The 288,358-nt window shown below is 39.8% G+C and overlaps 9 protein-coding genes across 34 annotated transcripts in view; 6 read left to right on the top strand and 3 right to left on the bottom strand.

Annotated features, from left to right (window-relative positions):
* Positions 1-32,804: 32,804 nt before the first annotated feature.
* On the bottom strand, positions 32,805-58,223 carry LOC135463571 (uncharacterized). Of its 4 annotated transcripts, none has more exons than XM_064740872.1 (4): positions 58,197-58,223; positions 52,301-52,527; positions 50,747-51,409; positions 32,805-36,046 (listed from the first exon to the last, which is right to left on the bottom strand). In XM_064740872.1, the coding sequence occupies exons 2-4, from the start codon at positions 52,479-52,481 to the stop codon at positions 35,094-35,096; spliced, it is 1,797 nt and encodes a 598-aa protein (XP_064596942.1). In that variant the 5' UTR covers positions 52,482-52,527; positions 58,197-58,223; the 3' UTR covers positions 32,805-35,093. The 4 variants fall into 4 exon arrangements, with proteins under 4 accessions (XP_064596942.1, XP_064596940.1, XP_064596941.1 ...); XM_064740870.1 differs by lacking the exon at positions 58,197-58,223 and adding an exon at positions 56,238-56,319; XM_064740871.1 differs by lacking the exon at positions 58,197-58,223 and adding an exon at positions 55,905-56,059.
* A 15,665-nt stretch (positions 58,224-73,888) lies between these two features.
* On the top strand, positions 73,889-75,464 carry LOC135463327 (uncharacterized). The gene has a single exon (XM_064740588.1). It carries the CDS (start codon positions 73,889-73,891, stop codon positions 75,125-75,127), a length of 1,239 nt encoding a protein of 412 aa, XP_064596658.1. The 3' UTR covers positions 75,128-75,464.
* Positions 75,465-80,693: 5,229 nt separating this feature from the next.
* LOC135463872 (uncharacterized) lies at positions 80,694-105,445 on the top strand. Of its 2 annotated transcripts, XM_064741328.1 has the most exons (4): positions 80,694-80,890; positions 82,162-82,758; positions 102,223-102,614; positions 104,450-105,445. In XM_064741328.1, the coding sequence occupies exons 1-4, from the start codon at positions 80,746-80,748 to the stop codon at positions 104,540-104,542; spliced, it is 1,227 nt and encodes a 408-aa protein (XP_064597398.1). In that variant the 5' UTR covers positions 80,694-80,745; the 3' UTR covers positions 104,543-105,445. The 2 variants fall into 2 exon arrangements, with proteins under 2 accessions (XP_064597398.1, XP_064597399.1); XM_064741329.1 differs by lacking the exons at positions 102,223-102,614; positions 104,450-105,445 and adding an exon at positions 93,967-95,384.
* A 1,281-nt stretch (positions 105,446-106,726) lies between these two features.
* LOC135463699 (zinc finger protein 181-like) lies at positions 106,727-142,452 on the top strand. 9 transcript variants are annotated; one of them, XM_064741093.1, is made up of 4 exons: positions 106,727-106,745; positions 109,906-110,092; positions 111,812-112,504; positions 141,854-142,452. In XM_064741093.1, the coding sequence occupies exons 2-4, from the start codon at positions 109,948-109,950 to the stop codon at positions 142,042-142,044; spliced, it is 1,029 nt and encodes a 342-aa protein (XP_064597163.1). In that variant the 5' UTR covers positions 106,727-106,745; positions 109,906-109,947; the 3' UTR covers positions 142,045-142,452. The 9 variants fall into 9 exon arrangements, with proteins under 9 accessions (XP_064597163.1, XP_064597155.1, XP_064597158.1 ...); XM_064741085.1 differs by lacking the exon at positions 141,854-142,452 and adding an exon at positions 132,761-133,978; XM_064741088.1 differs by lacking the exon at positions 141,854-142,452 and adding an exon at positions 130,449-131,348.
* Positions 142,453-149,098: 6,646 nt separating this feature from the next.
* Positions 149,099-201,739, bottom strand: LOC135463599 (zinc finger protein 16-like). 13 transcript variants are annotated; one of them, XM_064740926.1, is made up of 5 exons: positions 201,638-201,739; positions 198,941-199,155; positions 197,202-197,903; positions 155,309-155,804; positions 149,636-149,757 (listed from the first exon to the last, which is right to left on the bottom strand). In XM_064740926.1, the coding sequence occupies exons 2-4, from the start codon at positions 199,083-199,085 to the stop codon at positions 155,335-155,337; spliced, it is 1,317 nt and encodes a 438-aa protein (XP_064596996.1). In that variant the 5' UTR covers positions 199,086-199,155; positions 201,638-201,739; the 3' UTR covers positions 149,636-149,757; positions 155,309-155,334. The 13 variants fall into 13 exon arrangements, with proteins under 13 accessions (XP_064596999.1, XP_064596996.1, XP_064596995.1 ...); XM_064740922.1 differs by lacking the exons at positions 149,636-149,757; positions 155,309-155,804 and adding exons at positions 188,656-188,789; positions 189,924-190,465; XM_064740929.1 differs by lacking the exon at positions 155,309-155,804 and having other exon boundaries at positions 149,099-149,757.
* A 4,133-nt stretch (positions 201,740-205,872) lies between these two features.
* On the top strand, positions 205,873-207,897 carry LOC135463326 (histamine H1 receptor-like). Its single transcript, XM_064740587.1, has 2 exons — positions 205,873-206,739; positions 207,829-207,897. Exons 1-2 carry the CDS (start codon positions 205,873-205,875, stop codon positions 207,895-207,897), a joined length of 936 nt encoding a protein of 311 aa, XP_064596657.1.
* A 7,065-nt stretch (positions 207,898-214,962) lies between these two features.
* On the bottom strand, positions 214,963-240,241 carry LOC135463668 (uncharacterized). Of its 2 annotated transcripts, none has more exons than XM_064741048.1 (7): positions 240,125-240,241; positions 239,094-239,290; positions 237,114-237,743; positions 229,953-230,005; positions 225,687-225,958; positions 218,862-219,004; positions 214,963-216,032 (listed from the first exon to the last, which is right to left on the bottom strand). In XM_064741048.1, the coding sequence occupies exons 2-7, from the start codon at positions 239,236-239,238 to the stop codon at positions 215,509-215,511; spliced, it is 1,767 nt and encodes a 588-aa protein (XP_064597118.1). In that variant the 5' UTR covers positions 239,239-239,290; positions 240,125-240,241; the 3' UTR covers positions 214,963-215,508. The 2 variants fall into 2 exon arrangements, with proteins under 2 accessions (XP_064597118.1, XP_064597119.1); XM_064741049.1 differs by lacking the exons at positions 214,963-216,032; positions 218,862-219,004 and adding exons at positions 221,174-223,113; positions 224,031-224,102.
* A 14,668-nt stretch (positions 240,242-254,909) lies between these two features.
* The window catches only part of LOC135463325 (uncharacterized), a 55,086-nt gene continuing 21,637 nt past the window's right edge, over positions 254,910-288,358 (top strand). Inside the window, exons 1-3 of the mRNA XM_064740585.1 lie at positions 254,910-255,003; positions 257,754-257,967; positions 260,085-260,807. Coding sequence (XP_064596655.1) covers positions 257,823-257,967; positions 260,085-260,807 — 868 coding nt within the window. The 5' untranslated portion in view covers positions 254,910-255,003; positions 257,754-257,822. The remainder of the gene's footprint in view (positions 255,004-257,753; positions 257,968-260,084; positions 260,808-288,358) is intronic.
* Positions 275,853-277,884, top strand: LOC135463895 (uncharacterized). Its single transcript, XM_064741359.1, has 2 exons — positions 275,853-275,895; positions 277,213-277,884. Exons 1-2 carry the CDS (start codon positions 275,874-275,876, stop codon positions 277,725-277,727), a joined length of 537 nt encoding a protein of 178 aa, XP_064597429.1. The 5' UTR covers positions 275,853-275,873; the 3' UTR covers positions 277,728-277,884.

Here is a 288,358-nt window from a genome sequence, read left to right as displayed (position 1 = left end):
GAAATAAAGAGGAGTGACGACATTCTGAAGACGTGAAACTGCTACATAGCACTCAACGTATGATTTACTTCAGGTTAAATTACGACGGTATCAATCACAGCTTCACATGGTCTTTACATGTTACAGGGAATGTTTTGCAGCTTAACTGTTAAATCATCACACTGCATGAGTCCATCAAACATTAACTTCCATCTCAAATGACTACAGAACAACTTCTATTTATTTGGCATTAATGTAAAAGACAGCATAGACAGTGTCCATAATCGGCATATCGTCACACGCAGCCCGTTAAGTCCGGCCACTTGTCAATTTATGTCAGCTATAGTTCTATTTAAACTGTTCATGTAAATGTCTAAGTAGCAGTAATTTACACGCTCTTTGGCTTATGCAGATTTAGGTAACAAAATGCAGTGATGTTAACTGCAATCTATTACACGCCACTGATCTAGAATTAATAACAAATAATGTGTTTTAATCACATTTATCAAAATATCTCACAAAAAGCCATAGCCATTCATTCACTGAATCACTCTAGTTCATTTACCGCCTCTCTGCCATCCACCCAACGTCAGTGCGGTGTTCGTATTGCATTGGAACAGCTTTCAGCTCAGTTACTACCCTCGTGGTCATCACGCGGCGCAATGGAACTATTTCCAGTTCAAACTGTTACCGTCCTAATCACGAAAACGTTTATGTCGCTCTCACAAGGGCATGGGGGCAGTTATCAATTGAATTGCTAGCTCACATTCATCAAACGTTCATGTCGCTCTCATATGGCAACGGAACAGTTTCCAGTTAAAATATTTATTTATTTATTTGATTGGTGTTTTGCGCCATACACAACTGCTACTCAAATCAAACGTCACTAAGACCTTTTACATAGCGACGGAACGTTTTCATGTTCGACTGCTACTTTGACATGCTCTTACAAGGTAATTCCCAAGTGGCGTTAAGCCCTAACAAATGATCCCATGCGGTTATATTAAAAAGGTACATCTTACACGTAAATTGCTACTTCGACCTTAATAACACAATATTTTACATCAAGGAGTCCAAAAATTGAAATGTTGGCAACATATGGTTTAATGTATAGCTATATTATGTCATGAAAACGCACATGGAAACGGTGAAATCACAGTTTCCAAAACAACATATACACAGACATTGTGTAACATAAATTCATAGAAATATACAAATATATAACCCCATATAACTTAACTTCCTACAGTCTTATTTTCTATGTGAAGACAGTAACGTATAAAATGCATTGTCAAAACACGTCAAATAACAACGATAAAATTTCAAATTTATCACATAATATGCGCATGTTTATAAACATTTCTAGAGTGAAGTGTTGTCTAAAATTAAGTAAATTAAGTGTAAAAACTCATAAACGTATAGATATATACATCTGATATAAAATTACAACGTAGCACTTTGCAGTGAATACATACATTAACGCAGCAATAGTAATTTATTTAAAAAGAAATGAGTGGTTTAAGAATAAATCTCCCGCCAATCCATAATTACCGTATCTACAACCCATACTGTTAGTCCCAGGCATTCACAAATACACAGGGATCACCAACATTTAACATGATCACACCAGTACAAAAATACAAAACAAAAAGCCTCGTATATATTTATTCGTGCATTTTCATCAGTACTTTCGACGTTTTCAGCATAGCATTATCGTTGTTCCAGCTGACTTGTTTCCTTGGTGTAAGGTATCAAGCGATGCTATAGTTATTTTTTTGTTTTTACTTCCAGCCCATCATTTGGTGCAACACTGGCACACAAGACCAATAAATATCTCATATTATCAGAATAAATAAAAATTATCTTAACAACACAATTGCTTAAAAAATTATTAATCCTGCATCATATGCATAAAGTAGGTCTATATGTACATCAAACCCTTTCTCATACATCACTCAACGTTGTACCCATTTAATACTTTTGTACACTCTATACCAGTATACCAAACAAGGAATGTTACATTAGTTCCCTATAATACCCAGTGTATCAATCTCCATACAAAATGTACATGGATTGGGAATAAAAACGTATATATGTATTGTTATAACGTTCACATCAAGTACTTAGAGCACAGCGGTCAGCGAATTTTGGAATTCCACGTCACAAAATAGTGGTTTTAAACACCATTTCCATCACGATAACACCACCTATTCCTGCATATCTGTTTAAAGTTAGAAAGGTATAAGTGGTACTTCACAATGCTTTATACGGTAATGGTTATTGTGTTTCCAGAAGATACAAGCCATGTAACCTTCGGAAGTTAGAAACCCTCAAAGTTAAGGGTTGTACTTGTCTAGCGTTCGTCAACCATTAGACACTGAGTGGTCGCCCTTGGGCGGTTTGAGACAAACTGGCAATGAGGACATTTTCTTTGGTTTGTCCTGATAGCATATCATCGAGTCAGCTCCAGGAAAAAACTATCCATACGAGTTCTAAACAACAAGTGAAAGAAGTCGAGCTCAAATTAAAAAATCTGGACTTATCTGACCGCGAGTTCCTTGGAAGCGTGGAGCACCTTGTGAGAGTATGCATTAGATTGTAATCTGTGTCTATAGAAATGAAGAACACGCACTTCCTCACTTATCGGTCAAACGTTAATGTTATAACATGAGCATGTAAACATCCAAGAATATCAGTTGGGTCACAGAATCAGCACGGGGACAGAGACGCTTCATGACATATTGAGCCAGCATAACAAGCGGAGACCATCTGCACGCAAAAACGTGATTCTCAACTAGTTCCACACTGAAAACAAAGCAACTGTTTTATCTATCCTCAAAAGAAAATAGTCCATGCACTACATCCGGTCCTCCAGTGAAACATGTATCTCCGAGACTTTTCCCCGATATGATGACCAGTAGGTATCCATGGTTGTCTTTCACTTGCAATCCATATCTTCTGTCAGTCCTCTAGCGTTTTATGACAAACTTGTAAAAGTTTTGGGGTCCAAAGAGCTGCTTAACATCTCTTTTCAAATTGACAGATTACAACATCGTCTCCCGACCACGAAAACCTGTGTGTTCCTTAAGTTTCGTTAAGTCTTATTTTTCATTTGAACACCTGCTGTGTTTTTTTTTCTTCTTCATAAAATAAACCTTTACAACTGAGGATAATACCTACATTATCCACTTCTATAAATCTGTCAATACGACAGGCTTTCGTGAAAATGATCGCCGTACGAATACTTCTAGTTCAGTATACTTTTTCTGTCAGGTCATTTGTTATCCATACATACACGTTATGTACCAACAATTTTAGTCTGCTTGAAACTAGCCACCTTTGACAAAGAAGGTAACACATGAATTAGATTAGGCGCTCCAAAGCGTTCAGAGGACGCATTCAGCGTCAGCTTATCTTTGTAATACTCGGGTGAACCTGAGGATGATGACGCGATTGTTGTTGTTGTTGTTGTCCGTCAAGGATACCCTTATCTCTAATCAACTCAAAACTCAAGCTGGTCTCCATAATGAGGTCTTCAGGCTGCCGGACCTGAGACGTATCACCGGCTTTAGCCTGGCTCAGGTCGCTTAATAACCGCTCCGTCTGTTGGAAGTCCAGGACGGGGGTTTCTGTCGTTGTCCCATGTAGGGATGTCAAATCGATGAGCTGCGGATGGGCTCTACGTTGATGACGGCGGACGTGGTCCTTCCGGCGGAAGCGGACCCCACATACGTAGCATGGGAAGGTGACGGAGCTGGGGTCATGCAGGGCCCGGTGACGGCGAAGACTGTCCCCCGCGGGAGAACCTCTTACCGCAGAGGGCGCAAAGGTAGGGCCGAGGAGTCCTGTCTGAAACACAACGGGAAAATAGGTACTACAGACTGTCTATTATAGAGACCAGAAGAAAAGACCTTCCCAATTGCTCCAATGTCTCATTCAGCAGCAGGGTAACAGGCTATTACCGTTCATGGCGTGGTGACTTCTTTTGTCCCATACCAACATCGATTCTATTCTACTACTGAAATCTCAATGGCTATTTGTGTTCCTTTGCCCTTTTTTTTGAAACCCCATATGAAATTCGGAGCTACATTTTCAGCTTCAGAGCTTTTAATTCCACCAATGTCTAGGCAAATTTCTCTAAGTCATTACTGGTAAAGTAACAGAATAAAGACATAGTTTGACAGCGAAAAACGTGCTCTAACACAAAGGTTTTATGAAAATCGAAATTCTGCACATGAACTTGAAAGGAAAACATGACCAGTAAAACCTGTAGAGTTTGTTACGTAGGGGAGAAAATTTTCTACTTCTAGCCTCTTGTCTACTTCTAGCCTTCTAGCGTGAAGGCTAGTGACCACTTCCGTCATTACCCTGAATTTACTGTCCATATGCTGTAGTATTTTAAATTCTTAGTAGCGACAAATCAAACTATAGAATTAACTGAGGGAAAATCTCCCTTAGGTATGGTTTCGATCAAACAAACATTGTTGTGGAACGCTCTTATTTCAGAACGGATACGCTACTTTTCGTCATTAGCGAAGGTTACCTAAGTAACCGTTATAAATCTAGGGTGGGATGAATGTTCAGGGGTTTGTGGATCCCTCGCTCTCACTGTTTTTGGGGCCTTTGTGAAGTTAACCAGTCGAGGAGGCTCGTGAAAGAGGCCGTTCGTTGTACACCGTACAAGCGAAAATTTCTTGAATACGGAAGTTAAACTGCAATGCATAAACCCTGTCTCCGGTAAGCTGCATGTCATATGGTAAGATCTGTCCTAAGACCATCCGGACAGTTCCACATTGTTGTTTTTCATAACCGCACTGGCATGTCTTAATTCGAAAGACCACAGCCGCAGTTTATCTTCATAACCCTATAAAGTTATCCGACAACACCCATGGAATTCCTATGACACGTACATTCTGTACGAATTTGCGACTCTCACTTGACAATCCAAATTAGTAGGTAGGTAAATACAAATCACAGGATCTTGTTCATCTCGGACAGTACGTACATGCCTAACATTAACAAACAATATTATTCAAAGGACAAATCAAAGTACTGCTCCAGTTAAAATTTTTCTTTTAATTTCATTTTGAATAACACAGAACACTAAAATCTTTCAACAGGTAACACATATGATTCCACACTGGTGTAAACCGACATACAGCTGATAATCAAATCAGGATGTATTCAGTTTGTTAAATGGATATATATAAACATGAATTAACTTCGACATGTCATTAGAACAATAACAAATCAAGTGGCACTTTACGCGTAAAATGGATTAATACATTATGCAACATTAAAAATCATACCCCATTTTATGATAAAAATAGCAAACAGTAACATTGTACGATCAAGCCTGTATATATCCCGATGCCGGAACAAATAGGTACCAAGCATGACGGGACATTTTAACAACTTTCCATGAGATGTCTGCAATGCTTAATCAAAATAGACAGAAGGAGAAAGAAACACACCTCCGATAATAGGACGGAATGACTTCAATGAATATTTACAGGCAGAGCGACTTTGTATAAGCTTAATTTTCCATCACCATGAGCCAAAAATATGTGGTAAGCAGAGAGGGTACATTTATAACCATTGCTTAGGCAATAAGATGGGACAGAAAGTCCAAATAATGATCAAGGGCAATTCAAAAAGTCAGCCAACTGCATCAAATGACTAGCTTGACTGGGCATGTGAAATAACTTACACAGGTCTGTCCACCACATCAAATTGCTGACAGGATTAGTGATGTGTGGCAAAGGTCAGTAAACATTCAATATCAGTCTATAGGCCGTTGCCTTGTAGCCTCCATCCAGTAGACACGTGGTGCATGTCGTTGATTTAAGAATTTATATATACTCTGGGCGTGATATTTGGACCCATTCAACAAGAAAAACAGACAGGGTTAAATTCTCTCAAATATTCCCTCAACCCGTCAAGATATTTACAATACCTAAAATAATCACATTTAATACAACTCGTATACATCGTAATGTTTGTAATAAAGCACTTTGTGCAGGGCCTTGTAGCGGAATATAAACTTCCATCAATAACTTCTCTGTTGTATAAAAAGTAGTTAACCTGGCCTTTGGACTTTGGGCCCAGCACTGGTTGTAGTTTTAGATATCGACTCTTAAGATTTCTCCAAGGCACTTGGTGGTCACTGAAACCATCGGAAACGAGTCAAAGCAACAGTGGGGATAATCTCAGTTTCCCGGGGATAGTCGGGCACTCTGGCTTCAAGACTATCCTGGTACTCAACAGCAGAATTAGTGTGTTTTAAATATCGTCCAGTAGACTGGTACACTGAAATGGCTCCCATGATACATCTGTGTACACAAGGGTGATTTTTAAACATTTCTCGACATAGATCCTCATAATAGATCTTTTTTTAATAAAAGCTTTTTTGACTCTTTATTATATTTACTGTGATTAGGTTATGTATAACGGGTGCTATTATCATATTAGTCTTCGTTAACAGTTCAAGATGTAATCTGGAAATTGCCGCACTGATCTGCTTGTACATCATATGTGAGACGTTATTCCACCAGTCCCCTTCGGTGTTACAGTGCACGTCCCCTTGGGATGTACCAACGTGAAGGGCACAGGCGTGCTGTGTGTCCGCACGCAACAATATTCAACGGTTACAGTCTGAAGGTCAGCTATAACATGAAAGGCACATGCTTTTGTCATTGTAGCGGACATATCATGACTTGGTTGTTTTATTATTTTAAAATTTCCTCAATCAATGATATGAATATCCCCTGACATGGAGGCCGGCGTTCTCTAATTCCACACCTCTCTGGTTAAAGGCGTTCTGGCTTTTCACAAAGCGGCTATCCGTGGAAATCTTAGCCGGATACCCTTTCTCCCGGAGATACGTCTGGAGGTTGGAGCGCAGGCTGACGAAAGAGCACAACTTGTATTGTTCACCAGAGGGTTTTCGGACAGACAGGAAATAGCTGGCGAGCAACTCGTCGAGTTCTTCTGGAGGGATTTCCGACACTTCGCGGGCGTCCTTTCCGTCCGTCGCGCTCCACAGCCACCGCTCAAAGCTGGTCCGCGCCGCAGCTATGTGACGCCGTGTGGACCCCGCCTTTCTGCGCCCGTACCAAAATAGCCCGCCCTCCGCTGGATCCCCGCCTCTACCCACAGCACTGCTCCGCCTGGCGTCAAGCTCTGGCAAAGAGAACAAGCCCACATTGTCTAGTGTGAATGTTATATTCAACCACGTGCACCAACAACTGTCAGAGACAAATTCTCGTTGATTTGATATCTTTAACTATTCCTTCCTTCTATTTACTACACGGTATCCCTTTTTATTGTCTTATATCTTTTTCTTATCTTCTTACATGCTTAAGTAGAAAGTTCGTAGCGCCAGCTTTTTATTTTCTGACTTGTCTTATTTCGTGTTCAGGTAGGGGTAGGCAAACTGTTGTAACCTATTTTTCTCATGTAGCAAGCAAAACTGAACTCTGAAAAGTGCGAGGTAAAAAAATATGCACTGGTACAACACATCGAGCGGTAAGTCTTTGAAACCTTCGCTTATCTTTATATATACAATACAGACATAATCCATATATTTTATATATTATCTTTATCCCACCAATGCTTCTAAATACAGTTCAGCATAAAGGCTTTCTTAATCCACCCCTGTACTTCAACGACGCGGGAGTGGACTCCAAAATATGTTAATTTCCCGACAACTTATTCTGGTTTCATCTTTCAAGATCAACAGGTTAATGCAAAAATCTTTATCATGAGAAACGAGAAAAGACAATTCAGAAAACTGGTTATGTAACCATCCTTTATAATGTCCGTTTTGCATTCACTTTATTTTTTGTGGCCAATGTCGTTCGAACTTTAAAAAAATCCCCGTCTATAGGAAATTCCGTCTGAACATATACTGATCACAGATTCGTATATAAAAAATGAACGCAGTTAAAAGAGCCAGAGGTTTTAGCTGTCGTATCGTTCGGAACAATTCCACCGAACAACTGGACGTCAAAGCCTAAGGCAGGGTTTCGACTATATTTTTTTTTTTGAGAATTAAATTCGTAATATCTCAGAAATTTAATTCTCAATATTTAAATAACTGGGGTACAAATCAGCATTCAATACTCTAAATTTACCCAGAGAACGTGGGGGAAATCGTAGAGCGTAGATGTCTACAACATCCCTTCTTCACAAGTCACCTTACAAGCCTACTGACCTCATGCCAAAAACAGAAAGCAAGTTAACAATTGGAAATCCTGTGTACAGCAATCGAAGCCATCGCCTACATAACAAGCAACAATATTTCGCAATACGCAACAACATTTCGCAATACGCAACAATATTTCGCAATGCATGATCATATTTCGCAATACACAAGGTAAGAATATTTCGCAATACATAACATTTCGCAATACATAACATTTCGCCTGACATCAAGAAAACTGCACTGAATATACGATGGCACACGTATTCACACGAGAGTGAAACCAGAGAAACGACAACATTGTGATAGTTGACAAGTGGTCACGAGTAACCAGTGAAATCCGGTCTCTTGTCAATTTACCTCAGTTAGGGATTTATTATTTTCATGTAAATGCTTAAATTCCAAGAAGTCCACGGCACTAAACCAGAGGTCATAGAAGTCATTTTTTCTCGTACCGACCAACACTCTCTGGAGGAAACTCAGTTTGTTTTTTGTTTTTTTTTCCAACTGAAATTGAGTTTTTCGTCGTTTCGACCGACCGTTTGAGGTACTAAAATTTAATATTTTTATACTTTACCATCCATCGATTGAAGTAGTAATTATCACTGCCTATATGAACTCAACTGAAGCTGACCTCCTATACAATTGAAGCTGACCTCCTATATAATTGAAGCTGACTGATAATCGACGCAAATTACAGTTACTGTTAAATGTATCTGAGGCTGCCTGGTACAAAACTGTGTCTTGTAAAGTGTGAAGACCTGCCCAGGAAGCTTACAATCAAGAGTATTAATCTAGACTGGATGAAACTCAAAACATGTGCAACTGGTCTTGACAAAGCTTTCAAACTATATTTCAGTCATGAATCAAGATACAGTGGTCATGTGTTAATGGCTAAGGGAATATGTGATTGTCACTCTCGTGACATGTGCAAATGATGTCGGTGGAAAGGTAAAAAAAGAAAATATTTCAAATACATGTATTGTAATTATTTAGAAGCTAATAGTGCATCTAGATGAATGTTTTGTGTATTAATGAAATTCTCTTGAAATATTATCCCTACATGTCAAACAAAACCCCCCAAAACAAACCCCAAGATTTCATTGCATGAAAACACTTCAAGACGATGACAAAAGACAAGTCTGATAAGCGACTTCAGACTGATGGCCAAGGTACGAGTCACGTAAAATTTACTGCAAATGTCAGCTAATGAGAAAATGAAGAGATCAACAAATCGTGAAGTACCCGATTAACTTTAATGAACATTATGATAACATTTTCAATATCGATTAAACGATCAACTTTGCGGACTGATTGTTTATTTTTGTTAAGGCAGAAAACATATAAAACAAGTCCACTGAAAATAACACATACATATTTTAGCTTAATTCAGTTCATGTTGTACAATTCCTATTTACAATCAGCTTTGTCTTAGGCAAACTCAACAATATTTCAGTCAAATGGCAAGATTAAGCATCAAGTAGCTTACGTAAGATGAAACTTTTCTCATACCGATTTCAATTTGCCGTAAGTTTTTGTACAGCATTTGTCTTTAGTTCACGCCAATTCAGCCATCCTACAAGGTTTCTGAGAAAACCGGACTTGTCGACGGGAGAAATTCATAAAGCAAACACATGGTGTTTTAGTCTCAGTTACCAGTGGTGAGTTCTTCAAGCTATGTGGAAAAGCTAACCTGAATAGCTCTATCAGCAATCCTCAAATCGCGGAGACTCGTTCATTACCGCAAATTTCAGTACAGCACATTTTAACACTACATTTCCCCGTTAGTTAAAAAGCAATACATTTGCACATAATCACTACATTTTCAACGAAAGTGTCCCATTGATGCCCCTTTCAACTTGGCATATAAGACAAATACTAAAACTAAGATTATATTATATGTAATAAGGTTGTTTGAAATATTGTGAAGGCAATACAAGTCATCTACAGGTATGAGCCGTCAGAGTATTACCTACAGTGTATGTCGAAGTCGACAACAGAACAAAACAGCCATAATATCGAAATAAAACAATGACTAAATGGCAAAACATAATAAAACAAGGAAACACACAGGTCATCTTAAATGTAAAAACTCTTATCAGCCTTACGAGGTATGAAAATAAAGTGATGTCCTGCTCAGTATTTGGCCACTGTTTGTATGAAGTACATGTATTTGCAACAGTAGAAGCCATCGAAACATTAAACTACACATTTTTTCCTGTTTCTCTTTCCACCGATGTGAATGTCACAGTGAAACAATTTTTTTTCAAAGCTGAAAATATGTTGTTTCAAAGGACTGACAAGAAGTCCCACTCTAAATTGCCAGTCTAAAGGCCACTCCACCTAATTATTTACCATATCTGAGATAACACCTATTGCCATCCCATCACAAGACCTTCTATTTGGCTGGACAGATCAAACCTTAGAACCAATCAAAGCCGTCGTTTCAATACAAAAATGTGCAAAAAGGATTGGACGGACAGAGGACGTCCTGGGAGAATGCATTACTTCAGTTCTAGAAATCGATAGGTCGGTATAGGGACCTTAGCCCTAGTGAATACATGAATGTATAATATAATAAAACCGTTTCTTTAATTTGTCTACGAATTCTTTTGCATGATTATTCTGGGGTGTCACTAGACGAATCCTAGAAGACGTCTGTCAGCCCTCTGCTGCCGAGGTGCCCGGATGTTTAAGTGACCAGATACGTTCCCTCAGCGCCAGTTGGCTTTTCGCGAAAACTGGAGACAATAAGGAATAAGGGAAACGGACGTTCCGTAGATAGTACTGAATGTTGTCACGGAGATGTTTGAGGGACCCTGGTCGATAATCTCCCCCGCGTCGAGGTTTCACAGTGGCAAAGAATTTGGCAAGATGACTGTCAAGTTCTTTCGGAGTCATGTCCTGTATCTTGCAGGTACAATCCTTGAATAGTCTAGGGTTTTCCTTGAACAGCCAACGCTGGAAAGTCCTAACAGAACTAAGGGCATTGTTCACTGCATTTCGCGAACCTGAGAGAGAACTTGTCATATCTTCTCCGAATCTGCCCCAGGTGAATGTTCTTGCATCTAGCTCTCCCCGATACGGGTCTATTTCATCCGATAAAGGCTCCTCTTTAGCGGTCACTGGCAAAACGAAACAGAAAGTCTTTGGTTGGAGACGGTAAATGACAAACGACAGAAATTCCATTGCATGCAGTCCTCAGGGGCAGAAACAGGACCTGCGGTGTGAGCAGCTGTGAGCAACAAATTATACAATACAGACAAGATAGCAAATGGTCACACATAACCGATGAAATCTGGCCTCTTGTAAATTTACCTCAGCTAGGGTTTTATTCCAACTGTTCCACTAAATGCTTATAAAGTAGCAACTTACAAGTCCTAAGCTCCGTGGCTTACCCATTTTTGCAGTATGTCTCATGAGTTACATGATCGGTAGCTTGGACAGATGAGATCAAAATTATGATCCGTTTTTTCCCTTAGTATAGTCAGTACATGAAATAAAGGATCGGTAGTTTACACATTAATTAGAGCCAAATTTCCAAGGCTGACTTTTTGGCATTCAGTATGTTTATCAGCATGATATGAGATCAAAATACCCAACAGTTTCTGAATTCAGCAGGGTCTGCAGCATGCGATACAACGTCGGTAGGTAGAACATACGAAAACAAAACTGTTCTGTGCTTAGGGCTGTCAGCATATGAGATAAAGGGTATGTAGGTTAAAGAGCTGCGAGCTAAAATACCGGCAGTTTTTCTATTTAGTATGGCCACGTGCATACCTGATCGCTAGTTTGAAGAGTTGAGAGCAAAATTACTAACAGTTTTATTTCTAATTCAGTGCAGTGATCCGAATGATGTACAGGATTGGTGGATTGAACACGAGGGCGAAACAACCAACAATGTTTGCATTCACTACACATTCACATTAGATATAAAAAAGGTATCTTGAACAAATAAGCACAAAATTATGATCAGTTGTTTGGCTTTCAGTGTGGTCATTGGTCATCAGCCTGATTTAGAGCATGCGTAGAATGGAGAACACACGAGAGTAAAAGAACCAAGAAGTCAACAGGATCGGTAGGTTGAATACACGAAAATGAAAATGTCATTTGTTTTGGTATATAGTACTGTCACCACAGGAGGTGCACGATCGAAGATACGGAGAAAATTCAGTACCGTCACCAGCAAGGAAGATGGAATAAGTAACTGACATCCAAATTACCAGTAGTTTTTGCCTGGCTTACAGTATCGCTAACATTAAGCATGGTCCCCAAAATTTTACACCATCGCCAGTTTAAAAAGAGGACACAAGAAAGACAATCGACATGCTATTGTTGGGTATTCTGAACATGAGTCACTCAAGACATTTGGCCGTGATAAAAACCAATAAGACACTCAAGACATCTGGCCGTGACAAAAACCAATAAGACACTCAAGACATTTGGCCGTGGTAAAAACCATTAAGACACTCAAGACATTTGGCCGTGATAAAAACCAATAAGACACTCAAGACATTTGGCCGTGACAAAAACCAATAAGACACTCAAGACATTTGGCCGTGATAAAAACCAATAAGACACTCAAGACATTTGGCCGTGACAAAAACCAATAAGAGACTCAAGACATTTGGCCGTGACAAAAACCAATAAGACACTCAAGACATTTGGCCGTGACAAAAACCAATAAGACACTCAAGACATTTGGCCGTGACAAAAACCAATGAGACACTCGAGGCATTTGGCCGTGACAAAAACCAATAAAACACTCAAGACATTTGGCCGTGACAAAAACCAATAAGACACTCAAGACATTTGGCCGTGATAAAAACCAATAAGACACTCAAGACATTTGGCCGTGATAAAAACCAATAAGACACTCAAGACATTTGGCCGTGACAAAAACCAATAAGACACTCAAGACATTTGGCCGTGACAAAAACCAATAAGACACTCAAGACATTTGGCCGTGACAAAAACCAATAAGACACTCAAGGCATTTGGCCGTGACAAAAACCAATAAGACACTCAAGACATTTGGCCGTGACAAAAACCAATAAGACACTCAAGACATTTGGCCGTGACAAAAACCAATAAGACACTCAAGGCATTTGGCCGTGATAAAAACCAATAATATCAATGATTGTTATCCCAGTTTATTCCATGCTTTTCCGGCATTCACTCGGACGTTGAATTCAAGCATAATGTTTGCTCAATGTATACAGTGAACAGTAAATGGTTAATTTATTCATTTATTTATTTGACTAGTGTTTTACGCCGTACTATACGACAACGGCCAGCATCATGGAGGGAGAAAACCCGGGCAGAGCCCGGGGAAAACCCACGACCATCCGCAGGTTGCTGGAAGACTTTCCCACGTACGGTCAGAGAGGAGTAAACAGTTAATATACAGAACATCAGAAACACACACATTCACGACAATCTTCTTTGTCAACAGCTTTCAGCTTGAAATACTCAGTTATATTGTGATTAGTAATGGAAAGGCGTTGGGCTCACGGACTGCGAATTTGAACTTTGATATGGAATTCATGCCTGGAATATTCATTGTCTGCCCGGCATCGTTGAAAACTGATGACCGCTTCTCTCTTGTGTGTTACCGGCTTTATTTCTTATTTGTATAATTTCTTACATACCTTTGTCTTTGGGAGATAGTGTTAAACGTTGTTTTGGAAATGGATCTTGCGATTATCGACTTGGAACGCCTTTTACGGACAACGAATGACATATGAATGTCTGACTTGACGCTTATATCAACGACAAACTGACCACAACTCCGTGATTATTCTTATGATTTAACAGTTCAATATCTTTATTTTACAAACATTCATATGAGATGTATTGCAGTTAATTATAGAGGCAACCGTTCAATATAAAAATACAAAATTAGACTACGTTAAAGAAATGAACTCTGGTTCCTTGTCTTGTCCTTTCTTCAAGGTGACGGAAAATTTCTTTACGCACTCAGACACTTTTTCAACTACAGATACATCCCTAATAGCATACATGTACATCACACTTCATACATCAGTCATCGTCAGTAAATGATTTTTCAGTGGGTTTCAGCAGCACATGTAAATCACTGTTAAATTCATCACCATTTTGAACCTCGGTTCGGGACTGGCAATCTGTTAGTGACGGGTCGAGCAAAATTTGCCAGTATGCGTAGCACTTTTTTAAATTCACGCGTTAAACAAGCAGAAGACGTTGAATAATTAAATTCTATCTCTATCAGCAAAAGTATGACCATAAAGCTGATACATGCAGCACTGTATAAACCAAAAGTAACATTCCATGCTAAAGCGTGCATGTCTGAGGCGCGTAGGTCAGTCCAGGACCATGCAGTTTAAACGTGTAAGATCATTAGTCAGGTCAGGCAGGGCTCTGTTAGTGGTCACACGAAACAAGCTTCAGGGCATGGAGCAGAAGGAAACGGAAACGGGAAACGTCACACTTACATAGCGCTTTTGCGAACGTGCTCTTTCGTGTCCTTTCTCAGACACCTTCGCTTTGCTTAGCGGAAGCGGAGAATTTCATACTCAGCTCTTCACACCTTTCACGCAAGGCGACCTGGCTACTTCGAAACTGCGGGGAGGTGCCGATGGAGCAAGGGTAGCGCACCGATTTCAGATATCGTTGGATGAACTCTCTAAGGCGCTTCAAAGAGTTCGGTCGGTAATCGTCCCCTGTATGCTGTCGGATGGTCGAGAAGAAATGCACTAAGTATTCGTTGAGCTCAGTTGGCGGTATGTCCTCTATTTTCCTTTCCTCCGAGTACCCTTCGGTTACCAGCCAGCGTTCGAAAATGCTCACTGCACTCTTCAGGTTCCTAGCCACGGACTCTCGACTGATGTCGTCTTGCACTTTGTCGCGCCCTCCCTTCCGCTTCCTCGCTCCGCTCTCGACCTGTCGAGACTTCCACCACTCCGCCACAGCAACCCGACCTTTGTAGGAGGCTTGATCATCGTCTACCGTCATCATGCGCTCCATAAAGCCAACTTGGTCCAGAGCCTCTGACAAATGAAAGAAATCGTTCCAAGTTGTTGCTTTCATACATAGTTCCGGAGAAAAATGTGAATTCTATCAGTATTCTATACGCATAATGGGTACTTAATATGTTTGTCCTGCAGAACAGTTTGAACAGCCTTACGAGTAGTCTTTAAGCTGGAGTAGGGAATGGTGCTGTAAAAGCGTCACACATGTTTCTCAAGAGCAGTTCGAATTCATGCCGCTATCCGTGAACTAATTGTAATACCTAACCTGGGGACAGGTAGTTAAAACTCTATGTTGTCGATCTTTTTCTATGCTACGTAACGGCATGCAATCTAACTACCCTATGTACCCTCATTTTGAAAACAAAATTCAGTTGTCTGGAAACTGCATATGTTCGACCACAACGGCATTATGTTTATGCTAACTGACAGGTTGAAATATAATGCCCAGTTGCGAATTACAAATAAATGAATGCCCAAGACTGAAGCGTATAATCGTTTGAATTTACCAGTAGGCCATGATTGCAAGACAGGGGTAAACAAAAACCTAATACAGTTCTATCCACAAGTGGACAACATCTTGGAAAACAGTAGCCTCGAAAGGGACTTCAAATGGCGCAAAGATAATGGACTTCAAATGGCGCAAAGTTAAGGGACTTCAAATGGGGCAGAGATAAAGACTGGAAATGTCGTATACTATTCAGCACTAGATTACCAGCGTTGAAAGCAGGCGTCTATATAAGGCAACAATAAATAATATCACAAAGAACACAGAATACTTACAAAACTATGAAAAAAATATGTTGCATAAAAGACAAATGGAGAACGAAGCACATGTCAGACAACTAGGGTGACAGCTGACGACAACATGCACCATTAACAACAACATACAAGTTTCAAAGAGACATTCTTCTTTAGTGAGCGTTATATACATCTCGAACCCTCAAATATCTAACTACAGAAATCCGCTTAAAATCAGATTTGTCCTAAAATTCATTTTCTCTTTAAAAACAAGAAAATGAAAAGAAAACAATTACCTTTGTGCAAAACAGCAAAGTTTTCACATCCATATCAGGGCAAACTTCACTGTTTGTGAAAGACGCGTCTATTTTTTTTTTAATTATTTTTTCTCATCTTTTAACTTCTTTTCTTTGTTAATTACATTTTCTTTATTTACTTTAGATCTGCGTTTGTGGTAGCAATTGTAAATCAGTGTGTTATTTCTTTACCTGGAAAAATCCACTCCATAACTGACGACTGGTACACATACTGTTGATATACATATTGCTGGTACACATACTGTTGGTACACAACCATCTTGTTGGTACATAAATGACTATATGTAGCTGGTTGGTAGTCACAAAATTACTTATGATATGAGCTATTAGTGTAGTGAATGACTTGTGAAACCCTTGACTGAGTTGCAGGACTGATGACCGATATTGTTACACGACTCGTTTTACTCCGTGTTCAAGAATCTTTCTCCTGTATGACGATGTGTATGAGGTCAGTTTTCGCGAAAAGCCGTGAGGGCCCAGTTCATTGGCACCTACCATCTCGACAAGAAGAAGCGACCAAGCCACAGACAAGCAACTGCTACAGAAATCCGTCTATTACATAACACATAGCTTTACATATGTATATAGCACTGGTAAGTGGAACAGAGCATCTCGCGCCACTCCTTACTCCTTGTAACTGGTGCAGAGACGTATCATATGACCAGATAATTCACACACAAAATAAATAGCATTATTAGTTACATGGTCATTTGGTAATACATTCCGCAATACAAGGTATCAGTAACCCTCATACTGGGTGAGCCGCCATGCAGCTGAGCCCAATATGAGGGTTACTGACATCATATCATTCCGTATCCTGCCTCAGAGTAACCATGTAACCAATATATCTAACAAAAGACCGATCATTTCGGCGCAGAAGACCTATGAATGGTAGAGAAATAGCTTACACGACACCTTACTTCCATTACAGACTTGTGACTTCACAAAGACAATGTGCATGTACTTCCCTTTCCTTTCTGCAGGCAAAAATATATTGTGCAATGTCTTGTTTCTCTTCGGATGTAGATGATAGCTAGGAACATATTTCAATACATGACGCCAGCTGACCACTGGTGGTTGACGACTCCTTCTTCGACCTATATGGAAACATCTTTATGACGTGAATACCGTACCATACCTCACACTGGCAAGCCTTTGCTGTACAGGATTCGTATACAAATGTACGGTGTGAAGCCGCGAATTTCATCTTTCTTCAATACTAAGGCTTAGTACATCATGTCAAACTACTATATATATATATATATATATATATATATATATATATATATATATATATATATATATATATATATATATATATACCATAGTAGGTTTTAATTATTTCTCTATATCTCTTCCCTGTATTAGTGTTTGTGAAAAGAGTAAGGAAACAGAGCAATTATACGACGGCCGTCAGTGCCATGTGTGGAGAAATAAGAACGTAAACCAGAGAAAACCACCGACCTTCCAGACTTAACTGACGAGTTCTTCGACAGAACAAGTCACACAGATTTTTCACACACAGCAGCCTCCACGAGTATGCCATCTTGATGGATTACCACTGATCTGCATTCTAAATTACCACAGGTGCGCTGTTGTCTGTTTCCACAAAACTAAAAAATGTCCAGCCCAAGGCTGGTATTAAACCTACACCTCGTATGTTAGACGATTCAAATCGTTCTCGTTGTATGAATACGTCCTTATTTCTTAATTTATAAAGGTATACTTTCTTAGTTCTTGGTTATTTATGTTGAACGCTGAGAGCAAAAAACCCAGAACGTACATTATAGTCCACGGCCGTTAGACGAATGACTGTTTCGACGCCTCTATACGTCACAAATCACACGGTATTGGGCCAGGAAATTTATGTAAGTTTCCTGAACAGTAAGAATTGTGCTGATAGAAGGTTAACTGCTCTTAAAAAAACCTATTAATACAACTATTTAAACTGGGCGTAACTCGTGTATTAATACAACTATTTAAACTGGACATAACTCGTGTATTAATACAACTATTTAAACTGGACATAACTTGTGTATTAATACAACTATTTAAACTGGACATTACTCGTGTATTAATACAACTATTTAAACTGGGCGTAACTCGTGTATTAATACAACTATTTAAACTGGTCGTAACTCGTGTATTAATACAACTATTTAAACTGGGCGTAACTCGTGTATTAATACAACTATTTAAACTGGGCGTAACTCATGTATTAATACAACTATTTAAACTGGGCGTAACTCGTGTATTAATACAACTATTTAAACTGGGCGTAACTCATGTATTAATACAACTATTTAAACTGGGCGTAACTCGTGTATTAATACAACTATTTAAACTGGACATAACTCGTGTATTAATACAACTATTTAAACTGGACATAACTCGTGTATTAATACAACTATTTAAACTGGACATTACTCGTGTATTAATACAACTATTTAAACTGGGCGTAACTCGTGTATTAATACAACTATTTAAACTGGACATAACTCGTGTATTAATACAACTATTTAAACTGGACGTAACTCGTGTATTAATACAACTATTTAAACTGGGCGTAACTCGTGTATTAATACAACTATTTAAACTGGGCGTAACTCGTGTAAATATTTGCTTACTTTGATTGTTAGATCTTACATATTAGCCAACCATTACAATTCCAATATCTTTTCTTGGGTTTGAAAAGTACTTTTTTAGTTTAAAATCTGACGTTTTAGTGTATACAACCTTCGTCAGTTTGAAGTCACTTGTCCACCAGAGACAAGTTTGAAGGTATCGTACATTCAGAAATTCGAATCTTTAGTATAGCCTATGGGCTAATTAGAACCCAGACATACACTGGGTACCTTTTCCAGCGCCGTGTCGACTCGGAACGTATGCCAGAATGACCACTGTTCCCTTTTAATTGACCCTTCCTAAGTGTCAATCAAGAACACGTATTTGAGTCATCATAAACAATAGCAAGCAGCTCAACCGGACGTCCCACACATTGGTTACAAATGATCACATGTTCTGTGACGTCATGATGTCAACTTTTTTCATCGGGAATGGAATGTTAAAGTGAACATAAAGTCAGCCACCAAAGCTGAATTAATCAATAAAATAGCATTCCATAAATGTTCTAAAATATTTTTAAAATTTTTTATCAACTAACTAAATAGCAAACAATCGTCAATATCTGGCCACTCACTCGGTGACGCCATTTTGCCATGTTATAGCTATGTAGAGTGACGTTACAAAACCTTGGAGCTCACCCGTACCATCGGTATTAAACAATCTGACAATGAGAAAATACAAACAAATACGCCTGATGCCCAACTAAAGAGTATCAGATCTGTTCCGCGTTTAAACGACCGATGTTTCCTTTAGTTTGGCGCTCGGTCGGGGCGACGTTCGTGGACACGAGCGTCGTGTTTTAGCGGTCCTGCTCCTCCTCGTCCTGCATGGGTGTAAGCATTTGCCTTGCTGGCTGTACCCACTTCAAGGAATTTACCGAACATAGCAGGACCTTCTGATTGATAACATACCCTTTTATTCAGATCTTGGGGAGATATTTTTGTAATAAATCTGTTTTTGATAAGGAAAAATAATGCTAAGTCACCATCTTTTCCTTCGACGCGGTTTTCTTGCAAGCTCATCCTGACAAAAGTACTGCAGTCTCCTGATCAAACACGTGCGCATTGTGACACGGGCAGCTGTTCTCAGCTCCCTGCTCATAAATGTGTGGTTCAACATGCATTAGTTTAACAATTAAACTAAGCGCAAAATCCAATTTATAACATCGATATCTGTCTATCCACTATATGAAACCACACTGACAATCGATAGCTAATAGGTTTTTTGACGTGACAGCCAATTATCACGTGACGTTTTCAGAGCTAGTGAGTGGCCAAATTCATAAGGGCTTCTACAAAATGGCTACTGGGAGTGAATTGCCCACCAGTGCCATATCCTCAATGCTGAACTTCATCTTCTCGGCTTTCAAAACTTTTACATATTTTTCTGTGATAACTGTGTCTTATATCTTTTTTCTATGTATACATAGTGGTAGACTTTATGTTCACTTTAAGTGACGTTGTCACGAGAAGGGATCTTGGGATATTGAACGTGGTGGATCCATCCATTCCAGGACTACTACGTAACGAGTGTGTCCACAAATCGTCTACTCTAAAAGCAGGAATGGACAATAAACGCTCAGCTATGGCCTGAGCATCCCCAAACTGGAAGGGTACTCTAACGATTTTTATTTATTTATCTTATTGGTGTGTTACGCCGTACTCAAGAACATTTCACTGAGTCCTTCCGGTGCGCTGGCGCGCTAACAACCTCGGCCAAGAAGCCCCTCCCCTCCTCATTCCTCATTTCGACAAAATGATGCTTTCTGACAAGGCTTGTATGAAAACAAGCCCAGCGCAAATCTTCGCCTGTTTTAAGCTAGTCCATGCAGTGTTTGAAATCATATCCATTTTATGTCATTCCATGGCCATGACTGTTGGTTAACCAGCATAGCCAGCACAAATGAGTCTGACCAAGTAAGAGGTTGCCAAATTCTCCTCACACAAGACTGAGGTTTGAAGATAACTATAACTTCGGAGTTGAACGATTTTATTTTGATTTAATGCTATAGCCCAAGTTCAACGATATATAAACAGAGTTAGGATTTCAATAGAAGACAATAGCACTTCCTAACACCAACTGCAAACTTACTTAGGCATTTTGTTCCACATTTTCGTGACCATGAGAGGTATTGACGATGAAGGACGAAGACTTACATTTGCTTCGACAATGCGAAATATTCTTGACGTGTACTGAGCTTTACTGTTTTAATGCAAAGAAACAAAGGCTACATCGTTTTCAAATGTGCAAATTCTATGAAGGCGTGTTCAACATGTCAATTCTTGTTATTCCAAAAAGTTTAGTTCTCATACTCCAGAAAGTCCGGTTCAATTTGCATATTCTATGTAGTCGAATGTTTGTTTCAACTTAAGAAAATTTTTTTTGCTGCACACGCATACGTGATGAAATCGAAATAAAGGGGCATTGTCGAGTAGGTTTTTCTTTCTAAACGCATATAATAAATGTTGCTTGTTATGTTAAATTAGCCATCTTAGCGGACGGTAATCACCGCCTGAACTTTAAAGACTACCATTTAAACTTATGTACACTGATAACGCATGTCCACTTGCACATCATACTCTCTATATATATAGGTAAACCAAGGTTCCGTGCAGTGCAAACGTCCTGAACAGAAGACGTCAGCAAACAAGAGTCTTAAAGTTGTAATATGTATGCCTCTCATGTCATTCCACACAGAATTCTAATGTTTAAGTTCAAAACCAAGTCAAATTTCTGGACCAAATGACCTACATCAATATTAACATTTAATTAACATTAAACAAATGCTTAACTTACAAAAGCAAAAACATAACCAGAAAAAGTGCACCAATAAAATGGAAAATTAAAAGAATAAAAACAAGGTCAGGCGTTCGCCTAGATTCGTAAACAAATAGAAAAAGAGTAGCAAATAAATAGTCACAAAAGTTGTCCTCCTGGAAGTCTAATGGAAGAAAACTGACGACATCTTCGATGGGTAAATTGATATACATGATTTTCAGTCTTCTTAATTTTAGTTTAGTACAACTAAAAATTTGTTCGCCATTTACCATTGACAAATTGGTAAGAACACTGGATTGATTGTCCTACTTGAAATATGAAAACCTTCCTTCAGCAAAAACCACTGCGGTGCTTTCTATAAAAATGTCTGTTGGCAGCATGAGAGTACAATACATATGAAAAAAACCCTCCCAAAACAGATGTTTTATCCAGTCTTCTCAAAGCAACCAAGTGAGATGATCGAATTTCTCCAAATCCTCTTGAACTGTCACACACTGTAGGTACACAACTATAGTGTTTATGTAATCCTTCTCAAAAATAATATTCTCTTACATAGCCCAAACTGCTACCATTACACTGGCTTAGCCAAATTTTTCAATGTGTCTCATGTGCACTTTTTCTCCCATGTCCCAATATGGAGGATTTGCTTTAACAACATGTTTTGCAACAAGAAAATGTATCATCGATTTTGCAACACCCAAAACACAAAAAGGGTTACGTTTCCTCGAGTCTGGAGGCGATCCTTTTCGCGGTCTGAAGTCTAGCCAATTGTTGACGTCTGGCTTTAAAGGCCTGCTGGCTTAAGAAGAACTCTGGGGATCGAGTCAGGGATGCTGGGTAGTTATGCTCTTTCAGGTACCTTTCCAGGTAAGAGCGTACGGATGACAGCGAATCAGGGTCGTACTCCCCACCGGTAGGTTTTTGGACGACAGTATAAAACTTGGCAAGGTACAAATCCAGTTCGCTGGGAGGGATCTGTTCGATCGTGCGCCTGTCACTGAACGGCTGCTCCCAGAGCCATCTTTCGAAGTTGCTAACAGCGGCTGTGAGATTGCGAATGGTGGACTGCGTCTTCCCCTCTTGGTTAGGTATACGCTGGCGAGTGGTCCGATTCTGTTCTTGTCTTGATGGGAAGCTCCACGCCACTGGGGAAAGAAGCAAGTCCAGAGTTGGTCTAAGATGCCCGTGTGAACAGTCTAGTCTACACAAAGGCAAACACACATCCAAAGCGCTGACTTATTGTTTTTGCTAGCACTGTGGTTGGGAATTCAAGGATTCCTCTAATCATGCTCTAGTTATTGGCCACTACCCGTACCAAGCCGGACAGGAAAACAAGAAAGCACAAAAAAAACGTGCAGAAGACAAACGGAATAGCTAATAAGGGAAGAAAGGACGAATGATTTTGGACAGATATCTACCGAACTAAAAAAAAAAAATACAAGCGTTTCATATCCAACACCTTCAAACCCTTAGACCCTGTGACAACACGAAATATTAATGCCAGTCACTCACAGCCACTATTATATCGTAAATAACTGCCCTTGACCGGCTTTGTTGCCTTTACAATTGTCCACTTCGTTAAAAGACGCTACGACTGACAAACTACGAAGAAAAACGATCAAAGGAACGAGAATGCATAGGCCAAGTGTGAATAATGTATTCAGCCAATACGCATACAACCTTTACGGCATGCCATAAATTAAACTCTATCAAAACTTTATTTTGAATCTTAAAAACCACATTAAACTTCAGACCCAAATATAATATAAAAGACTATCGCATAAAGATTAAAACAAGAACAGTGACCACAGTGTGGAGGTTGGAAAATGGTCACGCGTATTACCGATGAAATTCAGTCATGGTTTTACTCCAAATGTTCATGTATACATGTATGCTTAAATAGTAGCAATTTACACGCCCCTTAACATCATGGCTTAAGCAGAATTAGGTAAAAAATATGCAGAGATGTTAACTGTGATTTATTAGACGTCACTGCTCTACAATTCATGAAGATCAACATGAACTTTACCACAAATAGGTATTCAAGGGAACACCCTGTCTGTAGATTCTACTTCGATTCAGCGACTACACGTACGCACCATTTTAAGACAGTTCCTGAAAGTCTGCTATCGACACTTGGACACAAGCATAAAATGCTATATACCGAATACTCACTCGAGAACAAACGTGAACTCCAATATATGCGTAAGTTCCAGTTGAATACCAGACAACACTGGATAAAGTTAACACACATCGGATGCTTGTAAAGCCGCGAACACGTATTATTTTAGCTGCCTGTCAGCCCTATTTGCAAAAAACACACTCAAACTACAATTATCTATTGATGCATTTGTTTATTATTTAAAGAGCAATCGTTATGACATAAAAATCATTGACAGCTTAAATATGCCAAAAGCCTATAAAAAATAAAATAAAAGATGCACATACCTGCGACAGGCATCAACATGGCATTCGCTCTAATTCAAAATAAATTTAGTGAAATATTGAACATTGCAGATTGCACAATGATGCAGTGCGATATCCATTATGGAATTGGGATAAGGTCTGAATACAACACTGAAGGGCTTTATACAGGCGTCTTGTTTTTCACAAACACGATTCCTGGGTGACTTGTTCACAGACCACGGCGACTTAAAAGTGCGGACAAGACTATAATTACTTTACATCGATACTCTGTCCCCACCCTTCTCTTGTTTTCATGTCGTGAGAGTGGGTGAGTGCGTGTACTTAACAATTTTTTCAGTCATATAAAGAAATGTGAATGTGAAACACAGAAGCTAGTTTTCAATAATGTATAGCGAATATACGGAAGTGCGCAGCAATTAAGCAAATAAAACGGTGATTAAAGGGGACAATAAAGTACAGAAAAAATAAATTACACTCTATTTTCTTTACAATGCAAAGTTCTTCCTTGACGAAAATAAACTCGGAATTTGTTATAAAGTTAAGCGTCCAAACAGGCATGACCTATAAACGCAAGACCAATTTCCAAAAACAACTATCAATGCAAACCTCGATGGTAAAGAAAAAAGCATATAAACCCTGGATTCATTCAAAGAGATGCAGTCCACAGTTTTCAGTGATTACAGAAATACGCAAGAAATGTTCTATGCGAATGCATTATATCAGTATTCAAATCGCATATCATGACAGCTTGAAATCTGATTATCAATAATCAAACGTTTATCTCAGTTGTCCTTTGAGTGAAACTTTGCATATATCCAATGTGGCGATGCTATTCCACACGATAAGTATATAGCCCTTAGTTTCGGTTTGAAGCTAGCGTTTACTCTAAAATCGCGGTTTTGTGAAATCAAAGAACGATATCAATATATCTCATATGAGACGAGAAAAAGCCTTTAATTAAATCCTCATACATGTTTACAAACGGTTTTTTCATGCAGTTATGCAAAAGCTATGACGCACATTCACACATTTTCGAAATAAGACATTCAATGCGAAACGGTAAAATGGATACCATGATATTAAAATCTAAACACTGAACATAATGACAGGAGCGTGTATGTGATCTCTATCCGTAAAAATATGTAAACACCGGCGTATTAACTTCGAAATAAAGAAAACATGCAGACGTAATGGAAGAATTACAAATTGGACAACCCAAGCTCAACCCTGACCATACATGTAAAAGTGACGAAGACAACACGTGACAAGACAAAAGTGACAACCTTGGAGTAAACAACAATGCAGCAAACGTCTTAAAACATATCTTATAACCCCCATGATGACGGTATTTCTCCGATTTATTGGTTGTCACGTCATTTGTACGTACACGCTATTATACAGTAAATGAATAAAGGTTGACACTCGCCAAGGTGTATACATTACACACAAGGAAGTGAGTGAATCAGTCGAATTGGATTCTGTACATTAAGAGAAACCAACGTTATGCGATTAGCCTAAGGTGTTCAGACGGAAAGAAGGAATTAATAGGTTAATGCCGCGAAGTTGGGTTCGCTTAACATACAAAAATCCAGTTCTAGTGCGTACTGTTATATAGTGGCATCGCCCAAATATCTACATGAGGTTAAAATACATGGAAGAAACTGGACGTGTCAGTATTGTACCGGGGAGTCCACGGTATTTTGACTGCACCTCAGTTCGTTTCGACGTTGTTGATAAGCGTTATGGCTCTTACTAAACTGCGTGGACTTCGTTATGGAGCACGGGTAGTTCACTTCCTTTAGGAATCTATCGATGCAGCAGCGCACCGACTTGAGCGAGTTGGGATCGTATTGGCCTCCTTGAGGCTTCGTGATTTTCAGGAAGTATTCCGCTAGATACACATCTAGTTGCTCCGGTGGAATGTTCTGGATATCTCGCTGGTCTTGAAACTGACTGGAGGGGAGCCACTCTTCAAAACGGGCCACAGCACTGACGATGTGCCGGAGAGATGAGTCAGGGACTCCAGCGACGTGTGCTACGCGGGCCTTCACCGACTGGGCTTTGTGCCGCGCACGGCAAGAGGACAGCGGGACACTTGTGTACCTCTGATTGCTCAACAGCGGCACCTGTTGACCTCTGCCGCCTGTTCCAAGCTTGCTGGATCCAATTCCACTGGCAATCTCGACAACTGGCAAGAGAGAATCTCGTATAAGTAAACTCATAATAGCATTCTGAACTTCAACAACAAAAAAAAAAATCCCAAAGGCATTGAATAGTTCAACGGATTTCTACCTTTGCACGTCGAGGTATCGTTCTATACATTCCCTTGGCAACACGTGTCCGGAGATGTGACTACAACATATTGCATTTGTGAACAGAATCCAGCAGTAACACGGCCACAGCAATTCAAATAATGAGCTTACACTTTTGACTAGTATAGTATCAAATCACAAAATGCCAAAACGTCAAAGAGAGAGAGAGAGAGTGTGTGGGGGGGGAGGGGGGGAAGAGAAAAAAACACTACTTTACCGTGAGTCTTCCCTGTTTCTCGTTTAAACCAACATGAGCCCGAACTTCAATTTCAACCCGATAAAGTTCAGTTGAGAGCAGAGAAACCAGTGGATACTCCCTTCAAATTGTGCACCAATACTACTACCAAATATCTTTATCTAGATGCCCTCAAGACATACAATTATTTACTGTAATCTTGTATGTAAGGTATACTCAGTTTTACCTTCCAGGTATGTGGGAAGGTCACAAGACCGCCGATTTAAGATGACATGCTTAAGAACTGCCAGCTGGTGATGTTAATTCCAATGACAAAATATCTCTAATACATTTTTTGTTTTGCCTCATTGTGACCCCCTAATTTCAGATTTGATTCTCTACTGACTATATATGGTGGTTTACACCGAAGCATTGAATATAACATACACGTGCACTTCTATAACGATTTATTTTCATATCCTTTTTTTTTTAATTTGACTGGTGTTACACCATACTCAGGAATTCTTCACCTGTATACTTATACGTACAGAAAACCAGAACGCCGAAAGCACAATGGCGGCCTTAGCCTAATAAAACATCTGGACTTCATTCCGAGTATGAAGGGTTGATCAGCTGAAGTGATAGGCCCACTGACTGACTGACTGAACCAACACCACTAAATATTGCGTTATTGAATTACTGGCTATATATTTATTTATCTGATTGGTATTTTACTCTGAATTCAAGAATATTTTACTTGTACGACGGCGGATAGCAGTATGGGATACCCATGACCATCCACAGATAGCTGATAGGCCGTACTGCGTACGACCGGAAACGAAGGCAGCATGAGCTGGACATAATAGAACTATTTATTGTCAACCTGCACCAAAATAACTGTAGCTGAAGTCAAAACGGCTTTTCCACGGTACTGTAATGATGTTAATCAAACCGCTGTTCGAAAACGGGACCACTGATCGGAAACGTTCGTCCAGCTATGAGATAAAATGAATTCCCCTAGATTATTTGAAAGGAAATCTGTCCAAGATATTGAGTTCACATATTAGCAATGGGGAAAAGATTTATTGGACGTCTTGAAGTCAGCTAGAACTGAAATGCCTAACTATCGCACAACAATGGTTAACTATCGAATAATAAAATATCATAAATGTGTTGGGAACGATTCTTGACAGCTTTGCTGTAATAGCCATTCATTACTTCCTTGCAAAAGGCCCAGTCACAAATGTGGATTTCAATATTGAATGAGGTAAGTATTTCTATCGAAAGTTCATGGTTAAAAAAAATAGAAACTAAACCTAAGCATCTTTTAAAAAATAATAATAAAAGAAAAAAACAACAACCAAAAAAAAAAAAAACACACTCCCCAAATGTTTACAGCATGTCGATTTCTACAATGTCTTTGTCGTCCGTGGCATATTGTCCAGGGGGCATGCTAGGGTTGCTTATCCGTTGTAGAGCTTGTCTGCGAAGAAAGTAGGACTCCTGACTTTTCACGAACATTCCTGACTTGCTGATAGAGCATGGATACTGGCGTTCCTTTAGAAAACGATCCAGATAAGAGCGAACAGATTTGAACGAGTCTCTGTCGTACTGCTTCCCGCACTGTTTAGTCACCACCGAAAAGAAATCCACCAGGTACTCGTCCAGTTCCTTGGGGGGTATATCCTCGATGTTGCGACCTTTGTCTTCGGCCCTGACGTAATGACTGTCCAACCAGCACTCAAAGCTTCGAACAGCGCTTACTAGATTTCGCACCGTCGATTTAGGCTTACTATCGGGGTCGGCGATTCTCCGTCGAATCGCCTCCGAATGATGAGGTCTTGTCTGCTCCGCAAGCCGAAGGCTCCAGGGTTGATCAGGAACTTCAGGCCACGTACGTCCGTGATTGAACAGGGACATCATTCCAAGCGCTGGCAAAATAGAAGGGAATTGAAGAACTCCATAAGGCCAGTCACCATCCAAGAACAACTAAAGGTACAAATCTTTTTTTGAATACAATACAGTGCTGTGTGTATGAAACAATCGCGTGGACAAATTTTAGCATAACTTGTTTGGGAAACATTGTAAGACATGTGCACCAATTTTCCATACACACACAAAAATACAACCCATGTACAAAATGACCTTTGAACATGCAGAAGTGAATCAGAGATCCATGTCAGGGAAATGAATCAAAAGCCTAACACAAAACAGTCGTATCTCTATTGCACATGAAATACAACGCCCTTAGACCACAATCTTTTCCAGACTCAACAGATCTCAGACTTGAAATGCACACCTTGATGACTAGGCTGTTGCTCGCAATAATCCCTATATATGTGATACCTGACGGAAATCGACAAACGCAAAGATCAATTTCGAGTCAAAAATTCATGACATTTCATGATTTTCTATGATCAAATCTGACAGTAACTTATGATTTCTACCAAATGAAATGACAAAGACCAGTATTCCATCATTAAACCATGTAGCTCACATGTTTCGTTATCAGACTGGAATGATGAAGAAATAAGAAATGTTACAATGAGCATTCATACGATTAGTTTAAACTTTAGAATAGTGCGTATGTGAACATGTGCAGATGTTCTAACAAAGATAATTCATGACTTTTAACAACACTCTCCAAAAAATTTTCAAAATTCACGACTTTCTTTTCATGACATTTCATGAGTGGAACATTTATTTTTTGACTATTCAGCCAGAATTCAGCAACGGTTTCTGCATGTGAAAGATGAAAACAAACCAGAGAGCTAGATGCATTGTTCAGCTCAAAAGTGTATTACCAGTTAAGACTCCAGTTGAACCCGGACTTATGTTCCATTAGTTTTGTATAAGAGACTGGTGTAAAGGCTTAGGCCTGGCTTAAATATTAATACGCCTTTGAACAACTGGTACTTCAGCCATAGAATTTGAAACATTAATCATTTTGTTCACAGTCACCGACTTATTTCAAACTCAAACAGCTTATTACGGATTCCATACGGTTATGCTAAAGGAACAAGCCATTTAAGTTGACAAAACGGCTTTCCAAAGGCTCAAACTGGTTAGCAAATCGCTTTTCCGATCTTTTTTTTTTTAAACGTAGTTACACTCAACCCTTGACAATCGGGAATTCAAACCAGCCGGATTGAGGTCATGTGACTGCACATACCACTTTGTCCTGTCAAAATATTCCCAGCTCCATGACCCTGCATTCAGTTTACTCTGGATGAGTTTCAGGGTACGTAATGAGTGACAGGTGTAATCTTGTCTAATAGTGTTGATAGAGTACATGTCCATATTCAGCAGAAAACATCGTATTCTGCCATAACGCTGACGAGCTTGCGAACCATCTACGTCTTTTATAAGCACACATAGTGTTGAGTGAAACACTGACGTATTTCACGTGGAGAAGATACACTGGCACGATAACACTATTAACAATGAAACGTTTTTTCCTTTGTTGCCTTTCAAAAAATTTACTGATCAATTACAGATTCGCTACCATTACACCACCAACATAACATTTAACCACGAATCTTACGATTTAAAGTCATCTTTCCTCATGTGGTTGTGGTGAATTTGTAATGCAACAACAACGCTGACAAGTGGAAAACTGAGAATTTTTCATGTAACGTATACTTTACAGAGCAAGTACAACAGCAAAAATGACCTTTGATGTTTACCTTATTATTTTATTCATGCCAAGATGAAAAGTTATCTATATTTATTAACCATGAGTACTATCTAACGAACTCCACGAATTAAACCCGTTTGCACGAATCACTCTTCAATATAAAGAGGAGAAATCCAAAATCTGACACACCTGAACAATGTATATCTTATGGGGCAGGTTTACATTTATGTAACACTTTTTTATACAAAGTTAAGCTACATGAAACGACTAGCTTACAAAACACAATTCTGCGACCAGAATGCTGACTGAGCTATCCTACTGGGTTGTCTTAATTGTAACTGTAGACCATGTGGGGGTGATATCCTGTGACCACGTTTGCACTGCACAATAAAACTCAGCACTCACGAATTTTTGAGGTGCTGTAAATTTGTCAAGTTCAAGTCACTTTTTCTTTTACTGTACTGTACACCTCGTTAATTATTTTACTAATCAAAACCCCGGAAACAGGATATTGAAGCTGATGTCGCTAATACTGGATAAATTAAGGCTCAATACCACGTGATACATACTAAAATGTAAAGTCATAAACATTAAAATGTGGAAGCAATACGAAGTCACAAATCGTTTAGTTAAAATAAAAATGGTCCTCAGCGTAAGTAAATGACTATATGCTTGTTAAGTGCGCGAGTCTTGCACATGGCAAGATCCCTCCCTACTTAAATACACTTCACTACATTAAGTCTCTGTCTGCTGCAAAAGTGGACTCCATGACCGCCATTCCATACTGCTGCTTCCGCTTAGCCCTGTTCAGTTCGTTCAGAAGTTTCCTTTTCAGTCTGAAAGATTGCTGGCATTGGGCGAACTCCGGCGATTTGCTTACCGAACACGGGTAGTTCTTTTCTTTCAAAAAACGGTCTAAGTACGACCTGAAGCCCGTAAACGAATCCGGGTCGTACTGGTCTCCGTTGGGTTTCGTCAAATCCGTAAAAAAATCAGACAGGTATTCATTCAACTCTCTCGGAGGGATGGTCTCAATGGTCCGAGTCTCCCGATGGTTAGTCGTCAGCCAGCGCTCGATGGTACCCACAGAGTTAACAATGTTCCTGATGGTAGACGCAGACTTAGTCTCTTGCATGGCGATCCGTGCCTGAACGTCCTGGTTAGACGCTCTCTTCCTGACGAGACTCCACACTGATGAGGCCCTACCCGAGGACGAGGAGGCGGCGGCGCCTGTCGACCCGTAGACAGACACGAAACTATGGGTCCTCTCTGATCGGACAGATCCTTCTGGAACGGGTAACAAAGAGAAATAGTAGAGACACCTTCGACTGAGTTCCGGTTGTTGAGAAGATTTTGCTAGGTGTGTGTGTGTGTTATAAATGCCGTCAACCTCAACCCCCATTCAGGAAAGTACATGGTATGATTCAATAGTGTTAAAGATTACGAAGCAGCGTCAGCAATCCATGACAAAATCGCAACACCGTCGACATACATAAACTAGATCAAATGCGTACTTCCATGCAACTGTTTCCATGAAAATGGTCCTACTGTTCTGCCAGAGAGACAAAACAGTAAAACAACTGTCTGGATTAACTGTTTATTTATTACACATTCCACAGTTAAAAATCTGGCTGCATTCACTTCCAACTAACACGCGATTTAAAATTTGCCAATCTATTATATTCGGCTGTCACCATAGGCAGTCGAACTATCGAGGCGTCATAAAATACTATACACTATAACATACTGTGACGGTAAACGACTGCTCTTCAACTCAACTCGTTGTTCATTCGACAACACTGCCATCTGAGTGCGGCATCATTTCTGCGGCCTTTACAATTATTTAATAATATTTAATAAATACAATATGATTTCCATCCTTCGAAAATTAGCTGGATAATGATTTAAAATAAGTCCTGGTGCTTCAAAATAATCAACAACATTCCAAAACAATCGTAATAAAGTTGGAAATGTTTATGAATAAAAAGACAATTTTAAATCCTATTTTAGCTATTTCCGAAGCTACTGATCATATATCGACCATTACGGTATTGTGGACAAAAATTCACGAACGGACTAAAGGAAGACCTCACAAATCAGAATGCCAAACCTACGGGTATTTCTCCTTCGACCATCTGTACGTACAATCTGACTTTTAACTGACTGATTCTTTGAGTGTTGTTTAAAGCCATACTCAAGAATTAGGTTATAAATCATTTTTAAACGTAGAGTAAATCTGTGTGGACAGCGTAAAGCAGAGGCCTTTGGCAAATTACTGATGAACTCTTCCACTTAAGACGTACACTTGCACGCCATTTTACTGAAAGACAAGCGGTCATCAACGAGCGTAAAGTCCGATGCAAACCAACCGTCGAGTTGAGATAAGTTGAGTCTGAGACTCGGCATACAAGGCAGCTTAAGACGTTAAAACTAATGAAACAGGGTTCCCCTCAGTCACCCATCAAAATACGACTTTAAGACCGAAGTGCGTACACCTAATCACTCCAGCTGAGCGTCACAAAAGATCCCAAAACAAAGAAAGCGATCAAATTTAGAAATTCCATGCCCGCCTGTTCTTGGCTCACAGTAGAGTATTTCCCGATACACGCAAAGCCCTGACTCAACCAAACCACAATCATCAATACATTGCTTATCTCCAATTTTTAAACTGCAGAATTAACCTGGATACACAGGACCACGTCTTGATCGATATATGTCATATCCATTCTAATCCAGACTTCATCGATCAAAAGTTTTAATCCTTAAAAACAAAACTTATAAGCTTTTCCCATAATAATAAATAAAATACAGACTTCAGCGCTACAGCGCTTCACATCAATATACATTGATGAACAAAGGAAATCAAACTGAATAAATGATTACATTTTTGAACCCATATTGAAAACTTAGAGACAGAGAACATAATGCGGTTTTTCAGGAAAGTACATCATGTGTAATGACAAGAAGCCATAATTAAAATAAAAAAATTGGGAATATAGGTCAATGTTATATTTCAAAGTAACAGTCAATAAAAGAAAAATTTAACGCTTTTCATCTCAATATATTTAACAGGTTGCAAGAAAATAGCGGGAAAATGAAAACTGGTTGATATTGCCCCACAACAGAATAGGGAGAAATCCGTAAATCTTTTAAGCAAGTCCACTTCGAGTAGTATTTAAGTTCAAACGAAGATATGACCGAACCTTGACTAAAATTCCTCTGCCATTAACGCTCAACAGCACCAGTTAAAGCTATTGTGCGTATGTATGCCAGTAGTAATGGCACTATACCATACTATACACTATACTATGACAAAGGATAAGTATACACTACTGTTCCTGGTGAAAGCCTCGTGTCTGACCTACTGGGCTCAACGGAGACCAAACATCTCATGTTCTAATCTCCTAGATTTCAGAACTCCAATAATGTCAGTCTTACTTTACTGCTGCGATATCAATCGATCGTCACAGTGGCTATGTATGTTTAGAGTCCCTTAAAACAGAACATTCTTCTAGTCCTTTTCGGGAGGGTTATAAGGTGTACAAAGCTGTGGTGATATCTGTCCCCTCAAGTAGTATGTACACTGGGCATGTGTGGGTATGTGTCATCGTAAAATACTCGGACTGTATACTAACACAGAAATTTACGTCGAAGATCTAGGGGTGCTTGAGCTCACGATCTGGACTCACCACTTTGCTCCGAAGTAATAATATCATATGTTCGTGAGTGTTAGCTTCCGAATGGAAATATCCAGAGGAAGAACAAACTATATCATTTTTCAGTACCTGAGAACCAAAGTGAAACTCATTAAGTCGAGGTCAAATGTTGAACTAAAAGGACAATGTTATCTACTCGTAAAAAGTTGTAAAAAAGGCCGACTCACTTGTTTCTACGTTGATGGACACTGATTTTATTACTACGCCATACACCATCTCGATGAAAACGTCACAATGACCACTGCCACAATACATCACAATATAAACCACATTTGGTTGTTTCAAAAAGATGAATAAATTAAAATGTCCGCGACATATACATATATAGATAATACATATATTTATATATAAAAAAAATCATCCTTATCATCATCAATAAACTAGTCTCTAATAAGAAGCATTATTTCACCGAATATAAATCACTATTTAGAATTGCTCTTGGTCTAGAAGCTATATGGTTATGCGTTAGTCTCACACAAGTTCATCATCAATATTACAAACCTAACCAACACAAAACATGAGGGCAGGACTCGCAATTACGCGTTTGTCCACCCAGGTCATCATGATACTTTACGGATGTGCTTACTTGGGTTTAACGCCGCACACGTAACTATTTTATTTACATGTATATAACGGCGGTCAGGTTTATGGGTGGTGGAAAATCGGCAACGCCAGGTTAAAAACCACAGCCCCAGGTACCTGGCAAACCTCTTGGTGGACGTCTGAAAGCCGCAGCCGTAGCAAAAAGAGCTGGATTTGGACCGACGGCTACATTAGTCAATGGTTGATCGCCTGCGACAAGGCCTGCACGGCTTCACACAGGTGACCTAGTGAGGGAGCATGATCGATAGATAAGCAGCTCGCTACCCAGTTAAATACACAGATGAGCAAAACTATTGCAGTACATCCCGAAAGAAGGTATAGAATAATAAATATGACAATGAACAGTCCAATATAGAGAGTTTAGGAATACTTCGCATTAAATCCTATAGGCTCTTGGAATGGTCTCTGGGCCGAACAAGTTTTCTGTCTCTTTATTTCGCATTTCTTTTAATGGAAAGTGAGACACAAGTCTACATGTCCGTGGGAATGATATGTGGCCTATTTCATGACTTCAATGAACTTTCCCCAACACTGCTCCTGATATTTTTCGAAGATGTGGACACCACGCTGTTTTCACTCGATACCGCCAGAGCCTACACCTTCTGGATTATCTCCCTTTTGTCCAGAATTATCCGCCTTCCCGTTAGAAGGCTGCGAATCATCACTTCCTCCGCCGACACCTCCTCCTGCGCTGTCCCGACGTATCGAGTCTTGTGGAGAGGAGGAGGAGCGCCCAGTAGCGGAGTTCCGCGTCATCTCCTGTGTAGCATGATTGCTGGAGCCAGGCACCATCATTCGGCCAGACTCGTCCAGTACTTGATTCCTGATCTGAGAGGCCGTCTCAGCATCCGTGTGGGCGTACAGCAGTTTGAAAGGGTCAGATTCCATTTCGCGTATCATCTGAGTGGCGTACAGATTCGTCAGGTGTTCTCTATGCAGTTCCATGTCCTTGTGTGTGTAGCGCTGTTCCATTTGTAGCTCCAGTTCCTTCTGCGTGTAGCGAACTGTTAGCAGGCTCTTCCGCTTGCTGGAGAAGGCGTGCTGGCTGGCAGCAAACACAGGAGACACACCGATGGAGTAAGGGTAACCGTGCTCTCGAAGAAAACGGTCTAAATACGACCTGAGATTTGACAAGGAATAAGGATCATATTCACGACCATCGGGTTTTTTAAGCTCATAAAAAAAGTCGACGAGATAGTTGTCCAGTTCTGTAGGCGGAATTTCCTCGATTCGTCGAAAATCGTTATTTCTGGTCTGCAAGAAACGTTCTACAATGCCAACAACATTCACCATACCCCGGATTGTCGATTCCGCTTTATCGTGGCAGTTCATCACCCGGGCCCGAATGTTCCGTTTGCTTTGACGTCCGATAAACCATGCAGATTCTTTTTTGTTTGGTGTCGGTGCTGTAGCTGGCGCTGGTGCCGTAGTAGGCCAGTTCGGTAGGGGTATACCTCCAGCGCTTGCCATCGACATGTCCGGCACGTTGCCTCCAAAGGCCGCAAAGTTCCTCTGTCCGTCCGGAGCTGGCAATGAAAGCAACTTTATTTCAATGGTGGGTACAAGATATTCACATCATCATGTTGATATTTGCAAGAGATTACTTCAAGGAACACTTCAGAAAAGAGCTACACATTTGCTAGAACAGCACACCTTTTCTTCCATATAGTATAGCTATAGCTCCGTCCACCTGGTAAATACAAGTCGATCTTGAAATGATGTAAGTACGAAAATTAGGAATTCTAATGGATCTTTGAATCCAATAAGATTTCAAGAACACCGTCCAGTACTGAATAATAAAGCCCAACACAGAAAAGCTAACGGAACAGCACCTTAACAAAACCTTTGACCCGATGTCTATATGATATCAACGTCGGTAAAACCTAACACCACATGGGAAAACAAATAAACCAACATGATTTTATTTACTGAAAGCCGATTCTTCCTTGCCAAACAAGTACTAGTGAACTTACAAGTAGTCAAACAAACAGACAAATAATTCAAAATTAAAGTAAAGTATGTCCTGAAAATGTTAACTTAGTGTTAGTAAAGTGTTAGGCGGGCGTTCACAGACCAATCGCAACGCCCATTGAATCTCCGGACGCAATGCTAATGAGCACAACTCAAGCCTTTATTCATTTATTTATTGATTTATGTGGTTGTTATTTTAAGCCATACCAGAGAATTTAACACCTTAACCATGGTAGTCACAGTTTGGGGAAACAGGAGTACCCGCGGAAAACCAACATTGGGTAAGTTACTAACGAACTTTCCTACATGTGACGTACACATACATGACCACCATATTTAATGGTGGAAGACAAATGGTCTTTTAACGATCTTTAGCAAACTGCCACACCAACGTCAACAGCTTGCCGACTGACAGTGAGCGCTGGGTTCAATCTTCATGATTGGGAAATACTGATTTCTCTTGTTGAGAATATTACGGGTAGATTTATACCCTCCGAATTAATCATCCATGCAGCTTCACAAGGGCCACATAACTGACTTAATTACCAAATGTAAGTGACGGTTCACAGAAATTGGAACTTGGGTAACACCTCGTGTGTTATTACAAACCGTTTGCAAGTCAACTGTTGGGAATCCGAGACATTAAATTGCAATAAATCAATTCGCTACAACGGTTCAACTGACAGGACATTCTTCTGCATTTGCCGTCAGTCCTTTTAATCCAGAGCTACTGGCCATATATGCATTGTGTTCATCATCACGTTGGGTATATAAACAGTTTCAACTGAGATACATAACTTGATTAAGTGAACAAACCTAGCGTAGTACACGACTTGGATCATTAAATTTACACACCTAGCAGATCACTGGGTCTTTCCAGCATCACTAAAAATGTCCTTTACATACTTTCTTAATTATCTAATAATTTGTCTGCTGATTTTTGATCTAGAACGTCAATTATGGTTGACGATTGCTATATGAATGTCCTCTTTAATGGCAAGTATTAACTATCCTTCCCCCCTCCTGCGTACATTTTACAACCATAATTTGTTGATCTTTTCCGCACAATACATCGTGAAATAGTAGTAAAGAATGTCACCTGAATGCGTATGTATTTTATCAATTGCTTGCTTGGGTTAGCATCGCTTTTAACACTGTTTCTGTTGTGTCAATACGATGCCACCCTCTAGAAAGACGGTCTAAATGCTAACATATTTAAGGCACTGCTTCACCAGAAATGATACCCCACCTAGCTGGTTGACCAGAGTTCGATACATGCGATTGTATGTGTTCTAACACGGTTATATATAAAATTATTGCCTTGACGATTTGTACTCCATTTGGGAACCCTGTTACTACAGTCAACTTGGTATTTCCATACTATGGCTGACTAATCAATTTTCACGTGGTAGACATGGGTTTTTCAATACACAGAACTCTCACACGATTACTCCAACTGGTTATGTCATGGACATCCACGGCCGTTCAGGAAAACCCTGGCTTGGAATTGGATTTTCTGAGAAAAACCACATATCTGATTTCTTCACATAAAGGAACATGTGTAAGTACAGGGATTTTGAACTCATCAAACGAGAAGATACGAACGTTTCCAGAAGGCTCGCATTTCATTTAAGGTTTTTGAGTTATTTGGTTGATTTTTATTTCAAAAGTCACGTGGACGGATATGAATGAAAACATATTCTGGAGACAGAAACTTCAGAGGAAAGCAACATAGCGCTAGGCTAGCCTCACAAGTGATCCAATGCGTCAGATGCAGCTAAAACTTCAGTGAAATAATGACCACTTATCTTTGGTGCTGTAAAAACTGGGCTAGACTCAATGGAGAATGTGGAAGAGAAGTGTGTCGGCTTGTCCCCTGAGAAACTACTTCCATAACTAGCACATGGAGGAAAATCTAGTACTACATTGTACAGAGCTTTGACTTAATATAATAGAAATCCATGGTGGTACGGGAAGGGATTATCCTCGATAAGGGCACTAGAAGTTATAGAGACTCGCCAGGATACGAACTGATGCTACTTAAACATAAGACTCATTGATAAACTTTCCCTCTCGGCCAACATCTAAGCACAAGAATGAGCAGTGAAACTCAAATCTTCATTGTTTGTTCTGTTTTTCCAGTTTATTTAATCTTAACAAATTAAAGAAAAACAAAAATGCAACACAATTTGAGTCCAACTATTATAAGCAGACCTTGATTACCTTTGAATCAAATAGTTTCAGAGTTTCACAAATTTATTCTGTGGAGGTGAAACTACATACTTGAATGAAGTAGTAGGTCAGAACATCATGGCGTTTCATATATGGATCTGAATCCTGGGGAGGATAATTCTATGACAAACTTTACTTAGTTTTTAAGTAAACAGAACTACATGCACAGATTGCTACACGGCTTCAAAAGCGTATCTTTGTATAACGTCTAACACATATCGGCGTACGGTCTGTACTTACAAAAGTAAAGTGTTGGTCACATTTATGATTGCCAATATAGACAGGGATAAAATCAATCAGAGCTCTATATATGTATATACACGAGGTTAACATACACGTTGGAAGCAGTTGCACCATAGGAAACAATTATTCGCCTACCGAGTTCTTGGAAGTTAAACTTCATACACAGAAGCCTTTCTTGGCCTTCTGCAGAGGGCCACCTACACACACCAAAACACAGGTATTTCCATTCACTAGCCTTCCTGTCCGGCATGATACAATGGGAAGAGGGTTGTGTTGATTTTGCTAGGCATACTATCATGTTCAAAGTTAACTGTGCACATCCTATGTCCTTTTCAGGATGTCTGACACATAAAGACCTGCGTCGAAGTCTTGGCAGTATCTCACTTCACTGGTTGGAAGAGTCCCCTTTACTATGTTCGCTTGGTTTGTTGGAATCAGACAATGCCGACTTTAACCGTTTTTTACGCTTTTCCGAGAGCCATTTGCGTTTGGTCTTAAACACCCTCTGGCTCTCGGCGAACGTCACCGATTTACTGATCGAGCACGGATAGTTGTGCTCCTTCAAGAACCGGTCTAAGTAGGAACGGAAATTCGTCCAGGAATCTGCATCGTAATCCTCTCCGTTTGGTTTCTTCAGCGTCGGGAAAAACTCCGTGAGATAAGAGTCGAGTTCTTCAGGCGGCATCGCCTCGATATTGCGCCTGTCCCCATACTCCTTCCAAATCCACCTCTCCAAGATTCCCACGGAGTTGACGATGTTTCCGATCGTGGGCACCGACTTCTGCTCAACGTTGCGAATGCGCGCCCGGATGTTCTTGTTTCGAAGCCGTTCTGGCACTAGAATGGCAGACATCATTTCCGTCGTCTGGATGTTCATGCCTGTCTCCAGCCCATGCATCCCTTCGGTGGGCCCAACAACAACAACACGGACGGAGGCTGGCAATGAGAGTAAGTCGAGTCTGAGATCATTGGCTGACAAATCCAAGCTCATGCAATAAGTATCTATAGAGGACATATGAGCTGCAGCATCTGCCCTAAACGCCACTCAAAGCAAGAAGATAAACCACAATTTTATTGAGGGAAGCTTTTATCAGATACTGAGGCTTCTGAAAGAAGTGCCTCTTTTCAAAGAAATGTTGTTGAACAAAAACATCCAGAATTTGGTTCATTTATTCATTTTATGACACCAATTTGATTCTTTTGCTCTCTAGCAGGACGAATAAGCGTTATAGATAAATCATTTTTGTCTAACTGCAATATGATTATGCTTTACAAATTATAAACTGTACGCATACTGCAAATGCTCAATGAAATAGATGCAGTAATGTTTACAAAATACAGCCAAATGAAAAAAATCTAGCTCTTAAGGCATTTTCTGTTGGAATCGCCCATCCACCACAAAATCATGGATAACCCCTATGCCCAACAAATACCTCAGATACCAGCAAGGAATCTATCTAACTTGACGTTAAAGATTTGTTCAAAAGCAGCCATGTGCTAAAACAGAATTTCTAACCACGGATCCCTCCAATCACCTGACACACGGTTACTGAACGAATGAACATTCATCTCATCGAAATATGGCTACCAGTCAACATTATCAACCAGTTAACCACTTTCCAGTGGTATCAGCGAGACTGGCTCTGCAAGATGAAAAACTGTCAAGGCTACCTGTACAGATTTTATAACCCAAGAGAAATTCAGGCTATCAAACTTTATCTTTCAAAAGTGTAGTATTACGCCGTTTGCCCTTTCAAACTTGAAAGAAAAAAAATAAATTTATCATATATTTCATCATTTCAACCTCGACATCAGAGCGGATACCCTATCACAAACTTACAGTATGTCGGATTCCTGTCATTGGATAACTTGCTTCAAATCCCAATGTTAATTGCGCGGATGCAGATCACAATATATCGGATCGTTCACATTCGATAACTTTCTTGAAGTCCCGATCTTACTTGTAAACCTCAAATATCATGGGGATGGGGTGAAGTTAAGTAAAGATTATTGCTTCCTTATAAATGCCCTGAATCCTCATAAATGTCGATATTTTCAGGCTCTGTCCCTGACTGTTTCGTTGCCTCTTGTATTTGATAATGAATCGGTTTTAACGTCGACTTTCTTCGTCGGAAGGACAACTGGCTTCTCCTGAATGACGGTGACTTTGTAATGGACCCCTGGTAACCTTTTTCTTGCAGGAAGCGTTCAATGTTAGACCGGACATTTTTAAAAGACTCCGGCTCGTAATTTTGTTGATTTGGTTTTGTGATGACGGCGAAAAAGGCCTCTAAATAGGCATCTAGTTCAAGAGGAGGGATCAACTCAATGTTCCGCGACTCCCGATACGTCGTGAACAACCAGTGCTGCAGAGTCCCCACCGCCGAGGCGATGTTTCGGATGATTGCCCCGCTTTTCTTCTCGGTGCTCTGCAATCGGAACCTCGCCATCTTTGAGAAATACCCGGGCGTGGTTGGGAAGGCAACATCCCATTGCTCATTAGGGAAGTCGTGGCGTCTAATCGTGCTCCTACCTGACACCATCTCTGCAACTGGTAACAAAACGATGATCTGAGCCTTGGGTTATCTGTCAGCGAGGGTCAGTGATGGGTAAATGAGTAACTATGAAAACAGGACAGGTAAATCAGATAATGGATTTAGATGCATAAGGCTGTAGTACGAATCTTTTTCAGATGTCACCTATATTGCAACTGTTGATTCTTTTCAGTCAAAAAAGTTTCGTTTCATTGTTCTGTACGGGTTGCATGTCTTTTTCTTTCCATGCCATGAGGAGCTTGAGAGGATACTACTCAGCGACAAACCAATTATTTGGAGATGTTTCAACCGAACACTGTTACTCAACTTCATACGTTGTAGTATGGTTTGGACATAAGCTGTCTCCTGAACAGAATCCATGAGGAGTCCGATAAGCAAGTTATTCAGAAATTAAGTTCAATGATAACTGCTCTTCATATAAAGTAATCACAGTACACAAGTCTTTCAAGCAAGAACATAACAGAATTATCTGGAGAAGTTTATTCACGGATGGATCAAAGGCAAGCCAATGCTGCAGAGATAAATAATAAATACTATTACTTCAGTCTAAAATGCAGATTGCACGTACAAAATCTCACTATATTTATATGTATAACCATCAGTGCTTTTTCAGAGAAAAAAACGCCCACACAAACATGCTCTAAACACAAAGCAATACCATACATTTCAGAGAAAAGTTAGTACAGCCAAGATTTTCAAACTGAACAGAGGGCAACCTGCAGAAGGCGGTCCGTTGCTTAATACTTCTGCATACTGGTCATGTATTATATTATCATTAGTCTCCTTAGGCATAGCCCTGGGATTCTTCGCACAAAAATTAAACACAAAATGTTTCTTACATGTAATGGCTAGGTATTAACAATGCATGATTCAATTTTTTTATTCAACTATTTAACCGTCATACATGTATCAGGGTTCACAGAAGTCGTCTGGACGAGCCGGTATTCCGTCCGTCGATTGAATAAAAAAGTCAATAACTATTATACTTATTCAATTTAAGGCTGTTTTTTGAAAGAATTCACAATATTGAAAATTTTACATAAACTCAATTTAAACATATCCAAGTTCCGCGAACCAACCTGCTCGCGTTACGAGTTACCTGCCTTTTACGAAAATCTTCATGACCTTCGGCGTTGATTAGATTTAAGAAGGCAATTTCTGGAAGAAGAGGGGCGTATGCCGTATGAAATCCTCTGTGGTCTATGCCAAATCGGTCCTCACGAATAATTTGACCTGATTCGGCTTCCGATCGTTCTGTTTTTGACATTAAAGTTGCGCAAGTGACTGCATGTGAGCGCACGTGGTTTGACTGATTTTGTTACCCTGACGTCAGGTGGCGGCAATATTTTCAGCTCCTTTCGAGACAAGCACGCAGACCGTATCCAGATTTCGTTTTCGGGAGTCTGAGTTGATAAATGACTTATAGCAGCGAACTTAAAACCTTCTCTGCCAGATATAATCATTTACCAGAGACATCGATAAGCTATAAAAGCATGTTTTTTATTCAAAGACTGAACAAGGAGATGTGTGCCAGACAGGACTTCAGGCCGTCGAGATCCAGCCGTATTCGTCGTGGAAAAAAGTGACAATTCACTTTTACATAAAGTAGCAGCGTATTTTATCTGTAAATATTTTAAATGTGTAGCCTCTTGTTTTAAATATCATTTTAGTCCATACTTCATGGGGTAAATCACCGTGGGCCTCTTAATTTTCTCATTATCGGTGGCTGACTTTCGCGGTAAATTTCATGTGATCAGTCCCAGTCACTAAGTCAAATCAGACTTGGATTTGAACTGCTTTTGTTGGTTGAAATCTGCGATTATTTTGACCAGTTAGGATAATATTTCAAGAGAATTTAGATAATGCACAGACGATTCATCTGGATGCACTATGAAGATTAGTTTCTAATATATATGTAAGGTGTTGCATGATTTTTGATTTTCTCAAATGAGTTTTTCCCCCCTTTACATCATTTCTGACATTTCCTTTTTGCCAACTGAGAGTGACAACCACATATTCCATAAACCACTGATGCATGACCATTCTGTCTTGATGAAGGACTACTGAATATTTTTTAAAAGTGATGTTAAGACCAATTGCTCATGTTGTGAGTTCAGTCAATCTAGACTGATGCTGCAGGCTGTAAGCTTTCTGGGCAGGTCTTCACCCTTCACTGGACTAGTATCCTGAAATACATGTAACTGCAATGTGTGCCGATTGTCAGCTTGCAGCATCAAGTAGCTATAGGAGGCCAGCTTGAATTCATATATAGGCGGTGACAACTAGATCAATCAATGAAGTATACTAACGAACAAAAATATTCAATTTTCGTATCGCAAATGGTTTGTTGAAACAAAAAAAAAACTCAATTTCAGTTGGAAAAAAAAATCCAGAAAGTGGTGGTCGGTACGTGGAAAAATGACTTCCATAAACCCTTGTTTATATATATGTAGATTCAGAAGTGTGACAGAAGATTCAGAACGTGCAGATATTTGTTAAATATGCAGACTGAAGACTATAGTGAGCTGTGGGATCAAAGCCTATCTGAAGCACAAATGCAGAACAGCAATAAACCTGTCGATAGACTTCGCATGTCACCTAATCAAGATTTATAAAAGTACTTCCACATATTATGTGGCTACTACATAAAAAAATAAAGCAATGAGACTTCACATTCTTGATGAAGGTAATGGGCCCACTATTGGATTGTGGACGTTAAATGTCTCTCAAAATACTGGTTACTCAAGCACCACAGATTCAGACAAAGATAATGTTCTTTAGTTGTTGCCGAGCGAGCATATCAATGGCTGGGCTTCACCACAAGATGCTGCAACCTGCCCTGGGCTTCACCAGAAAGATGGTGCAATCTACTCTGGGCTTCACCAGACAGATGCTGCAACCAGAACTTGAGAAGGATGCTGCCATCTGCTCTGGGCTTCATCAGAAAGATGCTGTAATGTGCCCTGGGCTTCACCAGAAGGATGCTGCAATCTGCCCTGGGCTTCACCAGAAAGGTGCTGCAACCAGCAATTGAGAAGGATGCTGCAACCTTCTCAAGTTCTGCTTTACCAGAAGGATGCTGCCATCTGCTCTGGGCTTCACCAAAAAGATGCTGTAATGTGCCCTGGGCTTCACCAGAAAGATGCTGTAATGTGCCCTGGGCTTCACCAAAAAGATGCTGCAACCTTCTCAACTTCTGATTTACCAGAAGGATGCTGCAACCTGCTCTGGGCTTCATCAGAAAGATGCTGTGATGTGCCCTGGGCTTCACCAAAAAGATGCTGCAGCCAAAACTTGAAAAGGATGCTGCAACCTTCTCAAGTTCTGCTTTACCAGAAGGATGCTGCCATCTGCCCTGGGCTTCACCAGAAGGATGCTGCAACCTGCCCTGGGCTTCACCAAAAAGATGCTGCAGCCAGAACTTGAGAAGGATGCTGCAACCTTCTCAAGTTCTGCTTTACCAGAAGGATGCTGCCATCTGCTCTGGGCTTCATCAGAAAGATGCTGTAATGTGCCCTGGGCTTCACCACAAGATGCTGCAACCAGAACTTGAGAAGGATGCTGCAACCTTCTCAAGTTCTGCTTTACCAGAAGGATGCTGCAATCTGCCCTGGGCTTCACCAGAAAGATGCTGCAACCAGAACTTGAGAAGGATGCTGCAACCTTCTCAAGTTCTGATTTACCAGAAGGATGCTGCAACCTGCTCTGGGCTTCATCAGAAAGATGCTGCAACCAGAACTTGAGAAGGATGCTGCAACCTTCTCAAGTTCTGCTTTACCAGAAGGATGCTGCAACCTGCTCTGGGCTTCACCAAAAAGATGCTGCAACCTGCCCTGGGCTTTAAAAGACTGATGCTGCAACATGTGCTTAAAATGTGCATCGTGCTCCTTTTTCACAGAGCAAAATGTCAATAGACAGGCAGTGGAAAATACTTCGCTAGGGGTCTAATCAGCGTAAACAAACTAGAACTTTCAAGTTGTGCAAATTAGCCAACATAAAATTGCAAGACTTTCCACTAAGAAACTGACAAATACTTCCACAGGCATATTAGCTTTGACTCTGATACACAATCCTGTTGAAAACACAGTTAAATTGCATGTGTTAAATATAGCCATAGTGCATACAAAAGTTATTTATCCTTCATATTCAGTTTTAATTATATTACCAGGGTAAACCATATTGTGAGTTCTTTTCTGACCATGATGGGGCATTTAGACTGTCTCAATTAATAACATTGGTAAAGCAAATATTAACTTAATTAAGTTGCTTTTTCACAGCCCTGTGTTCTGCAGCACATATAAACTTTTTTCAAGATCCAGTCAAATGCTCTATAGTGTCATAGTCAAAGTTAGCTTGCCTAATCATTTCTTCCTGCATCAGTTTTTCTTGTCGTTTTTTAACCAGGGTTTTCCGACGTTCCTTAAAGGCATGCTGGCTGCTTGCGAAATAATCCGACCTACAGATAGAATATGGGTATCCATGCTCTTTCAGAAAACGTTCTATGTATGATCTAAAGCTGACAAACGAATCTGGATCGTAATGGCCACCGTGTGGTTTTGTTACTTCAGAGAAAAACTCTGCCAAATAGCCATCTAGCTCATGGCATTTGATGGTTTCAATTGTCTGGCTCCTGCCATGCTTCTGGAACAGCCATGACTCAAAGCTTCCAACAGCACCAACAATATTTCCAATGGTTTTCTCAGATTTTTGCTCTATGTTTATGATTCTAGCTCGAATGCCTTTGGTGTCCCGATGACGTGAAGAGTACGAAAACCCAGAGCTACCCTCCGCTCTTCCCTCTGTGCGTCCTTGCCGTCTACCGGTCAGGCGTGGCCAAACCATGTACTCCGGCTCTGGAACGGGCAAGGAAACGGATTTCAACAGTCTAGCACCCACAAATACCCCTCAATACACTACTCAGCATGTATTAAAATTTGAAAAATTTCAATCCAGTACTGAACTGATTGATTTACATCTCCTTGTATCCCACCTGGAGGAGTGTAACAACTGGTTCGTTGATGGTTTTTGTCTGCAGTTTGGGGAGAATGAACAGATTAAGCCAGCCAGCATGCGCTAAGTACAGAGTACATATCACCCAAACTGAACACAGGAAGTAATGCTGTATTTCAAAGCCCTCATTAAATGGCATAACTGTTAAAACCTGAATTATGATCACATGCTAATAATGATGATGTCGAAGCAGAAAGTCAAAAGCTGTTCTGAAAGAAGAATCACACGCAGACCGCACAGGAAACAGAATTATTTTCACTTGTATCTGCTTTTATCGGCTTTTTAAAGCTAAGGTCAGGAAAATTTCACTTATACGACACCAGAATTTTGACCTAAAAGGTAATTATTTTAATGCAAACTGTGCATAAACAGGAATTCAACATTCAATACTGGAAGTAATGTCGCTTTTACAGTTAACGCTTGGTAATAAACAAAACAATCGGTTCTTTTAAATAGCAATGAGCTAACCACCAAACAAAATGTATCAAATTTTGTCAAATGGTAAAACAATGCTTAAGGAATTAAGAAAACTTACATGTTGAAGGAATCATTGTAAATAATACATGTACTATCACATGTGATGTATTGGAATGTTTGGTGAAAAACTAGAATAAATTTGTGCACGTCAACTATTCAATCATACTTCTACATCACCAAAAATGATTTTAATCTCAACAATCATGTGTTTTATGCTTGGCAGGAAAAACACTTTACGTAATGATCTGTCGTACAGGGGTAACCATGTAAATGAGGTTTGCTGAATACCATCTACATACTGGTCTAAAAGCAATGCTTCTCACACGTGGATTTATTTCATCAACATCACAAAGGGTTATGTGATGGAAATTACTACCCTGCTTGTCACAGTTGCTACAGTTGCATGTGGATGTAACGGTGACAGTTGTACATTTGTAACATCTTGTGTATTTTGGAATCTGTCTTTCTAAGATAGTTTTTTATATCCTAATTTACAACTACCTTATGGGACTTCATATAATAACAAATGGCATCACCCATTTTGCCAATACAGCAGACACAAATGATGCGGTACATTCAAGCAATATTAGCGTCATCCTGACATAAATACCCTATTCAACCTCATATTTGCCTGATTTACAGAAATTGTCTAAGGATTTATACAGTTTCTTATGGCTTTCTTATTATCATTTTATTATTTGCAGGCACGTTCTCTTCTAACTTCTAACTGATCTACCAACCTAAATCATACATGAATACTAAGTGTATGTACAGTGGGTATATAAAAATAACCTGCTCACATTTGTAGGTCTACTGCCACCCACATACATATTCATTAATTATTGTCTTCAAGGTACTGATTAAAAGTAATTCTTCCATTTCATTGGAACTGAGAGTTAATTCTTACATGAAATCTATGGATCGAAGCCGACATTTGTAAACCAACTGTACACAAGTCATATGAGACTTCCCACCAGCAAGGCCTACTATAAATATTCAGTCAGGAATAAAAGGCAGCAGATTCTAAAGCTGCACATAGGCTTTACTTTCAATTTTAATACCCTCCTGCTTCCTCACTGAAATCCTAAATAACTGTTTCATCATCTATCAGAAACACAGAATGAGTAGCAATCCTCTCGATTCTATAAAATATGACTATCCCAGTTCCATATCAAGGCATATATTCAGACATGTAAACAGAATCTTTTCACAAGCAATTATAAACTGTGTCGTTTCCTCTCGAAACAGAAGTACAGGAATCTTGACACTTCACCAAACATAAATTGCAAAAAGGCAAAACGTAGCTCTATACGCACATGAATCTACACATACAGATTTCTAAACAAAGTGGCAAGGTGTGTACGTACATGTACGTGTATCTGAACACATAGTGGCAAGGTTTTCTCCAAACTATACCACGAATTATGGCATCGTACATCGTACACGTCTTACTGTTTAACTGAATCATGCATACAAGTAGTAAGGGGATGATTTAGCAGAACTAGAATACTTGGGGCAGTAACATGGCAGGGCAGTAGAAACATAACATCTTTCATTGATGCATGGAAATAATTCAGCAAAGATTCTTTAGCTGTATGAAACATGATTAAAATATATTCTGTGAGTCTTGAGAACCAATGAATAAAAGATGAAATGCAAGATAGCTGCAAGGTTAAATTCCGACTTTGTCAATGTGTTTTGTAGAAATTAAACAGGGATAACAATATGACTTTACGGCGCAGTCAACTTCATTTTGGGAGTTATGCCCCTTGATTAAAATGTCTGTCAAATTCCAAGTACACATTTTTTGTTCACTCTTGCAGATATCATGTGTGTATCAAATGTACAAACAGGTTATAAGACAGCAGAAATAAAAACCAAAACCAGACTTCTTGCTACATCCAAAATTTCAAATATTTAGCAAGGTTTTTCAATTCCCAGACAATATAGAGAAGCTGTAAAAAGACACCAGAGAGTTATCTTTTTGTTTGAAAGTTCAAAGTTGTCAAACTACATGTACATGAGAGACATTAATGCAATCATTAACTTCATAATAAATTAGAACTCTATGCACACCTGAGTGTATGTGTACATTTGTAACTCATGCCAAATAAAATATAGCCAATTTTAAGCTACATTTTATCCCACAAAAAATAATCAGTTGTCATATGCAGACATTGATGGTGTACGCTTAGCCATGCTTAAGAATTTTGAAGAATTTCCAGAAAAAAAAGGGAAATTGTTTTGGGCAATTATCCGTTGAAGTCAACTGCAAAATACTACTGAATGAATCAGAGTAATTACAGCACGAAAATAAAATCATGATCCATATTTTTAGTTTTCCAGATTTTTATAAATTTATGTGCACTAAAAACCAGACCTCAGCAACCCTGACAAGCCATCTTACATGTGCAGAGGCTGAATGGCTGAATCCATGTACATCAGTGACAAGAAAGGAAGTCCGGTTTTGATTTAGTAAAGTGCGTGCTTCATGTGAACATAAGACAGAATAAATCAGTGTTACTTGGATGGAAGTTCCTTTCAGCTAGGAGGGTGAGGGGAGTCGCTGGCTCAGTAATATATGGTGTCACCCTCTCTACAGAAGATACATGAGTAAGGCTGTGGCTTTACATCTTAGATGTATCTTTGTAATGTACCCGGGGAGCTGCACAGATTTTCTGAAGACCCAGTTTGGCTTTTTCCACATACAAATGTGTCAATGTATTAAAATGTATCCACAAAAAATGATAACCATAATGCTAACAATAGTTGAGGGCTTGCATACATGTAGAACGTGTAGAGACCAGCGTTCTGAAAGGTTCATGAAAAGCATCTACCATACCAACATCAGATTTTACTGTGATTTTTAGTGACCACACATCCACATTGTTACTTAAAATTGTTCTCTTCAATTGGCGTAAGCATTCAGTGGCAAAAACCTGATGTGGTGTTACTGTTCCCAACAAGATCGGAAAAGGCCACCTTAGAATCTAAAATGCATTTTACTAGGCTGAAAAAATTCTAAAAAAAAAAAAACAAAAAAAAAAAAACAAATACATAACACTTCTTTTTATGAACAGAGTTTAATTTTCTCTTTTAATATATACTTTGTGTAAGTGTTTTTCCTGCTTTTAGATGTAGAAAAATCACAGACCAGTCATATCAGATGCCAGTTCCATAAAGTCTGCTTTGACTTATGTCAAAATAAAAATCTTGACATAATAGGCGGTTTACTACAACAGAGATTTGAATATCTTTGGTGTCTTTCAAAACATACCATTTATTAGGTGTTCCCAATTTCAAACTCAGATGTGTTCAAATCCCAATTCAAATTTTGAGGTAATGTATTCCACCAGAATTTTTGGCCTGTAGAAATTCAATTTTATTCTTTTAAAAGCACATGTATAAACATGCGAAGGTCTTGAAATGATAACATAGGTTTTTCTTTTATCTGGAATTAACCAAACTTCACAAAAATACTCATTTGAAAACAAGCAGAATTTTAGGTGGAATTCATGTGCATGTACAGTTTACAATTCAAAACTGGGGTGCGTGCTGCACTGGTCTCGGACCATAGTAGACCACAGTTAACAATCAACCTCTGGCCATTACATACTGCCTAAAGTTGCTTCTCCAGATTCGCTTTCCAAGGGAACTTCCATTCTAGTACACAACTGTCCACATGATGCACGACTTTCAATAAATTAATGGTTAGACAAAGCAAAGTGTAAGCCTCACCTGCTGATCCGCTGGTCCCAGGCCGTGCCCCGTCACTCGTCGACGGAGATGACATGCTAGCAGGGGCGTTTGCTGCACTGAACCGGGATGCCAAATTACCTCCCCTTGACTGCTCTTCTAACAGACTTGCATCACTTTGACTTGGATCGTCTGTCTCTTGAAAAGAGTCGCCGATAACAGACATAAAGCTTTGGTTTGACGGAGATTCGACTGCTGAATTATCATCACCTGCTGCCTCAACGCGGCGAGCTTTTGGGGTGCCACCCGTGAAAGTGTTCGAGGAATTCTGCCCAGGAAAAAAGCTGCCTTCCGATTGCGAATATAAGGATTGATCACTACTCTGGAAACTCTCTGCTGTCCTTTTTCTCGTGCCAGCACCATCGTGCTTATGCACTGAAACTGGATAAATACCTTCTGACATTTCCTCCTTGATTGCCTGAACTTCAGGGGATAATCTGTCCGACACATATTCCACACCTTCCACAGTTTCTACACTTCTATTGTTCTGATACAAACGCGATGAGTCTCTACTTGGTAACCTTGCTTTCTGCGTAAATGAATTGTGAACTCCGCCATGCCCTGTTAGACTGCTAGGCAGACTGTGCAGAGGTGGGTTGATGTGACCCTTGAGCCAGGAGGGGTCTGGCGATTCCCCTGAACAATCTGAAATGACGACGACGACAATGATTTACATGATGGTCCCTCCAATTTCTTCATGCAAACTACTGTGGTGAAGGTTTCCACAACTTTCCATTGACACTTTACACATTATGATTTACAACAGATTATTGGAGCAGATGCAAGAACACGAGGGTTAAAATGTGTACGCTTTAGATTTCTATTTCAAAACTACTCATCACAGAACAGGAGGAAAATAACAACCCTACCTCAGGTAGATAAACAATCCCCCTGCCTTTCATGATTTGCACAAAAAACAAGTAGCAAGAGTTGTATTTAAACCGTTATACTCACTACCCAGCTGCCTACTGGGTGATGCAAGACAAATGCTTCAGCCAAATGAGCAAAGTTGTCCAAAAAATAATCTGATTTCTTTTTGCCTACTTGCCTACCTGTGTTGAATAAGTGAGAATGTCTCACTGAACAGACTATTCAACTTAAGACTGTGACCTGGCTTATTATCAGGTAATGAGGCATGTAAACATTACAATTCATTTGATCATTTATTTATCTGATTGGTGACAGATTGGTACTCAATATTTCACTTTTATGACGGCGGCCAGCATTATTGTGGGTGGAAAGCGGGCAGAGCCCGGGGGAAACCCACAATCACTGACAGGCTGCTGGTGCATCTTCCCACATACCATCAAAATTCACGTACAGTAAATGCAACAAATTTTCACCCAAAAAATAAAAGTCATAAAATACCAGGTGAAACCTGATTTTCCAGTAGGCTATCAGCCTCTCTTACAAACAAACCTCAAAACACCTTTCTAAGGTCAATAGAAATCTCAGAATCAGGCAAATGTGTGACTTTGTCACGTGGGCATTTCAAGGTCATTTACCATGATCATGGGCAGGAATCACACGACTTACCCAGAGATATTGTGCCTTTTGATTTGTACTCTGAAATGCGTAAATCCACCCATATTGCAAACTGTGAAAGCACTAGCGGTTCATTGGTCAGCTCTCCAATAATGCATGCAAATTTGTTCTGCACCCTTTCCAGAGTAACACCCATTGTGCTGATGAAGAGTCGGAGAAAAACAATCAACATCAAACGGCCTCTCAAAGAAAACAGCCTTAGAGATTCAGTGGGAGATCTGAAAGAAAAACAAGATGGGATTAACTTTTCTGAAAACACATTCAGGATGTCTGGGAATCAAAATAAGAATACACTACCTTATTTCACCGGTTATTCCAAAAAATCTACATGTAACTACATGCAGATCTGCTATGTTACAGGTGTGGCAGGACATTTTGGCTTTGGACAGACATGTCTGCTCTGCTGACAATGTTTTTCTTTTTTCATTTTTTTAGATAGTTGTCATCAACCTTACAGAAAAATCTGTGTATGTCAGCCATACTTTAGTATATGTAATTAGCCACATTCACATTTCATGTCTTGCTTTTTTATACGCGCCACAAACAGAGCAGCTGTGGTCAAATCAGCACCCTGTCATGCACAGTGGCTTTTCAAGTTTGAGGCTGAAACTACATGTATCCAATGAAATAGAAACATTTTAAAGTAACAATATGCTGAGTGTCTCAATTTATTTATTTATTTGATTGGTGTTTTTACGCTGCCCTCAAGAATATTTCACTTGTACGACTGCGGTCAGCATTATGGTGGGTGGAAACCGGGCAGAGCCCGAGGGAAACCCACAACCATCCGCAGATTGCTGGCGGACTTTCCCATGTACTGCCGGAGAGGAAGCCAACATGAGCTGGACTTGAACTCCGAGCGACCGCATTGGTGAGAGGCTCCTAGGTCATCACGCTGCGCTAGTGCGCTAATCAAGTGAGCCATGGAGGCCCCGAGTGTCTCAAGTTTCTTTAATTTATTTGATTGGAGTTATCCTGTACTCAACGACATTACTATAAAATGGAATATGACTTGCAATGTACCGTCTCAGTGACACAGATATTTTATATTTTATGCAGCAAGTATGCCACCTCTACAAGGGTCAGAGGTCACCAAGTGAAAGCTAGCATCGAGTTCCAATGTACTGTGAGATCTCACAACATTCCAACTCAAGAAATGGTGGCGTAACGGCTTATATGGGTGGACTTCAGCTTTACCACACAACCTATATACCTGCCTAGCTGGTATGCAAAACAGCAAAGGGCTTTCCATTCTTCTAATTTTCATATTGATGCAATGTGACCACGAGTGCAAAAGCCTTTTTTTCTGCTGAACTTTACAGAAAGATGAAAGATATTATGGCTGTAGTGAAGAGTTGGGTTCAATGAAGAATCTGCTTTTCCCCCTAACCATTGGCAGCACCCTATTCCTTACATTTCAAGATATGGTGTTGCTACTAGTCCGACATTGCTCTCACATTAGGCATGAACAAAAATTTTGTTCGATCATGGATAGCCCCTAACCAATATTTAAGTTTGCTCAATTTAAATATCTGATTCAGTTGCCATGACAGTTTATCACGATATTTAAGACAAAAAATTACTCATCAAATATGTCACCACAACCTGAAGTCTGCAGACACCTATGTTCCTGATCTTCTTGTACGGAGATTTAACGTAAGCTCAACGTTAATTGGTTATTTCCTAGGCCGCATTGGCCTGAGATTCCTTGCTCATGCTCGAAGTGACCTACTGTACTGATGACCTCAAAGTATCTAACAAGGGCAGATAACTGCAAAACTTTATAAATGGATCCTACTCTGATGTTAATTTGGGGCCATCTTTGGATGATAAAATTTTTTGCCGAACCCACCATCTGGGTATTTACTGAAACGCGGGGACCACTGATCACTCATGGCCAGATTCCAGTATAATGCTTACAAAGTGCTATGCTCTAGTTCAATTCTGATGCAAGCGCGTTAGATCGTCCTAAAATACACATATACCTGTACCCCGACAATTCTGAAAGCGAAAATATATATGCGCATTTTGCCACAATCTCTACTTGCAATTACATCACCATTCTCCTGTAAATCTTAGACGAGTGAGTGAGTGAGTGCTTGGGGTTTAACGTCGTACTCAACAATTTTTCAGTCATATGACGACGAAGGAATCATTAGGGTGCATGCACGTGTAATGTGCCTCCTTGTTGCAGGACGGATTTTCCACCGCTCTTTTATTTAGTGCTGCTTCATTGAGACGACTTACCGAAGACAAGTAAGCCGCCCCGCCCGAGCCATTATACTGATATGGGTCAACCAGTCGTTGCACTATCCCCTTCATGCTGAACGCCAAGCGAGGAAGTTCCTCTTTTTTAAAGGTCTTAGGTGTGACTCGATCAAGGATTGATCCTGGATCTACCGGTCCCGAAGCGGACGCTCTAAAATCTTAGACGAGTCAAAAATATTTTTTTTTTACTGCAAACTCAATCTGAGATTTCACACAAATTGTGGGGTCCGTCATTCTGCTCCATAGCCTTCAGACAATCGCGAATTCTCTCCTCTGCAGTAACATGGCTTTCTGTCTTTCAGAACTGACAGCCAGCTGATCAAAACACAGAGACGTGGTGAAAGGTCAGCCACGCATGTGCGTTGAGCAACAACCCGATTTATTAGGTCACGATGTCGTCACGGCATGTGAGCGTAAGTCACAACTATGAATTATCTTGGATTTGCTGGCCTTCAAGGCTACAGAATGTGGAAAAAATTTGCCAGAGGAGGAGAAAATACCTTGGTGAACATAATTTGTTGGAGTTTTGCCCATTAAATGCATGTAATGCTTGATTTTGCACACATTTTTGTGCGTGGCCTTTCTTATTTATTTATTTATTTGATTGGTGTTTTACGCCGTACTCAAGAATATTTCACTTATACGACGGCGGCCAGCATTATGGTGGGTGGAAACCGGGCGCAGCCCGGGGGAAACCCACGACCATCCGCAGGTTGCTGGCAGACCTTCCCACTTACGGCCGGAGAGGCGTGGCCTTTCTATGCGCTTAGCTGTTTTTAAATACCACTATTTAACCTGGATGGCTATTCATGTGATTTACGCCTAACCCCATATTAAAAGATCACAGCCGAGATCTTTGGCTACCATCAGAGCAATCTGTACTGCTCTCAGTTTGTTATTTCGATCGCGCATGGGATGCTGCATTGTGACATGTCTTATTCGGCAGGAGGAAGTGGTTTTGCCTACCGGTACCAGATAGGTCTGTCATGTAGTAAACAAAGAAAACCTGGTAACAAACCATAACGCCAGATCAACTTATAATCTTCCAACCAACAATTAATCAGAGAAATCTAAATTCTGGAGACCAATTATAGCAGCTCACTACATGAAGCACACAATTCGATCGGCTGTTGCATACATGAACACCAAACTAGACCTAGAAGCCGATCCGAATGACGCAGTCACAGCCTCACACAATGGCCGCGGCGGCGTTCACTCAAACAATGTAACAGTAAATCCTGCACTCAGGGACTTCGTCATTCAGTAACCCACACGCACTATATGTGCCACAACGACGCGATTTTCTGCAAATAGGTGATTATCTTACCTTTGTAACACCCTGACATAATTAAGAGGTTTATCGAAAACACATTTGTGTTTTTTAAGGCCTCTCAGAGAGCTGTCCGATGCGAACAATGTTCAGTCAGTCGAACGATCGCCTAGTCCCTCAATCACCTTCCTATCTACCCATAGATTGACCAGCTAAGGCAAGCCACGCGCATGCGCAGTAGGCGACAAGTCGATCTAAAACAATGCAGGCAAAAAGCTTTCAGGAAAACCACAGTGAACTCGAAGCGTTAATAGTGTAAAGATGCCATTATTTCTGTCAAAACCCTCGTCGACTTACAAGGTCGTTTATTAAGAACCTCAATATACTCACGGCTCGCCCGAAGCAGCAAAAACAATTTCATGAAAACGTCCGCGATTTTCATCCTATGCACTACGGTTTGCGAATAATGGCGGCAAGCTCATGTAATGATCGATAAGTGAATGTGTAAGGGATAAAAGTTTCCAGCAAAATTTTTGCGATTTTTTTCGGTTTACCTTTTACGAATCAAATCGGTAAGCCTTTATCTATTACGCGGGTCCAATCTTTTTAAATGTGGGGAAAATAAGGGAAAATGACGAAAAGGCGTTTTTTTTATACCCGGTAATATTTTATCGATTAGTTTTGGCTGCATCAAATGTAGGTTATGGTTTATAATACTACCATTCAAGTAGGAGCTAACAAGGGAGAAGTCATTTTACTACATGTATTTGAGTCTGCTTAAAACTTGCCCAGAGTGTCGATTACGCTTGACCAACGAGCTATTGCTTGGTCGTATGTTCGAATCCAGCTCTGGCTACTTAGGTCTTTACAGAAGGCATGAGATTTAACGTTGTCAGCAAGTTAGAAAGTCGGTGGTTTACACCGCGGACTCCCATCCCTCCACCCACAGGCCTGATCGTCATATTGCATTTACATGTAAGTGAAAAATTAATTCTTTGAGAACGGCCTTAGACACTAGATAGCAGACCTGCGTGATCTATATTGGTTGGCGGTCTGACGCAGCACAATGACTTCAATGCCTCTGACCTAACTGGGGTCGCTGTGAGTTCAAGTCCAGCTCGTATGTATAAGGCGCGCTGTGTTCCTTAAAGGTCGCAGGTGGGAAGGTCTACCATGAAGCAACCTGGGGACGATCGTGAGTTTAATTTTCCATCCCGGTTTACTCCCACCATGCGGCTGGACACCGCCGCAAAGGTGAAATATTCTTGAACAAGGCGCGTAATGAAAACACCAGTCAAATAAATAAACACTCTTTCGTTTTTAGCCTAATGTAGGCTTATCGCATTAAAGAAAAAGTCTACTCCAGAATTCTTCATCTCCATACACATAATTCAGATCATCCAGAAAGAGAATCATGAAAAAGCAAAGCAAATGCAATAACATAATGCAATGTCGACAAACCCAATAGCACAGTTGGTAGAGCGTCACACCTAAGGCCTTACAAGAGGAAGTTGTAACTTCCCCGCTTGGCGTTCAGCATGAAGGGGGTAGTGCACCCACTGGTTGATTCGTATCAGTATAATGGTTCGGGTGGGGCGGCTTCGGTAAGGCCTCTCAATGAAGTCCGTCGTGCAACAAGCAGGCACATTACATGCATTCTAAGGATTCCTTCGTCGTCATATAACTGAAAACTTGTTAAGTACAACGTTAAACCCAAAGCACTCACTCACTCACTATATGTCGACAAATAGGCCGGTCGATTTGTTTGTTTAATTATCAGTTAGTTGTTATTATTTTTTTTGTTTTTGTTTTTTTTTAACGAATTAATACGTGTCATTTGAAACACTGCATTCCATCCCCTTTGCCTTTTCATACGACGCAAATTGTGACCAGTGACGTCACATCATGCAGGTTTATGGCACGTAACACACACACTTCAAACCTGGTATAGAATGCAGTCAAGAGGAATGCACATATAGGCCTATAGCTGAATGCATTCGCGGAATGTTCCTTTGAACCATGCACGAACCATAAACTTCAATTCAGAGATATGGAAACCATTGCAACAGTTATGCAGTATCCGCAGTCTTGTTTATACATGATAGGTGTTTTACGCCTTACTCAGGAATATTTCACTTATTCGAAGGCGGCCAACATTATGGTTGAAGGAAACCGGGAAACCTATGCATGAACATTGGCTTGTTTGCAGACCTTCCCGCGCACGTATACGACCGCAGAGAAAGCCGGCTTGAACTTGATTTTCTGCAATTTGTAACAGTTGGTCTACACAAAAGTACTATAAAGAAATAAAATCTATCCAGGGGTGGCCACAGATGATAGAAGCTTTACCAAATGAGGTAGCCGGCTTGAATTTTTGGATTTGCCTGCTGAAGGACTGTGGGGTTTTTTCGGGAATTTATGCTCCCCGGTGTTCTCTCTATCCATGGAGCTGAACGCGCCGTGGTGTATATAGGCCGTACATATGATGTGAGCAGCATTCTTATTTCTGCATTAGTGTCCAAATATTGCACAGCACAGATGGTTCCAGTTTCCGGGTTGTGGAAATACATGAACTATACGGAAAATGAACAGTTGTGAAACAGGGCGTTGAGAGAGCTCTAACATCTCTGAGTCTGGTGAACTCTTCCTGGTTTCTAAAATAAACCAAGTAAACAAAACTTTGAACAATTTATATCCCACGTACGCTATCTATGTAAAACTTACACAGGCATGGATCATGTTTGTTTTGGAACTACCCTGCACGAAGGTCCATACTATGCCAATATATCACTCTGCACAGAAAAAACTTTAGCAAAATCAGCCAATATATTAAAGCCGTTATGGGGGTACAATAAATGACCCATTAAATATCAAAGAAATCGTTAAAAATGCAAAACTTACGCACGTGACCGGTCTGTTTTCGAAGCTTATCTGTGTGAGGTGAAAAAAAAATGACAATTTGTCAAGTCCGACCATCTTTGAAAAACTTATTGCACAGAAGCGAAAATCTGACGGACGGATGTACAGCTCGACAGACGAACAGAATTACAGAATTTGCAAATTGCTTTGACAGGCCATTCCATATATAATAAAAAGTCGTCGTCATAAATAGCTGTTTATGCGAGAATGGTGTTTGAATACTGGCTTAATAGTCCCCAATCTATAGACTGAGATCAAATCCATGGGCTAGGTGATTAGATGCACACGTTTATATGGACGGAACAGCAAGTATAAATATGATGGCATGACAGACTGACGTTGCTACATGATCATCTATGGCTTATACCCGGTTTTTAAAGCACCGCTGTTCAGCGAATATTTTAGGTGTAGTCTATATAGATGGGTCTTCTCCTGAATTTCTTGCAGACTTCGATTAGATAATTGCCCTTTTGTTTTTCTGTTGTGTTTTTCCCCAAATATAAGCCCATGTCAGTTTTTTCTCAATTTCAAAATTATATATATATGAATATATGAAACGCCGCACCTTTTCTGTGTGACCAAAAACCGCAGACGATCTAGAGAGTTAGATTCGAACACGCGACCTCATTGACTATAAGGATACCGTGATCCATGCAGGATCCATTTATATTGGGGGTGTGGATCGTGTATTTACTCCAATGCTAGCAAAAGGTTTCTCTGTAGCAAGGATTTATATGTAGAGAAGATGTTAATATTAAAGTGGACTTTGAACCTTTCATCGTCAGATTGTAGGTGAAAAACAAGGATGTTTACGTATTGAATTACGTATTGGACCTTTATTGGACCTTTATACATAGGTTGGCGATCAACATTTATGTATACTTAATACCTAACACTTAAAATATAACATGCTGGTTTCCTCTCCGGCCGTACGTGGGAAGGTCTGTGGATGGTCGTCGGTTCCTCCTCCACTCTCCGGCCTCTGCCTAGTTTCTGGCCGCCGTCGTATAAGTGAAATATTCTTGAGTACGGCGTACAACACCAACAAATAAATAAGTAAACTTAAAATATAATATGGTGTTAGGCAACATTCAGATAAATATACACAATATGATATTGGTAGCGTGCTCCTCATTGTACATTTTAATCAACTTTTAGATTGGGCTATAAAACTCACCCGATCCAATAAAGCAACCCATCAATTAACCAATAGTTCCAAACTCCTAACATATGCATGTGGGTATTTCTGTTTGGACATTTTATTGATAAATTTTATCAGACCATAGGAACTACCCAGAAAAATAATCATTCAATCCATCAATTAAACAGTATATTTGCATCGATAACGAGCCCCACACAACGTTTAAAAAGTATAACTACTTGTCGGTGCTATTGCACAAATGAGATATCGAAGTTCAAAGTAAACACATGGGCACATTAAAATAGGAAGCGCGTCGCCATGCTATCAATTGCGTCAATCATGCATGCACACGATATCTGTATAACCAGAGAACGGAGTTGTTTCCGGTCACGTCACATGAGTCCTGTTTTGCCTTTTAACCATATGTGTGCATAGAGTACGAGTGTCGAGTTTCCGTTTGCTATAACATGGCGCATCCCAGTTCTCGTTAGAATTCCAGATTTAACAAATTGAGTTATACCAAGCAAACAGTATTTTTTAAAAAAGGGCTGTGGCCGATTAGGTCTGTTCCTAACAGTTTTCCTAAATAGTTTAGGTTATATTTTTTGTTGCCCTTTCTTTTAATAATTACGTTGAAACAACGGACTGATGTCCAGGCTATAACATAGGCTTAATTCATGCATCTCCGTACTGTCCTCAGAAAACTGTTCTTGCTGAAGGACTGGAATCAATCAAACCTATTCGCCTTTTTCCATAGATTCGCCTGCAGCCTGCGTGGTCTTCGCACTAAAAACACCCGTGATCAATCTATCATCTTTAATCAATCACTCAGTGGCAGCGAGCTGTCGTGAGAAAGGGACGTCCTTTCAATATCGTTTCCTCTATCCAGGCCACTCTCAAGAGCTAGAGAAATTAAGGGCTTGATAAAACTAGAAGAGTGCATCGTGCGCCGAGCCAAGCTCTAATCAATCAATCTAGCCTATAGGCCTGCCGAACGACCCTGTTCAAGTTGCCGTACACACAGTGTTAGCTGGCGCAAAATAACGACCGCTAACTCAACCACACGGACATCCAGGCCGAAGAGCCCGCCCGGCTTAATATTAACACCCCAACACTCGCCGACGCCATCTTTGCTCTAGCTTATCCTTCATATGGGATACCACACTGACAGTCATGATTGTGATAGCAGAAAGGTTACATATGCTCATTGCTTTCTCAGACACACGTATATATCGATACAAAACTTAACGCATTGTTTTGTGTGTAAGTATGGTTTTCAAGCAGAAAACAGATTTATGATAAGCAATGTATATGTAGCCTCACATACAGAATAGTAATAATTTGACAGATAACTTCCACAAAGGTTGATGGTATTACAACACGGACTCCGGATTGCTTCACCCACAAACCTGACGGCAGTCGTATGTAAGAGAAAAATTCGTGAGCACGGCTTTATAAACATAATATTTTGCCATGAGCTAATATGATACAATTTACATATCATGTATATATATATATATATATATATATATATATATATATATATATATATATATATATATATATATATATATATATATATATGCCTATGTGTATATAACTATTAGAATTTCTTACTCACGATTCAGACCGACAAAAACTTACTACTTTCTGTAATATCCAGCTATGTCCATATATTTTAGGCAAAGAAAATGCGTGGTAAATGAAACACATCTGCGCAAATTAAGTCGACCTTAAGTACATATATATTATACATAAACACACACACGTACATAGGCCTACAACCCATTTGCAATTATGTGTGTGTGTGTGTGTGTGTGTGTGTGTGTATATATATATATATATATATATATATATATATATATATATTAGTTTCAGGTACTACAAATACATGTAAGTATATGCTATATAACTTATCAAGTTTAGCTTGTTAGAGATATTCAAAGAATCAGCTTTGAATAATAAACTGTTGCACATAATCATAATTGAAGTTTATTGCTTATATTATCTATAGATATTTAAGGGAATACCGCAATGTAGGCCTAACTGTAAGTGACTAATTATGAACTGTATCTATGAGGCGAGTTTTAGGTGAGTATTTCCACAGGGCAGGCTAAAAGACAGATACTATAAGACTGACAGCTATCATAGATAGACGAGCTATGAGGCTAACGACATGATTATGGCGTGGGGTAAAACATGTCATAAATGTATATAGGTCAATGGGTTATGTTCAGATTTGTGTGTTGTATGTGTTTAGCTTATACACATCATGATAGAGCTAATCCTTTCTTGGTAGGGATAATCCTTTCTTGGTAGGGATAGTCCTTTCTTATACACGTAACGGGCAGTGAAATACAAGCACCCGTATTTGCATGATACGTGTGTAAAGCTTATGGGATCAAAACCCATGTACAGTTATTTAAACTAAAGCATAACATGCTTGTTGTGAAGTAGGCCTATCACTGAATTACTGAACTCTCCCTACGAAAGAGGAGTGCTGTATAGTATCACATCTCGAAAAGCCCGCAAAGTGCATAACCACACCACCGTGCTACACACAGCCGGTAAAACAAGACTGACAGTGCACAGGCTGACTTACCCAGTGAACGGATGTCCGCCTGCTGGTCCTTTATCCTCACATGCAGTTATATAGCTTTTCTGCTGTGGTCTTCAGCCACACCCGCGTCCCCGTGGAACACTGACCTGGGAGAAAGAGCCGCGCTGGACAGAGCCTGTTAAATAACGGACGTGCCACAGGACTGGGCGTCGCACTCCAATCAATCAATCAATCAACCAATCAATCACGCGAGCGTGGTTTTTAATTAGGCGTTTTGTTTGAGGTATGCGTGCGGTGGCTGGGAAGTTCACGTTGAGCGACGGAAGAGGCCGGTAGAAATGCCGCGGCCTTGTTCTACGCGCCAATCGATTAATCGATTTACCCAGTTTTAAATCAGCCAATCACTCAAGCAAACAAGTCAGGCTATATATTAATTGAGAAAATGACAAGGCACATCCGGCTTTAGCAGGTTTAGACCGGTTTAAACCGGCCAGTTTTTATTACAGTTAGGTTATAAAATGAGTTTAGTCATGACGTTTAAATGTAAATGTATGTGGGGGTATTCTTGAGTACGGCGTCATTGTCACCAGTCAAATAAATAAATATATGTACATTGTAAATACAGTCATCATCAACCTCCTCTACATACGATCATTTATTGTAGTCACGTGTCCTATAAACATGTATGTTCATGCGTAGCCAACACTCGTTCTATATGCGAGCGTTTATAAATGTAGTCTGTAGCTAAAATGTTGATGCATCATGACCTCTTTTGGGCCTAATATTCTCGACACGATATGGGCACTGTGTAAAGCATAATATCATTCATTCATTCACGTGCTGCGTATATGTTACTGCATATAGTCTTCACGTGCTCTACATTTGTTCATGTATATAATCTCCACGTGCTTAGCATTTTTCATGTATAGTCATCGCGTGTTTAACATTTGTTCATATGTATGATCATCACTTGCTCTACATTTGCTCATGTGTATTTATCACGTGCTTAACATTTGTTTAAGTATATAGTCATCACATGCTCTACATTTTTTCATGTATAGTCATCGCGTGTTTAACATTTGTTCATATGTATGATCATCACTTGCTCTACATTTGCTCATGTGTATTTATCACGTGCTTAACATTTGTTTAAGTATATAGTCATCACATGCTCTACATTTTTTCATGTATAGTCATCACATGCTCTACAATTGCTCAGGTATAGTCATCATGTGTTCTACATTTGTTTATGTATAGTCATCACGTGCTTAACATTTGTTCATGTGTAGCCATCACGTGTTCTACATTTGTTCATATATAGTCATCACGTGCTTAACATTTGTAAAAGTATATAGTCATTACGTGCTCTACATTTGTTCATGTGTCGTCGTCACGTGCTCTACATTTGTTCATATATAGTCATCACGTGCTTAACATTTCTTCAAGTATATAGTCATCACGTGCTTAACATTTCTTCAAGTATATAGTCATCACGTGCTGTACATTTGTTCATGTATAGTCGTCATGTGTTCTACATTTGTTCATGTGTAGTCGTCATGTGTTCTACATTTATTCAAGTACATAGTGATCACGTGCTCTACTTTTGTTCATGTATAGTAATCACGTGCTCTACATTTGTTCATGTATAGTCGTCATGTGTTCTACATTTATTCAAGTACATTGTCATCACATGCTCTACCTTTCTTCAAGTATATAGTGATCACGTGCTCTACATTTGTTCATGTATAGTGATCACGCGCTCTACATTTGTTCATGTGTCGTCGTCATGTGCTCTACACTTGTTTAAATACAGTCATCACATGCTCTCCATTTGTTCATGTATAGTCGCCATGTGCTCTACATTTGTTCAAGTATAGTCGTCATGTGCTCTACATTTGTTCAAATATATAGACATCGTGTACTTAACATATGTTCAAGTATATAGTCATCACATGCTCTACATTTGCCCAGGCATAGTCATCATAAATCTTGGTCCATTTGCGTTCATTGAATATCCGGAAGCGGTAGATCCAAGGTCAATCATGGGTCGAGTCACACTTAAGACCTTAAAAGAGGAAGTTGTAACTTCCTAGCTTGGCGTTCAGCATGAAGGGGACAGTGGAACGACTGATTTACCCGTATCAGTATAATGGCTCGGGCTGGGCAACTTACTTGCCTTCGGTAAGGCATCTCAGTAAAGCAGCACTAGATAAAAGGGGGTGAAAATCCGTTCTGCAACAAGAAGGCACAATACGTGCCCTCTAAGGATTCCCTCGTCCATCCTTCCGTGAAAAGTTGTTAAGTGCGACGTTAAACCCCAAGCACTCACTCAGTCACTCATTGAATATTACCAATAGGGCCTCCGTGGCCGAGGTGGTTAGCACGCCACCGCGGGGCAAAGACCCAGGAGCCTCTCAACAATGCTGTCGCTGTGAGTTCAGCTCCAGCTCATGCTGGCTTCCTCTCCGGCGGTATGTGGGAAGGTCTGCCAGCAACCCGTGCCGATGGTCGTGGGTTCCCCCCACGGGCTAGGCTCGATTTTGTTCCACCATAATTCTGACCGCCGTCGTATAAATGAAATAATGTTCAGTGAACAATCAAATAAATAAATAAATAAATATCGCTGTATAACTGCCTCCAAGACAAATCTGTATGTCATACCGTGTGAGAAAGGTCTTCAGTTGGGTACCTGTGCCCTATGAATACAAGTTGAAAATTCCTGCAGGTTTGCCAGTGATCAGGGGAGATAACCGAGAAAACATCTCCCTCATGACACAAAGAGAAGGTTTCAGATCACATGACTTCATTCGGCGTGCAAGCAAATTGATGTTTAAAAAATACATATATATATAGAAACAGGTAAAAAAAAAAATTGAAAAGCTGCGTGGGAGTAAATATGTATCTATGCGTTTGTTAGTTCCTACTAAAATTGCGATTCCCTGGACTGTAATGCGTATTGAATTTGTATTTAAGATCAGTCAACGCAGCCTGCGGTTGTGCGCCTTTCACAGGCAATCAAGATCCCTTTTAGCAGTAGTGACTCTATCACGGCAAGTAGCGTGATGTCTGTAGTATTAAGAAGTAAACGCGACGATGGCCAGTGGTATGGTAGAGTATATAATCACTATACAATCATTAGGCTGAGTGGACCAAGTAGGAAGTCAATAGAACGTCCACATTTGCATGTAACTAATGTTTCTTATTTCATCAGCGCATATGCAACGCTTACATCGTCATCCAACTTGTTGGTTGCTTTATGTAATATAATTTTAAACTGTGTTATAGCAAAACTAAATAACGTGTTTCATACACGTTATGCTACCGCCTTAAGGTGAAAGAAAACACTAAAATAGAGTATGTATACCATCAAACAGTGTCTGCAAAAATAATTCGATTTATATTTTTCGAATGTTTCTAACCGAGTAAAATGTTTTTAAAACATCAGATTCTATGGTGGTCTGTAGTGACGTAGAGAGTATCAGTGACGTCACATAAATGTTTTTTAAATGTAGATCGCTCCAAGATCCATTCGGCCAGAGCATTCACAGACTTGTTTGTATATGTATTTTGGGTGATAAAATCTAACTGTCAGTGTGTACATTTGAATAAGTTGAAAAAAAAAGTGAATCAAATTATTTATGGGCAGTGTTGAATGATCTTTCATCTGACATATACGTCATATCAGTGCATGTTTTCTTTGCCTTTAAACACATTTCGAGTCCAGGGGAGATAACCGAGAGTACAGCGTCCGCCTGATGAAACCTTTGGTTTTTTAGCGCATATTCCGCTTATAGAAAATCCTCCATGTCAATAAAAATATACTTAGAAATTGTAAAAATATAAGAAACATTGAAAAACATTACAATATTATAATATGGATAAACACTTTATACAAGTGTCTACTAATCTTTAAATTCCATCGAATTGGATGCGGAATAGGTTTACATTTGAATCTAACCTACCAATAGTGAAGTACACCGACACCGACGCGTGTCAGAGAATCCCGGTAGCTCGCCGGATTATAATCATTTTTGACGTGATATTCTCACAACAATAAGATCTAATTACTAATGAGATGTGCTAGTAGCGTTGGGAGAAAGAGATCGCTATTAGTTAATGTTAGCATTGTAACATGGCTATGACAAGGACGTGAACGTCGATAGTACCCAGCTTTTCAATTCAACGGCCTGAACTCGTCACAAATAGACTATTTGCCGACTTTTAGATCAATACGACGCTAATCTGAAAAAATAACTGTCAAACATAACACAAACGGCCATCGTTTTGTCAAAAATTAACTGAATGACTGAATACTCGAACAAAGTGCGGTGGTGGTGTTTGTGTAGGGTTTTGGGGCTCCGTGGCCGAGGTGGTTAGGGCGTCAGCACGGCGCAATGACCCAGAACCCTCCCACCAATCCTGTCGCTGTGAGTTCAGCTCCAGCTCATGATGGTTTTGTCTCCGGCCGTACGTGGGAAGATCTCTCAGCAGCCTGCGGATGGTGGCTGGTCACGATCGCAAACAGGAAAAAATTAGTCATAAATTGGTGGAAAATGAACGAAACGGCACGTAACTTGGACTTCTCGAACTTTTATCTCGTCATAGTGAGGGAAAAATACTCTCCTCGGTTACCGGCTCTTCACCCATAGTTAAACCTGGTGAGTAAGGACCCCTATAAGTAAAATAATCTGAAGTATATGTATACGACTTAAAACACTAATCTGTTCTTGAGTACAACGTAAACTCCAATCAAATAAATAAATATATAAAACACCAATCAAGAAACAGACAAAACAAAAAAATATTTCAATGTGGTAAGGATAGCGGACACACATCAGTTTATTACATCATTTATCTTTAGATAATTTCAGTGCCGATCCTGGGTGGCAAAATAAAGGGTGTTTCGCGCTTAAACGGCGTTCATTGGGTCTTACATGAAGTTGGATGGTGATCACTTGCCTGCCAACAATATGGCGATGTACACCTGCCACCAATATGGCGATGAATACGTGCCTCTTATATGGCGATGTACACCTGCCACCAATATGGCGATGTACTCCTGCCACCAATATGGTAATGTACACCTGCCACCAATATGGCGATAAACACCTGCCACTAATTTGGTGATGTACACATGACGGTTGGTTGCAGATTACTTGCCTGCCACCAATTTGGCGATGTACACATGGCGCTGACGTTGAGAGTAGTAATGGCTGTTTCTCAAAGGGGTCGTAATGTTACACTGGCCTATTCACCGTGACGTCGCATACTGACGGCATGTGCCTCTTTGGTATTTACGACCGGCATAACGTTTGACTGTTACTTGCCAAAAGTCAGTGGTTTACTACGCCCTCTCTGACGTTCACTATATAAACTAACATCGTATATACACTCAAAACATTATTCTGTTAATTTTAACAGAATGTCTATTGTCTGGGTGATGCTAGAGTGTATTCTGCTATAAGATTCTTCTATTATTCTGTTAAATATAATACGCATGCTCTATGATCTCAACATACGATTTTATTAGTTTAACAGGATATAATGTTGAATGTGACAAAGTATTATGTTACAGTAACATATTACATTCTAGCATAACTCAGACAACAGATTTTCCGTTAAAAGTGACAGATTAATTGTGTTAATTAAGTGGGAAAAACCTACAGGATATGGCGCTACCATGCACTAATAAAAACATTCCTTTCGGGAATTCGCTGATTTCGCTGGTCTAGTGCATGAGTCAGCACAAGGGCCGTTGTTTTAATTGGAGGACAGCAGATTGTCTGTAATTGCACTCCCCTCAGACTTGGTCGAATCTTCCAATTTATACTGCCTTTAATAATGCTGTATGTTTGTTGTGGAAGCTAACCCCATTGTTATGTTACGTCTCTAATAAACAGGGCTTGTTGTGTTGCTAGGCTGTAAGGGCGCCACGGATCAATCCTGCGAGGTCTGTAGCCAATGTGATGGCCGGGGAAGGTGTTCCTCCCAGCGGACGGGTTCCAGCCAGGAGGGACCCAGAATGAGAGCGACGGCTGAACTGGTGAGGACACAGCGCTCGTGGAAGGTAATATTGAATCCGCACAAGGTGGTATCTATGACAATCGACGAACAAGACTACACGCAAGGTCACCGCGAATTATTTTACCGTCTATATAGCGGCTTAAATTCATATCGATTTCCATCTTCTTAAGGTTCACGTAGAAAGTCCGTTGTGATTGATCGATTTGGCTTTCATGAGTCGCTAAGAGATCCGTAGGCAACCCATTAGCGATCATATCTTGTCCAAACCTTGCACCGTTGTAAAATGCCTGTTTTTTAAAATCATTTAAGTTTTCTGGGAGGCGCGACTGTTTTACTGTTACCTAAACGTTTCAAACCTTCACGGATTAAGCTAATAGCTACACGTATATAGTCCCTGGTCATTTCTGCTGTTGCTGTCTTTAGTTTATTACCCGAGATCAGAATGCATGTGTAAAACTTAACTGACGTCGGGGTTATGTACTGTTATGCTGTCTTTCAAGGGAAATGCGATTCGTTTGCGATAGTCCGTGCGATTGTTTCCGGCATTCACATGCTGTGCTTCTACTAACGGCGATGTTATTACATCTTGTCCAAAAACGCTCAAGACCCGATCCATTTCAAATTCTGGAATAAAACCTCTTCGACTGCACGAGCTAGATCTTAGGTCCGAGTATAATATTATAGCGAGAATTTTGTATTTCCAAGCAGAAAATGTATGTTGCCATACAATGTCACTCGCATATTTCTATAAATTCGTTTATATGGCCTTGTGTATGTTACAATTATTTATTGTCTTCAACGCCAATGATTCTAGCAAAGCTTTGGGTTTTGTTGGTTAAACACTTGGCAGTTTCCTACGCCATGTTATACACCTGCGCTTGGGGTTTAGCGTCGTGCCAACTGGAGTCATTCTCCAGTCGTTATGTGTTTACAGGTGAATCTTCAAGTCGCCGATTGGGACCAGCTCTGTACAACGAGTGGAGTGGAGTCGCCTTCTAAGCTCTCGTACACGCCCGGTCAGCTTAAATCATCAAATGACATGGCATATAGAAATGCACTACTGTGCCTAACTGTGTAGTATGATCAGATTTTAACCGTTGACGAAGCCTGCCAATGACAATAGGGTCTTACGATCACATGGTGGGAACACAATGCCGCTGTCAGGCGATCGATAAGAGCGAACAAATCAATCAGTTACAGGTGGGTTCATACAGGTAACTGGCCATTAGTCGACATAATTAAAGCGCTTTACCAGGGTGTCTTTGATTGCTGCAATATCCCAGTGTTCATCTGAATTGTACGCATCACTATATCGTTCTCATGCGGTAGACCAAGTTCTGAATTCTTCTTCCGGAGAGAAGGTATATTTTAGCAATTATTACATGTGATGGCAATGCAACATGTTGAGTAACTCTAGACCAATGACGTCTAATTCATGTATATTCCAATCAACTTCACTGCATATTTTTTAAAATCTAATTTTGCTTGAGCCGTGGTGCTTGGGGGAGAGGGGGTAGGGGGCGGCGTGTAACTTACCATTTAGGCATTTACATGAACAGTTAGAATAAAAACCCAACTGAAGTAAATTGATTAGAGGCTATATTTTATTGGTTATGTATTACCATTTTCCCACCTAAATCACACCTGTTGTTTTACTCTATATGCTGTAGTCGTGTGTATCATTAGGATTAAGGTAGGATATGATTTTTAGTCTCACTATATATACTGTGTCTGCACAACTCATGGCTGACGTCACAAACAATGGTAAGAAAACATTCAATACAAGGCTTGAGCAAGAGCAAATTACGTTTTCCCCTTCAATGAGCTTTCATGTTTCCTTGATGATTTCGTGGCATGACTGACTGACTTCTTGCGTGCCTGATTGATTGTTTGCTTGATTGATTGCTTGTTTGCTTGATTAACTGCTTGCTTATTTTATTCATTGCTTGATTGATTGCTTGTTCGCTTGAGTGATTGACCTGCTTGCATGATTGACTGCTTGTTTGCTTGATTGGCTGCTTCATTGCTTGCTTGCTTTACTACTTTCTTAATTGACTTGCTTTATGTACTTGCTTGATTGACAACTTGTTTGCTTGCTTGATTAGCTGCTGGTTGTTTTGATTGGCTGCTTGATTGCATGCTTGTTTGCTTGATTGACTGCTTGTTTGCTTGATTTACTGCTTGCTTTCTAGGTTTTGTTTGCTTGATTGATATTCGCGTAGAAACTGACGGAATCAGTAATATATATTATTATATATTCGGGTTTTTTTTATAAAAATGAGCCACAGATGTTGACATTCAGTATATTCAACTGTGTAAACAGGTTATCAACAGCGGCGCGACCCCCGATGGAGGAAAGGACACAGGGAAAAGTTTTAGGTGTGACTCAATCAGTGCAAATTGAAAATTAAGCTAAAAGTACAGATTTAATCGAAGTGAGACCTAATCGGATGATGTATCTATCATCAAAATCCTGTTAGTTCTGTATTGATATGTTCTGATGATTATCATGACATGTGGTGAACGGCCTTTAACTATATTCCTCATTTATTCATATTAATACAATGGCATTTTTTAAAAAAATATCTCAAACGAACTGAAATATACCAGTTATACTTGTTTTACATGGTACAGTATGCTATTCATGCTTCAGAATATGGTATAAATTAGCAGGCAAGGGAATGTGATTCCAACAACCGTACACAGATTTCCTTTTAAACAATGTATTGTTTACGATGCGAGGCATTTTTAAATTAACCAAGGAGTTTCTATACGTGTGATTTTACCCCGTGTGGGTTAACATAAAATTGCCAGATGTCACAGAGGGAGTCTAAAAAAACGACAATGAACCCACTACATCTCTATACTGCATAGCGCTGAGACTAGTAGTGCATGGATGTCTTGAGATCTATTATATCGAGTGAGTGCCACAAATATTTCACGTCCTTGGCGGGCGGTTGAATACTCGGATTGTATTCACATGGTCTCCGACTTTGCGATTTGTTATGCTCGAGGTAATATTAAGCGTCGTTGTTTCGCGAACAAGATCTATGCTCCCCGAAGACATTGGTTAAATGGCATTGGCTGAGCATTTAATTACTGGATCAACGATATAGTTCGCACGGACACAAACTTTAGTGTGTTTTTGTGGCCGTTTGTAGCTGTTGACACCATTCGCGTATACAGGTTGTATGAATGGAATCGCTGGAGCATCATTGCCATAACACGCTTCATGAAGTCTGGGCGATCCAACACTCAGCCATGACAATCATAAAATCTGTGATGTTTGAACGTTACAGAATTGCTGGATCCAAAACAAAGCTTTCCTGTGTCAGGCGGAATGCGATGTAACTATACACCACGCAGTGTTTATATAAAGACAACGATTTCGACACTATCATAGATTCCGGTAGACTCTATTTTGAAGACTCCTAAAAGTCTTAACAAGGCCGCTTACTAATTATTGTACAACCGGTATTCAAACGTGTACATTTTTCTCTTCAGGAGGTCTATACCTGTCAACTGTGATGACGTTTGTACCAGCCAGTAACCTTGTTTACCTGATTATCTGCCTGGAGTAGGGGAAAACATAGTGGATAGTAAAACCCTGATGTACAGCTCAGATCGAAGACAAAGGCAAGTTTAAAGACATAAGGGGCAATTGAGTACGTTTGAGTTGAGTACCGGTTATACTTCTGTTGTATCTTGCTTTGGTTGTCAATATTTGAATGTTTTTTTTTATGTTTTAAATGTGATGACAACACAGTATTGTGAGTAATTATACACCAGTGACTATTAATTAATTGTAATTACCATCACTGGGTTTTTTCTTTACCTAATTCCGCTTATCCCATGCTGAAAAGGGGCGTGTGAATGGCATCAACTAAAGCATTTACTTGAACAGTTAAACTAAAACCTTAAATGAGGTAAAGTGACATTAGGTTTCGTAGGTTAAGTTTGATCATTTGTCAACTATCAGACTGGCGTCGCTGCTCTAGTTTTACTCTCTGTGCTGTAGTCTGTTTTATATCATGTACAATGTATAAAACTGTAAACATTTAATTGTATGGAAATTGTGGAATAAATTTCTCTTCGATTCGGCCGAATATTTTGAGATAGTACTCGTTTAAACTCTATCATAATAAACTATATGCCAGTCCAATACTAAGAGTTTCACGATTTTTCTATTCACTTTGCTGAAGTTATAATCGTTTTGGTGTTGGCTATGTTTAAAGTGTTTCTCTCTACAATAAACGCCACAACTGAGATTAATCTACAATCAACTAACAGCATGAAACAAATACTTGATAAATCAAAAAACCACGTTACTGTGGTTACAGTGGAATATATGTTTATAGCTTAGTTTTCGTTTAATCTTTTTTCTCTTGCCTCGCGCTCTTCAAGTGTATGTATTTCTTTATGTTTGGCCGTTATGAATATGAACTTCATATGAGCCCCAGAATATTGTATAAATACTGTTTGAATTGAGAGGCCCTCGGTGGCTCATAGGGCCTGGTAATCTCAGGGAACGACGGATTTTAACGTCTTAGCCAGTGCGGGCTCTGAAAGTTTACATGTTTACATACAATCCTTTAATACGGTCAGTGGTCTAACATCACGAAGAAACTGTACAATCTTGTTGTCAGAACAAGAAGCCCTTTGTACAATCCACCGTGGCTTAACTCCACTGGCTGCGTGCATCATAAGATTTTAATCAGGTTTGTAGAATAAATCTGTTCAAATCAACCATCTGGTTTATTGCGTATTGTCTCACCACCTATGTTCTTACGTAATAGTTTACTAAATAATGTAGAAATCCACGAAATGATATAGAAAAGCATAAAGCCATGCAGAGAACTCATGCATTCAGGGGTGCAATAAAGGTTAGGTTATTGCTAATTATCCTTACTACGTGTAACAGGATACCGAAGGATCCTGCATATGATGTGCATATATCTCGCCTTAGACCTGACATATGTTTGACTGTGTATTGTGACCATTACACAATGATGTGTCAAGAATATTCTATCAAACACCTTTAGGGGCCATATAGTGGTGCATAATCACCCCTGTTAATTACAATAACATGAAGCATTACGGAATAACTGTAATCAAAGCGCGACTGACACTCCTATATTTGTACGCAACGTGGTAATTATTCAGGGACTTCGAGTTTGTAATTGCCTAGAATTTCCGCAAAGTGTTGACTGCTTCGCTCTTTTGGATCTAATGTTGTCTAGATTGTTTTGGTAAGGGCTCTAGTGATCAATTACTTGGAACGCCCGCCTGGTATACTAGCATGGTCGTGTGTTTGAAAAGCACCGTGTGTGAATAGGTCATGTAGCAATGCCGTTACCTTATTTGTCTATCGTTTGTGTCGTTTCAGTGATATGAGCCATGAGTTATAGAGACAAAGAGACGGCTGCCATCGGTGTCAACATCAAACAGAGGCGAGTTCTGGAGAACGCGATGCATAGCTTGAGTTTGGAAGAGTCACGATCCTTAAAATTGTTAGAAATAAATCACCGAATCGTCAAGGTCAACTACCGGCGTCTCAAGGACAAGGTATCCCGAATCAGCTCGTTTCTAACGGCAAAGGAGATCGAGGTTTTGTCAGATATGGAAGCTAGAGGTCAGCTCAAACCTGTCTACCGAGCCCCGATTTCGTCGTCATCTTTAAAAATTACATCCGCTGAAAAATGTCTGAAACTGATGAGTTCTCGTCCGCGGACCTCAGTATCCATAGCAACGGAAGGATTTCGACTGGAAGATCCGAGATTCACCTCGCGAAGTCGGTCTGTAGCGGGACTGTCGACAGATTTTCATACAGACGATCATCGGACGACTCTGTCCATGGTGGACAGCACTTCTGGGGCTCAGACTGCATTTGAAACAGCTATCGCATCGCGCAATAATGGCTCCCCAAAGTTTGCACAGGCAACAATACGGCCACTGACTTCACAGTGCGACCAGTCTTCGGGAACGATAGCGATTCCACTACTTGCGGGAAGCCGGGAACGAGCGCGAACCGCCCCTGTTGTGAAATCGCACACCCCGTACAACTGTCACGAGAAGCCTGGAAAGGAGGTCAGAACGTTGAACAGCGTAATCGGAATGACGTCACGACCCCGTAGTAAATCCGTCGTGTCCATTGACAGCAATATAGGAGCAGACATTTATCATGAACGCAAGGCAGAGATGTTGAAACAGGAAACCGTAAAAGTAGATGAGCTGACTAGCAGGAAAAACAAGTTTTTGAAAACAGTTAAGGATTACATCGAAAAAAGCAAAACAAAACTCTCTGTTAGTCCAGCTCCGAAACTGTCACAGGCCTGGCAGGCTATCACACCAGAGGCATTACTAGCAGCGGAATTAGAGCAAGCTACCAAGGAGGCCAAGCGATCGCACCGGAAGAAGAAGAAGGAAGAATTTTCACGCCTGACGGAAGCGGAGTATAAGAAGCGAGTGTCTCGTAGCTGGCAGAACGTGTCGAAGTGTCGCTACTTGCGGGTGCCGGCCGACAAACAGGATGTGACAGGGTACAACACATTAGTGAAGGATCAGCTGTTACTTCTGAATTCCCTGAAAAGTACTCGACAAATTTCTTTTACAGAGGTCCTAACACAGGCTAATTAACATGTTTTATGTAATTCAGGAACATTAGCTTCTGAGAGGAATTTTAAACGCAATAATGATATACTGATGTGAATGGAGTCGATCGTATGCTCAAGAAGTAAGGTTGCCACGGTCACGAAAACCTCAGAACAGTCATGTCTTTAATTTGTCAAAAAAGGTTATAAATTTTTGAAAATTTTGGAGGAGGTCCTGAAAAGATTTGATGGTAAAACATCTGACCCCGGAATCATGAAGCGATCTTTATGACTTATGTCAAAATTTTAATCATTAAATTTGGTATGTTCCCTTCCGGCATTTTAGCTGAAAATCGTTGTACGAGAACATACCCAGAATATACATTGTCAAACAATAATTTGACCTTGTCACATCAGAAATGGCAATTTTAAAACGATGTAGTGGGATAAGTTTTGGGGAAAATTTCCGCGATATACTTTGAAACATTTGGATATGTTCGACTGGTCTTTTTAATCATACGCTTTTGCAGTATGTAACGAAGTCAGAACGCGTTTGTTTACATCCTTCATGGCCGACTTTCGACGCGTCTTGACAACGCAATTTCCAGATCGCCTGAACTTCCAGGACTGGGCGGCGCCTTAAGCCTGCCGCTCTCGAGAGCTATCTGCTGAGCTGAAAGCCCAACTTTTACAAGTTCTAGATCCCTCCGCTATTATTATGAGATAATCTTGCCTTATTGTCCGGTTACGAATTTATTTTCAGTTACAAGTAATGTTAAGACGAAATTAACGTAAGACATTCAACTTAACTCAGAAGAAAACGATCGCTGTCACCAGAAATCGAGAACGAGCTATTGACACTTACACTAACACTGGCAGTGACAGGTCGTTGTTGCTCAACTTACTGCAGCAATTTCTTTTACTTATGTGCTGAAGAAAAAACTTTGGAGTTTACTCGACAATTTCAGTTTCAAGTCCATCTTATCTTTTCTTGTCTCTTTTCAGTACTTCTTTCTCTCAATCTCTGCTTATCTCTGTCTCTATCCTGCACGTATTGTCTCGCTTTCTTTCTCGCAGACTCACGCGTATTTTCTCTCCTGTCGCCTTTCTCGTTCACCGGCACTTTGATTGACAGCTATTGCGTCGCATGACCACAACACTTTTCGAACCTTGATCCGACTACTTCGCTTTAAAGTCCCTTGAAATTCTGACTAAAGCCTGAGATTGCTTTGTGACCTCGAGGCCAAAGCTGTACGTCATTTAATGGCCCAGTAAGCCTACTGGCTGCGTAATTTTGTCATCTGATTTGGTGGGAATCATAACTATTGTCAGATTTGATCGGGAAAATTCACATTTGTTATGAAATATTTGTGATAATCCCGAAAAACGTTTCACTTTCACGACGAAGGATAATCGACTTCACCTGTGTGGTTCAGCTCTTGAGCGATAATAGGCCTACACAATACTTTTTGAGTGAGATTGTATCACACGAGTGTCTGTGCTGTACTGAAATTGGTAGGGTATCCCGCTTGCTACTTCAAAGAGTTTGTTCGCTGTATAGCCACGGTCGGTCTCAGACTGGATGCCAGTTATCTTTGGTTGGGTTGAGGCTTTATGGTCAGACAGTTTGTGCAGGTACACGACGAAAGGCTGTTTCTCCAGGGGGTCAGTGCGTAGACACTCCCTCCCCAAACCATGCATAATGCTGGCCACCGTCATATAAATGAAATACTGTTGAGTTCGGTGTAAAACACGAATCAAATAATAAAAAAAAAAAGATAAATCAATCTTTCGATATTGTTTAAGGATTTAGGCGACAGGAACGAAATTTTTATTATCTTGGTGGCTCCCAATCTGACCTAACACAGCTGCCTAGCTGAGTATTTATTAGTTCATTTTATCATTGTTGTTTAACACCTTTCTCACCTTTATATACGATTTGAGTAATGTTAATGGGTGGAAGAAAAACGGGTTCCCGGGATAAACACCCACCTTCGGCAAGTTACTAACCAAACTCTCCCATATAGATGCCGCCTGCAGATATACACACAATGCACATGTTATTGGTTCTAGAGCAAACGTTAGACAACGCAAATGGCCAAACGAAGGTAGTCTAGAGCATAGTCTAGAGATAGTTTTAATTTTGACTTTAGGTGTAAATTATCCTTACTTGGACAACAATGTACCAAAGGTTTCTGCATATGTGGCGATTTCAATCAACGTTACACGTTATCACTGCAAAAACGATTGTGTCAAGGGTTATTCCATCAAAGACATTTTAGAAATTTACTAGAGGGGTTGCATGTCGTCGGACTGACTACAATCTCATCCATTAGCATCCCAATGCTATATTGCTGCCGTTCAGTGGGTGCTACACTTCAAAGCAATAGCTCTTGACACCAGTACTCTATCAACCATTGTGGTGTGAACTATACTGCAGACTAATGCGCCTAACTACAAAAAGATCGATACATTCAGTGTCGCTAATTGACCTGCTCAATGATTCATTGGGGAATTGGTTGGTAGAGTATTGATCTCTAAATTGTCGATTTTTTTCAAAAAATCTCTAAAATGCCGGTAAATCTCTGTGTATTTATAAAACGTCTCTATATGGAAGTTAAGTTACCAACGTCTCTTCATATTTGGTCGGTTTGTTCTCCGGATGTATATCATTATGGTGCTTAGTTTATTATTTATTTGTTTGATCGGTGTTTTATGCCGCACTCAAGAATATTTCATTTATACAACGGCGCCCAGCACCATGCTGGGAGGATAACGCTCAGAGCCAGGAGGAAACCAACGCCCATCCGTAGCTTGGTGGCAGGTCTTCCCACGTACGGTCGGGAGAGGATGACAGCATGACCTGGACTTGAACTCACAGCGATGGCACGCCAACCACCTCGGCCACGGAGGCCCCGCTTAGTCTTTTATATCCATAACATCACCACTGTATACACCTGTTTGTCTAATTTTATTTATTTGATTGATGTTTTTACACCGTACCTAATATACCGGTACATATTTCATATATGTTTTATTTTTAGTGCTGTACACTACTAGGCCTATATATTTTGTGTGAATAGAATTCTGCTTGCACATGAATATATATACATGCTGATGTGATAAGAGAATATATTACACCCCTGTCGGGCTCTTGCTGGCTCTGGCGGTCTAAGTTGTTGGTCGTTGATGTAGATCACAAATTCTTGACCAGAGGTTATGCTCACACTCGGCTCCTGGTGGTCTTGTACCCGTCCACCAATGCGGTCGCTCTGAGTTCAAGTCCAGCTCATGCTGGCGGCCGTACGTGAGAAGGTCTGCCAGCAACCTGCGGATGGTCGTGGGTTTCCCCCGGGCTCTGCCCGGTTTCCACCCACCATAATGCTGGCCGCCGTCGTATAAGTGAAATATTCTTGAGTAAGGCGTAAAACACCAATCAAAAAAAAAAAAAAAAAAAAAAAAAAATCTTGTACCCGTCAAAGCTGGTGCTGTGGCCTCCTCCAATCTGGGCAGTTTCAGCAACCATGTATTTTTTTTTTACACAAGAATAATATAATATTTATGCATTATAGTATAGCCATTCTACAGTCTGGTCTTTGGTTTGTTAAACATATATTATGTCTTGAAATTGAAAATTGCTGACACCTAATTAAATGGATGTAGTTCAGAATGGTTTATATAGGGAAAAATCTATTTTAAGTATAAGATCTAGGCAATGAGAATAATGCTTTATAGACAAAAAGCCAGTTGGTTTTAATATAAAAAATTGTTTTCAAAATTAACTCCCCATGCAGCTGATCATCCTTGACGAGATCGGCGGAAAGAGGAAAATAACAGCTATGAGAACACAGTCCAGTTGAATACACGTATGTGCTTTACATTATGGGCACCTGGATACAGTGCTCAGAAAGATGTATTGGTTACCAGGCCTAGTTTAACACATATTACATCATGGGACTACTCGGCGGAAGTTATCCACGATGTAATAATTATTACACCAATGTACATGTAGTAATTATTACATTACGGTCTTTTATTACACTACGGGTGTGTGTACAACCCCCTTGAGGCCCTTTGCACACGCTAACGTTCGTTGAGTATCACTTGTCTTCAACCAATATGTTATACGGATATTTGTATGCCAGGGGCTGGAAACTTTGTCAGAAACTTGCCAAAGGGCGGTGGTTTAGACCTATTCCTGGCACTCATTCACTCACGGTATAAGTGAAAAAGGTTTGAGTATGGCGTTAACACCAGTCAAAGAAATTTAAATGCATGTATTTGATTTGTATTTTCATCCATCAATGTTTTTCTTTTCATGATATGACGCCATGAAATTACAGACAAAAGATCTCAAAGTTATGCAAATAGACAACAATGACCGCTCCCCAATAGAGAGCTCTCCTCTATCTGAAGTTAAATAAAGTGAAAGCCGCTTCTGCAAGGATCTGTGATGTATGTAAGAACGTTACACTTCTAAAACTGTTCTTGCCTTTTCAATATTTTAAGCATTGCTGTTCTTTTCTGTTTAATCCATGCGTCAAACCGATTAGCAGTTCATGCACGACGCGAACAGCATGCGTAAGGTGCATCTCCAAAGGCTCTGTACTGAAAATCAAAATGGCGGTGAGCTGCACAACAGCGTTATGATTTGTGCCAAATCAGCTTGTATTTTGTTGCGCGGGATGTTGCAAGGCTGTGACAAGCCAGAGTGAAATCAGGAACACGATGGTGTCAGATCTGCAGAACGGCAGAACTGTGTGCTTAATGCATTTTGAATAATTCTGTGTTTAGCGCTGTAAAACAAAACTGACTGCGCGAAGACAGCGATAAAGGGAGATAATTCAACAGTCAGCCCAGTGCGACAAAGCTACCTTATACATATACGCAAAGCTGATAGCAACTTCCGTGAAACACACTAACAGATTTTTTCATAGAGCGTTTATGACACAAGTGACTTGGAAAACAGTAGCTTCATGTGAGCAATACTTGGAATGCACATCAATGAATTCTTACCTTGCATGATGCAAATAGGGGTAATTAAATAAATTACCCCTGGTTGCAATTAGATAAAGACACACTTGAATTATATCCTTGCAGATGGTTGTGGCTCTCTCCGGGGTTCTGCCCAGCTTCATCCACCATAAGACTGGTCGTCGTCATATAAGTGAAATGTTCTTGAGTATGACGTAAAACACCAATCAAAAAAATAAATAAAACTGACTCATCCAAGTGTCGACAATGCTGGAAACTGGTGCTCTGGAACATATCTTTTCTTTTATTGTAACATAAAGCTTTGGTTCAATGGCTCACATTGACTTGCTCATTGCTGGCATTTGCATTTTTTTTCTTGGTCAGCAGCTTGTTATTTTCAGTTTAAGGCGAAAAAAAAAAGTCTTCACTTTTTTGCAGTATGGGGGAATTTTTTACATGGTCTTAAGCCTATAGAATGGAAATTAGGCGAATATTAGAAGTTCAGAACGAAAATACGCACATTATATTATATCTAATTATATTATGTCTAATTTGTGCAATTCATGTTTTTTTATGTAAAATAAAAAAGAAACGTTCAGCTGCTTATCTTCTCTCGTTTCTTACAGAGTATCCTCTAGTAAAGGTGAACTGTGCCCCTTGTCTTGGCTGTTCAATGGTGTTTTGTAAAACATGGGTGTGACACTGGAGAGAGTACAGAACAAGTTTGCCTGCATTATTGGAGAACTCTGCAGTGAGCCAGTCATCTTGTCCAAATTTGCAATATGGCTGGACCTGAGACTGGCAGAGTACAAGGCCAAGGGAGCCATATCCTTAGGTGAGATGGTAAATCTGTTGTACATGCTGTATGAGCATTAACCCACCCTCCTCCACATGATGTAAAAGAGTTCTGTGATGTAAAGAGAATGGATTGGATTGATTTCTTCCATAAACTGAACTCTGCACGGTCACATAATTTGATAAATAGTAAAATTCTAAATTGTCAATTATTGTGTTGAGCAGGAATCAAATTAATAAGTAAATAATATACTATTGCCTAAGATTTACCCGAAAAAAAACCCCCACAAAAAACATTTTTAAAGGCAAATAAAAGTTTTTGTTCTGGTATTATTACATCTAGTAATATCACATTTTTTCACGCCCATCCGCAAGTTGCTGGCAAACCTTCCCACGTACAGCCTGAAAGGAAGCCAGCATGAACTGGACTTGAACTCACAGCGATATGACACAAAAAGATACAGTGACATGTTATTGTGCAATATTTTAATTATTTTTCTTTCTTGAAAATCATTACAAGGGTTGAATTCCAAATCCAAAACACAGCATTAATTATGTTCCTAATACATGTAAATGTATATTATTTCTGCTACAGTATGACCAGATCATAATGATATACCTCAGGGGGCCTCTGTGGCTCAGTTGGTTAGCGCACTAGCACAGCATGATGACCCAGGAGTCTCTCACCGATGTGGTCGCTGTGAGTTCAAGTCCAGTTCATGCTGGCTTCCTCTTCGGTCATACGTGGGAAGGTCCGCCAACAACCTGGGAATGGTCGTGGGTTTCCCCCGGGCTCTGCCCGGTTTCCACCATAATGATGACCGCCGTCGTATAAGTGAAATATTCTTGAGTAAGGCGTAAAACACCAATCAAATTAAATAAATAAATAATGATATATCTTACATGTACATGGATGTGGATCAGAGCATCTGTGTAGGAAGGCTGAGGAAGATGTTCACATCATACGCAGATGTGTGTACCACGATCCGACCATCAGCGTCATATTGTTTTATGAGTTACACAATGATGGAAACATAAGCTCATCCAATTGTCTAAAATTTCGTGTTGTTTGACACTCAGCGTGTTTGTACACTTGGAATAAAAATTTAGTTACGTATATCAGAATATGTTGGTACCTACAATATTAGGAACGGTTGGAGTTCCTAGTATCCTGTCTAGGATGATAAGAATGATGATTCACCATTGAATCAATGAGTGATAATGGCTTAACGCCACATCAGCAATTTTCTAGACGTATCATGCCGAACTATATGCATTGATGTGAATGTTTCTCTTATATGTATGTTACAGATTGCTCAGGGGAGAACCCCGACCCAGTTTGGTTGAAAGGTCATGAAAAAGATGTCCCTGTGTGCGAGAGTTCACAGGATTATCACTACAACCCTTCCCCGCCCCAATCCCACACCGAACCCAGTGTACACAGATCTCGTCAACGCTTCACATCTAGTCTCACGGAATCACCAGAGGATTCATCATTCCCAGCAAAAACTGTGTGCAAAAAAGAGAATGACAGTGACATTGAGTGCGTCTTCCCAGTCAGCTTGCACCGTAGTCAGGATCACAAGCGCTCAATCACTGAAACGCATCCCAACTCCTCACCGTCCAAATTTCGACGTTTTGTGGAAGATATCACAGAAAATACAGTAGACCCAGCACTGCCTTCTTCTTCATTTAATACCACAGATACTCATGCTGATTTTGACCAGTCAAATGGCCCTGACGAGGGCTTTTTGTCCTCTGTATTCTCATCAAACCAAAGCAGTATGTTGTTACAGTCAGGGGCAGATAACTCATTAACATTTTCACCTCAGGCGGGAGATAACTCCTTGCAGCAGACTTTAGCTCTCCAGTCTAAGACAGAAGACTTTTCACTGAGCCATGACACAGGTGAGTCTTATCAGTCTGTCTTGATTGATCTGCAGCGTATTCCACAAAAGTAGTTGCAATTTGCACCTTGTATGTGTACAGTCGCATTATCATAGACAAACCAGTCGAACTGGCATGCCTGACTCTTGTAAGAACACAGATAGTATAGTTCAGTTTAGACCATTAAAAACATGGAGGAGCTAGACTGATTCTTCAATAGGCTCATAGGAAAAAATAAAGTATTGGAAGGTACATGTATGTATCATTTTGTTTTGCGGCTTGTCAAAAATCTTGAATACAACTAGTAATTTACAAAGTATATTTAGTTATACAGTTATATAGTATATTTATTTGACTGATGTTTCAAACTGTACTCAAGAATATTCACTTATATGACGGCGACCAACATCATTGTGGGAGGAAACCGGGCAGAGCCCGTGGGAAACCATCAACAGGTTTGAGTAATATATATGAGCTCATTTAGTACCAATCATTTTCTGAAATGACAACAGTTCATGCATGTACATGTATGTATATATATATATGCAAGCACTCTATATAGATGGCCATTTCTCAGTTGATTTAACTCTATTCACAAATGACTTTATTTGCCCCAATTTTCATTCTTCTTCGTCTTTGCTCAATTCACTGTGTTCTGCCTTGAATGTACATGTACATTACATAAAAACAATAATAACACATCTGTTTTAAGCAGAGTTTAGAGCTAGGCCAATGACATTTACAAAGTCACACAATGGCTGCTCCCATAACTTGCCAAACCTCAAATTTGATCGTCTTTATGTGGCTTTAAAATGCGTTTGTTCTGGATTGTGGATGTAGTTTGTATTTTAAGCTATGAAAATTTCCTGTACCAAACTATAACAGTAACTGTTATTTTCCTTTTATAAGTTTTCACATCTTTAGACTTGAACATACATGTTTTAACCCAGTGCTTATTAAATGCAAACAGTGAAGGGCTGTAGAAGAAACACTGTAATATAATGCTGTATCTGCGACTACTTTGTGGAATAGGCTGTCGGGCCTGTTTGGTACTTTCACTCTTCAACCTTTTCATACAGGCAGCTTTTATTTATTATTTTTTTTGTTGAAAATTTAATGTGCATATCATTATTTACATGTTTATTGGAGTACATTAAAGTTTGATAGGAGTGTATGAATTCGACTTTTACATGTAAGGACAGTGTTGGTGAAGAAAAGGTTGAGGAGTTGTGGTACACGGAATGTCAGTGTATGTACTCATGCGTGTCGAACAGTGACTACATGTACGTGTACATATACATATGTTATGATACACATGTGTGTATTGTCAGGATGGTGCACAATATATTTCTGTTCACATCATGTAAATATTATTGACTTTCTTTTAATGCTAATATACAGTTGTATGCATTGCTACTAGCCTGGCACGTACGTATGTATATGTAAATTTACTTTCGCTGCCTGTTATTTTATGATTAGTTTTATTTAAAGGCAGGGCCTTATTTAGAAAAAAAATTAAAGGACTTGGTCACAATCATGAACGGCTGCACTTGTTGTTCAAACCCCGGCCTTGCACAGGGAATTTCTAGACCTCACTTCTCCTGAGATCTTGGTGACAATAAGCGATCAACAACATTTCTGGGAGTTTTCCACAGTCATGTTTTTTGAAGACCACTTGACTTCCACTGATACATCTGTGCACATCTGTGTGTCACATGTGAAACTTCGTCAGGGACTTGTGTCGGGCGTTTACTCTGGGCACTCTTGTTTTCGCCACTCAGAGAACCGAGGCGCACTGTCCGTAAACATTAACAAGGGAAAACTTGTTGAGTAAGACACAGGAAAGAATCAGTCAAATAAATAAATAAATACATTTTATGACAACAAACCTTGTTTTTGTAAATCATCATGCACTCGTTGGCTTCTTAGTTTAACAACAGCTTGATGTAGTTTGGGTGCTAAAACATTTTTGAACCCAAAAACCTTATTTTTTAGGCCCTGGAAACATGTATGAAAAGTTTCTCTACCTTTTTGTTTGTAACACCAAAATCAACCTGTACATCTTGGCTAGCAAAAGAGTTAGATGAGAGAAAAGTGATTTATCTGGTTTTGTGAGTAGTTATGTTACAGTGGCTTTTGACCTATGATCCGGTGTTTGACGGCTCAACCTTCTAACATCTTGGTGAATTTGAAACCTTTTTTGTAAGGGATCATGATTGTTTTTCAAGCAGTGCTAAGAACACTTCACCTTCACTGTTTTAGTGACCAATTCGGTGGACAAAGGGTTACAGTATTGTACTGTATGAAACAGTGAAGTTTTTGAACTGTATGGCTCAGCGAAGTATTGCACTGTATGACACAGTGAAGCATTGTACTGTATGGCACAGCAAAGTATTGTACTGTATGATGCAGTGAAGCCTTGTACTGTATGGTGCAGTGAAGTATTGTACTGTATGGCACAGTGAAGTATCGTACTGTATGGCACAGTGAAGTATTGTACTGTATGATACAGTGAAGTATTGTACTTTATGGCACAGCAAAGTATTGTACTGTATGATGCAGTGAAGCCTTGTACTGTATGATGCAGTGAAGTATTTTACTGTATGGCACAGTGAAGTATTGTACTGTATGGCACAACAAGGTATTGTACTGTATGGCACAGTGAAGTATTGTACTGTATGATGCAGTGAAGCCTTGTACTGTATGGCACAGTGAAGTATTGTACTGTAAGGCACAGTGAAGTATTGTACTGTATGGCACAGCAAAGTATTGTACTGTATGATACAGTGAAGTATTGTACTGTATGGCACAGTGAAGTATTGTACTCTGTGACACAACGTTTGTAGACTGTGTAAACATGTACATATAAGAGTAACAAAGCTGAGATTTTGTCAGGTGTTACTGTGATATGGATACATATACAAGTACAAATACAACTACAACCTGTGCACATAACAACCTGATAAGGGCATTGTCAGGCATCAAATCCCATCCCACCAACTGTTCAGGTGTAAATAACATACGTTTATTTATTTATTTGATTGGTGTTTTACGCCGTACTGAAGAATATTTCACTTATACGACGGCGGCCAGCATTATGGTGGGAGGAAACCGGGCAGAGCCCGGGGGGAACCCACAACCATCCGCAGGTTCCTTTCAGACCTTCCCCCGTACGGCCGGAGAGAAAGCCAGCATGAGCTGGACTTGAACTCACAGTGACCTCATTGGTGTGAGGTTCCTAGGTCACAACCTGCTCTTTGTGTCATACCAGACTGTAAGGTCGTTGGTTCAAAACCTAGAGAGGTTTCAGCTACATTTTAGTACTACAGAGAATGTCCACCTACTGTTCAGGTGTAAATAACATACAGAAACTTTGCCAGCCAGTTTTCAGAAAGTTATTACAGCTGTAGCACACCTGATATACGGGTGTAAAAGTACCTGTTTTTTCCCATTCAAAAAAAAAAATGCTTAGAGTGCATTGGCCTGGCTGCCAATCTGACTGGCAGTGTAAATGCTCATTTTGTACATGTTTGTTCAATGAGAAAATTTCGCTAGAACAAAGGTACAAATTAATTTGTTCATGAGATGTGGTATGAAAAAGGCCAATTCATCCTACTTTAATACATATGTATTCAGTATCATGTATTCTTTAATTTTTTGAAAATGAAGGGCACTGATTTTGTGATAAGATCAGGGGTAAGTAACTGAATAGCTTATTATGGTCCAAAGAGCCTGACTTAATAATGTGGTCATTACTGAAATAATTACTCACAATTACCAATTGTCATGTGGGCAGTGATTTAATGTTATAAGGTGAGGTTCAAATGCCACTGCCAGTGATGTTACTGGTTTTGTAGCTGGGTTAAATTCAGCAGGAGGTACAGTGTACATATATATGTATATATATATATATATATATATGTATTGTACTAAATGGGGTTGGTGGTTGCGCAGTAACGTAAGGTGGAAGTTTAAGATTGGATTTTAGTTTTTCCTGCCTTTACTGTATACAGCATACATGTTGGTGATCCTGTATGTATGCAGGCATGTACTTATCCCACATCAGATCAGATAAAATACACATTTTCATTGGATAGCAACAGTAATGTGTGAAGTAAGTGTATATATTTGCTTTTCCTGCAACTGGCACCATACTTGTTCGTATCCGTTGAGTAGGGTATCTTTCCTTGTTTGGTTATGAAAACAGACCTGAAAACATTGCTGAAGCCATTGGCCCATCCGTGAGCCTTGTGGCCTCATTGCTGGGTCTTCTGTAGGATAAGTGAGGGTTACTGACACCATATAATTTCATATCCTCTAACTGAATAACCGTCTAACTAATAGGATTTTTTGGAGACCACTTGCCTTGAACCAATGATATTATATGGCCATGTCAGCATGTTGATTTACCCCAAGGATTCCTAGATCCCTGCAACAGCGGAGCAAAAAGCATAAAATCAAAATGCTAAGAAAGAGATTGTTACTGCTGTGGCACTAAAATACACTTCATCTTCACTGAATTTTATGAGATAACTGATATTCATGAAGCAGGACAGGTGGAAAATCCTTTACTTTTCGCTAATGTTATTTAGTTTTAGAGGGATTGCCTCGCCCGTAGGAGATGTTGCAGATTACTCAACCTTTGAATGCTTTTTTTTCTTTGAATTTTTTTAGTTCAAGTGTTTGCACACCTGAAAAATAATTAAATCTGGACATTGGTATATTCCGAAGGAAACACAAATGTTTTCTCTGGTAATTTCAACATTTTAAGGTAGTTTGGGTTGATTTTACAGAATGGAAATATTTCCAAAATTTTCTGTGGGCGAATAATGATAATTCTGATGAAGAAAGTCACATGTGACGTCATATTACTTAGATGTGGCTTGAAAAGACAACCATACGTCAGCCTACTTTTAGCTCTTTCTGTTGGGCATCAACAAGTTTAAAACACAAATAAACCAAAAAGTTTTGGGTATCGAGGTTTGCAGGTCGCTTTGAATGACACCGAAATTATCGTTTATGTTCATTTTAATTGAAAATATAGCCATTTTCAGACTTTAAGGGGACAGTTTGTCTTGTACCTTGTATAGACAAACTATATATATATATATATATATATATATATATATATATATATATATATATATATATGCTATCCAAAAGCAAAATATTGTAAATTATAACTATTTTTAGGAAAGTGTACCAGTTGACCTGGAGTCCTTTGCCATTTTGAGAAGTCATGGGAAGGACTTTTGACGCTGATTACTGCTCAGCCGCGTCTCTTGCTGGAGCGACTGGAAATGTAGATAGTACAGGCATGGTTCTTTCTTTTGGGAGCAGTGGCAGCCATCCGGCCGAGTTCCGAGACCGCAGCATTTTTTGGAGAAGGGTAAGGCGGCGTATTGTTGATCCGAAAGGGAAGAGTGAGAGTACAGTATGGCACATGACTGGCGTAGTGGGCAGCTTTGAGTATTGACTTCAAACGACGCACAAGGGAATCACGTCACAACGAGAATATTCTACCCGTGGAACTGAACATATACCTTGCCCAGTTTCTCTACGTCGTGAAAATAAAATGCGGCAGCGATTACGAAAGATATGCTTTGTCTTCACTGAAATCGTGTTTGAGCAGGTTTTTGAAGGGGTGGGGGTGGGGGGTTATGACTTCACCGTTATTATGAACCAAGACGTCAAAGGTTGCCAAGGCAGAAAAAAAGTTATGTTGTACTTCCTCTTCCTGCAGGTTGAATTCGTAATAAAAATAGTAGTTTTAGTCGTCTGTGAAAGAGTGTTTGTTTTTTAGAATATACCCTAGCTCATTTAGATTACCTGTCTTATTTCAGCTCAGTTCCGACTCGTTGAATTGTCCCATTAAATCAGGAGGCCAAGTATGATTTTCAAGTTTTTTTATGATTTAAAGCACCAGTCAAACCAACAAATAAACAAAGAAGCATTTTGGAAATTATATTATGTTCGTAATACATCTCTACCATACCGGCACAGGCTCTAAAGTCCACAAGCAGAATTAAAATGACGATATTGTCCGAAATGGACAATAAGACCCAAAACTGAAAGTTAATCTGTAATCAGTGTTGGTAGATCCATGTGCCAAATTACTGTTCATAAGAACGAAATATTTTGAAATGAAAGGGGTGGGAAAAATTTAATATGACAAACCATTTATTAAAAAAAATCTCTACAAATTTGTCGATGTCCTGAACGGCCATAATAGTTTTGAAAGTGGATAATCTTAATCTCTGACTGCAACCTGCGGATGGTCATGTGTTTCTCCCGGACTCCGCCCGGTTTCCTCCCAACATAATGTTGTCTGCCGTCGTATAAGTGAAATATTCTTGAGTACGGCGTAAAACACCAATCAAATAAATAAATAATCTCGAACTTACCGTAGTGAAGCCCTGTAGCAAGTTTAGAATCGGGAAAATCTCTAACTTACCGTAGTAAAGCCTTGTAGCAACTTTAGAATCCCGGAAAACTGTTCTGTGACAGTTGACGCAATAAAGCTATAGTTCCCTCCGGGACTTGTGTAGTATTCATGAAAAACAAAGTGTTCCATTTTTTTTCAGATCTTATTTACGAAAACTGCTGCAGCCAACACAAACAAAGGAATAGCTCTGATTTTAAAGTGTTTAACAGGGTGCTTGGTGTTTTACGCCGTACTCAAGATGTTAAGCAAGGAAGTTGTTTCAGTGTTTATTTGCCTTATATACTATAGCCCTTAGTTGGAACCTTGAGTTCCGTTAAGAAGAGAAAATGTTCTGTTTAGTAACAGTGTGCTTATCGTATACTATATGTGCATATTAAAGCAGCTGGAGTTTGTTATATATGTGCGACATGTTATAAACACAGTTTTGAAAAAAAAAGTCCTGAAGGATCTCTCGCTCGCTGAGACCACTGAGGCCTTCCCACCTGCTACAGTCAGTGCACCCTTAATGCATCAGTGTGGTCAGATCTAACACTGCGAATACAGCGCTTCCTGATTTGGCTGTAGTCTGAAGCCAAGGAGATTGATTTTTCCTACTAGCTCTGCTTAGTAGCCCTCACATGAAAACACAATCCATTTGGACTTAGGTATAGCTGTTGTGGTTCCCTGTGGGTGGGTCAGTCTGATATTTTGCCGTCACAGATGCCCAGATACCCTCCTGGCGCTTCACTTCTTCAAAGCGGCGGTAAACATTTTTTAAATACGTATTGTGAAACATACGCAGTGACGTTGACTGGTTCTTCATGTAAGGTATACGACATCAACTTTCGTTTCGGTTGCATTGTGTGAACATGTTGGGAAATGCCTTCGTTCAAGAACATTTTATAAAAAACTTTTGGGTATAATTTTGTATGGCGCTTAGACGAAGGATTGGCTATTTTTAAGACAAATACAAAAGACTGTAGGATAAAGAGTGAAACCAGAACAGCGACTACCGTGTAGTAATTGGCAAATATTCGCACGTATACACATTAATTGAAATAGGGCCACATCATCTTGTTTCCTGGTTGCTTAGTGATTGTGACTCACATGAAGCGTGGTTTCATTGGCTCTGCCGATCCTTCTTTGAAGACTTTCTCCACGGCAAAAAGCACTGTGGAATTGAAACCTCTGATTGGCACTGTTCACATAGACAGTTAGTTGCCATTACAATAAACAATATATTTCTTGTTTTGAAGACCAGTTTCTCTTATCATCGTTGGCTACATTTTTTGTTCAGCTTTCTCCGTTCATGCTCATAACCGCGTGCTAAATGCCAATAATTTTGCCTGTGGCTCGTGTGAACTAGTCCTTATTCCTAGCTGTCCTGGACTTCAGTGCTTGTCTTTTTTACATCATGCACAGTGTGCACCAAAGAACGATCGCTTTGTTCTGGTTGTTATGTGTATTTGGTTTGGTTCCCACCTCGCCGGGGTACGATTGCAGTATTCATTCATTCTGATTTGCTCCGGTCTGTTCAAATCGACTGCAACAGCAACAGCCAAGGTGAATGTCGATTGCGAATCCGAATGACGGACAACGTTGTTTTATGGCTATGTTCGTGCTGCTCTCAAAACATGGGACCTTAAACACTGCCCTGGCTTTTGTCATTTCAGTTAATCGTGGCGGTTCCTGTGATTCGATGAGGAGTTCGTACGCGCTCTGTAGGTCCCAGACAAAGCGCTCTCATCTACAGGTTGTGCGCTCCCGGATAGTGGACAAGGCCTCAAAGTCGCGGTCGACCATTATGCACATAGCTCAGGCGGTGTTGTGGGTGGAGCGGTGGTACCACCAAAGACAGTCCGACACAAGGAAGGTGGAAACACTACCGCCAGAGGTTCTGGACGAGTACCTTTCTGACTTCTTCACGCATTTCCGCAAACATGACGGTACTCCATATGACCCTCGCTCTCTGTCCAGTTTTCGCTCATATCTTGCTCGATATCTGAAGGACTATAATTATCCTGAGTCTATCGCCTGCTCGCCGAGATTTGCTAGAAGTCAGCAAGCATTCGCGATTTCTAAAAGGATGCACTTGTGTGGCCCTGAGGACATGTGATTTTAAAATGTAGCTTTGTTTGGTTTTGGTCTAATGTTTGCTGCAAAAGATGATGTGGAGCAAGCAATTCCAAGGCGGCTCAGGTGCACAGACTCGGAGGCTGTAATTTTCTATCGTGGCATATCTGTAGTGTGAAAAAAGGTCATCTGATAGTTTCATTGGGATTAGGCATAACACCTCCTCTTTCAGTTATTGCCACACCAAAAAACTAAACGGAAACAGTGATCAGAGTAATCTGACAAGCTTGAAATGATGTAGAAAATGACAATGGAGGGAAAGCCACCCACTATGTAACGATATGACTTCAATTCCACCGAACATCGTGAAGAAACATTGAAAACATGGAGTAACGCATTTGAAAAAAAATTTTCGCAGTTTTACAATATGGCCGTGAACTCACTGGCCAGGTGGTGTAGTTTCCCACGTGTTTTAGCAACTGTCATTCATCCATAACTCTTCAGCTGCTGACATTAAGTCAGCTATGGTTGACTATGTGACTAAACACGGAGCATTTATACGGACCGGTGTTCAATCCCGAGCAGGACTTAATGCGACTCAGCACTTTCACATGTGGAGCTAATGCAGTGGAAGGGAATAGGCAAGTTTTAGTTGACCCTGTGATGGTAAACATGTATTGTACTGTCTCTTGCCCTGGGCTGGTAGCCCTTTAAAGACTGTACATCGGCATTGGGACTGGTCAGCATTTTTTCTACTATTTTAGAACAGCCCAAATAATTATCTTTCACCAAATAACTCCTATATATGTACACCAGTTACGGTTCAAAATCGGTACTAGAGTTCCTGACATTTATAAAGGTGGACGCTTTAAATTTTTTTCAAACTTCAGAATTTTTTTAACACTGTGTAGATAAATAGTACAGGTAGGACTGTGATAATTACTGAAAGGCAATAATCTCTGATATAGCCTCTTTATTAAAGAAAACTGTGGTGAAGTGCCGGAAAGAGTTTTTAAAATCCCGTTACCCCACCGAAAAAGCCAGTTAAATGAAAAGAGACAAATACAAAACGCGTTTTCTTACTGATAGTGATGCTGTAAATAAAGGCTTGAAAGCCGTGCATTAGTCTATAATGAAAGATATATTAACTATACACTGTTCCGATACGTTATAAAAAGTTCAATATTTTTTGTATTTTTAGCAGTTTTTAGATGGTTTTTAAGAAACGTTTAGGCTATATGTGCTTTTTACTTGTAGTTCCAATATTCAGTGTTGCCATTTTTATATCGAAAACCATGCTATTCGCTGATTCAAACATGTTATCGCTACGATATGACTGAACTATTGCCGATGTGAGGTTAATTCTACCGCGCTGTTAGTTGCAGGCCGTGTACAAATATACATATTAAATACAGATGACCTTTCAAACAACATTGAGTGTGTCACGCAACACACCGGCCGGCACGTTTACCTCCCCGATTAATATCGTTTCATGCTGTTTACATCTACAAATAAAAGAATTTGAGTTTACTTGTAAAGTTTGCTTCCTGATTTAATATAAGGGTGAACGGTTGTGAACATGTCTACAATGTTCCCCACAGAATATCCAAGAATATATATATATATATATATATATATATATATATATATATATATATATATATATATCGACAGACAGTATGTTTGAGCTCTCACTGGTCCATTCAACAACAACGTTGCTGCCTATGCAGGACGTTGATTTAGGTTTGTTGTTTGAATTCATCGCGCGCGGAGAACTCCAGAATAGAATTATGTCTGCTTTAACTTTAAATTTAAATGGGTCGTTTGGAACACTGACATCATGATGTCAGCTTTAAGTTAATAATTTTGATGAGCTCTTGTTTTTGAAAAAAATCAAATTTGGGGCTTCTTATGCCCGATTATAACAGTTTTCAATAAAGCTTTTCAATCCGGCTTTTTGAACTCTCTTTTAAGTACTTGGCGAATGGCGTTCGTTTTCTGTACCAGCTTTGCGTATGTAGGCTCCTCCACCCATAGTCCTGCCTTTCGCTATGAAATATTCTTGAGAGTCCACTGTGTTAAACCTCATTGGTTTTGATAACATTTGAACAATGCCCCCTCTTGATGGATACATGCTTGACGCATAAGGCCTTTTTTTAGAAACACTGACAATACTTTATCAACTAGCGTAGAAATTGCGTTGTTTATATACTAGTATATCAGTGTAATTAACTTCCAGCCTGGTAGATTTGTGGAATATGTTGTAGAAAACCTTACCTTTTTTCCTCACAGCGTACATTTGTATAAGTGTGGCGATCAGCGTATGCTTTCGTTTAGCCGTGTGTCTTCTAATTATTACATCTCATCTCTTCACCGCCAAGAATTTTTCTGTTAGTAATTTTGGTAGTGCCTAAGCATTACTACAACGTTGAGATGTACATTTTTTGTTTTTACATAGGCTTTTTTATAGCCTTTATGTTGTTTCGTTGTGAGCCTGATGTGAAATCTCACCCATATTGTTTGAAAGTTTTACACAGTTACACGTCTATTGTCATGCATCATGTCAATATATATATATATATATATATATATATATATATATATATATATATACACACACACACGTCCATGTCTTTAGACTAATTAATTGAGCTTCTCTGATGAAGCATTAAAACTCTTGTAATTGAAACTACGTCCCACTTTTTAAAACCGGAAACAACTTCTGTTTTCAGGCGGTCGAAGTAACCAACTCAAATGCAGTGTTTGCCATCGGGTGTTCTCAAGTCGCAGTACTTTGAGGCGTCACCGAACTCTGCACGATCCGAGCTCTAGACGTCACACGTGCAAGCTGTGCCCGGCCAGATTCCGACGCCTGGAGCATCTGAGAAACCATCAGAGGCGAATACATCCGGTCTACTGGGGACAGGTTGTCAGTAACGCCTTAGCCCGTGTTCCGGGCGAAACCGCGGACGCTCAGTGAAACAGTACTGTAAGAGCACAAGAAAAGCCTTAACAGATCGTTTGTACATACATGTACGGTCGTTGATAAACTACGATTAAAAGAGTTCTGAAGCCTTAACAGATCGACTGCATAAGTACCAGATCAAAACATGGATGTACACTGAAGACAACGGTTGCGAGAAAACAATCGGCCTCAACACATTTTCCGTAATTGACGAAAACGTTGGTGCTTATTAAGAAATATGAGTAATAGAAAGCATTGAGACACTGTCTGTACCAGAGGAAAAAGTGGACGCTCATTAAAAATTATGAGTACAAGAAAAGCCTTAATAAATTGTCTGTAAAAGTCCCAGATTACAACGTGGGCAGTCATTGAAAACTACATGATTACCAGAAGTCTTAACACATTTTTTCTCTACCTTACGAAAACGTTAGTTTGAACTACTTATCTTGAGTCCAAGAAAAGTGTCAATACGTCTTCCACTGACGAGAGCATTGACGCTTATCGAAAACTAAGCCTGCAAGAAACCTCGTGATTTTGAGAGGAAAAAGTTGACAGCATGATAACTTGGTGACAGGTTTCATGAAAATCGAGGTTAGTCCAAATTTTTCTCAATTATAAAGAAAATGAAACTCATTCCAGGCAAGCAATAACAACATAAGTTCCAGAAGAAAAAGACGGAGAGTGTGTGATTTTGTAAATGTGGATCGGGGACAACTGTGTGCTTAGCTGTGCGGTGTGTTCAGCCTGATAAGACTAGATCTATGTAAAGACTAGATCTATGTAAAGACTCATACGAAGTGTTCACAAGACATTTAGCGATGCCAGACAGAACAGGAATGGTGACGCGGACGACGTGGGGAACCATGTCCAATGCTACCCTATTCAACCTGTTCTCCAGTTTAAAAGAGTTGCGCATAACAGTTTTGGTCTAAGGTGAACACAGTCATAATATGATCATAATCATAAAACCTAGTCATAATATTATAAGTGACTGTGGAAGAGTATGTGCACAGTAGTATTGATGTACCATAATGCAACGTTTCTGCATAGTCTGTTTATTAAATTTGAAATATTTATTTAAGATTCTCAGTTTATGCCTTCTACATTTGTGTTGAATTTTATGTTCGAAATTTGTCTATTGTTGAGGTGTAATGTTGTATTGTTGTGTTAAGAATATAAATATAATACCCCTATTTGAATTTTTTGAACTTTCTTGTCGTCTGAGCCTTCTTGGGAATGGCCCTAGATCATTGGACATGTTTACATAAAATATTAAATGAACTTGACCGTCATTAAGCTGGACCTTTAAATGTAAATTGCACGTAGAAGGTTAACGGTGAATGATGATTGCAAACCAGTGTCATAGATACTGGCTTATTGTGCGATATACCGTTTCGGTGGCTGTTAGTTAGAGCGTCCCCCTCGAAGTCGGGAGACCCCGGGATCAAACCGGGTCGAGTCATACCAAAGACTTACGTTACTTACGTGAAGATAATGTGACTGGGTGGGGTTTCATATCTGGTGTCTTCGGCATGGTGCGTCGGTGGCGACAGCACTTTGGTGGCATAGACTCGCCCTGCCACAAGGAGACAGAATATATGTACACACACCTAACTCGTGGTCATATAACTGAAAAATTGTTAAGTTCGGCGTTGAACCCCAAGTATGCATACATACATGCATACCATAGGCTATTAATCTATGCTGAAGTCGCAAGTGTAGCTTGCTTTTCAGTCTGGGGATTACTGTGTTTGAATGGTGGCAGTGAGCGACCCACGGTGCACCCTCGTGTAGTCGTGCAGTCGTGCATGAAGTTTGCTGCAGACTACTCGTCTTCCATCAATATGATGTTTGTCACAGCTGGAAAGATTTGCAAGTATAGCTAATACAAGGTCGGTGGTTTTATCCGCACACGCACTGTGTGATATCGTAGCAGTGAAAAATTCCTGAGCACATGGCGTTAAATAGAAAATGAAATGGATGTGGTCTTGAAATATACCTACACGAGAGTCTCTAGGGCCTTATAAATAAGTTCGGTGTAAGCTTTTGCTTTTTCACTATGTAGGTATCAAATACCAAAATTTTAAACAATGACGTGGAACTGACTTTGGCTCTATACAGAATGAAGCTGTGCCTCACGTAATGTCCTTCCATTGTCTTAATCCAGTATCGAGCCAGTTTTGAAAAGGTACGATACAATTCAAGATATCTCGGCAAAGTAGGCCAATCAAATTAAATCAGATCAGAGTCGTAAGTTTGGGTGTTTTTTTTATTGCAAAAATGTGGAGGGAATTTGCGCAGGTGTCCAGGTTTTAGGTAGAAATTTCCTCACTTAAAACCGCAACTGGACTAACTGATGTCAAGCGCTAGACCTCCATGGCCTGGTGGTTAGACTACTATAGCATAGTGACCCAGGAGCATCTCGCCAGTATGGTCGCTGTGAGTTACAGGTCCAGTTTATGCTGGCTTTCTCACCTGTCGCCTGTTAGCAACCTGCGGATGGTCTTAGGTTTCTTCCCATCATCATGCTGGCCACCGCCGTATAAGTGAAATATTCTTGAGTACGGCGTAAAACAAAAATCAGACAAATAGGTTATGTGTTACTGGCATCTATGGCCCAAAATCTTATCATATATATGAAGTCACAGTTAAGCTAACCCGTTGCTAGTGTCCCTTGAAGATGTGACTGTTTCATTCATTCATACTAGAGTTGAAATCTGGTCTACAGTAGCCAGTCCATGCAGCAGTTCCTAATTGTCATCGAAATCCGCAAAAGTATTTGGGATCTGTTGAATGGCTTTCTAGAATTGTCCTTGAAAAATGGTTTATTTTGGGGTGATCTTGAAGTATATACTTAGAACTGTGTTATGTTATAAATGAACCGATAAATAAGTTACCAAATTAGTACTCATTTATCTCAGCATGAAGGTTTGTGTGGTTCTTGAAGGTGCTGGAAAATATAGGATATTAGGTCCTTGAAAGTGCTGGAAAATACAGCAAATAAGGTCCTTGAAAGTGCTGGAAAATATAGTATATTAGGTCCTTGAAACAAGTTAACCGTTTTCTTTCGCGGGTGGGTACCCTATTATTCTTACTTGTGGAATACGACGTTAAACCCCCAAGCACTCACTCACTCACTCATTCACTCTAACGTATTTTATTTGATGTGAATTAATACAAGCTTGAAGTACATCCAATAACCTCTGTTTTAGTTGTGAGATCGAATCTAAGTACAAACCAAGAAAAAAAGAAAAGAAATTTAGAAAGGAGTCGACTTCATCTCCCAAAATATGGAATAAAGAACGACGTGGACGAACAGTGGACAGTTTAGTTTAGTAAGTGAAAGTTGTTATTCTAGTAAGTGAAAGTTGTTATTCTAGTAAGTGAAAGTTGTTATTCTAGTAAGTGAAAGTAAGTCATTAATAAGCACCACTGCATTGTTTTCTACGTAATTCATCTTAAGCCTAAGTTATACCATAACTGAGGTAAATTGATAAGGGACCGGATTCACCGATTACGTGTGACGATTTGCCAAATATCACCTTGTCGCGCATGGATGCTCTGCTCTCTTTGCTGTCCTCTTTTGTATTATAATTCGAGAGGTTTATCCCAAGCCAGTGAAAACCATTGCACTTATTGGTGCACACGTTAAATGTGAATTCTTTCCATGAGCCCAGTTCACGAAGCTGCGAGTCCTTAATGGAACCTGTATGGCGTAACGTCCGTAGCAATATGTGTTGAAGTCCTATGTTTTCATATAGTAATTGCGCATGGCGTAGCGTTGTGATTGGTTTGTAAAATGGCCTCTGTATATACGTAACTGCGAAACATTTATGCTGTGATGAAGAAATCAAGATGCCATCTGTATAAATGTTATTGTAGTTGTTATTATGTTATTATATAGTTGTTAAATGTTATTTATTGTAGTACCCATGATTTTTTCCATTTATTTCAAAAGTCTCTGTATATGATATAGAGTTGTATATATCATATACATTTATGATATTTGTTGTACTTGAAAAGGGCAATTCAGGTTTTAATTTTTTTTATTCTCTCCCCCCTCCCCCCCCCCAAAAAAAAGAGAAACAACAATACAAACCCAAGCGCATGCACTCAACAAAATTGTCTTCTGGTTTCATATTGCCTTAAACTTTTCTTTACACTTTACTTGATCGTCTTAGGCAACGATTTTTTCGTGGACAAACGAATTTATCCCGAAAAAAGCTGTTTTCTCTTATGACATCCCAAGTCTAAATATACTGAAATACCATGTTGAGACTTTCTTAGACGCCATTACATGTCTGCTTGCAGGGCCTAGACGGAAAGTACCAACGTGCGCCATTTGCGGAGGTCAGTTTACGCGAAATTATTGCCTTAAACGTCACTTAAAGACGCACGAAGTGAAGGGCGGTGGGTATTCGTGTCCAGTGTGTGGTCGTGTGTACAACAGGAAGGATAATCTGAAGCAGCACATGAGCCGGGTTCACCCTGCTTCTGGGGACAATGCCAACAAAGCCCCAATCTCGGATCAGAACTCGCAGCCTCTGTGAAGCAATCAGACCAGTTCTTCGACAACTTAATCGTGATTCGTGAGAAGCCCCGGTAGCACGGAGAATTAAAGGAGTACAGAGCCATGCTTCTTTCCAAAGAACTGAATGTTGTATTTCCACAAAGCCTCGGTGGTTCCACAGAACCTTGATAGCTCCGAAAAAACTAGATGTATCTAAGGGAACGTCATAGTTTTACAGACCCGTGTTAATTCCACGAAGCCTTACTGGCTCCCCGTAGCTGACTTCCACAAACCCTTGGTGTCTCCACCGAATGTTAGCTCCGATGAGGCTTTGTGGTTCCACAGAACCTTTATATTTTCACGCCTCACAGAACTTTGTTAGTTCTGTAAAACCCACTTTGTTCCACAGAACCTTGATTGTAAGTTCTTGGGATACTTGGTTCTACATAAACTTGGTATTTCCATAAAACCTTGTTTTTTTCCCCCCAAACCTGCTCTGGGACTGAATATTCTGTGAAAGTGTGAGTGAAACTTATCTTTTGTGAATGAAACTTTTCATTGTTTTTGTAATAGTCATCATTAAACATTAACAAAGCTGGGTAGCTTGGTGCATTTGAAGAAGAACGCCAAGAGAACGTCTGCGCACCCAAAAGTGCTGCCCGATGGACCAATAACGTTATTCAGATGACGGCAGATGGATACCCGTGTGTCAGAAAGTCCCGACCGGTAGATTCCTTAAGTGGACATGTCCTCAGAAAAAATAAATAATGTTGATTTTCCTCTGATATTCGATACCATGGATTGGTCATCTTTGCTTTTCTCGAGATACTCTCACAGGTACAATTTTTCAATTTTCTCTGAGTTGTGGTAATTATTAAAACTTGATGCTAGTAATTTCTAACGTTTTGCAAATAATTATGAAAACAACATAAGGAATGTCTTTTTTTAAATTTGACAAATGTTTAACTGCTCAACCCAATTCAAGTATGTGTTGAACTTTTAGTTGTACCCTACAAGTGAAGTTTACCTGGGAAAGGACCTGAAAAAGGTAGAATACAATGTGGATTTAAAAGGCAATGCTTCCGAAACTTCCTATACATATGTGTATGTGTAAAATGGTGAAAGCTTCTCATTTTAGCATAAATAAACAATTTGTTGACAGGCGAAATGATTTTTGCCATGTCATATTGTACTATTCAAGTTATTTATTTGATTTACCTACTAGTAGGCTTCCAAGCAGAATGTGTTCTACTACAGAGTATGACTTCTGTACTAGGAGTCGATGGCCTTTTCATGCAACATTTCCTTGTGTGTTATGTGCAACATTTCCTTGTGTACAACATTTCCGTGATCCTGGTTGGCGCGGTTTGAGAAATCGTCACTATGGCGACAGAACAACGGCCGAGTGATTTACATTTTGGCTCACCCCGGGATTTGAACTCGGATATTTTCGTCTGAAACCCATACTCTACCAAGTGAAACAAAACCTCCCACTATATTCCCACTGCTAGTATAAGCAAGGAGATACTGTTCCCGTTGATGCGCGTGGTCCTTTGATACATATCCTGGGGTTTTAATGGTGGAGAGAATGAAAGCCCCATAGTGCTATAATGAAAGAAAGACAAACCAACAGGCTGCGCCGCGCCCTCTCAAATGAGTGAATGAGTGTGTGAGTGCTTGAGGTTTAACGTCGTACTTAACACTGTTTCAGTCATATGACGACGATGGAGTCCTTAGAGTGAATTTAAATTGCCTCCTGGTTTCAGGACGGACTTCCACCGCTCTTTTATCTAGTGCTGCTTAACTGATACTGCTTGCCGAAGGCAAATAAGCCGCGCCAACCAAGCAATTATACTGATGCGGGTCAACCAGCCGTTGCACTTCCCTTAATGCTCAACGCCAGGCAAGAAGGTTGCAACTTTTTCATTTAAGGTCTTAGATGAGACCCAACCCAGGATTGACCCTGAATCTACCGCCTCCCGAAACGGACGCTCTAGCAACTGAGCCTTCGGGACTGGTTCGCGTCCTCTCATTTAAAGTTGCCATGTACAAACTGTTAAAGTCACGGGGCTTTTTTGGCTACCACAGCAAACAAAATTCCATATAGGGGGGAAGATTTCATTAAAAGTTTAGGGGACACCATAGCCGAGTGGTTAGCGTGCTAGCGCAGATAATGAATCGGGAGGCTCTCACCAATACAGTTGATGTGATTTGAAGTCCACCTCCTTCCTCACAACATTATAAGCGAAGTATTATTGAGTTAGGCGTAACACACCCATCAAATATAAAATAATGTTAGATGTTTAACGGACGATTATGGAGTAAAAAAATGTCCATGTTTACATGTACATACATTAACAATTGCCTGTTTGCATATTCATCCGGGGAATAAGACGTTGGCAGTCTTGTTATTTGGCTTAGCAAGCTGCGTACGCAGATAAATACTGGCTGGATGTTTGTATATTTTGTTTTGAGCGGGTCGTCTTTGTCTTAATAACGTTCAAGTGAGACAGCGTTATTACAAAACTTTTAAGACAATTTTCGTCATTGGAACCTGTCTAGTACAGGGGAGTCACCATTAAAACTTGTATTTTCAGAAAGTGACGATTATTTGGGGTCATCCAAAACTTTTAAGAAAATTTTCGTTATTGGAACCTGCCTAGTACAGGGGAGTCACCATTAAAACTTGTATTTTCAGAAAGTGACGATTATTTGGGGTCATCTATGAAAACTTATAATTTCTATAGATTATTAAAGGATTTTTTTTGCAGAGGAGCGATAGTGTTTCCAGTATTTATGGAATTGTAGAGTCTTTAGGGATACTTCTAGACGTGCTACGCCATTTGAATCCAAGACAGACTGTCAGGAGTCATTTTGGGCGACAAAATTCGTACGAAACGTGCTATAGTCAAGACTACCCTTAGGATTTTTATCACCACTAAATGTGTATATTTATAAAATGGTTGTATCGTTCAACAAGTTCAAAAGCGCTCATGCTACCGTACACGTTCCAGGTGTTCGCATGCTCTTTCGATTGATACGTCACTGTTCCATTTTGATCCATTGTAAGAAAGTTCCATTGCTTGTGAAAGCGATATGAAGTTGAAAGTTTCTGCTTTTAAAATATTTTCAGTGGTTTCGAAGGCACGTGCTTGCCGAGAGTTTGAAACCTAGTTAAAAATCACTAGCTAACGTTGGAAGCTTTGTACGATGCATGTTGATGGCGTTTCAACTGAGCTTATAGCCCGGTTCCGTTCACTTGTAAGCCTGACAGCTGTATTGCATGCTATCTTCTAGTATCTACTAAACAACCAGTCACATAAATTAATGACCAACGTATGAAGGCTTTGTGACATAATCCATGTGCAGCTGATGGTTTTTGTTGAACAAAAACAGTGATGACCAAAATCTCAAGGTATTTACAGTAGTCGGGTTGTGGCCATGCCTCATGCTGTTGATCTAATCGGTGTAATTTACTAATTGGGCTATGTTTTATTACTTTATTTACTTCAGAATCCTCGGAAACCAAGCTGACAAAGTCCCCAAACACTGACCATCAGGAAACGTCCGAACCCGACACCAAAGATCAGTTGTCCGAAAAAGTCGATGCCAACAGTGGGACTCCATTACCTAGTGACGGTTCCAGAAAAGACTGGTCTACCTCACATCCCCGACAGACACCTAGCAAACTCACTCACATTTCTACCATCCCGCTACCGAAGTTCTCGAGTCGAGTGATGGCTGCAGTTAAGCACAACGCCCCCTTCATGAGTATTATGGTGCAGGAGACGGCCTACCACATACTGATGTACGTGGACATTGGCAGCAAGACGGAATACGAGGAGCTGGGCCGCAGGATGTACGCCGCTTACCCATTCATCGAAAGACCGGGAACCTTTCCATGGGTGAGAGTATAGCGACGTTGTGCTAACGCTGACAGAAAACACATAGTGCTTCTGTATTGTTTATTGGTTACAGGATTTGCGTTTTGATCGCTAGGACGAGATCCGGGTTCAGACCTCGCCATGGAAGGAGAATATGTAGATTGCCACGCTCGTACTGGGTATATTGCACTAGTGATCCCAGCCGTTTTATATTTCTTATATTTATACAGGATCCTGTAAATGTCCTGTATGTTCAGGAAAATTCATATTTTTCTATAATTTTAACTCTTTATGGCGCAAAATCATGTGCAACTAAAACGCCAACATGGACGCAGGCTATCTGATGTCCGTTCCATTCTTTGTTATTCTCCTTTTGTCTATCACTCCGTGACGTTATTTATTTTCAGTTGCCTATCACACGCTGTCAGTTACATTCTTGCCAGTGTATTCTCCACTGTCTAGCTATCACACCATGTCATTTCTGTGTTGTTCATTTTCCATTGTTTGTCAACCAGTGTCAAGCATATTCTTTGTTGTTCACCCTTTGTTTAGTTGACTGCATTCTTTTGTCATCTATTTGTCCCCTTCTCTATTATGCTATGAACGTTGCTTTTCTTGTTTCGATACTGCACTATACCTCACCCCATTTTGAATTATTTGTCCATAATTCTCCATTTGCCTTTCACCTTGTTCTTTGTTGTTTACTCTTCGTTGTCTACCGCCCTTTGCTAATTGTATTCTTTGTTTGTTGATAGTCCGTTATCTATTACCCCGTGATATTCTCATTGTCTATCATCTGATGTCCATGCAGCATTTCTTATTTTCCGTTTATTCTAACACAATTGCAGAATACTATTGATGGACCAAAAAATTTGTAACAATTGTATTGGCAATTTTTCGTGGAAATACTGATGTCGAAAGTTCCTTTTCCATCAAACTATTGGCAAAAGTGGTACAAAAGACAGGTGTCTGGTGAGTGAGACATCCGTGAAAAGAGTCTGACCTGAATATAGATGGTGTGCAATCATTTGAATGTCTTCCAGAATTGGTCCCTATAACAAAAACTTTCTCGCCTTCATGACATTCAGCTCCTTTTCATTGCTGTTCTCAATATTTGCCTTCTTGTGGAAAAAAAGGCGGGTTCCAATTTCTTTAATGAATGTTGGAGGTTATTATAATTATAAGTGCTTGGGTATTTCTTTGCTTTCTATTCCTATAAGTGCTCCTAATTTTTCCAGAAATTTACCACAGACCTCCTTTTTTGGTGTAGAATTCATCTATTTTCTGTATGTGTTTGTCCAAAGTTGACAGCGATTCCTGTAAATGGTTAACGGCGCTCTTGTGAATGTTTGCGCAGTCTAACGTCCATTGCGGACCACTTGTCTTCCACCAATTTGATGTGAACGTCACATTTGGAAAAGTTTTTCAGTGTAAATTGCCAAAGGTCGGTGGTTTATGCTAAGCACTCCGGTTCTTTGCACCCATAAATCTGACTGCCATTATGTAAGTGACCAGTTCTTGAGTGTGGCATTAAAGAGCAAGCAAGTAAATACATAAATATATTCTCTTGTTTCTCCAGTATGGCAATAATAGCGTTTCATTGAGGTAGCACTTGATGCTATAGAACCGCAGCAGTGTGAAGCAATTAAAAAACGGGGCCAACAAACACATACTTGTACAAAGCTTTTCGTTAAATGTTGTAATCAGAATAAGCAATTATGGTACAAAAAGTCCGCCATTTATTGGACTAGGCCATATATGGAACACAAAGAATATGGTTTACAACCCACATAACAATAACCGACGCATATGCTGTAGTTACCTCCAATGCTAAGTTGGTTTTTTTTTCTCTTCAGACCACATTTTGCAAGAAGCTTTCTCAGAAGATTCGTAATATCCGATGGCGCCAGCAGAAATATTCACATCAGATGTCATCATCAGACACGTAGTATGATGTGTTCGCATCGGTCATGTCTTCTCGTGTGACAACATCTGACACGTAGTATTCTGTGACGACACCAGACAGCATTATGCCACGTCCCAAATATATAAATGTGACGTCATCAGGAACAGAGAACCATATTACGCCATCAGACAAATGTACACTGTACAGAACTCTGCAATGGCAAGGAGACTTCTTTTAGCAGGCAGTTATTACGATGCACCAAATGTGTTCACCGTGAGCTACACGAACCACTTCTGTGTCATATGTTGTCAGCCAAGTTTTCTGCGCCTTGGTTAAGCAAGCCCCTGAATCTGGTGGTGGATAGTTGGGGAGTTGAACACATTTTAGTGAAACAAAAGAGGCTTCCACATCATCGGCTCGTTGGCAGGGTCACCCACTGTTTAGTGCTAAACGATTCACTCACCGCGACAGTTTGTCCGACATTAAATACAGATATCCATGACATCAGAAAGTTAGTTTAAATGACTTTCTGAGAACAGAGCGCCAGATGCAGAATTTGTGGGGACTGCATGTTCTCAGGTCAAACTATCATGTACCGGTACGGAATAATGAAAGTTTTTGAGACTACCAAATATATAAGGATTTATTTTCAATGAAGACTGTCAGATAAGGAATTTCAACAGCATTTTCTCATAGCAGACGGTCAGATAGGGAATTTCAACAGCCTTTTCTCATAGCAGACTGTCGGATAGGCAGTCTCAATGGCATTTCATCAAAGCAGACTGTCAGATGGGGAATTTCAACAGCCTTTTCTCATAGCAGACTGTCAGATAGGCAATTTTAACGGCATTTTATCATAGCAGACTGTCAGATGGGGAATTTCATCAACCTTTTCTCATAGCAGACTGTCAAATAGGTAATTTCAATGGCATTTTATCATAGCAGACTGTCAGATGGGGAATTTCATCAACCTTTTCTCATAGCAGACTGTCAGATAGGCAACTTCAACAGCAGTTTTTCATAGCAGACTGTCAGATAGGAAATTTCAGTTGCCTTTTCCCATAGCAGACTGTCCGATAGGGAATTCCCACTGCCCTTTCTCAGACTATCAGGTACATAATTTTCGGAGAGCAAATTATGTCAGAGAGTAGACCGCGTCATCTGTCTCAGCCAGTAATTTACAGGATGGTTTATATTATAATGTTCATTTCAGATCGATATCCATCAATATTATGTTCTATGATCATGTGAATCCGTTGTGTTATTTATAGCCCATAGAGTTATGAAATCTGGAAATTATTGTCATGTTTATTAGATTGTATTGCCAACAATTCGACGAATGTAATATACAGTTGATTCACAATAAAATGATTTATAATTTTGTGATATCGATATCACAATGTTGTGTTGTGTCAAACTTAGATTTCCGCTTAGTTAATGCTAAGGATTCGCTGTCCGACCAGGTAAATACACCAGTGTGATATAGAAAAACGCAAAAGATCTCAACACACACTTGTGTTCCTATGACACTTTTCTCATCCATCACGTCATAGGTAACTTTCCAACATGCTCCCGTACGTGGGAAGGTCTACCAGCAACTTGCGAATGGTCGTGGGTTTCCCCCGGACATTGCCCGGTTTCCTCCCACTATAATGCTGGCCGCCGTCCTATAAGTGAAATATTCTTGAGTGCAGCGTAAAATACCAATCAAATCAAATCCAACATGCTCATTTAGATTGATTGTGGTTTGAAACAAAGTATTAATGCTATATTATTGAATGGGATCTCCTGGCAATATAAGAGAGAAGATCTAGAGCCCAATATAGGAAATCACTATAAATTGCCCCAGTACGTGGGACGGTCTACCAGTAACTTGCGAATGGTCGTGGGTTTCCCCCGGACATTGCCCGGTTTCCTCCTACTATAATGCTGACCGCCGTCCTGTAAGTGAAATATTCTCGAGTACGGCGTAAAATACCAATCAAATAAATGAATAAATAAATTGCCCCAAATTACATTACACTACGTGTGTTTTTTTTTTTTCATTTTTGTGTACCATATCACATTTACTGTCTATTATGCATGTAACAGTAAAACCGTAACACTTAACGCATACTGCATCTAACCCCTTTTGGTTGGCGTTGTTAAAAAAACAATTACTGCTCCCTCGTGTATTCGCTCTCCATTGTCAGAGGTCCGAAAAGTCTACGCAGGTGCTCTCGCTGGAGGAGGAAACATTTTAACGAGTATGTGATTTATTATCATATCTGTGGTATTGCAAATCTCACTTAAGCCCGCAGGATTAACTTAGTGATGCCGGGTAGCAAAGTATTTTATGTATTGTCGAATTCTATCATATATTTTCCGAAATATGGGTATTAATGCTAAAAATGCAACAACAACTGGCTTTGTCCGCCATTTTGTGGAGGTCTGTCCATGGTTCAACATGGTTGACATATATACAGACATGTTTTATTTGTGGATGGGTAATTTGCTGTTGTTCTCATACCATGAAATTCCACTGCCTGGAAACAGTATGGGGTGATTAGGACATTAGTAATTGTGAAAGCTAAATGTCTTCTCTCCTTATGTTTTGATTCTGACATGTTATAATGTACTGTAGGCCTACCTGTTCGGACTAGGACTTACAGCATATTTTGTGATAAGCCAAATGTATGCCGCAGTTATAGTCAGAAGTCGCGCTATTTAGAATGATTAACATTTTCCAATTAACATTGCTGAAGCTCTCTGTTAGGCTTATCACAATATCTGCTGTAGGCGTGCAAGTTCTTGTCAGAAAATTCGGAAAAAAATGTCAAAAAAAAAAAAAAAAGAGAAGACATTCTGCTCGCTCAGTTACCAATGCCCTACCTGTCTGATACAAAGAGATTTAGCATGAACGGTGAAATAGGACATTGGCTGACTGTTCAGATCTAATTACATGTGGTGCATCTTGACTTCGGAGCGGTGGCTTTATATTCAGTTGTACTTCTGTTTGTACATGTTTGTAAACAGTTCTCTAGTGAGTTGTCAACAAGGCTACAAGGAGTGATAAAAATATAATGAAAATCACATTTAACATTAACTTTTACGTCAGAGATGTTTAAGTTCGTATATTTGAAAATTTGTACACCATGCTCCTGCTGAACGAAGCATACATGACATACATTTTCTTGCCTTAACTAGATGGTCTTGCTCGAAAGTCATCCAGCAACTTAGCAAGGCCACTCGACATTCGCTAGCCAAAATCTCGACTGTGAAATCAGTATTGGGTATTAACTTAAGGTGTAGTTCACATGCAAGACGACTTCCATCGTAAATACATGTATTTTTGTATTAATCTAATTCCTAAGCAGAGCTGTCAGTAAAATATAAATTTGTGTCAAAACCTATGCGTCAAAGACAAAAAGGGGGCCTCCATGGCTCAGTTGGTTAGCACGCTAGCGCAGCGTAATGACCCAGGAGTCTCTCACCAATGCGGTCGCTGTGAGTTCAAGTCCAGCTCATGCTGGCTTTCTCTCCGGCCGTATGTGGAAAGGTCTGTCAGCTACCTGCGGCTGGTTGTGGGTTTCCCCCGGGGTTCTGCCCGGTTTCCACCCACCATAATTCTGGCCGCCGTGGTATAAGTGAAATATTCTTGAGTACGGTGTAAAACACCAATCAAAAAAAAAAAAAATCAAAGACAGAAAGCATTTTAATCATACCCACCCACACACTGTTAAAGAGAAGTTACTTTCTCCCGTTATCTCCATTTTACATTAATTTGTTTTATACCTTTACAAGTTCTGCACGAGAACTCCAGAAGCCTTCGAGTGTAGAACAGAACAGCTCTCAAGGTCTGCCCCTATGTGAACGTATGCTGTATTTAACTTATTCAGGACTGGGGTCACCTGTATGTACACATATCCAAGTTGAAAATATTTCTGGTTTTTCATTAAAACAAAATCCATTGTCACAAGGTTCATACAGATTTGAAAACCCTGGAATTTGACAGAAATAAGGTTTTTTGGTAAAAGTGGGGCGTGGAAAAGGCTTGGAATTAACACAAGGAAATCGACATGAGATGTATATGTAGTATGCTGACATTCTCCAGGGAAATTCATTTTCCAACTTCAACATTTCTTTAAATGATCTCAAATTTCGTCCTCAAAAGTGCATGTCCCAAAATATTCTTTTTGGCGCTAAAACTTACAATTTTCCAGTGAGATATCATCCCATGTTTCAAGCAAACCCCAAAACACCTTGTCTAAAATCAAAAGATCCCTGGATCATGAAAAATGGGCAAGTTAGTCATGGATGAAATTTATGGTGATTTATTCATGCACTTCTGTGACTGTGACTCAACTAATTAATGCTATTATACATTGCTTTAAGCTTGTATTCTTGTACATGTAAGTGTAGAATATTTATTTCAAGAAGCCTGAAAAATGTGAATTTTGTGTTCAGCAAAGGCTTGAAATCTCCTAGGACTTAAGAAGCAGTTTCAAAGTGGGGGAAGCCAAGAGTCCCAGCAAAGAAAGGGAAGGTCGCCAAGGTCCCGGAAGCTCTGAGGGAGCTGTATCGCTTTAGAGGCGATTTGGCGTATCTAAGATATGCCAATTGAAGTGTTATTGACTATTTAAGCCTGACTGACAAAATTGAAATAAATGTTTAGCTCAATGGTTGATGCTTTTGCCTGGAGAATCACTGGTCAACCAAGAACATTGTAACAATTTATCTAGAATGCAACATTAAATTTATGCATGTCAGAGAAAGGTTGGTGTAGATTGACTAATTCAAGCATTTAACTTGTATGGAAGAAAATTGGTGGAAAGAAACACCCTTGTTTTTACTGGACCTTGATGGTAAACTTGCTGGCTTATTCGCGCGCTGGCTTGCTTTTGATTAAAATCAATGTCATTCACATGTATACATATAATTTTTGATCAGGCCTTTGGCTGAGAAAAACGGCGTGCGTCTGATTTTTTGGCAATTGTCAGTAATGCACCAAATTCGGTGGTTACAGCTGTTACTTATCTTTCCTTCACTGATGAATCTTGTGACCCGTCCTGAGTGAATTGATCTTGGAAATGACGATAAGCCATAATGAAATAAGTGACTCAACACCGATGAGTGCATATATTGCAGTTTACCATGTTTATTTTACCAAGAAAATATATTTGCAACGGTTTTATTCGGTGAAGGGGCCTATTTGTGTTTCAGGTATATATTATTTCTGGAACCTGAAAAGTGGGGGGACCAAGAGATATGCTGTCCCCTTCCACATGGCCACCTTGACCCCCCCCCCCCTCCCTCTTCCTACATCTCTGTGGAAATTTGAAATCTTCATGAGTATGAACCTTGTGTACATGTATTAGTACATGATAAAATATCAAAATTAATTTGTGATGTGATCTCTTCTTGCAGCTTAACCTGTTCTGACGTTCGGTATTTTAATGTTTGACTGATATGGATGCCATTCTGGAGCGAGTACAGAACAAGTTTGCCTGTATCATTGGGGAACTCTGCAGTGAGCCTGTTGTCTTGTCCAAATTTGCAATATGGCTTGATTTACGTCTGGCAGAGTACAAAGCGAAGGGAGCCATCTCATTAGGTTGGTTTATTCCTTATTAACTCTCAGCCCTTATATATGTATTGGTACGTAGGAAGGTCTGCCATCACCCTGGGGAATGGTTGTGTGTTTCCCCCGGGCTCTGCCGGGTTTCCTCCCACCATAATTGTTGGCTGCTGTTGATTAAGTGAAGTATCCTTGAGTATGGTGTTAAACACCATGAATCAAATAAATGAATTATACATATGTATATATTTATGTTGTGAATGCATACACTTACAGTTACATGCACTGACTCTGTGTCTTTGTAAATGTATCTGTGTTTTGAATGCATACACATACAGTTACATGCACTGACTCTGTGTCTTTGTAAATGTATCTTTGTTGTGAATGCGTACACTTACAGTTACATGCACTGACTCTGTGTCTTTGTAAATGTATCTGTGTTGTGAATGCATACACATACAGTTACATGCACTGACTCTGTCTTTGTAAATGTATCTGTGTTTTGAATGCATACACTTAGTTACATGCACTGGCTGTGTCTTTGTAAATGTATCTGTGTTTTGAATGCATACACTTACAGTTACATGCACTGACTGTGTGTCTTTGTAAATGTATCTGTGTTGTGAATGCATACACATACAGTTACATGCTCTCACTTTGTGTCTTTGTAAATGTATCTGTGTTTTGAATGCATACACTTACAGTTACATGCTCTCACTTTGTGTCTTTGTAAATGTATCTGTGTTTTGAATGCATACACTTACAGTTACATGCACTGACTCTGTGTCTTTGTAAATGTATCTGTGTTTTGAATGCATACACGTACAGTTACATGCACTGACTCTGTGTTTTTGTAAATGCATCTGTGTTGTGAATGCATACACTTCGTTACATGCACTGACTGTGTGTCTTTGTAAATGTATCTTTGTTGTGAATGCATACACTTACAGTTACATGCATTGACACTGTGTCTTTGTAAATTTTGCATATTATTTCATTGTGGAATACGTTTGATTTTAAGAAGTTTGTAATTTTTAGAAAACGACTCAAGTGAAGATTTAAGTAAATATATTCTTGTCCATGTGTACATTTTTAGCTCGCCATGACAAAGTATTAAGTACTATAAATGACTGAATTCGTGAGTTAGTGTAATGTGCATTAAAATCAGTGTTAAACAAAATGTCAGGGGTGGTATCTCAAAAAGTACTGCATTTATTGAGTTCAGGGTTTGCACAAACGAGGGGATATTCAATTATTGATATGGTATGTGTGTATTAAATACTGTAAATGACCAAATCCCTGACTTAGTGTATTGTGTATTAGAATCAAAGGTAAACAAATGTTAAAGGGGTGGTATCTAAAAAATACAGCATGCATAGACCTGACCTTCTATATGCATATAAAACATGCTGACCCAAGAGGGATGTTCCATCGCTGATGATGTGTGTGCATATCAATTATTGTAAATTACCAAATTTATGATTTCAGTACTTTAGGTATTGAGTGGAGATTTTGCATCTCCTTGCTGCCAGATGTAAGTTAATGCAAATAAGCATGTTAAAGATCAGACAGTATCCCTTTTATTACTGAAACTATTTTAGTAGGATGATGTGCTGTAATACATGTTTCGAACAAACATCAAAATATCTTTCTCAGATGAACTGAACTCTGCAAATGATGCAAAATGAATAACTTGGTCATGGACAAAATTTTGGTCATCAGAATATTAAATCAAAGTTTTTGTCTGTTTACCAGACTGCTCAGGGGAGAGTCCAGACCCAGTGTGGTTAAAAGGTCATGAGGTACACTCACCAGTGATTACAAGGACAGATGATGCCTACAGTCCTCAAAGTTTGTCCCGAACTGCCTTACCTGGGTCGAAAAGCTATCAGAAGACACGTCCTCCTGAACCGGTAGTGTACGAGGAGAATCAGCCAGATGATCGGTTGTCCCCGGGAGTCGTGGTGATCAAAGAGGAAGTTACAGAAGATGACCAGGATGTGTTCCCTATCAGTATTCACCGTGTACAGCCCAGCAATCAGAACGCTAGAAAACGACCATTACCAGACTCATTATCCAGATCACGCGATTCCTTTTCAAATTCATCTCCATCAAAAATGCGCCACATTGAAGACACGTCAATCAGTGAAACGGACAATCAGAGCTTGATGTCTATCATCCAAGACTCTGATCCTGATGACCATCACTCAACATCTATGACAGACAATGATTTTAGGACTTTGATATCGTCACATCAGCCGGGGAGTGCCACCCAGTCAAGGGGAGATAACTCATTAGCATTTTCACCTCAGGCCTCTTCCACAGCTGCTCATTACTCATCGTCTCCATCAGTTTCAACAGAGGATTCAAGCTCAATACAACATGTGATGTCATTCCAGTCACCTCCTGGGGAGCAGTCATTATCTCAAGATACAGGACATGGTGCAGGTCAGTTTAACTTTTTTAGTTTTCACTGATAAGCTGAGACATTCACAACAAGTAGGTCTTTGCCTGTGTAAGTCTTTAGGCTATTTGCAATAGGAATGTGCATAAACCAGCAGGGATCAAAGATTTCCTCAAAAACTCGGACCTTAAAATGAAGATCAAGTGATTGGTCCTGCTCCTGTCTGTACATGTCACAAGAGCAGCTGATAAATCAATTCCTCAGATCGTGAACAAAGTAATCCTTTTTTATGACTCAAAAATCTCTTTTTCTTTGTTTTTGAAAAGTTTGAAAGTGTAAGCGGAAAAATGGATGTGATACGAAAATTTGGCCAGCTTTTATGAGCAGAAGAAGACATTGCTTATTCAGAACTTTTTTAATTTGCCAATAACTCTGTTGTAATGGAGTGCTTGTCCAGTGAGAGTGATACATGTATATATATATATATATGTGCGTGCATTTGAAGTGATTTACACATAGGAAAGCTCTATTAGTCGATTCTGTTTTTGCAAGGCCAGGAACTGATATGACCAAAATTACTGTATATACTACAGATCAAGGGAACCTGTAGGGAAGATGTAGTTCTGGAGCCCTGTATGTTCCATTCAGAATGTCTTTTGGGGCATAACTTGTTCGATATGGTTGTGATCAAAATTATGGCAATTTAAAAGGAAAAAGGACAGCAGATGAACGTTACACACTGTGAAATAGACAAATGACAATTTAAAGTTTGTCTTTATGAAAAAGCGAAGGTAGAAAAGACCTATTGTACCATGTGACCTGGAAAAAAAGTTGGATAAAGCTTTTTGTTTACGATAACTATAACATGGGCGTCAGAAAAAATTCCTCATAAAGCTATTTAGAGTAAACAAATGGTGTAGAAAATTGAGGTCTAGAACCTTTGTGAAATCAAAAAGTTCCTGATGTGCCATTTGTATGTTTTATCTCCAGATTAAATTATTTAAACAAAATTTGCCCAATATTTTTGACAATTCGCTATCACAACAGGACCTTTTTTTGACTTTTAGAGACAAAGAGTTTGAACTTGAAACTTCCTTATTGGCTGTCCAGGCAAAACAATACAAGATCATGGATATGAAACATTTGATAATTAAATTTTTGATTCTTTAATTGATGTTCTCAGGCAAAGACTGATTGTTGTGTGTGGCTTGCAGTTTTCACTGACTACATGTACTTAACACATATATGGACTTAACACATACATGCACATGTACTTAACACATACATGTACTTAACACATACATGTGAATATGTACATGACCAGCCAGATTTCTTGTGGTTCTCAAATTGAATTGACATGTATTTTAGCGGCTGTGTCAGTGTGTATTTGATCTGTTGATCACAATAGGCCTTCACTGAATTACCTCCCTTGTTGCACACCAGCACCCACGATCTACATGTACTAGTATCAAGAGATTACTTTTAAAATATGATGAGACGCCACAAGTCAGGCCTCATCTAGTGGAGCATGCAGTTCATAGGCGTTGTCTGACAGTAACAACTATTTTGTGGGTGGCAGAATGTAGGAAAACCACGACATCAGCCTTTGATTTTTTTTTTTTTTTTTTTTTTGATCGGTGTTTTACGCCGTACTCAAGAATATTTCACTTATACGACGGCGGCCAGCATTATGGTGGGTGGAAACTGGGCACAGCCCGGGGGAAACCCACAACCATCCGCAGGTTGCTGACAGACCTTCCCACTTACAGCCGGAGAGGAAGCCAGCATGAGCTGGACTTGAACTCACAGCGACCGCATTGGTGAGAGGCTCCTGGGTCATTACACTGCGCTAGTGCGCTAACCGACTGAGCCACGGAGGCCCCTCAGCCTTTGAAAGTTGCAGAAATGTTCAGAGATCTTCGATGAAGTTCAGTTGATCTTTCTTAACTGAGGTAGAATATATCCCTTCACAGTTTCAGGCGACTTCTAGAAGATTAAATAAAAAAACATACATTACGTAAATGAATATAACAGCATTTATTCATGGTTTTCTGAACTACTTAACAAAGCTAAATCAGCTCTTTAGTCTTCTTTGAAGTTGCCTGAATGTTGCCAAAGTTGTGTCTATTCTTTTGTTAAGAAAGTCACTTGGACAGACAGAAGGATTTTCTTTATTTAAATCACCCTTTTGTGTGAGTGGTACATGTCCATATGTCTGAATTCATATGTTTGTATATGTTTTCAATTTATGCTGTTTAACTTCAAAACTTAAGTTACTAAGATTCCACCTTTATGTAAATGTAACTACAGTGTGCTACAAATCACACGCATTTTTGTCTGGGAGAGTGACTTCAAGGGAGGTAATTCATTGAAACCATGATCAGCATACAGCTCCTGTAAGATGTTTACATTTACATTTTCAAAAGACAGGGTTTGAAACTCTTACAGTGTACAGTAAGTTTATGAGTTGGGTATGTTGTCTGATAGTAACTCGCGTTCCAAACGCTGTTGTGGGGCACACTGACATGCTTGTTCATACACAGAGCGTGATTTTCTGCACAGAGTATACAGGTGAACTTTGTTAAATTTGCTTTAGCTCTGGACCATAATATTTAGCATTATAGTTAAAATTTTAATCATTAAATTTGGTATATTCCGTTCTGTTAATTTGGCTGAAATTTGTTGAAGGATAACTTACATAACTTGTTTACATAAGTAATACCAGTTTTAAAATGATCTGAAAGTCAAAGATTGCTTTGTTATCTCAGGACCTGGTCTGACAGGGAGAGCAACTCAGTCGAGGGGAGGTAACTCTAACATTTTCGCCGCACACCTCCTCTGTAGTTTTATACCTTTTTGTATCTTTTTTTATATCACTTCATATTCAGGAAGTTGTCACATGTGATGAGTATTAATCCTGGTGTATGGATTAATGATTAGTTATGTCACGTGCCTGACAAGAACAACCAATGATTGTGTTACACAAAGTCAACCATTGTGATTCTTCAAACTATAACAGTGTTTCATGCTTTAGATTTGAGAAACTGTCATGTCGTCAACATGTACATGTATGTACTATGCCATGGAATTTGTCCGATTATGTCATTTTAAAAAAGGAAACGGAAAAAAAAAAATGAGGTCCGAGGAGGACTTCATAATTTTACTCCAGCAAAGCTAGAAAAGGTTATGCTGATTGGAGAAAAATTCGCGTGGATTTTAGATATGTGTAAACATGTACAATTATTCTCATTATTGAAAATTTACTCTGAAAACCTGCATTTACAGTGAACATATATATATATGTGTGTGTGTGTGTGTGTGTGTGTGTGCGTTTAACCAGGTTATATACAGTTTTAGTATCACTGATTAAGGAGTATTCTTAGAGCAGAAAATATATCCGCTGAAAGAGAAGGTACATGTGTGTGATATCTTGTTATACACCTAAGTGTCCAGTGCCTATACTATATTATGTAGTAAACACAACTGTCCAAGTTCGTCCCTTTCCTGGGCGCCCAGGACTCGTCCATACAGGACCATACAATCCAGTCCATACAGGACCATACAATCCAGTCCATACAGGACCATACAATCCAGTCCATACAGGACCATACAATCCAGTCCATACAGGACCATACAATCCAGTAACGTATAAATATATGTATGATGCTCTGTGTATCGTATTGAATTCCCGAGGTTACTAACATCTGGCTGGTATATGTGTGTAAAACACATACAGATATACATGTAGATTTCTCTGTAGTTTGGGTATGTGAGGCCCAGTTTTAACAACCCATTGTCATGTATTAAAGAAAATATCTGATAAAAAATGTTACATTATGAGCCTCTGTGATAGAGTCGTTAATAGGAATCTTTGGGCAGTGCAGTCGTTGTGAGTTTCGTTTGCAAAAATACTAGGTTTGGTGACATTATGGTACAGTGAAACGTTATAGTTTTGTTGTGTTTTGAGGAAAAGATTGTGGCTGTTTTTCGTGTTTTTGTTGTGGAAATTGTTTATACACTTTCTGTGTATATTACATCATTAATACACCTGCACACAGGTGACCTACACAGACAGGTGGCCCATGCAGACAGGTGACCTATGCACAAAGGTGACCTATGCACAAAGGTGACCTATGCAGGCAGGTAGCCCATGCACACAGATGACCTATGCACACAGGTGGCCCATGCACACAGGTGGCCTGTGCAGAATAAACTCCCTTGGAAAGGCCATCGGGTCTGGAGTGACAATGACAGGTTGACGTTATGTGCTGTTGAACAGTTTAGGATTAGGTTGGAGTATTCCTTGTTTTTTCAGTGTTTGGGTTTTTTTTGTGTGTTATTTTGGACTGTTTTATTTCCAGCTATATTTTAGGTGAGTTTATACTGCATCAAATAAAGCCTTATTTGACAGACAATCCAGTACAGGTCTGCAAATAACTAATTGAAGCTTGGCTGAAAAATTTCCTAAACTCGTTCAACCCAACTAGTGTTGTAAAGGTTCCTTAAGTTATTTTCATTGACGCTTTCTCTGTGCCCGACATGATCGGTTCTTATGTCTGACATGGTCGAGACGGCTTATTTACAGGCTGGCAGTAGTCATGTTGAGAGAGTTCTTAATTTTCCTGTGTGAAGGTAGTTATGACATGTTGTTGTCTGTGTAGTTTTCTGCTTGAGGCGCTTAGAGATTCAAGGGCTTTTCAATCTTTTATTCCACATTTTGAGTTCAACATGCATGTTTAAAACACGATTTACAGTTTTCACTATCAGTATAATTAAGACGTACGGCATAAAGAGAAAAACCGGAACATTGACGACAGTGTGATAGTTAGCAAATGGTCAAACCTAGCCAGTGAAATATGGCCTCTTGTCAAATTACGTCATTTAGGATTTTATTCTATGATTGTTTATATTTAAAGACTGGTTACTGTTTTCGATTCTTTAGTTTTTGTTTCAAACAAATGGCTTACTTAAAAAAAAAAAGCGAAAAAAACAAAACAATTATAATGGGCAATATGGGTATTTCAGAAGAAACCAAGAGGTCATACTCTGTAGAGGAGAAGATACAAGCTCTCAGACTTGCTGAACAGAAAGGATGGAGACCCACTTCTAGACTGCTTAACATTCCACACAGTACATTAATGACGTGGAAGTCAAGATTTGGCGAGCGGAACCTGTACTGAAGGAAACACCCGGACAGTCTGCTAGACATCCCGAGAAGTATACCTGAATATTATCCAAGTGTGAGGAGCTACTCCCTGTGACATGGCCAACTGTTTGTGACCATTGCCAGAAACTTGTTGGAAATCCATTCTTATGTTTAATTCCTTGCAACTGATGGCTGGAGTGATTTTTGAGATATCATGATCATGAACCCCTGACAAGATATAGAAAAGGTGTAGAGTGTGAGCTCATAGCAAGTTCATCTATGGGCTTGTAGGGCCCACAGAATCTTGTCGAAAGATGAAACAGCTAGTGGGACAGGAACATGTCTGAGCCCATTTTGAAATATTGCAAGAATACATGTATGTTATTAGCTGGAAAATTTATATGATGTATTTCAGAGATCATTACCTTTGGAAATCCATGGATATATGGAAAGATGATTGGAAATTTCAATCTCATTAGAATATTTATAGAAAAAATTCAAAGCCAAACAATGTTTTTCAGTTTCTTCATTTCTGTAGGAAAGAATTTGATAATAGGTGTACACACAAACAATTGTTTGAGTTTCTGGGAAGAAACCATAACATCTCAACATTTTTGTGCTTGTGAACACGGTAAGAAAGGATAATCATGCTTTCACACCTTTTCCAGAAAGGTGGAATCAGGAGCTTAATACACACAAACATTGCGGATTAAGTACAATGTATAATCCCACAATTTTACACCCGTGAACTGGAGAAAAATGGAATATGGTTGTATTACCTACATGGGTATATCCAGAATTTTTTGTGTTTGATAATTTGGGGGAAAAAAAATAACTAAAAGGCAACAGAAATGATAAAAAAGAAGCTCCATTAAGAGCATTACAGTTATTTTCAATGTGAAAAGTGTCAGTGGATTCTCAAGAAGAAAATCATTTTGAGGACACAAAGCAATGAAGACTTGCTGGCAAAACTTGCTGTCGTTCCATTTGATGTATGTCCATTTGATTTTTGAAAGAGCCCTTTTGATGGATTCTGCCAACACTCTGCATGGAACACTGTACACTGTTTCTTGACGTCAGACCCACAAGCTCTGCTCATTTTCCCTTGTCTTTTTCCCCTTGGTGCTTGACTGACCCACAGCGCTGTCTGCCCACTGAAGAGTGTCCTTATCCCTTCCAGGTTACCCTGACATGACGACCCAGGCCATGCTGGCCCGGCGCCGCGCTACCTGCCAACGCGTCCGCTCCAGGATAGATAACATACAGGACAAAAGTTACATCACCGTGAAGCACTTGGTAGGGTCGGTGGCCACCCTGGAAACCTGGCTGCAAGCGTGTGGAGAACACAGATGCACGGAGGACATCCCACCTGAGGAACTGGATCCTTTGTTGGTGGACTTCTTCAGCAACGTCAAGAAGCTGGACGGAGGGGATTATGACCCGACGTCGTTCGCTTGTCTCCGATCGTACATTGAGAGGTTTCTTGTGGACAAGGGTTATCGCTTCTCTCTGCGCAAGTCTTCTGCTTTTGCACGAAGCCACCAGGCATTTCAGATACGGAGAAAAAACCTCCCTGTAAAACCGAAATGGTGATCCTGAAAAGCAATGATTTGGTGTGTTATAACTTGCTAGGAGATTTTTCGAACTAAACCAAAGGGATGATGATGAGCATTGCCAGGGAATGAAATGTGACAACTCCAAGGAATTGTCATAGGTGTGCGACAGTGACAAGAAAACTGTCACAATCATATCTGTTACAGTATCAGGCTGACCCATGAGGAATACCAAGATATCTGTGACAATATTAGAAGATATGTTACAATCTCATGAGTTTGTGTTACAGTGTCAATAGACGTGTTATGGTATCAGGAGATGGAGTACAATGAGGAGATCTCTTGCAGTATACATATACTGGGGCCAATTGGACAAAGCCATTTCTGACTTAAGACAAAATTTAAACCTCTTTACAACGCGTAGTTTTTAGTTCTAGAGGTAGACAATTGGACACATTTGTCTTTACCTAATAGCTTTCTCGCTTGGCATTCAGCGTGAGCTTTATCTCAGTAAAACCCATCTATGACACTTCCAAGACACATGTCACAATTTCAGGAGATGTGACAGTGCCAGCGACGTTGGGACATCTTGCGTGATTTGTAGTATTGACTTCGTGAAATTACTTTAGTTAGTAATCATGATATTGTGTATGTTTTGTATTGTGTATGATATATGTTTGTGTACAATAGCGCATGTGAACTGGTAGTCTGCTAAGGATAAGGAACTAATACCCAGTGTAATACCTGAACACACTGACTGTTGTGGAATTTTTCTCAGATTGGCATGTTACTTTCTTATAATATATATATATATATATTTTTTGGCAAACTCTGACAGATACCTGAAATTTCAAAAAAAAAAAAAAAAAAGGGACCAATTTTAAGAGAAAGCAGCGTCTTAGATTTTGTACTGTAAATTTAATACATGGTCAAGGAAAATTCTAAAAATATGGTGTTGAAGAAGAGTCAATCAGTAAAAAATAATGAAACAAGTTCACAATCTGCCTTATTGACAATTGTGAGCAAACCATGTGTAAATGTATTGATTATCATGCATTTATGTTAGACTATTCTAATTATGTAAGGATGCAGTTCTGGTTTTCTGCCTCTTCAGGCTGACTTAATAGTCATCAGTTTTTCCGTTGTTTGAGTATATATATGTACGTGTAAAGTATTTCAGTTGCCAAGTGTGCCATATCAAGAAGTGATTAGTTCCAAGCTCTATCATGATGGTTTGTCTCACAGTCATGATGAATACAGTGAGAAGTTAACGTTTGTATGCTTTTTGCTCTTCTTGAGCTATGTATAACTGTGAGTGTCCACCACAACTCCGGGCAAGGATTGGGTAGAATGCAGTGGGGCAAGGTTGTATGTCGAACCATATATGTCGAAAACTGAACAGTTACCCTTCATAACGATCGTCAAACAGGACGGGCAAGCCAGCAAGCACAAGACAGAGTCTTTAAGACGTTCAGGCGATGAGCAATAAAGTTTTAAAGCTATACCCTGTAAGTTTTGAGATTCACCTTCCTTTAAATTTGATGTATTTGTGTATCTTTGGATGATTGATTTTCATGTTAACGGTATTTTGTACAGTCATGGCATGTTACAGGTGGAACATTTGTTGTCGATATATATATATATATTGTTTTGTCCTTCTGTAGCTGTGGTAATGTTTCAGTAGACTTTCCATTGGCAGGTAAAAAGTAATAAATCAATAAACAAGAATAATAAATAAAACAGATACGACGTTCGTTGTAGAGACAAAATCGTTTAACCCCGAAGATTTAATTTATTTACTTAGTTATTTATTGTATTTTTTGTTTTTGTTTTTATTGTGGCACAAAATCAATTTTTTCAATTTTATAGTTAGCTGAAACAAAAGCCTGAGTTTTGGGTTACGTTCTGGACAGGAGGCTAATTTTTGATAGTAACTGTATGAAAACAGAGGAGCTATGAAAACAGAGGAGTGATTTTTGCTTGTATGGTAGCAGCATGCTTGCATTGTACCTTTAACGTATTATGTTGAGACCAATCTAAGTATTTTGTTCCGTGGTGGCAGCCAGTTAAACTTTTGGTTCAGCTGGAACAGTTATCTAATTGCTGGTTGAATTGTTGTGATACTTGTACTATAGTAAAAAAAAATAGCCTGTATTTTTTGTACTGAGACCAACTTCGTTGCATAAACCTAATTTTGGGCGGTATGATGTATATTCCAATATTTTTTGTGAAGTCCACTATAAACAGTTTTTGGATGTAGCTAGCGGTCGTTGTGATCATGGATTTGGAAACTCGTGGGGTGTATACCAAAGTAGACTATGACACTAAATGTCATTGTCCAAGCATACATACATACATGCCAGCGCAAAGACATGCCAGATATGAAAGCCGATTCCTCGCTTTTTTTGTCTGGATCTAAATTTCTAAAAATCTGGATTTTTCAGTGCGTGGATCTAAAGCAGCAAACTTTCTCTCTGCAAGTCATCCTCACCTACCGGCCCGCTTTTACCAAAAGGCAATTCGCTCGAGGGTCTTAGCAAACCGCCAGCAACCTGCCTCGACCGTCTACCATATGACCCAGGCGGTGAGAGCTGTGGAGATGTGGTATTGGGAGATGCATAACGACGAGAGGCGCGTGGAGTCACTTCCGACCCATACCCTGGACGCTTACTTGTCAGAGTTCTTCGAAGTGTTCCGCAAGGACGACGGAGAGTGTCATGACGCTCGATACGTGTTCAACTTTCGCTCGTCATTATCGCGCTTCTTGAAGGATAACAATTACCCGGCGTGTATCACGAAAGACGAGCACTTCAGAAAAAGTCGGGCTGCCTTTACACGGAACCTCAAGAAATACGACCCCATTTCTGACCCACTTGTCGCCTGATCTATGCGTGATTGGGCATGGTGCATTTTGCCACAGAAAGGAGTGGAAGTAGGTTAACGTTGAGTACACAAACAGCTGGGTACACTCGAAAGAGAAGGACATATTCTGTAGGAATCGCAGGCATAACAAATTTGATCAAAGGGAATCCGGTTTAAGACATTCTTGCTGTACCAGAGATCAAAGAGTCAGGGATGACTTTGACATCTTCGGCGGGTAGTTTGAGTTCACTTAAATACATGTAGCTCTTTTCGCCCAATGACTTGACAGCGCAAAGGTGCTGACGTGACGAATCATTTGTGTGTCAATTGTGTGTTTTATAGTTTCTTTTTCTAGTATAATAAATGGATCAGAATCATATGCAAAGGTTGTTTGATAGCATTTACCTGTTCCTTTATTAAGGAATAATACCTTCATGTTTGTACGCAGGATGCAAATGTAATATCTGCACGGAGAGGAAGGAAATTCCCTTTCTTTTCAAAACTATCTGTGGACAAGGCCTATAGCCGTCATGGCTGTCAAATTGTGACGTAATGGGCCAAATGTAACGTGCAGCGGAAGAAAGTATTATCGCCGCACCGTGCCGTAGAGTGCTTCGTTTCTGTCTCGTTTTGGTTATACAATACGTTCTCAATCTGAATGTATACACTTTTACCAATGCATACATTACTAGAGCAGACCGGGGACGGCCAAATGTAACGTGCAGCGGAAGAAAGTATTATCGCCGCACCGTGCCGTAGAGTGCTTCGTTTCTGTCTTGTTTTGGTTATACAATACGTTCTCAATCTGAATGTATACACTTTTGCTAATGCATACATTACTAGAGCAGACCGGGGACTCCGAGCATCGTATTCTTATTTTGTTGTGCACTGATCACATCTGACGTCACAAGGAACACCTATTCAGAAAGAAGTACGCAAGGCAATGCTATATAGATCACGATTCTGACCCACCGCCAGTGGCATCCAATGAAATGCACTGCCTTGCTACTCTTCTGAAAATTATGCAGTTCGATTATCAACTGCTAAGTGAAAACGACTGTTTATAAGAAGTATTAAATCTGGTTTAATTTTTTGTTTAATTTACAAGGGCCTTACAGCACAGTACAGTACAGGTGTATTTCAGTTCTTCCCGTGATCTTTTCTGTTGACAGTGATACAACTTTCAGAATGAGGCAATCTAGTGTGCGGTTAAAACACTTGTTTATATTACTGCGAAATATGTCAGAGAGTGTTGAAACCATTGTTTACCTGTGAATGATTTTACTTTCGTTTTCTCTGTTATTCCAATGGGCTTTAACTCACCTCATGTTTCATAGGAGCATCCCAACTCCACATTCTGGGAATCTGAATGCATACACAAAACATAGCTTTGCGGTTTCTTTAGAATACATTTACAACCTTTCATGCGAAAATCTTTACCAAAAGGAAAGTAGTATTGCTTCTCTTGTATCTAATAGCCACTCCTTTTCCCTTAACTTATAGATGGGGTGGCGACAGATTCTCGATTTCAAACGTGGCGTTTTCCAGGAAGACAGGAAAAGCTCAGACGGGGTTCTGATCACAGGTCATACACTTGTAGAAACGCAAACAGCGCAGCAGGCATTTTCACGCGCTGGTTACGTGACAAAGGCCACAGTGAAACATGCTGTATCACAGACATACCACCAGATGCTTTAGACATTTACCTCACGGAATTTTTCATCTCTGTGGAACGTAAGGACGGCAATGAGTACCATTCAAGTGGATTGAGACGGTTGCGAGAATCCTTGCAGTACTATCTGAAGACTTACGGCTACCCGATGTCTATCACGAAATCGCCCACATTTTTACAGAGTCAAAAGGCATTTCAAGAGAAGTTTCGTCTGTTGAAAGAGAAAGAAGCGTTGCAGAATGGAACAAAACAGAACGTATGAAACTTGACATCTTTGAAGTGACTAAAAACGGACACTATATCCCTCGGATAGAACATACTAAAATGTGTATGCATATGGACCATTTCAAAGAGAACAGGTGCAAGCTTTTTTAAATTTTATATGTATTCAGAGCTCTTGAAAGACTTACACACATGTACGTGTATGCACGGTGGGGATAAATGGATAGTATTTGAACGGATCGTGTCCAAAAGAAAGAGACTTGTGTATAAAATATAGAGATCATGAATGTGAAGGAAGAACCTGTGCATAAGGGAAAACGTTGTAAGAACGTGGAATTTTGACAGATTAAGCTGTGGATAGTGGAGAAAAATATTATGTACAGCAGACCATATACAGCGAGGCTTGGAGAAAAAACTTGTATATGACCCGTAATACAATATATATGTGATTTTTGAGTGAATCTTGGAAGAATCCAAGCCTAATGGAAGACGCTGGATCAAAAATGACAATCTTTGTATAGGAAAAACTAATCTTATATGACAGTATAGTGATATATATATATATTAATTGTAGGCCACGTGAAAGAGTTTACAACGCGTTATGGGCCTATTGGAACAAAACATTATGCATATTGCATAATTGTTTTCTGAGCAAAACCGTGTCAACAATCGACTTTGTGAAATGTTCTTCCGTACATCTGTGAACTTGCTAAAAAAAAGATGGAACCAATCATGCTTAATGGAACTAAACAGTTGTTAACGATTAGCCTCACTCACCCTATGACTGTATCAGTTAAATATTCTTAAGTAAGGCGTAAAACACCTATAAAAAAAGTAAATCATTGATGTTCACATATCGGATGGAGCAGTGTTTATCCTGAGCTTCATACATATTGAAGAGCCTACATCTAGTTTCTGATATTTACACATGTTTAAAAGTATACATAGTCATTAAAATTTTGTCTGATACGAGCAACCTTCAGAAGTCGCACCTGTAAGATCTACACTTGTCCTAGTACCGGTCGCGTGGACGGACCGAGGCCATGCGGTTGAGATTTATGTCTGAGATTGTCAGTCGTGAGATACACTGATTCTTTGGCACTCACTGTTCTTAGGACCCTGCTAACAATTAGCAACACATCGACAACACATATTGCTGTAATTAGAGAGACATACTTTCACCATGCTCACGCAGAGTTTGTCCACATGAGATAGGTAATGAGAGGCTATGAGATATGTAATTTGTTACCTATAAGTTAAATAATAATCCGTTAACACGGATATGGGTACCACAGTGGTACAGTTATTGTCTTAAACACTTGTCACTATGGTTCCGATGTACAGCATAATTCTTTAGTTATCCAATCATATAGACATTTTTTCCAATAGAATATGTTCTGTTGTGATACTCTTAAACATGTGTCTATATACCGATAAGACTTCATCAAGTTATTGATGCTTTGTTGTACTTTAGCCAAACTACCGTAAAGACTTTTTTCAGCACAGAATGGATATACTGCTGAATGCTTTAGGTAGACAGTTACAGACAGTGTGTCAACACGGAATCGGAAATGCTGTCTTTACTCCATCATAGACAACGAAATGGAATTTTCAATGTAGAGCTCGTCTTACAGAATCCGATGTACTAACCATACAGCTGTTGTGTGTAGTTAAATTTATCTGATAGGTGTTTTACTGTTGTGCTGAAGATTATTTCACTGACGGTGGGAAGAAAGCGGGCAGAGTCCGGGAGAATTTGCTATTATAAACATGATTTCACACGGTGTCTCATGGTTTGGTTAGACTGTCCCTGTCAGTTTATCGTAACGGAATTTTGTTTAAGCTATCAACCATAAATCACTTTTCCCTATAGAATATGTAATGGCATACAAAGACAATAATCGAAGACACCTTCTGCCCACGGCCCGTATTTCTGTTCATTCCAGACCCTCCGCGGAAGACAACATCCAGAATTTGTTTCGTCTGCCAGAAAGTGTTTACCCGTCCTGACAGCTTGACCAGACACCTCCGGCTCCACCAAGCCAACCCCAAACCCTTCAGCTGCCAGTATTGCGGTGCCAAATTCAGCCGAAAAGAGTACGCCAGAAATCACCTGGCGCGCTGTGTGAAACGGAAAGATATGGGCGCTGAAATTCCTGAGTGACTTTACCATGACCAGTGACTTATTCTGACTCCATTGAAGTGAAAAAGTAAAATGTCAATATGTTGCACAGTTCACGGGGCATGCGTAGAAGTTCAGATTGAAATACATATATCTTGTCATATATCGTTTGTTAAATGTTCCCAGTTGTAACATCTGGAGCCCAAACATAAATGTTCAGATAAATTTCACGTTGTTGATTTGACCCCAGTGAAAAACGTGTGTATCATTCAAAAGGCCTCTAATGAGATCGTTCATCAAAAATCAGCAGGGTACAAGTCCTGCTAATTATGACAGTTTTTATTTGACTGGTGAATGGGCGGAAGTCAGTCCGCGCAAGCGCGCATACAGGGTGAGGTGTTCCGCCATTGAACAGTTTTACCGGCGTACGGAGCCTTTCAGTAGTGTTTACTTTGATCCATCTTTTAAGTGACATTGGTGTTTCAAATCAGTGGACTGATCAAGTGGTATATGTATTCTGAGAAGAAATCTTCGCTCAACCACTGTTCATTGCTTTGTTTACAAGAAGTTTTGGCACAGTCACAGTTCATCTTGGACTGTTTCTTAAACAGCTTAAAGCAGTCATGGACAACCGCTTGACCTTATTCAGTATTGCCGTGATGACTTGAAGTGGTTCCTCGTCGTGTATACTGTCATGACAGCATCATCTTTGCAACGGGAAACATCTCACTTCGCTGTCCGGCGAACTCCTTATGTTATTTTGCCTTGTCTCAAAAAGCAGAGGAATTTTGGACGTTTTATTTTCGCATGTCGTCTTTGACACGAAAAAGAAAAGAGAAGTGATTTAACCAGAGATTCGGGAAGTCTTTTAAGTTTAAGATCCTATTTCTGGCAAAATTTCCATGTGGAAGCTTTGTGTGCGGTTAATGATGTGTGGTAAATTTTAAAAAGAATAATGTTTGCCTGTGTGTTTTTTTTAAATATGATTCGGTTTTTAATTTTTATATAATGTTAATCGTTTTACATATACATGTATATATAAACACATTGAAATCATTTGCTGAAATACTTGTTGTGGCCTACCATTTAAGTCACAAATACAACAATTGAGATTTTTAACTTAATGCGTTACTGTTGTGTTTTGCAATAGAGGACATGTAGCGGCCATGTTGGCTCTCTAAGAGGTGAGAATTTCATGATCTCCGTGGAGCCTCCATGGCCTGTTTGTTAAGGTGTTGGCCCAGCAGAATAACCCATGAGCACAATGACGCGATGCGATCGCTGTGAGTTCAAGTCTCCGATCGTACGTTTTGGCGGTGTTGTCAGCAACTTGTGGATATCGTAGGTTTTCCCTGTGTCCTCCCACCATACTCCTGGCCACCTGATATAAATGGAATTTTCTTGAGTACGGCGTAAATCTTGAATCAAACATTATAAGCCATTGTCTCCCCTAGAGTGTAGTTTACAATATGTGCGGAGGATCTTGAAATTATTTTGTTCCAGGTCCAACCTGGCTTAGTACGAGTGCGTATGATTTATATTGTCTATATACATAACTGTATTGGTGTATCCATAGGAGAAATATAAGCGTCATGTCCGACATTCATATACCATTCGTTGTCCGTAAAAGGCGCTCCAAGTCGATAATCGCAAGATCCATTTCCAAAACAACGTTTAACACTAGCTTCCAAAGACAAAGGTATGTAAGAAATTATACAAATAAGAAATAAAGCCGGTTACACACGAGAGAAGCGGTCATCAGTTTTCAATGATGCCGGGCAGACAGTGGATATTCCAGGCATGAATTCCATATCAAAGTTCTAATTCGTAGTCCGCAAGTGAGTTCCAGGTCAAATAACAATGAAACAAGTATCTTAGTCGCGCTTTGATTGCAACTGTTCATAAAGGCATCGTGCTGATGTGATGAGCATGGCTACCTTTACGGCCCCTAGCCCCAGGTTAAGCAGTATTAGATACAGTTCGAAAATGACGAGCGTTACAGACCCTAACCGATCAGATTGTGATTCAGTAGTAACGGACGATTACGTATTAATATGCAAAGATCTCTTGCTACAAGAGGAGCCATCTATGATGTTACACATGACATACAAGATAGACGGTTACACCGGGCTCCCAGCGCCATCTATGTTGTTAAATGCCATGTACGTGATAGATATGTACATACGGATAACAGCGCCGTCTATGTGGTTGATCACAATGCAGATCGCCAGAGATTCTGAACGCTCTGTCACTTACTTATTTCTTCATTTCTCTGCGACGATATAGCCACAATACCGCCTTCATTTATTCATTCATTCATTCCTTTCTTGGAGAGGTAATAAATACCGATACACTCGTGAAATGTTGACTGATTGTGCAAAGCCATACTCGTCGCAAGTGTGAAATATTCTTGTGTGCGACGTAAAATCACAACCAAGCGTGAAATGTGAAACTCCTTTCGCTCTGTGCGGATTTGATGACATGTCCTTAGTATAAATAGTCTTACGTTGACCGGCGATTGACCAATGTATAATTTCGTTCTGCTACAAATGTCTGATTGAGTTAGTTTGAGGACTTCATTGGCCATTAGCACATTGAGGTATTGAGATATGAAAGGGGTTGCTTCTCCTTACACTTTGCATGAACGCCTGGCTCTGATAAAACAATTTGTGCTTGGCTACAATATGACTGTATTACTGCTGATGTGGCTTTCAGTAATACTCATAAACTCTGTCTATTTGTCCTTCATTAATATTTGGTTTTGCTGTGCTTCAGTTAAAGATGCATGTATATGCCGATAATACCTCATTAAGTTATTGGTGCTTTGTTATACTTTATCTAGACAACCGTAAAGACATTGTTTCAGCACAGAATGCTTTAGGTAGACAATTATAGACAGCGTGTCAGCACAGTAATATTTGGACCTTTTCTAGATTTCATATCTGGAATGTCAATAAGTTAATCTGGATATCAGTGAAAGACAAAGGCTGCATATCTTTTCATTGATTAATTATTTTAATTGGTTTTTTAATGCCGTGTTCAAGAATTTATCAATTGTATGACAGGGGTCAGATTGGTGGAGGCATCTCTTTTGAATCGTATCAAACGAAACGTGTATCTTTGTGTTTACGCGTGTGTTTAGGCGGACCGCTTTGCGGTATTTGACGATTCGCCCATCTGTTTGTATGTAGAGACATCCGTATCCCGTTGTTTTGCATGTATGCTGTATTAAATGTTGTTGGATTCATGCAGTACCTGGTAATGATGTGTCGCACTTCACATATGTCCATTTTCACGATTGTCGTGGTAACCAGATTGCCATGGTAACCAGCTTGCCATAATATCTGCTAAATAGGTGTGGACTTTGTTTTCAGGCTACAACTGCAGTTGTTATGCGTGTACATTTGTAATTTTTGGTGGATACATACAGCTGTGACGATGTATGGAACCTTTCCACGATTGTTGTAGTAACGACCAGGTTGCGTCTGTCCATATCCACTGACTGTCCATATCCACTGACTGTCCATATCCACCGCCTTGCCAAAGCACCTCTTCCTACAGTTACTATTGTTTTTTTTATAAAACTCTAGACAGAACAGAGACTGTGCGATGGTGTGGATGTGCTGTTTCGGCTATTGAGTTATTGCCCTTTGAACATAGTATTGGAGTTTGTAGATAGTGAATGCGTGTTGTTACAGTCTCCCAGAATGCTTGTTGTTAGAGTCTCTCAGTGCTCGTACATTTAAGTAGCATTCCCAGTTCCTCGTTTCCACGTGTTGGTCATTATAAATGTACAGGTAAACATGTGTCCTGGCATTTCTTTTTGATTTGTAACCTGGTCATGCTTTCATATAGAGCACATCTGTTTGCTGAGTGGGTGGACTGTATTCCACACCTGCCACCCTGTTTTCAATAGCCCATAAGGCATAGCTCATGCAGATCGTAACGCCATTATGCAAATGGCCTGTAGAGTATAGCCCCTGGGGGTATTCGCCATTTTCTGATGGCTCTTTTTTAATTTTAATATCAGGTGCATTTGCAGTGATTCTTAATAATGTTGAACTTGACCATACAACATTTCTTGTAGAATTGATTTTTCGTTCAGGCCATTTGTTATGCTTGGATTTTCTGCCAGAACTTTTTGGGCTTTCTAATAACTGACGAAAATGTTATCCTTAGGTTTAAAGGAGTTTGACCGTTGAATATATTTTTTAGGCTGAACTGCTTTATGTTGGTGTTAAATAGCCTGTTGCCCTACATAAGAGAAAGCGGGTTCCTGAAGTTAAAACAGTGTTTTGTTTCATTTTTTTAATTTCTACGTTCAGGATAAGCAGATCACCATTTTCGCACAGATTAACGACTTTTAAGCAAGGATTCTAACTCCGTATTTTTTTTACTAAATTTATTTTAGATTGGGCGGTATCAGATGGCCAGACAAACTATCCGCACGGACCTCCTGAGTGCGTAGCAAAAGTTATAACACAACCCGAAGCAAGTGCACTGAACACGTTTGGTAGGTGGCTCGCAGAGGCAGGGTACGACGAAGCTCGACCGATAGAGCAAATCCCTCCGGAAACCCTGGACGGCTATCTCGTCGAATTCTTCGCCACCGTGAAGCGCAAGAACGGGTCAGAGTACCAGTCGAGCGGTTTGAAGGAAATCCGAAAGTATTTACAACATCACCTTAAATGTCATGGTTACCCGGAGTCTCTGACGAGATCAGATAAGTTCGCCAAGTGTCGAGAGGTGTACCTGAAAAAGGTGGAAATGCTTCGACAAATGGAGAAGCTGAAGAAAGCTTCGAAGGATTCGAAATCCGTGGTTTTGGGAATTTCTGGAAAGCAAAAGTGAATGTTGGAGACTGAGAAACGAAAACCGGATACCATCTGGATCCAATAGTAATGTCCTAGAGATTCATGTGTACACGTTGTTGTGGACATACGTGCACAAAATGCAACATGCATCGAATTCTCCCGATCATTCACTCAAAAATTCCCAGTGATACTAACATTCAAATAATTACTTCCAAACAATTATTTTGTGTCATCTAGCATAATTCTAGTCATATAAGTACACGTATTTACCCGAAAAACCGTTTTTTTTTTGCAAAGCCGAGCAATTATTATTTATAATTATGTGTTAATAATAAGGCTGTCTGCATGATTCAGAAGAACATTGCCAAGGAAATTCAACATCGTTTCTCTTATTGCTTTAGTTTTATGTTGCATCATTCTGGTCAAAGTGTTTACCGGGAAGGCTTTTGTTGTGAGCTGATTATGTGTTCAAAAAAAGGCTTCTGTACACATTATCCCTCCCCCCCCCCCCCCCATCCTTTCACCTTCCTCACACACACACACACAAAATGCTGAAAAAGGTTCTCCGGTCGTTGGAACTTTTTCAGTGTTGCAGGCGACAGAACATTCTTCCGGGACCAACTTCACGTAACCCTCTTCAACGTTACCATCGAGTACTTCATCGAATCCGATCCTTGATATCTGTATTTCGGAAAGCATGATAAGTGTATACAAGAAAACTAGTGTGTGGTAGTAATGAGACGTCTTGTTTTCGTGTGCAGCTTGTTTTCGTGTGTACACTTCGCTGTAAAGTGCATTCCCTGTTATAGAGTGCACATCTTGTCTCTGAGTGTCTAAGGAAAAACGACAACCACGAATCCAATTGAATCTTTGCTAGTATTTCAGAATAACCCAAATAATTACCTTTCACAAAAATAGCCCTCCTCTGTGAAACCATGTTCCGAAAACTGCTGGCTAAATAACAGCTTAGGGAGGACAAAAGTTATATTGTGTGCTGGGATAAAACTGTGTTACAGTGCTTATCTGTCTCCTATCGATCAGTCAGTTACTGCTCTCGTAAATACAAATGCCAAAGCATACAGGTGTATAACCGGTAACCTGATGATCCCTCATGGCCTTCCTGTCAATCAGTAACCGTTTTGATTGGCTTTACTTTTGTGTTGAGTATTGGCGAATTTTTCTTACATGGATCATTCGTTTTCTCAAACGGCTGCCTTATTTTTCTTACATAGGTTTTGCATGGATGTTGCATGACAACGTTTTGCAGTGCCTGCCGAATGATATTGTAATTGATTAACGTCCATTAGTTTCTCTGTTAATGTTGTCATTTATACGACATTTTTAGTCTGGAAAGGTTTGAATATAAGGTGAAGTATTTTGTAGACTGTTATTGTCATGAAGCTTGATTTACAGAAGAAACTTTGTAGTGGCCGTTGGACATAGTCAAAGATTACTAGTTGTCAGTGGTTATCGTCAGGATAAACGAAGTGACAAAGAACATGTGGTTATATATATATGTCTATATAGTACAACTATGTCAGAATATATGTATATATAGATATATATATAGTCATAAAAGGTTCATGTTTGGGATAGCATGTGGTTCTTGTCATTGAAAGGGGAAATGTCATGATTCTCAAGCTTGACAAGACAAAGCACACTGACAGCGACAAGCAGGCAAACAAGCATACAGCTTGTGAACAAGTACTTCAAACATTTGTGCCTCTCACTTCTGACACTTTATTGATGCTGGGAACAAATGCACACAAGTAACCCGAAATGATGCCTCTAGGAGTCGGCGTGAAACGCAGAGCAACTGACTTGTAGATATTAAGTTTGAAAACCCCACTAAACAATTCTCCGAGTGTTTTTACTCACAGTTCTTTTGTTTTCTGATAACACTTTCTAGATTGGCGACCAAGTACTAGCGGAAGAATACCCAGGTGGTCTGGAACCGGGGAAAACAATTCCGACATTGTAGAAGTGTCCTACCCTACCCTAGATTCTTCCAACACAGAGGCGCCCTCGAAGACTTGCATTTATCGAGAGACTACGACCAGTAATGCTCAGAGCGCCGTCAATACGTTCAAGAGATGGCTAACTCTTATGGGGTATCCTGAATCACGCCCGGTGGAGGCTATGCCTCCGAGCACGCTGGACAACTACCTTGTGCATTTTTTTGCCTCTGTGAAAAAGAAGAACGGCTCTGACTATAACGCTAACGGGCTGAAAGAAATACGCAAATACTTGCAGCATTATTTAAAGAGTAAAGGATACCCGGAGTCTTTGACGAAATCTGAGCAGTTTCTGAATAGTCAGATGGTGTTCAAGAAACAGTATGCCATGCGTAAGGAAAGATCAACGTGAGATTTGGAAAAAAAAACCCTGGAATGGGTTATCTCTTCTGGTGATATCGTCATTTTTTACTGCTTTTGTGTCAATATCGTGAAGCTTTAAGCTTGGAGGTTTTGCGTCCGGATGTCGTTTGCTCGTCCTTTTATGAGATAGTGAAATCGTTCAATATTTCCAAAAGGAAAGATAAAAAATGGTCTTGGCGCGCTGAGGACAAGACTGGAGACTGGAGGTGTTAAGGACAAGTATTGAATATTCGGCCATTTTGGGGCCGTTAGAGCAGTTGTGGAATACTGTGGAATTATTGGTATTGTGGACAAGCTTAGAATACTTGGGAATAATGGTGGTTGCAGGAACAAGCTTGAGATACTGTTAAATTTGTTGTGGTTTTAAGAAAAAGCCTGGAATACTTGGGAATAATTCTGGCGATTGGAATAAGCCTGGAATAGAGTTGAATTCCTGTGGTGTTAAGAACAAGACTGGAATACGCTGGAGCTCGGTGTGAGATATGATGACAACAAAGACCGTGAAACCTGTCCCAGTATTCTCATATTGTTAGCGCGAACATAAATGTGAATCAGAAATGTCAGAATCACCCTTTGTGTTATGTGTACGTGTGCGTTGATGGATGTTCTATGTGTGAAGCTGACTCATCGGTATATACAGTGCTGAACTCTTATTTTCGGACTCTTTCCCTCACAAAGTTTATTTCATAGTTATAACCGTTGACGACACGACGGAAGGGTACTTAATTTCCGGAACTCTAAATTTCTAGTCGGAATTTCTAGTCGTAACTGTTAATTTGCTCTGTTATTTTGGTAAACTAGAGGCCTCTAGCCATTTTACCAAATGCAAATGGAATCACCATCTGAAATTTATGACGTGTAACTTCAGTAGAAGTTTTATCCCTCATGCGTACGTAGGAAGGTCTTCCATCAACCTGCTGATGGTCGTGAGTTTCCCCCGGGCGCTGCCCGGTTTCCTCCCACCATAATGCTGGCCGCGGCCATTAAGTGAAATATTCTTGAGAACGGCGAAAAACACCAATCAAATCAATAAATATCCATCATGCGTGTTCTGTGAAGATATGTTCGCATCTTTTATTATGTTGAATTGGTTTTCACCTTTCACACCTGTTTGCTGTTGTTCAGCTAACGAGCGGATTTCGGTCCAATGTAAATTGTCATAAGCTTATTTAGTTGGACATGTTGCAAAAATGTAGCTGAAAACGTCAGTGGTACTAGAAAACATGGTAAATGAAGGCTAAGTACACCCTGAGCACATCGTGTCGTTTGTCTCATGTTAAATGAATGTTAAATCTACGCTGAATACATCTCGTTGTTTTAACAACTGATATTAGTACTCTTTTTGCACGGATTTATGTATGGTTAAGTTATTATTCACGTCACATGTAGTGTACTTATCAAGAAGGTGTGATTTTATTACGAATAGCACCGGACGTGATTTCATTATGGTGTTGTTGCTCCCATAATCTGTTCCAAATGTATTCGATTTAACACATTTTTAAACAGAAATGATGATTAAAAATGAGGACGTTTATGTGAACCCGTGGTTTATGGTTTCTTTCAAGTCGTTTTTGGAACAGCTCACAATTACACCTGTGGCAAACAACCCATGGCTGTTATTATTTTTGTTCTCACCAATGCGGCCGCTGTGAGTTCAAGCCCAGCTCATGCTGGCTTCCTCTCCGGCCGTACGTGGGAAGGTCTTCCAGCAAACTGCGGATGGTCGTGGGTTTCCCCCGGGCTTTGCCCGGTTTCCGCCCACCATAAGTGAAATATTCTTGTGTACGGCGCAAAACACCAATCAAATAAATAAATATTATTTTTGTGGTTACGGTTTGACGTCGCTTTTAACATTATTTCGGTCATATCAGGACAGTGTGTTCTTGAAGAAGGCCCAACCCAATGCCGGCACATTTATAGTGCTGCCTTACTGGAAGAGACTAATAGGAAAATTATTGGCAAAGAAATCGACCAGCACAGATGGAGTCGAATTTTTTGCTAGTATTTTAGATCAACCCAAATAATTAGCTTCATCTGAACATGTGTGACCGTTCAAAATCGATAATGCAGTTTGTAAAGTCCAGGCCTCTAACCTTTTCAAATTTTTTTTTATTATTTTAAGACTATAAATAGTACGAGTATGATATTTGCTTATTGGCAATAGTTTCAGCTATTCTTGAGAAAATTTTATTTGATTAGCGAATATGAATTTTTGGTCAAAAAATCCCTAGTATCTTTCATTGAATCAACATGACACGAGGACGATAGCATGTGCATGCAAATGCGCTAGCTTAGATAATGGCTTTATAGATTGTATGGGCCATTTGGCCGATTACGGAGTAGCCTTATTGATGGCTAATCGCCCAAAGCATAATATCATCGAACTGTTTTATGATCTGATAAACATATGACCTACAATAGACGTACTTACAATTTCTCCAATTACAAATTCTCCAACCTGTGTTTCCTTACTTCCTCAAGACCCTAAGCCATTCGTACAGCTTCCGTTATACCCTCAAAAATCTTCCGTTAAGTGCGTTCCCTGAGGGATGTCTGAATGCATTTCCGTCCATTTCCGATTACAGATTAGTCCGCGCCTCGGAACCCAGGTTCGGTCATACCAAAGACTGAAAAAAAAAGACACTTGTTGCTGCTTGGCCTGCCGCTTAGCATTTAGAAGTTAGAGCACGGAAACAGGACTGATTGGCCCAGTGTCTGTATAGTGGGGCTGGGTGGGGTGTCATATCTAGTGTCTTCGGCATAATACTTCAGTGGCGGCAGCACTTTGGCGGCACGGACTCGAGAAGACACAGTATATGTACACACATCAAACGACTCCTCGTCGTCATATGAAGACGTTAAATCCCAAGCAGACATACATACGGATTAGTTTCGTTATCAGGAACGGATCAATCCGTTATCAGGAATGGATTAATCCGTTATCAGGAATCCGTTAATCCGTGATCTCCTGTTATGCAATCAAGGAACGTGTTCAACGGAAAATTGTTTGAGGGCACGTTGCATAACGTATTGCTCCGTCTGTGGCCAAATTATATAATTATTCATTACAGTTGAACATATTTCAATAGATGTGAAATTATATTTTTGACTAGAGTTTAGATTGAAATATGTGTAAGTCTTTGTAGGAATACTGTACCTGCTAGCAATAACGTATGTTTTAAAAATTATCATTTGAGAATATGCCAAATAACTAAAATAGTTCATGGTATATGTACAGCCAATAGAGGCAGTGCGAGTTAGTGTTTTCCCTCATGTTAGTAAAGTCTTTGATAAAATTTGGCATACTAGTTTTTTCTTTAATTAAAGCAGTTAAGAATCTGAAATACGATAATTTGATGGATTAAAGATTACAAACCTGACAGAGATAAAAGCGTTTATAAATGGAATGGCATCAAATGCAAACTCTGATCTGTTGGTCTCAATTGTATTGGGGCCTTTACTTTTTTAAAAAAAATTTGTTGATGATATTAATATAGATAGTGAATATGACGTTGATATATTCGCTGATGATATATCTCATTGTTTTAAGGATTGATTGGCCTTGCCATGTCATAAATGAGTTTTACCGTCGGTCAAACTGAGCACACCAGTGGCTTATGAATTTCAAGGCTTTTAAGACAGAATCCTGTTTATATCACATAGTGGATCTTACTATAATATAAGCGAATAAAGTATAAAATACAACAGAATGGGAAGTAAGACGAGAGCAGCAACCACTGAGTGATGGTTGGCAAATGATCACACGGTAACCGGTGAAATCCGGCCACTGAATGTGAAGATTTATGTGTTGTGAATATCTTGGCGTCATTTTACAGCATGTCATGGGATTCCAACATGAGATCAGCAGATGCAAAATGCTATATACATGTTCTAGCATACAAGAGTTACACTTGTAACAAATAACACCCCACTTACCACGACGGCTTCACCCATTGTACGTATATAGTTATCAGTCATCCTGAAAGGTGATAGGATATATATTACACAGTCGCTGCTATTATACAATGAAGGCAGGCTATTTTGCTCCTATTTTTGATTTTTAGGTTTGAGATTTACTTTATAGTTTACATGTAGTCCCCTTCTCCCATCTGACAGCAATCCTACATCTCGTTTCCTCTCCAACCACCCGCCTCTCATATTTTTTTAGAATTACGGTGACACATTACCAATGAAGTAAGGGTTGTCATGTGTGGACCCAGATCCATCTGTCACGGCCCTGTGTAGCTTCATGCAGTCCCATTCCATTTAACAGCACCCTTACATCCCTTCTCTGCCCTACCACCCCTCTCCCATTTATAAATAAAATACTGTGACATATAACCAATGAAGTAAGGGCTGTAATGTTTGGACCCAGATCCACCTCGCAGGTTAGGATTCACAGCCTTAGGACTGAGAAGGATTCGTTTATCGTTGCAGAATCCTCACCAGGTGTACCCACTTGCCCACAGTGCGGGAAGACTTTCTCCCGGAAAGACAGCCTCTCGCGCCACATGCAGCTCCACCAGCCTGATCCCAAGCGCTACGCTTGTACTTTGTGCGGCGTGAGGTTCACACGCAAGGAACACGTCCGGGGCCACATGCGGCGGCACCACCTCACCGACCCGGGGCCTGTGCCCGTATCCATGGTGTCGGACCCTCTATCTGACGTCATAGCCCAACTGGATTATGAAAGACGGCTGAGGAGACAGCTGGACGAGCCTCCTAGCGGCGAGTGTGTGGCACTGGGAGAACAGCGCGACGAGCCGACGACACAGGTCACGCGAGACATCACATGATTCACACTCTATCGCCTGAACTGGGTGAATTCCGGAGAATCCTTTTAGACGTTTTATGTTCTGTACTATTCCTTGGAATCGACCTCTTGGCTTCGATAGAGCCGAACCGCTTGTCGGATTGCGTGTGATTCTATAACTAGAAACTCATAAACGAACTGCCGGGTGTTCGTGTGTTGTTGGTGTACGTGCATGACATATGCATATATTATTGGGGACCATTCAGAGAGTTACGGATTTGGATGCATGCAAGGAGCAGGAACTTGGGTTTAAGGAGAGCTTGTACATGTACATAGATCGTCTCGTGGAGAGAGGAACTATTTTACCATTGAGCATATCTAACTTATTTATCTAGTTAAAACTCTGATTGACATCCCAGATTGACAGTTGATTCCAGTCAAGAAAAGAAACAGCCTTATTGCCCTAGATTAAGCGTGAACAATACTCTTATGCTGCTGCGTCTGAATGGGTGAATGACTGGGGGGAGGGGGCGGTAATGCCACATCGGTGGTATTTCAGCCCTATCTTGGCGATGTTACCATTGATTTATTTATTAATGTATTTATTTATTTGATTGGTATTTTACGCCGTACTGAAGAATATTTCACTTTTACCACGGCGGCCAGCATTATGGTGGGATGAAACCGGGCAGAGCCTGGGGGAAACCCGCAGCCATCCGCAGGTTGCTGGAAGACCTCTCCACTTACGGCAGGAGAGGGATGTTACCATTGAAGAAAAATCCTATGATATATTGTTATCTTCGATCACAGCCCTGACATAGTTATTTTCTAAGCCCATCTCAGCACATTTTTTTATCTTTGAATGCAGCCTTTATCAGTAAAAAAATCATTATCATGTTACATTTGGCATTAGATCACACACTAGGTTCAGATTACATACCAGAAGAAAATCAAAATTTTTCTTGTAAACATTTACACTCTCCGTTTCTTCCATTTTGCAATGAACTTTGGGAGAGGAACTTTTCTTAGTACGAAATGCTGTTGCCGTTAAAGCGTCATAAAGTTTCATTACCATACTTTACGTATTCAGTTGTTGGTTCGACTCGTAATTTATTTGTGCTTTTGAAATCGTTCGATATCTTCTATGATTCCTCTGCACCGGTCTAACAGCCGTGGTAGTTTTAATGAGCAGTCAGTTTTTTCTTACCGATATTTTTATCATCGAAAGAAAACTGTGCATTAATGCCTTTTACAAAGTTCAATCACCTCGCGTTTCTTTATAGCGGCCCGTGTGTAAGCTAACGTGTGTCCGCCGTGTAGCTCAGTAGCTAATGTAGTCATGATTTGAGGTGATGCTCTATATTAGTCGCATTGCCTTTGGAGTGTTGATGTTTCCACTAACCAGAAAACCCCCTCATCAAGGTTACATGCAGCCTTTCTGGAGCAATATTTCATATTGCAATGAAGGCGGTGCACCTTTTTTCTTCAAATTCGTTTAATTGACTCAAATAAGTTTTAACTTATTGGGTGTTTGCCCCAGAGTGACTTTGTCATTTCTCCAATTTTTTGATATTAAACAATTTTTGAAATGGTTTGAAGTATACGTGCTAAGATATATGCCTTTTTCTTTCAATATATTTTTATTATTTCTATATTATCTCAAAACGTTGTGATGTTTAGCATGACTAAACGAAACATATGACCCTTTTGGGTCATTTTTTTCGGTCGTGTATGTTCTCTGATTAAGTGTAACAAAGACTTATTTAGCGAGCGACCGCTACAGCAAAGAAAACTACCTGTTTAACTTCAGTTCATCAAGTCATGGAATTTTTAGACCAGAAAACGCCGGTTTACCCATAAATGGTTTTGGTATATTAAGGCTTCTGTATGCACTGTTTTCTGTGTGTGTGTCAGTTTTGGTGTACATGGATGTCAAATTTCATTATAATTAGATTCATCGCAAAGGTGGAATTTTGATTAGCATGACATTGTGTTATATATTGCTTCATGCGTCAATATTGCTTTGTGGGTTGACTTAAGAACAGTGAACAGTGCCTCCATCAATACAACATTTAACTTAAGCCTTTTATTGTCACTGACGTATGTTCTTGAACAAGTTTTATCTCGGTGCCGTTCTTTTTAACAAAAATGTGTAATCATGCCTGACCGTACAGGGGAGAGAACCCTTTAAAATTCGTATCATGAAAACGAGACAGATATGAATTTTCTGTTGACTGGTTGTATTGTTTTAAACAAATGATGAAACCCATTGCTGTTAAAAAGAATAGTCGTTTATCGTTATAATAAATGTTCTGTTGGCCAGATTTTCTTTCTTCATATTGAAACGTGATCACCAATAAGGTCCCGCGTTCGAATCCCGGGTAGGCTATGTCCACCATGGCTTTTGTGTCAGGTGTATGAAGTCTTGCGTCCTCCACCCCACATTCTATTAAACCTGACCTTGCTAAGAATCCGACTGGACAAGAATAGCTTTCACACTTCACACTCCAGTATAGTCGTGGGTTTCCCCCCGGGCTCTGCCCGGTTTCCACCCACCATAATGCTGCCCGCCGTCGTATAAGTGAAATATTCTTGAGTACGGCGTAAAACACCAATCAGATAAATAAATAAATCACACTCCAGTAAAACGATTCTGTGCAATAACTCATGTAAGTGACACGTTGAACCTTTTGCGACACGGAAACTTGTGCTTACATGTGGCGGATTGTCGCTGTATGGGATGGGAATAAATCTCATTTGGAAGAAATCAAACTTTCTTCTAGCAACCCAGATGTCAAGAATTAAAGACTTTGTCAAAAAATGAAAATTGTTCAATCCAGAATCCAAAGTTGACCATCGTTATGAATTTGTTTAGGTATTTACTAGTTCTGATACATTTTTCATCCACGACTTGACTCCAACATTTACATTGTCTATTCATGGTTGAAGGTTTACCCCCGACCTCTCAGATTTCCCCTGCGCACTCCGGTTTCCCTCAAGTACTCCTGTTTCCTCCGGGCACTCCGGTTTCCTCCACCCATAACACTTGACCGCCATCGAGCAAGGCGTTGAAAACAAGGCACACAAGTAAATAAACATCGGTTCAAATCAACTTGCGTCAGGGATGGGACAAATAAATGACACCAAGTCCCCGAACAATTTAAAACAGAAACCTGCATTTTGCATGCTTACTTTGTTTTTGAGGTAAGAAGAGAACGTATTTGATATGAAAACGTCTACATGCGTTATGTCCATTAACAACACCTTCCAATTGTTGTATAATTCAAATTAGGGTGCAACGATTTAAATTTATTTCCCCCACGATTTCTAAGCTTCTTGGTTCACTCCAGTTTCCCTTTGGAAATATAGGTGACAACATATCACCACTTATATCTGTGGCTCTATTTTCTGTTAGACCAGTGGCCGCTGGACACATTCGGGTCTGTGAAATGTCTATTGCCTTTCTTCAGTTTTTGCGTTCTTCGAAAGTATTAGGTAGTCAAACTTGACATTTTACTGAAAAAGTTGTGAGAATTGTTAATATACATCTATCTTTATCTTTGCCTCCAGGATCTGGCCTTTCCTTCGATTAAATTTAGGTCTTCTTCACGTAACATATTTTCTGTACCCTTTGAAGCCACTGCGCATCTTTGACACTCTCCTCCCTTATGAAGCAATGTTGTACCCGTGAGTTGGAAGGTATATGGCAGTATTCTGCAGCCATTTTGGCAACGGATAGCAAGTTGACTAGGGCATGGTCTCGTGGTTCTTGATCTGTCTTGAACAAACGCTGGCTTGCGTTCCCCAGGTTCTGCTTGACAGCTTGTCAGCTTTGTCGCGTATTCATACGGGTCATTCTTTGTCTTTGCAGATCCTCTGAAGGTGTCCATGCCCTGCCCTGAGTGTGGGAAAATTTTCTTCCGGAAAGATAGTTTGTGTCGTCATCGACAATTACACATACCGGGCGCCAAACGTCACGAGTGCCATGTTTGTGGCCATCGCTTCCGGCGGAAGGAACATCTTCGGAGTCACATGAAGCGGCATGGCAAAACATTGCCTTGACGTAAAATGTAAAATGACACCATAACTGGCAATTTGAAGCAACACTGCTGTTTGCTGTCAACTGTGTGAAGTAATACCTCAATGTGCTACCAGATACATAAAATAATAACGTAGCATGTTTCAGGCTACGTGAAGCGTGATTCAAGTGATCTATGGCTTCAGAATGTTCCACTAAAGTGACACCAAAATGTGCTACCTTTTACACCTAATGAAACAACAACGAACTGCGTTGCTTTGCACAATATCTGAAACAACACCACAATGTATGTGGTGCCATTCTTATCACCAGAAGCGACAGGACATTGATCTTAAATCTGGCCATGAACTGAATTTTGAATTATGCTTAGATAGCTTAGGGGGCATGTTTGACCTGCAGTAGTACTCTTCTTTAGTTATTTGGAAGTGCATAATGGGTTTTAATATTGGATTGATTTTGGGGTTTTACGCTATACTCCCAGGTTTTATTTGGGAGGAGGGGAGGGGGAGGGGATCGGACACAGGCCACCGGAACTTCGCTTCGCCAGGGCACAGTGGTTCAAATGTGTATTAGCAGTTAAGCCTGGTATTAACTGTTGTTTGGACTAAATTCCCATTAGTTTTGTATGAGGACAAGATCACTATCAATGTTTAAAGTCTGTATTAACAAGGTACCAGACAGACCTCCCGGCTTAATAGTCGCAGTCTGACCAATGGCGATTGATATTGGTCAAGGGATATATCCCAGAGAGAAATCCTTGTAGATTATGCACCCGGCCATAAACCTTGATGTTGGATTTGTCAGTGAATCCTATCCATGTACTCACAGTGATGATGTATACGCCTTGTTGTTCATACGATTTTGTTTATATTAAGTAACATAATTTCATTGGTCATAATTGCGCAAGTCACAGGTAAACAGTGGTTGACCTAAAACAAGCAAATAACTGACAGTCTGATTTTATGCGAAACATTTACTCGTGTTATCTGTTGTTTTTTTGTTTGTTTGTTTGTTTTTTGGGGGGTTTTTGGCGGTGTTGTTATAAGTGGAATACGTCTTTCGTAGTTTAGTCAATGGTTTAGCTGGCATTGTTGTGAATATATGTTGAATGCCTATATCTATATACTGTACCTTTGAATGTTTAATACATGTGGGAGAAAAAATGAGAAAGCGTGTTGTTGGTATTGAGGTATTGTTTACACGGCTTTGGCGTGTCTTCATGCAGTTTAGCGTTCTTTGAAAACCACTTGTCCTCCACCGTTATGGTGTGCATATCTGCACGTCATTTAGTCTGTGGTTTACCCGGGGCACTCGTTTTCCCTCCACCCAAAAAAACTGAGCCGTCGAGTATGGTGCTAAACAAGTCAAATAAGTAATAAATAAGTAAATCGAAGTGTGTGAGTGGGTTGTCCAGAAAGACAACTTGCTCTCCGTCATTGAGGTCACGTGTTATCCAGCCACTCGTTTGCAGCATCACATCAGGAGGTTTGTCAGGTATACCTGGCAAGGTGCGGCGCATTTCAGGGGTCTGTGCTGTGGTCTCCGGACCGTCTTGGCATATGTGAAATAATTTATGGTCATTTACTTATATGATTGGTGTTTTACGCCGTACTCAAGAATCTTTCACTTATACGACGGCGGCTAGCATTATGGTTTGAGGAAACCGGCCAGAGCCACGGCCATCCGCAGGTTGCTGCAGAGCTTACCTCGGATGGCCGGAGAGGATGCCAGCACGAGCTGGACTTGAACTCACAGCGACTGCACTGGTGGGAGGTTCTTGCGCCGCCCTGGCGTGCCATCCCGCTCGGTCACGGAGGCCCCCTGATGATATCACATGACAACTCATGGCGCTTCTTGAAATTCATGTAAAAATACATCGGCTGTGCCTTTAGCTCCATCTGTTTGCCAGATACATAGCTCACCCGTTAGTTACACAGCAAACTGACACAAACCCGTCATAATTAAAAGAAGCATAAATCATTAAAGGAGGTCACTGCACGTATAAGTTACAACACTTTTTATCATTTTTCATGTGCAAAGGAATTAATGACAATAACTCTTTTCAGGTCGACTGAAATCAGCACACATCTGCTCTTTGTGTGGAAAGCAGTTTGCCCGGCAGTTCTGTCTCAACCGTCATTTAAGGCTACACGAATCCAACCCTGAGCGGTTTCCGTGCCCTGTATGTGAAGGCGTGTATACCAGGAAAGACTCCCTCCGGCAGCACATAGCTCGTGTTCACAGAGGAATACAGGTTGCAGACACTGTGGAGCAAATAGACTAGAAGCTGTGGGTGAAGGAGAGGAATTGGCGAAGATGTTGTGGAGGATGGACTGACTTTGAGAGAGGGATGTAGACACTTGTGATGGTGGGAGGGGAATAGGCTGTAAACGAAATCATGCGTCATGTGTTGCAGTTCATTAAACCTCACTAAACGTATACAACATTAGGTGAGGTCTACTTCATCGATGCAGTGTCAACGTTCAGATTAAAGAAGGTAACTCTTCTCCTGTCTCGTGTTTTCAGGTATCTCTAAGGTGTGTAGCCATTGTGACTTTGTCGAGTTGCACGCATCAAAGTACGATTTGTGTACGCAGAATTCTTTTCTGGGGAAACTGCTTAGTGACCACTTGTTATGTCGATCATCTTTAAAGGTTAAAGACTGCAGTATAAAGTATGTCTTAATAACTTAGTAAATTTTTTAAGAAATGCAGCCATTAGAAGTAGTTCTAGTTCGTATAAAATATAATGTTAGACATTTTTTTTAAATCTTAAGTACAAAATTGAAGACTTGGCTAAAAGTTAAATCTGGTATTAAATCGTAAACCACTTTTGAACAACAGGACCCAGGGACTGATTCCACGGAGCCATTTCTGACTGAAGTTGAAATTTAAGATACCATCTTAAAGCTTTATATTTGGGATTTGGGAATTAAAATTTTGTCCACCTCATCAGTGTTATCTTAAGAATGTGTGTTCAAATTTTAGCTTTTATACCAAAAACTAAGCATTGTGAGGAGGTTTTCAATTTTTTGTCTTCAGTGAGAAATTGGCTTTGTTGAATCGGCCCCAGGTGTTACACCATTGCTGTGCACGATGTTAATTGTTCACTACATGAATTTGTATGGTTTACCGATGCCTGTTTTGAACTAAGTGTTGGCTTCGATGTAGTGGTAAAGTCACTTGAAAATAACAACGATACAAAAGATATCGGTTACAGACCGTATCCAGTGAAACCCGGTCTTTTTGTCTCGGTTGGGGTTTTATCACATTTTAACTGTTCATATAAATGCTTACAAAGTACCAACCTAGACATCCTCTAGCACCATGGATTAAGCAGAATCAAGTAAAAATGCAGTGGTTTTGTACGTAGTGGTACCTTTTCTGTTTATTTTAAATCAGTTGTAACGTATTCTGATAAGAGTCTGTGATCCACGTTGCGACCTCATTTCTGGAGGTGGCGAATGCTGTGGTAAGGCGCAGGGGTTTATATACTACAGTACTCACTGCCTTGTCAAGCCTTTACCAAAACACTTCATCTCCTGGATCGTCGGTCCACAAAAAAGTGATGTTCTTCCACAGGTTTAAAAGACCCCCGGGCATTTGCCGCACAGGAATTTTTTTCCAGAAACACAACAATTACAACACTTTCCTTTCTTTCCTGGACCATCCTCATTTCGGCCATTTGGATTTCAAACTCACTCCAATAGCTCGACAAAAACTGTCTGCTGACGACAAGAAAGGTCTTCCTGCTCGAGTTGACGGCGTCCACGATGTTTTGCTGGATACTTTCTGCCGCAGGGAAATCTTTGTGATGTACTCCAGGAATTCCCGCAGGGTAAAACAGACCGAGCGACAATCGTGATAACTGTAACCTACGAAAGCGTCAAACTGATAATCATCGTCCTCCAGGGTGTGGTATTTGGTCATGGGCCGACCTTTGGTCAGATACTAGTATTTGATATTATATAACGGTACCCAACAACGCTTAGAAACAATATCACATATGACACAATCCCCGCCGTCATGGAGGAAGTTAACCAGAAAATGCTTACACAACATATCTGAAAATCCAACAGTTCCTCCTGAAGCGAAAAATATTCGTACCAAACGCCCACTGAGTAGTATACAAGTCAGTGAGTCTCTATGGATAATCGTCGCGTTTTTGTTTGTAATCCATTGTACAGACCCTATCGTTGGAAAGGTACAAACTGAGTGAGGGCATTATATGACAAATCAAGTCGATGTAGACTGAGGTGAAAAAGGGATGGTCACTAGCTTGTTTCCAAAGGGCAATGTCTTCAGGTTTTTTCAACTTGAAAAATATATTATCATGCAGACGGATCAAGCCCTTATCGCTCAGGTTTAGTGATATAAGAATTGTTTGGTGACTAAAAGAGCACCGTCCGTGTCTGCCATGACCTCCTTACTTAGTTCAACCCCAGCCATCTCTAATACCTCAAGCTGAGGAAGTTTCACAAAACTTATGTTTCCAACATATCCGCCATTCACATGGAACTCTCGCAGTGTGTGCAGGTCAGCAAACCCAGGTCTTAAGCGGAAGCCTTTAGGTGGTGCTACACACATCTGACGAAGGTTGGCGAGGTTTCCAAAGGCTTTATCCGGGTAGCTACCGTACGCTTCTTCGAAGTGCACACTCTTAAATTCGGGATATACGTGAAAAGTGATCCTGGGAAGGACTTCTGTGTCAGAGGGTTCTGGCTGAGGTCTAAATCTGTTACTCGATTCCAGTGTAGTCGTGTTGGAAGGAATAGACGTTACTATTTGAGATCTATTTTTGAGTACGGCGTAAAACACCAATCAAATAAACAAATAAACATTGCAGTTTGAAACCTTAGATTTTGTGACATGATCTCTGTCATATAATAAGCTTTGTCGTGAAGAAGCCGATAAATCTCCAACGCTGTAGTTCCCGGTTACTCGGTACTCCACCACACAGTATTCAGCACCGCGCTGTGAGTTCAAGTCCAGCTCATGCTGGCTTCCTCTCCGGCCGTAAATGGGTAGGTCTGCCAGCAACCTGCGGATGGTCGTGGGTTTCCCCCCAGGTTCTGCCTGGTTTCCTCCCACCATAATGCTGGCCGCCGTCGTATAAGTGAAATATTCGTATAAGTACGGCGTAAAACACCAATCAAACAAATAAAGTATTCAGCACCGTGAATAACGTTTAAAATCCCAACAGCTGAGAGTAAAAATCTCCCCAGCAGTGGTATAGTCAACCTGTCCATACTAATATAGAGATTTTGACCAACTGAAAACCCTAAATATAAAAAGAACTCTAGTTAACTTACGACATTTAGCATTTTTTCTTAGAGTTAAAAGGGAGAGAAAATCTAAAACTGCAGAAGACCATCAGAAGCTTTACCTATTTTGTAGATATTTTTTTAGAATGAATAAAAAAAAGTCAGATGTTTGGATTGTAAGGCGCCCCCACCGACATCTTTCTACGCTTTCATGTTCTGAGGCCGGTTTCATGAAGCTTACTTAGTGTTAGGTTACCCTTAGTTAAGTGCATTTTATATCGCTACAACATACGTTGTCATGGTAGTTAAGGGCTTATTTATTTATTTATTTGATTTGTGTTTTACGCCGTACACAAGAATATTTCACTTATACGACGGCGGCCAGCATTATGGTGGGAGGAAACCGGGCAGAGCCCGGAGAAAACCCACGACCATCCGCAGGTTGCTGAAAGACCTTCCAACGTACGACCGGAGAGGAAGCCAGCGTGGGAAGAAGGTGGTGGGGGGATGTTTACTTAGCTAAGTGAGCTTTATGAAACCGGCCCCAGGTCTGAATAAAATTCATTTATTCTTAACTCAGTTGATCTTTTTGCGGCCGAATGAATGTCGTTGGTGACGATCGTTATCAATTTAGTTCATAAAGCCTACCATATAATTCAAATATTCGACTTTATTTTGTGAAACAAACATTGAAGACATGAAAAGTGAAGGGTCTTGAAGGTAGTTTTTCATCGGTCTTTCCACAGATTCGTTCTCATTTCTTTTTTCTTTCCATCTAACTTTATACACCTTGATACACGCCGGAAGAATTTGGCCAAATATTGTATAGTTAGCCTTTGGAAAATATGAGTGAACATAAAGTAAAAGAAAATTGGAGGGATGTTATCTGCGATATATCAGACTGGTCCAGAGTTACTCAAAATGTTGTGCTTTCACCACACTTAATAAACAATAACGTGAAAAAAGGCTTTCTGGGAAGGGGTGTTTTTTAAAAAAAATATTTATTTATTTATTTGATTGGTGTTTTACGCCGTTCTGAAGAATATTTCACTTATTCGACGGCGGCCAGCATTATGGTGGGTGGAAACCGGGTAGAGCCCGGGGGGAAACCCACGACCATCCGCAGGTTGCTGCAAACCTTCCCACGTACGGCCAGAGAGGAAGCCAGCATGAGCTGGACTTGAACTCACAGCGACCGCATTGTTGAGAGACTCAAGTCACCTGTTGTCAAACGTTACTATTTGAGATATATTTTTGAGTACGGCGTAAAACACCAATTAAATAAACAAATAAACATTAAAATTTAAAACCTTAGATTTTGTGACATGATCTCTGTCATATAAGCTTTGTCGTCTGGTGAATGTCACAAACCTTGATAACGCCGTATCCCTGCCGAAGCAAATCAACCCTTAAAGATTTTGGAAAATTTCCATCATTATTTCTTCTTATATAAGAGGATTAGGGGTATTTTTCACCTGTGTTATATTGTGGAAATATTTTCACTGCCAAGTATTCAATTTGCTGACTGAATATTCTGGCTCACGGCTGTAAGAAGCAAGAGCGTTCTGCACTTGAAGAAATGAGCCCATGGAGTGTTAAGGGCGCTATGACAATGTACGAGTCAACCCAATCTCAACACAGTTTGTGGATTGCAACAGTTGACATGTTCTGTACATTTTCTTACCGATAGCGGGTGTGAGGTGCTTAGGTTTCGCGCAGGTTAAGTAATAATTTTCCTTAGCCGCCTGTCAGTATAAAATAAAAATATGAAAAAATTCCACCACATCACAGGAGGAAGAGTTAACTACATTTATTTGGTATGTATCTTTTCATCAAATTTTAGGCACATTTTGTGTCAATGACCAGTCATATTGGAATGTTTCTTGTTTCTTAGGGAATATATATTTTGAAATCAAACATTTGTTATCTAATTTGTAAGAAAGTTTACAGCTATTTTTCGGAAAAGGAAAATACATAAATATACGTGAAAAAATTTAAAAAAAAAAAAATTGGTGACATGTTTTCATACCTAAATAAATTATATACCTGTGTGCTGGTCTGAATAACTTCCGCTATGAAGTAATCCTGAGTGTGAGTAAAATAAATTTATTTACAGGCAATATCCACTGCCCATTGTAGAATAGCCTGAGGTTTCTCACAGCTTTAAAAAAAATGCTAAGGCGAATAAATATTAAGCAGATCGTATAATGGAAAGTTATCTTTAAAGTCCACACAACAATCACGTCGTCTCAGCAGCTATAAAGCTCATTTCCCCCGTTATCAGCTTGGAAGTGAACTTTCTGGTGGCGCCGAAGGCTTTCTCGTCGACTGAAGGCCTTGTTGCACAACGGACAGGGGAATGATGGCGGGCTAGGCAGGTGCTTCACACGGTGTCGCTTCAGACTCTGCGGCCAGGAGAACGCTTGTCCACAGTCTTCACACACAAGGTTACCGCCACCCTCACCGTCCGTAACTGCAAAATGCAAGGAAATTGTTATTTAGAATTACATATTCTACGTGGATACAACACATATTCTAGAGCTGCAAATCCAATGAGTCCACTCTGGGTTTCGAACCGGTAACCAACGAGTTTGAAAATTAGTCTTATATTAATCCCATATGAAAAAAAAATAAAAAAACACTACAGCATGGACAGCGAAAACAAATCAGCGAGAACACTGTGATGATTGGTAAATAGTCACATGTAACCGGTGAAATGCGACCTCTTTTAAATTTACCTCACACAAAAACATTTGCAGGTCGATATGACAAAAAATGGTTGGTCAAGGCTGCATGACTAACATAAGCTGGTCATCTTGATGACTATTACTTTGTCAAACAGATCCTAGCTTGTCAGAATGACCTGGAAATACTCACGTTACGGACATCATGAAGTACGTGACAAATTTAATCTGACTGACCAAGGGTGATAAATCAAATGGAACAAGTGTGCTAGTCCAAATTTGTTGACCATGTTATTTCGTTATTTTGACAAATTTCGAAAATAACTTGGTCATAGCGAGGAAGGTTATATTTCTAGACAATTTCCCAGTCTAAGTCGGTCAAAATAACGCACGCCTTAGTAGGCCTGTTCAATGTAGAAAATAATTACATGTAGTTAAAAAAATGTTTCGCTCAAATGCAGTCCTGTGTTAAATAATTTATTTTTAATAAAACCCCTCACTAACATTTGAACCGCGTACAATAAAACATAGAGATCTAAATTAATATATTGATTAAACGTTGTGACATTACCAAAAATTACTATTGAACGGAAAGTCCCCAAATTCATGTCCCGAGCTCAACGGGAACAAACGTGAAACTCCGATTACTGGAAAGGGGGACAAAGCTACCGTCAGGTGGCGTGGTTTGCTAGGCCCCCTTTTGGCAAGTCATCAGTCTACGGGGAATCTCGAAGGTAATCAACATCGTTCAAGCATTTTTATTCTGTCAAGAACTCTGTTCTTTATGTTGCAATTCTTTTGTTCCCTTTTTTTTCTAAATTCAGACTTATTTTGTGTTTCTGGTTTCTTTCTGGGATTGATCAAACTTAGTCAAACGATCACATCATCATCTAACGTTTTGGAGCAATGTTAGAGATCAAGTAGCTAGGATTTTTATATTTATTCATTTATTATAATTTTTCTCATTAGTATTAGAGTTTATAGTTTTTATAAGTTAACAAAAGACGACCATGTAAATTTGTGGCATGTTTTCTTCTAATTTTTTCTCTCTCTCTCTATTTTTTTTTTGTGTTTTCCTGCGACAGAGCCTCATTTCAATCGGACGCAAGAGTACCATGCAGCGATTTCAGTACATACTTGCTGAGATGTTAGAATAGCTGCAACTAGATTTTATTTCAGGTGTGTTGGTGCTCGGAACTTGTATATTAATCTACATTGTACAAACCCTTGCTATTTTCTACAGTGTTTAAAACTAGTACTGAAACTGGGCCATAAAGTGCTTGTTACTCGGCTGTTTGGTCTCATCTTAAAAATTAAATGCAACCATAATTTTGCTAAGGCTTAATTTCTACTTCGCGCCTACCCCTGATGAGAAATTTGCGCTGTTTATCTAGCTAAACAAGTTCCGAAACACTGCCCCGCACACTATAGGCCGAATACATCTATTTACACACATACATACGTTCACTGTAAGAATTGAATGCAAATCTACAGCCTGAAGCATTGTATTACATTAAATCATGTTGTAAATATTTTACACCATTTTCCAGCGCAATTCTGCACCTATGTGGTATAATTTTACTCTAGTCGATCTGTATTTACACTATTGTCTGTAAAACTGTTGCGGTTTGACCATTTACAGTGCACTTTGCTGTAAATGCACCCTTGTTTTCTTGATAGATATGTAGATTTTGTTAATTTGCAATGCAGTTAACTGATTATTTACAATGGAATATGTGGAAATATACTACTATTTTGGGTGTAAATTTTAAACAGCACATCTTGTAAATCTACAGTGAAAAGAACTGGTCACAAAACTGCCAGCACTTTTCACTGTAAAATAACAGTGAAATTTGTTATAGTGTATGATTTCAAAATGGTTGTTACACTGCACGATTTTATTACACTGCAGAGCCCATAATACCTTTCGATGTGGGAAAGATCATTAGTAACTTGGTCGGTAGTTTACCCGGGATACTCCAGTTTCCTCTTCCAATGTACAGGTGAAAAATTTTTTAAGCAAGGCGTTACACAACAATCAGTCAAAATCCAGTCTCTCTGCGACATGTTTTTAAGTGAGGCAGCACTATAATGCAGACAGTGTGAAAACGATCCTGATACAAGCAGGAACTAGTGTGAAATGGCTGAAAAACTGTAGAGGTTAAAACCCTCTACAATGTCTTCTATCTTTCCACACGCTTTTCAGATGCTAATTTACACAGCAAAACTTTCATGTCAAAGTACTGTGCAGCTACAGCTCGGTACCGAACAGAAACGTCCTCTTACAGTATCTTAAGGCTTTAAATTTTGTGGTACTGCACATCTGCTACGCAATACTACGTCAGCCGTGCGGCTACTAAAGACTGTACTGTACCGTGTAACCTTTTGTGGGCAGTATCGACATTAAATTTCCACACATTAGAAATATCAAAGATGCTGGCATACTGCAATATTGAGGTTTGAAGTTGAGCATTTTTCCAGCTGTGTGATTTTCGCTATAATTAATGAAAAGCGCTGTGCCTTTATTACAATTTACCAGACCTGGATCTACTTATTACTAGTACCTTGGATAGAGCAAATCATCGAGTTCCTGTCACTTACTGTGCCATTTTTCCTCCAACAGACTATCTTTTCATGCTGTCTCTTTTGTTTATATTGTAGATGGTAGATGCTCCAAAATTTTGATGCGGCATTTACGTACTCTGGTTACTTCTCAAGCCTTGAAGATGACTACCAGTTTGAGGTTTTTGTCAATGGGATCAGAATCTGTGAAGAATTCGTCAACATACTGATGCTTTTATGATAGTGAGGGCAGCATATTTCATTTTTAATTTTCCCTACCCCAAGGGACTAATAAGGACACTGACATTTATACAAAATGTCTTCCTTAACATGCAAAGTGTCGCAAAACCGCCTGCTCAGGTTCTTAAACGACAAGACAGCAATTGGCTAAATCATATTTCAATCGAAAGCAAGCTATTTAGTATGATGAACCTTCACTTATCAATTTGACTAAACAATGAATGTTATGGAATGGAAAGACACCCCGCCATGATACTCAAATGGACAAAGATATGCTAGTCGCTCTGACTAACCTAAACTGGTCGATTACCAGGCAAGCTGCTTGAGAAAACAAAAGTGGCTATTTTGATGAGTATATGTTGGTCACCAAGACCAAGGAATCGGTCCATAGTTACTCAAATGGACAACGCAATGCTAGTCGCCCTGACTAACCTAAACTAGTCCATTTTTATGAGGATATGCTACTCGCCATCACTAGCGCAGAGTGGCCGATTCCCAGGCGAGCGGTTTACCAATTCAAATTAGTCATTAAGACGAAGAAATGTTTTTCTGTGCTCAATTAGGGAGTACTGTAACTGTTCATGTAAATGCTTAGAGTGTAGCAACTTATACGCACCCTAGTACCATGGTCAAACAATGCAGTCATGTTAAGCGCAAGTTATTAGATGTCACTGGTGGAATTTACTCAAAATGATTTATTATCACATTCGATATACAATAAGATGAAAACAACATACATGTACACGATTCGGAAGAATGGCTTCACACACAGGTATTAAAATAGCGCTTCAGTTTTCGTGATAATTTGATAACAATTTTAACCATCCCACTATTTCATTTCAGGAAAAATCGGTCGCTTTGTGACATTTCTTTTTTGAAATGTCGATCATTTATTTATTTATTTCATTGGTGTTTTAAACCGCAGGTTGATGTCAGACCTTTCCACGTACGACCGGAGAGGAAGTCAGCATGGGTGAGAGGCTCTGTAGCATTGCGCCGCCCTATCGTGCTAACCATCTTGGCTACCGTTTAGAATCATATGCCACGACGATCGTAGCACTTTGGGACCCCGACCCGCAATTCTGACAGTACCTTGTAAGAGGAAACTGCAATCGGTTTTATCATTACAGCACTAAAAGGAAACTGCAATATTTTGAAATCACAACACCTAAAGGAAGCTCTAATCCGTTCGATATCACAACAAATAAAAGAAACCCCGATCGGTCTGATATCACCACATAATTAGGAAACGCAAATCGGTTCGATATCAAAAGATCTACAGGAAAGTCCATTCGTGATCGGTTCGATAGCACAAAACCAAATGGAAACTCCAATCGGTTCGATATTCAGATGCAGATACTTAATATGCAAGCATGTAAAATGCAGTCATGAATCGACTGCCTTTAGGGTTAAAAGCTCTTTGGTGCCCCGCAACTCTGTCACAATATAGGGAACCCCAGCCCATTTAATATTCAGCAGCCTATACAGTCTGTTGTTACGCTGGGCCAACGTGTTGAGCTTGTCGGTAGCCTGTTTATTAGTAAAACAAAACAAAACCAAACTACTCATCCGTATTCGTGTGATTATAGACCCAAAAATATAATGTAAATACATTTTTTCTGAGAAATAACAAAACTGATTAATATAAATTCTAATGTGGTTGGTTATACAATAATACAATATCAATGACTTCCGTGCAGAAAGTGTTTGTAGTAAACTGATAACAAAAGTTAAGAAAACATAAAGTATTTCATTCAGTTCTGGTTTGTTTCTTATGTAGGTCTATTTCCAAATGATTTGACATGTGTATGACTGTTAAATCTACACTTGCCAATGACATCGCTAGATGCTTACTCTACACTTTGACCATACTAGCCTATATGAATGAATAAAAAGAAGATTTGACGCGAAGTTATGTAATACAGCAATAAATGCTTTACTTAAGTAGCGATTCATCACACATGAAAGAGGAAAAAAAAACAACTCGAAAAGCAGTTCGAGTTTCACCAACCATACATTTTAAAATATGATCCTACTGCCTTAATTGAAACATTTACATGTCCATTTTGTTTCCCATATGAGGTTATCCCGTGAAGTCACTCTAAATGCTTAATGATTTCAAATTTAATTCGCACGACCCTTCATCAATTTAGTTATGTCCGAAAGCAAGGACAGCTTATCAGAGTGAACACTAAGCTTGTTTCAATTATCACTCATTTTCCCGATTCCGTTAACAGCATGATAAAATCGATTTTTTTATTCTGAATCTGGCCATGTAAGCATGCATAGTGTTCACAAGTGTCAACGATAATCACGTGGTTAATGCATGCATGTGGGGGACTGCTTCAAGCTGAGAATATATCACATAGCTTCATACCCTTGCATACAACCCTAACAAACTGAGCCATATATATGGCAAGAACAGTCGCATTGAATGGTAACTAAATTTACTGCAATAAATCTTCTTCGCATCTAGACCTTATTACAACAGATGTTTTCATCATCTTGATTGACCAAACCTAACGCATCTCTCATTACCATTTGTTCAGTGACCGCAAAATTCTTCAGGACTTCGGCAAATCCTGTCGTTCCATCTCCTGCTGAGTCAGCAGTTTTATTTTCTCTCTCAGGGCGATTTGACTTCGGGCGAAGTCCGGAGACGAAAGGGAATGCGGGTACCCCACACCGGACAGGTAACGCTGCACGTACGTGTGAAGTTTCTTCAGCGAGCTGGCTTTGTAATCCTGTCCGCCTTTGGTTTTTATAGTGGAATAAAATTCAGCCATATATACATCCAGCTCCTCTGCCGGAATTTCTTCCAGTTGTCGCTTTTTACTGTAACCCTTGAAAGTGAGCCAGCTAACAAGGGTCTTGACGGTGCTCTTAATGTTGTGGCGAGTAAAGTTTGATACGTCATCAAAGCCGCCTGGAGGAACTCTTTGATTGGCCCGTTGGGACTGGATATAGATTGCATTGTCGACTGAAGTCAAATTCCCGCCGTCTTCAAGAACTTCAACATCATCCCAGAGAAATTCTGAATAAAAAAATGAAGTGAAAATGTCAGACACCAACAGCCGATTTAGCTCCAGAGTATACGTCTACATACCAAAGCCGGCCTGGCCAAAAACACAGTTCAGTTTCAAGTTAAAATGTTCTTCATGTTAATTATTGTGACATTTGTGAATTAGTATGATATTTGTTCATTCTTGTGAAATAAATTCATTAGTGATATTTGATCATTACTGTGATATTTGTTAATTTCTGTGATATTGGTGAATTATATTAATGTGAAATTCGTTCATTTCCAATTATCACATGTTGGCTTATTCTTGTGCTATTTACCCATGATATCCATTCATCCTAGAGATATTTTGCGATATCAGTAATATTTTTTCCATGTCGGTACCTTTTTTTGTAGATCGTTACAACAGTTATGGCGGCTTGTAAATAAAGACATCATGTTTTCCAACTTGGACCCTAATCTCAATCCAGAGGAACGATGATAGCCCGTTACCATAGTGACATTCCTTATACATGTAGTTTTCAAAATAAACCTTACCATTATTTGACATTTCTTAGGTTTCCGGTAAATAAGAGTTCAAGCGAATGAGTAACTTTTCCAAGCCAAAAAACAAACAAACAAACAGGAATATAATACTCATAATACCTCTGATTGTATCTACCGCGTCTACAGCATCCATGACTTGATGCCACGCTGTCTACATTTAATGATCTCGACAATAGTTTATGTAAACAAGACGCACAATGTTGCTGTAGTCAGCGGTCATTCGGGCTGCTCTTAGACCTTAAAGAGTAAAACTAGAGCAGCGATGGCAGATTATCGAGATTCTCATCTTGCTGATCTGATGTTTCTGTGTTTATATAAGCCATCACCAGGAGTTAATACAAGATTAAACTGAATCAAGTTCAAGTTCCACGTCCTACTCGCGCCTATTGACAACATTCTAAATCAGATAACGGCATTTACGCAGACAATAACGAGAAAATGGATTCACGAATTCTTCCGGAAACTCTTAATCCCATTCTCCCCTCGGACCAGCATAGATTGGGTGAAAGAAAATAGGATTGCAATCCCCTGTGATTAGGTCGCTTGGTCAAGATCGTTATCCAAGCTCTTCTACGGCAAGGCCCAGTGTTCTAACTTAGAAAACATCAGACAAATTATTCGTCCTGAGACAACGGAAATCCTGGTCAAGAACTATGTCTGATAGCAATACATAAACTAGAAACGGTATATTTATTTATTTATGTATTTATTTATGTATGCATTTATTTATTTCATTGGTGTTTTTCGCCGTACTCAAGAATATTTCACTTATTCGACGGTAGCCAGCATTATGGTGGGTGGAAACCAGGCACAGCCCGGAGGAAACACACGACCATTCGCAGGTTGCTGGTGGACCTTCCCACGTACGATCGAAGAGGAAGCCAGCATGAGCTGGACTTGAACTCACAGCGACCGCATTGGTGAGAGATCATTGGGTCATTACGCTGCACTAGAGCGCTAACCACCTGAGCCACGGAGTCCCCAGAAACGGGTAAGTCAAAAACGCTATAATTCATACAGAAAAGCTTCGTCTCAAAATGCATTAGAATGGTTTTAATATTCCATGAGAGCTAAATCACTACTCGGATATACATGTATATGTTATAGACAGGCAATGCCTCCTCCTTAATGACAAAAAATAAATATAAAATCATCTAAAAAAAAAACTAAAATTGGAACCACAAACATTGGTACCACATACATGCAAAATCGCGTGTTTGTCCGTGCTGTTATATGTGTTGATTTAGTCTATCTACTACACAACAAAATATACCGGTCATACATGGGGCTAAGGAAATGTAACACGCAGGAATACAAAGCCAAAGATGGAAAATACACTCTCCTAATTTGTAAGAGACCGTGTGATGGCGACATAGTCATATGGCTTATCACCAAGATAAAAGCCCAATCACGTACGTAGAGACAGGTATATGTTTAGCGATCAGCTAAACAATCACGTACTTGAAATGTGTGGACACCACTATATATGGCTCATATTTTATACACTTATGACTAATACGAGGCTGATCTTGCCTCTAAAACGACCAAATGCTGACAAAATTCATTTGCAGTAACACACATACACAAGGTCAACACATATGCCTGACAGAAATACTGTCACCATATCTAGACAATTTGATTTCACCTGTTCATTTTGTCGAGACAAAATCAAATACCCTGAAGGTAATCAACTGGCATCTTTTAGTCCAAATAATTTCATAAGATATTTTAACAGCATACTGCGGCTCATATTATTTCTTAGGCTACAGCGATACAGACATGCAGTAAGATAAATTAGTACTGACAACATCGCTAACTCCTATACAAGACAATACCACACACAGAACACAGAAATGATATGCAGCAGTGAATAAATGTCATATATGACATTTATATTACACTTATATATTAAGTGTATATATACACTTAATGTCGCCGTGTATCTTTGAAGATACTGTAAACGATGCAATTGAAAAGCATGGAAAACGGCACTAGAGTGATGCCAGATAAATGGCGCCATTGTAAAAAAAACAGTTACATGGAAATGACACAAAATTAAGGAAGGTAAATAATGTCATATCAAAACAAGGCGAGCCGCATCCTGATAAAACGAGGTAAACAGCGCCAATGTAAAATGAAGATACACAGCTGTTTTCGTGTTTCAAAACGGTTCAGTCCATAAAGGAATAAAACAGACCGTTTTCACACGTTAAAGTGTGAAAGAAAAGCATAACTACACAATTAAATACTGTCCAACTGTTCCAGTCAAAAGAAAACAGCATAACTTCCATGTATTATTCTTGGAGGCTTGATTTCATAATCGTCATTACTAACCAAAGCAATTCACAACAGGCATGCGCTCGATTTAGGACATTTGGCAAGAAACACAAGATACTAGTTTACATGAAGTGCAGCGAAGCACAGTTCAATGTTTTCTCATAGCAGTATAGAATGAGCAAATGTATAGTTTCGTGAAGCTAATCAACTAAAGTGTGCATCCGGAATGCTAACTCTCTTACGACCCTTCCAGATTTTCAGACAAGTTACTCTCTAGATAAGTGTTTTAAAAGATGTATAAAAATTTGGTGCAACTTAAACTTGTACCTCGGCCACCGACAATATTTCACAACTGCAAACCAGAAGGAAGATTTTTGCAGCCTACTACACAGCAATGCGTTTGTTCTATGAAGTTATACACCTTATTATGTAAGTGTTAGGCGCGCATCCAGAATGTAGGTTCACAACGATATCCACGTCTCTAATGGTATATGACCATCTGTTCTCCTGCCACAATCAGCCAAAGGCTACGGCAGCGTTTTCTTGGGTGACTGAACGACATTTTCTTGCAGTAGGCGGTGTCTCTGCCTGAATGCCAACTGGCTGCTGGCAAAAGCCGGGTGGGTAGCGATGCGATACATGATTCCTTTCTCCCTTAAGAATCTGTCAATGTAAGACCGGAGTCCTGTGAAGGATTTGGGATCATAATCCTGTCCGTTAGGTTTCTTGACCTCTCCGAAGAATTCCACGAGATAAGCGTCTAGTTCGTCGGCCGGGATCGTCTCGATGTGCCGCTGTTCGGAACGTTGTTCCGAAAGCCACGTCTCCAGACTGCCGACGGCACAGGCCAGATTCGCGATGGTTTGGCTCGACTTCTCCTCGAGATTCACCATCCGCTCTTTGACATTCTGGTTCCTCAGACGTATTGAGCCCCACGGCGTGTATGACGGCGCCGTTCGACCGCCCATCGCCTGCAGCCAACCGCCCATCCCCTGCGGGCCCCACACGGCTCCGCTCGCCTTGCTGGTCACGAGGGGCCGTTGCAGCATCCGCCCGTGGAGATTCTTGGAAGGTATCAAGCTCGTACTGGATTGGCTTGACGGTGAGACACTTCCTCCGGTTGGACTTTCCACTTGTTCATCTGTGTCCAGGGAAAAAAGAATGAAAAAGAAAGGAAACAAATTATTGAAACGTTCGCCATCTTATTGGGAGGCAGAACACATGATTATACTTATATACAAGCAGTTTGATAAACTACCTCACTGAATGCTTAAATGATATTTTCACGAGCCCAAGCCTCTTTGACTATCCATAGAAACACATATCTTAGTGATTCAGTGGAAGGGGAATGACACAACACACCGACCACATTATCGAACATTATTAAAATGAGCATTCCTAAGTCTACTTATTTAAGCGTGGTTATGTGACCATTTCACTGTCATCACTGTCGTCGCTGCTCTGGTCTTACTTTCTGTGTTGTAAGTCTTTCATTACGTTGTTACCTGGCGGATATTACCGGCACTCGTGAACTATAGGTTAAGCATACACTTGAGAGGTCAATGTCTATTATTTTCTTATATCTTTATTTTCACTGCTTGCTCACCTTTTTACCGTTTGGTATTGTTCTGTCTTTCTAGCATTAGAACACGGTTATAATCAGATCTTTTTGCTGTCCTTACTTGATTTTATGGATGAAAACACCAAAGGCAACAGACGTTATTGCAAATTCTATTGGTTGTATCGTACATTTTTCTACGCATTACGTGCACTCATTACATACTAAACGACTACTTTAAGTTTTAACACATACATCATTTCAGCTCGTACATCAGTTCTGAGAACGGGCGAAGCCGTTTTTAATCGGAGGCATTGGATTTTTATTGATTAAACCCGACGACATTTATACTAATATATGTTGACACTAATATATGTTGACATTCAACATGGCGTTTTCCGTCGGCTAGCAGGTTTACTTGAAAGGCAAGAGTCTATTATCAGAGTCTTAATCCAGTTCAGATAATATCCAGTTTGATTAAATATTTCAGCTGTTAAGAACTTCTCAAAGACTTACTTCCACTTCCGACTGTCTAGCAATCGGCACTTCGGCACGCGAGTGGGCGCGGCTTACGTGGTAATGTCTAAAATATGAATCAACTCACAATACTATACATAGAAATATATTTGGACGAGTTATAAAGTCATTATTTCTGCAATCACCAAGGATAAATGTAAATTCTCTTACACCAATGAGTTATTCGATAGGAAAGTTCAGGATGCAAAACAATTAATGCGAAGATTTGACCAAAAAACATATTTCAGGTATTTTCATGATGGGTTTCCGATGGTCTATCTAAAATAATTATTGCACTAGCTTTCACACAAGCCTATTCAGAAACTGTTATATTTTCCTCTATACCTTCATATATACCTCCAGAAATCAGAAATGCAAAACGTGACTGCATATGAGGTGTATATATCATGTGTAGAATCCTTCCGTATAAGAAAGGACAATTTACAATGTCAAAATTGAAATTATCCCTATTGTAAAATCTGCGAGAACGGCACCTGTAGTTTCCTTTAAATCCAGCGAAGGTGGGTATATATATATATATATGTTTGTAGTCATCGGAATATCTATACACTATTAATATATGGCCTCCCCGAAGTTCACATAGATGCAATTAACGGGCAATGCACGCAACACGATGCACAACGATACATCCCATGAATAGTAACCCTTTATGTGGTGGAAATGAATTACGGCGTGAGAAATACCTGGTAGGCCCATGACCGCGTATGACCGTGGAGGAAACCAACCTTAACTGGACCTGAACTCACGGAGACCGCACTTGTGAGAGTCCTCGGAGTCAATGTTATGCCCTGGAACGCTATAAACCACTTGGGCACTTAAGCACTCGCCACTGCCCACTTCCCCACTGCATTTAGAGATTATAGTTAAAACCAAATGCACTAGTAGTTGCTTTGGTCAGTCAAGTGGCAAACAAAACATATCCATCAATGATCTTGAGTCACGAAGATCCAACATGCTATTATAGATTTTATTTATTTATTTATTTATTCAATCGATGGTTTTCTCCAGAGTCAAACAAGTTTTACCTGTGCGATCGAAGCGTGAAGTCTGATCAGGATAATGAGAATAGAATATGATGCAATCGGGACAATCCTACCACTTCGACAGTAAAAATCAGTTTCACGATCATCGTCTGTCACAGGATTTTTACACACTTAAACATGTCACTCATGTACACGTGATAAATTAAACATTTGATGATAAAAAAAAAAAAACATATCATATGAGCTTGACCGTTGCTAACTTATGTATAAAGCTTCCATCTGAATGGTATACACCTTGGCGTAAACAACAACAACAGACGTCAATCATGCGTCTGATTTGAGAAAGCAAACAAAAATCAATACAACACCCTTACCGAACAACACTCGAAAATAAAACAAACTCCACAATGAGCGGTCAATTCCTAAACACTACATCGCTGCTTCTATTATTTTTCATACGATAACATTCAATATGTGACATACTCATATCTTCAATATTTGTGCGGCGACAAGCTAGTGGACGAAGCAGCTAAGTTTCTAGGCAACAAATTGTTTGACATACTGAGAGAAAGGGAGAACTATACAGTAACTATATACGCCAGAAGGTAAACGAGACAGAACATGTAATGATGGATGAGGCAAAAGGTTAGTCAACGGATGATATCAACTACTTTCAAACTGCATACGAATATCTGATCGTTATCTATAAAATATATTAGATTGCCATGCCAAGATGCGACCTTATACCCCCGAGTATAAGAAAGGTGGATACAGGCGTTTTGATCAACATGATGTCAACACATGTTAAATATAAAATGTGTGAATCTATACTACAAATTATAAAATTCGTCCAAAATATTCTCATGTCAGTGAACTGATTTTTCCCTTAGAAGTAAGTGTCAGTTACACACACATACGTTCGATTCAACCATGACGTCTAAAGTGACAGGTAGGGAAGCTCGTGCATTTGTATTTCATGTTAAGCCCGTTCCATAAAAGCTACACGACGGTAAGATGACTCTGAATTCTTGTTGACTCGATGAACACACTGACTTGTGTTATGACCGGGTAAGGTTGTACAGACCATCCTCCGGCATTAGCCATTAGACATGCATTACTCTCTGGCAGGATTTAATGGCTGGAGTTATCTGCCGTCCAATCCACCAGGAGTTGCCGGGTGCAAGGGAAGACCACCGCGGCTAGCCTGGAGGAGCCTGAGGTCTGCTTGTCGCATTACTAATTCCCTCCTCCTCAAGTCGTACGCGGACTGACTACGACGAAACACGTGGGATTTCGTAAGCGACGCTGGATACTTTGCATCCCTCAAGAATCGATCCAGACAAGAGCGGAGTTTTGTGAAAGTCTCCGACTTGTAGTCCTCGCCGGTGGGTTTCTGTAAGGTTTGAAAGTACTCCACTAAGTAAGCGTCCAGCTCGTGCGGGGGAACCTCCTGTACAAGTCGGGTTTCCCGATGGCGCAGCCACATCCACCGCTCGATGGAAGCCACAGAGTTCAGAACGTCGATGATGGTCTGCTGTGTCTTATCCGCTGAGCTGATCCTCGCCTTAATGCTCGCTTTGCTCAGTCGTTTTGGCATCGCCTCGGAATCCACAGCCCTATGCAATCCTTGCCCGTAAGGTCTCGGATTCGTTCTAGGCGAGTTCGACTGGTGTATCTGCATATCCTGTGCTTGTCTCTCTTCGTTGTTCCGCGACATGGTGTTTAATTCTGTGAAATAAACAACACACCAGTTGTTACATGTTGTAGAGTAGCTTCCAAGGAAACAGAACCGTATGAATCGAAATCATGCAAATTCTGCAATGTCAAATGCAGACAAATTTCCCTGTGCTTCATCTGTCCCTAGCATAACATCTTTCTTAAGTAATTAATATTGTTTCAACAAATTTATGTGCAATTCCAATAGTGCAGACATGCGCACAAGCAGGTCTACGGTGCCTTTAATTCAATGCCTGACCCATAAACTTGACCACCGTGGAAAAGGCGGGAAATATTCCAGAGTACGGAGTAACGTGGTACTAAAATGAAACCAAATATGCTACAAATACACAGCGATATCCGCTCAGACGGTTAGAAGCATAGATACAACAAAGCACCAAGTCTTGTTGGAAAATAAATGAACAGTAATAAGTTTGTATCGCAGTTAATTCCCTTGAAGGTTCATATTTGTGACAAAACGCACCATTTTTACTACTTTAAAGGAAATTCCACGCACAGCAAAAACATAGTGGTAAACATCTTCTAGGCAAACAGACAGAACACTTAAATATTAGATCAAAACATAATATTCAACTGAAGGGGACAGACTGGACAGCCTTGACACTGAAGTAACTGTAGACTGAAGACTCTAACGTATGCAACTAAGACACGTATGACATACAAATGACCGCATTACGGCATTACACCCCTTTTCTTAAAATTCCAGTGTCAAATGATGCGTTCAAAGAAGGTGATTCTAAATCAATTTCTTTCAATGATTTTTTTCTAGATACACCTAACTTACAAATAGGACATTCTACGTCAAATGATTTCCTAGTAATTGCAAACATCATATTCCAATTCCAATTTTTCATATTATTAACGTAAGTTTGTTCTATAAATGATCCATCAGATCGATAACCATTCTCTGACATGAACAGGAAACCAAGGACGCCTTTTAATTTTTGTGTTCACTTTCTGATAATCTTGTACCTTTGTTCACAGTAATGAGTATAAATGACTTGAGTGCACTGTATACCAGTACAATGCGCTATAAACCATTACACTTCAATGAGAACATCACTAAAAAAACAAAAAACAAAAAAAAAAAAACAATGACACAAAAATGTGCATGAAATACGACTGATTATATGTAAAAGAGAAGCAACCGTTAGTTTTCCACGGTATGAGGAAAGGCATTTTGTACACGGCTAAGTGCCTGAGTGATAAAAAGTGTATATAATACATCAATGTAGGCCAAATGTGGTCGATTATTCGGCATCAAATATATGAACCGTCTTTCTATTTCCCCACTGAATTACTCTATCTGAAAGTTTTACGCATGTAGTACTTCTAGCATGCACTGGTCGCCTGATACTGATCCGTATATGGGATACTAATAGCAGTATATAAAAAAGTTCTTGTGGCAAAACAAGTTGGAGAAGCAATTTATTGAGAACATCAATATAACAGTCCCCTGTGTATCACACTGTATTGTTATGTACATAAACCGAATACATCAAATTCACGGCACGTTAGGAAATGTATATTTAAGCTTAAAAGTGCCATTGTTCAGTATAAAATGATGTTAATCAGAGAGATATAATAACTGAGCACGAGAATGTGAAGCAATACCTGCCACAAAGCAAAAGACATAGGCTGAAAGAATAAAGGGTCCTAAGGCTTAGACCTACACGTGTCAACAGTTTAATGCTAGATTTAATATTCGTTTGGACACAAAGGCATCAATTATTGTTTTGTTGTTGTGTACCGCCTTGGGGCAAACGTCACAGCAAAAGATGACTAAAGGAAAACCATGTTCATAAGTTACAGCAATTCATTAACGGTGTAAAACGATTAATCAATGTTATTAAAAATGGGGTTCAGAAAAAAGCAACGACTTCAAGTGTTAGCCAATTTCACGGTCTGGCTATCGTGAACTGTTGGGTTATTGGAGACGCAAAGCCCACACGTAATAAAATATACGCAGAGGAGTTGGAATTAACACTTGGAAACCTTCCTATGATCTATCAATGATGAATAATCATTGAACTAGACAATATCTCATGAAGCTTCAGTCAATTATATGATATCAAGCCATATTCATTTGTTCAGTCAGTCAATCATGTGTACTCTTTGTGAAAAGTTACGCTGTACATCCGAGTTTCTGGTCTCTGGTGGGTCTAGCTGGCGTAACTAGAACTATGGCGGCCATTGACTTTCGGCTATAGGTTAAGAGTTTGAGTCTGAACTTGGATTCTCTTGGCCTGAAACGCAACTTGACTTTCCAAGAACTCCCTAGATTTGCCTATGGAATGAGGGTAATTTTTCTCTCTCAAAAACCGTTCCAGATAGCTGCGAAGTTTCACTAAAGACGCCGGGTCGTATTCTCCACCATGTGGTTTCTTCAGTTTCGGGAAGAAGTCTGCAAGAAACGTATCCAACTCTTTGGCAGGTATGTTTTCTATTCCTCGACCTTCTCTGAATTTCTCCCACAGGTAGCGTTCCAAAATGCCGACAGCGTTGACGATGTTCCTCACAGACGCGCTCGTCTTCGCTTCCAGATTCGGAATCCTTCCCCTAATTCCTGATCCTGTGATATTTGGCGGGTAGTGAGCGATCCGATGAGACGATGGCGTGGGATAAGGGTTAACGAGGGTCCAGTCTCCGTCACTGTTCGTCCAGCTCTCTGGAACGGACAACGAAACGGATTTCAGAAGACGGAAAACTGAACTGAATGCAACTGTATTAATTTTCAGTAAGTAACTGCATAGTCCGACAAGATTACAAGGGACAGAAGTCAAGAACTAACACGTATCCCTAACCTAACCTCTATATTGTGTTCACCTGTAGTGCAGCCTAACATCTGTAAAATCCCTTTAAACTACGAGATATATATGCATTCCTGAAAAATTCACTCACAATAAAGAGCATTTCTGGTTTTTTATGCATTCAATAGCCAGAAAATTAGCCTCTAACCAATTAAAGCAGGTAAAACACAGCGATTCCTTTGTATTACACTCAGGGTTAACGTGTAATCACTGCATTCCTTCACTCTTTGCTATATTCGTAATACGAATACTGCAATTTTCCCCGGATAAGACAACTTCAGGTACTGTACATTTAATTGGCCAATTAGAATCGCTGCTGTCTTCTTTTAACTACACCACAGCGATCGACACTACATGAAGGCTAATAAACACGGATGAATCACGATTCGATCGTATATGAACCGATGTCAACGAACTGTTTTACTGTGAATAATAGGCTAACTCGGGGGGGGGGGGGGAGTTACTTTCATCAGCACAAAAGTTGGGCATGAACTTCATATTTTCTCACTACGTAAAAAATCCTTTGTCAAATAGTAATCAAATAAGCCAGATGGCAAGATGCTTACAAATAAATCCTCAGAAAACAACCATACACTTTTACTGCCGTCTTCTAATTAGATCAGATGTAAGTTCACTAGGAATAAGCTTTTGCTATGTATGAAACTGCACAATGTTTCAATCTGAAGAAACACTGGCAAATTACAATGGAGACGAGGGTTAGATACTCAGCCAAACGGCAAATGTCAGAAAAAATGCAACGTTACGAAATTTTAACAACTAGACACAACTATACCAGCCCACAGAGACCCATAACGTAATTTTGTCACACGTTCTTTCAATACTGTCACGCCTGAATAACTCTCCGGCGACTCTCATGCGACAGGACTACAATGTTGTGCCACTGGATATCTGAATTCCTCCATAATTTTGTTTGTTTTCCCCTCGGGGATAGGAGTACAATTTCTCAGTCTGAGCAATATGCATCTTAAGCCAAGGCAAGGGTGGAGGTTTCTAACAATGCCGGAAACATCTTATCACACTTCAGAAACAACAGACAAGAATATAACGACACATAAGAATATAACAAGTGATAGAATCTGGAGAAAGTCTGACAGAATTTGGAGGAAGTGTACAGGACCTTGAGCGAACCGAATAGAGCCCGGTGATTGTCTAGGAGAAATCTGGGGAGGTGTACAGAATACTGAGAAAAAACCTCACAGAAGCCGAATGAAACCGTATCCTCTCGTCAAATAGCTGCTCAAGTTGACAAACTTTGACAGTCATCAGAGCTGGAGCTGTACGTGAACATGCCTGCTCATTGATTGAATCTGTCACTGCGGACTGAGGCAATCTAGCTTATAAGCCTAATATAGCTTATGGTGTTTTCTGAAACGATTTAATATCGATGTGTTTCTGGCCACCAAAAAAAAAGTAACAAAAAAGAAATCCAAATTTGACAAAATCAACACGAACGGATCATCTCCAAAGTGCACAGAGATTACAGACTATATCTGTTTGATTCATTCCTTTTATTGATGTACATAAAATTATACAACTATAACCCACATCTCTGGGTTCACAAAATAATATCTCGGAATACTCTGATTAATACGCTTGAGCCTTTAAAACGTCAATTTTGGTATAATATGGTGTCATATAATTATTAATTAAAGTGCAAAACTCGCTTCCCAGCAGATAAATACATTAATCAAATATCATTTGCTACCGCCAAAAGTAAAGCTTTTCTCACATAGACAACATTTGTTGTCGAAAATCAGATTTTCAGATCCCGATGTCGAATGATCCAGAATATTGGCTACCAGCACACGCGAAACATTTGTATCGCATTTTTGGTGATTCCAGTGGCGAAAGACCGTCACATGATACGTTCAAGGTCATGTGAGTCCAAAACAGCTTCCATTTTGTATGTTCTCACGTTGATCGGTTGATGTAGACGAGAACAGCTCACAAGATCCAGACTGTCTGGATCAAGAACTCTCGTTTTCGACAACGTATATTTACAAAACGCAACCTACATTTGATATATGTGGCTGACCTGCACGGTAAAGTCCAATCTCAGGGAAATACAAAGAACGGGTCATTGAGAGCAGCACTGGAAATGTTTGTTACTTTTATATGTGCATATATATTATATATATATATATATATATATATATATATATATATATATATATATATATTTATTTATTTATTTATTTAACCATTTCAGCCAGTCTGTGAGGACTGCATTGTGTTCATTATGTGTATTGTCCAGATCCGACTCACATCAAGTCTTAATCCTTGGTTGCAGGGTGATACTTGTCCTCAAATTATTGAATACGTGATGATGTTGACCAGAAGGTGTCGTCATTGAACGGTTTCTGTATTTAAAAAGGATAACATCGGGTAGGTTTAACACTCATTTAAGCTGTTCGCACGACGACAAACTAGGAGTTGTTCCATACAAGTTGCATAATATTTGATCAATAATAAGAAAAATCTCACAGCCTGGTGCTGCAAACGGTATCGTATGAATGTGGCGGTATGGTGGCAAGGCTACCCACGATGCGCAATGGCTTCTCTCTCATATACATGTAGTATTCGACAGATGTCCCATGAGTGGTTCGTTTTCACGAATTAGAACTAAAAATCACATTCTATGAACGTTGTTAACACAGAAAGATTTTATTGGCCATGATGGTTTCTCACTGATATAAAGCACTGTTCTTTTCTTTTTTTAAAAAACTTGGACTATAAATTGTACGGTGTAAATGTGTCTCAAAGTGGCAAGACTTTCTTTGCCACAAGAGACTCCCACTTCTGCCTGTAAGCCAGTTGGCTTTTGTCGAACAACGGTGACTTGCAGATGGAATGAGGGTAATCATTCTCTTTCAAGAAGCGTTCCAGGTAAGACCTGACTTTGGAGTACGAGATAGGATCGTAATCGTCCCCAGTGCGGGGCTTCCTCAGAACCAGGTAAAAATCGGCCAGGTGAGCGTCGAGTAGCTCGGGTGGTAAAGTCTCGATCCTTCTAGACTCTCCTTTAACTCTCCACAACCACCGCTCCAAAATACAACGGCGTTGACGATGTTTCGAACGGAAGCCTTTGGTTTTTCCTCACAGTTCGGAATCCTCTTTCGTATCCCTGCACTGGACATGGACGCTGGGTAGAGGAGTGCTTGTCCGGTACCTCTCATGGACCTGTCTTCCTTATCCACACACAGCTCCCAAACCTCTGGCGTGAAACCGCTCGGTCCTGGAACGTACAACAGTGATATCAACGATCAGATGGGTGATTTTAAGTCCGGAGGGTTACCCGCGCAATGCTTTCCAGAGAATAACGCGCGACTGTCAGAAATGCTATGTAAAGAAAACAAATACAGCGAGCTGTACGGAGCACAACTGATAGAGGAATTCACGAAAGCTTCACGATCTTGCTGTAGTATTAGTAATAAACCTATTAAAATGTTAACGATATCGTGCTGTTTTATGTTCAACCAGCTGGCACCAGCAGGTTGACGTGGACAGTGGTGTTACAGTACCAGTTCACAGTGTCCTTGTCCAGTATTATTAGCATATGAGTACATTTAGTTTACGCATTGTATGAGCATTGCGTCTCCTTTTTTGGTTAAAATTTAAATGCATTCCAGTATAAAATATACACATATCTTATCTCCATCTAAACTGTGTTTTGCTTTCTTAGCCAATGAATCCATCGAGCACGTGAAATAAACACGGTATCTCCATCTTCAACTATGCTTTAGACACATATCCCCATTGTTTATTCCAAGTTCAATGTTACTGCCATATATATCCAGTACCATCTGGTACGACTCATTGCACATCTTATCCCAAGTTCAATGCTAAAGATTCGCACATATCTCCATCTACAGGTATATTTGGTACGACGTACTGCCTTTCTTCACCAAAGAGCAATGCTACTCGCCCATGTCTCCATTAAAGTATGTTTGGTATGAGATATTGTCTTTCTTCGCTAAAGTTGAATGCCACTCAAATATTTCTCCATCCGCCAGTACGCTGGGTATGATGCAATGTCTTTTCTTAGTCCAAGCAAAATGCTACTTGCATGTATCTCCCATCTTCAACTATGCTTAATGCGAATTTTGGTTTTCCTTAAACAATTAAAGTACAATGCTACTCACATATATCTCCATCTGTAACTAAGCTCAGGTGACACTACCTTTCGTTATAGCCCCAAAGCAATGTCACTAATACATTATTTTCCATGTTCATTACACTTTGTACGATGTATCGTCTCTCCCTACCACGAGTTGAATGTTACTTGCAAATCAATCTCTATCAACGAAGATGTTAATTTTATCAGTATATTGCTTTTCTGGTGCTCTATTTCTCTGATTCTCATGCCATCCAGAAATGAAATAAAATAAATTGGCAGTTGCAACTGGCAATGACATTTATTGCTTTTTCACAGTAGAAAATGTAAATCTACATGCATATCAACCCTGATGTACAACTACAGCAGTGTTAATTTGTTTCCAGCATAGAATAAAGCTCGTGCACGAGACATATTTGCTCTTAAACATGTAGTAAGTCACTTCTTGTTGAACAGCCACAAAACAAAACAGATTATGTTACTACTGCAGGAAACTGATGGCATATCTCTCACAGTAACATAATCCCAAGAATCTCGTGAGACATTCCATCTAGTCATCAAGCTATAGCAAGGACGTAGCCTTGATTAAAACGGGGGAACGCTTTTTAAGAGGACTATTTGATTTTCTATCATTAGAAAAAGAACATCGATCAGGAGACATTCGAATGTAGTACATCATCATTTGGGTATGGGAGAATGAAATTGGCCCTCAAGTGGGGCTCAGTTGACCCCAAGTGGTGCTCACAAATATATTTATATATAAAAACATGGTTGCATTGAGAAGCAAGCTCTTTCAGGTTACAGCCTTCAATCGTGGTCTTTCGCCGTATACTTCGATGAAAGAAAGAACTTGGATCTCGAGACTGAAATCATAGCTGGCGGCTAATATTTCACTTCTCCATCAATATGCTTATGTCAGTATATATGTTTTCACTTTTAACGATGTAATTCCCTTCACAATGCCAAAAAGATTTTGGACCAGGTCATTATGAATATGTACTATCAGATCTGTTTAGCCTCTCCCTCCGTCAAAACTAACTGACAGACAAAACACCTCTATACACAGTCATCACTGCTCTCGTTTTACTCTCCGTGTTGCAATCTAATGTATCTTGTCTAATCCACTGTGTCATTTGTAAAACAGTCATGTATAAGTTTCGTAAACGTCTCTAAAAGTTATTGAGTACTGGGCGCATTATTGAACCCCACCAAATTCTGAAAAACGTCATATTTGGCTTTCTGCTGAGATCTGGGGACCAGAGATCGTCGTCTGTCCTGGAACGACTTTTGACTTCGGGCAAACTCCGGCGCCTTGGTGATGGAAAACGGGTAGCCGCTCTCTTTCAAGAACCTGTCCAGATTAGACCGAAAGCAACAGAACGTCTCTGGATCGTAGTCCAGCCCCGTAGGTTTTCGCAGAACGGCAAAGAGCTGTATCAAATATTGATCAAGTTCTCTGAACGGGATTTCCTCAATGGGTCTGGTCTCCGAGTATTTCCGCCATAACCAGCGGCTCACAACGCCTACCACGCTGACTAGGTTCGTCACTGTTTGGGAAGATTTCAAGTGGACGTCCCTTATTCGTGACCGAATATTCTGTTTCGTCGAGTGTTCCGGCAACTGAGCATCCTTAATGACGGGTACGACCGAGAGGAAACAGTTGGGTAAGAAGAAGGCCCCGATGGCGCGTTAGGTTGTCGGCCGTCAGATGAACCAAACGGAAGCAGGGTCAAAGGAAACGGACTGTCCGGGCCCTGCAACGGGGAAAGAAAAAAAAGCCATTGGCTACAGTTTGTGAAGCGCTTGCTCTCAAGCTTGAATCCGTTCCAAGTCCATGCGACTGAATGACGAGCCTAATAACCATTTAACTTAGTACAGTTATAAGCAAGCAGAAAAACAAAATCCTGTATGACCAACTGACACGAAATCGGATTCTTTAACGTTATACAACGTTTTTTTCTCTATGTGGTTAGCGATATTGGACAAAAAAACTGTGTACTATACATTTTTCAGTGAATCTAAATCTCACATACACATTCATATTTACTACCCACAGAACGGTGTCCGACTCATCTTACTAGAAGGCCACCACGGCCATCTGTTGTACACGGCCATCTGGTAGGCAGAACAGCTATTATGAGCTATATTATGAGCTTAATTTCACTGGCCAAATCTTGGGTCTGTTTGGCTGTAGCATGAGAGCGACAATCGGTCAGCTTAGCTTGTCTCACATTGACAATACGTAAACCCATTCGTTCTTATAAACTAGCCATGCATAAACCTATTTTTTTTTTTTTCAAAACAAAATCTGGATAGGTAAATAGGTTTTTTCTAAACTTGATCAAAGCATGTTGAATTGAGAAAAAAATGCCATTTTATTTCTGACGCCTGTGAATGGATTACTCCTCCTGGCCAACTCGCCGCGTACACAGTAGGATACCGATATACTGACGCATTAATATACCTGTTAAACCAGATGTAACCAACAACACTACGTGGCAATTCGCGAACAGCTCTTGCTAAACAACACTACGTGGCAATTCGCGAACAGCTCTTGCTAAACAACACTACGTGGCAATTCGCGAACAGCTCTTTGCTAAACAGTCTGTTAGAAGCTGCAGGTGTCCCGAAAACTCTCGAGAATTGAAAACGGTAGACGAAAACCACAAAGTCTCTTTATATCCTTTAATGTTAAAAGAGGTCATTCATGATCTGAAGTCCACGGAAAAAAATGATATCTTTAGCAAAAAAATATGAGGTAATATAACCCTACACAGCATTATCATGATAATGCATGACCTGAACGTCTGAATTTTTACTTATCGTTTTCTGTACAAGACGGTGAGATACATACAAAACGACAGGTTCGGTAGGTTTTCAGTTTTGATTCAACAGTTTGGCTCTTACTCTTTCACTACCAATGCAGAATATATCGGGTGACAGTCTTACTCCAACCAAGGAAACAGGGCTATAATAAAACGAAATTGTAACATGCAAATAAGCTAATGGGACCTAGTACCGGGTACATTCACCATGTACAGGACGAAAATGATACCTCAAGCGCTAAAAGAAGGTAACTAATTCCTATCGCCCTTAACCCATACTTTTCGCCTCAACCAACTTCCATTGCCAATGTCTACTTCCTATCGCCCTCAACTCAGTTTTGTTACCTTAACTAATCTCTATCGTGTTTACTCAATACTAGTTCGGGTGAATAATTAGAATATACATGCATCTGTCCTAAATTATTTACTATTTAAAGTAGTAACCAAGCAAATGTGCCCAACATGAAAAAAACTACAGCGTAGGGAGTAAAACCAGAGCAGTGACGACAATGTGGTAGTTGACAAATGCTCACTCGGAACTCGTGAAGTGTAAGTCATCCATTGGCTACTGGAATCACACAAAGGAAATTGTGTCTACAGATCTGTCAATATCATTGCAACTGTACCCTAAATTTTCCTTCGAAATCTCGAAGATATTTCACAAGAGTATCTTTGAGTGAAATATATGCCAAGCCTTCTCATCTCTTATTGCCTGAAGTAATGATAATAACATATACCAGGAGGTTGTCCTACGTAGACTGTTTTGAATGTGCTCACACGTAACAAGTAATACCAAAGCATTCAAAAGTGTCTAAATATAGAATAGATATAGAACTAAAGCCACCTGCACATATAAAATACACACTATAGTTAATAGAGATTATCTCTTAATACTTAGTTCTGCGTAATCAGGATAGAAAACGATGTTAAATATTAGTCTAAAAGCTACTTCTCTGCTCATTGTTGTATTTTCCCCAACACTGGTTCAAATACAACGATATGCCTATCCCCTATAGATTACCTGCTTGCATATCAAATTTACCTCCCTTTATGTGAAAAAAGAGATCACATAACGTGTGGCCTACCATTGATCACAAGGTTTGCTTTATTGTTCCATGAGTCGGGGGTATAGTCTACCATTTGGCAACAAGTCATGTGAAATGGCGATGGTATTACAGCTGCCATCATGACCTTCAGGTTATTTATCCACCACATTGCATTGCAACATCCTCTGTCTCAAAAGGTATACCTCCTTGCTGGAATAAAACTCCGGGCTTGTTATGATGGACGTCGGATAATTCTTTTCTTTCAAAAGCGATGGATGCAAGACCGCAAGTTGACGAACGACAAAGAATCATAATCCTGCCCTGATGGTTTCTTGATGACGCGGTAAAATTCACACAGGTAGCGGTCAAGTTCCGCAGGTGGTATGTTTTCCACGTTTCTATTCTCCTTATAATGCTGAAGCAACCAGCGCTCCAGGACTCCAACGGCATTGGCTATGTTTCTGACGGTGGCCTTGGATTTGTTACCAGTATCCGGAACACGGGCTTGGATGCTCTTGTTGGAATGCTGCCTTGTGATGATGGACATCTTCCACGGAGGGACAGCACTAGGCTGATTTTCGGTTCCGGGCGACGAAACCCGTCCGTACCCGCTATTCTCGCCCACCTTGACCAACACGTCTGCCTCCAACACTGCCAAAAAGCGAAAATGTCAGTTCAAACACTGGGCGTTAGATTCATTAAAGGCGGAAATGTGAGCCAGATTCTTCTGTTACCAGATAGAATCGCGTTCAAGTGTCAGTCTTATCTATCATTGTATAGAAAATTCATGTTGAGAAGCAAGATTTTCTCACTGCGATCAGAAACAGAAAACACTGATAGGCAATGTAGACTGAGCTTCTATACCATCCTCTAGAACACACTGCACTGTGTTACAATACCCTGCCAACCACACAAAATAAAACAAAACAAATCAAACTTTCTAATCACGAGTACATATATACAACCATATGAACATATCATTTCGAACTACATGTATAGTATCCCATATAATTCGAAATGAGATATAAGGTTTTTCAACTCAAGGAATATGACATCTACTCCAGGGAAAAATGAAGTGTTTTTAGCTCATCACTTACAGACAAATTTGCATTTCTTTACGCAGGTGCAATTTCATGAACATGTCTATAACGTATCTTAACACTTAAGATCAACATGTTTCTCAAATATACGGACTGAATGACTGACTAGTGCTTGGTTCCCCAACTCAAGAATATGCCACGACCGCATATAATGTCATGGGTGGAAGTAACACAAGTGCCAGGAGTATTAAAACCACCGTCATTTGGCAAGATAAAACCGAACTACATGTAAAGAGGGCGCGATTGCTCCAGCACATCGTCAGTCCCAGGAAGGGATTGAACCTCAATTTAGAGTATCAACCGTTGAATCAGACACGATAAAATACAATAAATTGTCGGTGTTAGTATCAATGTCTTAAGTACATTTACTCATGTGATGCCAAGGACACATGGTATTTTTCCAGACATAGATGCCATGTAAATATATGTTTGTACTTAACGATTAATGAAATATTTTCTTCGTTTCAAGGAAAGGTAATAAATCCTGGATTGTAGAGCTCATGCACAGAAAACACCAAACGATAGCGCCATACCGCATACTTTCAGGGTCGTGTTGGAAACTTGTGAACCTATACTTTTAAATTTTCATGCAATTACAAACAACAGTGAAGGCTTCAACAGTGCCATGAAAGAAAAGCAAAGGGTGCCTTCCCATATGGCCCTAAACTTCAAACGAAAAATTAACTCGCTCTATGAAGTACTACAGATTCAGTTGGTCTATATTAGCGAAAAAACAAGTCAGTTGGCTTTATTATTCACTTGTATGAGAGCATACTGTTGGTTTTAAGGCCAGCGCAGTACACGACACGACACGACACGACCACGCCATACTCCTCATATAAGGTGATCTTGCGCTCAGCTAATTGTCTGAGAAGTATTAAAGTCAAAACGTGTTTTCGTCAGCCACCTCTGCCAAAAAGGCTGATAAATTCTGCCGGTGCCAAGTATACAATCTACTCAGTCACATTACAATGAACAGACTGATTGGACATATTTTGGCATAAGTCTAAACGAAACAACACTAAGTTAGACACCCCAACACAATGCCCCCTCACAGTGCTTTGGCTCGTCTGGTATGGAAACGCCATGCTCCGTAATACAGTTTGAAATGCTGGACATCATAAGGTAAAGCCTTCCCTAACGCGGCTTGTAGCGTTTTGACACCACGAAGCAATGTCTCCCTCAATATAGTTGGTAACGCCTTACACCCTAGCGTCTCAATGGGGTTTTGGCCCTGATGGATCAGGTAACGTCTTTCTCCTGATTGTGTACGCCTCCTGACTGTCCCAGAAACAAAGGCTCTTGCTGATTGAATTCTTGTACCCGGTCACCTCTAGAAAACGATTGATCTGTGAGCGCAAAGAAGCAAATGAATTCGGAGTATAATCCTTGCCACACGGCTGTTTCACAGTCCTGAAGAATTCTACCAGGTATTTATCCAACTCCGCTGGTGGTATCTTTTCGAAGTGCCGCGTCTCCTTTGGAAATCTAGTGGTCATCCATTGTTCCAGGATCCCTGCAGCTCTGACTATGTCTGATGTGGCGGTAACCGATTGCTTGGAATGACTGGTACTGGGGGGAATTCTCGCTCGAATACTTTCCCTCACCTGCCGAGGCGACCAGTGTGGAAGAACTGATGCCTGGCGCTGACCGTCCCAACCGCACTCTCTCGAATGCTCGGTATTCCTTAGCTCCGCTGGCTGCTCTGGAACGGTGAAGAAAAACGCACGGTCATGTGGCGAAATTGTAGAAAATGTGTTAATGTGTATATGTGTGCAAGAACTCTCATATCCGCACAAAGGGACAAGTAATCCACGCGTTCTACAGAACGCAACTAATCGAGTAAATGCCTAGGCCTTCCTTTCAACAGAGAAGGACTGTTAAAGTAGATGGAATGAGCGACGCTACTGTAATATTTGGTATTTCATACACAATCAGTGAGCATGTGAACCTTAGACACGGTTTTACGTAGATTATGACATATAGTCCACTCTATATCAAGCGAGCTCCATAGCACCATGGCTTGAAACAGCTTCAAACAAAGAGCACTCAGAATATATTCATGAAATGAGACATCTACTGCACTTTTGGACGCAGTCCTTAAGCTCAACGTATTTGTAATAAAGTATAGATAATGACATCATAACAGATGTAAATTTCACGAAGGTGTGTTGCGAGACAGAACAAAATAAAACATCATGTGCGTGAAAATTTACGGAGACTGCAATTTCTGTAGAGTCTGACGAAGGGGTACAAATCTCAAATCAAGCGAAAAATATCTATGGGACCCGTACCACGGCAAATTTTCACAGTCCAATTATGAACACCTTTCTCAACACAAAACGTTGAACACAAAAAATATATCTACCCGATTGGTCACTTCCATTCCAATTAATTACCTTAAAGAAATATTGAGTAATGTAGAAATTACAACGAATGCATATATAACATAATGCTGCACTAAATCATCAGATTTGTCCTTCAAGATGTGGTTTCACATGAGTATATGTTACCCTCAGATAAGGCTATTATCTGGGAACGCAATTCACTGTTAGCTACAGTGTCCGAAGAATTGTAACCACAGCTTGTCCGATCAATGACTCGCTTGCTTGATCAAAGGTGCAAGTTTTACATAAAGTTTAAATTTCGACAGTCCTGTCAACCGATAAAAAGGTAAGAGCTGTATCCAAGCGAAGTGATTTGTCAACTAATGGTCAAGAGGTGCGCTCCAGGATGAGACTGGACCGACAACTAGACTGAGGTAAATTAACAAGAAGGTATCAAACTGTCGCCGCTGCTCTGAACTTACTCTCTATGCTGTCGGTCTTTAATGACACTGTATTCCTGCATAAACCAGGATTCTGCTGGTGGACTAAGCATCTCCTAGGCCTGATTCCTTTGCACTGTTTTAATGTGATTGTGAGTTAAACGTGATGACAACACAGCATTTTGAGTAATTCTGGACCAGTGACGTCTAAGAAATTGCAATTAACATCACTGCATTATTTTACCTAATTCTATTTAATTCATGGTGCAAGAGGCGTGTAAATTGTTACTATTTACGCATTTACAGGAACAGTTAGAATAAAACCCTGACTGAGGTAAACTGACAAAAGGCCGCATTTCACCAGTTACGGGTGACCATTTACCAGCTATCACACTGTCGTCGCTGTTCTGATCTTACAGTCTATGCTGTAAGTCTTTAATCATCTCATATCACCTATCCCAACCAACAAGAGGGCAGCAAAGTTAACTGAAAACACCTTTCGCACAGAGCAAGTTTTCAATTCTTAATGATACGATGCATGCATGTCTTACTTTCCCCATGACTATAATATCGTCCAAACGCCTTCCATTTTTTATGTCCATGAACTGGACCTTCGTTATATGAGTGAGCAATGCTTGCGTAAGGCATAAAAAACCAATTCCAAATTAACACAAACCACCAAAGAACTAAGCAAGTATATAAATACGAAAGTAGGACGGAATCGTGCAAGAAAGCGGGTATGAACTGTAACTAGAATGTCTCCTTGTCATACTGTCTCTCCTTGGCTCACTTCTCACTGATGCTTGTCACAGATTCAAGTTACACCTGTGCTCTCAGGAAATCCAGGGAGACTCGGATAACAAATGCATACATAAAAATTAAACTTCAGGAATACGTACTGTTTCAATAGTCTAAGACTCTACCGTGCAAAAACTCAAATGAGCAAAGGATCACCACACGTCCATTTTGGAATTTGACAAGGTAATTCTAATCTCTTCTGTTGATATGGTGCATGTACGTAGTGTGGTAAAGCACGAGACAAGTAACTCTGGTAGATAACGATGTTGAATTATGTTTCCTCAACAACCGATGAAAGTTTAGCTTTCGTCAGACTGAAATAAAGCTAAATGTCTCTGACAACAAAAAGAGATCCTATTACATTAACACCATATCACGATAGTCTCTTAGATTCAATCATTTCATGTGTCAAATTTGGTCAATAGCACGGGGAGAAGCCATAAGTTTAATAACCATTGATGACACCTTTACCTAAGTATAGTATGGTCATTTGGATCACGGCTGATAGTTCATTCTGTAAACATATCGTAATTTGTACATCCCACTTAACACTTCTCTCGATAGCGTCAAAGTATTTTGACATTGGCTAGGTCTTCTGCATAAGCTAACTGTCGCTTGCGTTTTTCAAACGACAACTGGCTAAGGACTTTCCTCCGCAAAACATAGGCATCCTGGCTGCGGCTAAAGTAAGGGCTGGTAGTATTACTGATGGAATGAGGATAGCCGTTTTCTTCCAGGAAACGGTTAATGTTCGAACGAAGGCTTGAGAACGACACCACGTCGTAATCTTCTCCGCAAGGTTTCTTTACGTTGGTGAAGAAATCCGCCAGATACCCGTCTAAGTTCTCGGGTGGGATTGTTTCAACGACTCGCTTCTCGGTAGGAAAATGAGACGCCAGCCACTGTTCCAGCAGCCCGACAGCATTCACCAAGTTCCTGATGGTGGCCGGTGTCTTAGTGGAAATCCTCGGAATTCTCGCTTTAATGTTTTTCCTGGATTCCTGATTGCTCCCGCGGCTCATTCGTCCTCGGTGACTTGCCCATAGCTCCCGCTGAGCGCCAAGAACGCAGGCCAGTGAGGTTTCCGTCCTTGGTATGCTTAATTCTGCATCGTTTTCAGATGTCATCTGGAGTTCTGGAACTGTTAAGGGAAACGAGTGTCAAAGGTTGGAGAGTGAGAAAAAATGTCTTCCATAATTTGATATTGAATCATATCGATAGCGATACATATATCTGGGATCCCAAAAGAACACATGTAATATCGTTGTTTATTTACTCGACATGCCGATGAGGACAATGCTGCACTCAATGTGCGAATCATCCTCTACTGAGTTCAATTAGCCCTGGGTAAGAGGCCCTGTAAGCATCACTCGACTTTTTGCAACTACTTGTTGCTTTATAAAGAAGGAACCCAATGAAAAGTTGATGGCAATCATTAACAACCACGTTCTATTTTTATGACTGGAGTATCGTCAGTCTTCAAAACTAATGGTCTCTCAACTTTCCTATGGCACTTTTAAGCCACCAGTTAATTAGCATCTACTTCATTTTTTCTCCAGAGTGGTGATCACAAGAATGCCTAAAATTACAACTATATTATCAGTAAAACAACAGAACCATAGACACTGTGTAAAAATATATTGTAATAATTACAATACCAATTCTATCTTAAACGCAAGAATCAAATAATAGCAGTTTATCACCAAGCTACGAAACTAAACACGGAACGAAAATTACTGCACTTAAGAAAAGTGGACACAGATGTGGACACAAATCTTGACACAGAGATGTGGATGCTTGAACTTCACACCGCTGCATATATAGATGTCTACAGTCCACAAAAGCCTCATACATGTACGTACATTCCTTACAACCTGATCTGTCCGTCAAATCTCACATGGGTTTCTGAAGTTTCTTCCAAGGCTAACGACAATTTCTTCGCTGTAATATTAATACCTTTGATGACTAGAACATAAATCAGTGTCATTCTTCATTCCATATGGCCCCTTTATTACTGTAACCCCGTAGTTTTATATGCACGTGCTTCAGATGCTAAAAAGCAAAGGCGAACTATGATTGTCTCAGTAACACAGTGAGGTTAGACATTCTGGAATTTACATAAGTAAATTCATAAACAATTATTGCTTGCATCATCTCAGGTGGGTCAAGAAATACTACAAGTGATTTTAAATATAGTGTTAGTTGCTTGGTGGTCATATCCTTTATCCATTACGCGCATTTCTCTACCTCAAGCTCACCGTTAAAGAAGTAGACAATTTACAATCCAATCCTCCAAGCAGGAACATTTCACACCTGTGATTAGGGGTTTTGTAGGCAAGATAGTAACCTACATCATCCATTCCATTACATCTGAATTGATAAAACAAAGATCACCAGTTCACTCAAAAAACTCGAGTTCCTAAATTCCTATTAGCATCTAGCTGAGTACAAATCGTCCATCATGACTGAAACTGTGCCAGATTTTGTTCTTTCCTTTTGGCTTCGACTATTCTTCGAACAGCTGCACCCCGCTCAAGCTGCTTTCGCCTCGACTTGAAGGCTTGCTGAGACTGTGTGAACGCCGCTGATGACTGTATGGAGTATGGATATTTCTTCTCTCTCAAAAACCTAGCAATGAACGATCGGAAATTCGTAAAGGAATCTGGGTCGTAGTCTTGACGATTGCGGCGTTTCAGTAAGGGAAAGAACTCTGTCAGGTAAACATCGAAAACTTGGGCCGGTAAATGTTCAATTTTCCTGCTTTCCTTCTTCACTGTAGTCATCCAGCATTCCAACACGCCAACAGCGCCAATGATATTTAGCTGTGTTGTTGTTGACAGTCCTTCCAAATGGAGCTCAGCTAAGCGACGTTTGACATCCCTCTTGTGAACAGAAAGTTGGCCAGAATCGCACAGTGCCCAAACTACAGAGTTGTATTCAACCGGTGTACTTGTTGGTTCTGAGGGAACTTTTAACATTGATCGGTCAGCATCGTGTCCGCTCCCGACTGGAATGGAGAAAAGAAAGGAGCTAGATGCAGTTAAACCCGCGATTGAAACAGATCGAAATACCAAAAAGCAAACTGAAAAGGTGAAACCGTCGTGATCTAATAGATGGACACTGAACTGACAGCATATGCCCAGCAATGTACGACGACCACTTTTCCTTACTTGTCACATGGACCACATCCCGAGTCTCCGTCATAAAAGATACATCCAAAGCTTGGAGCATTGGCTTTTATCTATTATAGATCTTAATCATTCAACTTCGAATGGTAGATACAGACAGCTTCTCTTTAATGCGCCCCGACCTTCATATTTTTTATGCTTGAATTTTGCCATATTTACGTTTCTGAAGTTTGGTGATTATTCAAATTTAGTGAAATTTTACATGTGCATATATACGAACTCACACAAAATATTTGCATCTGTATTTGTATCTTTTACGTTTATTTATTATAATTCAACATTCCATCAAGTCTTCCAGTATTTTTTGACTTGAATTCTGATATTCTGATACTCTGATATAAAATTCATTCTTAACAACATCAAGATGGTTTGCAGGAAAATGGATGACCAACCAGTGGTCTACAAAATCATATGCCAGAATTCAAATTACTCTAGCACGGGGAAAAATAATTTAAAAATTTAATAATCTTTAAACAAAGCCTTCACACTTGCGTCATAAAATAGCAGCAAACTCCTAAATTGTAAACTTTAAAAACCTAAATAAACTGTTATCTGCTTAACAGTATCCTCGTCGTCAGAAATGTCCAATTCATCCACTGCTTTCCTGCACTAACCAATGACTAGGCTTGTAAATTCATTGACTTGCTGACGTTTTCACATTTCAAGGCTTGTCTCTACATTATCAGTATATATAACTCTGCTTCTGGCTGGATTATATCCTTGTTCCAGGTTTTCATGTTCAAGTTAGAAAATCACACACTACATTACACTATAGTACATATGATTTTAACACCAAGTTCGATGAATGCATGGTTTTCCACCGCACTGGTAGGTCAATGAATAGTGGATTTCACATTACCACAAACAACATGTGTTTCTTCTTTGTTTAAATATAATAAGTGTCATTTGATATATCATCAAATATAATCGTCGTCCAGGATATGGAATTCATAACCCACAACAAAGCTACTCATGTGGCTTCCGCGCGGAAGTTAACGTTCAGATTCTCTTCAGCCTGCAACTTTTCAAGTTGCTTCACACGTTCAATTTCCGACAGACCTTTGCGCTTTATCTTAAACACCAGTTGGCTGGAGCGGAAGGCTTCAGATCGCCTTATGGAGGCCGGGTACTGTCTCCTAGCAAGGTAGTGGTCGATGGATGAGCGGAAATTGCCGAACCCATCCGGGTCATAATCACGACCATCGCGTCTTTTCAACAGGGAGAAAAATTCGACAAGGTAAGGATCGAGGTCAAAAGGAGGAATTGTTTCTAGTTTTCGGTGTTCTCCTTTGGCAGTCAACAGCCAACATTCCAGTGTGCTGGCTGCGGCGATCAGGTGCCTCGCAGAGGCTGGCGGTTCCTCAGTACCATCAAACAAACGTGCTCGGATAGCATGTTTGATCTGTGACAGCAGGTCTGTGTCACAAATGGCCCGCATCACGCTGTTTTCCTCACTGATGTGCCCTCCTTCTTGGGCCGCGCTCGTCTCACACCTGTCCGCTAGCCTGGACGAATGCCCAATCCCATCAGCTGGAAAGTACAAAGGGAAGATAATGCCGCTTAGCCCGGAAAAAAACAGCCCTTGTGTTGAGTAAATACGACAAATCACTTAGATGATGTCACCCTTAAGCAGACATGACCATACAAACAGAAGAGACATTACATCTTCCATATTCAGTAATGCATCATCGATTCGGAAACCATTCAATGACACATGGCTTAAACATGTTTTCGCCACGCTAAGGATGCAATATTGCGTTCTTAAACCAATATTCATTTGTTCATTTTATATGATGTAAGATCTCGGCGTAGGAGATGTGCATTCAGGTGCAGATTGTCATAATTCATATTTCGACATTGAAACTCAGCTCAACCAGATCAACTTTTGGTGATTCAAACCGTGGAGATCATAGGTCAGATGTGTTGCCTGACATAGGCTATGTAGGCAATAGGCTTCCTAGGTCTGAGTCATACACTGACTTTACCGTTTGGTTGCACATGTGGTAAAACCGAGCTCACAACTTGCATGTGGAATTAGGTCTTAAAACGCTATGCATGTACTCAACGCAACATAAAGATTGAGAAACATTCTCTTGATAAACACAGTCGCCTATACCTTGCATACATGAAAAGCCAATCGTCTACTGTCGTACAGCCCTGTGTAAGGTTCCTTCGAATAAAAACTGCTTTGAAGTGTAGTCCACATGCTTGTAAATTGACGGGAGGCCGTATTTCACCGGTCACGTATGATCATTTGTCAATTATCACACTATCGTCGCTGTTCTGGTTTTACTCTCTATGTTGCAAGTCCGTATTTTATATCAATGTTCAAAAAGTGGACATGGGCTATTCTTGTCTTTTTCATTACAGATCTTAAATATTCCTTACACAACCAATCTTACTGTTCTAACCTATGGTTGTTATATGTTTCTAAAATATTGGGATTTGTTATTTTGTGGTGTTTATAATAGAAAACGACAACAGCAGTTTACTGGGTAAAATTAGAACGTGCATTCCGTGAAAATGTGTTAATTGGGTCTGCATGCAACCCACAGCTGACGACTTTCAAATCGTTGTTAACTGAGGAAAACAAAAGTTTTATGCAAGTGTCAAGAATTAATTTGGTGTAAATCTAAAATTTTATTTCATAGGAAATGTATTCATATCTCCGCTGTCCTCGAAAACTGCGGCGTAATAATGAAGCGGCCTACATATCCCACTTGCGGACAAAATTAGCAGGCAAACGGTACTAATTTTACTACTTCAGGTACAACCTGTGCAATGGGTAAGGATACAAAATCCATTCCATTCAGAGTTGCTAAATTAATGGTATGTCAGTAAGATACACCACAGGTGTATTTTAAAGGTATGGAAGCATCAGTGAAACTTGAGCACCTGAGTCCGAAGCTGTCAAGCAGGCCTTTGGAAAAGCCTGACGTTTCCATTAATCGATATAATGTTCCAAATACAGCAATGCACATCATGTCCTTGCCAAGATACATGAACGCTGCACCTGAAGAGAATTTTAAGGTCAACACACTGCTAGAACCCAATTAGTACTGTCCATAGATCGTGATGAGTGTTTCCCTATTTGGCTATGGTGGTACTCAGCGACACAATCCATAGAGTAAACAATTAGGAATATAAAACGAACCTTTGCCGTTTATTTCGTATCATCTTCAGTTCCCAGCAACTATAGGAATAACACGCACGGAATAGAAATTTTACAGACTTTCCGTGAAATATAACATCTTGATTGCTAACAGAACACTTGGGTAATTGATCTATAGCTATATGTATGTACAGACATATAGCTATAGATGTCGAAACAGACAATCACTGTTCACACTTTGACAAACAAAATCCTAGTCGGTAAATTTAAAAATTTTCTCATAACTTAACAATGTAACTGTATGTCAACATTTCCAGAAAGTGTCATCCACGTGGCTTACAGATATCACAAATTCTGCATTGAAAGAATGTCCAATCTTTACATTGGTACTTCAGAACATGAGCCTGCTAACTGGTTTCTCAGAAAGACATTTGCGTTTGAACTTGAAGACCGACTGGCTCTTGGAAAAGACCTTTGAATGTCTGAGAGAAGCCGGGTACTTTTTCCTGATGAGGTAGTGATCCATGGAAGACCGAAAATTACTGAACCCTCCTGGATCATAGTCCGCACCATCTCGTCTCTTCAGTAAAGGGAAAAACTCGGCAAGATACGAGTCTAGTTCTGGTGGTGGGATGGTCTCCACTTTACGTTGGTCCCCTTTTGCCATGACTAACCAGCATTCTAATGTACCAGCGGCTGCGACGAGGTCCCGAGCATTGGCTGGGATTTCTTCTCCTTTTTCGACAAGGCGCGATTTGATATCCCACTTGATCTGTCCTAGTAGATCCCTGTTGCTTACTGCACGGAGGACGCTGTTTTCTGCAAGATGCGAAGACAGAGTGTGCGAACCCTTGATCATGTCACCTGAGGGACAGGCATCAGATTTCCTCCATAAAGTCCCCAAGTCTTTAACTGGAAAGTACAAAAGGGAAGACAATGTCGCTTTTAATAGCCCCAGATGTCGAAACAGAGAAAACCGCAACCACTGGCTGGAGATCTAATGACATGCACTGACTAATACCCGTTTCCTTCTTTCCATGCAGCCATTATATGTTTGATTAACTAAATATATGTACCGTATCTTCTGACACATTCAGACCAGGTTCTGTATGGGGCAGAACGTAAACCAACAGATGTCAAGACCTGTTCCGGCAAAACTCATGTTAGCTTGACACAAGATACATAATGATTTAATAAATGAAAAGACAAGTCAAGGGCTTTGTAACAAAGAAGTCTGGTGAAGCGGCATACTGCAAAGTGCGAATGTTGTACAATATACCAGAACGAAAACATCCGCCCTTTCTATTCTCTCCAAAGTCAATGACAGAAGAAGAAAAAACACAAATGAACCTGTTTATTGATAACCTTTTTTGATTGTACCACGATTCAATGTTTCTCTCAAGTTGTTCATCCACTTAAAATGAAAAAAAATAGTAATGCCCTATAAAAGCAGCTTGTTTTAAACTTTAGTCCCATTCCACATTGGAAGACTTCGAAAGTTCTGAATCAACGCACAAAGGATGACAGTCATTTTGACTTATTTATTACTTCCACGTGCAAGTACCTTCACACATATTTTAAAAAATGCATCCACAGTCGGCTGTATAGGACATGTTGGAAATTTGTACAAGATTCTTTCACAATCATGATATGTTGACTAAAAAAAGTGTCCCTATTTTATTTGATCACTATGCAAACGGATACCTTATGATTCATGACATAAATCATTTTAACATGCCCAACACCAGCAAATATCAATGCTTAATGTCAGATAAAGTAATACACACTATTCATACCTACAATAAATAAAATTTATTGTCAAAGCATCACAAAGAGGATACAAAACAATAATAGAAGGAAATGACTTATTAGCCCAGTTTTTCGATTCTTTTTCCTTCCCAGAACTGACACTGCACAAATTCTATACTGTCTGAAGGCCATGCGAAGATACTATCATCATCAATTCCTGTACAAGCACATGCATATAAATCTATCTATACAAATCAGTTCTGAATGTCCAGGTCATGCTGGCTTCCTCTCGTCGGTTGGCCATGGGTTTCTTCCAGGCTCTGCCAGATTCCCTCCCCACCATAATGCTGGTCACATTAGTGAAATATCCTTGAGTATGGGGTAAAACACCAATCAAATAAATAAATATGTGAATAAATTTCAGACTGTAGGCCCTATGCACGCATAAACTGAAAACCTCAAACAACTAGGGGCCTCCGTGGCTCAGTTAATGACCCAGGAGTCTCTCACCAATGCGGTCGCTGTGAGTTCAAGTCCAGCTCATGCAGGCTTCTTCTCCGGCCGTATGTGAGAAGGTCTGTCAAAAACCTGCGGATGGTCGTGGGTTTCCCCCGGGCTCTGCCCGGTTTCCACCCACCATAATGCTGGCCGCCGTTTCTTTGTATACAGGAGATATTCATGTCTTAGTGAAGTTGTACCCAGCACCAGATTTTTAGTGTGCACCTGTAAATCTAGTTTGAAGTGATTAACCTGTGAAACATTTCTCTCTCCACAGGTATCTCCATTTGGTCTAAAATGCAATTATACATACAATGTGTACACATTCAAATACAAACATGTAGTCTGTGAATACTACCCAGGATGCAACTACCTGGTGAGGAATGTCTCACTTGTCTATCAAAGGTTTTTTTGGTCTGTCGGCAACCTGCAGATGGTTGTGGGTTTCCCCTGGGCTCTACCGGGTTTCCTCCCACCATAATCCTGGCCGTTGTCATGTAAGTGAAATATTCTTGAGCACGGCGTAAAACACCAATCGCATCAAAGTTTGTTTTTTTTTTGTATAGGAGCAGAAACATTTCCATATACCAAATCTACAGGTACCTGTATGTCAATTCAATACTGTCTTTTGAACCTACAAGTTACAAATACTGTACTTATCCCAAGAGAGAACACAGTCCGCATCATACAGAAATAAATATGTCAAGCCTTCTTTTGCACCTCTTGCAACTACAAACAATTTTCTATTTTGTCGTGCACCTGTGCATGTGATACTTTAAAACATCTTGCGTTTTGTCTGCACCCTGCAGAAATTTATATCTACATGTGTTTGTGACCCTGAACAAGGCCTTTGCGTCTCATCTTGAAGGCCCATTGACTATTCCGGAAGAGCTCTGAGCGTCTGATGGAGACTGGATAATTTTTATGCGCCAAGAAATAATCCATCGCCGAGCGAAAATTAACAAACGCTCTTGGATCATAGTCTCTGCCATCGCGTCTTTTTAGCAGGGAGAAAAACTCCACAAGATATAAGTCCAGCTCCTCAGGAGGAATGGTCTCCACCTGTCTACGGTCTCCTTTAGCAGTGACAAGCCAACACTCAAGGGTGCCAGCAGCTGCAATAATGTCCCGAGTATTGGACAGAACACGCGAATCTTCTCCTATGCTGGCCATTCGTGCTTTGATACCCCTTTTGATCTCGCCTAGCAGTCCGGAGTTACAGACAGCCTGTAGCACGCTGTTGTCTTCCCCGCTTGTTGCTGCTGTTGGCATCGAGTCACTACTCACAACTGCATCATAGGCACCACCCGACAAATTTCCAGATCCAGCAACTGGAATGTACAAATGGAAGACAAATTCCACTTAGCCATAAAAGTGTAACCGTGAGCAAATGGTATAAAAATGCCACAACCACTGGTTAATCTGTGTCACTCTGAGCCGTTGTTCATGGATGAAAGAGCGTAACCTTGGATACCCTGACTTAAAACATCCTACACCTACTGTTAATTTGTCTTAAGCCTGTTCATTACTAACACAAATGATTGTATTGCATGTTCCACAATGTTCCCTATCTGTTAGTTACATCCAACTTATTTCACTGGACAAGCAACATCTGTCCACATGTACCTATAACTAGGTATGCCTTCACCGTATCACAGTCAAGTATACCATAGAGACATGCATGTACATGTATTAGATATTTACACAAGCATATAGTTTTGCCCCAGAAAAAGAAAGGTACACAAAAATGATGAGCTTTTCTTCAGGCATTCTCAAATCCAATTCCTGGACAGTAGTTCAAGTTGCATAACCATGTGCAGTATGAATGAAAAACTTGAAATACATAAATATTATAAGACTACGGCATAGAGGGTAAACACAGAGCAGCGATGACAGTGTGATTGTTGGAAAATGGTCACAAGAAACCAGCGAAATACATGGTCGTGCCTATTCTAAAGCACAAGAGTCTACAGGTAGAGGGATGATATCCAGCTATAACAAGGAAGCAGAAGCAGTCCATCCAGCTGTTACAAATCGTAAATTATAATAGTCTTAGCATGGTGAATGCCATAGACTTCTATTCATGACAATCTACTTTAAAACACTATGTTACACATTAACTCATTGTGCTGTGCAAATATGGAGGGTTTGGGGTGGTAGTATTGAAGTGGAAAAGAACTAAGGATACTCAGCAACACAGTTTTAGGACTCAACTCAAGTAAACATTTCCTCATTGAGGAATCATAAGAGACTTACAGTAAAGAGAGTAAAGCCAGATCAGCCATGACAGTGTAGTAATTTGCAAATGGTTGCAAATAACTGATGAAATATACGTTCTGTGCCGATTTTAAAGCATAGCTGAATGCTGTCGTAGGTTTGGTACGCTAGCATGTGAAGTTCGTTGAAGCAGTTTTACTTGATACATAACTGTGGGACAATTTGTTTGAAGAACAAAATACACATACCAAAATTTTTCAAGGAGGCTTCAATACATAACGCAAACTTTCAGAAAGTTCCTTCACCCTCCCCTTGAAAATCATCTGACTTCGGAGAAAAAGTTCCGAGCGCCTGATGGAAACAGGATACTTCTTCCTTGTTAGAAAGTTGTCCATCGCAGATCGGTATTTGCCAAAGCCACTTGGGTCAAAATCACGTCCGTCTCTTCTCTTCAAGAGAGAGAAGAACTCCACCAGATACTCATCCAGCTCTTGAGGAGGAATTGTCTCTATTTTCCTCTGTTCTCCTTTGGTTATGTCAAGCCAGCATTCCAGGGTGCCAGCGGCAGCAATAAGATCACGGGAATTCCCCGGTAATTCCTCTCCTTCCAGGACAAGACGCTCTCTGGCGCTGTGCTTTGCTTGTGCCAATAAATCAGCGTTACACATGGCAAGCATAACACTGTTCTCCTGAGGTGCTCCTGTACATTTGATCACTTTATCTCCTGTCGCTATATGCACCGTGTGCCATCCACACTCAGAAATCTGGGATGAATTCCTCTTTCCTTCGGCTGGAAAGTACAAAGGAAAGACAATGCCGCTGAGCTAGAGGAGTTGTATCGTCAGTGAAACAGAGCAATGTCTCTGGTGATTCATTGTCATTCATCAACCAAATGATGACGAACTATCCTAAACAAAGCTCCCAAAAAAAGGACTGATGTATTTTGCTGAAGGAGGGGTGCGCTATCATTTTTGATATGTAAATCAAATTGTACCATCGTGTTACAGAAACAAAAAACAATACATCTGGAGAAAAATGAAACCTACAACACACATGTATGATATGCAGGTCTGACTTGTAAACATGCAAAATAGAGCTTTCCTTCATTATGTACAGGTAAATATATCAGGATCAGCCACATGTATGTTATAATGTACATGCCAACACTTTCAACAACTGTGTTGAATGTCACACCTGTCCACCCCATGAAGATGGAGTGCACCTTTACTCTATAAGTGATCAGTTGACCACAAGAATCAGTTTAAAAGCAGCAATGCAATTTTATTCCACACTGTTGTCTTTAACAGAACCTGTGATTTTATCAAGCTTTCCACATTAATACCGGTAACATGAAATGGTCTGTTCCACAACAAGCATGTAATCCTGTACCCTGTGGATTATAACGAACATGGCTACAATGTACATACAGTTACACTGGTTTCTATCAGCTAATACAGCTTGCCACGATATGGCTGAAATATTGCGACTCTTGCATTAAACCATATCCTTCATTCATTCATTCATTCCATTCATTCATTAAATGAAACCAAACACACAATTCAAATATACATGTAAGCTCTCCCTAAATCACAAATAAATGACACATAAATGACTGTTACAATTTATACATTTCCATGTTGTGTTACAATGTTTCTGAATCAAATCTTCACACCTTTAAATCATATTGGATTACCTCGGATTTCTCGAGGTCATCACTGTGAAGAGCTCAAAATATCAAACATTTTGACCTCTACTTATACCTAACTGAGTGATACCTAATCTTCACTGGTCAATACACGGTCACCAATAAATCTATCTCTTATGTCACACACAACTTCGCACAATTTGTGATTGGTTCATAAGACCATCTTCATTTAATCAGGCTAGAGATGCCCAACATCATCTACCTTGATTTACTGAGCCACATTAACTCTTCAAAACCCAGAACTTTTCCTTTATAAATATGCATGACTCATTGTCCAATCAGATTCTACCTCAGTTACTGACACTGAAAGTTCAAAACGACATAGGATGTGGCTGTAATGGGAAATGCGATGAATAAATTTATTTCAGACCTGACATAGAAGGGCTAACACAAAGAGTTACTCTCTGCACATCGACATGTTCAGGGTTATCAGGGCGACGGTCATTTTGAGGCAAAATAGGTTCGATAGAAATCAGTTGTTAAACAACAACAGTATAGGTTACATTGATCGGCTGTTCGGCCATTTCGCTATAACCAATATTTCCTGATAGCACAGTGGCTTTCCCCTGCCTATTCCTTTCAATAAAAGCATATCGATCACCGTTCATAGCACTGCCTATTGGTGTTGTATAATGTTGTGTCAAGGAATAAACTGGATCCAAACGTATGTGCATTTGCTTTGAAACAAGGAAATGCACACGAGGGACGATCAATGATTGGCTGAAATTGCCCTGGCGAAAGTATGTGGGTCGCGATGTCATTAGCTGTCCATAGAACAGGTTTCTAACTTTCATATATACTGTTAAGCAAGGGTGATTACAAAGCCTAAAGTGAGCATCAACCTTGTTGACAGGAAGATGCATAAAACAGGTCCAAAAGAGAGCTATAATGTGAATTGAGTGTTAAAATTCCCCATTCCTAAAAATGAGAAATAACCATGCTTGAAATTCTACCTAATGTAGGAATGTGTAATATACACGATTTATGTCAACCCACTTCAATCGAGTAGAGACATACATGTACCTGCCCAGCAGTTCATAGTACCATGTACGCTAGTTTGCCTGGTAAAGCTGAACAAAGCCTAATGATGGTATTCATAAACATAAAGTGTTGTGTCTGTCCTCGATATGCGTCAACCCACTTCAATCGAGTAGAGACATACATGTACCTGCCCAGCAGTTCATAGTGCCATGTACGCTAGTTTGTCTGGTAAAGCTGAACAAAGCATTATGATGGTATTAATAAATATAAAGTGATGTGTCTGTCCTCGATATGCGTCAACCCACTTCAATCGAGTAGAGACATACATGTACCTGCACAGCAGTTCATAGTACCATGTACGCTAGTTTGCCTGGTAAAGCTGAACAAAGCCTAATGATGGTATTCATAAAGATAAAGTGTTGTGTCTGTCCTCGATATGCGTCAACCCACTTCAATCGAGTAGAGACATACATGTACCTGCCCAGCAGTTCATAGTACCATGTACGCTAGTTTGTCTGGTAAAGCTGAACAAAGCCTAATGATGGTATTCATAAAGATAAAAATTTCATGTATATATTAAATATATGACACACACATGTATGTGGAAGGGGGAACATTTGACCAGTTCTCATGTACTTTCACTTCAGGTGTTAAGCCAGAGCACTGTAACTGATTACATGGTTGTACAAGAACAATATATGTAATGGGTTCACACATCAAGCTAAGTGTTCTCCTACATATACTAACAAGGGCTCAGTGCTGATCTGAGGCAAGTTTAAATGCAGAGCATGTCAAGACTTACAGAAGAAAATTTAAATATCAAACAAATACCACTGAAAAGAGTATGCATTTCCTCGCAGGTGCATGCCATAAAAAAAAAAAAAATTCTCACATGTACCTCAAGTCAGCGCCAAAATCCGCTGTGGGCGACTCCATTTTGCCTAAGAACTTATCCTGAAGTCTTCTGTGTTAGGAGGAGAATTGCCGTTGGAAACCGCCGAAGTGCAGTTCGTACATTTCCGGTAGAAATCTTCTTCCCAGAAGGTAGTTAACAGTACAGTTCATTCTCCGCTTGATGATCGGAAAACCAGAAATGTTGGACGTAGGTGCCGAGTTTACACGAACAAACCGGCAGTTTTAAGGATTCTCATTGGCTGAGAGGCAACACACCCCCAGCATAAATTACACGGTGTTAAAGATGAAGGACGCGATGAACTCAGCGATTTATGCCAGCTTTGCCGTTTTCAGCCTTCATGTGTATAGCAAGGAAAAATCGCAAAATTATGCAGCAGGCACCACCAGATAGAAAAAACTGTTTTTCAGCCTATAGTGTCATGTTTTTAAGTTTTCGTTTAAGTTGAGTATGTAGCAAATATATTAGTCAATATGCACCTACATCAACATGTAGGTAAAACTTTCACCCACGTACGTCCAGCCGAAGCCACCCCTGTATAACTTACGTGTACACTTGTATCTTTGACTACATCAAAACCACGTTGCACACTTCTAAAGCGGCATGTTACATACCTGTATGTGTAGATGCGAATACAGGTGATGCATATAAATCAGCATTATTTACTGGTTTATATAACGATAACACAAATGTGTCTTCCTGCAATAGCCTCAAGTGGTCTCAACACAGACCAAACAGATACTCATACAAACTGAAAGAGATCAACAATGTGTGTGGAGACACTGAGCATATGATACACACATTCTCCATGGTACAGGCAATGGCAAAGTCAAGGGAGAGAATCTATTCAGACTGGTGATATCCTCAGTTATCTCCCTTCACGTGTGACACACCACCAATAACACGGTCACAAAGGCTTTCTATAAATTGGTTGCTGTCATTTCTCCCTAGAGACAATAGTAACTTATCAGTACATGTACATGCACCAAACTCATAAAAAATGTAATACACTATTCTTATTAAGGAGTATTTGTAAGTAAAGTTACCTACATAGCTATATGCATGTAGCTAATAGTCTACAGTCGTTTTGTGCATTGGTACTGATCGACTATGAACACTTCTCTTTGTTTGCAACACAGTCCAATTGCACAGGATTTTAGTCTTCGCAAAAACATCAAATATATTTCCATCCACTATCTCATAGATAATAATAGCTGTAAATCTTTTCCCGTGCAGTAACATGACAATTTCCCGTACATGTCCTGTGCGAACACTCTGGCAGGTAGTCAAAACCTTTTCCTCTGGATGAATTTTTTTCACATTGTATAAAACATACAGTTAGTATGACAACAAAAACATTCATGAACATGTACTCAAATTTCACAGCCTTTTCGCACACAAACGGGAAACTTAAAGTGACTATTATTATGAAATAGTTATGTTTTCCTTCAAACAAAAATAGTTTGCTAGGCAAGCTAATTCTGGGTTGCTTTATGGGGGGGGGGGGACTTATACAGTATTTTCACAGGGATTTTTCTCTGCAGATGAAAACCACAAAACATAACAACTTATACAATGTGAGAATGTGCAAATAGGCAGTGAAATTTGGGTTTGATGCACATGTATCTACATCATCATGTGTAACAGCATTCCGGTACATTTGATACCGTAATGAATGTACACACATTTACAGTATAAACAGCAATGGCTTCAGGCAAAGTGATAAGTGGGTCAACATGAATGTACATGTGCACAGGTCACTGTCATTCTTCTACCTTTTCGCATGTTTGTGTTTATCCAAGCATATTCTGAAAGCATAACTCGCGTGTAGATGGATAAAATTATACTTTTTGTGATGAAGCCCTTAAACTGACCAATTAACCCAATGTAGTTTTGTGTCCAAAATCAAAGTAAACATGTGCATAAACTGCACACAGAGTGGCTCTTTCATATGCGAAAAGGTGGAGGAATTAGGGTACATGTCTGTACGTTTTGGGGACATAAGATGGAAACTCTTCAAACTAATGCAGCTAAAGACATGATTTATCTGTGCCACTCAGCTGATAGACCTGGCAATGCAAGATATAATACTCAATCTAACAACTACCTTAAAATCACACCACCGAGTCGCATTAGTTTGCAAGATCCCTCCTAAAATGCCGGATCAGCTGAATATACATACAACAGTGTATATGCTGGATATCTGTAATGTGTAAGAAGGCCAATCCGTCTGCTACAAATTCAGCCAGACTTCTACCTGCTAAAATTTACACACAAGTATTGCATTCTAGTGCACAAGGTATGCACAAGAATAAAAATTGGGCACATTTTCCTGGCTTTCCTGTTATAAACCTCTTAACAACTGACAATGTTTTCATTTCAATGTACATGTAGTCTCTGGAGTGTCACGTGTAGTCTCTGGTGTGTCATACGTAGTCTCTGGTGTGTCATGTGTAGTCTCTGGTGTGTCACATGTAGTCTCTGGTGTGTCACATGTAGTCTCTGGTGTGTCACATGTAGTCTCTGGAGTGTCACGTGTAGTCTCTGGTGTGTCACATGTAGTCTCCGGTGTGTCACATGTAGTCTCTGGTGTGTCATACGTAGTATATGGTGTGTCACATGTAGTTTCTGGTGTGTCACATGTAGTCTCTGGTGTGTCACATGTAGTCTCTGGTGTGTCACATGTAGTCTCTGGGGTGTCACATGCTGTGTGAATACAGGACACCATCATGTACATGTGTACCTCTGTAAGCCTGTAAAAACGCTGCCTGAAATCTTGCTGTACTGTCATTCGACCTTCTCACATGTTTGCAAGATGATTCATCCAAGCCCAATCTGAGAGCTTTATTCTTTATAGAATGATAAAATATATTTTCTGGAAAGCCCTGAAATTTGTCAGCCCATGTAGATTTGCTTCTAAAATCCAATTAAAAAGGTGCAAAAAATCAAAAGTAGCTCTTTCATAATGAGATTTAATGAGATTGTGAAATAATCTATCGCATGTCTGTGTATGTGAAGACAGGTTGCCTGAAGCCTTGCTGTACATGTACATGTACATGTACACGTATTTCAAATGAACACACATACAACATCAAAGTCCACAAACACACATTTGCCTTTGTTTTCTCCCAAGTAATTTATCACGGCTTCTGAAAAGTACCTTAGTACATGTACCAAGAATTTATGCTGTCAAGCAATGCCCTTTTCCCTCGAAAATGGAGATAAGTTTAAACAGTCTCTCCAAAATACATTCTGTTGCACACCTTACAGTGAAATGTGAAATAGTTTGAAACATTTCGGGCTCACAGTTTACGTGCCAAGACATCTTACGTGCCAAGACATCTTACATGGTCATTCTTTCAGGTAAATATCTGCATGTAGCGTATGATGATAACAGACCTGGCAAATCACAAGGCGTATAGGAAATCCTTACACCATACTTTGTTGGGCGAAACCAGACTAAAAAGAGCACAGGTAGAGCTCAGTAGGCCGTGGAAATCGTTCTCATTATTATTATTGTTATTTTATTGAGGTTTTACACAAATGAGCATTAAGAGAAAATTAAAAACAACACTTCTATCAAAATCAAATTAAATTATGTATTAGTGGAGCGCCCTTTCTTGTAGGGTCAGTCAGGCTATGCCTAACAAAAATATTTTTAACGATGGCCTTTGAGCTGTGTTCACTGTTGTCACCCAGTAACTAGGGAACTTCTAGGGTATACCTGTAGCACTGAAATTTCTCGTGATATTGGCTACTTAGCATGCAGAATTTCTTGGGCACACAAAGTTAATGTACACACTCGTACATGAATGGCTGCCTAAAGTTTTCACAGGAGTAGCCCAAAATCTTTCCATGGGTGTATTAGCTTAAACAAAGGCAAAGGTGATATGTGGACTGTGTAGAAATAAGGTTGTCAACCCTCACCTGTATTGCTGCTACCCTCCTGACTAAATGTATCACCGATGTCTGCCGTGGAACTGGATGATGCTTCTGGTAATCGGGATGCTGCACTGACAGAGTTATCTTCTCTTTGAGCTGGAAATGTGTTTTTGCTCTCATAGTCCAGAATAATGTCAATATCCCGATCGTTCAGGTTTCCTGCGGTCTGGTTTCCTTCGTCGATCTCACCACTTATTATGGACATGAGGCTTTGATTTGATGTTGTGTCACCTGGGTGAGGACTTTCACCTGTTGACGAGAGTCTTTGAACTTTTGACGGGGAATGTACTGAGGTGTTCTGTTGCTCATAAAAACTGCTGTCTGCCTGAGACACTGTTTCTGACGCTGGCCTTTTGCGTGTTGGCGTCACTGCCCCATGGGCGTGAATGCCGGTGGGATAAACACCTGTGCTTGCCGTCCCGTCAGTGGGTTCGTCTTTGATGACCATTAAATTTGGTGAGAGGCGGGTTTCCCCTAAAAAGCCCTGATCTGAATCTACCTGGCTGCTGGCTGGGGACTGGTCATACAGAGACACAGGTGACGAGTGCATGGAGGAAGGATGACCCATCGGTCGTGACAAGGACTTCCGCACAGGCGTTCTCGCCACCATTCTGTCCCGTGACTCATTTTTTCGATGCAGTCTGTGACCATTTAACCACCCTGGCTCTGGGTCTTCTCCTGAGCAATCTGCAAACACATAAAGTACATGAATTTATTTGTCCACTACACGTTGTATAATGCCATAGACAAGACTGTTTGAGTATGCTGGCAGTCAGTATCGGTAATACTGACCAATACTCAGGCTGACACACTGACCATTAGCCAGTTGTTCACACACATATAAGCACACCATTTTTGAGGAAGAAGACAAATGGACTTCCACACACCAGACAGCGCAAACGGGTAGCCCCTTTAGCCTTGTACTCTGCTACCCTCATATCATTAGAGATCACGTGCCTTTCTACGTGATCCTATGGTACCGAGACAAGGCTTGTCTATAGATGGGTGCCATCAGTGCTGTGATTTCCCCCAAAATTTAGGGATAATTGTTGATAGAGGAGTATTAGATATTTAATAAGTATTTTCAGACTCCTTGAGACCAAATCTCTACCAATGGTACAAAAATCAAGCAACTACCTGCATCTGAATTAATCAAAAATATCCAATATAAAATGAACTATTTACTCATGGATTAGCTAATGAATATCCCAGTACATTACCTAATGATCTAGCTCCTTTAGCCTTGTACTCTGCTGTCCTTATACATTACCTAATGATATAGCTCCTTCAGCCTTGTACTCTGCCTGCTATTCTTACACATTACCTAATGTTATAGTCCTGTTAGCCTTGTACTCTGCTATCCTCATATATTACCTACTGATACAGCTCCTTTAGCCTCGTACTCAACTATCCTCATACATTACCTAATGATCTAGCTCCTTTAGCCTTGTACTCTGCTATCCTCATACATTACCTAATGATCTAGCTCCTTTAGCCTTGTACTCTGCTGTCCTTATACATTATCTAATGATATAGCTCCTTTAGCCTTGTACTCTGCTATCCTTGTACATTACCTAACGATATAGCGCCTTTAGCCTTGTACTCTGCTATCCTTACACATTACCTAATGATATAGATCCTTTAGCCTTGTACTCTGCTATCCTTACACATTGCCTAATGATATAGCTCCTTTAGCCCTGTACTCTGCTATCCTTACACATTACCTAATGATATAGCTCCTTTAGCCTTGTACTCTGCTATCCTCAGGTCCACCCATATTGCGAACTGTGACAAGATGACAGGCTCACTGCAGAGTTCTCCAATTATACAGGCAAATTTGTTTTGTACTCGCTCCAGTGTCACTCCCATGGTTATTATAGAGCCGTCAATTCCAAGTAGAATCTCTCAGTCTGTTTAACACCCAGTTTGAAGCCAGAAACTGCAAAGAAAAACATAGCTACATGTAGTTAAATAAATGTGAACAGAAGTGCTTAGCATTATTAAATTGTTAATTAGAATATCATGCACTGAATACTGAACTAAAACTCTATCTCTGGGGGTTATCTAGCTAATTTTCTTTAAGAAACAGTCTTGAAAAAATTTAAAAACTCAACATTTTTTCGTGTTTATGTTGTAAACACTAAAACTTCACATAATTTTACTAATTAAAATTTCTTATCAAGTTCTTAAAGGATCATCCTGATCATAGGCTTCGTAAGGAATGTGAAAGTAGTATGGCCGTCTGTCCACTGTTTCAGCATCAAAGGTAACGGTCCAGGGGCCACGAACCTTTGCGATACTAGACCGCTGGAGATGCCCCGAAATCGTTTTACGGGGTTTATATTCTCCAAATAGATCCACTGTAATTTTACGTGCTTAACAACCTACAATGCACGTATGTGTGCGTGGGCCTTCATTTTGTTGGTTGCCATTAAATTGGTTCGACTACTTCTGATTTTTTTTCGCGCGAGTAGATTAAAATCGCGTAAAATTTTTTCATTCATGCAAAAAAGTAACCATAACCTTAAAAACATAATCATATCAACGCACTACTGCAGCCGCAGCAGGGGCTTTGCCCAAATTCCACTGCCAAAAGAGTTCTAAACAAGGGAGTTAATTTAAGATTTCAAGGGTAATAATTCATCCTGTTCACATGTGCAATTTCAACTGTATCAGCTGATGAGCACTCCGTGTGCATGTAAAGACAGCATGGAACTGGTTATGAGACTAAGGTTTATATGGATAATGTGCAGAAAGTGCTTTGCAAATGGCAGCATGTCATTGAAATGTACCATCTCTGTAAAAACTTTCAAAACGTTGTGGTTTAAAGATGATTTCTCAGATGAAGTGAACGCCGAGGGCAAAATAACTTTGTTCAGACGTAAAGTGGGCGCCCAACTCCTGGCCGAAAAAAAAACACACGAGGCCAGACGGTGTTCGATGAAAGGTGCAATTTTGCCGTCTATTCTATTTGTCGTACTACGCTAACGAAATTTCTTACGTTCACAAAATGAATATCTAACGACATGTTAAGCCAGAGGGAATCCACGACTGGACCAAATCGCATCTACAAGGTGCCACAACTGAAACCAGGGTAACCCTTTTGCGTTACCTATCGGTTAAGCAAATAATTTTTATTCAACGAAATATGGGTCGCCTAGAGTCTTTTTGTACGTAACCTTTTTTCAGGTAAAATAAATTTTTGAATTTTCGAGGCCTGAATTTCCCTATGCCATTGTAAAATTAAGACACTTATGAGAAACAGCCCCCTGTGCCAGATGATAATGCGGTGGTTGCTAGACTGAAAATATTACGTCACAGTCGGGTCTGTTGGCTCGGAGGCACCACTAGCAGCTACAGTAAAATAACACCTTTCAGTCACCTTAGTTTGCAAGAGCTCCCACCCTATCTCGAATAAACCTGTGTGAGACTCCTGAAATGCCAATTAGACTTATTAGCAAAGTCTACAGGGCTGTGATTACATATACTATCACAGCCCTGTGTTCCATAAGTTTACAGTGAATGCCTCTGTACTTCCTGTTATGTCCTCAATATGCTACTGCTGATAGCAAATTAATGTGTCTGTCCCTATTCCAGGTCCATTTCTCCATAGGATCCACGCTTTATTTCTGCACATGACCCCGGGAACAGACACATTATTTGACCATCAGCATTATTATATTGAGGACAATACGAGAAATACAGGAGTGTTCAACGTAAGCTTATGGAACAAAACAGGGCTGTGATAGTATATGTAATCAATGCCCTACTGACTTACTGATTAGCTGGTTATTTTCCATCCTGCATGTGTAATTTGGACCTTCAACACCTAATATTTGTTTAGAAATTCCCTCTATTTTTTACCTATGTCGTTCACACCTTAACTACACCCAGGATGCCTGACCTAAGGGTTAAATTACCTATTGCAAGGTAATATCTGCGTTAGTTTTTCATCGTGCCCAGCTGTTAGTGTAAAGTGCATTACAATTATAAACGGCGTGTGTCTGTGTCGGGTAGGGAGGTGGGCGATGGTGTAAAGAAGTTGTAGCTGTTACAGGTATTCGCTCATGCACAACGTGAACGGCCTACATGTATATGTACATGTACATGTACCCTATATGTAGTAAAGATGAAACACACCCAGTACGTGAATCTGGAATATCTGATTGAAGTATGCTGAACTCTGCAGGGAGAGATGAACCTTTTTTTAGCCCTTAACAGCACCTAAGTCTTCTAAAACGCCCGATTTGAGGGGAGAAGCGTATATGTAAATCGCAGCCTCTTTCTGAATACTTCATTAGCATCGAACCGACCGCCATTGTCGAACAAAGCATCCAACGTCAACACCATTTTTCCGCCTTCACAGGGATCAGTTTATCTTTTTTCATAACCAAATCACGTTACTGTTATATAATACTTACCAATAAAGCCCGTGTCAGTGGAACTGAAAACACATAGACGAATATTTGCGGTTATTTTTGAGATCAAATAAAGCATGCATAATTTTCGGTGTGTCGGCCAACCGCTGCAATCCACATCTGTTTAAACACAGGAGAGTTCCAACCTCAATAGCCAGGGAGCAGTCATTACTTCATTCGTTGATACGCGCGTTAGCGCATTGCTATGATAGATAAATGCAGTGTCCAGATAGCACTTATATGCTTTATTGTGTGTATTTTCTTTCACTTATAAGTCATTAACTGACCCTTTGTTTTAATTATTTTCATACGGTTTATACAGTTGATCTTGCCAACTGGTGCCAGTAGGCCTAGATACATGCAGGTCTCACCTCACCCCGTGTAGGCCTACACGTAAGCATGCTTGTATGCATGTGTATGCTTCAGTTTTAACGTCATTCTTAACAATTTTTTCAGTCATATGACGACGAGGAGTCATTATGTGTATGTACATATTCTCTGCCTCTTACGGCGAGTCCATGAAGCTGAAGAGTGCTGCCGCCAATGAAGTATCACGCCGAAGGCACCAAACATTAGACATTAGAATGCTGTTTCTGTGTTATCATTTGACACTTCATGGAGTGAATGGGTAAATGCTACGTCACAGCTTATGCCGCGAAATCTGACAGCAATGTGTTTGCTTAGATAATATTCTCAAGATGGCTGCCTTGATTCACAACAGTCAATTGTGCAGCATTGTCATTTTCTTCTACACGTCATTCAGTGAGATCTCTTTAAAATAATAAAATATGATACTTTTCAGAAAGCTTGACTATCCTGCTTTCGATTGAAATATGTTTTAGTCAGGTGTTGTGTTTCCCTTTATAGTCTTCAGTTATTCGGTGAAATCTCATTAAAATAATAAAGTATGATACTTTTCAGAAAGCTTGACTATCCTGCTTTTGATTAAAATATGTCTTAGACAGGTGCTGTGTAGTCCTTTACAGTCATCGTTATGTCACATTATATACTGACACCGGACCAACCAGCCCTGTTTCGTGGCTCTAATCTCTCAGTGCTGAGCGCCAAGCGAGGTAGCAACAAGTACCATTTTAAAGTCTTTGGTACGGGATCTTAAATTTGGTAAGATTCCGGGTATCCCGGCCGACTTCGATCGAGGCGGACGCTTAAACTATTTGACCACCGAAGCGGTCTACCGTAAGTGCAGATGGTGACTAAATTGCCATATGGTTAAGTTGAAACCATATGACGAACTGACTTTTTAATTTCAAGGGCATCTCTTATAGAAAAACAAAATATACACACTGTCTGAAACAACTACCAGTAGCTTCATCCCCCCCCCACCCCCACCCTCGCTAAAAAAACACTAACCGTGCGCAACTGGGACCCGTAGTGTACCCATGCTGAAATATAAATGCAAAGAAAAAAACAACACAGACAGTGCACAAATGAGGAATGAGTTATAAATGAGGATGTAACACATATTTAATAAATATATTTGCACTAAAGTTTTTTTTAAGCCAACGAAGTCAGCTTGGATGTTGGTCATATTTATATTTTTGATATATTCGTAAATATTACCAAAATTCAGATTCAATGCATATGTTTGGGTATAAACAACATATTTACATTCAAATAATTTTATTAGACATGCATCACATCATTATTCCGAACGTTATTATGCAACGATGATAAATACCAAATGGTGGCACCAAATAACCACCATCCAAAATATTTTTCAAGTGTCATTTTCTCTTGCAAAAAAAAAAAAAAAAAAAAATAGTAAGATCATATTGGCAGATAAGTTTGATGCTCGTTCATCTAATTTTGACACCATTTTTATGTTTTGTTCTCATTTAACATACTGTAGCGTCATCGTTTCAACCTTACAACAGATGATACGACTAACAAATGGACCTTATCAATCTTTTGTCCTCAGTTGGAAAATGCTCCAAATGATGGAAATGACGGTCTAAACATGTTGAATGACCATATGTGAATTTTAGCGGGTTTGGAAGAACTGTCTTGCACTTGTGCGAGCAAGCATGTGGACAGGAAGACAAAGAAGGCGACCTTGGCGAAGTTGTTCCGTATACACACCAAGTCAGGGTCCAGTCAGGGCAACCGCTTAAACAGACACAACATCTTGGTCATTCTAGACCAGGGATATCTTGTAATGGATTCATGTCGGTCAAATTTTCAGGCTTTTTTTTATAAATAAAGGCTTAAACTAATAAACTCCACTGATGTGATAATTGCTTTTAACGGGAAAATTACAACTGCCAGACTATATTTTTCTTGATTCGAAGTGCCTGCTGCTCTGGTTGAAAAAAGCGAATAGGCTCATGCAATCGTTTGAAAAATCATTGACATTGAAAAACGCAAGCAGGGAAACTATTGCAAGCAAGGTCCAAAACACCAAATGAATCTATTACTTATTTTCAGGTGTAGCGCTCAGCAGTTTCAAGATTGTGAATAAAGCCCACCTTGAGATTCCAAAACTCCAATGTATTTCTGCATTTCTCGAATCAATTCTGGTATTTTTAACAAAAATATGTGAAAGTATTTCAGATACAATACACACGTATACACACGTATACAGCGAAGTGTACAGCAGTGATGACATAATTTTATTTATTTATTTATTTATTTGATTATTATTTAAAGTGTACATGAAACGCTTGGTTTATATTTCATAAAACGGAGTATAGATGGTCAGTCCGGAAATTAAGTAGCCTGTTGTAGTGACGTCAACGATGACAGCTGTCAAAACAATTTTTGTTGGTAAAGAGCCCAAATTGGGGGCGATAAGCTTGTCCCGCGTTCCCGGTGTGTTTATCGATGACGTCATTTCTGAATATTTCCGACCATTGACGGAAAATGTGCATAAATTGAGGGGTTTTTAATAAATAAAAAATATGCCTCAAACACGAAAAAACAATATAATTATTCTTTTGCTACGCCTTTCTTCATGTTCCTTAGAACCTTCGTTTTATTGTAACTTTTCGTGTATTCTTTAAAATCATTCCGAAAAATTTGTAATTTTGGGATCAGTCTTCAGGCTGAAGGAAACCGAAGTGCCCATGGTAAATCGTGGTCAATCGCTTATTGTCAGCCCGAAAAAAAAACAAGCAGTAAGAACCGGGAACTCTACAAATTTCATATTTTAAAGCCGGACTTGAACCCGTACCTTGTGTGTTTTAGCGAGTGAAAGTCCAGATTTCATTTTATGTTATATTTTTCGTTAACACTGACTGAATGCAGATGTGTAATGCACGCACATGGGGTCATCACATGATCTTGTCAATAATGTCCTGATGACATGAGACGAGCATTGAAAACTCGGCTACCATCGCAATAACTGAGATAAAATTACACCCGCACATCCATTAGCCCAGAATAATGTACCCCACCAGGAAACAATGTTTGCCACCTCGGGGATATACAATAACTTGTAACTTGTTGTCCATGTAAACAGAATCCGTGTAATAACGTTTGTACACTAGTTTGAAGCACGGCTGCTTTCCACCATTCAAATATGAGGTTTCCATCTGTGGAGTGGTCTGTACATATTATTATATTTTCCCTGTTTAAACATTCACACAACAAGCATTCACATTAACACAAATTCATCCACTAAGGCCATTAATGTTTAATCAATCATTAATATATTACAGATAACGCTATTTTTGGTTGAAGAGGTAGAGGGTGTACTTCACTTACTTTCAGTTGACGGGTTTACTAACAAAACCATCTACCTAATAACAGATCTCCAGACTCTTCGAATTTTTTTAAAAGGACAGGTCAGGTCCGATGGAAAAGTGGAGAGGCGAATCCTCAAGTCATTCATGGAAATTTGGTTTACCATTGGATTCGAGAACAGTATACCAATGGACAGAAATGATGGCGATGTCAATACTGAACCAACAAACGGCTTGTTCAACTTCAACTGAACCTCATGTCTTTATGAAGACGGACATACCTTTTAATTGATGTCTGACTAACCAAAACGTAGTAACAGCGTTGCAATTTTTTTGAACTCTAAAAGAGTATGGCGAAGAGCTACCGCTGTTCAAAGTTATGACTTTCTAGAACTCTGGAAAGTGTATTTCGGAAAGTTGTAAAGGGGAACAGGTAAAGAGCTGGAAAGGAAATCTCTTACAGATAAACTTTTATGGAAAATACTGACATGCACTGATGCAAGCAAAGCTGGACGCTTGTCCGAAACGGTAGAAACGATGTCATCGTCGATGGCGGAAATTGATCCAACCAACGGCTCCAATATTAACTCAACCACATCTCTCTACGAAGACCCCCAGAGCCAGATCACAGATCTCATTCTCTGGGAGAGGGTTCACGGGATCGGTTTATCTATTCTGGCGATTCCAGCAAATCTTGTGGTCATCATCTGCCTGTGGCGAGATCCCAGCTCGTCTGTGTCTGGTTTCTCGACTTACGCTGTGTCCGTGGCGATCACCGATCTCTTGGTAGGAGTCGTTCTTGTGCCTATCAATGTCACGCGTTCGTACTTCTCCACCTGGTCGCCGGTGTCCTGCGTGCTGTGGAAACTTCTGGACTTCGGTTTGACTTCTGTATCCATGTTGCTGTTTCTGGCCATGGGCTATGACCGATACCGCTGTGTGAGAGCCCCGCTCAAGTACCGTTCTCAGTTCCGAACGAATCGTGCAATGCGGGTATCCCTAGCAGTGTGGATTGTCGGGTTTCTAATATGGATACCATATTTACTGATGAAGCACTTGCCCTTCGATGTCGAGCCATTCCAAACCACTTGTCCCAATGTTATCTTTCGTGTCAAAGTATTCGATATATTACAGGTAACGGTCGCCTACTTTATTCCATTGTTAGCCCTTGGTGCAATGAACGTTATTTTGGTGCGGACGCTAAAAAGAAGGCCACAGATACCCCGGAAACAACCTTCAAACAGCGGATACAACTTAACGAACATGTCAACGATAAGTGGAATTATCGAGCTCTCCACCATGCCGTTTGAACCTTTGAAAACTTCACCCAAACACGAAAACCAGTCGCCCAAGACGTTGCGCTCTCGAAACACCTCCAGTTTCAAGATCATCCTCATGGTCATGGTATTCTTTGTGTTTTGGCTGCCATATTGCATTGTGTTTCCTTTGGACGGATTCTGCAATAACTGCATACCAGAATTAATGTGTGAAATTTTGTTGGACTTGCCTTACTTTCAATCAGCTCTAAATCCATTGATTGTCATATTTACAAGTTATCAGATTCGTTCCAAGATCCGCAGAATCTATCGTTGTTTCTGTTTGTATTCTCACTTTGGGGGTAGTAAACACCTCAACTGATTACGACCAGAATGTAGTACGAGCGTTTAGAGATACGACAACAAGGTGACGCTCATTTATGATGTCGTCGTTTTACGGGACGGTAGGGTCGGTTTGCCATTTTTTTTTTTTGGGGTGGGGAGGGGAGGCTGTATAGAGAACATGTATACAAAAGTTATTAAAGTTATTAAAAGGGATTAGATTCATAATCTTCTGAATGATGTTCATGGGTCGGTTTGGGTGTCATATATTGCGAAATTAATGTAAATTGCATGTAGATATATCTATACACAAAAACTGCCGTGCTAAATATAGGCAAACCTTACATGCTATGAAGAAGCGATGTCATTTCGTCCCTCTGCTGTCGTAGTTCTAAATACAGACCGGCTGTTTCTAGGGGTTTTATATTCATCGCTTTGAATTATCGTTGTTCAATTATTGGCAATTAATAAACTTGCATGGTACACGATTTGGATACTTACTTACTTCTTAGAACATTCCTTGCGTCTAATTACGAAATGAGTGAATTTTCATGTCGTGTAATAACATTACCGTATAACATCCTGCAGTATTGTGATTGGTAGAAAAAATGACACATGGCATTTGACATGGTTCTTAGAATACACACTGAAATCCACCTAAACTTAAGCATTTGTCAAGTGAAAAATCTTGCTTCATTTTGATTGATTCATCCACCTTATAAGCCACTTAAGAGCTTTTTGTAAAAGTTAATTCCTTATCAGAAAAACTCAAAGAGTTGGCATTAAAAGTGTTATTTTAAGAGATGTACTATGAGATGTCCGTCTCATAATACATTTTACAGGCCAATGTTTAAAGGAAATCCAGCAGTTGCTCATGCTGTATGTTCTATTTCAGCGTGACTGGGGTTTCTCCCGGCTGCCTGCCAGCTTTACAGTCAATGTCCCGGTGACACAGCTGAATTAATGGCGTCTGAGGAAATGTTAGAATAGTCCAAGTAGAACTCTCCAGCTTCGATGTGTACAATTTTAACGTACAGCTTTCCAGGGAGATGCGATTATGTTTGCGTTAGTTCATACGCTTCCTTGACGCATTGGTTACAGTGATTCCACGGCGCATGTCTTGTTTTAATGTTACTGTATGCAAATGTGACAAGACAGTATTTCCAGTAATTCTATACCAGTGACATCTAATAAATTGCAATTAACATCACTGCATTTTGAGTTTTGCATAATTCTGCTTAAGTAGTGCTAAGGGGTATCAGATTTGCTACTATTTAAGCATGAAGAGTTAGAATAAAACCAAAACGGAAGTAAATTGACAAGAGGCCGTATTTCACCGGTTACTTGACCATGCGCTAATTTATCCCACTGTCATGGATGCTTTTACTCTCTATACTGTTATTTATTTATTTATTTATTTGATTGGTATTTTACGCCGTACTAAAGAATATTTCACTTATACGACGGCGGCCGGTATTATGGTGGGTGGAAACCTGGCGCAGCCCGGAGGAAACCCACGACCATCCGCAGGTTGCTGAGAGACCTTCCCACTTACGTCTATACTGTGAGCCTTTTATTATATTTATGTGTATGTTTCTACTACCCCTTCAATCCAACCCAGCAATAAATGCTCTGCCCGTGCTTGAACAATTACGTGAAGTATGTGGAAACAATCCAGCATTTTGAGTGAGTGAGTGAGTGAGTGCTTAAACTTTAACGTCGTACTTAACAATTTTTCAATCATATGACGACGAAGAAGTGTAATGTGCCTCCTTGTGGCAGAACGAATTTCCACCGCTGCTTCACGGAGACGACTTACCGAAGGCTAGTAAGCTTCCCCGCCAGAGCCATTATACTGATACGGGTCAACCAGTCGTTGCACTCTCCTCTTAATACCGAACGCTAAGCGAGGAAAATATAACTTCTTCTTTAAGGTCTTAGGTGTGACCTGACCAAGGCCTGACCCTGGATCTATCGCTCTACCAACTGAGCTATCGGCGTCAGTCCAGCATTCCGTATCGAACTCTCATTCCCCCAAGAGTTGACGGAGGATTAATGGTAAACTCAATCAACTGTCCGTGGAAACACACCACTACATGATGGTCTACAATGTTTCAAACACATCCAGTATATACCTCGTATTTAATAAATATTCGACGTGCTTTTTTAAGGAAAAAAATCGAGGTAGATATCACTAAATAGACCGCTTAAAACTATGCATAAATATACTTTCATTTAGTTTCGTTTAATTTTTTTTTTTGTGAAGAGAGTTAAAGGCGTTCAAACATTTGAATCCTAAGTGGGCTTTATGGACCATACTATCAGAGTTTAGGAACTCTGACGTCTCAGGAAGAGTTTTTCATCTCTACTGGCAACACTGAATGTTGGAATAACCCTTTTAACCAATGAGTAAAAGATTCCTGATAAAAGATTTCCAAAATTTTCTTCCTTGTTCTGAGTTCCAGAGTTCCTAAATATCGTCAGTATAGTTCATAAAGCCCACCACAGTATTCAAATGTTGGAATGCCTTTCAAGGCTCTTCAAAAATCTGAAAAAAATAAATGAAAGTATTTTTACGCATAGTTTTCAGTTGTCTGTATGATGAACCTTACTTCATATTTTAGTTTTATTAAAAAATATTTTCCTCGACATGAATGTCCCGCTTTCCAGGATTACGCTGAATTGAGCCTGGTGATTTTTGTGGACACTGTTTTAAATATTAAATTCCTGTTCGGCCTGAAAGAACAGCTTAATCTCCACCTATGAATATTTCGTTTAAATGACAACAGCTGAGATATTTTCACCGTTACCACTATTTACCACTGGAATCAATCAAGAACTGCTTTCTGTAACTCAGCAATGGGAGTAAATTGGACCCTATTGTCGACTAACAGTTTCACTGTTCGTAGTTGTAATCTTTATATTCATTTGGACTTTCCAGTGACTGATTTCTTCAATATGAACATCAAACAGCCTTGATTTATTTAAGGCATCTGGAGATGGCCTGAAATACCAATCAACTAATGCAATCATCAATGTACATACACACCGTTTTCCATGGACATTATTACTAACAAATTATAGGTGACTCTAAGACAAAAAAAAACCTATATCATCCCAAAACAGAAAATGTATTATGCAAAATAAATTCAAACGCAATGTTAAGCTGACAGAATACATATGTCTTATTCTTCTCATAATTTGAAATTTAACCCGTGAACATTTATTCGAATATGCGGAAATTTTATAATGAAATAGGCGTTTTTTGGACATGCGTGACCCAGTGACGCTTTATATAGTTCATAATGATACTCCGCTACTTTTAGAGTTGCCTAAACAAGGGTCATAAGAAACCTGTCGGCTTGCCGATTAGTACTTCAGTTTAAATGGCAGTATATTTATTTTTATTTATTTATTTATTTGATTGGTGTTTTACGCCATACTCAAGAATATTTCACTTATACGACGGCGGCCAGCATTATGGTGGGTGGAAACCTGGCAGAGCCGGGGGGAAATCCACGACCATCCGCAGGTTGCTGAAAGACCTTCCCAAGTATGGAAATGGCAGTACGGAAATGGCAGGTGGACTACACATCTGATTTAAACACAAAATGTTAAGAAGGCCAAAACTTGGTGTTTTTGCCTAAATTCATATAAATATTTCAGATTTAAAAGCTTAAGATCTATAGGCTTAGTTTATCCAAATATAATATCTTACTCTCTGTTTATATGCAAAGAAATTGGCATACAAATCAAAACTTTGCAAATTTTGAAAAAATATATATACAGCTTTCATCTTTAAGAATCAGCATCAATTGTCTCCATCAAGAATTTATTTATTTGTTTGATTGATGTTTTACGCCGTACTCAAGAATATTTCACTTATACGACGGCGGTCAGCAATATGGTGGGAGCAATCCGGGCAGAGCCCGGAGGGAACCCACAACAATCCGCAAGTTGCTGGCAGACCTTCCCACTTACAGCCGGAAAGGAAGCCAGCATGAGCTGGACTTGAGCTCACAGCGACTGCATTGGTTAGAGGCTTCTGGGTCATTCCATCAAGAAGACATACTGAAAAGTAAGTATAAACATAAAACCTTACCTTGGTACTTCATGTTAACGGAATAGCAGACCCTAACAAAAAAATTCCCATGGTCATCGACACAGTCACTTTTCACAATACCTCACCTTACTTCATAACGGCGACGGGGACTCCGTGGCCGAGTTGCTTAAAGAATAAGACCAACGAATTTCAACTGTGTTTCAGCCGTTTCTAGATGCCTTTTCATAAACATGAGACCGGTGCCCATGTAAATCAGTTTTAATATAAGCGAGTAATTAATTAATCCCCAAAACGCATGTGGTGCAGATAGGGAAATACTACTGTCAGCACACACATTCTGGCTATCAGAGAGAGCGGTGTTGTAGCTATTTGCCAAAACATGTATGCGTCTCTCATATCGGGTATCACCAAATATAGCGCATCACCAGACAGGGTATCCATACTGGCAGTATAGTATTATGTTGTCTTAGCACTGTATACATGCACCGCATGTGTCACTTCCGTTTTAGGATTAATTAATTAATCGCTTACATTAAAATTTATTTAAGTGGGCGCTGGTGTTATGTTCATAAAAAAGCATCTAGAAACAACTGAAACCCAGTCGAAATTCGTTGGTCTAGTCCTTTAACGTGGACTCTCACCAATCCGCTCGCTGTGAATTCAAGTCCAGCTCTTGCTGTCATCCTCTCCGGTCGTACATCGAAAGGTTTCTCAGTAACCTGTGGATGGCCGTGGGTTTTCGCCTGGGCTCTCCCACCATAATGTTTTGCCGCTATTGTTTTTTTTTTTTCATACTGTTTTTTGAATGTGAAATATTCTTACGGCGTAAAATACTAATGAATCAATCAATTCTAACGACAAGCTAAAATCCTTTAAAAATAAACCAGATGTGTAACATATACACAGTTTTTAAGTTTTTAAAAAATGTCAACTGTACAGAAGTTCACGTCGCATGAGAGTCATCACGAAATGGTTTCTGTTGCAGAATTTGTCTCTTGTTCTTGACAACAGCCTGACTGTCTCTAAATTTCTCGGACTTGGAGATAGAGTAAGAATAGCCGCACTCACGCAGAAACCGGTCGAGGTTGGAACGAGCCTTAGACAAGTGACACACGTCGAATTCTTGACCGTCAGGCCGCACCAGAACTGTGAAAAACTCGGTAAGGTACGCGTCCAGTTCTTCCGCTGATATCCGCTCTACCTGGCGATGTTCGTTGTACTTGAGCCACCACCATCTCTCCAGTCGGCAAACCACTGTGACCATGTTAATGATAGTTTGCTGGGATTTAGGTAAGCCGACGTTCGAGACTCTTCTCCGGACGGCTTCCTTGGACAGTCGACTGGGATATGCTCTGGGGTAGAGGTACTGTAATTCGTCTTCTACGTTAATGCGGCTTAGAATCTTCTGTCTTAATGCGTCGTCTTCCTCATCTGAAACGGGATAGGATGTATAACGGTTCAAACAGCTTCAAGGATGATCCTCTTTAGCTAACACAGGGACCACAAACCAGCCATTTCTGATTACGCTTAATTTGACATCTGACTTTGGAGCTTATTTTCCTGCGATAGAAATTACCACTGCCCACCTCACAAGTGTGAGGTCATGGCGAATGTGCCAAAATGCCATCGTTCAGTGCTGGAAACTAAAGAATTTTAACGAGGTGTTATATATTGGCTTAAGTGAGATTTCGATTTCAGAATATACCCTTGGCCCGGGGATCACGAAGCGATTATAGGTTTAAGCCAAAATTTCAATAATCAAATCTGGTATATTCCTTTCCAGTATTCTAGGTGGAATTTGCTGTACAATAAATCACCCACAACTTACGTTGTCAAGCAACATTATGACCACTTTTACATAAGAAATAACAAAATTTTAAAGTGATTTGAAATTTTGACTTAAGTTCGCTTTATGGTCCCGGGGCACGGTCCTGAATTCTATATACCTGACGATACCTACTCAAGATTGTCTCACTCACAAGACTTCCACCAGGCAGTCAGGTATAACACAAAAAATAAACATCCCACACGACGCAAGCAGCCCGATTTACTCTCTCACTTAAGAAGTACGTATTTTGGATTTTGTAAATTAATCTATATGCACCCTTCCTTGATGACCCATTACATGCAAGCATGCATTCTTGGGGTTTTACGTCGTACTTTTACAATTTTTCAGTCATATGATGACGAGGAGCCATTAGATCTGTGCTCATATGCTGTGTCTTCTCGTGGCAGGGCGATGCCACCAAAGCGCTGCCGCCACTGAAGTATCATGCCGAAGACACCAGACATGACACCCCACCCAGTCACTTTATACTGACACCGGGCCAAGCAGTTCTGTTTCCTTGCTCTCACCTCTCAGTGCTGAGCACTAAGCCAGGCAGTAACAAGTACCATTTTCAAAGTCTTTGGCATGACTCCCGACCTTGGGTTGATCCCCGGTAGTAAAGCTTTACACGTTTGTCCCTGGAGTTATGACACTACATGTAAGCCCATTAGCACAAAGGCACTCTTAACTCTCAGACTCTTCTATTTGAGACGGGATTATACCTTACTTCTTGATAATAACTAATTAAAACCTGAACAAAGCGGTATAAATAACTAAAGTCTTTGCACAAAAAATACATGTACGTTTATTTTACACGTGGCCCACAACTTATGGGTCAGTTTCGCCACATCCATATTGATGGATGGATTTGATCTGTATTTCATGCTCCACACTTCACTGGATAGACAAGTGGCTTATGGAAGGATGACAACAAATGAATGTATAATATCTAACCGGCCCGGATAGCACAGTTGGTAGAGCGTCCGCTTCGGGACCGGTAGACCCAGGATCAATCCTTGATCGAGTCACACCTAAGACTTTAAGAGATTAAGTTGTAACTTCCTCGCTTGGCGTTCAGCATGAAGGGGATAGTGCAACGACTGGTTGACCCGTATCAGTATAATGGCTCGGGCGGGGCAGCTTACTTGCCTTCGGTAAGTAGGCAAGTAAGCCGCCCCGGTAACTAAATAAAAGAGCGGTGGAAATCCGTCCTGCAACAAAGAGGCACATTACACGTACATGCACCCTAATGATTCCTTCGTCATATGACTGAAAAATTGTTGAGTACGATGTTAAACCCCAAGCAAATCTGGCTCCTATAACATAGTATGTATGTATGCATGCTTGGGGGTTTTACCTCGTACTTAACATGTCTTCAGTCACTCATAATCTACTAGCCACAAAGCTAATGTCAGAAAGAAACAGACAACATAATATACATTTTCTACGTCAGAAATCCAAACTAAATTTAAATGTAGAGCTTATCAGTTCTGCACGGTCAGCAATAACACAGTAGTGTGGACTATATGTACTATACGCTAGATTATACTGACATAATATAAGTCATACAACACTGAATGTAGCACTTCAATGCTACAACTTGATAGGTATCATCTTGGCAGATGTCAGCTGTATGGTCGTCATTGTACGTATTACACTTTCTGGATAAAGCACAGATCCTACCATATAATTAAACACTTCCAATCCAGTTCACCTTAACGTTTACAGGCGGAACGTGGAGAGGTCTGTCAGCCACCAGCGGATGGTCGTGGATTTCCTTCCGGCCCTGCCGGGCTTCCTCTCACCGTAATGGTTAGGGGTGCATGACATGAAGGGATAAGCCGTGTACTGGTCGTTACGTCTTGATCTTATGATCTATACATAAGGTTCAGTATGGTGCTTTAACTTCATGACGCAAAATAACAATCACTAAATAACATAAGTCATTGGTTCCACACGTTAAAAGGCTTTTATTGTTTAAAAAAAGCGTATAGGAAAGCTAGATTCGTAACAGAGCATTGAACATAACGTCTTTACACTAAGGGGAAAAAAACAACAAAAAAAAAAACAAACAAAAAAACAAAACACAACGCACTTCGTACAATTTGCACGAACATGTGATAATATGAAGTATGGTTTTTATGCTAGAAGCAAACTGCGAAATTACGAACATGCTTTCTACTCTCTACCCTATGATCGCAGCTTTCTAACACTTAAAAAAGTATCGTCAAAAACACACGCGAGCACAATGTCCTCGTAGCGTTCCGTGACTGCACTTAAATAAATTGTATCATGATGGCGTTATGACTTTACTTGCACGAGGCCATCTTGACGTTACGAGCAGGTAATTGGCATGGCGAGGTCATACCTATAGTGCTGGTTTGCCAAGGTAGTCACGTGTACATGTTCATATTGTAATCCTTAGAGGTCTTCCTGCAAGCAAACGTAATAGCCACGGCAACATAATGCATATAGTACTGGTTATGCATGGTGGCTGCGTGCATTCAACGCTTAGAGGTCTTCGTGCAAGCCAGCCCTGAAGGTCGCTACGTGTATACAGTTATGTGCACGTGACTCTACGAGCGATTTGGACAGTAGAGACAGCCGGTTGGAAAAACACAGACTTTCTCTAATTCACTGACTCGGGAAATTCGCTTGATCACAATTATCAGCATCGGCGGCCACTAGGACGAACTCTCGGGATCTGTTGCACTAGGTCTATAAGAATCATCAAGCAACAAAACGTTTTCAATCTGAGATGCAGTAGTCACGGCACTTTGGCGCTGTCGCAACATTTGACGCCTCTGCGTGAACACTCTCTGCGCCGACCCGAACTCCGGCGAGCGAATGATAGAAAATCCGTAGTTCTTTTCCTTCAGGTACCGTTCTATAAGACATCGGAGATTTGTCAAAGAGATCGGGGTGTATTCTCCCCCTGAATGTTTTTGCACCACTGTAAAGTACTCGGTAAGATACTCGTTGAGCTCTGCAGAAGGTATCGCCTCTAAATTCCGAGACTCGCCGGCCGTCTTCCACAGCCAGCGTTCCAAGTTGCCTACAGCGTTCGTCAAATTCTTAACAATCTGGTGAGTCTTTTGGTCTGCATTGATTCTGGACCGGATGTTATGGTAGGACAGGCGCCGAGGGTAAACTGTCTGCTGTGGGCTCGAATAACCGAATCTAGGCAAGAACCCGTCATCCACCACGCCTGCAAGGGGTAACAACAAAAAGGTGGTGATGAGACTCAGCCAAATACCGTATTTATCCTACAAATTCGCACAAAAAACGAGTATATTAAAGACAAAATAGGTCATGAAATATTACGCTTGGTGCTTTGACTTTCCCGCCAAAATAATACTCTATACATTCCAAACAAACCTCGAAACCTTTTCAAGACCTGTAGAACTCATTGATTCATGTAAAATGAATAACTTAGTCATGATCCAAATCATAAATAAGTAAATGGTCGAAACTGTGGGTAAAATACAGTATAGTCTCCAGTTTCTTTCTTTTTTCTCCACAGTACTGCTGTTTCAATCATTTTCATTCAGACAGAAGGTAAGTCCTAGTTCCGATATGCCTGTGGTTAAATGTACCATAATCATATCGAAGAAAGAAGTCGAAGTAGGTCTAACCAATTTCCCGTTTACTTTTGCCAACCTACAACGAAGGTGTCAACTTTTCATATTTTTGCAATCACAGTTGGAAAGTCCTGGTCAGAAATCACTAAGCCATTTTCCGAAGCAATGTTAACAAAAAACCACCACGAAACAACAGAGTACATGTAGAAAAGGAATTTTGGTCATCTTTATAAGTCGTTATGAGTAACTAGAAGTTTTAAAAGACTCGGTTGATGTTACACACGTTACAGAGATGTATGTTACAATTTGAATACAGTTTTTGAGCAACAGACCACAATATCAAAATCGTCTTACAAATGGTGACCGTGGCAAGGTCTGCCAGCAACCGGCGGATGGTCGTTGCTGTTCCCCAGGCTTTGAACGGCTTCCTCCACCATAATGCTGGCCTCTGTCGTATGAGTGAAGTACTCTTGGGTACGGCGTAAAACACCAATCAAATAAACAAATAAATCATTCAACCGAAACATTTATACATGATTGTATCTCCAATTACACTTCCTTTCATGGTTTGTAGCACGGGTATTAAGTGCAATAAATGAAACGCCAAAATGGAATTCCTGTATATGGAGACAGAGATACTGAACGTTTCGGCCATGCATATTTAATAAGTACTATATTCATCGAGGAAATCAAGATACTGCGCGTGTGTGAAGGCGCTGCTGCGTGTGTTTAAAATTTTACTATAAAAATGATGAGTACAGTAAGGAATTCCAACATACAGTGTATGTCGTCGATCTGTAATAGTTCCTGGACATGTTTTCGTGATCCATGAAATGCTAATCACTTAGACTTCTATAGCTAATCAATGCTTGGATGAGTACCGGGAATAAACACTTGGAACTAAATGTACCACGATCGCGTTTTACTTACAAATGTCCACAAATACATTGTAGACCGTAACGAAATATTTAACCATGGTTCGAAAAAATCTTTCAAGCATGGATTTTATTTAATAACTGAAAAAAAAATGCACAACAAGTAAACAAATAGAATCTTTTACATGGAAGAGACCATTTGAAAGGCAAAACTGTTAGATAACAATTGGTCGAGTAGAGAGACAACTTATTTACATTCTATCTGCAGGACTGTTTCTGGCTTCCGTCAGCCATAAATTTTACCGTGGTCATTTAAACGATATATTCCCGAGAAAGGGTTTAAAATCAGTCGACAGCTTTCGATAGAGTCGGAAAAGGCTGTGGAAGTGCGTAACTTTGATTACAATCCAAACCGTGTCGCATCCTAGTTTTGAAATTTTTGTTCATCGAAATTATGTACGCGTATCACAGTTTGCCATCGATTGCGATAGCTCAGATATATATCGAATTAGGAGAAAAGTATCCAAAATCACCATGCGCAGACAGACACTGAATGTCAATTAATTAAATAAATAATGGCATATTTATTCTGAACATTATCCTCGACACATTTGTGCGGAAGATATACATCTGCTAAAGGGAAGTCACTTGTACATCAAGAACGACAACATTTCACATTGTGACGAACGAAGCTTTCTGCCCACCAGAGCGTAAAATCATGTATAATTTTACTAACTCCTTACTGACAAACTTGTATTATATCTGTGGCAGCATTCTGACTATCAATGCAAAAAAAAACCCCATTGCAAAAGTGCTTCAGTCCCTCGGACTTTATTCCCGCCATTTACGAGATATTTACGCTGTCTTTTCTTATAACGATTATTTTACCTGTAAATCGACAAGTTTCGCAAAAAAATAATGGATCTTAAGAATACACGCATCAAAAGTCCTCATATATATATATGATATATAAACTCTCTCAAAACCAGACACCAATTTAACAAGATCACAAGAAAACGAAATGCTACAAAGTTTGATCACATAAATGGAATAATGGCCGATGATTATGTCCGCGCTACATTCCAACCACACACGTCATAAACACGACGTAAAAATGTTCCAAACGAGCCCTACACTCAGTATAATTTAACGGATCAATTCTGCCCAAACCGATCTAAATCAAAAACATGTCTTACAAATAAGTAAACAAACGAACAAATCAGTTTTGGCCAGAGATGATATTCAGAGAGAACCCAGGAATGGGATACCCTGGAGAACAGCACAAAGACGTCGAAAATGCAGTTAAAACACATAATTTTCTGCTGTAATGAAGTGTTTGTCTGCTACCTCAATGTTTCATCAACATACATGTGACACACTGCGGGAAAGAACAAAGCAGATGTCTTTGTACAGCTTTGTTAGGTACGAGATACAAAGCAGATGTCTTTGTACCGCTTTGTTAATGACCGGAACTAGGAGTTTTAGGAGTTCCAGGTTAGTGTGCGCGCAAGATCCCCTTAAAACCTTCAGCTCAAAAACTGCTAAGATGATGAACTCCGCCCCGACACCTCAAACACTAACCTAAGGTCAGGGAGCCTGATGGTAATGCTCGCGCACACTCCACTTTCCTGATGGCCCATAGACTCGGGCAACTGCACTCGGAGACGAGAGAAACCTTCTGAGGGTAGGGTAGGAATGCCGCTTGAGCCTTGTGAGAGTCTCGCCTGTAACAATTACCAAGATAAGACTGCAACTGCAGCAACAACAGCAGTAGTTTAAAAGCTGCCAGATGTGATATCACGTTAGGCAATACTATAAGTTGACTGTCATTTATAAGTATACGTGTATGTCTATACTAAACGTCAAAATGCTGTCAGATATCAGGCTAAATTCAACCATGTTTACTTCCACACGCATATCTACTATATACAACGCCAACTTGCTGTCAAATATTACACTAAGTAAAACCAAATTGACTTTTACAAATTTGTCAACTATATAAAACGGCAACTTGCTGTGAGATACATATATGATGGTAAATAACTCGATGCTGACGTTTTACCCTATATATCGAGCGCCAATCTGCTGTCAGACAATACGTCAAGCAATACAGTGTTGACTATTTATCCACGTTTACACAATCAAGCGCGAATGTTCTTGAAAAGATAACAAGTTCCAACAAAGGGACAATACTGTGCTAGGCACTATATACATGACAAAAGACAAAAATATGCACTGTGCATTATCTGGAAGAACTCATGCATCCAGATCTTGATCACCACCAAAATGTAATGGACTGGTCCTTCAAGGCCATGTTATGTGCCCATTTTATCCGAAAAGGTGCATGACTTTCTCCATGAAGTTACACACGGAGAAAATATACCAATAAACGGAAACAACCTGTCGTAGATAATTAACTAGACACGTTTTTGCGGGCAACACAATTCCTATATCAACGTGTTCAGTTGAATAATCAGCAATATACTGATCTCAGTGACTGTTAATGCAACGGTAATAACCATGTAAATGTAAACACTGTGTGCAACATCTCCACAGTCGCTGCATGGAAAAGTGCAATTAGTAGGATTGATACAACAGAAAGAAGGGCATCCTCCAAGGAATGCACTTTACACGTTACGAACACTGGCCAATCTTACAAAATAAGCCGCACATGTATGCATCTATACATCAAAAAAAAAGTTCTACATTTTGCATTTGAGATACTTATTCTTCGAGTTTGGCAAGGTTTGTCAATTTATATGTGAATTTTGAATTCTCGGACTCAACTACTGGAAAACAGGTGTATATATCTGCTCTCCTCTTATTATCTATCGTGCAAGTCTTCTGTGGTGTTACACATTCTGGCACATCGTCGAAGCGCTTAATTTGTTAATGATACAATTTGTCAACTAGAACACCCATCACTATAGCAATCGTATACATGTATACAAATTTCCCATAAAGTTCATAAATAACATAAACAGGATGCAAATTCAAATGAAATCATTCTCCAGAAGACATACTCCACTGTCGAACATCACTTACCATATACACACCAGAGGCCACCTTCACAAAGCGGCACACGACATTTTTTATCGTACATTTGTCGTACGATATTTCGTGTGTCACTACTACTGTTCCATATATGTGCAATATCGATCTCTTGCATTTTGATCTCTTCTATTAACTCGTTGTTTCCTGTAACTCAATACTTCAAATCCGACCTTGGAGGGGATAACTCAACGTTTCTACTCTGAGCTAAGGGATAACTCAACCTATGCTTAGGTGAATCAGGAACAAGAACGTAATGTAAATTCGGCGAACAAATCAGTGGATGTCAGATGGAAATTGGCTTTCGTATTCTTTATATTAAATTACAATTCTTGGTATACATGGAGGACAGATTTTAGTGCTAAAAATTTGGCACTTCTAAATCTGAGTTTTCAACCTACACCCCCCAGAGACAGGCATTTGACCTTATATTTCTACCAAATACCAAGAATCGACAATACTGATATGTGCAACGCACGTGTCATTTTCGCCTCCTCAGTCCAAATCTTCATGACATTGTTTTACATGAAGGCATGAAAATGCCCCGAGAGAAATTCCCAATGGGAACTAAGCAGCGAAGAAAGTAACTGTTCATGTGAATGGTTCACGTGAAGCATGAAAATACCTACTATAAAAAAAAAAACATAGCATGAAAGGAAGTAACTAACCACATCATTTCTTTAAGGGTAGGAATTAGGCATGGAAGAAATTAACTGGCACTGACATTGCTTTACATAAAACATAATGATTAATTAAGGTATAATGCAAACACAAAATCCATAGAGGAGAATAACAAAACCACATCAGTTGAAAACTTGATAACATTTATTTCAACACGCTCAGGAACACAACACAGTATAAACTGTATGTGTGTTATTAAAGCAAGATAACAGATGAAATTATCACCCTCCAAAACTGGTCAAAACAAATAATGACCACAAATACCAATAAAGGCTTTACCTTATAACAGTCATGTAACTAGAAGGTTAAGGATCTAATTCAATGCCATTATATAGCCTTTTTTTGTTTTCACTGACACTCACTGGATACAAAAAATGAATAAAATAACAGAAAAACAAACAAGTAACAAAGTTCTTCTCCATGTTTTCTTCCCTTAACAAGCGGCCTCAGTACATTTCATCTACTGTATATGGCTACACAATGAGATGAGTTTATAAAAACATGTAAAATTTTAAGCTATGCTCAGACAGGATATTTTGAAAACAGGACAACAGGATAAAAAAACCACAAGCCAGAAGGTTGATACATGTATTCTACGAATCACACTGACCTGTACATTCTCGTGCAGACACATTCTGCATGTTTGGGGGACTTTTAACAAATACGTAGCCGGTATTTAAGTTATGTACGAAATGCCTCTTAAAGACCTAAGGAATCTTTGGACTAACATCACATCAACAATGTTTCAGAGGTCTCTGTGCAAGATAAGCAACTCTTGGCAATTAAATCAGCAAATTTATCAGCGTTCACAATGAACAGTACTTATCATTATCTAACTTGGTGAAATGAGAATAGATGCTGAAATTTCGGCACGTCAGCTGTTTTCTTGGCCACATTGGGATTTCATCCCAACACCTTTGTTAAATTTGTCCCATTTTGCTACAGGATGGGCAATTCACGCCTGATTCACCTTCCTTCCATATCATCAAGTTATACATGCATTAATTACGTGGGGCTTTACTCTGCATGGAAATGACTGAATTTCTCTCATCATCTTATATGCTTTCACACTCAAATTTACAGCCCTGGTGGTGAGATCTTGGCTTTAAGTGTACATATATAATCTTAGTCTCCTGGCCCAGGGATCAACAAGCAACATTATACTCAAGTAAAAATTTCAATCATTAAACTTGGTTTGTTCCTTTCTGTTATTTTTTCTGAAATTTGTATTACAATAACTTACCCAAAAATTACACTGTTGAGCAATATTTCGATCTTGTTACACAACAAATAAGAATTTTTCAAGTGATTTAAAATTTCGACCAAGCCCAAGATTGTTTTGTGATCCCAGGGCATGAGGTACATTCCAAACATTTTCTAATGGCCACGTGAAGAACTGAAGGTCATTACAGAAATTCATGGTCATGGATTGAGGTCACCAGAACCTTATGTCACTGATGGGGCTCAAGGTTAGTGGAAAAGCCCAAAACAACTGGAGGAGGAGAAAACCATTGCTGACAGATTTTATTTGATTCTAGTGCTGTCACATAAGGTGATAATGTATCTAGAGGCCAGTTTTCAAATCATTTCAGCCCACATGATTGGGCATGACTTCCGACATATAGGGACATCTCACCTTGAATTTGCATCAGTCAGACTGATGAATGAAACACATCCCTAAGAGGAACGGCTCTTTAAGCCTAACAACAACACTTCTTTTTTTTAGCTCAGCTCAGAATTCAAAGCCCTGTGTATGACTAAAATGTGTTTTCCAAACAATACAAACCAAAAACGCAGAAACTAATCTGGGACTCAAATATTGTGCCTTTGTCTGTAACAGTATCGCATCTTCCGTGCTTTCTCCGACAAGAATTTTGACGCATTGTTTCTTTGTCCCGGAAATTCTTTTTCCATGGTCTCCTTGATAGCCTTGATCTTCCTAGGGTCAAGGCGACGCATCCGCATGATAGTCCCATCCTTGAGAACTAAAGATCCATTGCCGAACTCATTAGAGAACACGAGTTCCTCTGTGGTAAAGAACTCATCAATCAGTTTCTTGATGAACAAGGAAGGACTATTCTTCTTTCTGGCAATGATATATCTGTAAAACACAAACATTTATTTATTTCTTTGAGGAAAAAAATTTTGGTTGTTCCTGACATGAATTTATGTAATATTGGCTGGCTAAGTAAAAACACCAGCTGAACTTTACACGTCAGTATTTGGTTTATTTATTCAGCTGTGTTTTTTTAACACTACACTCAAGTTTATTTTCCACTTGATGGTTTGGAATAAGCCACTGACCTCTGGCAAGTTACTGACGAACTTTGCCACATGTGACAAACAGATATGCATTTTATACATTGTATGTATTTATTTATCTGATTGTAGATTAACATATGTATACGACAGTGGTCACTTTTATGAGTGACATAAATCACTGACCTCTGGCAAAATAATGACAAACTGTGCCATATACATGTATGTGATGCACAAATAGGCATATCAATTTTGTGGAAGACATATGAGAGTCTTTGGCAACCCAGGCCTAATCTCTGTGACAGAAAGCTCAGTTTTAAGGCTTACATAATCAGCTTGACTAACAGTGGAGATCGGAGATTCTGAGTCTAAAACTTCTTCCACAGAGCTGGAAAAGTAGATTTTCCAGCCCTGTGGAAGAAGTTTTAGACTTCTAAAAGTAGATTTTCCAGCTGCCAATAAACAACTTGCCTGAAGGTTAGAAATATACAACCGCACGTTATGAAAGCATGCCCCATGACAGCCCTTACTACAGCTGCGACTGTTGCAAGCAAACTGAGCCTACATGTCTGGGATCAAGTGTTTGCATGTATTTTGAGCCCTGACATTATCTGCTATATGTCCATGTACAACACTGATCACAGTTGAGTACACAGGAAATTTATTAACAATGCTAAACTTCTGCCAGGCCTAGGATTGCTTATCTTACACAGTCACCAGTCAGTTTCTGTTTTGTCCTCCCTTTAATAATTTAAATACCTTTCTTTGGGTATTAACAACAGAGGCTCTGTATCATCTCCAATTTTCACATATTCATCTGGATGAAAGGGCCTGTCACAGACAAAAACAGTCATCAGTTTATAGCACCCGATTCTTGATAAATACTGAGTGTATATATTCCTCTTTATAAGGAGCAAGGACTGACACAATAAAGTTGCAGGCTCCAATCCTGCTCTGGCAGTTGGGTCGCCAGCAAGGACTGACATAATAAAGTTGCAGGCTCCAATCCTGCTCTGGCAGTTGGGTCACCAGCAAGGACTGACACAATAAAGTTGCAGGCTCCAATCCTGCTCTGGCAGTTGGGTCGCCAGCAAGGACTGACATAATAAAGTTGCAGGCTCCAATCCTGCTCTGGCGGTTGGGTCACCAGCAAGGACTGACACAATAAAGTTGCAGGCTCCAATCCTGCTCTGGCAGTTGGGTCACCAGCAAGGACTGACACAATAAAGTTGCAGGCTCCAATCCTGCTCTGGCAGTTGGGTCACCAGCAGGGACTGACACAATAAAGTTGCAGGCTCCAATCCTGCTCTGGCAGTTGGGTCACCAGCAAGAAATGACACAATTAAGTTGCAAGCTCCAATCCTGCTCTTGCAGTTGGGTCACCAGCAAGGACTGACATAATAAAGTTGCAGGCTCCAATCCTGCTCTGGCAGTTGGGTCACCAGCAAGGACTGACACAATAAAGTTGCAAGCTCCAATCCTGCTCTGGCAGTTGGGTCGCCAGCAGGGACTGACAGAATAAAGTTGCAGGCTCCAATCCTGCTCTGGCAGTTGGGTCGCCAGCAAGGACAGACACAATAAAGTTGCAAGCTTTAATCCTGCTCTGGCAGTTGGGTCGCCAGCAAAGACTGACACAATAAAGTTGCAGGCTACAATCCTGCTCTGGCAGTTGGGTCGCCAGCAAGGACTGACACAATAAAGTTGCAAGCTCCAATCTTGCTCTGGCAGTTGGATCGCCAGCAAGGACTGACACAATAAAGTTGCAGGCTCCAATCCAGCACATAACAACAGAAATTATGTTTTTTTAAACAGCTTGCAACCAACCTGTTTAAGCAAATATTCCCCTCTTGAGCAATGTATTCCTGTACAAATTTTACAGGTTTTCTTGTCCAAAATCATTGTAACCCTATTAATGGAGCCACATTTTACTCTTCCGCTTTTGCGAAAAAAGGAAAAACTTCTAACCACGTATACTTTACACATTGCAAATTTACTGTACTTCTACTGAAGACTGGCATGTAAAAATGCACATTCAGAAGCATACAGAAGAGCCCTTGGTGCCAAGTTTTTCATAAGAAATTAATCAAATGCGGTACCAGCTTGGCGCCTCCAACTCTGGCTCTACCCTACAGCAAAGTTATTTTGACAGCTATCACAGTTGCCTTCCCCACGTCAGACTACTTAATTTACCCCTGCTTGACCGCTGGGGCCTTAGGAAACTACAGTTTAAAGCCATATTTACAGACACATAACACAACATGTAGCAAAAAAACAAAAACCATGTCTCATGTATCCCATAAGTGGCCCTATAAGATGGGATCAATCAGTAGCAAGAATCAAGTAAACTGCTGAACTTTAGGTGAAATAAAGTACATATACTTGTAAAGAAATGCCATTCAAATTGTGAAGACTCACAAGAATTTGTTGCTGCACTTATGCACCATGTCCTTTCTGACCCTGTCTGAGTGCTCGTACTGTGTTACTCGGCCACGGCCTTCACCATCCTCAGTCACTTTGTACGGTAACGAACTAGACCCATGTGGTAGTGTGTCTTCCCTTAGTGATGGGCCCTTGTGGTCAACAACAGTTTTGGTGTCATGATTTACTGAGCCCAAGATATGTTGGGGTTTTCTGTTATGGTCAGATGAAGTGTTTGTCATAATATCTGTTTCTCTGACAAACAATGTCTGTCATAAAAAAAAAATGAACACATTTGTTAGAACAGATTTACTGAGTGGAACTGAGCATTTTCAAAAATAAATAAATATAAATAAATCAAATGAACCAGTCTTATGAACTAAACATTGTATGCCAATGATAGAAAACAATGTCTAACTCACTAGTGCACATACCCTATTTCTTCTCAAATTTGGGACACCTGGTCTGCTCATTTTAGCCAATAAATATGTAATTCTGAGTATAGGAATATTGAGTTTCTTTTTCCGACATGGTTAAACCATTTAGTGAACAGACTCATGTATTTACTCTTCCAAAAAGCTGGTAAAGAAATGTAACATTCTACTTTCAACTCTACTAGTATCTGTCCAAAATTTTAGAGGAATTACGGTAACTGAGAATTTCAACCACCTGACCGGCTTTTCAAATAGATGAATGACCGGGCAAACAAACTGTCTGTAGTCAGTATAATTTCTGTCAATGTTTTTGTTCTTTCGGGTCACACTGAACATAATACTACTGAAGCATTCTGCTAAACAAAGGATCGAAAAACTGAAAACTGAAAACTGAAAAGGTTTCCAGACCAACCAAACTCAAAATGCCTCCAGCAAGCATGAACTTATACCCCTGTGATAGGTTTCAAAACTCGCTTGTTCCCCTTTGTTTTAAAACAGCACGCTCACAGACTGTTACGTTTTAAGACATAACCCTCAATGATCTGTTTGTTTAATAATTAGGTCGTTCACAAAGATATGAAAACTGATTTTAAACTTTCATTTTTAAAATTAAAGTCACAGGAACTTATATCATCATTTGGGGAGATTGTGTTAAAATTATTAGTACTAACAGAAAAATGTTCTGCCTCAACTAAACTACACAAAAAACACATAAAGAAAATAAAAGATTTATTTATTTATTTATTTATTTGATTGGTATTTTACGCCGTACTCAAGAATATTTCACTTATACGACGGCGGCCAGCATTATGGTGTGTGGAAACCAGGCAGAGCCCGGGGGAAACCCACGACCATCAGCATGTTGCTGGCAGACCTTCCCACGTTCGGCCGGAGAGGAAGCAAGCATGAGATGGACTTGAACTCACAGCGACCGCATTGGAAAATAAGAGTTAGTACAACATGTATTAACAGATAATTTTCTGCCTGAATTAAACCACATGTAAAAGGCAACAATGATGCAATCAATGTAATAAAGAAAATAAAAAAAAAAGAAAAAGCATGTCTGTTTCAGACATGATTGTGGTGAACCAAGAAAATAGCTGAAATTTACTATCATAGCGCAAAAAGGCCGGGGTCCAGGGGCCGCCTAGGCCCCGGAAGGTAGAAAAATCTGCGTGGCTGAAAATGGATTCTGGGACGTTTTTGGCTATTGAAATCAAACTAGAATCCTGTAAAATATGAAGAAAACCAACACTGTTTTCTGACTTACAGATTTTCCCATCTGCTTTGTCCCCACAGAACTCTAATCTTCTGGACAGAGAGAAGAATGCATTTTTGTACCAAAGCCAAAATTTAATACATGTAACAGATTTTTTCTGGTTCAGACATTGTTAGTAGTGTACAGGTCATTTTCAGTCAAATGTTTAGATTGGCATGTTATGGCACAGAATACAACTGTCCAGTTTTTCATTCAATGGCACCATGGTGTTCCACTCTGGCTTTCTTGGCTGCCTTTTGACACAACTCCTTGGCTTTCCTTTTCGTCAAAGTGCTCTGTGCCCTAATGTCCAGCTGTTTCTGTTTTTCTGTGGCAACTGATTTCTTCTCTTCAAGAATGGCCTTATACTGGCTGAATGATCGCTTGACATTCCTCACAAGAGTGTGATCAACCTTATCATGGAGATGGTCCCTCTTCTTGAAATACTCCACAGCAGATTTACCAGAAGCTTTCAAACCACATTTTATGTTTTGTATGGCTTGGTAGGTTTCAATGTTGAGTCTCCCAGATTTGGCATCAATGACGTCATTCATTACATTGAAGGAAGATTCAACCTGGGGTCCATGGAAACAGGACAGAACAGCCTGATATTTAACGGAAAGTTCAAAAAGCTGACCAACAAGCAGAAGATAAGAGTGGGGAGTTACCTCCCTTACTACGTGATCATCTCTGCACAGGTGGAACTGGTAAAGAATAACGGTCCGTCGGCCCTCTACGTCACTCCATTCATTCAAGTCCGCCTCTATTGTCCGACTACAATGGGCTTACTGGAGGACCCCTAAACCTTACTCCACCCTGAATGTTGATAAGGGAACAGAACTTACCAGATAGACTGTAGTTAGACGACCGTAATTTCAGGTTATCTCAGTGAATTTTCTGGCCGATGTGCTGTGCTAGCGCCTTCCATCCGCAACCCCCATAATGCACATCTTTGTGGCACAACTCGCAGAAAGCCAAACCGGCTGATGTTATCTTCCTCATGAATTTTCCCACGTATTCCCCTTCGACCTTCCGTTCAAGCCAATCCCACCTCCAGATGTTTTTCAACCCCTTGTCCACTGTACGCGCATCAAAATCTTTATCTGATCGATCCACGATACTCCGAGACGTTGCCGCCATTTTTGACCGGGCTGGCTCTGCTTCTGCCTTCGAATAATGGTATCTTGTTCCCGATTGGTTGAAACAGTTCGGCTTAATGAAACACACGATCTGACTGGACAATAGACTCCATTCAGATAACATTATAACCTCCGGCAATGCCAGATTTCGGTAGCCATGCATCGGCAAATTGACAGAATCTTCGACTTTATTTTGAGGAAATAAATCGGAACTTTACAAAATGTTACTACACAGAAAAAAAAAAACGGAAAACAGGTAAATTAATCGAAACTGAACAAAGAAAAAGCGGAAAAAAATCATGTCTGCTGTTTAGAAAAGATTATTGTTACTAAACGAGAGCAAATAACCGTTCAACATGTAAAAGAATTCTAAAAATCTTTGTCACAGCTATTAAAAGCCCTTCCACAATGCACATGTAGTTCTGTGTTTGGAAAGAAGTCAGCTTCACTTAAGTTAAGTAGGTGTTAAGAGACCTCGCAGAACAAGCAGTTGTTAGATGAAAAGGTACATACAAATATACTAACATGAGTGACTGCCCTACAACTTGATCACTTCTTTGGTAGCATGCTTATTCATTTGACTTACATGCAAATATACGGAATGATGATTCCGAAAATTTGACCGTAATCTACAGTTTTTGAGCAGTCCATTCATTTAATGAAATGACACACGTAAATATTGATCTCAAACCTTCATCTTGGATCGATTCTACAGAGGATTAGATAACTTATAAATGTGAAAATGTAACACCCCTATACTGCCTATAGTTTATTGCCCAGGAAGTCCAAACTGGTATATTTGCCTTACAAAGCTACATGTAAATACTGGGGTTCAGCAACAACCATTTATATCAAATTTCACATTTTGGTAAGATGCAAGCATAGCAATGATTCCTAACTTCAGTCAGTTCTTTGATTTATTATTACATGTACTACACTTATTACACTGAAACTGTTACATGTAATTAAACATGATTTCCATCACGTTAACAATCATGTTACTGATCCTCAAAATACACGTAATAATACTTCATTTAATTGATATTTACCTATTTCTTCTAATTTTTGGGACACCTGGTCTGCTACTTTCAGCCAATATGTATGTACATGTAACTTTAGCAGGAAAATTTAGTTTCTTTTTTTCCCACATGGTTAGACCATCTAATGAACAAAGAGTAGGTGTACTCATATCTTATTTATTTCAAAAAGCGGGCCTCAATAAATAAACATAATATACTGTTTTCTGCGCTTCTAATATCTGTCCCAAAAATTAGAAGAATTAGGGTAAAACTGAAATATAACCCTATGGTTCCGAGTACATAAAGCAGATACATTTACATGGAAGGGTTAGTTCTACACTGATGGTGAAAGACACCAATTTGACTGTTGAAATGTAAGCGTGGGAACAATTATCCATTCAGTACTAACTTACACAAGAGTCAAGGGAATCTGTTCTAGACACGAGCTTATATGTACCATCATCACCTGAAAGATAGAAAATCTAGATTACCAGAAACTATAAATTCAGTATAAAATGGTTCATGTCTACATTTTTGATGTACAAGGTTAGAAGATAACTTACCATGGCCTTCCGAGACGTCTGACACAGATAAACGCTCCAGCGTGGTTTGCGAAATCTGTCAGCCAACAGGTGATCTTGGGAAAAGTCTAGGAAGATAGGAACTGTTGGCTACCTTGTTCCGATGTCCAGTGCATGATAAACAGATGCTGTATTTGTGACACAAGTTTTATGTCGTTCCACGTTACACATGTATCACTTCCAGGGTACATGTTAATGGCGAATGTTCAGCTCACAGCGATCGTATTGGTGAGAGGCTCCTTGGTCATTGTGCCGCGCTGGCAAACTAACCATCTTGGCCATAGAGGCCTCTGAAGCTTTAGGTATAAAGGAGTTTCATCAGGTACCTGACAGTGGTTTAGTTTGAGCAATCAGGTTTGCTGCATCTATAAACCTGACTGCTGTTGCTAAAGTGAAAAACTGTCTTCGACATTACATGCTTCAAGCCTACATACAAATGTATATATCACTTTACATAGAGCGTATATATATAGAGTCTATCACAAGGTAAAGTACACGTAAGCCTGGTGATGAGTTCTAAGTTCCAATACAGGGACAATCCTCAGTACATGTAAAAGCTCCCCCAGGCTCTGCCAGGTTTCCACCCACCATAATGCTGACCTCCATTGTATAAGTGAAACATTCTTGAGTACGGCGTAAAACACCAATCGAATAAATAAATAAAATACATATAAATACAAAATATAACCATATATGCCCAGCCCGGAAATGGTGAAGAACTGTTCAAAATATTCCTAAACCCAGATCCACAGGTTAACACCAAAAATGTAATTGATTCATACTTGGTCACGAAATTTGATCCAAGTCAGTCCTTGGCCTTTTTCGTAAAGTTGCTGACAGACACGATTGGCAGACAGGCAAATGAACGCCAACAAAAACACAACCGCTTTGGGAGAGGAAATTATCATTTAGGCTACACCTGTTTTTACACCTGTTTTGTTGAAGGGTCTTCATGGACATTGCATTGGTTCAGTTTTATAAAACTGTCGCCCGATAAAGGAAAAAAATTGCTACAGGCAAGGTAAGACTGCACGAAAACATATGATATATGAATACAGCTGGCCTCATTGAGGTGCTTGTCCGCTTGCTTGGGGGTTATTAACCAATTTCAAATTCATTTTACCCATTCTATGACTTTTCTTGTAAACCCACAGACACATATACAACAGTGTCCTGCACCCACATGTTAATTTCAGACTGAGACTGTACTAAACATGCAAAATTTAACACAAATCTCAAACCAGGTGAGGAGCAAATTATTGATGAGTGAGTTTATAGTGGAAAATGCCATGCTCTTTATGCTCGCCTTAATAGGATTACTGAAGCATGTGATTGAGTTACTACACTGAAAATAGGCTTAAAAAAGAAGGCATACTATCGGATCTCAATAAATATGTACCCGTGAATAAATTAAAAGACCGCAAATACTGACTGAGTTTCCATACTGCTATACTCCGTGTTGTCTTAAAGCTCTGGAGTTGCCCATGCCTGAATATGGTTTTGCTCCAAAAAAGTGAATTTTTGCTGGAAAATTCACATAATCAAATAATAATATTAATTTTTGTGCTGAAACAGTTTTATTCATAGAATATCATCCTCCAGGCACCTTCCGACCAAACCTCAAAACACTTCTCTAAGATCAATACAGCTCTCAGATCCAGGAAAAATGTACAACTTCCATGTAGTGATGTTCGGGCATTTACTATACATAACATGTAACATAAACATGCATTTTTATATGTGCAATTTGCACACAGAAGAAAATTCTGATTACACAGACAACTAACAAATATTTTCAACAGATAGTCTCTAAGTTTTATTGGTCTGCAAGCAACCTGTGTATGGTTATGCAGGCCTCGTCGTTTGAAAATCCCAGGAGTGCTATTTTCAGTCCTCCTTATTTCAGCAAGGAGTGTGAAAAGCTCTCCTGGAAATAGTCCTCATAAATTACTTCAGGAGAGCTATTTCATAAAATATACAAAAACTGAAAATCTATATAAACATGGCTGCCATAGTTTTGGTAAGTTAAATGGCTTTGACCTGGACTATTTTACTGAGGGCCTGCATGGTCATGGGTGGATAACAGGTGTCTTAATGAGGGTAAATTCAATACCAGAAGACAGCACAAGTCAGAAGTGTCATTGTCAGAAGTGTCATTGAATGCTGTGAAAAAAAAAAATAATAATAAAAAAAATAACAGCATATAATTCCAAAAGATATGAGAAGTCATCATTGTTGCCCAATAAAGATGTAATTAGCTGCTGAAAGCATGTGTTTTGTGTTCGTTTTTTCTTCAGGATTAATTGTAATTTGCAGTGTTGGGTTAAATTAATTCATTGATGATGAACTCCTATTATAGTCCTAGTTTAAATATTGATGTCTCGACAGGGAAGGGGTATAGGAATCAATATGGTTCTGAGAAAAAATGTGTAATAATTCTAACAATTGATCAGTTTCAAATTGAATGGAAACTTTGATACTACCTGCATGGCTAAGTTTCAACAAAATTTTAAGATCTTGTACTTAATGCAAAGCGGCAAAATTTGATCAACTTTATTTACTTGAAAATATAGACCAATCACAGTAAAATTGCACCAACTACATTAGAAGTTGCATATACTTGCCTATATAATTGTATGATACCAGCCTTGCCTAAATGAAACTGGATCCTCCTTTAATTTTGTACCAAAAGATTTGGCCCCAAGGTAATAAAATGCCTAAATTTCTGTACTGATACTACAAAAATGTACATATGACATACTTCACAGTATAACAGACGGAAAACACTGGCCCCATGAGGTTTGATATATCCAAGTTCTACTGTAACTTAATATTATGGTATGGAATCTGGTCTCAGACTGCAATTTTAGATTTTGGTGCAATTTTATAATTCTTATTTTAAGTAAACTCGACCAAATACATGGACAATAAGTCAGCATTTTAATTTTGAAACAGCAAATCACAAAACAATTAAAAAAAAATGAATGACATGAATCAATGTTCACTGTTCACCAGCTTGGACGGATATGAATCAATGTTCATTGTTCATTCTATGACTCTATATCACAGTCCATGTACTCAGAAGAAGAGTCAGAGTCTGATAAATGAACAACACTCCCAGGTAAGTTCACAACGGAGTGAGTCTCAGAGCCTTGGATTTCTGTCTCAGTATCACAATCAACCTTGCTTTTACCAGAAATTAGCTGAACACCATTAGCTTTCTGTATTTCCACACTCGTTCGGAATGATGACATTGGTTGTCCTCTGGCTGCTAACAAGTAAGCAGTTCTAATCAGCTTTCTGAAAAAGAAATAAAGAATGATGATTAACCAGTGAACACCTCATTAATTTTCACATGACAGATAAATAACCTGTATCATTGAATACTCAATGCTTTCAGAAACAGACAATGTACAATACATGCAGTTTGTTTTATAAATTATACACATGGAGCCATTTGAGGGCTGAGCAACATTGAAAACTGCATGCCTGTGTTTAAAAAAAATAACAAATAAAAAAAAAAAATTAAAAAAAAATAAAAATTAATCACCTGTAGGCATCTTTTGCTGCATTGTTGATTGAAGTGTCAATTTTCGGCTGTGTACTAGTGACAGTAGTCTTAGAAGCCACCGGGCCCGGTCTCTGGTTACTCTCACTCTGATAAGTTTCATCTCCAAAGCGTTTCTGACCAGTCTTCAGTGCCTGACCTAAAGCAGTCTCAGCCAACTGTTCAAGTTCGACACCCATATGATGCACTTTAGATTCAAGGTGCCGCATGACGGTGTGTTTTGTAATAAAGCTGGTTCCCGTTGTATACTTCATGAAGTCAGCGACAGCTCTTCCATGGAGCTTGGGTACCAACTGCGCCTCGTGAGCAGCGCAGGTTTTGCACCACACCTCAGTCACTTGCGTCAGTCCATCCTCGCTACTCGTTTTGTAGCCTATCACATTTCCTGTTGGCCATGCAAGGAAGGTTTTTAGCTTCACGGAAGACATCCTGTTGAAGACTAGAGCGTGAATGTTCTGTACGGTGCACTTAACCAGTACACATGCCGTTCCCTTTCGCCTTGCAGAGGCAACGATTGTCACCTTCAACACAGAAGAGTTTGCCTAAAGTTACCTCCCCTGTCACGGCGGCTGGCGTGCGATTTATAGAGCTCCCCAAAATGAGTTTAGGTGCGCGTAGGAGCGCGAGCGCGATCGCGCTCCTTATATTTCAAGGCCTGGTTATGGGTTTTCCCTGGGCTGTGCCCGGTTTCCTCTCACCATACTGCTGGCTGCTGCCGTATAAGTGAAATATTCTTGAGTACAACGTAAAACACCAATCAAATAAATAAGTTTTATTCAAGATAGTTAACTTCTCAAACAAAAACTGCTTTCTAAATGTGTTTGTTTATTTTTTTCTTTCATGCTTTGTCCAAACCATATTGTTCTTGACAATAATATATACGTACATGTATTCTTTCTAATGTTTAAAGATTTTCATATTTCATTCTGGACTGAACCTTTTTTCACTCACAGTTTCAACTGTTTAATACATTCTGTGTACATGGATTAAGATTCATTTTGTGAACACTGATTCAGATTCATCCCCTATACACTGATTCAGATTCATTCTCTGTACACTGATTCAGATTCATTCTCTGTACACTGATTCAGATTCATTCTCTGTACACTGATTCAGATTCATTCTCTGTACACTGATTCAGATTCATTCCCTATACACTGATTCAGATTCATTCTCTGTACACTGATTCAGATTCATTCTCTGTACACTGATTCAGATTCATTCTCTGTACACTGATTCAGATTCATTCTCTGTACACTGATTCAGATTCATTCCCTATACACTGATTCAGATTCATTCTCTGTACACTGATTCAGATTCATTCTCTGTACACTGATTCAGATTCATTCTCTGTACACTGATTCAGATTCATTCCCTATACACTGATTCAGATTCATTCTCTGTACACTGATTCAGATTCATTCTCTGTACACTGATTCAGATTCATTCTCTGTACACTGATTCAGATTCATTCCCTATACACTGATTCAGATTCATTCTCTGTACACTGATTCAGATTCATTCTCTGTACACTGATTCAGAATCATTCCCTATACACTGATTCAGATTCATTCTCTGTACACTGATACAGATTCATTCTCTGTACACTGATTCAGATTCATTCTCTGTACACTGATTCAGATTCATTCTCTGTACACTGATTCAGATTCATTCTGTGTACACTGATTCAGATTCATTCTGTGTACACTGATTCAGATTCATTCCCTATACACTGATTCAGATTCATTCTTTGTACACTGATTCAGATTCATTCTCTGTACATGCAATTGTAGCAGGAATATTTAGCTTGTTTATTTTCACAGGGTTAGTCCATCAAGAATTACACAAAAATGTATTTATTCATTTATTTGATTGGTGTTTTACGATGTACTCAAGAATATTTCACTTATACGACGGCGGCCAGCATTAAGCCTGTTGGGTGCGCAAGCCTGCGGGGTGTGCAAACGATCGCTCACCTCATATCACAAGGCCTACATGTATACACTGTATATCTGAAAATTACGCATGTGTGAGGTGGATGCAAGCCATTGCTCACCTCATATCGCGAAGCCTACATACATGTATTAACTCATTCATAGGTCTTCCACTCATCCGAGTCACTGGATGTACTTTGAAAGCATTTCACAGGAAATATACATGAACATCCAGCTGTGATAAATATCCCACAGCAGAATAGCATATAACACTGATTTGAGTTACTTAAATAATACCTAACTAAAAAACAACAAACAGACATGAAGCAACATGACAGAAGCTATAAAACTAAAAAGCAAAGCTTATATAATTATTTCCGTCTGCAGGGAGTGTGAGCTAAAAACCTGCTCTTTAACCTCGAGCCAAGCTTTAGCATGCTTTACATGTAACTTAAGAGCCAAAGTTACATGTATAAACATCTTTATTTACAACTGCAGACCTCTTCTTTCTACATGTACATGCCTTATTAATTGTTCAGTCTCAACCTGTATCCTTGCTACATGTACTATAGGCTGATGTCAGACCTTCCCACATACGAACGGAGACCAAGCCAGCATGGGCTGTACTTGAACTCACAGTAATCACATTGGCACTTTGCGCTGTGCTACCATGCTAATCACTGGGCCACACAGACCCCCTTTTAACCATTAATCGCAGGGTATATCAGTGCTTAACTAAACTACATGTACATTTACTACCAGTGTTTTAACCCCCCCCCCTGGTAAATGCACAATGTAAAAGGTTGATTTCAACCCACAGTACAGGACCTTGTCTGACAGACATACACATATGTCCATATTTCTCACTGATACAAACGTGTACGTGTTTACATGTGTACACTGTTACAGATAACATACATGTACAGCTGCATAAGAGATATCAGATTACTGGTGATATCCCCACAGCTAATTACTGCAGATACATTTACACGAAGGGTTGTTCAAGAACAGTGCCTTGAGATGTACAAGGGCCCGCAACTCTGTTGACAATGGGTGTATGTAAATGGCTTGGGTTTTACATTATACTTGTACACTGTAATTCTCAGGATGTTCAAAAAGGGCGAGTAGCGGGCTGCAGCAGGTGTCTTCTGCCGTCCCCGTAGCCGCCTACTTGGAATGTTCTTACTATTTAAATCAATAGTTACTTTCAATTCAGCCGCCTACTTTTGAACTTTGACCTCCTTCACCAATTCTAAATGAAAACCCTGAATTCTCCAGTCATAGGACAACGTGGAGTCATAATTACTGTTTCTTCTTGTGGCAGCGCGAGTTCATGCCGCCAAAGTGCAGCCACCACTGAAAAATCACAACGCAGGTGCCAGACAAGACAACCAACCTGGTTACATTATGCTGACGTGGTTGTGATGATGTTTCCCCACCCTCCAATTAATTACTGAAACATGTAAACACATAAAAAAAGGCTGCGCTCACCTGTAGAGACATGACTAGATGCAGAGTTATCTCCCCTGGTTGTTGATGGCATTACGTCAGAGGACGTTGAGGGCAAATGTACTGAGCTGTTGTTTTGAGCATTGTCAGCATGACCTGAGGCTGTTGAGTCCGTATATGTGCATGTAGGAATGGTACTGTTATTGTCCCCACCCCTGTCCTCCGCATCACCACCCCCAATAATTGACATGAGGCTCTCATGCACAGGTTCTAACACAGCTCCAGACAAACGATCGACACTTGTCCCATAGGGGTCTGTTCGTCTGATTTTGTTTGAGGATGAAGGGGAGGGGAATAGACGAGAATCGCCACCTGTTACTGTTCTCTTACGCGAGGCGTTTGTGTGAATCACACCGACAGGGTGCACCTCTTGTACATCTGCATTTTCCTGCTTAATCATCACCATCTCTGGAGACAGTCTGTCGGAAACAACGACAGGTGAAGTCTGCTTGTCCCAGGATATCTCCACCTTCTGATGCGATCCACTACGGTGTCTTTGATCAAGTCTGGGTATATCATGAATCTCTTGGGTTCTCTCCCTTGAGCTGCAATTAGAAGGCGGTGGTCTAAACCCTCTTAGCCAGGTGGGGTTTGGATTCTCTCCCGAGCAGTCTAGAAAAATAATTGAATGAATGAATGGCTAAGTGAACAACTGAATGAATCAAATGAATTTTCAGAGCAAATAAAAATCATTTTTTTGACTGATTGGGGTTTTAAACTACACTCAAGACAACATACGTGGATATGTTTATAGGTACTCTCCTTAAGCAGAGGACTGTAGCCATAAGTCTACTCAACCTCTGCAGAAAAGCCGGCACATCTCGCATATGGTGATGAAACATAGCTATTTAACATAATCCTGGTCAACCAATGGAAACGACTCTACTATCTCCTGGCGGGAAGTCGTAAACAGTAAATGACAGTTGACTTGTTGCTGTAGTAACTGTTGGTATAAGGTTACCGTTGTCAGCGCCTGGAAGCATAATTGTTTCTCTGCTCCAGTCTTCCGGCACACAAAAACATCTTTATCCTGTATAACTGCTTGCAGACACTGTCTCTGATATGTGCGCAGCTCCTTTATCCTGAATTTCTGACAAACATGGGCCTCGGCTTCTCTGCTAATTTCCTTGCATTCGTGTTCTTCAGCTGACATCTTACTTAAATTACCAGTTCTTTCTTTATGATGAATATTAATAAGACACACCCCCCACTTCAACCAATGAAAGTTTGTAGTCTTCCGCGAAGGCTGTTTTTCTCGTACGGAGCATTCATTGGCTAACACTGATTACATCACTGACCACTTGTGTATGAATGTGATAGGTATTTCGACAGGCCGAAGACCAGTAGGTTAGGAGTCTGGTTTAGAGAGACTAGTTTATAGGGGGAGGAAACCTTTACCCTTCAAGTCAGGTATTAGATATAAACTTCATGGTCTATTAAGCCTGCAGCTGAACCAAAAACAATCTGATTCACATATGTGTACTCATGCGAATGTCATGGGCCTGTTGCTTGCAATGAACATTTTATTACATTTCACATGTATTTTATTATTTACTTTAAATTGTTCAATTATTTCACTTCATTTTATTATTTATTTATTAGATTGCTGTTCAGTGCTGTATTATTCATTTGATCACTATGCAACACCACATTATTTATTCATCTGATCGCTGTTCAACACCATATTCAAGAATTTTTCTCGTATATAATTTGTTTTCAAGTTTTCTTCATGTAGTATCCGGAGAAAACCACCAACCTTCAGCAAGTCATTTGTCTTGTACACATGTATGACATATGAGACTTGCAAGCAATTTTAGTGGCAGAAAGCAATCTGGCCTTCAGCAAACATTTAATGCGAACGGCCAAACAAGCACAAGAACCCGCTATGTCAGGTGTCAAAAAAATAATTACAAGTGTTGTGTAAAACACTATACCACACAAGAGCTAATCTATGAATCTCACCTAAAGATATGTAACCTTTGGACTTGTACTCTGCTATTCTCAAATCCACCCATATTGCAAACTGTGATAAGATGTCTGGCTCACTGCAGAGTTCTCCGATAATACAGGCAAATTTATTCTGCACTCTCTCCAGCGTAACTCCCATAATTTCGCTTTGATATCGTCCTCTAGATACTCACAATTTTCATCTGGGAAGTCTGTAAAAGGATAAAATTAGCGTACACATACATGTATGTCAATAACAATGTATCGTGAATGTAAATTATGAAAGAATGTGATGCTGGCATAGGCCTACCATTGAAGGAATATTAATTTTTGAAAGGATTAAAGGCCTTTGTCAAGAATTTTAAAATATATAAAATTCGTAATTTTATTAGAGGGTTCATCACGTTACTACAAGACAGGGGATGGTCTAAATTTTCTAGGAATTGTGATGTTATTTTCGCTGTTTACATCATGTGGTATAGGTTATGACAGACTGAATGAATATAAGAAATACAAAATATGGAGGTGAATGTACATCTAGAGAAACATTTAACTCTGTTGATTTCATAATTTTGTAGTGATGCCATGGCTGATCCAAGTCAATCATCAGAACATGCTTTGATCACGTGGGTGAAAACAAAGGTAATTTAACTCAGGTGTAAAAGGCTTTAAAGAAGATTTAGCATAAATTAAAATATGAATAATAGGCCTATAGCTTTCAGTTAAGAAATTCTTCCTGAAAGAGTAATTAGTATGTTTTTATCTTCAGATATGATAGTTTCGATGTCTTGTAGTACTTCAAACTGCAGGAATCAGCAAAAATCAACATTTTAAACTCCATGCTATGCATCATCTCCTGCTCCTTGGGAGCACCCGGGTGCTCAAAACTATGAATTTATAGGTACTGTGAGGAACCTTTACGATGGACGCTACTGACAGTAGGTCGACTGAACTCAAGGCAGAATTCACAACAACAACAACACTCACACAAGCTTGTGACACCTCCGTGTACACTAATAAAAATAAAGAAATCAATTAAGAAATACCTTGGGAGTGCTACATCAGCTGTAGGTGACGTGCATTTACCCGCCAAAACTTCAGATTCAGTCGGGAATTACCCTCAAGAACTCCACGTTTTGTTTTTTCTCCAGGGAATACTAAATGTGCCTCACAATTTATTCTGAAGAGTTACCCGGTGAAGGGATATAATCATTTCCTGGACGTGCAAAAATTTATGCTGGATCATGCATGTGTCTTCAGAGCTGTGCTGACCATAGAATAAGATCAGAATTTATTTATTTATTTATCTATCTCAGATCACGTCTCAGTTTCCACTAAGATGACCAAACTAAAGGAAAATTCCATCCACCCTGGAGACAGTTCTATAGCCTGTCGTAAGTTTTCTGGGACACTGGGTGTTTTCTGAATGGGTTTTTTTTTTTTGGTGCTATTTTCTGGAGTACACACGAGTGATTATGCAATTGTTTCCTCAGTGGGACATTGTATGTTTTCTGAATAGCTTTGAGATTTCTATTCTGGGTGTAGCAAATTTTATTGGTTTCGTTGCTTTTTTTCTGGGATACTGTTAAATTTAACAGAAAATCTGCTGCATAAGTCACGATGAAAAGCGTTCATTTTTTTGAGCAGATCATTCCGTTAAATGTACAGAACACTTGCTGTATTACTTCAACATAAATATTGTGATAAAGTAACTGGATGCTATGTTGAATATAACACGGTTTCGGCACATTGTCATAAAAACAATACATCCAATCATGGGCTTAGGCAAGGGACTTCTGTTAAAGTGAAACACAGCACCTGACTGATGTTTATGTTCACTGAAAGACTACCATTCGAAGTATATTAAACCGGCATTCAATTTTTTTTTTTTTAGATTTTTTTCAACTCAGTAAAACTTCGTCTTGTCACAGCCTCAGTGCGTCTCCGTTATCGACAGGAAAGTGACGTCACGCTTGCTGCAAGTAGCTCTCTAACGTCGAAGACCTAGAGAATGCACCTCGGCTTAAACACGGCGTTTCAATGATTTTACTGGATTTTATAAAACAAAACAGAAAAGGCATTCCTTATATGCGAGAAAGACAAAAGGCCAGCAGCTGTCATTATAGGCTTCCACATGGACAACTTCACTAAGAAAACCGGGTCGAACCATACCTTATTTTACCTTTATTTTCTCACAACAGTATTCTAGCCTCTTAAACTTTCGAGCCGGAAAAGAGAGAATGTTGGGTATGTATATTGGTATATATGTGTACAGCGCGGACCTGATGGAAAGCACTTTGTTCAATGCTTCGTTTATTTCATTGGCTGTTAATTCTGTGTTTAAGAATAGTTGAATCCACCTGGAACGTATATAAGCCGTGTTTTCTGTGCAGAGGGAAGGTATTTTTGCTGCATCCACTGGGAGCCAGGAGAGTGTGCGACGCTCTCGTATCGAGTCCATTATATTGATATGAGCTGGTGATGCCAGTTTCGTTTCTGCGGGAGCTGTGACTGTTCTAAAGTGGATTATACCTCCATGCCTGGATTTACCCTGTGTTGTGCTCTGCGGGTGTGACTGTTCTGTGTAACCTGTGTACTGCGTTCGCTAACCTAGCGAAGTACCTGACTGGGACAATTTGTGACTTGTGTGAATTGTGTGTTTATCCCATGGTCTTTACGTTGGATCATAAACTTTTAAAGACCGGTAATACTGATGTGTATGTTTTTTTTATGTTGTTGTTGTTGTTGAACTGTCTGTAAAACTGTACGTCTCATTTTATATATATAAAGCATTGTTTACATTGTAATATTGAGTCACTGAGTCTGTTTTCTGTTGCTGTTTTAATACCGTAACAATATATTTTTTATATATGTATATATATGTTTTGTTTATATTTTTTCACTTTTAAATCCCAATGCATGACAGAAAAACCGCTATGCATGTTAAGATCACAGACAAAAGGCAGCGCGTAAAAGGCTTGGGAATGGTTTGGTCGCCTCTGTTGACAGGTCCAGTGGAGAAGCTCAAGTCCTCAGGACCTAATCCCATAACATAGGCAATGTATGTATTGGTATACAGTTAATAAAATTAAATGAAATGAAACAAGTTTCGAAAAGTCTTGAAATCAGTTTTTAATCTGGAATTCGTACGAGGCTATGGGATCAAGGCGTCAACATATTAGTAAATGTCAAAACAGTGTTCGTGTGACGTCAACGAAAACAGGTGTGTTCTTGGGTTATAGAAATAACTCACGCCTGGTGGGTTAAAATTAATATCATGGTTGATTCGATTTTCTCAGTTTGCATGTTTAGCTCATTCTGAACTGGGCTGTCTCAGTTTAAAAAATGGTTTACCCATTCAACGTAGGCCCCACCCTTGGATTCTTTGTTCTTAAAGACACGTTAAACATAATGAATTCCGTTACATCAAAACGTTGTAAACAAATATATGAACACACTGTGGACATAAATAGGAGAAATTACAATGTGCTGTGTATACAATGGACGTCACTAAGTTATGCCCTCTAGAAGTGAAACAAAAGCATATAGCTTGTTTTGTCTCTTGTTTTACGATAAATCTTTGACGAACTGATGTTGAAAAAGTAAATGGTATTATCTCAATCATTTCGGCTGTACACTCAAAAAACAAAAGCTGTTAATTTTAACAGAGAGGCTTTGAAAGGTGTTGTCTGAGTGATGCTAGAATGTATTTTGTTATTATAAAACAGGGTGCCTCCGTGGCTCAGTTGGTTAGCGCGCTAGCACAGCGTAATAACCCAGTGGTCTCTCACCAATGCGGTCGCTGTGAGTTTAAGTCCAGCACATGCTGGCTTCCTCTCCGGCCACAAGTGGGAAGGTCTGCCAGCAACCTGTGGATGGTCGTGGGTTTCCCCCGGGCTCTGCCCGGTTCCCTCCCACCATAATGCTGGCCGCCGTCGTATAAGTGAAATATTCTTGAGTACGGTGTAAAACACCAATCAATAAATAGATTATAAAACAATATTCTGTCATATTTAACATAATAGTTTAGTTTAATAGAACGGTACCGTTGATTTAACAGAATATGTGTGTTACATTTAACAGAACAATCTGCTGCAACTACAGAATGCATTCTATCATTATTCAACCAACATGTTTTTCTGTTAAAATTAACAGATTACTTTATTTAGTGTAGTGTAGTGGTGGGAGAGGATAACCACGCGTTCCAAGTTTGTTCAGACATAGATATCGTTGGATCTATTCATAGGTGAAATCTAACATTTAGTTTTAAAAACTAAATGGATGATTTAAAACCTACCTGATTATTTATTTGATTGGTGTTTTACGCCGTACTCAAGAATATTTCAGTTTTACGGAGACGGCCAGCATTATATGGTGGGAGAAAACCCACGACTATCGGCAGTCTGGTAGCAGACATTCCCACTTACGACTGGAGAAGAGCTGTGGCTTTAAGTCGGAGGGTTTATCGGCTCCATGGCAAACTCCACAGGCACTCATACTTCCTCAACCCGCCACCGAATAAGTGAAATATTCTTAAGAACGGTGCTCAACATCGATGACCATTGTCGAGAACTTTAGATATTTCATCTACGTATATTACTAATTCAGATTTAACATTTCGGCGTCGTACAAATCTGTTATAATTTTTATCTCTTTCATCCTGGGTATTTATTTAATTTATGTATTTACATTCTTGAACCATCTCTCGTTATATATGCAATTTTTTGTTATCGAGCCAGTAAATGGACATTGTATGTTGCATGGATCTCAAAATAGATAAACAAGAAGAATATTACAAGCGTTTCACCTGTAGATGTTCCGTGATGAATAATAATTCCGGCCATTGCAAACCTGTTTATCTGTTACATTAGAACAGCGGGTTAAAATTCAGGAGCATTATGTACTGATACGGATGCCGAATAAGGCCATCATCGTATCATCGGACTATCGTTCCATCGTTAGACGATTGGGCGATACTGTGAAAAGATGGAACGATACTGCAAGCGATTTAACTATACAGAGAAGCGATATAACCATACCGTGAAGCGATGGAACGATATTGCGAAGCGATAGAACGATACTGTGAAGGGATGTAGGGCTACTGTGAAGCGATGAAACAATACTGCGAAGCAATGGAACTATACAGAGAAGCAATGTAACAATACTGTAAAAGGATGTAACGATACTGCAAAGCGATGGAACGATTCCGTGAAGCGATGGAACGATACTGCGAGGCAGTGGAATGATACTACGAATCGATGGAACGAAAAAAAACAGCATAAAAAACACGAAGTCATGTAGCGCAGTCTCGCATACAGCCACCCGCATAGCTCTCTGAAACGCTTTTGTTCTTTTTGGTATGGATCTGGTGAAAACATATAAAAAGTTCAATTAATGTTTCATGAGGAAACCTCCTATTTATCTTCAGTCCTAGTTCTTAAGATTGCTTTAAGATAACTAACATGTGAACTGTCTGAAATCGTTGTATTCTCAGAGGTAGCATTAAAATACTAGCTGACGCTCAATCCAAGGAGATACGTCAGACAGTAACTAAAATAGTGTTTAAATGAATAGAAAATATATCAGTAACGTATAGATTGAAATGCATACTGGTAATAATTAAATGCCAAGTTTATATGGCACAATATTTTTGAAAACATTGTTCCATGACTCGGCGACGGCACGAAGCGATGGCACGATGACGTGAAGCGATAGCACGATGATGCGAAGCCTTGGCTCGCCCAAGAATATTCACGTGACCAGAGCAGAGCATTTTGGTCTTTATCTTCAATTTTCACTACTGATTTTTTTTAAAGTTACCAAATTATTGTTAACATATGCCCGTGCGGATTTGTTCAGGGTCGAGCGTTAAGCCTGTACACAGAGGAAGCAGAACTATAGTCTATTTCTTTTAGCTGTCTGAATAAAAGTTATACTAGCTACCAAAATTGCCTTTAGTCACTGACATGTAACAACACGAGCTCTACACATGGACATGTTGGAATTCCATATTCTTGCACAGAAAATGAAGTTAGAACACTTTTTCTAATTTATAATGTTAAACTCCAAAAGTTCGTTTTCGACGACGAGAACCCATTGCCTCATGTGACGTCCTAATTATTAAAAAACAGAGACATGCTGGACATTGGGTGGAGTGCAATATGTTTTGACGTCGAGTGATGGCAGTTACCTAACCTACTAACGACATTAATCTAAACCATGTTTCTGACACTGCCATATTCGGCATTGTTCACACGTTTTAGTATAATATTACCTTAATAAATGAATTTTATTTCATCTCTTGTAGTATATGACCTCATGGCAGATGGTTTTAGAGCTGGGAATTTGTTATAAAAAAAGTGTGATCGTGTGATCGCTTCGCGGCCAATGCACTATACATTGTGCTCTGTATTATGGAAGCCAGATAAGGCCATCATCGTTCCATCGTGCCTTCGCTTCGCATCATCGTGCCATGGCCCGTAGCCGGGCGATGGAACCATGGAACGACAGAACGATGATGGCCTTGTGCGGCTCCCATAGTAGAGGCCACGTTTTACTGTATTGGCCAATTCAGAATTCTTGACAGGACCTTGGGCAGAAGTGATCGAACGATACTGCCAAAAGATAACACGATATTGCTAAGTGATGGAACAATATTGCGAAATGATGATACGATAACAAAGCGATAGAAAATTGGACCGATGCTATGACATAATACCGTCAAACGATGAAACGATGCTAACATCGTTGCATCACTCCGCAGTATACATTGTTCCGCTTTGTTCCACTTTATCTTGTCATCGCTTTGCAGTATCATGTAAGCGCTTCGCACTATAGTGTCATCGCTTCGTACTATGTCGCGGTATCTTTCCATCCCTGCGGATTATCATCCTATCGCTTCGTTCTGTCGTCGGGTGATGGAACGACAACACCAGGTTACTATGACGGCCTCTGCCGGCTTCCATACTTGCTTGGTTATGACCAAGCGTGAGTATTTGTGTGCCACTGAATGTTATATTTTCGATCATTGTGCATAGTCACGGGAAAGTGTTTGTATAAGAATAAGTGTTTTCACTTCAGACACAAAAGACTCTCTTTAAAGAAATGAACAGGTATGTAACCTATCTTTCTAACATGAAAGTTTTTTTTTTGTCAAGTACAAGTGACTCTGATGCACTGTTTGAATATGTACACATGTATTAAGTTTGATAAAAGAAGGGTCACAACGTACGTATAAGATAACAGGCGAATTATGATTATGTTGACAGTACTATGTTACATGAAAATCCATCCTAGTGTTTTTTACCGGTCACATTTCATTGAATCTGGTATGTTATTTTGATTCTACATGTAGCTGGGTTTAAAGAGATCATACATTTTTATTTGGGTTTTGGATGTTCTCATTGTTCCCTTCAAAAACCTTGTCCTGGTTCAAAACTGTTCTCGCCACGATATAGTTGCAATATTACCAAAGTAGTTTTGTTCATTCATTCATTCATTCATTCATTCATTCATTCATTCATTCATTCATTCTTTCATTCATTTATTTATTCATTCATTCATTCATTCATTCATTCTTTTGCATCTCAAATTATGCATATGTGTCTATTTTCAATAACTTGCAATTTTCAGAATAATTTTGTTCTTAATGATAAGGCTACATATGTATATTCGCCATACATGTATTTTCTTTATTTTTTAGGATTTTTTCAAAGTCAGTTGTTTCCTTTGTTCCTTGTTTTGTTTTGGTTTTTTCTCTTCTTGAGTGATCTTCTGGCTTTATGATCCATAGTGTGTCTCATCAGCTTTAAGTGGTAATGCCACTTTGTTTGTCGCTCTTACTCATAATTTATTTCTTTATTTGGAGTTTTACGCCATACTCAACAATATTGCACTGCCCACAGTTCCGACTAATGATTAGGCCTTCGTCTTAAATCTTCAAACAGTTTGCTTTATCCTCCGAGTCAAAATGTGGAACATAAAAAACTGCTGTACACAACAACAATTACTGTGTGCATTTATATAAAAACTGCTGACCCCAAAAATAATTACTGCGTGCATTTATATAAAAACTGCTGTACCCAACAACAATTACTGTGTGCATTTATATAAAAACTGCTGTACCAACAACAATTACTGTGTGCATTTATATAAAAACTGCTGTACCCAACAACAATTACTGTGTGCATTTATATAAAAAACTGTTGTACCCAACAACAATTACTGTGTGCATTCATATAAAAACTACTGTACCCAAAACAAATACTGTGTGCATTTATATGAAAAATAATAACAAATATTTGCTTGTATCGAAAATTTCATGGAACAAGCTATTGGTGAAGTTTACTATCCAAAACTGTTAATCCCAAGGCTTGGGACCCCAAGTTAATGTCTGAGTGGATTATCACTAATTGTCATGCATGTAGGCAAGTTGCGTTTTCCTTTTAATTGAGGTAAAATTAAGCTGCTGTTGAAGTTGTTATGTTGTTAATGTTTACTAAATATGCATAAAGAACTTTGTGTGTTGGTAAGAAATGATATGATAGATTATACACTTATATGGTATATTCCTTTACAAGTGTAGGATGCAGCCGTGCATTATATGCTGTTTGGGGATATAGATAGTTATATACTTATATTCCTTTACCATTGTAGCATGCAGTTGTGGATTGTATGCTTTTTTGTGGATATAGAAAGCTATACACTTACACTCTTCCAAAAAAGAAACGCAAAATGAAATTCAAAAATGATACTTACAATTTTGTACACATATGTGATGACTGTTATTCTCATGAAATATGGACAACATAGCAATGCATTGCTCCACAAAATTTTATTCATGTATCTTTGTTTTCCGCTGATCTACACGTCCTTGAATAACATCAAATTTACATTGATATTTGGGTTTTCCGTTTCTTTTTTTGAAGAGTGTATATGGTATATTCCTTTACCATTGTAGGATGCAGCTGTGGATTGTATACTGTTTGTGGATATAAAGTTATACACGTATATGGTATATTCCTTTACCATTGTAGGATGCAGTTGTGGATTGTATGCTGTTTGTGGATATAGATAGTTATACACGTATATGGTATATTCCTTTACATCTATAGGGTCCACCAGTGGATTGTATGCTGTTTGGGGATATAGATACTTATACACTTATATGGCATATTCCTTTACATCTGTAGGATGCATCCGTGGATTGTATGCTGTATGTGGAAATGGATAGCTATACACTCATATGGTATATTCCTTTACCATTGTAGGATGCAGCCGTGCGTTATATGCTGTTTGGGGATATAGATAGTTATACACTTATATTCCTTTACAATTGTAAGATACAGTTGGGGATTGTATGCTGTTTGTGGATATAGATAGTTATACACGTATATGGTATATTCCTTTACCTCTGTAAAATGCAGTTGTGGATTGTATGCTGTTTGTGGATATGGATAGTTATACACTTATATGGTATATTCCTTTACTATTGTAGGATGCAGTTGTGGATTGTGTGCTGTTTGTGGATACAGATAGCTATACACTTATATGGTATATTCCTTTACTATTGTAGGATGCAGTTGTGGATTGTATGCTGTTTGGGGATATAGATAGTTATACACTTATATGGTATATTCCTTTACCATTGTAGGATGCAGTCGTGGATTGTGTGCTGTTTGTGGATATAGATAGTTATACACTTATATGGTATATTCCTTTACCATTGTAGGATGCAGTTGTGGATTGTATGCTGTATGTGGATATGGATAGCTATACACTTATATGGTATATTCCTTTACCATTGTAGGATGCAGTTGTGGATTGTATGCTGTTTGGGGATATAGATAGTTATACACTTATATGGTATATTCCTTTACCATTGTAGGATGCAGTCGTGGATTGTGTGCTGTTTGTGGATATGGATAGTTATACACTTATATGGTATATTCCTTTACCATTGTAGGATGCAGTTGTGGATTGTATGCTGCTTGTGGATACCTGGCATGGCTATTGCCTCTAAGATCCTGCTTCTGCCGAGCCCTGCGTACAGCCACTGTCGTGAAATGAGCTCTCTGGGCAGCCAACTTGTGTCAAGAGGACACGAAATGGCAATAGTCTTTGACTCAGATTTTGAGCACAGAAATTGTCACGAAGATTTCGCTCACAACCAGACTGGTCGCATCAGGACAGTCATCTTCCAAGCCGATCCACATTCTGTGACTACTTCAGTTATAATGAGTAAGCTATCCGAAAATATGGCTTCCAGGAAGAAGAACTGGCTAGTAGAAGAGATGGACTTGGTCCAATTGCAAATACGCTCCAATCTGTGCAAACGTTGTTCATGACACGCAAAGTTTGCAAAAACTGAAGCAAGAAGGTTTTGATCTGGCTATTGTAGATGGGGATTTCGTCACATACTGTTTGTATTTAATCCCCCACACACTAAGGATTCCCTACGTCTCAATCAGTTCGCACTTTGAGGATTTCATCAGCGGTCGGCCATTTCTGCCCGGTATTGCCCCTTCTGTCCATCTCTCGTATTCAGATGAAATGACATTTTTTGAAAGACTTCATAATGCGTTTGACGTTATCAGTTTCTTCGCCCTTGTCAAATATTATTTCTTGCCCATGGATATCATCAACAAAGTTGCTCCTGACATGTCCAGACAGGACCTTTTGAATGTTGTGGCGAAATCGGAGCTGTTCTTGTATAACAGGGACTTTGTTCTGGGCGTACCATCACCTATAATGCCCAACCACATTTACATTGGTGGTCTGACCACCAAAACAGCAAGCCCCTTGTCAGGGGAGGTAAATCATGTGGTAACATCTTCTGCCAAAGACATTGTACTGGTGACATTTGGCTCCATCTTTCGCAATCTACCAGAACGCGCGGAGCTGGCGTTAATTAGCGTTTTGAGACGTATTGGTGCAACTGTTTTGTTGAAATATGACAAAGACAAAACTGTGGGAAACGTTCGCTGTATGAAATGGCTTCCGCAAAACGACATTTTGGGCCATCCCAAAACCAAGCTCTTCATCAGCCACTGCGGGAATAATGGAATATTTGAGGCTTTGTACCACGGCGTACCAATTCTGTGCACGCCGCTGTTCTCTGATCAGTTTCACAATGCTGCTCGAATCAAGCGGTGGGGGGGTTGGAGAAAGTGTAAACTTACTAGAAGCAACGGAGGATGAAACACTCTTTGCGATTACTAGCGTGCTCAACAATTCCACGTACAAAAGGAACATGGCGAGAGCTTCTGCCATGTATCACAGCCGACCGTCCTCTTCGCGAGAAACCGCGGTATTCTGGCTGGAACACGTGCTCAAGTTTGGCGGCAAGCACCTGAGATCACGTGCAGCCGAGATGTCCACAATTTGGGTACTTGGATACGACTTTTTCATTTTTGTAGTATCGTGTGCCATTACATCCATGTTGTTATTGTACAGAACTGTGACCTGGTTGTGGTGGAGCTGTAGGAACCGTTTTAAAGGTTACAAAAAGAAAGTAAATTAGTAAATTATACGTCAGGTGAGGGACATACCGGTGGAAAGAGTGAGTCCAACGATACATTCTCAATGATGGTATATAAGCGCAAGATCATATATATATTGAAGACGGCAGCAAAGCTACCTATCATATAAATACAGTAATGTACCTCTCCTAAGGTATACATGAAACGCTTGATTTTGACTTCTTAATATGAAGTATACGATGTGGCCCAACATATAAAGGTACAAAGGGCTTCTCAGCTCTTGGCGCGAGAAAATGGCGTTAAAATTTAAAAGTTTTCCCGAGGCCCAAGCGATCTGTCCGAAAATTAAGTAGACTCCTACAGTGACGTCAACGGTGATAGCTGCATGTGAAAACAACATTGTTGGCGGGAAACCTCGAAATGGTGGCGCTGATCTGGCCCCACATTCCCAGTACGGTATGTTCATCGATGATGTGAATTCCGAATAATTGCAATTTATGAAGGAAATTTAGGTTTATCATATATATATATATATATATATATATATATATATATATATATATATATATATATATATATATATATATATATATATATATATATATATAATAAACCTAAAATATGATGCTGTTTTGGTCATATCTTTCCTCATTTCCCTTAAAACCGCACTCTTCGTTTTATAGTATCTTTTCGTGCACCCTTAACTTCATCGTGGTGGATGGAAAGGTACAGAGGGAGAACTAAAGTAACTGTGCTGGTAATTATAGCTGCTTCACGGTTAACCATACCGGAGGAACATTTAGTTCTGAGCAAGTGTAAGGACAGCCCTAGCGTTCAGTACGCCTGCTTTCAGCTGTGCTATGTCATGCCTCGGCTTTCAAAGGTAGACTTGGCCACCACCGCTTCCACATTGTGATAATATTTTCGCTTCACGCGAGGTACGTGACTCCTCTCCAACTGAACTGTACCATCTGAGACGAAGAGGGTCTCTTTCAACGGACATAATATCATGTTTTGTCTTGGAGATGCGAGTGCGTGGAATGTTGTTCTTCAAGACGTTAAATCTGATAACGCTGCTGTAAATATAATCAGTCAACCTCAGTTCTAAATTATGAGGAGGCAATCGGTTGGACACTGTGGCTACCGATTTGAATTGCCCAATTCCGTTTCTTCTTCCTCTATATTACTGCGTCCCGTAGCATGTCGGGGGATAGGTGCATTGCCTTATCAAAACACAGCCCTCTGAGAAGCAAAAGTTTTGTGGGTCTGCTACTGAAGAATTTTCCATTATGTACATATGTATGATAAGACTGTTTATAGATATATAGTGTATATAATGTAATACATGTATGTCTATACACGGAAAATGTAACAGACTTCAGGTATTGAATCACAATTAGTGTAATGTAACAAACTTCATGTAATGTAACAAACTCTATATAATGTAACACACTTCGTGTAATATAACGTAGACAGTAATTACATATGTGATAGAACCATTCCCCGAATTTTGTTATAAAACTTCCCGTGTATTTTGTTTTTCGCATTCCAAACGGGTATTCAGCTACATGCAGGCTTATGCCGAATTTCATGTCATTAGTCCCTATGGTAGAAAGCCTTTAAATAGCCAAATTTCTGTAGTATCCTAAAGAAGAATCCCCTCAGGGTCATTTTCATTTCACATTTTGCTTCTCCATTATCTTATCTTTCTTCTTACGTAAAGATGATTACCAAACTGAAATGCAGTACATACCAACGGGTGGTTCCAAACAAAAACCATGCCAGAATTTTTTTCCAATATCTTTCTTATTAAAGATAAATCGGAAAAAGAAAAAAAATATTAAAGACCATATTTACAACTAACTGTTCCGAGTCTTTCATCTGAACTTTTTGTACATTTTATGTTTTCTCCACTTTTAAATTCTACCAAAAACCAAGGCAGATGTGTTTTCTAAGTTACTACTGATTATAGTGTTAATTGACCACGGTGGATTAGCTGGTGCGCGTTTACTGCACCTACCACTGCTTGCACCTCTCCCTCCATGGCTGACACTGTTGTTCAGCCATGTCGGAAAGTCGTAGGATGCCCGCGCTTTATTGCCAAATAGCACACTAGCAGGAAGTAGGTCAGATGGAGGACCATTAAATATTATCGGGGAAAACAGTTTGATTTACTTTTTTTAGAATATTTTTGACCTACTAAAACGCATTTTCAACTTTGGATTCTAATGTGGCATTTTCCAACCATACTGGGATCAGTGAAGTCCATTTAGCTGTTTGCCATTTGACACCCATAGATTGTTATATTTCATCATTCAAAATGCATCTTCTTGTAAAGCTATGAATGTGATCAACAAATGGGTATTGAAACGAACTATTGCTGTGACGTCGCTGATACCCAAGAGACCACCATAGAATCCTATATTTTAAATGCATTTTAGTTGGTTAGAAAAATTCTAAAAAAATAAATCGAACTATTTTCCTGGACAATGTTTAATGGTCTTTTATCATGATGAATACTTTATTTCAGAGTTTTCTTTGCCTTTAACCGTCTGAGCCAGGATATCTATACGGAAGATACCGAGAGGACTGGAAGAGGTTAATTTAATGTTGATTATGATTTATTGCTTTAAGAAGACATACACTTGCAGGAATACACATTTTTAACTTTTTGAAAATCCACATGAAGAATGACCTGAAACAAAGTCAAATTCAACCATCCACTAACCTGGCCGTTTTGATCAGATGCAGCAGTATATATATAAAGTTCATATTTAAAGTCCACAAACCGCATACCTCTATATATTCAAATATAAAACCACCGATCTCTGGAAAGAGACTGAGAAATCATATTGGTGAAAGACAACTAAGTAAAACTGCGACAAGGGCGACATGAGGGTCGTCGACTGCCGTATGAACAGTAGAAGCGGGTCACCGGGGAATCGACAAATTCCCTGACCTATGCTGGGGTTGAACCCTCGCCTTGTGTATACGGATGATACAGCTAGATGAGAACTTTCCTAGTGGTCTACAGTGTTGATCCCTGGTTATGATATGGGACAGAGATGTGGGAAAAATGACCACGCAGGCAAAAATCTTTTAAACCTGACGCAATAAATTCTCAATCGTCATAATCAAGGCATAGGTCAATAAAAATATAAAATATGTTTTATAATGCTGGTAAAATTTCAGGACAGCAGAATAAGCTAATGTAGACCATGCAACTGTCCTATAGTCCATGACTTTGTTTACGTGGGAAGGTTTTCCAGCTGCCTGCGGATGGTCGTGAGGGTCCCCCGGTGTATGCCCGGTTTCCTCCCACCATAATGCTGGCCGCCGTCGTATAAGTGAAATGTTCTTGAGTACCGGTATTGCGTAAAAGACCAATAAAATAAATAAAATAAATATAGTCCATGACATGCTCTCTGCTCTCGACGTGTACATACAGGACCTACATGTGTAGGCCCCTATGCTCAGTGGCCTATTCGCCTCACACAGGGCTACATTCAGTTCATTTCAACCTACTATTTTCATCAGAACCTAGCTGTTTATCACGCTTGCCATACTTCGGGTGAAAGCACTCTTGAGTAAGGTGTCAAACACCAATTATCCAAACACATAAGTAAACTACTGCCTCGTTATACATGTAGGTCACACGGCTGGACCAAACTTATTTATTTATTTATTTAATAAGTTATATGTTATTTATTTCATTTATAGTTTAGTAACGCCGTACCAGGACAGAAAAAAGAAATTAAACATAAATACGACCAGTTTATCAGTTAATACCTGGGATTAAGATAGAAGTCTATCTTAATCTCAGGCTGGGGCCTCCGTGGCTCAGTCGGTTAGCGCGCTAGCACAACGTAATGACCCAGGAGCCTCTCACCAATGCGGTCGCTGTGAGTTCATGCTGGCTTCCTCTCCGGCCCGTAAGTGGGAAGGTCTGCTAGCAACCTGCGGATGGTCTTGGGTTTCCCCCAGGCTCTGCCCGGTTTCCTCCCACCATAATGCTGGCCGCCGTCGTATAAGTGAAATATTCTTGAGCACGGCGTAAAACAGCAATCAAATAAATAAATAAAAAATCTCAGGCTAGAACTATAGAACATATACAAATTGTCGTATCAGGCTAAGAATAAAGCAACGTTCTTTATCAGGCTCCAGACAGACCTCTGGACCTAAGGTGGCAGCCTAAATGTCGAGAAATGGATTCGAACCTGCGACCGTATTGGCCAGGGGTCGATTAGCTTCGGCGATAGCTTCAGTCGAGTACAGTATGTGCACGTGCGTATGGGTTCCACATAGACAATGACTGCTCCCTGCAAAGCGGGGCTCTTCACAGTGGAGGTCAAAACAGTCTAGGCTATCTCAAGTGACCTCTTTTCCAGACAAAGAGGGGATGATTTTAAAACAAAATTTACTGTGATATTTTAAATCCCGGCTGAGTAAGTATCTCCCCGCTTTCCCTGTGGACAATTGATCTGGGTAAAGGTGATAGCTTATTCCCTTACAAATGTTAAAAAGTTAATAAGATGTGACTAAAGAAATGTGCTGATATTTGCAACAACAACAACTGTAAATTTATGCAAGCGTGGGTACTGAACTTGATATGAGGGCCGAAATTCAAATATTTGAAGGGCCGTTTTCTACCACACTCATCAGGATACGAACTTGCCTTTTCGATCCGTTACAAAAGCCTTGATATATTTGACAGTTTGGGTGAGCCTTGTTTTCTTGTACAATTGTTCTAGACCGAACATCATCCCCAGGTGGCTACGTAAACTCCTCTCTTTATATTCGGCCGGCGAAATTTTCCATATATTGGGCTGGCAAAATTTTCCATCTTATTGGTCATCTTTATCTGTTGTGAGCTATTGGTTTTGGTCATGACTCCAGATTTGCGAGCAGTGTTAGCAAATGAATAGATTATACAGCAGTTGTACTAACTAAGGACTGCCGGTACAATAACATGTATGTTAGTTAATAGCCCTGGATGATTGTGCCACGCTCTTTTATATTTGTACTGATGCTCGCATAGTCATGCCTGGGTTCCCTTCTACGCGGGGAGAAGAATTGTAAATTTTCGAAAACTTAAAAAAAAAATGTCGATTACTAACATACCATTCCTGCCCAGTCACTACTTCACAATACTTAGGGTCCTAGGGCACCAGTCTCTTAAAATCCTGAGATGTCGATCATTCCAAAGGAAAATATTCCTGTTTCCATATTTATGAAAGTCCAGCATCTCCATTCACTTGTCATGTACGAAATATACACAGCACGCATGTGCCGCCAGGCAGCTGGATATGAGAGGAATTGAAGTAGCCACCTGGGGCTAACTGAACATACACCATACATGTTATTGTACCAGTAGTCCGTAGTTAATATAACAGCTGTATAATCTATTCATTTGCCAATCTATTCAATTCGGAGTCATGTCCAAAACCAATAGCTCACAACAGATAAAGGTGACCATTAAGATGGAAAATTTCATAACTGTTACTCTTCCAAACCAGGAATGTTCAGATACTCTTGAGTTATGGTAGCCTTATGGATATGCCTTTTAGTGTTGCTATAACCTGAGGTGGAAAATGTCTCGTGAACCACCACACTTTACTAGTTTTGATGGGTTTTCAAATATTGTATTCATAGTTTTGCAGTGATGTCAGAACAGGTTGAAACCAATCAACAGCAACCCCTTTGGTCACGTGACTCGACTACTGGGGGTGAAAACAAAGCTAATTTAATCCAAGCGAGACTGGCCTTGAATAAGATTTCACCATTAAGAAAAAAATGAAAAATATAGCTTTAATTAATTAATAAATTCTTCCAGGAAAGTTAATCAGATTATGTCTATTCTCCATTGTTGATTATACAGTTCCATTGCACTGTAATACGTTAAGCCTAAGCAATCGGCAAAATCAGCATTTCACCCATTTAGCTGTATCTTGTGTATCGCCTCCTGCTGCCTGCAAGGAACCTGGATTCTCGAAACTATGTCATTGGCTTAAAGCTTTATTGTGACACTGAATCAACTGTGACAGTGAATCCATTGGTATCACTCTCAAAAAGAAATCGCCACAATCGTCGATTGCCTATACAGCTGGAATTTAAAACCACAAGTATGTAACTCAGCTGTTAAAATGGCTGTTAACTGTGAGCAGTTCAGTACTTTTAAATTTTTGTAATGGTTAGCCATGAAGTTATGAGTTAATCAGTGTTGACTAATAAACATATGACCAAGAATCAATGCAGAAATGAGCCAAGGAGTTAAACTGATTGCCATGAGTGTGAAAGATGTGGGATTTAGTGGGTAATAAGTGACAGTCAAAGAACTCATGCTGGCCGCTGTCATTTAACTGAAATATTTTTGAGTATGGTGTAAAGCAATAACCAAAAAAAAAAAATAATAATAATAATAATATAACATATAACTAAGTTTATGTTATTGAACACCTGCTGAAATCAAATTTTGTACAGTGTTTCACTAAAAGTTTGTAAAAATGCACTTTCAGAAGCACATAAAGGCTGTAAAATGATCCCAACTTTCAATTTTTTCTAATACAATAGTAATCAAAGTTTATAAACTGGCCATGTATTAAAGATGTCTGATTGATCAATCAATAGGAATCAAGCAGAAGGCATCCAGACACTTGAGAAACGCTAAGCTTGAGGTGAAATACCATACAAAGGCATCCAAACACTTGAGAAAGGCTAAGCTTGAGATGAAATACCATACAAAGGTGTCCAGACACTTGAGAAACGCTAAGCTTGAGGTGAAATACCATACAAAGGTGTCCAAACACTTGAGAAAGGCTAAGCTTGAGGTGAAATACCATACAAAGGCGTCCAAACACTTGAGAAAGGCTAAGCTTGAGGTGAAATACCATACAAAGGCGTCCAAACACTTGAGAAAGGCTAAGCTTGAGGTGAAATACCATACAAAGGCGTCCAAACACTTGAGAAAGGCTAAGCTTGAGGTGAAATACCATACAAAGGCGTCCAAACACTTGAGAAATGTCAAACTTGAGCTGAAATACCATACAGAATGATATATGATATGCATGTACGAAGCACCAGTAATTATTCTTACATGTGTACATGTGGTATAAACTGATTTTTGTAGATGTACATGTACATGTATCTCAAGCAACCTGAACTCGTGGAACATGAATTTTACTGTTATTTCTTTCAGATTCTTATGCCAGTTCAACCTATTTTAGTATTTAAATCACCTTGAAATACAATTCTGTTGTGAAACAAGATGGGCGTGACTTTGGAACGTGTGCAGAACAAGTTTGCCTGCATTATCGGGGAACTCTGCAGTGAGCCTGTCATCTTATCACAGTTTGCAATATGGTTAGATTTGAGGCTGGCAGAGTACAAGGCCAAGGGAGCCATTTCATTGGGTAAGTATATCAGCTTGTTTAAGCATGGCAGGGCGTAATGTAGCTTATTTAACAGGCCTCGACATAGGAGGCGATCAAACAAGCCGATTGCCTGTCGAACTCCTGAACGTAGATTCAGGGGAACGAATTTTCAGTCACCATGTAAACTCCAGGGGAATGATAATTTCACGTGTTGGCAAGTACAATTTGCTCTCAGTAGGTCGCACATAGCTAAATTTATTTCACTTAGAGGAAAATCCGCACAAACTTTATGCAGGTTTAAATAGAAAAAGATCTGATCGTCGATGTTGGTAAAGTGAAAATGGCTATTTATATTTAATATGAGGTATGATTGGCTCAGCGAAAATTGTGTGACCAATGAAATGTTTCATTTCATAATCCCAGATACATGTAAATGTTCACACCTCTGAGGAGTTTGTAGAGGCACATCGTTTGAAAAATGACTTCGAAACAGAATATCCTCTGTAATTTAAGGATTAATATTTTAATTAATGCTATTTTCACATTAAAATCAATCAAACAATATTGTTATAATCAATACATATAGATGAAAATTCTCTGTATGAGTTTTTTTTCAAACACGATCAAACCTGATTCTTAAAATGATGAAAACATATAGCTTGGGGGCAAAATAGCTAAATCTTGGGGCCCATTATCTTTACACGACAACGTGGATATATGAACCATGAAATACTGCCATTGACACAAGACCTTTCTGTAATCAGATTGTTAATTTAATATGTGGGTTTGGGGTTCCCACACAACTGTCTAGAGTGTGACGTCCCCTGGATTGCAGAAAAGAACGCACAACACAAGGTTAGACGAAGTGTGTAAGCTTGAGGGGATCGATTGATGGAGTAAGGGTGATCAGAATTTCGATCTCCTGGCTGAGATTTCAGGAGAACGATTTTCAGATCCTCTCGTTCATCCTTATGCATTAAGTTTATGTTATGTTTAAGCACAACATGGCCTACAGCTTATTTAGGCATGACATGGCCTAATACATGTACAGCTTATTTAGGAACAACAGGGCCTAATACAGCTTATTTAGGCATGACATGGCCTAATACATTTACAGCTTATTTAGGAACAACAGGGCCTAATACAGCTTATTTAGGCATGGCAGGGCCCAATTGAGCTTACACGTATTTAGGCATCATCCATGACTGGGCTTAATACAGCTGCTTTAAACATAGCAAGGCCTAATACAGCTTATTTAGGCATGACACGGGCTAATACAGCTTATTTAGGCATGACAAGGGCTAATACAGCTGCTGTAATTGTCATTTTTCTTGCATGATTGCATGAATTTGATGATTTTTGTAGCTGACTGTACATGTACATGTTTGTGTCGAACCATTCACGTATGTTATATAACAGTTATGTGTTTATATACATTGTGTGTTTATGTTCTGCATTAACATTGCCCCTGTTTTGAGCTGGTTTGAGCTGAGGTTTTTCATACACGTAACGCAAAATAACACAGATGAGGTTGCTCTGTCGTAACATTAATTTAATGTCATAAATTTAGAAACACACATCTCTGATGTATTAGAATCAGAGTGAAACAGAACTGATTCTGATTGGATGGTGTTACAGATAGGCAAGTTTTGGCCAACATTAATTTAATGTCATAAATTAAAAAACACACGGGTCTGCCACAACCTGCAGATGGTCGTGGATTTCTCCCGGGGCTCTGCCCGGTTTCCTCCCACCATAATGCTGGCCGCCGTCATATGAGTGAAATATTCTTGAGTACTGCGTAAAAAATCAGTCAAAAAAATAAAATAAATAAAAAAGCACACGTGTCAGCTGTATTAGAATCAGAGTTAAAGGGATACAGAATCGATTCTGATTGGTTGGTGTTGTAGATAGGCAAGTCAGCACTGTGTAAAGCACATTGACACCACGGGTGTGTCCCATTTTTGATCCTATCTGATAGTTTGCATATTAATTGGTCTAAATTACAAAATTCACGACTTAAATAATTTACGTATTGACTTGAAATCTTCTAAGGCTCAGATGATTTTATGAACACGCTTTTATTTATGTTGGGATTTTGATTTAAATCAAACGAAAGCCTAACAAATTACTTGTGCCCTTGACCCTGTTTACAGATTGCTCAGGTGACAATCCTGATCCAGTGTGGCTGAATGGACACCGGCTTCCACCTGCCAAAACTCACCCCAGGGACCGGCACTCGGGCAGATTTGGAGCACTGAGCTCCGCTAAACCCATGTCCCAGCACAGAGACATTAGCTGGTCACGTTTGTCGGCAGAGAGAGGGAGCAGTGAGGGGGGGTCAGGCTACGACCCCCAGGCTCAGCCGGTAGAGAACCTGCCTAGTGTAGAGGAGAGGCTGTCGCCCCAGGGGGTCATGGTGAAGGAAGAACCCTCCGACACAGATCGCGTGTTTCCTATTAGTCTACACCGGCACGAGGTCAGCGAGCCAAGAATGCAAATGCAAAACAGAAAACGCACTGCTGCAGAGACAATAGCGAGTTCACACGAAATGCTATCATCAGATTCCCATTCACCCATATCATCCTCCACGCCAAAGATCCGAAGAGTTTCCTCTCCTGGGGATGCTGACATCAACCCACCGAACAGTGACCCTGCTGCAAACCAAAGCCTCATGTCCATTATCAGCGGGGAGATGCCTGAGCATCCCACGGAAACTGTAGACTTGACAGAGACAGACATAAACATTATAATGGACTATGAAAATAAAGAAGATTTATCGCAAAGCAGGGAGAACTCTAGACCCCCCTTTACGTCCCACTCCTCGGCAGCCTCGGGTAGTGAGTTTCCGGCAAGATCTGAAGACAGCATTAATACAGGTGAGGGCAATTTACCTTTTGCTTGTTCTCATCTTTCATTGTGACAACTGCAGAAAGGGTTCCATGAGTGTTGATACTAGGTACACATGTATGGTCAAGCCTAACATATTTGTTGTTGGGTGTAATCTATCAGAAATATTAGGGTCTGTCAGAATTTTGAAACATTTTTTCTGGCTGAAGAAATGAGCACCATGGCAAAAGTGATAAAAAAAAAATGCTTTTATCAAAATCCCATTACATGTATATTGGTTACACCCAACAAACATTTTTTTCATATTGGCCTCATGAGATGTAATGTCTCAGTGCTTACATTGGATTATAACATCAGAGTTTGTGCTATGTACATGACCACCCAGTCACCAAATTAAAAGGGCGCTGAAAACCCCCAGATTTTTACACATGAAAATTCCATGTCAATAGTCAAGGGCCTGATGTAATAATGGCAGCGACAAAGGTAATAAACAAGTATCAAGTGGAGCGTCGACGGTTCCTCCCGTTGACAGTTCCCCTTATGGACATTTCCCTTTAGGGACAATTCCCTTATGGACAATCTCCCCTATGAATATTTCCTCTTATGGACATTTCCCTCTTGGCCATTTCTCCTATGGACAATTCCCCCTATAGACATTCCCCCCATATGAACATTTCCCTTTATGAGAAATTCCCCTATGGACATTGCCCCTATGAATATTTCCTATTATGGACAATTCCCCCCTATAGACATCCCCCCTGCCCTATAGACATTCCCCCCATACAAACATTTCCATTTATGGGCAGTTCCCCCTATAGACATTCCCCCCATATGAACATTTCCCTTTATGGACAATACCCCTATAGACATTCCCCCATCTAAATATTTCCCTTTATGGACAATCCCCCCCCCCCCTCCATGAACATTTCCTCTTATGGAGAATTCCCCCTATAGACATTTCCTCCTAATATACATGTACACATCAATAACCAGGAAAAGAAAACCTATAATTTTGTTCTAATTTGATACAGTTTATTACAGTCTATCATTATTTATACCATGCATGACATCTTTGTACAACAACTTAACACTCGTGGCAAAAACGATAGGCAAAGTAATTTAATATGCATGTAGTGCAAATGTGGTAAATGTACATATAAAACATTTTATCAAATAACTTGGTTAAATGCATAGGGGAAAATGTCCAGAGGGGGAATTGCCTGTAGAGGAAATTGCCAATAGGGTGAATTGTCCTAGAGAGAATTGTCTGTACGGGGAAATGTCCATAGGGGGAAATGTCCATAGGGGAAAATGTCCAAGGAAGAATTGTCCATAGGGGAAAATGTCCATAGGGGGAAATGTCCAAGGAAGAATTGTCCATAGGGGAAAATGTCCATAGGGGGAAATGTCCAAGAAAGAATTGTCCATCAGGGAAAATGTTCATTGTCCATAGAGGGAAATGTTCTGGATCCCCAACAAGTACATTTACTCTAGACATGCATGATGAAACTATGCACACAACTATGCACGCTGTAAGAAGACAGATGCAAAACTTACATATAAATATGAATTCTTCATACCAGTACATATACCTTGATCACTGCCATAAATTTATACAACATTCATCCTTTATTGAAACAACTTTTAGCAAACGTTTTGTAAATCATTTGTTCACAGTTCACTTGCAAGAGACAGATTTTCAGTGCACAAGCATGTCGTTAAATGTACAGAGGGGCCCAGCAGAGGCCAGTTACTTTTTGAAAAACATTGAGCAGGTAGCTGCCTACTTGTATTTTGATCAGTTCCCCTATTTCACCTCGTTGATTAAAATGTATCTGTCCTGTAGCTGGCTACTATTCTAGGGTAGCCCCGTAATCAAAAACAAAATGAAAGCCCTGAGTATGTGTACATGTACTTGTATGTATTGTACACAGGCTGAGATTAAGTGAACTGAAAACCAGATAATGAAATGTACATTAGGACTGACTTAATTTATTATAAAATATGTCATGCACTTGAGGAAATGGATTCGCGGTAAACCTTTTAATGATATGTTGTTGTTGTATCGATGGTTTGCAGTGGCTGCCATCTTTGAGGTAAGTTTGTGTATATTGCCCATTGTAAGCCCTAACCAGCCAAGGGCCTATGCCCAGCATATGACACCTCTAACAAAAGACACGCAGTGGGCAATACACAAACTTACCTCAAAGATGGTTGCCTTTGCAAAGCATCTATACGTGTACATTGTATATGTAGCGTATTAAAACACATCGAATTTGGTTTCTTCATTGGCACGGTTTTCTTCCACTGATCATCCTGACCGCTGAAAGATTCTACAGCATGGTGTTAACCGCCAAGTCAGATAGATAGAGCAAATTAAGACAATGTACGTGTAGTTTTATTCTGTACACATAGTGGATCAGAGAAAATTTCACTTGCATATCCAAATTCAAATGTGAATTCAGAACCGAGCAAAACCTTTTGATTTATACAAGTAACCTTACTACTGTCCGTGAGTGTATGTGCATGCGTTATCTTTTATATTTTGACACCATTTAAGAAGATTGGTCATTCTGAAGCCCCCAAGTCACTGAATTTACACATCACAATAATCGATTGCATGGTTTTCACCTGCAACAAATAGGTCTGTCAGCCTGTCAGTGTGTTTGAAAAGTTTTGAAAGCCTTTGGCCTTACATTCAACAAAGGCCTGAGTCCATGAGGTTGTAACGCCCTGTTCCTGCTAAGGGGATGATGCTTCAGTTGTGAATTTGTACTGATTTGATTACACATGCATGTTATGATTGCATGTAAGAATGTATATGTGTATGGTGAACATGTTCAGAGTAGGCGTGTCATATATTGTGGATAGGTGTAATTCATAGCCCGATAGCATTTAACATTTAGCGGATGGTTGTGGGTTTTGACTGTTTCCTCTGGGGTCTGTCCCGTTTCCTCCCACCATAATGCTGGCTGTCGTCGTATAAGTGAAATGTTTTAGCATAAAACACCGATTAAATCATACAACAATCAGATAGAGAAAAAAATGCACATGTACCGTGCAAATGCCCAGTCCATGTGCAGTCACCCTAGCAATCTGTTACATATATAAACTCGCATTATTTATTCACACAGTATTGAAACCCATTGTGAAGAAAACTTATATGTAAAGAAGATTTTTAAAATTTTTAGAAATTATAGAGGTTATTGATAACTTCAACCAGGTGAACAAAAGTGTCTCATGTAAGTCAATGCCCCATGGACTAAAATCTGAAAGATCAAGATGTAGAGAGTAGAGTAGACATGTGCCTGACACATGCAGCTCTCTAGGTGCTGTAGCTGTAGCTAGTGTTACGTGGGACGGGTCATACTGTGTTACGTTAACTAGGCCAGACAAACTTGTTAAACACTACGTGCATGAAGAGATGTACATTGTAGATGTACATGACAAACGTGTACACCCATGTATTATCACAGCATGTGGTTTTAAACATGCTGTATGTATTTTAATTCTTCTAATGTTTTGGGGACAGATATGAGTACCACTGAAATGCCGAATAATATATTTCCTTCCCAGCTTTTTGGAAAAGTAAAGATATGAGTATGTGGTTCATTAAATGGACTAACTATGTGACAAACAAAAAAGAAACTAAATATTCCTGCTACAATTACATATGTACTGGCTAAAAAGAGCAGACCACCTTCCACTTTTACAAAGATGCCATACTTGTATGGTATCCCATATATAGGACATTGGTACGTTAAGAGTGATGTACAAAATATCGTACGAAGAATGTACGATGGATAAACGTTGTACGCCGCTTTCTGAAAGTGGTCCCAGGTGTCCCCAAAATTAGGAGAAATAGGGTACATGTGGGTGTCTGCTATAGGAGGCTACAGTAGCCTGGCCCTGGGTCTCGTGTACCACATTATACATCAGATAGGAGAATGTACATGTCATTTCAGCTAATCATGGTATTAATATTCCACCTGGTTTGCCCTACATAATCTCCATGCTTATATGTATATATGCTTCATCATCAATGCGTAAGAATACATCTGTATGCTCAAAGCCTCTGCTTACAGTCTTATAACCCTGCTTTTGTGACCTCTGCAGGACAGTTCATTACCTTAAAGTTGTTTAGATGTTCATAGTGGGGTGTAAAATTTTCCAGTCTTTTCACACATGTACAGTGTATGTACATGTATCCTCATTTTTCGACCTTTTCAACCACAACTGTGAGCAATATTTTGAAATATTCAAAGGGAACTATGGGGTGTAGAGAAATAATTTGCACTGTTTTATGAAGGGTGTATCTTTATTGACACAAACAAATCATTATTAGTGTTATTTTTTTTTTTTTCATAGTAATTGTATGCATAAATTCAACTGAAAAAGTGCTTTGGTGGTTGAAGAAGTTGAACACTTATAGTACATGTAGTTTCAAATTCATGGTACCTGTACTAGTATTGATTGTTCAGTATGTTTCGAGAATGTAAATGCTTTGAGTCAATTTATGTAAACGTTAATTTATGTCCAGTAATATTAATAAAGATGCATAAATTTGCAATCAAAAGTGCGATGATCATTTTTTGCGCATTTTTCATTAGTCATTGGTGAAACATCTCTGATAACAATTACATGTGGTTAAAAAGGATGGTCATTGTGAAAACATCTAACATAATAAATATATAAATAGAAATACATGTAGTAATGCAGCAGTTTAATACAGACAATACTGCTCGATGCTGTGTAACATTGCTCAAGTACACATGAAGAATCACAGCACTCTGTTTTTGACTCTGATCCAAACATGTAACCCTTTCTGCTGTCACTGTGTTCCTTATTACCTAGATAGTTTACTGTTCTTTTGTTTTGTTTTGTACTAATAATAACAATGTTTATGTTGTTCTCGGATTTCTGTACAACATGCATGTACATGTATATGATACAGAGTTGTGTGTACAAGGAGTTTAGGATGTTGTAACAGCCACAAAAACACAACCTACGGGGGGGGGACGTATAAGCTGCCCTGATCTCTGGGCTGTGATGTTTTAACTTGTCCCAACCTTACATGAACCAGTACACATACTGATTGTTAATAGATGGATATACCACAGGCTAAAAGATGGTGATTACGATTTAATAAAAAAGCCTTCATGGCATAGATGTTCATTTCTTGCATGTCATTTAAGCTGCCCTGATCTCTGGGCTGTGATGTTTTAACTTGTCCCAACCTTACATGAACCAGTACACATAATGATTATTAATAGATGGATATACCACAGGCTGAAAGATGGTGATTACGATTTAATAAAAAAGCCTTCATGGCATAGATGTTCATTTCTTGCATGTCATTTAAGCTGCCCTGATCTCTGGGCTGTGATGTTTTAACTTGTCCCAACCTTACATGTACCAGTACACATAATGATTGTTAATAGATGGATATACCACAGGCTAAAAGATGGTGATTACGATTTAATAAAAAAGCTTTCATGGCATAAATGTTCATTTCTTGCATGTCATTTAAGCTGCCCTGATCTCTGGGCTGTGATGTTTTAACTTGTCCCAACCTTACATGTACCAGTGCACATAATGATTGTTAATAGATGGATATACCACAGACTGAAAGATGGTGATTACGATTTAATAAAAAAGCTTTCATGGCATAGATGTTCATTTCTTGCGTGTCATTTAAGCTGCCCTGATCTCTGGGCTGTGATGTTTTAACTTGTCCCAACCTTACATGTACCAGTGCACATAATGATTGTTAATAGATGGATATACCACAGACTGAAAGATGGTGATTACGATTTAATAAAAAAGCTTTCATGGCATAGATGTTCATTTCTTGCGTGTCATTTAAGCTGCCCTGATCTCTGGGCTGTGATGTTTTAACTTGTCCCAACCTTACATGAACCAGTACACATAATGATTATTAATAGATGGATATACCACAGGCTGAAAGATGGTGATTACGATTTAATAAAAAAGCTTTCATGGCATAGATGTTCATTTCTTGCATGTCATTTAAGCTGCCCTGATCTCTGGGCTGTGATGTTTTAACTTGTCCCAACCTTACATGTACCAGTGCACATAATGATTGTTAATAGATGGATATACCACAGGCTAAAAGATGGTGATTACAATTTAATAACAAAGCTTTCTGGCATAGATGTTCATTTCTTGCATGTCAAAAAGCACCGTACTGTATTTCATCCACAAGCCCGGTAATGTTCTGCTTGAAATAGTCTTTTGACAGTGACTGGCTGTTTGGTACAGGACAGAATTGTCATGTACATTGTACTGTGGATAGCATTATAACTTTTTGTAGAAGTGGGTAGCAGGAAAATTTCCAAGATATGTCCAACACCAGTTTTAAAATTATGTCATGGCTGGACCTTGAAGAACATGATGATCTTTAAATGATACCAGCACTTAAGTTTTTTTGATGAGAAATTTGTCATTTCACAACACCAGCTCTGAAGTGCTCCTTATAAGGCGGTTGAATCAATCAGAAGCAAGCAAAATGTGTTAGTTGGAAAATGCTAAACTTGCGTTAAAATACAGTATGTTGTTTATCTATCATGTATTTGAGGCTAGTATTCATGTATACCACACTGTACATTACATGTATGCATGTATTGTATAGTGTATCATATAATGTTGTCCAGGTTGTGGTTTGACCAGGTCTATTGTAGTTGAAAAACACCAGGAAGGTGTTTTAAAGACTGGGGCCTGCGTGGCTCAGTTGGTTAGCGCACTATCGCAGCATAATGACCCAGAAGCCTCTCACCAATGCGGTCGCTGTGAGTTCACGTCCAGCTCATGCTGGCTTCCTCTCCAGCCGTAAGTGGGAAGGTCTGTCAGAAACCTGCGGATGGTTGTGAGTTTCCCCCGGGCTCTGCCCAGTTTCCTCCCACCATAAAGCTGGCCGCTGTCGTATAAGTGAAATATTCTTGAGTACGCGTAAAACACCAGTCAAATAAATAAATCAATTTAAAGACCGTTTTTTAGGACTTCATCACTGTGAACAGTGGTAAATGGTAGTTTTAGTTTGGTGGACAGATGTACAGTTTTTCGTATATGTACGCATGTATATGTGGCTGATTGTAAAACCAGTTCTGGTTAGAGCTGTCACATGATAGAGTCTGGTCTCACACCTCTACATCTGCTATAATGGTGTAACTCTGTAACAGTGCACATCAGGTGATTTTCACATGTGATGTACAAGATAAATAATGCTCAAGATCAGTGCTAGTGAACTGGTGTTCTGATGTTCCTCATTGATAGGTTGTGGGATTTGAGGAAGAAATCACTTATGTGCCAAATGAATCTTAGCGTTATAGCTGTGGGATAATGTTAAATCATATGTTAGGCCAGGTCAAATGAAAATGACTACACACATGTATGTGTCTATTTAAAATGCTGTACAGTTTTTGCTGCAAGAAAAATATACGTGTACTTGTAGCAAAACAGTTGTATTTCAAGTCCTGTATTATCAGCCGGAGTTGTCTCCCCCTCCCCCATTCCGGTTGAAATCCTTGTACCTCAGGTTTGCATGATAAATGCATACATGTATCAGAATCGCTTAGCTGCAGCTTTTATTTCATGCAGTTTTGTACACATGCATATTTCATCATACATGTATATGATATGCCAGGCACATTACAGTGAATTAATATTGTGATTTCCCTCAATTTTCATGCCAGCCTTGCGCATGCAAGTTTTATGTTGGGGAAAGAAAAGGGCAATAAATGTGTATTTTAGATTATTTGCTGTTATTGATTGGGTCATCCGTTTCATGTACCCTTTCAGTAAAATGCGACAACTCAGGTGTTGACCTGAATCATGTGCACATGCATCTCATGTTGATAATAAAGTGAAACGTTATGCAGTTTAATAGCTCAGCTGTTTGGAACTGTGGTACTGGAATTGTTAGATTGTGGAGCTGTGTACACTTTAGTTCAGTTAGTTGAATCTGTATAGCTTTATTTTGTGTATTGAAGTGCCCAATCTTTTTAGTCCCGTGAAGGGTATCTTACATCCATGTCTGAATCAGCCAGCGAGAATCTTTGTGCCTATGGACACAAGTGTGTGGTCCTGTCCAGGCTTGCAATCAAGTGATTTCACGAACAAAACCTTGGATTCAGTTTTTTCCTTAATCTGTTAAGTACCTGTAACAAGGCGATGTGTAAGTGTTGTGCGTCAGCTTTTATACATTTACCACAATACAACATGAAAGCCTCCAATAAAAGGCACATGTAACCGCATGGGTGGGACTTCTTTTTCAATTTTCTTTTTATACTATCTGACAGATTTTGATGAACTGCCGAACATTACATGTGCAAGACTTTATTAACATGTGTGTGATTTGTGTAACGGTGCCAACTGTGCATGGCTAGCCCTTATGTAACTGTGTTGATATATCTTAGTTTTAACCAGAAGATAAACACATGACAAATAATATTGGTAGAGGGGAGATATATGTATTAGTCAGATGTTTAGTATATGTAGCTTTAAAGTGTTTAAATCTCCTGTTATAGCTGTGACTATACCTTCGTGTTTTATCTGTACTTTGCTTGGATAAGAAAAGGTATGAGGAATGGGTAAAGAATGATCACAATTTCCAAGCAATGCAGGGATTGTTGATATTAAAGTGAACATAAAGTCTGTCACTAAAGGTGAATTGATTAATAAAGCAGTATTCCAGAAATGTTCTAAAAATATTTGAGAAATTCTACACCTCTTGTCAAGAATATAAATAGCAAATGATGATTGTCAGCACTCATTTTGTGACGCCATTTTGCCATGTGATGGCTATCTAGAAACCTCTCCCATAACATCGGTATTAAACAGCATAGCCATGAGAACATACAAACCAAAGAGTATCAGTTCTGTCCCTTTTTCAAAGAGCCGATGTTTATTTTCGCCTGGCATTTGTTCTGGGTGACCTTCGTAGGCCCAATCATTGTGTTTCAGCAGTCTTGCTCGTCCTCATCTTCGACCTGCATGGGTATAAGCATTGGGCCTAGCACCGACGTTCGGTTATTTACTGAACATAGGGCTTTCTGATTTATGACACGTTTTCATGCAGATTTCTGGAAGATATTTTCGTCATAAATCTGCCTTTGCTAAGGAAAAAATAATGTAGGGCCACAGTATTTTTCTTCAAACAATGAGATTAAGAAGAGATAAGTGGATAGGCTTGTACCCGGGTATATTGCATGTATATAATTCAAGTAGTCGGTGTTTTGCACATGCATTTTGGTGAACTTTAAGGATAACACCTCTTGGGTGGCCTAATGGGTGGAGTGTGCCTCGAAGTCCGGAGATCCGGCATCCAATCCTGGTTCGGGTCATACCAAAGTAGCTTCAGTAGTTGCAGCACTTAAGCAGCATGTACTTGTGCTGCCACAAGAAGACACAGTCTGTGCACACACATCTAATGACTTCTCGTCTGTGGCCTTAAATTCCAACCATTCATTCAATAAAATGATCAAAAACAATGCATTTCTCAGATTATTTGAAATTTGTTTTTATGGTGGATTAAAAATGGAAACACATGATCCCAGCTCAGCAATGTTGGAAGCAATGTTGGAAGCAATGTTGGAAGCAATGTATTTGGTAAACCTACATGCACATAAAATATGGAATGGCAATGAATCAGAGGTGAAGAGGATGACGAATGGAAGGAATAGTTTTTTACCGTGAAGTGATGCATGTAGTTGGATACTTGTGTTAAACGTTCAGATCATTCTAGTGTTGTGTATAAGATAAGGTCATCCTGGAAATATCTATGTATGAAAAGGTACTTAGTGAAAAACATGTGGATAAGCTTGTGTAAGGATTTAAGGCTGGCAGTGTTGGTTAGATTTTCTGATAGCTGTTTCCTGTTTTGTTTGCCAGCCTCTCCTGCCTTCCTGCCTGGTCTTGAATCCAGCCCAAACGTTCAATGGATGAGCTACATGCCCAGTGCCAAAAAGCACAAAGTTCGGCATCGGATTGTTGATCTGGACAAAAAGTGCGCTCCGACGATACGAGGGCTTATAAACGCTGTGGGCGTCTTGGAGAGCTGGCTTCAGGATACTCGCGCTGAGAAAAGGGTCATTGAAGACATACCAGCTGCTGAACTAGACCCGTATCTGTCAGATTTTTTCTCCTTGGTCAAAAAACCCAACGGAGAAGAATATGATCCTGGCTCCTACAGGAATTTGCGATCTTTCGTAGACAGATTTTTGAAGGAGAAGGGCTACCCCCACTTGATAAAAAGAAGCCCATTTTTCAAGAAAAGCAGGGCAGCTTTTGAGGTCCGAAAGCAGGTTCTCGTGCGACTAGCGGCTTTGAAGAAACCTGCTAAAACTGTCAAACAAACGGTAACATCATTCGGCCCGCCAGTTGAGTTTGGGGAGCGAGATGTTACATCTGAATCCGTGGAAACGATGAAGTCACAAGTTCATGAACAGTGTGATGGTTCAAATTAATCACAGACTTTAGTGTCTGCGTTCATAAGCATTAGATGTTTCAACTTCGACTTTCTGCGAGTTTTACCGTGCTGCCCCATGATGTCTGCTTGGTTTGTGAACTGTGGGATAGTTCAAATTAGTCACAGACTTTAGTCCCTATGTTCATAAGCATTAGATGTTTCAACTTCGACTTTTTGCGAGTTTTACAGTGCTCTACCCCATGATCTCTGCTTGGTTTGTGAACTGTGAGATAGTTCAAATTAGTCACAGACTTTAGTCCCTATGTTCATAAGCATTAGATGTTTCGACTTCGACTTTTTGCGAGTTTTACAGTGCTCTACCCCATGATCTCTGCTTGGTTTGTGAACTGTGAGATAATTGAAATTAAAGTGTATTAGTTATTTACTGGATCTGGTCATACCAAACGCTTCAAAAATGGTGCTTGTTGCTGCCTGTCTGTTGCTCATCACTGAGAGCACTGAAATGATGCTACAGTGGTGCAGCACCTTGGTGACATGAACTCACCCTGCCACAAGAAGACATTATATATACTGATACACTAACTGAATGATAACTCCTCGTCACAGGAGTGAAAAATGGATAAGCCCAAAGCATACATATATATTTAGTCATTTGTATTAAAGAGCCAGACATTTAGACTTTTGATTTCAAGCTTAATACAGTTCTGTCTTTTGTTCTTTGCTTCAACAACTTTTCCACTCTGGTCAGATGTGACTGAATTTAATATTTAACTGGCTGATTGACCTCTGTTTGCTTTCATACAGTATTGTTGAAAACAAGGTCAAGGCTAGGAAATATACCGTCTTCATAGGTGTCAAATAAGAAACGATCCCATCTGCAAGTGCTAAATATTAACGAGTTTTGGTTGAATTCTTTGTGTTCTAAACATGGTTTGAGTAGGACTATGTAGAGCGGCTCATACCTGTTGTTTCATTAAACATTGTCAGAGACTTAGGATTGTATTATGTTTGATGTCTTCATTTTTTGATTATATGCATTGAGGTATGCATTAAATTTTTAATGTGACATTTGTCAGGATCGCTACTTGTCTAAATTTAAGAATACAAGAAGAAACTCTAAAACAAACATGTTAGATTGAAGGGAAATGAAGAAGGTTATTCCAAAAAATAATTTTTTAATTGATGAGGGGTATTTTATATTTGTTAATAACCTGTTTATTTTTTGCATATTTTCACCAGTTACGCCAGACAGTTGGCCTTTGCCAATTATAACACTGTCATCTCCCTGCTCTGGTTTTACCTGTGCTGTCCTTGATGTAGTCTTATGTATAAGGGGATTATAGGCAGAGGAGTACATTTAGGTTATCTGGATATCGATTAGAATGAAATTTGATGTTTCTGGGGGCAGATATAAATGTTTCTGTTACCATGCCTAGCAAGGGTAAAGAAGTACATCGCAATGCCATAAGATACAGCATTTGCAGAGATTAAATCAGTGTGGTGTAGTGTGCGGAAGTGTTCACTGTTATACCCAGTGTCATTAGTGTTCATACAGAATCTTATCTATATAAGATGTAGCATGCAGTCTGTGAATGAATGATTGAGGTTGACCGAGGAACATTTATGGCTTTCGACATGGGAAAAATATCCAAAATCTGACAGGAAGAAAGGAGAGTTACGCTACAAAGTTAAATATTTGAAGCCTTTAAAAACGTGTATTAAGGATGTTATATGCAGCAGTTAGTGTATGAAGAAGTTCCATTTATGAATCTAGGCGTCGAAACTGGCATTGGTGTTCCAGCCGTCATCCATGATGGACTATCCGGGTCAATAAAAGCTAGACCAATTTCCAAAGTATCCTTTGTTCACTTGCAGACCGTCAGGATGTACCGGGGTTTACACCGGTAGAAACAACAGAGGATGCAGTTATGCCTGTGGAACTAACAAGCCAATGCGTCCGCTCCACTAGGATTCCCAACCTTTCGCAGAAGTCGTATCACATTGTCGGCAACATGGTCAGCGTTGTCTGTATGGTCCAGCGATGGCTGTGGCGCAGATATAGGGAGATGAGGTACATAGAACGTATGCCAGCAGCAGATCTGGACAAGTATCTGGCGGAGTTTTTCTCAGTGGTTAAGCGGACGAATGGGATGGAGTATGGTGCTCACCGACTCAGTTGCATGCGATCCAACCTTGAACGTTTCCTGAAGGAGAACAACTATCCGCACTCGATCATAAAGTCCTTAGAGTTCTTTAATAGCCAGAGGGCATTTCAAGTCAAGCGAAAGTCAGTATATAACTTTATTTGAAACTTTTTTACCGGATAAGAGTCAATCAGGCCCCTTTGCTTGCCATCCAACCTGGAACGTTTTCCTGAAGGAGAGCAACTATCCACACTCGATCATTAAGTGCTCAGAGTTCTTTGACAGTCAGGTGGCACAACAAGCCAGCCGAAAGTCCGGGCATAATTTTACGGAAAACAGATTTGACAAGATTAGTTAGTGCATGTAATAGAGTGAGTGAGTGCGTGCGTGCTTGGGGTTTAACGTCGTACACAACAATTTTTCAGTCATATGACGACGACGGAATCCTAAGGGTGCATGTACGTGTAATGTGCCTCCTTGTTGCAGGATGGATTTCCGCCGCTCTTTTATTTAGTGCTGCTTCACTTAGACGACTTACTGAAGGCAAGTAAGCCGCTTCGCCCGAGCCATTATACTGATACGGGTCAACCAGTCGTCGCACTATCCTCTTCATGCTGAACGCCAAGCGAGGAAGTTACAACTTCCTCTTTTAAAGTCTTAGGTGTGACTCGATCAAGGATTGATCTTGGATCTACCGGTCCCGAAGCGGACGCTGTACCAACTGTGCTATCCGGGCCGGTGCATGTAATAGAAGTCTTATTGCTGGAAGGATGGGTCAAGTGAAAGATGGTAATATTTCATTTTGTCGTCAGGGCAAAGGTACCTTGAGGCAAGTTTTGGTGATGATATATCGATATGAATAGTGAGAATGTGTTACAAGTGTTTTAGGATGACAGAACTTCTGAGTGATTTCTTCATTATTGAGGGTGTTCACTGGATAATCCTCATAAATCGGTATGCATTTTATTTTATCATTTTTTACGTGTACGTGGGATATGTGCGTAATTTGGTATTCAAAAGAAATCTAACGACTGATTGAATGCATTAGGTGCATAGTTTTATTGCTTAAAACGTGACTTTATTTCTATGTTATTTGCTCATTTTCCGTGCTCGTCGCATAAGCCTGTTTATCTGGTTGGGTACACATTAATAATGGTTTGCTGTTTTGTGTGGTAGGTTTGCTTAAAGTGGTTGGCTATGTAATTAACGATTATCATCAAGGCCTTGTGCATACAGACTGTCTGTGAAGAGTAAGGTATCCAGATGGTGTCATGGCACAGACATGATTGAGTGAAAATCACCGTGAAATATATTTTTTGTGTGGTTGTACACGAAGCTCTTTTCCAGATTGTTATGCTTGATTGTTATTATATGTAATTTCGTTCCCTACACACCTCACCCACGTCTTTCTCAGAACGGTTCATCCATGACTAACCATTTAGAGGGCGAAGAATACATTTCTGGTCCCTCGGTTGTGAATCGTCTATTTGTATAGATCCATGGGCTGATATCAGTTGGCAATTCCCATAGACTAGAAACAACAAAAATGCATGATTTGTTTATACGGAGTACGTACAGTGGCGGTGTAATTCAGGGGTGCATTGTGAATATCATATTCTCTTGCACCCCTATAGAGACGCTATCTTATTTCTGCATGCTTTAATTTTGTCTCGTACATAAAATGTTAACGTGATTGACGATGATTAAGCCTTTTCTATCTTTGCCTACAGGCATGAGTATAATTAAAGACGTGCAGCATGAATGCCAAACCTGGACAATACTCCGTTTGGCTTTAGGGGTTGAACCAAATGAAATCCTATGAGGCTCCTTACACGTTTTTATACTAAAGAGAGTTAAATAATGACCACAGTTATTCCTGATGCAGGTCACATGTTTTCTTTTGTATGGACAAACTACCTTTCAGTATTGTTTCTGGAAATAGTACAGGACTTGTATTCCATGTCAGCGGTCGGAAGACCCATTTCTGGAACAACCAAAACACTAAAGTAATACATGTAATAAATAATATATAAAGAGAAAATAAAGCTGGTAACTTGTGAGAGGGAAGTAGTTCTCCGTTTTCAATGGTACAGGGAAGACTCGTAGTAAAATATAGGTCAAATACAAATATTGGTATCTAGGTCGCGCTTTGATTGCAAGTGTTCATACAAGGATCATGTTGATGGGACAAATACGAATGCCTATATGGCCACACAGACATTTCTACATACAGATGTATGTACAAATCGTCACTCTTTGAAATGGATGTGAATATCCGCAAGACCAGTGCACAGAACACCGTTTACACTAAACTAACCCAATCTCAAGAACTGAGAAACTAAATCAAGTGAGAAGCCTATGAGTTGAAGTAACTTTCCTTGGCCGTTGCAGGCAGGCGGATCGAAGGATATCCTGGAGAAAGTTCACAAGCTGAAGACAGGCCCCACGCGAGTGACGACTGGCGCCAATACTACCGCGGTTTTCAGAATCGAGATGGAGATTCGATGCTGACGACAGGTGGACCAGGTGAGGACGGCTACCCAGCACGACTCTCGAAAAGGGCGATCAGGGAAAGAGTTATCCAGTCAGGAGAAAAGTCCCATCAAACCGTGACCAACCTCGTAGGCGCTGTGTGGACATTTGAACGTTGGCTGTGGAAGAAGGGCGAAGAGAGAGAATTTGAGAAAATCCCAGCTGGGGAACTGGACAGATATCTGGAGACATTCTTTGGCGTTTTGAAAAAACAAAACGGCACGGACTATGATTTGGGCTCCTTCATACGCTTTCGTTCATACTTAGATAGGTACTTAAAGGAGCACGGATACCCGCACTCCATTAGCAAATCCACTGCGTTCTATCGGAGCCAAGCAGCGTTTAGGGCTAGGAAACATACGCTCCCAAGAAATATGAAGATGGGCAGGCACATGGAGGCCTCAGCAATGTCGAGTCTTGCTCGTTTAGAAACAGATGCGTCGTATCAGACTGTGTTTTTCCCTACCGTTGGCACAGAATGACACATCTTATAACCGACTTATAATTAGGTTATGGTTTAAAAATGGGTAGTGAATTAACAGTCTGGTACCAAACAGAGATGGTGGCATGATGAACTCATGAATTTGTTAGATCCGGCAGTAGATCCTTGACGCCGTTAGTTTCCCAGCTCATTATTATGACGTCACAACGACAGAACGACGTTTCATTATAGATATAAGCGTCATGTCCGACATTCGTATACCATTCGTAGTCCGTAAAGGGCGTTTCAAGTCGATAATCGCAAGATCCATTTCTAAATCAACGTTTAAGACTATTTCTGAAAGACAAAGGTATGTAAGAAATCATACATATAGGAAATAAAGCCGGTAACACACAAGAGAGAAGCGGTCATCAGTTTTCAATGATGTCGGGCAGACACTGGATATTTCAGGCATGAATTCCATATCAAAATTCGTAGTCCATGAATGAGTTCCAGGTCAAATAACAATTAAACAAAGTATCACAGATACATGTTTACTGTTTAATTCTGGGTTTTCCCTTACGATTGACATAGCTTGGGAGTAAGGTTTGAAGATACGTTGGAGACAACCGTATTTTACTGCTGGATGTGCGTTGCAAAGGTGCATATCTGATATCAAACAATGCAGATAGGATCAACCATGATATTGATATGTTTTTGCCGTCATCAGTTAATGAGGTTACTGAACATTTTGAAATCCTCTATCCGGCATGCAACAGCAAAAAACGGCACGTATATGTATCCTGCACAGAATGTTGTTCTTCGTATTCTGATCAGCCTCTTGCGGTCACCTGTCTCACACCAATCTATGTTTGCTTGCTACTTTGTAGCTCCACGGACAGAAGCAGGGCGTAGCGGTGAAGTGGACACGCCAGTTCTAAGGAACCCTTTCTTGGACAGGATAACATTGAACAAACTCGGCCTATACCCTCAGCAGTATCCGGATTTTCTGAAGGATGAAACCATTCGAAGTCGAATTCTGGACATTGAATCAAAATCTAACGACACCGTTGTGCATCTGGTCAGGACCGTGGCGACGCTGGAACGCTGGATGTGGTACAAGTACGACGAATGTCGCCGGATTGAAGACCTTCCAGCAAAGACTCTGGACAAATACTTAGAGGAGTTTTATCCACTCTTGAGGAAACCAAGCGGTGAAGACTACACCCCTGATGCCTTCTCTAATTTCCGTTACTACGTTGAACGGTTTCTTAAGATGCACAAATACCCACATTCTGTGTCAAAGTCCCACGCGTTTCTCAAAAGCTCGCTATCATTTAGACGTGCAAGAAAGGCTATAGCTCTTAGGCGTGAACAACGCAATGCGAAAGCTCAAAAGTTCTAGCCGATAAGGCAGAGTCTGTGCTTTGTGCATCTATCAACATTCCACAAGGAGCACGAGCGACGTGATTAACGACTCATCATCCTGTCGAAACGTATCTGACTCCACAGCGTAGAATAGTTGTCTGTTTGAGCTTGTGTTATATCTTGGTGCAAAATAATGGTGGTGTATATTTCTGATGCTGTTCAAGGAACACATATTTTGTTCAGTTAGTGTGTAGATGTTGATGTATGTGCCAGGCTTTAGAAAGAGTACCCTGGTGTATAACCTTTCTTGTGCCAACGCCGCAATATACATGACTTACACTCGCGGCCGTGTTGGATCTCCAACAAAAGTATTTCATGGTGTCACCCTGGAGTGAGCCTTTCAGCATGTGCACTCAAATGAAATTCATAAAATTCTTTTATTGGAGATCCAGCATGGCTGCGAATAAACAAGTCATTGGAGATCCAACATGGCTGCGACATGTACAAGTCATGTGCAGTGGCATACAAGGTCGATACGAATCAACCAGTGTATTACCCACAAGTAAGAAGCTGTCTACACACAGGGACCTCCCTTTGTTTTAAAGCAATTAGGTGTTCAATTTGAGCTAAAATATGTTATACATATATGTAGTGCGCTGTAGTATGAATTGTCCTCAGAAATAATAATTTCATTTATGTTTTAGTTCAGTTATATCGTCACAGAAGATGCAACTGTGCCAAAAAGATGCACTGTTATGTGCTTGGGCTGTGGTTTAAAGAGCAAACTGTTAAGAAATGTACAATAGATTATCAGCGAGCGGATGTAGGGCAAATTTTACTTTAGGTTACACATGCGCAATTCGAGCAATTGGGTGCAAGATTTGCCCCCGAACTAATGTGTGCAAAAAACACTGACTGGATAATACTGCCACACAGACACCTCAGGCTGTTGATACGCTATAAATGTCTGCATTGCTATTTGGCTTCTAGTTAAAATATATCAGAATTTTGTCAGGTTAAAACTGAAAACTTAATGCTCAGTATTAGTATCCACCCCTGTAGGTGACTTCAAATTGACTGGGTTTAAGCAACCACAGCTCAAAGAAATTGTGGTCATGTTAGGTTTATGTTTTTTGATATGTTGTAGAGAAAAGTGCAAGCTGCATGTGGTGGTAAGACATTGTACCGCGCAAAAGCTAGGGTATATATAATTTTGAGATTGAAGTTAACAGATTAACTACATAGAAAGTATGGCAAATATGCAGTTGTACGAGTTGTACACGTGTAGATTTCCGTTGAGAAACCATGACGCTGTACAGCGAAGCCACCTGTTTTCTGCGTGCTTGCCGCCCATATAATGACTGCCTAGACGCCGTTGTGACACATCTCCTCGCATGTCCAACTTTGTTAACACTAGGAAGTTAAATGCTGATAAAGGTGTACGCTGTCAACATTAAAAAAAAGATTTCGTCGCGAATCAGTGGGTATTCCATTATGGAATAATGGAACAGAGAAGGTATGGGCAAAACAGTTACTTTGTTCTTAAAAGATCTTTTTGTGCAGAATGCCTGTCAAAACTGAGACCTTAGTTCAACTGACCAGAATCCGATAATGCCAGGACATGAATTCAAATAACTGCGTTTGAAAAAACACTCGAAAAATAATTCTGAATTTTGATTCCCTGAAAACTTGATCTCACTGCGAAGAGAGTTTATCAGTTTTCTTAGCCTGTTTCTGTATCACGTGACCATTTGCCAACCAACCAACCATCACGCTGTAGTAGAGGCTGTGATGTGAAGATCTAGGTTGTTTTCCTTCACACCGAAGGTTTTTATTTTGTCGAGAAAAAATGACGTGCCTTTGGTTTCGTACAAGGTACCATTTATGTACACATCAGTGTTTGCTGATGGAATCTGAAAGCAGAACGTTTTGTGTATATATATTTTTTTCACATTTAAAATGCTACTACTGGTCAGATTAAAAGTAGTGTTTACTATTAAATGGCGGTAAATGTCACTTATTTGTTTTACGTTTGAGGGGAAGAAGTCTGTGTGCAAGTGCTCACTTGTAGCTTAACGCTTAGCTAGCTGAGTAGTAATGCACAGGTGATACACACACGTCACGTGCAAAGTGGTGCTGGAAAGTCATTCAATCGGCTCATATTGTTCTCGTGAATGGAAAGAAAGATATGGTTGATTTGAATTTTAAGCGCTAACGAGAGTGCAATGCTGCCAGACTTGACGTATATATTCGTCATTTGTCTATGTTTATTGGATTGATGACATGAGTGTGATGGCATGTTAGTAATGGCATCTTGATATGGGATGCCCGGACTTACAAGGTAACGCTGTTACCGTGTTGTGTATGGGGGGATATTTATAAGCTAGGGCTGTGTACTCAGTATTACTCAACTCAACGTTATATTGAGTTCCTAGAGTGTATTTAATTTATATACAATTAGTACAGGAGTCTACTCACAAAAAATAGCTACTTATATGTAAAGGAGATGCGGAAATAGTAAAGATGAAATATGCAATAACGATCGCATGACTGACCATGAGCTCTCTCTCTCTTTCTGTAAAGATGTAATAATAGCTTCAGTGTCCTAAACAAGTTGCCTTCTTTCCTTGCTACTTTGTAGCTTCCCTGGGTATTCACAGTTCTGACGATGCTGTAACCGCAAAGGGTATGGTCGGGTATGAACAGAAGCGGAATTCGGCCATTGGCGACGGTGGTCTCTTTCCTGCGAGCTGTCCTGAACATTTGTGCGACGAAGCTATTCGGAGTCGAATTCCCAAAATTTGGGCGAAGTCCAAATGTACGGTGGTGCACTTGGTGCGGTGTATTGCCACCTTAGAAAGGTGGTTATGGTGCCAACACAATGAGGAGAGGCCTGTGGAGACGATTTCACCGGAAACTTTGGACGTCTATCTGTCGGAGTTTTTCACAATTCTCAAAAAGTTTAACGGAGACGATTACAAACCTGAGGCTTTTTCCAACTTCAGATGCAATATTGACCGCTTTTTGAAGGAGAACAATTACACCGATTCGATCACAAAATCCCCTTTATTTTGGAAAAGTCAGCGGGCTTTTAATTGTGCCAGGGCACGTCTCATGGAAATATCCCGAAAAAGTGCAAAATCTATTTAATACAGAAACTTTCTACCAGTTTCATGCATGGGTGTTTTGGCCCTTGACTGATAGCTGTGACATTGAAAACAGATACTGTAGTATTGGAGTAAAAGGGACTACGGAGAAAAGACATGGAAGTCCCAAGCGGATAAGAGTTGTTCCAAATTTGTACATTGCCGTAATCCCTGTGTTCTAAGCATATGTAGAAAGTTTCAATTTATTTAAATCGTCACTTAGTAGCATAAATGTCCTTGACTTGGGGTTTCACTAAACAAAACGCATGTGCAGTTTGTTTTGATTTCTCACCATACTAAAGGCAAAACAACTTTGATCTGGATGTCTGTCGGTTTCGCTATGATCGAAATCACCTTTATCAAGACAACTGTTAACCAATTGTTAAAAATATCTAAAAAGAGCACCCACATCGTTAATAACTGTCAGGTTGTTCAAAACTGTGTCAAGTCATACCAGATTTTACTTAAAGTGAAGCCTTTAATTTTGAGCTTAGCCCAAATGTAACAGTATATGAAATATGCGATATATAACTAATTCTACTGCTGTTCCAGTTGGTCTGTGTATTGGTTGCTGGGCTTTGTTAAAATCGTGAATATATACTATTGCCTGCATTGTCTAATACACTTTAGAACAACTGTGTCCAGACCTTTGAGAGAGTCTCCCGCTAGCTTGGTGGACTAATGGCTTCCTGGGCACGCACGAGGCCGTTTTCGAATCCAGATTTTGCGTCTTCGGCAGTGGCTTTAAGTTAGGATGTTTGCCATATTGGTGATTAGGTGCTGTGGTTTCCTTACAGGATCTGCCCGCTGTCACATAATTATATAACAGCCTGACAACTGTAGTATGAGTGAAGTATATATTGGCCCGGTACACATGTATGACCTCCGGATTAAATGAATATATGGCCTTTTATTGTTTCTTCTTCTTCAGTCTTTTGCACTGCACTAAACATTGTATTGCACATATCAGTGGCGGTTTAAGGGTTAGCACGCTAAGCAGCTCTCACAGCCAATCTTGGAAAATAGAGCTTAAAAAAAAAGAATAAACGACTTTATATATTAGTCTAATTTCTCGTCTCGGACTTTGTGTTGAGACCGGGTGTAAAACTTTGTCAAGTGTTAGTTCAGAATTCAATACTGATACGAGTCTCCAAATGCGAAAAGAGTGAAACGAAAATCCAATCTGACTAAATACAAAATCATAAAAAAAACCTTTTAAACAACTGTGCGGTAGATGTGTCACTGCGTCCAGGCATTTATTGCGTGGTTTAATTTTAATACATGTTATTCTGGGATTCTTGAATACATTGTTCTTGCATACAACGAAAGGTTTGATTTACTGTATAATAACGTCATTTGTTTTGGCCAGCTACTATAGACTAAGTTTGAATAGTAGGCATGGTGGGTCTACTTGTTGCAGAGAAGCACATGTAGCCCATGATGTGATAAGGACGTTTGGACTTGTTTTACTGCACTGTTCACTTGAAACGAACCGGCCTGTAATGATCAAAGCAGTGATTGCTACAGTCTACCGGTTACTATTCAGTCTACCGGTTACTATTCAGTCTACTCCTTTGTGTAGATTTAGAAGCCAAGTTATAGGACCACTTTCTCTGTGAAGCCGATATTGTTGTGTGCCAAGATTTGTACATGTTGTCTGTTAGATTGAAGTCTGTACCAAGTGTTGCAGTTGTGTCCCTGTTTTTTTATGATGTAGTTATTCCCCTTCTTGTCCTGCTTCCTTTGTCAGCGTTATTCCACCAGGGGTCGCTGGCAGCCGTAGCTCCAGGATGGACAGATCTGTGTGGTCAACTTCAGGACTTGTACCCGAGCAATTACCCTGACCGGCTACACTACGACACCATACTCACAAGGATTCGCAACGTGGAGAGCAAGCACCGCCAGACGGCGCTGCACCTCGTGAAAGCCGTGGCTACCCTGGAACGGTGGATGTGGAAGCGTCACGGAGAAACGAGAAGCATCGAGCATATGCCGATAGCGGAACTGGACGCCTACCTGACGGAGTTTTACGGCGTCCTGAGACGGCCTGACGGCGCGGAATACACCCAGGCGTCCTTCTCCAATGTTCGTTCCTTCATCGATCGATTCCTCAAAGAAAACAACTACCCTCATTCCATTAGCAAGTCTCCGGCGTTTCACCTGAGTCAAGCAGCGTTTACTGAGCGCAAAAAGCAGCTATCAGTGTTAGTGCATAGGCAATAGAGTGAAAGGATCTTGATATTGCTGAGTTGTGCATCGACAGTGATCCAGATATTCATGACTTGTGCATCGGCAGCGATCCAGATATCGATGATTTATGCTTCGGCAGTGATCCAGATATTGATGATTTATGCTTAGGCAGTGATCCAGATATTGATGATTTACGCATCGGCAAAAAGGCGTGGATCATATATTGAAGCACTGCATCGACAAATAATGTAATGATTGATACATTGATAAATATTCCATCCACAAAAAACTGTACCGGTCAAGAAAATTGATAAGTAAAACATCGGGAAGCAACTGATCCAGATATTTATTAATATTACGCTGATAATAATAATGTAATAATGAAATCTGGGCGATAGTACATAGATTTTGAATTTCACTGAATCTGATGTGGAATCTTGAAAGAAGCATAAGTGAATGTCTGAAGTAGATGTACTTTCTTAAGTGAAACCAGCCATAGATACACGTGTGCAAATGGTATGCTTGTGGGACGCATTTGAAACGGTACTTAGCTGCATAGAAACACCGTGGCTTCTCCATTAAAATGTCAGAAAACTGGTTAAAATAGGCAGATGGCTATCTGGTGGCAAGTCAACGAGAATTTTAGTCTGGTTGGATCTACAATTAAACTATATACAGTCAACCGCCAAACATATGTATTTCCTTCCAGGCATAATTAGATACAAAGCACGATGATACAGGCTAATAATGAGGCCGAATGTGTCGAACATTATCCAGATTTTCGCTGTATCTGACAGGTGTGCTGGGATACATAGGAATGAACTTATATACATGTATGTAGTATGTTATTCGATGCCTTTTGAACGGCTATAGCAGCATAATCAAGGTATGTATATATATATTTATATATATACTCACCTTATTCCCCAAGACATACATGTTTACCTTTCCTGCACGTATCAGTGTAACAAGAGACTTCAAAGTTAGATCAAGTTGTGAGACAGACATTTCAAGACATTTGGTCATTATTGGACCAAGTGACTTGGTGTCTGAGTGTTTCTACCAAACCATTTGGCAGACTTCAGGGAGAACATAATTTCTACATTGAAAAGCGTTAGATTTTCCTGTTTACCCCCCAATCACTCTTGTCTATGACGGTCTGTTAGTAAATATTTGACTGAAGTACTTCCATACCACACATCGTAATAAGTCTACCTCGCTGGGTGTTCTTATGTTCACATCATGAGATATGATGAATGTCTATGTTATTAGAATTCCTTTCTGTTGGGCTTGAAATGAGAAGATTTGGAGTAGCTTTTTATCATATTTGTGATTTATGCTGCTGACACATGTACAAAACATTGTCTTTTTTACTTGCGCATTGTCATTAATAATATTCTCGATTGTTAAGTCAATGCTCTTAGTGCATCCCATTGAATTATCATATCTCATTTTTTAATCGTTTTTGTCTTACCATGATCAGAGATCATGCTCTGTGGGTATGGAATTTAACTGCTGTTGTGGCATTCGAACAAGGATGCCGACGTTTGTGTTTACATAATAAAAGGATAAAGAAACATTGATAAAATCTCTTGGACTTAATTTGCACGCGTTGGACAAAGGTTACTGTAAGGCGGTTACACCCGCTTGGTCCTTTGGCTTAGACTGCTGAGATAAAAGATTTTGTGGCACTAGTCTCTAAATTTTTGGGGTAATATTGTCATGCTTTTCGTAAAGTTTTAAAGTGGGTTTGGCAAGTGAATGATTAGTGTTTGACGCCACACTGGCTGTATTCAAGCCATAATGTGGCCAGAACATGTTAGAACCAATAAATAGCATTTGGACGGGAGAATGATAACATCCAAATTCAGCACAAACACTAAGAAGACACTTTTTAAACTAGCTAAATAAATAAATATGTTAAAATTCGAAATATGCATAAAATATAGTTTTAATACAAGACTACAGTATCGCCACCAACGATGCAAATAACTGAAATACGAAACACATCGGGGGGGGGGGGGGCACATAGCCCGCATTGGGGACAGAATTGTGGTTTAAAGGATTTAGTCGATGGTTTATCACTTGCACTCTGATTTTTCTCACATGCAAACTGACTGTCATCCTGTAGGTGAAAAATCATGGTGTTATAGCTCATGCTGGCTTCCTCTCCGGCCGTACGTGGGAAGGTCTGGCAGAAACCTGCGGATGGTCGTGAGTTCTCACCGGGTTCTGGCCGGTTCCCTCCCACCATAATGCTGGTCGCCGTCATATAAGTGAAATAGTCTTGAATACGGCGTAAAACACCAATGAAATAAATACATTAATAAAAATCATGGTGTTAAACTACAATCAAATAAATAAATTGAACATAGTGGACCTATTCTGTTTAGCGGGACAATCACGGGAGAGCTCTGGGTTAATCGCTTTTTACTCAATGCTTGCCTAGAGGGCTGAGGTCTAGACACCCCAAGGGGATTGGAATGATGATGTATTAGTCTCCTTCATTCTCTGCGTCTAGCGCTCTCATTACATCATGGTCCCTAGACGACAAAGTTCACCTCATTCCATGTGACACACGCAGTCTTGGTCTGGTGTAGATTCATCAGTGGTGGCCTGTGCAATAATCATAAAGTGTGTGTTTACTATTAGGCAAGAAATTCATACGTATCATTAGAACGGTTGAAAACTCGTTTTGATTTTTTTGTCTGGCATGTGTTCATGCTTTATCCCTTAGACTTGGTGTAGTCTCTTACCATGATAATTGTAATGATGGTATGTATGTATAGCGACTGAAACAGGAGCCACCGTAAAGCATTCAGCAGTGGTTTGTGCATATCGCAATTTAAACACATTAGCTGTCATTTTGGGGGGAGTCTTTTTCGTGTATATTTTTCCATATTTTCAGTGTTTAAGTTTGTGCGACTGTCACAATATGATTTAAGTCGTAAGTTTCCTGCGGCCTGCTGCACCCAGAAACATGGCGTCCGATGTATAATGGAAACATACTTGATCAAGATGAAACACCAATCAAGCAATCAGCCAATCAGTCATAACATTTGCAACTTGCTCATGTTCTCTTCATGTACGTTATGCATTAGCTCATGGAATGTTCGAGCGAATTTAATGATGAAAAACAAAAAAGTAAATTCAAAACCACAGCTTTAAGCTAGTGACAGATAAGATATCAGTTTATTTAAGCTATGTACTGAGAGCTGTTGATGCTCGGTTGTTTTGACGAGGTTTGAACCATAACTGTTTCAGATGTTTAGGGATACGATGTATGGCTTATGGGGTTTAGTTCAGTTTTGTATGGGAAAATAATACTTGTGATTAAAGGACACCAGGAATGTTTTGTTTTCATGTAGAAAATTACCACACTGCCTTGGCTTCTTGTTTCTTTACGGTTATTTAAGTTGTTTTAATTATCTTGCAATTCAGGGTGCTCAATCTGTGGATAGTAGCTGAAAATGGCATTGCAAAATGGTAGATTGAAGGAGCATTTGGTAACTTTAGGTAGAGTTCTAGTAAGTTAAAGTGCCCCATGGAAAATACGTGAAATAGGTGTCTATGGCGTATGGTTTCTCTAGGTGTCTATGACGTATGGTTTATCTAGGTGTCTATGACGTATGGTTTAACTAGGTGTTTATGACGTATAGTTTATCTAGGTGTTTATGACGTATGGTTTATGTAGGTGTCTATGACGTATGGTTTCTCCAGGTGTCTATGACGTATTGTTTCTAGGTGTCTATGACGTATTGTTTCTAGGTGTCTATGACGTATGGTTTCTCCAGGTGTCTATGACGTATGGTTTATCTAGGTGTTTATGGTGCATGGTTTATCTAGGTGCTTATGACGTATGGTTTATCTAGGTGTTTATGACGTATGGTTTATGTAGGTGTCTATGACGTATGGTTTCTCCAGGTGTCTATGACGTATGGTTTCTCTAGGTGTCCATGACGTATGGTTTCTCCAGGTGTCTATGACGTATGGTTTATATAGGTGTTTATGGTGCATGGTTTATCTAGGTGTTGATGACGTATGGTTTATCTAGGTGTCTATGACGTATGGTTTCTCTAGGTGTCCATGACGTATGGTTTATCTAGGTGTCTATGACATATGGTTTATGTAGGTGTCTATGGCGTATGGTTTATCTAGGTGTCTATGACGTATGGTTTATCTAGGTGTCTATGACGTATGGTTTATCTAGGTGTCTGTGGCGTATGGTTTATCTAGGTGTCTATGACGTATGGTTTATCTTGGTGTTTATGACGTATGGTTTATGTAGGTGTTTATGACGTATGGTTTATCTAGGTGTTTGGAGCTTTCTTACTCTAAATCCCTTCTTCCTTTCCTCGCCAGCATCACCTGCGCGTGTGTGGAACGACCGGCATGGATCAGTCGACATGTTCCTGTACCCTCGAGTCTTTCCGGAACGGCTTAGCGCGAGGAATATCCGTGCCCGAGTGGTCAGCGCTGATCAGAAACCCTCTCACACTGTCCTGGACATCATCAAAGCTGTGACCACGCTGGAACGGTGGCTTTGGAATAAGTACAAGGAAGCTCGGAACGTCGAGGAGATTCCCGCTGAAGAACTGGACGCCTATCTAGTCGAGTTCTTCCAGATTCTGAAGCGACCTAACGGTCAGAGGTACGGCCCTGCATCCATATCGAACTACAGGCATCATCTAGACCGGTTCCTCAAAGACCACCAATATCCATACTCTCTCAGCAAATCGCGGGAGTTCGCCAACAGCCAGAGGGCGCTGTTAGAAGCGAGAAAAGCAGGAGCGGTGTGAAAGAAAGACTTTAGAATCGTCCTTTTTTTAACCGTTATAGCTTGGATAAATGCATGCACTTGGGAGGTTTTAAGAGACACATTCATTAATACAGTTGGGAAAGCATGTTAGGAAACAGTTCATGTGTAGATACGGTGAATTTAGGGCAGATTTAAGGGTTAGAGCTTTGTTTATTGAGACTAATATCTATGATTATTTTACGGGTGGAATCCAGAGTTCACGTTGCATGCGGCTTGTGGTTTTCAAGCTGTAAGCTTTTTAACATGTCATAATTTTTCCAGACAATTCGACTTTGTGAAATTATGAAATTAGCCCTATTCACATTGTTCATGCATTGGTTAAAACAGGATTGTATTGTTAAAATTGCATAATGAGATGAGTTTTATGTGAATAATACGGCAATCCATGACATTCTCTTGAAAGGTTTCGAGCACCATTTGCTAAAATATAAACGCTGGCGAATGCTGTGAAAGAACATATAGCTACTCACTAACTACGCCACTTAGCTGCAGTTGTAATATACGCTTCAGGAA

Source organism: Liolophura sinensis, chromosome 3, assembly GCF_032854445.1.
Source record: "Liolophura sinensis isolate JHLJ2023 chromosome 3, CUHK_Ljap_v2, whole genome shotgun sequence".
NCBI classification, from domain to species: Eukaryota; Metazoa; Mollusca; class Polyplacophora; order Chitonida; family Chitonidae; genus Liolophura; species Liolophura sinensis.
Note: the sequence above shows the minus strand (reverse complement) of the source record. Positions and strands in the feature narration are given on the sequence as shown.

Bases quoted from the DNA above. Each gene is read 5' to 3' on its own strand.
- LOC135463571 (XM_064740872.1), bottom strand. From the start codon at position 52,481: ATGTTGATTGTTTTTCTCCGACTCTTCATCAGCACAATGGGTGTTACT. The intron at 51,410-52,300 runs GTAAGTCGTGTG...TCGTCATTTCAG, and splicing joins AAAAGGCACAATATCTCTGG to ATTGTTCAGGGGAATCGCCA. The intron at 36,047-50,746 runs GTGAGGCTTACA...TTTCATTGCCAG, and splicing joins TGGGACCAGCGGATCAGCAG to CTCCGGACGGACAGAGGAAC.
- LOC135463327 (XM_064740588.1), top strand. From the start codon at position 73,889: ATGAGTTATAGAGACAAAGAGACGGCTGCCATCGGTGTCAACATCAAA.
- LOC135463872 (XM_064741328.1), top strand. From the start codon at position 80,746: ATGGGTGTGACACTGGAGAGAGTACAGAACAAGTTTGCCTGCATTATT. The intron at 80,891-82,161 runs GTGAGATGGTAA...TGTATGTTACAG, and splicing joins CAAGGGAGCCATATCCTTAG to ATTGCTCAGGGGAGAACCCC. The intron at 102,615-104,449 runs GTGAGAGTATAG...TTTTCTCTTCAG, and splicing joins GACCGGGAACCTTTCCATGG to ACCACATTTTGCAAGAAGCT.
- LOC135463699 (XM_064741085.1), top strand. From the start codon at position 109,948: ATGGATGCCATTCTGGAGCGAGTACAGAACAAGTTTGCCTGTATCATT. The intron at 110,093-111,811 runs GTTGGTTTATTC...TCTGTTTACCAG, and splicing joins GAAGGGAGCCATCTCATTAG to ACTGCTCAGGGGAGAGTCCA. The intron at 112,505-132,760 runs GTCAGTTTAACT...AACACTTTCTAG, and splicing joins AGATACAGGACATGGTGCAG to ATTGGCGACCAAGTACTAGC.
- LOC135463599 (XM_064740916.1), bottom strand. From the start codon at position 199,085: ATGGGAGTGACACTGGAGCGAGTACAAAACAAATTTGCCTGTATAATT. The intron at 197,904-198,940 runs GTAATGTGTAAG...ATGTGTTTGCAG, and splicing joins TAAAGGAGCTATATCATTAG to ATTGCTCAGGAGAAGACCCA. The intron at 159,757-197,201 runs GTGAGGGTTGAC...CCCTGGACACAG, and splicing joins GGAGGGTAGCAGCAATACAG to ATGAACAAGTGGAAAGTCCA.
- LOC135463326 (XM_064740587.1), top strand. From the start codon at position 205,873: ATGTCATCGTCGATGGCGGAAATTGATCCAACCAACGGCTCCAATATT. The intron at 206,740-207,828 runs GTATTCTTTGTG...GTTCTATTTCAG, and splicing joins AGATCATCCTCATGGTCATG to CGTGACTGGGGTTTCTCCCG.
- LOC135463668 (XM_064741048.1), bottom strand. From the start codon at position 239,238: ATGGGAGTTACGCTGGAGAGAGTGCAGAATAAATTTGCCTGTATTATC. The intron at 225,959-229,952 runs GTAAGTTAGTAC...TTTTTATGACAG, and splicing joins CAGATTCCCTTGACTCTTGT to ACATTGTTTGTCAGAGAAAC. The intron at 216,033-218,861 runs GTTAGTGTTTGA...TACCCCTTGCAG, and splicing joins ATCAGGCTCCCTGACCTTAG to GCGTGGTGGATGACGGGTTC.
- LOC135463895 (XM_064741359.1), top strand. From the start codon at position 275,874: ATGCTGACGACAGGTGGACCAG. The intron at 275,896-277,212 runs GTGAGGACGGCT...GCTACTTTGTAG, and splicing joins GCTGACGACAGGTGGACCAG to CTCCACGGACAGAAGCAGGG.